The following is a 274082-nucleotide window of genomic DNA, read 5'->3' on the forward strand; positions in this document are numbered from 1 at the left end:
CTCTTTCTGGCTTTCATTTTCTTAAAGATATTTAATATTCTGAAAGAGATATTCAAACATTTAATATACTGAAGCCATAATGAAGTGTATATCCTAGGAGAAAAGGGAGAGGGAAGGCAAGAAAAAAGGACAGCCAGAAAAGGCAGGTTGGATGAGCTGGGCAGAGATGAGGAAAAGATGGAGATCCATGTGTCCTGTGATCAACAATGATCTGCAACCTAACACCTGTTTGCCACCCTCTAACACTGCCTGGGAAGATAGCGACGCATCCTAAAGAGATGGCTGGATCCTGGAGTACAGGGACTACCACCTTCCTAAGATTTCTGCCCCAAGTTGAACAGAAGCAGCAGAGGGGCAGTCCTCCAAACGTCCTCTGGGACAGCTCCTCAGCAGGAAGGCCTGTGGGAGCAACACCCACACCCGAGAGATCTGCCCCATGCTCCGGCACCATGTGAGACATGAATTATTTTTCTCACTCTAGGGAATACAAGCCACAATAAAGATTCCCCCATTTCAGTGGAATGGGGATCAGAGTCAGATTGAATTTGAATGAACGCAAATTTTTAAAAATACACTTTTATTGATTCTAGAGAGGAAGGGAGAGGGAGAGATAGAAACATCAATAATGAGAGAGAATCATGGACTGGCTGCCCAGCATGTGCCCTGACCAGGAATCAAACCATGACCTCCTAGTTCATAGGTTGATACTCAACCACTGAGCCATGCTGGCTGAGCTGAATGAAGGCATATTTTAAAGCAGCGGTGGGCAAACTTTTTGACTCGAGGGCCACAATGGGTTCTTAAAATGGACCAGAGGGCCGGAACAAAAGCATGGATGGAGTGTTTGTGTGAACTAATATAAATTCAAAGTAAACATCATTACATAAAAGGGTACGGTCTTTTTTTTTTTTTTTTTTTTTTTTTTTAGTTTTATTCATTTCAAATGGGCCGGATCCGGCCCGCGGGCCGTACTTTGCCCACGGCTGTTTTAAAGTATGCTTGAAGATGTTCAGTTCTAGCTCCAATACAAACAGATCTCCATAATTAATACTTCCAATTGTACAATAAAAAAAGGCTGGATAAACAAAAAGTCAACAACTTTACTTGAAACCATTAGAGAATTGTTTGCAGAGCAAACAGGACCCCGAAATTCTAAAGAGACTGGGGTATCCTGATCACCTGCAAATGAAGCAGTTGGGACAAGGAACTGGTGGAGAATTGAAATGGCAATTTTGACCACTTGCTAGAGGCTGAGTGTGAAGCAGCATGAGAATGAGAAATTAAAGCCACAGCATGGGTAGGCCCCAACACTTTCATGGGGACCTACCTTCAGGAACTTCACCAGGTTCTCACAGTGACAATGTAGGAAGACTGTTTTTTGGTTCTGGTGGAGGGGGGAAGAACGGGGTGCAACAGTATTTATTCTAAAATTGTACCCAGACAATCAATGGGACCATGCTGTCTGTCACTACTTGAGTCAATTAAGCAGAAATACGGCTGAATCATAAATGAGCATTTATTCCAATATTGCCAGCAGTATTATGGGAGAGCAGCAGGTCATCCACAAAACTCTGCTCTGACCCCTCTCCCCCAAAAGCCAGCTGCTTAAGTTGGGTAGAAGGACAAAGATTATATGGGGAAGTAGGCAAAAGGCATGTCATATGGGCAGTTTACAGGTCTGGAGATTTGCAAAGGCCTGCGGGTATGCAAAGGTCTGGGGGTCTTCAAAGGGCTAGTGATATGCGAAGATCTGGGGTCTTCAAAGGGCTGGCAATTTTGGTTTCTGCAACAAGGCTGTTAATCTTTTCATGATAATAGGCAGCTCCCTGATGGGGAGGATGGGCTGCATTTCCAGGTGAGCCCCCAGGTCTCATATGCAACTCCCATCCAGATTGGAATGTGCCTTCTTTAATCAGAAGAAAACAACCATGGTCAACAGAGCATGATTAATATGTCTTATAATTATAGTTGGTGCCTAAGATTCTGTTTCTGCCCCTAACATTTCCCCACTGCTATTTTTTTTCATCTCATATCCATGAGATTAGTGTTAAATGAAAAGTCTCAGGAGGATGGAATACAGCGAATGCAAAATCTAAAAAGAGGAAGACATGGAATACAGCAACAAGCAATTAGACTACAAAAAAACTAAACAGGAGAAAAATTCAAAAGGATTTCCACAACCCAGACAGGTTAGGTAACCAGGAAGTTAGGTGGGAGAAGTCAAATCCGAAAAACCCTTTTCGTGTTACCTTGGAGATGGTTTCCCTAATTTACTGAATGTTGTTTTCTATCAACTGAGAATTGTCAGAAAGATTAAAATAGGACATTCCTTTAAATTCCTCACAACCGTGGTTATGCTGCAACAGCAAGTAATCTATTGCTGTCCAGTTCTCTAGAACTACCTCCCTCTCCTGGCTCAGCTCTTGAGGTATCCCATGTATAGCCCTAGAAGTGGCATTCAGGGCTTTTACCATGCTACAAGCCAGCCCAGTCACTTCTACATTAAGGGAGCCTATCATTGCCAGCATAACAAAAATGGTTAAAGCAAAATACTCAGCAGGGCTCCACAGGTGGAGATTACCATTGCAGTCTGGTGCCACAGCCCTGAGAGGGTCTCTTTTGGTTCAGACCCTCTCATGTTTCTGAGGCATAAAGACAGTCCGTCGTCCTAAGGAACAAGGCCACCAGGTGCTGTCCCCAGGGTTATATGAATCAACACTCACCCCACATATCAGAAACCAACTGACTGGCAGCTTAGTGTGTCCATTACTGTTAGGGAAGGTGAAATTATCAGAACAATTCACATTGTATTTACTAGATACTTAAAGAAAATAACTAGAATACCCAATAAAAGTCAGACATTCGCCACAGGACGTTACTATAGCAACCTTTAGAGCAAACATTCCTGCATCCTTTTCCTGGACAGTGGGTCCCAACATATAAAGGTCCCCTTTGTGATTTTCTTCCCAAAATGAATAGAATAATCCTATCTAATAAAAGAGAAACATAGTAATTAGCGTACGACTGCTACCTTTCCCATTGGCTAATCAGGAGATATGCAAATTAACTGCCAGCCAAGATGGCGACCAGCAGCCAGGCAACTGGAAGAGAACATGAGGCTTGCTTGCTTCAGTGACAGAGGACTCCAACGTTCCCCGCCTGCCGCTGCCGGCCTCTGAGCTTGCAGTTTCAAACATTGTAACAAATATAGAAGCTAAACAAAACCCCAGAAACCCGCTTTCAGCAGCCAGGATCTCAGAGCTGGAGTTGATACAGTGTTTCGATTACAGAACCCAAACAAATCAGATACCTGTTTTCAGCAGCAGAGGCCTCAGAGCTGGAGCCAGAGCTAAAGCTGGCCCAGAATTAAAAAAAAAGAAAAAAAGGAGCAGTTGGGAGCTTCAGTCACCCGCCAGCCTGAAAACAGCCCTCAGTCAATCACCCAGACTGGCCAGGCACCCCAGTGGGGACCCCCACCCTGAAGGGTGTGTGACTAGCTGCAAACAGCCATCATCCTCTCATCCAGGCTGGCCAGGCACCCCAGTGGGGACCCCGACCCTGAAGGATGTGTGAACAGCTGCAAACAGCCATCATCCCCTCACCCAGGCTGGCCAGGCTCCCCAGTGGGGACCCCCACCCTGATTCAGGACACCCTTCAGGGCAAACCAGCTGGCCCCCACCCGGGCACCAGGCCTCTATCCTACATAGTAAAAGGGTAATATGCCTCCCAGCACCGGGATCAGCGTGACAGGGGGCAGCGCCCAAACCCCCTGATCACCCTGCGGCTCTGTGTGTGACAGGGGGCGGGGCCACAACCTCCCTATCCGCCCTGCTCTGTTCGTGACAGGGGAAGGCGCCCCAACCCCCTGATCGGCCCTGCTCTGTGTGTGACAGGGTGCAGCGCCCCAAACCCCCCACCCCCCAACGGGCCCTGCTCTGTGTGTGATGGGGTAGAGCTATAATCTCCTCATTGGCCCTGCCCTGAGTGTGAGAGTGGCGGCGCCCCAGCCCCCTGATCGGCCCTGCTCTGTGGGTGATAGAGGGTGGCGCCCCAATCCCCTGATCCACCCTGCTCTGTGTGTGACAGAGGGTGGTGCCCCAACTCCCCTATCGGCCCTACTCTGTGAGTGACGGGGCAGAGTTCCTCAACCCCCTGATGGGCCCTGCTCTGTGCGTGACAGAGGATGGCGCCGCAACCTCCCCATCGACCCTGCCTTGAGTGTGACAGGGGGCGGTGCCACAACTCCCCAATCATCCCTGCTCTGAGCCTGACCAGGGGCTGCACCTAGGGATTGGGCCTGCCCTCTGCCACCTGGGAGCAGGCCTAAGCCAGCAGGTCGTTATCTCCCGAGGGGTCCCAGACTGCAAGAGGGCACAGGCCGGGCTGAGGGACTCCCCCTCCCTCCCCCCCTGAGTGCACAAATTTTTGTGCACCGGGCCTCTAGTTCTATATATTAGCAATAGGTATCCCAACTCCTATTAGGCAAAATGTAAAGGTCTGTTCTACATTGGTTCCTCTATTACCAACTTCAGAGCAGTTGGAGTGGTGAGAAGAACATCTCAGGGTCCTGTCCGTTTTTCCTCTGGTTGGCCCATCCTCCTTGCTCTGCTTCTAACTGCCTACCACATCCTCTCAAGGAACTTAGCTCTGAATTCTTCCATGGAAAAAGGGGTGCAGGGTCTCTTCTGAATCTAGTTCATGCTGAGGAGGGTGAAGTTTTCTTTTAAAGCCAAGAGATCCTTGCTCTCTGTCAGAGGGACAATGAGGCCTGGGCACAGAAGGAGATGGCAATGGTGTCTAGAGATTATATTCCCTATGTGTGAGTAGGGCTTATAACCGGTGGAGACAAACTGTGTTATAAAATTTAGTATTATTGGGTGAATGTTAGAACAGCAAGAATTACAACAAATGCTCTGGTGGAAGGAAAAAACACTTCAGTTCTAATAATTCCCTATTGAAACACAAGTTTTCCCCTAAAATCATCCTCATTTTTATTAAAAAGCTAAGTAATACCAATTAACTTTCTGTACGAAGACTATTTACAATTTGGCCTGATTGTTTTGCATGAACACAATAAGAATAACAATTGATCATATAGGTTTGTTGTTGTTGTTTTAAGATATGCTTTGCTGGAATCTCATGATCCAGATTTAATAAGCACCACAAGGCAAAGAAGCTAAGCCACCTACCTGCTCTCCTGTAGATATGCAACATCTGTAGACTTGGGTGAATTCCTCAATTTGAGGTCCCCAAGGATGTCTTAAGGTTCCTTCCTTGCCATCTCTCAGGACAGCAACCTTCATTTCTTACATGGAAAGGCTGCCACGAACCATGTGACAAGCAAGACACCAGACTTTCTCCAAAGGGCTTATTGGCTTCATTCCTTAAAGCTTTCTGGTGACATCCAGAGTCCAGGCATGTTAGACGTGACATTCCAAGGTCTTTGTTAATAAAACCACAGCTGGAAACTGGTCTTATTGAATTCATGCAAAGAAACATATTGCCATGACTCACGCATTAAGAACTGCTAAATTCTGGAGGGATCAGGTAGGGAAAAAAACATATAATTTACCAAAAGATAGAAAGCAAGCTAAGTACATCAGTAATCAAAGTTACACTGTAGACAGACAGACAGACAGGCAAGAGTTTCTGGTGGCTGATGCCTTGAGAGGGAGAGCAGGGAAGGTCCCCAAGATTAAGAATCCTCAGCAGCTTCTGGGAAGTTCCTGCAATCCCTACCAGGGGTTCAGCCCACCACAAGCAGCTGCCCCCCCCCCCCCCCCAGCAAAGTGGGATATGCCCCATCCTTAAAGAAATTAAACCAAACAACAAAGAGACACAAAGCAACAATCAATAGAAATACTCCTATGTACAATATTTACAGGTGCACACAACCTACAGACAAGAGCTTCACACCCTGCTCTTTGTCTGTCCAGCCACGGGAACTTCAGAATGCCCAGCACAAAAAACAAACAAAAAACACCGAAGCAGAGCAATGTCTCTCTCTCGTCCCAGAGTGGGTAAGACTAAGAGCTCAGAGACCTGGCCAAGGACCGCTGGAGGTCTCTTGGCATCCAGAGCTGATCACGCTTGCCCAGAGGAGAGGCAAATAAAATGCTCCCCATGCTATACATAGTACATGCTTCCTTACCAAGAAGCCCAGATGAAAAGCAGCAAAAGCTTCTCATACCACATCTCCTTACCCCCATCCCACTTCACCAACTTTTGTAACTAGAAAAAAAATAGAAAATACACACACATATATGCACATACTTTTTACCATGTTAACTTATTATTCAACCCTCAGCCCAGGGGTCCATATACTCCAAGAAGATTTCTTTGAATTTATGAGAATTTTAAGGGATTCCTTCTCATACTATATCCTTGAACAATAAATTATATTTTTGTTTATCTCTCCCACTGGTCTGAAAGTGCTATTCATTTTTGTGTCCCTATAATTAAAACTGAGGTCCTACACCTGATAGATGGTCAAGAAGTACTTAATAAACTGACCTGAACTGAACTGACCAGCAATTTTTCTCTGGAAGAAGCGTATTTAGATTAGAGGTGCTATTTTCCCCAAAAGGGAATGAATCCATTTGGAGGCTCCATGAGATTAATTCAGAGAAGTACAGCAAATGCCCTTGACAGCCTGACTTTATTAAAAGGAACTTACAATCTACAAGTAAATGTTCTTGCTATTGCTTTTTAAAAACCAAGTATTACTATTCTAAAACTAAAAATGAGAAAGAGGGAGAGCGTTTCAATAAGGAATAGTTTCAAGGAAACTCCCAGGAATAATTATGATATTGTCCTTCCTTCAAAACCATAATATTTCTAAAATTATAAAAATTATATTTATGTATGAAAATAATACAAGTGCCAATTCCTAAGATATTCAGTCTATTTTGACTATGGAAATATATGGATAATTATTTTTAATTATTATTTTACCTTTGACTCCAAATATTGTAGCCTATTCTAAACTATCTATCCTTAGCATAATTCTTTCTCGTACTTTTTATTGTTTCCAGAAGAGAAAAACAAAAACAAAAATGTGCCCTGTTCTAACATGCTAAATGGAAGTTTAAGACCCTACTGACTTCAGGCTTATGTAATGTTAATGCATTTCTATTTTATTTTCTAATATACTTTGGATAAAATATTAATTTTGAGGTAAAGGTACCAATGTAACATAAAATATAGCTTTTTAAAAATAAAAGCATCAATAATGACTAAAGAAAGCTGGATATTGTACCAAAAAGGGATTTTAATAATAGTGTCATGGTCATAGAAGTCTACTGTTTAAAAATTAATTTTTCGTTTGAAAACATTACTGGCAGCACCAAGAGTGCACAAAACATATTCTCTTATTACCAGAGCCTCTCTCTGCAACTTAAATGCCAAGGCTTCAAGGTAAGGACAAAGAGTACTTTGAACTTAGAAGAAATGTGACAAATAACTGGAAGTATGCACAATTGTCTGCAAATAATGTTTTCCTAAGCAAAAATGTTCATGAAACTAGAAAGTGAACTGAATACTTGTCCTAGAAATACGCATAGTGTATTATGAGGTTCATTATTTTTTAGTTGGTATATTTGAATAATTAAATTTTTCTAGGAAGGGAGAAAGAAATTATCCTTTTGAGTTAACCAAGTGACTTTAGAATAATTGTCTCTCAGACCATTCATGCCTTCACTTGACATTAACTAAACACATAATGTGAATCAGGGATTAGGTCAGGTGATGCGTACAAAGTACAGTCATTGGTCTCCAAGAACCCTTACTCTAATGGGGGACTCACGGGAAGACCATCAGAACTCAGTTACACATACAAAGCAAGCTATAGGACCAGTTCAGAAGCTCCCTATAGAGGTAGTAACTTACCATAAAGCTTTGACTAATTGTGCAAATGTAGGATAGGAAGCCCTTAGCATTCCCACGGAATACATGAAGCGGTGCTTAAAAGGATCAAAGATACACTTTACTGAGGAAAACTTGTTAAAAGGTTTTGGAATTTAGTGTTTCTCCTGGTTAGCTCATTCATCAAAGATGAAGGTTATCTTTGTCTCTTTCTAGGCCATTTTACTACTCTGTACAGATAGAAGTTAACTTACTACAAACTGATACTAATGTAAATAATTCCCAAACACATATAATCAAATGATGTCTATTGGAGTGCAATTGATTATGGCCCTATAGGTTTCAAGAATTTTGCATCCATTTGTAAGTTTCTTTCAGAATTCCTTATCTGATTATAAATATGGGGCTCTTGGAGTTATCTTTTAAACCACTGGGTTCCTCATTAAATAATGAGTCAAATAAATTATTTGATATGTGTTCATTTTATATCTGTATAAGAATCATGATTTTATCTTTTTTCCTAATTATTATTTAACAAGTGAATAAAGAAACTTTAAATCAGGTAAAGCCTTTCTACCTACCAATGTTACTTATATTTCCGATCCCATATAGGGTTCATATGCTATTATAGATGGTGCTTTTTAGGATTTGCTCCTTCAAAAACCAAGAATGATGAGTTGAAACCATGGATTCCAGAAGTATATTCTGACAAGAAGAAAAATGTGAACAAACCCTTGCATGGTAAATATTTAGGAAATCAGACAACATTTATTCTGACCCAACTGATCAAGAAGTATGAACACTCTGAGGAATGAGATTCATCCTTTTCTAACCCCTCTACAATACTCTGCCATGTTTTCATAACTCATGGAACCGTGTAAGGCATCTCCATTTGTTTTCAGAGCAATAACACTTTCTCAAATAAATTAAAAGTCTGGCTGTTTAAATTAAATCGCTCTATATTTTTAAAATACAAGCAATTCTAAAATGGACAGAAATGCAGGCTTTGCATGTTTCTGGAGTTAAATAAAATGTACTAGTTTACCATCTTGTTCTGCAATATGGTTCAAAATACTTATAGATATGTGCAGATAGAGAAAGAGACATATGCAACAGGAAATTAAAATGGAAACTCTAGAATACACAATGACCAACAATTTCCAAAGTGGATTAGAGGACTTTTAAATCCCAGGCGACATCAGGAATGTAACAGTCACAAGATCAGAGAGCAGATGAAAGTAAAGTTGGGGATGATTCTTTCTTTTTTTATTGATTTCAGAGAGGAAGGGACAGGGAGAGAGAGACCGAAACATCAATGATGAGAGAAAATCATTGATCAGCTGACTCCTGCACACCCCACACTGGAGACTGAACCTGCAACCTGGGCATGTGCCCTAACTGAGAATCAAATTAGGACCTCCTGGTTCATAAGTCGATCCTCAACCACTGACCCACAACAGCCAGGTGGGGATGATTCTTTGGAGAGAACTGTGCTGAGAGATATATACCCCAAGGAGGATATATCAGTGGTACTACTTCCTAACTTCTAGTAAAAAGAGAAAGAGGCTTTAAAATACCACTTGTGATGCTTAATATGCATCCCTATTGGAAAATATAATGGACTTGTGTCTGCCACCTACCAGGAAGTATATAGGCAAGATAAAGAAATCCTGGACACTATGCTGGCAAAGCAAAAAACAGCTTTCCAAATGTATTTCTATTCATACTTGCAAAGTTTTGTGGAGAAAAGAAAGCCATCACCATTCCTGTGGATGAGATGTAGCAGGGAAGAGAATCAACATGAACTCTTCTTGAGTCCTATCCAAAAGGGTCACCTCAGAGGTGGAACAGGGCTCATAGGACGGAGGCCATGATGTGGGCATTTTTAAGTAATGATACACATGGTGCTGCACAATCTGCAGAATAACCTGAGATTATGGGATAATAATGGTAGGGGAAGACCATCCAAAACCTGGACAACTTTATAGTCTTATCATTAAACACACACACACACACACACACACACACACACACACACACACACAATTCCAAAAATACAAAATAATTCTAACATGCCAAAATACATTTTAAGTTTAGAATAAATAAATACCATAGTAAATGAAGAATTTATCTGAAAAATAAAGATTAATCAAAGGAAGGGCACCAACACACAAAAAAGAGTTGAACCTGTTAGTAACTAAAGGAAAAGTCAAAATGAACAAAGCATAGAGGTAATCTCTATATATAAAAGGCAAAGTGTCTGTCCTTCCCTCCGACCGGTAGCTACGATGCACACTGACCACCAGGGGGCAGACACACAATGCAGGAGCTGCCATGATGCGCATTGGCCATTTAAAAATAAACGGCACCAGGGACTTAGCCCAAACAAACCAACACTCGGCTTCCCCTAAGTGGGACACAGGCCCCGCCACCACCCCAGAGCTACATCCCACCAAATTGCAGCCAATGCTGCCAAGACCCCATGGCACAAAATGCAGTCCATAGCCCAGCCCAGCCTGAAAATGGTGGCTGTGGGTGCCAGTTAATGACATCACATAGCAATGCCTGGCTTCCTCTCCCTAGCAACTAGCCTCCTTGGAGTTTCTTCAGCCAGGAACACAAATTGCTTTATAGCCAGGTGCAAACATTTTACAGTTCAACCAAATGTTTGTGGAGCATTTTCCCATGCCTCATCTCATTTGATACTCACAGAAGTCCTGGAGTAGGTAGATAGGAGACTCAGGGGAATTCTATTTTCTTTTCATTAGCAAGACAACGGAGATTTAGAAAGTTTAGAAACTTGACCCGACTGAAAAGAAGTAAGAAATGGTGGACCATGAAAATGACTTCAGGTTTTCTCACTGCACAGAATATAGTCAAACACTGCTACAGTTAAATATTTTACCCTTTTTTCTCCCTGCATGATCTACAATAATAATGTGCTTCGTGTTGATATTTACTGCTGTGCTGCTGCCAATTACCTGAAAGAGAAGTTAAGGTGCTTCACTGGGCTGGAAAAAGTTTAGCTAAATCAGAAAGCAGGTCTAATTAAGCAAGTTTATCTCTATTCTATATAATAAAAGGCTAATATGCAAATAGACCAAATGGCAGAACAACCAAACAACTGGTCACTATGACGTGCACTGACCACCAGGGGGCACACGTGGAACACAATGGGCATTGGCCACAGCGGGATCATGGAGCAGGTGAGTGGGGGTGCCAGACCAAGGTGGGGCACCATTCGCTGTCATCGGGGCAAGCCTCTGGTGGTTACTGAAAATTCTTTGCTCCTGTGCGCCGCAGTCCCACCTGGTGCTCACACCTGCTGCTGGCACCAGCCCCACTCACACTCGCTGCCAGCACCCAAGCCACCGCTCGCACCTACTGCCGGCCCAATTGCTCGGTGCCATCAGCAGGTGTGAGTGGCAGCTGCCAGCCCCGATCACCCCTCAGGGCTTCTCCAACTCCCCCTGCTCCTGAGGGGAGATGGGGGCCGGCAGCCACCTTTCATACCCGCTGCTCGCGATGGCCCCGCTCACACCCGCTGCCAGTGCCAGAGCAACTGCTCGCACCTGCTGCCAGTGCCTGGTGTTGGTCCCAATTGTTTGGCACCATCAGTGGGTGCGAGCAGCGGCTGCCAGCCCTGATCATCACTGAGGGCTTCTCCACCTCCCTCTGCTCCTGAGGGGCAATCAGGGAAGCAGCTGTTGCTCGCACCCACTTTGGGTGCCGGCCCTGCTCACAACCACTGCTGGTGCTGCCCCAATCACTCCGCACCTTCAGCAGGTGTGAGCGGGGCCGACGCCATCAGTGTGTGGGAGTGGCGGTGGCAGGAGTGGGCTTCTGGCAGACACGGGACCAGGGCTGTGGCAGGAGGGGCTGGGCGGTGGTGCAGAGGATTAGCCGAGACCTGCCCTGTGCCTACCGTAGCCTTGCGGCCCACAGTTCCTTTCAAGGTGCACAAATTCATGCACTGGGACCCTAGAATATATATAAAAGGCTAAGTTGACTTGCGCACACATGATACATATAAAGCACTTGCTGGCGCCAATTGCATGCATGTGTTTCAATCTGTCATTGTCGATCGTGAATTTGGTTGACGCTTCTGTTATAGAGAAAAGGCAAACAGCAATTTTAAAATATTTCTTCTAATTAATCTCCTTTCAATGTGCACGAATCCGTGCACCAGGACACCAGTAATGCAATAAGAACTTTGTAGACAGAGTGTATGGCCAAGCTGGGCCAAAAGGGAAAATGTGAGCTAATTGGGTATCATGTTCAGAATTGCATATTTATGGAGCTTGCTGTGATTAGTTCTATTCATGTACTCTACATTCAACTGCAGGTAGAAGTGTTCCCAAATATTAGCATGCTAGAAAACAAAATCACATATGATCCCCTGGCACTTGTGCATTATAAATATCCTCTCACTGTTTTCCATTCATGTGTTACCTAGTATGTGTTGCAGAAACATTCTTTTTCGTAGAACAGACCATATCAACAGGTAACTAGGGGCTGTGGGAGAATAAGCAACCAGTAATAACAGTGCATTGGCCATTATCAATGCAACCACAGGGGAGAAATGTTCAGCAATGGTGGTGGGGCTGGTGCTGGCAAAGAACCCACAGCCACTCTCAAGAGAAAGTGTACAGTCATGAGCCATTTAAGGACCAGGATCTATTAGGAGATATGCGTTGTCAGACACATACTATGCTAGATGGCATAGCCCATGGCTGGAATTGTATTTGCTGTACTTGTACAGGACTAGCAGCACAATAGGTTTGTTTACACCAGCATCACCTCAAACTGGTCAGTAATTGCTGCATAAGCCCTGAAAGCTGTCTTTTATTTTGTAATACAAGTGCCTGACTTAAGCTTCGATTGCCAAGGCATCCACTTCAAAGAGGCTATTTTGAAAAAAACAAAAACAAAAACAAAACAAACAAACACATATGACACTTATCTAATCATTGTTTTCATTTGTATTTATTTAGTCACCACTTAGGTAAATTCTTTTCATGCTTATTGCTTTTTAAAATATATTTTTTATTGATTTCAGAGAGGAAGGGAGAGAGGGAGAGAGACAGAAACACCAGTGATGAGAGAATCATTGAGTGGCTGCCTCCTACACACCTGCTACCGGGGATGGAGCCCACAACCGGGGCAGGTGCCATGACCTGGAATCAAGCCATGACCTTCTGGTTCATAGATCAATACTCAACCACAAAGCCACACTGGCTGGGATGTTTATTGCTTCTTTAGTTATATTCTCTCTGTGGATTGTCTGCTCCTACCTTTTCCTATTTTTTTACTTGGTTCTTACTGATTTGGGTGAGCTTTATATGTTACAGATAAAAAACCCTTTGTCTATGTCTGTCATATTTGTAAAAAAAATGTTTCTGCAAAACCGGTGTTTGCTTTTTAATCATTTATGGTGCTTTTCTCTTATGATCTCAAATCGTTTTATATTGTGAAATATATATCAAGATTTCCTTTGTGGAAAAAAATAAAGGAAAAGGAAAAACACATTGCCAGCCGCAGGGGTAAATAATGAGCCACGCCCTCCCCCCTCCCCGCCCCCCCCCCCCCCCGGCCGCCCCCAGGACCCTTTGTTTTATATCTTGATTTCTATAACTGACCACTTGGGCTACCTGTTTTTTCTCTTCCAATGCTTTACATTCTTGCTCTTATGTTTGAATTCACCACTAAAAAGTGGACCTGTGGAAACCTATGCCCCCGCCCTGAACCCTGATGAAAGCAGGACCCCAGGGCCACGTGCATGCGCTTCCCCGCTTACTTGTGACATTCTTGCCATGTGCCCCCCGTCTTACTTTGTAAGCTCCAGGACCTATAAAAAGCAAATCCTTTTTTTTCTTCAAAGTTCCTTAATATTTGTTGCTGAAGGGTGTCTGTCTCACAATCATAGTAAGAACCACAAAGGTCAGTCCAGTTGTAACAATGGTTTAGAAAACAGAGATGTTACAGGTGACCAGGAGAGTGCGCCCAGACATTCCTAGCAGATAGCATTACACTCGATAGACTCAGACCTGCACAAAACAGGAATGCGTGTCTCTATGACCTTCCGACACTCTTTTACAACAACTACAATGCCACCAGGCGATAGGAGCTTTTCAGCTCCATGATAATCTACGGGCCACGATTGTACATGCCACCCATCATTGGTGGAAACATTGCATAACTGCATTTAAACCCCCAGGCCCAGAAGGCTCACCATCAGCTCAAAACAGGAGTAATAAGAGAACTTTCCCTCTTCTTTTTATTTCTTCTTCCAACCCCACTTCATCCTCAGAGAGGAGAGAGTGCTGCTTAGAATCTTTCTAAGATGGGAGGAAAAAGAACATTTAGAAGATGGGGAAAACGTGTAAAATATCCAGATGGAGAAAGAAGAAGCCATGCATGTGCCCTTTATTGAGTTCGATGCTTCCTTGTCTACACCAAGCAAGCTGGAGTGGGGAAGGTGGTCTGAGCTTGTTAAGTGCTGACTAAATAGCTTTGTATAATGACAGAATAAACATAAAACTCACAAGGCTTCCCAACCCAAGGACAAGAGAAGATGTAGTCCTCTAAATTAATCAAAGAGATAATAGATGACAAAAATCACAGTGCTTTATGTTACAGCCCACTAGCCCTGATCTATATATTGCAAAGATTATGGTTGATGCCAATCAAACTCTCATGTTTCCTGGACAGTATTCTGATAAAGGCAGAGAGGAATGAACCTGTTGGAAACGGTTTGCAAGCTTATACAACATGAAAGCATGTCAGACTCCACAAAGCAACCTCTGAATGAAAACGAACAGACTGTATTTCTCCAGACATGCAGTAATACAGATGTCCCTTAATGTGTGTGTAGAATATACTTTGTAAATATATCATCCGTTTCTAAGCCAAACCTCAATGAGAAATCTAAGAGTCAGTTTTCCAGGGAGGGTTTCTAGGACAGCAACCACACTTAGTTATGTGGTAGGATGTTACTTTTCTCTTTTGTAATTAAAAGATATATTTTAAGCCAACCTACTCTATCCCCAAAGAAACTAAACCCAGAAGGCTAAAACACTACAAGGGTGAATCTGGATTCCCTACAAAACCCAAATCAGTGCTACAAAAAGCAATGTAGACAGATAAACAGAAACATTCTTCCAAATACATATGTGGCTGCAAATTAATCTTGAGTTTCCATAAACATTTAATTATGTAATTTTACTTCCTGCTAGAATAAATTTCTTGTAAAATGCTACTGCATCTTAAAAAAAAACAACAAAACAAAAAATACCTCACCATTTCATTAACATAAGAGCAGTATTGGATGGAGGAACAGTGAAGAAATACTTTTTAATTATGCTTATATACTTCAATAGTCCAGATTGAAATCAAGAGTCTATGTTTCTAAAATTTTACAGTGGGTTACATTTTAAATGTGAAGTAGACCTATTTAAATCTATGAATAAATTGATGTTTTCATCACCTCTTTTTAAAATTATTTATCATATTTAAATAGCTACTATTTTCAACTAATAATTTTTCATTTAATGGTATACTCATCCAAGTTTTAAAACATTTGATTCTGGGAATACATATTCACCCCTTTAAGAGTGTCTTCCTCCCTCTCCTGCTTCCAACCCTACATTTTTTACACTTCATTGGCTAATATTCACATTTGACTTTCTGGCATTTATAAAAACATCGCTCCCACTGACTCTGAAAATGTAATATTTTAAATGTGCAGTGTTTGTCCACAGTTGGCTAGTTTACTATTTTGTGCTTATATGATTTCCTTGTAGCTAATGATGCATTTTCTTCCTACTTGGCAAAAATAGAAGAAAAGCCAATTCAGGCACATCATTCATTAAAACGTAATGTGTTCTAAGGTCCTTTTTGTAATTGGAATCACTGGTGATTAATAGCTATCTAATTCTTTCCTTGTTTTTGTAACTGTTAGATGTTAATTATCAAAATCCGAATGCTTTAAATTAAAGAAAAGAAAGAAAGAAAAAAAGAGGAAGAGGGAAGGAAGGAAGGAAGGAAGGAAGGAAGGAAGGAAGGAAGGAAGGCAGGCTGGCTAAGGCCCTTACAAAATCAAAGCAAAATAGAGAGAAGAAGGAGGAGGAAGAGTAGGAGAAGAAGAAAATGAGGGAAGTATGAGAAACAGGATAAAAATAAGAGGAAAAGAAGAAAACTGGTTACTATAGAACTGAAAAGACTATAGGAATTAAAGATATAGGGAGTCAAATATAATAGTCATGCTTTGATGTGCTTTTTCAGAAGCCAAAACTACAGGAACTAGTTCTTTTTTTTAAAAATGATTTTAGAGAGAGAGGAAGGGAAAGGAAGAGATAGAAACATCGACCTGCTGTCTCCTGCATGCCCTCTCACTGGGGATTGAGCCCATAACCCAGGCATGTGCCCTGAATGTTTGGTCATGATCAGGGCAAGAGTTTTCAAACATAGAAAAGATGACTGGCTTATTGAATTGCAATTTTAATGTTGATCATTAATAGCTGTGATTTTGAGCATGCTCCTTAATTTCTTTGTCTCAATATTCTCATTTGTAAAATGGCAATATGAAGTAGTATATAGCTGATAGGATTGCAAGATATAAAAGATTTAGGTTTTGCACATAGTAAATGCTCATTAATGCTCAAGTCTACTCAAACCATTAGACTTGATAAAAATTAAAAGATGACTCAGGCATGGCTTTTCCATTCAAAAAGCTACCAGACAAACTGCTTTAGCTCTCAGATTTCTTTCTTTCCTTCTTCCTCTCCATAATTCCCTTCCTCCAAAATTCAAAAGTATCAAAAATTAACCCAATACTTCAAAAAGTAGAGTGAGGTCTTTATCTTACCAGAGAAGTGGGCCATTTTCTAGCATTCATTTCTAGCATTCATTTCTAGTATTTATTTCTAGTATTCATTTCTAGTATTTATTTCTAGGATTCATTTCTAGTATTCTACTAGGGTATCCATGTAGCCTTGGGCCAGTTACTTCACTTTTCCAAGCATCATTTTCCTTTACCTATAAAATGGGGACAAGTCCATGTAAGTTACAGGGTGTCTGAGCATTAAGTATGCCTTCAATGTGCTTGATACTATGCTAGTATATACCTAGTACATTTCTTAGCAAGTTGAATTTTCAAACACCTGCACTCCATTACCATACAGCAGTAGGAGTGAGAAGAGGAGAGCAAGGGTTCGTGGAGCCCACGGTTTGTCTCTTACCTTCTCCACTCTTACAGTTGTGCCACTTACTTGTATTGTTTCAGCTTCTCTGGTGCCCACTTCCTCCATCTGTAAAACCTGGATGACAATACCTGTGTAACCAACCACTGGAAAAAAGGTGTGAGACTAACTTATGATAGAAATCAATGAGAACCATATGAAAGAATATAGCCTATACCAGTGGTTGGCAAACTGCGGCTCGGAAAACTGCGGCTCGCGAGCCACATGCGGCTCTTTGGCCCCTTGAGTGTGGCTCTTCCACAAAATACCGACTTCTGCGCATGGGCTACGAAGTTTCAATCGCACTGTACTTGTGCACCCACATGTGGTATTTTGTGGAAGAGCCACACTCAAGGGCCAAAAGAGCCGCATGTGGCTCACGAACCGCAGTTTGCCGACGACTGGCATACCAATAGGAAAGGAAAAACTGTTCTTACTAAACGATTCACAGAAGAAAACGGTGTTGTCTTACACTGGCTGGCACATTTTACTAGAGATAAATCTAGATAAAAGCAACCTATTTTTTCAGTATCTTGAGAATGGCATCAGACCAAGGATACATGTTGAGCTAGATAAACCAATAAACATACCAGTGAGTTTATATGACATTAAAAATATATATAACTTCAGTATTGAGTCTTTCCTCAGTTTCTCCAAAGCTCTCTCATCTTAGCCATGACCTTAGACTTTGAAATGAATTCTCAAATAATTTGATGAAGAGGAAGAAGTTTTTCAGGGCTCAGACAAGTAGATTTCTTCCCTGGGGGCCATCCCCTAATGTTAGCAATAAACATAGTAAACATCCCTACATGGAACTCCCAGCTGCTGTCACTTGCAGTTTCATTCATCTTATTTTATCAGGATTAAAACAGTTGCTACAAAAGGAGGGATATTCAAGGAGTCATATTTGATAGGCACTTTTTTATACTATCAAATAAATTGTTATTGATAGTCCCTGGGATCCATTGGTCTGAAGGTTAAACATGTAGTTGACTGTGTGCATATAAGTGCTGCTTCTCATTTGCAGTCCCCTGGGAGGCAGTCACAGAAAGAAGAAAACCCAGTAGTAGGATCCCAGAGGGGGGATTCGAAACTTGCTCACTTGTGATTATGTGTCCATTTTTTTTCACATGTAAAATAGCAATACATACACCTGCTTGGACTACCCTTCTGTGAAGTCAGCAGGACCAAAACAAACAAAATACTCTGTGTCCCAAAAGAGACACTATCTCTTAGCCGTACCCCTAGCACTTGGCTTGATAAAGAGTCAGCACTTTGCCCTAACCAGTTTGGCTCAGTGGATAGAACGTCAGCCTGAGGACTGAAAGGTCCCAGGTTCAATTCCGGTCAAGGGCATGTACCTTGGTTCTGGGCATATCCCCAGCAGGAGGTGTGCAGGAGGCAGCTGATCGATGTTTCTCTCTCATCGATGTTTCTAACTCTCTCTCCCTCTCCCTTCCTCTGTGTAAAAAAATCAATAAAATATATTTTTTAAAAAAGAGTCAGCACTTCATAAGTGTCTGTGGACCATGCTTTTCACACTGCACTACCACATACAAAGATGTAACTACGTCACCTACATCTGATCCCTTAATTGCCTTTGCATCGCCTCTTTCTTTACCTGTCTCTAGTCCCAATTATCCTATAAATGCCTCGCAACTGCTTTTTCATGAAAATATGTCAGATTGGCTGCTTAAAAATCACCTGGGAACTTTCGGAAAACACAAGTCACAATAAAACATCCACCTGTAGGGAGATGAATAAACAAATCATTGCATCTCCAAATACTGGACAGTGGGGGAGATATAAACACAGTTTATAGTTGTTCAATTGGAAAATAATACAATATTATTAAATAACAATACAAGAATAAACTCTGTTTCATGTATTCACAACTGCAAACCTATTTTTTTCACACCCCTGTATATAAGTGTGTGTGTGTGTGTGTGTGTGTGTGTGTGTTAGAATATCCTGGCCTACATTTTAACACAAACAATAGCTATACCTTTGTGTATTCATGTAAATATGCATATATTGCCTCTCGGTGTCCCTGCTATGCTTCATCCCTTTAGTATCATAAACCCAATATATGGGCACATTTCCCAGCCCTCTTTGCAGTGGATGCTGCCACATGACTAAATTTGGGCTAAAGGCTGCAAAGAAAGTAATGAATGTGACTCCCAGGTCATCTCCTTAAAAGGAAGGTTGTTACATTGGAACTTCCTTTTCCCTTTCCCACTAGCTGAGTAGTCTTGACAATGTGAATAGCCACCTTACACCCAGAGGTGGAAATAATTTCGCGAGAACTTCAGAACCCGGGCAGAGAGCATCCCAGAATGTCCTCCCTCTACTGAGCCACCTGTCTTCCCGAAAGTAAACATAGATCTTGTGTAAGCCACTGAATTTTTAGGTTTCAAGTAGAACATGCTAGCCTATTCCTTAACAATACAACATTGGATCTATCATCCTATATAATAAAAGGCTAATATGCAAATTGCCCCCTCGGGAGTTCGGCCGACCGGGAGTTCGACCACTCACTATGATGTGCACTGACCACCAGGGGGAGGCACAGAACAAAGGAAGGCCCTGGCCGGCAGCCGGGGGAAGGAAGGCCCAAGCCGGTCCTGATTGCAGGCCAAGCCTAGGGACCCTACCCATGCACAAATTTCATGCACCAGGCCTCTAGTTTCTTATAAAATAAAACATTAAACCATTAAATTAGCACCTGTAAGAAATAATAATAAAAACAGCAAGCAACACAGGATGAGCTTGACCTATGCCTGGACCCAGGCTAGACAGTAGAGCTGCTGTAGTTATGGAAAGATTAGAGGCCCAGTGCACAAAATTTGTGCATGGGGGTGGGGGTAGCCCCTCAGCCCGGCCTGCATCCTCTTGCAATCCAGGACCGCTGGCTCCTAACCGCTCACCTGCCTGACTGATCATCCTTAACTGCCTCTACCTTGGCCCCCACCACCACAGCTTCGTCAGGAAGGATGTCCAGAATGACATCTGGAAAGTCATTCAACTGTCAGGTCTAATTAGCATATTACACTCTTATTATTATAGATAAGCATGATTCTTATACTCATGGAGCTTCAACTCTGCACTAAAACAGACATTTTTTTAGGTTCAAATAATTAAATAACTGTAACTTCCTTGTTTAAAATGGAAGGCACAAATTATCATGGGAGTAAACAATTAAGGAATAAATCTTAATTCTCTTTCACTTTCTTCAAGTTTCTGCAAAACTGTCACTTTATCTGAGGTTTGTCCATTATCAGTTCCCAGGTCCATTTATTCATTGGGCTTCATGCTACTGCTTACTCATCACTTTTCTAAAATACCCCCTTTGTTTCCAATAAAATTATTTCTTTTATATATAGTCATTTGAGTAAATTTTGTTTTGGGAACCAAATGCTTGCTCCCTAAGTAAATGAGGAAAATAAGCTTTGCAAATGCATATAAATATTGTATTTGGTTCCAATAATAACCTTCATTTTTAGATAGCATGTATTTCTTTATAACACATCTGAATTAGTTTTATTTTAAAATGAGATTCTGAAATGCCATTTCAAGCTTGAACAATTCCAATGGGGAAAAAAAAATCCAAAATGGCATTTCAGCACGTTTCTCCACAAAAATACAATTGTTCAGCACATTCTAGTTTCTGAAGCTCTTTCGTGTACTCATGTGCAAAAGGAAAATTGCATCCTACTGTGGAATTTAAAACTACCTTTCCCGAGTACTTACCTTCAAGAATATAAACACCGTCACAACTCACACGTCCGCCCGGTCCTTGCCCAGATACTCACCTGGCCAATCACAGGAGTCCAAAACTTCCCAGCTCTGTCATAAAGCCTGCATTTTCAGTTGCTGCCCTGAAAGCTTTGAACCTCACAGGACCCCAAAGGTCTAACTGTGGATTCCGTGGCTCCGGCCTGATGTGTTGTCCAGCCAGAGGGACATGTCAGCTCCTTTATCAGCTGGATCAGCTGGACCCACTTGGCCCTCAACTTAATAGGTGTCACGTTCCGGCCAGATGTAGAAATTATTCAAACAAGCCAATTGCATCCTCCTGGAGGTACCGAAAGGCATTTCATTCTGTTACTGTGAAACCTGCCTCTCAACGCTGCTGTGTGTTCACTCTCTTCTGAGCGCATTCCCCACGCGGTCCCTGTGCGGCGTGCAGTACCTGCCCCTGGGTGGGAGTATATGTGATGAATAAATTGCTTTCTCTCGCATCTGTCCTAAGTCAGGTGTGTGTGTTCAGTCACTTTGTACTTCCAGGCTGTGGGATCCCTCCCTCACCAACAGGGTGAACAGGTGGTGTTCACTACACCAGCTGAGGCCTCCCCTTTCAAAAATAACAGAAGCCTCAGGAACTGAGTCCCAGAGTGGATCAGGGAGAGCACTCAAAGCTCATGGGTTCACTACTTGCCTGTGCTTCTTCCTGCCATTCATTCACACCGCCATCCAGGGACACGTGCGGGACAGACGCCTGGTATCTTGAGTGATGCCGGCTCCTCCACCCGCTGCTGATTCTGCAGTGGTCCTCACACTGGGGAGCAAACACACAGCTCTCTTTACTCTCAGTCTCCTCCTCCGCTGTCTCCCACTGCATTTTGGACTCGTCCCATTTGAAGTGCTCAGTGGGCACATGGGGTTATTATGTCACATTGCACAGTGCATTCATCTCTAGAGAGGAAATGCCAGAATTCTTATCTCAGCTCATCACTAACTGGCAGTGTAACTGTGAGCAAGTTCCCCAAAACCTGTGATTAGTTTCCTTATATGCAACGTAGGGATAACGACAATAGTTCCTACCTCTACTAGTTGTTACTGGGATTAAATGAGTTAGTATTTAAGGATACAGAACAGTGTCAGGCATATTCAAAGTTCGTAAGAATTATGAATGCTTTTAATAAGTGCAGAAACATCAGTATCATTTTTTTTCTTTCTCATTCAGATATTTTTTCCATTTGTGTGTGCATGTCAACCAATTTGATGTGCAGTTGGCATTGGGAAAGTTGTAGACCACTGGTGTAGGCACTTTCCTTTTGATGGATTTAACTATCCAAGCTGATCAGATTCTGGATAAAATCCTGAATTGGTAACTCTGACATGTTTCCTTCTACTTCCCCATCACCTCTTTGATGTTCTTGAGATGCCGCTCTTCTCAATCATCTTTTGTTCCCCTCCTCACTTCTTCTCTACCGTTTAATTATGTGACCCCGGTCAAGTTCTTTGACCTCTCTAAAATTCAGTTCCTTCATCTGTAAAATGGGGATCAGGAAAACAGGCTCTTGGGGTTTCTGTGATTTTCAGCAACGTGTGATACAGCACAGTACCTATATAGTGCTGGCCATCAGTGCAGAGAATTTAAGGCACATTTACCTCTGTCTCCAGAAGTATGGTCTTTCCCTTCCCTTCAAACCCCTTATCATAGGGTTTTAATAAATGCTCGCAGAGAAACAAGGACAAAAGGAGTAATTTTTAATGTAGGTGCTTTGGCAGTCACCTGTGATTTTACTGAATGCTTATGCAAATGTATAACACAAACACACATACTGGTACGCAGGCAGGCACAGAAAGAGACACACATGCGCACTCAAAACCGAGTAGTCTTCTGAGGCACCTTTTCTTTGGGAAGAGAAGATAAGGATTATCAAATCAAGAGCTCTCCTTTCTTTAGCAGATGATGTTAAGAGACTTCTGCAGGGAGTGCTGGTTTTCAAGGTCACGCTGCCATCACTGATACAGGTACAAGCAGGAAACTGACCTTCTGATAGCCAGCCCATTTTTTATTCCATTCGCCACCTATTATATGGCCTCAGGGAAGAGAGCTGTAAAAATCTTCCTCTTGATTTAATTAAGGAATTAACTGCTAATGAACACTTATTTTGGGATTTGAAAAATTTCAGATATTGTAGTAAGCTGAATAAAAGAGAAGTATATTAAGAATATGAAAAGGTGATTTTTTGTTCAGCTTAAAGGAAAGGTTTATTTGGTATATATTAAGGCTTTGAAAAAACTTAATTGTAAACATTTATATTTTCAGTATATGAAATTTTCAGTAAAACAATTAATATATGATGGTTGTGATTTCTACAATGTATTATAAATTATCCAATTAGCTATTAACATTATCCTATAATATTAGTTGAACATTTTATGTATTTCAGCAGAAATTATAAACAATTCAGAAGATAGTACCATTAGAAATTAGAATACAGACTGCAACTTTAAAGGAATGTAATTTCTCAGTTTTTAATAAATACTTTCACCCACTAGATACCTAGTCTATACATAACAATGTCTTCTCTTGAGAATTCTGCACAGATTTTGTAACCATAGGAAGCCATGAATCTCAAAATTCCTGTATGTTGCTATTAAGATTTATAAAAATAATATATGATTACACAGGAAGATTCTATTGTAGCAGATATGAATTATATGAGCTTGTATATGGAATTTTATTTGTTACCTGATCCCGATTCTATTTGTGGTGACATGAAGTTTTTCTTCAAAACTTTTGCTTCAGATTTTTAATTAAAATAGGAATATTTGCTCTTAATAAAAACAAATTAATATTGCAGAAGACTTGCAACTTTACTGAATAATATTAACAAATTAGGAAGAATTATATATGCCATGAAGCATTTACAGTAATGGAAAACATCTTTAAAGTTTATTATAGTTAAATCATTCTTAATGACTATCAAATTTAGGAACTGCTATAGCCAACTAATGTTAAAACAGCCATAATTTTGTTTTACACACACACACACACACACACACACACAGACAGTGGATTTAAATAATACAATAAATGCTGGGGTCCAACCCCAGCAGATCCAGGGGTCCCCAAAGGTGTGGACGGAGTCAGCGAAGAAGGAATGACACGGAGACAGTGTTCAGTTGATCAGCAGCCTAGCCAGGATCTCTAGCCAGGATCTCCAGCCAAGTTCTGGTCTGGATCTCCAGCGAAGTTCTGCTGTTTATTGTCTTGTTACATCCGTATTTGTACCAGTTGATTTTAATCCTGTCAATTTCTATTGCAAAGGTTAGGGCGTTTCTTATCTCCATTCCAGGGAGTAAAGATTATGTAGCTTAAGCATGATTGTTTGTAGTGATTAACTACCCACCTGGCACTTAGTTAAGGAGTTTCATCCCCTCCCTGACTTCAGGGAAAAATTCCTACCTGGGGAAACAACCTTTCTCAGAGAGGTGACCTTGGTTAAAACACACAGCGCTAAGGGGAGCAAACATATTAAGAACAGTATGCTATATACGCCAGGTCCCTTGAAACATGCTGTGCAGATGTTTCTTTCCTGCAGCGACTGTGTCAAGCAGCAAGGATGGACCGGCTTCCGGCAGGTGATGGTTCCATTCCATTTTGGGTCAGGGCACATGCCCGTGTCCGGGTTGCTGGCTTCATCCCTAGGAGGGGGCATGCAGGAGGCAGGCAATTGATGATTCTCTCTCATAATTGATGTTTCTATCTCTCTCTCTCTCCCTCTAACTTTCTCAGAAATCAATAAAAACATATATATTTTTTTAAAAAATCAGAGTATCAGAGTAAAGGTAATTATACACAATTATAAAAGATAATGTAATTACATATTTTTGCCTATTCTTTTCTTAACTGATTTTAAACACAATTGCATACAAGATAAATATAATTGTATTGTTGGACTTACAAAATATACAACAGCCGAAACCGATTTGGCTCAGTGCATAGAGCGTCGGCTTGCGGACTGAAAGGTCCCAGGTTCGATTCCGGTCAAGGGCATGTACTTGGGTTGCGGGCACATCCCCAGTGGGAGGTGTGCAGGAGGCAGCTGATCGATGTTTCTCTCTCATCGATGTTTCTAACTCTCTATCTCTCTCCCTTCCTCTCTGTAAAAAATCAATAAAAAATATATTTAAAAAAATATATATATACAACAATAATTGCAGGCATAAAACAAGCCTCAACACATTTAAGTGGATTTAAATAATACAATGCATGTTCTTCAACCACAATGGAATTAAATTATAAATCAATACCAAAAGGAAGCTTAGAAATTCACAAGTGTGTGGAAATTAACAACTCCTCCTAAATAATGGGCCAATGAAGAAATCACAAGTGAAATTCAAAAACACCTTGAGGAATGAAAATGAAAATAAACATATAAAAGCTTTGGGATATAGCTACACAAAGAGATATTTGTAACTGTAAATACCAATATTAAAATTAAAAAGAAAGATCAATTCAATAACCTAAGTTTTCACCTGAAGAATCTAGAAAAAGAAGGGCAAGTTAAACCCAAACCAAGTAGAAAAATGGAAATCAATGAGAAAACAAATAAATGGAATAGAAAAAAAGAAAAATAGGAAAAAAAAATTAAGTTGGTTAGATGAAAAGATCAACAAAATTGACAAACATTTAACTAGACTGGCCGGGGGGTAAAAGAAGAAGGATCAAATTATTAAAATCAAGAATAAAATAAGGAACATCACTGCCAGCCTTGTATAAATAAAAAGGGAATATGAAAAAACAACATGCATGCCAATAAATTAGATAACCTACAAAAAGTAGAAAATTTCCATTTCCTGGAAACACATAAATTACCAAAACTGACTAGAGAAGAATAGAAAAATATAAATAGACTATATTAAGTAAATATTGTTACTAATTTAAAACTTCCCACATATTGTTATGATGGCAATACTCTGTAAATTAATTTATAAATTCAGCACAACCCCTATCATATTACCAACTGCCAAAGTGATACTAAAATTCAGATGGAAGTGCAAAGTATCTAGAATACCAAACAAATAAACAGAAAACACCTTGAGAAAGAATGCATTTTAAGGACTCACACTTTATGATTTTAAAACTTACTACACAAATGTTGTAATAAATACAGCATGGTACTTGTATAATAATAAAAGTATATATAAACACAATAAAATTGAGAGTCTAGAAATAAACCCATAAGTTAATGGACAATAGATTTTTCATACAGTGTCAAGACAATTTAATAGGGAATAAAGTGTTTTGCACAAATGTTGCTGAAACAACTGAATATCCACATGCAATGAGGTTAAACTTCTATGTGACACCATAAAAAATACAAAAGTATTAAGCCAAAATGCATCATAAACCTAATTATAATAGCTGAAAACTATAAAACTCTTCAATAAAGACATATGAATGAACTTCCATGGTGCTAGATTACATAATGGCTTCTTAGATACCAAAGCATAAGAAAGAAAAGAAAAAAACAAATTTTTGACTGCTTCAGAACTAAGAAAAATATTGCTCTGCAAATGATATCATCAATAAAGTAAAAAGAAAATCCACAGAATGAGAGAAAAATTTAGTAAACCATATATGTGATAAAGGACTTATATGGAGACTGTTACAAATCAACACTAAAAAGACAGCCCAGAATCCGGCTAGAATTTTCTCCACAAAAGATACACAAATGGCCAATAAGCACATGAAGGAAATACTAATCAAAACCACAATTATATACCATTTCACAACCACTAAAATGGCCATAACCAAGAAGACGCACAGTAACAAGTGTCGGTGAGGATGTGGGTAAATCCGAACCTTCGTGTACCGTTTTGGGGGAAGGTAAAATGGTGCAACCACTTTGCAAAGCAGTTTGGTAGTTTCTCCAAAGCTTAAACATAGAGTTACTCTATGGTCTAACAATTCTACCTTAAGGTACATGTTCAAAAGAAAAAAAGACATTTACACAAAAACTTGAACAAAAATATTTATAGCAATCTTATTCATAAATGCCAAAAAGGAGAAACAATTCAATTGCCCATCAACTAAAGAACGGATAAACAACCTATCATCTGCGATAAAAAGGAATGAAATACTGATACATGCTACAACATTAATGAAACATGGAAATGCCATGCTAAATGAAACAAGCCAGTCACATACTGTATGCTTGCATTTATACTAAATGTCCATCATAGGTAAAGCTATAGTGACAGAGTGTAGATTAGTGGTTGTTTGTGGCTGCGGGATAGACTCGCAGGGGTGGGCAAACTTTTTGACTCGAGGGCCACAATGGGTTCTTAAACTGGACCGGAGGGCCGGAACAAAAGCATGGATGGAGTGTGTGTGTGAACTAATATAAATTCAAAGTAAACATCATTACATAAAAGGGCACGGTCTTTTTTTTTTTTTAAGTTTTATTCCTTTCAAATGGGCCGGATCCAGCCCGTGGGCCGTAGTTTGCCCACGGCTGGGATAGAGGGATGGTCATGATATGGAGTGACAGCTAAGGATTATGGGGTCTCTTTTTTTGGGTGATAAATGTCCTAAATTATGTTGATTGCTCAACTCTGAATATACTAAAATCCACTGAATTGTACACTTTGGAAATATTATAGCATATGAATTGCATTTTAATAAAGATGTTTTAAAAGTGGAATAAAATATAATATCATCAGGAGAAATAAGACCTTATAGTAAACAAGCTTTTTATTTTCATAAGTACTTTTACACAAATGACAAAATAATCCTATATAATAAGGAGGGAATATGCAAATTGACCATCACTCCACCACAAAGATAGAGGCAGCCACAGCAGAGGCGGGGGGGGGGGGGGGGGGGGATCTGTAATACAAGATGGCTGCACCCACAGTGGAGGCCAAGTTCCCGTAACGAGCCTTAATGAGCAATCAGCAGGGACCTGAGACTTCTCCCACCACCCTGTGGAGCTTGATGGGGGCCCTGAGGCTGTGCCCCCACCTGGTGGGGCTTGATGGGGGACCTCAAGGTGTGCCCCCTGCATAGCAGGGCTTTATGGGGGACCTCATGTCATGCTGCCCACCCTGGCACCAGACCGAGGGACCTCAGGCTGCACCTCCCTCACCAGCACCAGGCCGGGGGACCTGCGGGTGCACTGGGGGACCTGAGGCTGCGCCCCATGCCTGGCACTGGGCCAGGGGACCTGAGGCTGCGCCCCACGCCTGGCACTGGGCCAGGGGACCTGAGGCTGCGCCTCTCGCCCAGCAGGACTTGACAAGGTTGGGGCCGGTCGGGTCTGGATCTCACCCAATGGGGATGGGGCCAGCTGGGTCTGGGTCTTATGCAATTTTGAGATGCCACAGGTGGTTGGGGACTTGACTCTGCATCCCGTGGCGTGCCCCAGATTCTGACAAGAGGAAGATTTATATATACATTATATATATATATATATCCCACGTTCAAAGGCTGTTAAATCACATTGTTTACCCTTATCTTCAGAAAAAAAGCAATTCTACTGTCGAGGTAAACAACCTGCTACCCTATTTACAATGGTCTGGCCCTCTAGCAACTTCAGCGCAAAATTATACCTAATTTACCCACAGACATCAGGTGGTCATAATAATCTGGCCACTCAGGGTATATAAAAGCCTAAGCGACTGAATGACCAAATGACTGGTCGACCGGTCACTATGATGTGCACTGACCACCAGGGGGGAGACACTCAATGCAGGAGCTGCCCCTGGTGATCAGTGCGCTCCCACAGCCAACCTCCCGCGGTCCCTCCCCTCCAGCTGGCCAGGTGGCCAGTGCACTCCTGCAGCCAATCTCCAATGGCCAGTCAACCTCCAACAGTCCCTCCCCTGGCCAACCAACTGCCCACGGCCCCTCCCCGCAGCCAGACGGCCCCAACTGGCCCTGATCGGGACTGGGTGAGACAGCCCCAATTGGTCCTGATTGCTGGCCAGGCCGAGGGACCCCACCTGTTCATGGATTTGTGCACCGGGCCTCTAGTATATAAATAAACTTGGAAATATTCATTGCTGACTAAATAGATGTTTTTAAAATTTCTGCTTTGTATTTCTAAAGGTGTAGGCCCCATGTAGGAAATAATTTGATTTTAGTTATGACAGGTAAGGCGAGAATTCAGCTAGTGGAGAAGAGGATGCTGCTTAGGAGAGAACAAATGGAACTTTGGGGTTACCTCCAGCTATCCCTAAATGAGGGGCAGGTGTCACGGATACTAGTGAAATCTCTCCATGAGGAAGAAAAGAATGTGGACAGCAAGGCAGGGTATCTGGTTTTAAGGATAGAGCCACAGCCAGCTATAGCTTTCCTGTGGCGAAGACTGTCTGGCAGGCTTTTGAAACTGTAACACTTGACATTTGTAATACTTGAAAAATCATTTCCTGCTCAGTACTAAAATTAACTTCCATGAACTCACTATATTTAGTAAAGTCTGTTGTACACAACAGTCTTGGATGTGCACTGCATTGGAGAATAAAGGTTTAAAGGTGTCCCTGCCTTAAGAAATGCAGGATGGAGAGAGAAAAGGCACCAAAGGAACAGAAACCAAGAGTGAGGAATAAGAATAGAGTCAATACCAGCAATTTGGAGCTGGAAGTCACAGTAAAACCTTTCCTACATAATAGAGAATCCTCGAAAATACTTGGATATATTTTCTCAAGTTTCGTATGTGTATGAGACATGAAGCACAGGTTATTCTGTTTGGATATTTAGTGAATTACTCCCAAGGGCTGAATGTGGAGACATTTTGACCAATTTTACTTGAAATTATTAATATTGTTATATCTCTCAAGTGAGAATTATAAGGTGGATTAGAGGGGAATGAAGGACAAGAGCTAACGATTTTTCTAAATTAAGGATTTCTGTATGTTTTAACTTTTACAGCAGTCTTTCTTGGTTTCAAACTCATTTATTCTCTAAAGGGTTTCCATATTCTTCTACCACAGGCAGAATCAGTCCCATAGTTTTCTCCATGATTTTCTCAAAGGCAGGGAGCATAGAAATGGATACATAAAAGTCACTTCAGACCATTATGTCACAGATAAAATAGTTGAGAAACAAAAGACTGTAATGGTTCATGCAAGACAAGCTGCTCAAACTTGTCCCTGGACAAGCAGCATTAGCAGCTCCTGTGAACATATTAGAAATGTGAAGTCTTGGGCCCTAGACCGGACCCAGAGGCCCTGACACTCCGGGGGATGCGGGGGGGTGGGGGGGGAGAGTGTGGCCCCAGAGAGCCATGTTTTAACAAGCCCGCCTGGTGATTCCCATAAACATTCAAATTTGCAAACTACTGCTCAAAGGTAGCATGCTAGTATGAAATAGGCAAAATTAGATCTTTGAAGTGATCTAATAAGTTTATATTGAATTATAACATAGGTAAAAAAGGGATTCAATGCTAGAATAAATCTAACTTGATTGTTCATGTGGAGCAAACCTATTTTTATATTTTGCCATTTAATGTCACCTCTCCAGATACATAAACTGTGTCTTTATCAGAATACTTAAATATAAAGTGAAATGATCAACCCACAAATACTGAGTTTACTCCTTGACAGATGAGGCATCTCATTTCCATAACCAAATCACTTTACTGAATCCAGTTATATTTTTTTTAAGTCAGCATTTTTTTAAAATATGCTTTTATTGATTTCAGAGAGAAGTAGGGAGAGTGTGATAGAAACATCAATGAGATGTGTCCTACTATGGATTGAGCCCACAACCCAGGTACATGCCCTGACTGGGAACTTAACCTTGACCTCCTGGTGCATGGAACAATGCTCAACCAACTGAGCCACACAGGCTGGTCACAAATCCAGTTATATTTTAATTTTATTAGCATGAAATGTTCTAATAATTCTGTAGAAATGATTATCTCCTTTTCCATGCTTTAAGTATTCTTGGAGGCAATTGAACATTTTTAATATTGAGGAGAAAAACCTTTCCTGTAATGATGTTGCCCACTGCCAGGAGAATAATAAACTATAGTTTTTGTGGGGTCCTATCCAACATAGTTCTTTCAGTATTTACACACTGAATGCTTGTTTTTATGGTTTCAAATATTTTTTTTTATACTCAAGGAAGAAGTCACTCTATTAAGAAAAACTAACTACAACAGCATCAGTAAGAAAGAAGGCATGGGTGACTGTGATATATGAGGGAAGAGAAGGAAAAATATCACAGTGGTTGCTATGACCATAAACAGTTCCAAGAAAAGCATCTGGGTCCCTACCAGCAACTTCCTGAAACAAAAGAAAACTCATGCCCATAAGTTCAGCTTTAGCGCATAAATTATAGGTGACTAGGTCTCAGCCACGGTACCTCCCTCTTTAATCCTTAATTCACATTGTTTAAGCACATATTTACTTCTTTATGTTAAATTTAATTATTTCATATTAAATAAGTACATATGGAATGACAGGAAAAAAAGAAGTAATAGATTGGCATTAAAATAGTCCTAACTCTAAGGCTCTACACATCTAAAACAAAATTGAAATGTGATTTAAAATTCACTTGCAGTAGACACTCCAAACTTCTTCCTCAAACAAAGAGGCAAATCTCACAATTTCCAAAATGTGAACTCTGACTTCCACCAGTGGGGACCACAGACTTCTGAGTGCAATACATTCCTTTGCGTCTCTGTCATTGTCATTCTAATGGAGTCTCACTCTGCCTTATCAAAGCAAATTTCACATTGCTTCACACTTTGCCTTAAGCGGTACTAAAAGATTATGAGGAATTGGATGATCCTTATCTCAAAAATGAAGAAACCAAGCTACAAAGATATAATCATACATCTAGCATCACAACACTGATTTCAGACCCAAAAACAGAAGCCATAGGGTTTTATTTTTTCTATGTTGTTTGGTTAGATTTCATTTTTGTTTGTTCTTTAAATATGTTTTTTTTGTTTGTTTATTTTTAGAGAAAGAGGAAGGGAAAGGGAGAGATAGAAATATCGATGAGAGAGAAACATCACTGATTGGCTGCCTCCTGCAAACCAAACCCTCTACTGAGAACTGAGCATGTGCTCTAAGATTTGAACCAGTGACCTCTTTGTTCATGAGTTGACATCACTCAACCACTGAGCAACACTGGCCAGGCTTGCTTGGCTTTTCCCATCAATCCCATTCTATTTCCAGTGAACAAGTTTACCTTCTTATCTCCTGATAGAAAACCAAAATTTTCTATTTGGTTAAACTCTAACAGTATTTTATTTAATATTGTCCCATCACCTGGATTTTTAACTTTAGAAAGTATGTACATTAGCATGCATTTTAATTCATGTCAGTGATTTTAAAATTTTTACTATTTTTACATTCACTGTCATGAGGGCATACAGAAGAAGTATGTTTATTGTACCTTAATTTTAAGAAAGAGTGAGTGATATGGTGGAAACTGCCTTGACATTGAAATCAGAAGACATGCATTTGATTTTCTTGGACCAAGATTTTATTTATTTGTAAAATGGGGATATTAACTAATGTGCACAACTAAAATGTGTAGACGTCCATAGACCTCCGTAGACCAATAGCTGCCATGTAGGAGAAACTAAAAAAAAAAAAAAGTATCAGAACCTGAAATATATAGGACATACTAAATGTACTCCAAGTTTTAATCAGGAGACAACAAAATTGTGATTCTACTCCACGACCACTTATAGTGGCCATACAATGTAAGTTCAGCAATATACAGAGACTTGGATGCATTTTTATACTCAATAACTGATAAATTTCAATAATTTCACCCATTAACTAAATTTATTAAAAATAGAAAGTGAGGTTCAGGCATGCAAACCCTATAATATCAGGATGCTCTCATTCTCTCTCTCTCTGATAATTTGGGGATTGTATTTACTTATTAAACAGATACTTAGTGAGCAGAAACAATATGCTGGGCAACAAATAATACAGATAATTGTTAGAAGGCATCTATAATAATAAAAGGGTAATATGCTAATTAGACTGGATGTCCTTCTGGATGAAGCTGGGGCCAGAGGGAAGCCTGGGCCCCGGGTTGCAGAGGGAAGCTGGTGCCAGCATCCGGGGGGGGAAGGAAGGCCTGCTCTTGCATGAATTTCATGCATTGGGCCTCTAGTCCTATATAATAAAAGCCTAATATGCTAAGTATCTGGTTGTTCAGTTGGCCATTCAACCAATCAAAGCACAATATGCTAATGATATGCTAAGGCTGCTCAACCGCTTGCTATGACATGCACTGACCACCAGGGGAAGACAGTTGGCTGGTAGTTTAGCTTGCTGCTGGGGTCCGGCTGATTGGGACTGAGCAAGATGTGCTGGACATGCCCTGGAACCCTCCTGCAGTCCCTCCCCAGCTGGTCAAACTTCCGCGTCTCTCCCTGGCCCTGATCGTGCACCAGTAGAGTCCCTTGGCCTGGCCTGTGCCCTCTCGCAATTTGGGACCCCTCAGGGGATGTCAGAGAGCTGGTTTTGGCCCGATCCCGCAGGCCAGGCTGAGGGACCCCACTGGGGCAGGAATCTGTGCACCAGGGCTCTAGTATGTTATAATAGGAGATGAGCAATAAGCATGTACAGTCATGCATTGCTTATCAACAGGAATATATTCTGAGAAATGCATCATTAGGTAACTTCATCATTGTGGGAACATCACAGAAGGCACTTACATAAATCTAGATGGTATAGCCCACTACACACCTAAGTTATATGGTACTAGAGGCCTGGTGCATGAATTCGTGTGAGGGTGGGTTCCCGAGGTGGGGCAGGGCCAGATTGCAATTGGCCCTCCCCTTGCCGGCCTGGGATCTGGATCCATCCTACTGACATTCATGCCGGTTTTGGGGAGCCACCTGGCGGCCGCTTTTATATTATTTCTTCCTTGCAGAGCGTCTAGGGGGGGGGGAAGCAGCCGCAGTGCCTGAGGCTGACTTACAGGAGGCCAGCAGTGCTGGTCCATCAGTGCCTGGCCTGTTCTCTGGAGATTGGACCTGCAGGACTACTGAGGGAGGGAGTGGCTGCCACCAGGCTGGTGGGCCATTGGGATGGGTCAGTCAGCTGAGCAGTGTTCCCACTGTGGGAGCGCACTGACCACCAGGGAGTCGCTCCTATGTTGAGTGTCTGCCTCCTGGTGGTCAGTGCGTGTCATAGCGACCAGTCGACCGGTCATGTGGTCACTTAGGCTTTTATATATGTAGATGGCCGAAACCGGTTTGGCTCAGTGGATGGAGCATCAGCCTGCGGACTGAAGGGTCCCGGGTTTGATTCCGGTCAAGGGCATGTATATATGTAGATGGCATATTACTGTACTGAATACCATAGGCAATTATGTATCTAACATATCTAAACATAAGAAATGTACACTAAAAATAAAGTGTAAAACATGAATGGTACACCTATATAGGACACTTACTATTAATGAAGCAGAACTGGAAGCTGTGGCAGGTGAGTGTATGAGTGCACGTGAAGGTGAAGGCCTAGGATATTAATGTGCACTACTGTAGTCCTTTTCTCCATTATACATTTAGGCTACACTTTTTTTTTTTAAATTAGCATAGTGTTGCACTATGACTTTTGGATAACTACCAGGTTAGGACTGCTACGATGTTAGGATGGCTGTAACCTTCCCCCGACTGTGATTCTCTGAGGGCTATGATGCACTAAGGGTAGACCAATAGTTGCCATGGTACCACTGTGGTATATGCAGTCCATTTATTTCTTAGTTTTTTAATCCTCACCTGAGGATATGTTTTTTTAATTGATTTTTTAGAGAGAGAGGAAGGGGAAGAGAGAGAAACAGAGTGAAACATAGATGTGAGAGACAAACATCTATTGGTTGCCTCCCATACACACCTCAACCTGGGATCAAAACCGCAACATAGGTATGTACCCTGACTGGGAATCCAACCCGAAACCTTTTGGTGTGCAGGACTCTCCAACCAACTGAGCCAGCCGGTGGGGCTGTACAGTCCATTTTTCACAGAAACATTATTATGGAGCCCTCGACTGAATGAAGATATCAGGTAGTCCATATATGCAATGAAAAACCAAAACAGGGTAATGTCTCGGAAAGGAATTGAAGGTCAACTTTCAACTCAGTAATCAAGGAAGGATAGCTAAAGAGGTAAAATTTAAACTGAGAACTCAATATTGAAAGGGGCACCAGATCAGGAATCTCAAGGCAGAACATTCCGGGCAGGGAGAACAGCCAGTGTGATGCCTACAGACAGGGATTGGGCATATCAGAGAGATGGAGAGCCTTGGTGTGACCTGACAGGGTAAGGGAGAAGAATGAGTGGCAGTCTCATGCAGGGCGGTGGCAGGATAGAGAGCCTTGTCAAGAACAGGGATTCAATTTGAAGAGCAGTGGAATGGCATGACTTAAATTGTAAGCAGCTGTATCCGTTTTAACTGTAAAAGGCGCTTGAATCATGCATCTCCTCTTTTTCTCCCCCCTGAGGTACCTCTATTGGATCAGCTATTATTACCTGGAGCCAAAGGCCTTCCCAGGTTTCTCAGTGTTATTTCAGGACCCTGAAGTACTGGATTGAATAGCTCTTAGAAGGGTTGAAAAATAGCCCAGCTGATTGAAATGGGCACTTGCTTTCTTATGCTTCTTCATTCTAGAATACTAGGCTACTTGTTTTTATCTTGGAATGAGTTTTCACACTAAGTTAGTTTTTATTGCAAATGTTGTGCTTGGCAAAACACTAGTGTAATCCCAGTATAGCATTAGAATTATACACAACTACAGCTTTGTAACTTTGTGCGATTATGCATGCTGAGTTGAAGAAAAAGAAATTAGGATTCTGGTTAACAGGGGAGCATGTACTTAAAAGATTGCAAGCAGGAAAAATAACATCATATATATTCCTTGAATTTAGATTATATTTTTTTCACCAGTATAAAATTTTTAGAAAAATAGAGCAAAACAAGTAACTTCAGTACATTGAGTTTTATAGTTACCATAAAAGATTTCATAACTAATGTTAAATAGTGAAAACTAGATGAAGCTTAGTGGATATACAAGATCAGATAATATTTGTCTTATTTTTTAAATACATTTTTATTGATTTCAAGAGAGGGAGGGAGCGGGAGAGACAGAAACATCAATGATGAAAGAGAATCATGGATGGGCTGCCCCTTGCACGCCCCCTACTGGGGATGGAGCCTGCAACCCAGGCATGTATCCTGATGGGAATTGAGCCCATCATCACCTTCTGGTTCATAGGTAGATGCTCAACCACTGAGTCACAGCAGCTGGACTAACAATATTTTAGACCCATGACTAAGCTGGTAAATAAATTAAGTGAAGGTACAGAAACTTGTTAAATTGGCACTGTGCACAAGCCACCTGGCTTCTGGGAGAGGGAGAAAGCAATGTCATACATCTTGCATAATAGTCCCTCTCTGGTAAGATTAGTTGATAACACAAGAGAATTTTCCTTGGCTTTACCTGACAGAAACTTGATTCATCTTCCAGCAAGAGCAATTTTTCTACCATATTCAGCAATAGTAGCTTCTGAAGGGCTTTCTTATCTCATTTCTTATTCATCAATCTCCAAAAGACATGCTAAAAAGAGCAAAATGTAAATCTCTTTATCACTAAATTAATCCAATTCTTTTCATTTGTCTTTCATGAGAGACAGCCTCATTGTCAGCTGAGTGTAAGTAACAAATGCTTGTCACTTCCCAGTGCTCAAAGAGCAAGATCTAAGAGAGATCATTTCTCTTGACAAATGTATGTTCACACAAGAAGCTACCTTATTCTCTAATGATTTTCTTGTCATGTCTTTTTAAATTAAAATATACCCATACTATATGGAGAAAAAATATGATGGCTACTTTATATAATTATATTTCTCATGAGGCATATCTCCTTGTTTCTTAATTTAGCATTTTTGCCAGAATGGATATGAAAAAAAATAACACTATGTTCTCATATTTTTCATAAAGTATTCTTATTAACATGGAATTTTAATCTTTCACCTGGTATAAACCTAAATTCTACACTACAACATTTAATTGAAGAGATGTACCTTATAAAGCAAAAGCAATTTTCCTCATAGACTGTTTGTCTTACCCTATTTATTATAACAATTTGTCAAGTAAAATTTTTCCTAAGTGAACTTCTATAGAAAAAGTTTTAAATGTGTGGCAAAAATATATGTGTTCCAAATATATAAAATTTTACTTCAAAGCAGTTTAAAATGTTTTGTGAAAATAATTTTAACATCTAATAGATATTAAAACTAACATTTGATAAACGGAAAAGTTAGCATTTTTCACTGTTTTTATAAAAAGCTATACTAGTACATTAGAATTGCATTATCCCAACATACTTTAAATTTTCTCTGCTTGTTATTTAAATATTTCTGTTTTAAATATCAGTCACATATAATGGTTCTTAAAGGATCTATAAAGTTATGTGAAGAGGGCTTAAGAATTTCAGGTGGCTTTAAAACAATTACCCAATGCAGCTAAAAAGAATAAATTTAATAGAGTGAGAATATAGGTAAATACAAGACAAAGCAAAACATAAAAAATAAACCCACCAATGAGGCTAATCAGATATTTATACCATCAAGTTCCATACATTTGCCATAAGCTGACCACAAATATTCCACTAAGATATTTAACAGACAGGAGGAAAATCTAATATGTTACATATTTCAAGCTTTCTTAAGATAAACACCAATTATTCCTGATATTAATACCAGAAAAAATGTCTCCTAAGATTCTAAAAATGAAGACCTGTGTAATAGCGTGAACAGCTTTAGGGCCCCATTTTTCCTCTGAGAGTCTCCCTAGGTAAACGGGTGGCATGAAACATAAGTGCAATTCCTACAAAAATTCCAAAAAAAGTAACCATGTGATGCAACAGAATCCAGGCAATCCTTTCAGCTGTTATTTCTCTTCCATGCCTTTTAAGAAATAGAATACAGCAGGGAGTTTGATTCTGTATTCACTTGTGGGCTCTTAATGGTGTAGCTCTTCTCCTGTTAGTAGTTAAGTGAAAATGAGAAGAAAAAAAAAGTCAACTGTATAATGAGAATGAAGAATGGTTAGGGGACTGAGGAGCCCAACAAGGATGTATTCTGAATAAATGACTATCCCAACTCCTCTGAGAGGGAAGTCAGTTGAATGACTACTTTGCAGGGTTAGGGGTCCCTTACAAAATGATTCTGAATGCACTCTTACAGAAAACTGGAGTATTAAGAAGTTTGGACTCTGTTGATTTTAGGAAACAGCATCTTTAGTAATAATATTATTATTAAAATATAATCATATATATATATATATATATATATATGCCTAAGTGACCATTACGGGAGACCGACCAGAATGACTGGTCGCTAAAACGTGCACTGAGCAGGCAGGCAGGCAGGCAAGCAGTTAGGGGCAAGCAGTCCCTGACTGCAAGAGGGATGGCCAACTGCAGATGTCTGACTGCAGGGATTGGGCATAAACCAGCAGCAGGATATCCGCCGAGGGGTCCCAGATTGCGACAGGGTGTAGGCCGGGCTGAGGGCATCCCCCGCCCCCCTGCATGAATTTTGTGCACTGGGCCTCTACTTATCATTATAATGAGCATTTAGTAAATACCTACTGAATGTTACCAGGGTTCTAAGCACTTGAAGGGTACTGATTCATGGGTTGAAGAATTATCATTCAATTTTATAGGTAAGAAATGAAATTAAGAAATTAGCCTCAGATCATGTGGTTAGTGGAACCAACAACTGAAGTCAGGATTTTTGGCTCCAATGTCTAGAATTTTCACTGCTAGCATGAATCACAGGGGGTTAGAATGAAGTGTTCTTTGTAACAATTTGAATATTTTATAGCATTTGTTTTACTTAAAAAAAAGAGAGACTCCAAACGTTGTTTCCTTTGGAACAGAAAATAAAGTGTAACTTGGAATTATTTTTATGTGTCTGAGCAAAACTGCTATATACTGTAATGTAGACTATTTTGAAAAATGTATCAAATATTGTTGGCAATCATTTGCTAAGCAAACAGAACTCTTCTGCAAGCTCAGAAGAAAGTGACTTGTCTATACACTTATGAAATATACAAGAAAATATATTATTTATATATGTATGTTTAGAATTAAAATTCGAAGAAAAGACTAGCAGATAGAATTTTTCAGAGGAAGAATGATATAAATGACAGTTGGCATCATACCCATACAAATCTGAAGGGAATATCTAAACATGCTAGGACAATGCCAAAGTACAACGCATTTAGGTTGGTACCTGTAATGGGTTGACTAGTGGACCCCCAAAAGATATGTCCACCTGGAACCCGTGAATGTGACTTTATTTGAAAAGAGTCTTTGCAGATGCAATCAAGTTAAGTACCTTGGATTATCACTGTAGAACTTCAATAATAAGTGTCCACACCAGATGAGAAGACACAGCCAGGAAGAACAGGAGTCCACATTAGATAATATCAGAGATTTGGATTGTGTGGCACCAAGACAAGAAATGTCTGAAACCACCAGTAACTAGAAGAGGCAAGATAGAATGATCTCCTAGATTCCACAGGGGAAGTACAAAGCTTGCTGAACTTTGATTTAGAATTTATGCTTTCTAGAACTGTGAGAGAATAAATTTCTGCTGTTTTAAGAAACCAAGTTTATGGTAATTTGTTATAGAAACCCTAGGAAACTAATTCATTGTCTATAATAATCCTTAATTCTGTTCCCCAAATATTAGAGCCATTTGGCAAGTTCCGCCAGGCAACTTGTGAGCAAAAGTCTTGATCAGCAATGTCTAAGAGGGACTGGCTCAAAGGAAGACTGCTCAGGGCAGAGCCCCAGCAAACCAATGGTAGACATCTATTGTGAATGAGAAATAAATATTTGCTCTTTTATGCCACTAAGATTTTGAGCTGAGGTTCTGCCTTGCTTATCTACCTTACAGATTCAGTTTCCATTATACTACATTGAAATCTTATAAATAAACTAGAGGCCCGGTGCATGAAATTCATGCATTCTGGGGGTCACTCAGCCCAATCCGCACCCTCATGCAGTCTGGGAGCCCTCAGGGGATGTCCAACTGCTGGACATCCTTAGCACTGCTGTGGAGGTGGGAGAGGCTCCCGCCACCGCCGCTGCACTCAACAGCCATGAGCTGGCCCAGGGCTTTTGGGTGAGTGGCGCTCTCCCTGTGGGAGTTCACTGACCACCAGGGGATAGCTCCTGCATTGAGCATCTGCCCCCTGGTGGTCAGTGCGCATTATAGCAACCGGTAGTTCCGCTGATAGGTCAATTTGCATATTAGCCTTTTATTATATAGGACTAGAGGCCCAGTGCACAAAAATTTGTGAACTCGGGGGGGAGGGGTGGTCCCTCAGCCAGGTCTGTGCCCTCTCGCAGTCTGGGACCACTCAGGGGATGACCACCTACTGGCTTAGGCCCCCTCCCCCTGGGATTGGGCCTAAGATGGCAATCAGACATCCCTCTGGCAGCCCGGCAGCCCTCGGGGAATGTCCACTTGCCAGCAGGGAGCAGGCCTAAACTGCAGTCGGACATCCTTAGCGCTGCTGAGGAGGCAGGAGAGGTTCCCACCACCACCGCTGTACTGGCAGCCATCAGCCTAGCTTGTGGCTGAGCAGAGCTCCCCATGTGAGAGCGCCCTGACCACCAGAGGGCAGCTCCTTCATTGAGCGTCTGCCCCCTGGTGGTCAGTGTGTGTCATAGTGACCAGTCATTCCCAGTCTTTCTGCTGTTAGGGTCAGTTTGCATATTACTCTTTTACTATATAGGATAGAGGCCTGGTACACGTGTGGGGGCCAGCTGGTTTGCCCTGAAGGGTGTCAAGGATCAGGGTGGGGGTCCCCACTGGGGTGCCTGGCCAGTCTGGGTGAGGGGCTGAGGGCCGTTTTCAGGCTGGTGGGTGACTAAAGCTCCCAACCTCTCTTTTTTTTTTATTCTGGGATTTATTTACATTCTATAGCTGTCACTGGAGCTGAGAGCCGGCTCCAGCTCTGAGGCCCGGCTCCAGCTTGAGGCCTGAGCTGCTGAAAGCAGGTCTCTGGGGTTTGTTTAGCTTCTATAATTGAAACATAGTTGCTTTCAGAACTGTTGCTTCTGGAGCTCAGAGCCGGGCCGCAGCAGGCAGGGAACCTTGGCTTCCTCCATCACTAGAGCAAGCAAGCCTCCTGTTTGCTTTAGCTGTCAACTTGGTTGGCAGTTAATTTGCATATCGCCCTGATTAGCCAAAGGGAAGCGTATCAGAGGTATGGTTAATTACCCTATTTGTCTTTTATTAGATAGGACTAGAGGCCCGGTGCACAAAAATTTGTGCACTCGGGGGTGGGGGAGGGGGAGGTCCCTCAGCCCGGCCTGTGCCCTGTCGCAGTCTGGGACCCCTCGGGAGATAACGACCTGCTGGCTTAGGCCTGCTCCTGGGTGGCAGAGGGCAGGCCCAATCCCTAGGTGCAGCCCCTGGTTGGGCTCAGAGCAGGGCTGATTGGGGAGTTGAGGCGCCGCCCCCTGTCATGCACAGAGCAGGGCAGATCGGGAGGTTGCGATGCCACCCTCAGTCATGCTCCGGGTAGGGCCGATTGGGGGTTGGAGCACCTCCCCCTATCACACTCAAGGCAGGGTCGATGGGGAGGTTACAGCGCCACCCCTTGTCACGCACAGAGCAGGGCCAATCCGGGGGTTGGGGCGCTGCCTCCTGTCACGCACAGAGCAGGGCCGATCAGGGGGTTGGGGCACCACACCCTATCACACACAGAGCCGCAGGGCGATCAGGGAGTTGGGGAGTTCCCCCCTATCAGGCACAGAGCAGGGCTGATCAGGGGGTTGGGGTGCCTTCCCCTGTCACGAACAGAGCAGGGCGGATAGGGAGGTTGTGGCCCCGCCCCCTGTCACACACAGAGCCGCAGGGTGATCAGGGGGTTTGGGTCCTGCCCCCTGTCACGCTGATCCTGGTGCCGGGAGGCCACGCAGCTCCACTGATCCCGGTGCTGGGAGGCATATTACCCTTTTACTATATAGGATAGAGGCCTGGTGCACAGGTGGGGGCTGGCTGGTTTTCCCTGAAGGGTGTCCTGGATCAGGGTGGGGGTCCCCACTGGGGTGCCTGGCCAGCCTGGGTGAGGGGCTGATGGCTGTTTTCAGGCTGGCGGGTGACTGAAGCTCCCAACTGCTCCTTTTTTTCTTTTTTCTTTTTTTTTATTCTGGGCCAGCTTTAGCTCTGATGCTTGGCTCCAGCTCTGAGGCCTCACCTGCTGAAAGCAGGTATCTGGTTTGTTTGGGTTCTATAATTGAAACACTGTTTCAACTCTAGCTCTGAGATCCCGGCTGGCTGAAAGCAGGTTTCTGGGGTTTTGTTTAGCTTCTATATTTGTAACAATGTTTCAAACTGCAAGCTCAGAGATCGGCAGCGGCGGGCGGGGAACGTTGGAGTCCTCCGTCACTGAAGCAAGCAAGCCTCATGTTCACTTCAAGCTGCCTGGCTTCTGGCCGCCATCTTGGCTAGCAGTTAATTTGCATATCAGCCTGATTAGCCAATGGGAAGGGTAGTGGAGTGACACCAATTTGCATGTTTCTCTTTTATTAGTGTAGATGTCTGTATTTGTCTGATCTTTAGTTCATTATAAACCACATAAAAGTTTAGAAAAATTCCTAGACGTATAGTTTTTAAAATATGATCCATGGCAAGTTACAGAAAATAAAATTGCATATAGATTTCAAAGTTCATTAGCACAATCTGGCTTTCACATTAATTTTTCAAAGCCTATTTTACCACAGGACCATTTTGCCAAAGCCACTCAGAAACACCCACAGAGCACACTGATCAGCAGAATATCAATGTCTGTTATTAACAGTCACCTCTGGCAGGGAGATAAGGAATACAATTGGAGGAACACACAGGGAATCTTTAAATGCACCCGCATCCCGGAATATTAGCCACAGAAAGAATGAGCTCTTACCATTCGTGACGACAGGGATGGACTTAGAGGGTATTATGCTAAGTGAAATAAGTCAGACATAGAAAGGCAAGTACCATATGATTTCACTTATATATGGAATCCAAATAAATACATAAATGAACAAACAAAACAAACAGACTCATAGATACAGAGAACAAATTGATGGCTGCAAGATGGGAGAGGGGTTGGGGAGCTGGGTGAAAAAGGTGCAGGGATTAAGAAGTACAAATGGGCAGTTACAAAATACTCATAGGGATGTAAAGTACAGCATAGGGAATACAATCAATGATATTCTAATAACTATGTATGGTGTCACGGGGGTAATGGACTTATTGGGGGATCACTTTGCAGGTGATATAAAAGTGTACCCACTATGCTGTACACATGGAATTAATATAATATTGAATGCCAACTGTAATTGAAAATTTTATTTAAATGCACCACCATTTCTTACATTGGGAGTTGTACATACATATGTTCCCATTACTATTATTTAAACTGAATATATCAACTACATGTGGCATATGTCACAATTTTTAAAGTTTTAAGTAAACACATTAGTAGAATTAGGGAAATCTCAAACACAAAACAGACATTCACAGGGAAGAAGACATGATGGCATGTTGAGAATATTTCCTAAATAAACTAATGAGAGTGAAAATACTTTTAAACTTATCAGTGATACTAATCAGCAGTTATTTTATAACTTAAATCAATAATGTGTTAGATGTGTGAATGATTCCAAAATATCCGAAGTGTGGTGGAATGATTATAAGTGAAGTGGTCTCTGAGTACATTTTTTATTTTTAAATAACTTACAGAGGGTGCTTAATTTGTAACGTTTAGAGTGTGTGAATGAACTTCTATGATTATTCAGAAAATGTGACAAGCAGTCTTTTTAGAAAAGGCTGTGGTTTCAACTTGGAAGCTGCTACGTCTGTAGATATAAAATTTTGCTGAGGCAAGAAGTGTTAGCGCCATGACCTCAGGACATTTCATTTTTGTCAGGTACAACTTGAGCTTAGGTCACTAAAGTATATGTACTTTAATAAAATATGCCATTTCTTCATTATTAAAGTTATTATTTTAAATATTCCATCCAGGCTTTTGGAAGATGGCGGCGGTATAGGCAGACGCGTCCCAGGTCGTGTCCCTGAGCAAATGGAGTGAGCAGCTGAAACTAGTAACATCCACCCCGAATTGGCGAAATTCCTCAGCTGGCGAGACGGTTTGCAGCCGGGAAGAGCAGAACTCCCCTGGAAAGGTAAAAAAACCAGGGATTTGGACAGGAAAGTTTGCCACACCTCTGAGCCCAGAGAGTCGGAGGGAGACCGCGTGGCAGACAGCCGCGTCCTTGGGACAGGCACAGCCCCTGACGGGGGAAAGGAGAGCCGCGGGATTCCTGGCGCTGCCGGGGGAATTGAGAGCTGGGTCTGTGATCACAGAGGACTGAGCCTAAAGGGGGCAGCCTGAAGAGCTGACCAGACCATGCAGTCCCGGTAAGAGAAGAAGCTTACAGAAACCAAGCCTTCCCCGTTTCCGCGGCCAGCGTTTGTTTGTTTGTTCTCACTGAATCCTGTTCGTGGGACATTTCAGATACAGACACTCACCTGTGCTGAAGAGAGGGAGAGTGTGCGGAGGAGTGGAATCTGGGGAGAGACTGAGGAGAGAAGGGGGGCCGGGAGAGGCGGCAGCGAATTGAGTGCTGAGACACCCCTGAGCCCAGGACTGAGGCAGCCATTCTCTCCGGAGAGTGAGACTCCTCCCCCCTGCCCCCAGGCAAGGAGCACAGCCACACCCAGATTCCACCCTGTAGGAGATCAAGGATTAAAATAACCTGATCAGTCCCTGGGAGTTAACAGGGTCTGGCCTATAGAGGGATTTTCAATCCCAGCAACAGCACAGCACTGGTAACTCTTACGCAGCCAGCTCTGGGCAGTGAACTTCCACTGGACAGAGAGGCCCTGTAGCCTCAGAGGCCAACCCCAGAACACTGCCACCCAGAGGCTGACCCACAAACTGACTCTTTGCTAAACACAAAATAAGGCAGTCTGGGAAACAAATGCGGCTTGCTTTAAAATAAGGACTGTGGTTTACAACACAGAGGAACAGTGTATCGCAGGGAAACTCAACACTCTCCTGAATACCTGGCAGGTCTAAGGCGAGCCACACTGAAGAATAGAAGAACCGAAGGACCTTCACTACTGCAATATTTTTTTTTTCTTTTTTCACCTTTTAACTAAGAAACCAATTTTTTTTTTCTTTTTTTTTCTTTTTTTTCTTTTATTATTCTTTTTTTTCTTTTTTTTTTTCTTCTTTTTTCCATCACCTGATTTTACCCTTTTAATTACTACCTTCTTATTTTTAACCAGTATTATTACTGCTACCATTTTACCATTTTTTTTTAAAGTGCCATTTTATTTTCTCTTTATTTTATTTTGGGATTAGTGTTCTCCATTCTATTTTCATCGTTATATTATTGGTTGTTTCTAGTTTGCATTCATCTCCAGGGAGCTGTTGCTGGAATTTGTTGGGATTAATGGCTGTTCTATAGGAGTATTCTCCTCATATAAAAAAGTCTCTTCCCCTCTTCCACTTCATTCTCTCTTTTCGCTCTTTTTTTTTCTTTTCTTTTCTTTTCTCGCTTTTATTTTCCCCCCTCCTTTTTCCCAATTTCATTTTTGCACTCCTTTTTTTGGTCCCTAATTTTCTTTTCTTTTTTCTCTTTTCTCTTTTTCTCTTCCTTCTTCCTTATCCCCTAATTCTCTTAATTCAGGTGGTCACCTTTATTTGGGGTTATTCATATCGTGAATATATTTGTGTATAGTGCCTGGTACGTGGTGCCTTGTTGTGTTGTATTTTGTGCCTTTAAATCAACGCAGCAGATCCAAGCAACAGCAACCTCCTGAGCACCACACCCTCTGCTGAGGAACAGCAGCTGTACGTGAAACCTTGCCCCACCAGCCAGAAGAGCCACCACAGTTGTGAACAGCACCCACCAGAGGAGCTGCTGCCAACTGAAGAGCAGCTGCTACCGCAACCGCCCGAAGAGCAACCACAGACCAAGGAGTCACTGCCACCAAGGGAGCAGCCACTGAACGACTCAACGTCTAGATATGTCAGCGAGATCAAACATGGGTAGACAAAGAAACCCCCAAAGGAAAGAGAAGGAGGACTCTCCAGAAAAGCAGCTAAGTAATACAGAGGCATGCAACATGACAGAAAAAGAATTCAGAATAAGGGTCCTAGAGTGCATAAACCGGATGGAGGAAAAAATCGACAACCTCTCCAAGAAGCTAGAAGAAACAGATGAAAAAATCAACAACTTAAGTAAGACCCAAGAAGAAATGAAGAGTGATATAGCTGCAATGAAAAACTCCATTGAAAGTATCAACAGTAGACTAGGAGAAGCGGAGGACCGAATTAGTGATTTAGAAGACAAGGAAGCAAAACACACCCAAAACGTACTGCAATTGGAGAAAAAAATGAAAAGACAGGAGGAGAGCCTAAGGGAGCTTTGGGACAACATGAAATGAAACAACATACGAATAATAGGGGTACCAGAACAACAGAAGGATGAACAAGGATTAGAAAACCTATTAGAAGAAATAATATCAGAAAACTTCCCTGAGGTGAGGAAGAAAAAAGTCACACAAGCCCAGAGAGTCCCAAACAAGGTGAACCCAAAAAGACCCACACCAAGACACATCATAATTACCATGGCAAATGTTCAGGACAAAGAGAGAATCTTACAGGCTGCAAGAGAGAGACGGAAAGTTACATACAAGGGATCTCCCATTAGATTGTCAAATGATTTCTCAACAGAAACACATCAGGCCAGAAAAGAATGGACGGAAATTTACAAAGTGATGCAAAGCAAAGGACTGAATCCAAGAATACTCTATCCAGCAAGGCTATCATTCAAACTTGAAGGGGAAATAAGAAGCTTCACAGACAAAAAAAGGCTAAGGGAGTTTATCACCACCAAGCCAGCAATGCAAGGAATGCTAAAGGGACTGGTATAAAAAGAAGAAATAAAAAGCTCAGAAAGAAAACAGCCACACAAAAACAGAAATGCCTACAAACAAGTACCTTTCAATAATAACTTTAAACGTAAACGGACTAAATGCTCCAAACAAAAGACATCGAGTGGCTGAATGGATAAAAAAACATGACCCATACATCTGCTGTCTACAAGAAACCCACCTCATTAGAAGGGACTCACACAGACTGAAAGTGAAAGGATGGAAAAATATCTTTCAGGCAAATGGAAAGGAAAAGAAAGCTGGGGTAGCAATACTTATATCGGACAAAATAGACCTCAAAGTGAAGGCCATAACAAGAGATAAGGAAGGCCACTTCATAATACTAAAGGGATCAATACAACAAGAAGATATAACCCTGGTAAACATATATGCACCCAATGCAGGAGCACCCAAATTCATAAAAAAACTCCTGGAGGATATCAAAGGAGAGATCGACAACAATACAATCATTGTAGGGGACTTTAATACACCACTGACAGCACTGGATAAGTCTTCTAGACAAATAATCAGCAAAGATACAGCAATCCTAAATGACTCACTAGATCAGATGGACTTAATAGACATCTTCAGAACACTTCACCCGAAAGCCAGGGAATATACATTCTACTCAAATGCTCATAGGACATATTCAAAAATAGACCATATATTGGGTCACAAGCAAAGTATCCCCAAATTCAAGAAGATTGAAATCATAAAAAGCGTCTTCGCAGACCACGATGGCATAATATTAGAAATAAACTACAATAAAAACAACCCAAAATACTCAAACACCTGGAAGCTGAATAGCATGCTATTAAATATTGATTGGGTTACCAATGAAATCAAAGAAGAAATTCGAAACATCCTGGAAACTAATGACAATGAAAACACAACAATCCAAAACCTATGGGACACAATGAAAGCAGTCCTGAGAGGGAAGTTTATAGCTCTACAGGCCTATCTCAAAAAACAAGAAAAAATGGTAGTAAATCATCTAACTCTACAACTCAAAGAATTAGAAAGAGAGCAACAAGAAAACCCCAGAGTGAGCAGAAGGAAGGAGATAATAAAGATTAGAGCAGAAATAAATGACATAGAGACCAAAAAAACAATACAGAAAATCAATGAAACCAAGAGCTGGTTCTTTGAAAGGATAAACAAGATTGACAAACCTCTAGCCAGACTCACCAAGAAGCAAAGAGAGAGGACCCAAATAAACAAAATCAGAAACGATAGAGGCGAAATAACAACAGACCCCACAGAAATACAAATGATTGTTAAAAAATACTATGGACAGCTCTACTCCAACAAACTAGACAACCTGGAGGAAATGGACAAATTCCTAGAAAAATACAACATTCCAAAACTCAATCAGGAAGAATCTAAAAATCTCAACAGGCCAATAACTATGGAAGAAATTGAAGCAGTCATCAAAAAGCTTCCAGCAAACAAAAGCCCAGGACCAGACGGCTTCACAGGGGAGTTTTACCAAACATTCAAGGAAGAACTGAAACCTATCCTCCTCAGACTACTACAAAAAATTCAAGAGGAAGGAACACTTCCAAGCTCATTCTATGAAGCCAGCATCACCCTAATACCAAAACCAGGTAAAGACAACACAATGAAAGAGAATTACAGGCCAATATCCCTCATGAACATAGATGCCAAAATCCTCAACAAAATCTTAGCAAATCGGATCCAGCAGTACATCAGAAAGATCATACACCATGACCAAGTAGGATTTATCCCAGGGATGCAAGGATGGTACAATATCCGCAAATCAATAAACATGATACATCACATAAACAAATTGAAAGAAAAAAACCACATGGACATATCAATTGATGCAGAAAAAGCATTTGACAAAATTCAACACCCATTTTTGATAAAAGCTCTCAGCAAGGTGGGAGTAGAAGGATCATACCTCAACATAATAAAAGCCATATATGACAGGCCCACAGCCAACATCATACTCAATGGACAAAAACTAACACCATTCCCCCTAAGAACAGGAACAAGACAGGGATGCCCCCTCTCACCACTCCTCTTCAACATAGTACTGGAAGTGTTAGCCATTGCAATTCGGCAAGAAGAAGAAATAAAAGGCATCCAAATTGGAAAAGAGGAAGTAAAACTGTCCTTATTTGCAGACGACATGATATTATACATACAAAACCCTAGAGACTCCATCAAAAAGCTACTGGACTTAATACATGAATTTGGCAATGTAGCAGGATACAAAATTAACCCCAAGAAATCCGAGGCATTTCTATACACCAATAGTGAACTTTCAGAAAGAGAGATTATAAAAACAATCCCGTTTACCATCGCACCAAAAAAATTAAGCTACCTAGGAATAAACTTAACTAAAGAGGTAAAAGACCTCTACTCAGAAAACTACAGGACGTTGAAAAATGATATAGAGGAAGACATAAACAGATGGAAGAACATACCGTGTTCATGGATTGGTAGAATCAACATCATTAAAATGTCCATACTACCCAAAGCAATCTATAAATTCAATGCACTTCCCATTAAAATACCAATGGCATACTTCAGAGATCTAGAACGAACTCTCCAAAAATTCATCTGGAATAAAAAAAGACCCCGAATAGCTGCACCAATCCTGAAAAAGACCAAAGTAGGTGGGATCTCAATACCAGATATCAAGATGTATTACAAAGCCACTGTTCTCAAAACTGCCTGGTACTGGCACAAGAATAGGCATATAGATCAATGGAATAGAATAGAGAGCCCAGAAATCGGCCCGAACCAATATGCTCAATTAATATTTGACAAAGGAGGCAAGAACATACAATGGAGCCAAGATAGTCTCTTCAATAAATGGTGTTGGGAAAATTGGACAGATATATGCAAGAAAATGAAACTAGACCACCAACTTACACCATACACAAAAATAAACTCAAAATGGATAAAGGACTTAAATGTACGACAGGAAACCATAAAAATTCTAGAAGAATCCAAAGGCAACAAAATCTCAGACATATGCCGAAGCAATTTCTTCACTGATACAGCTCCTAGGGCACTTGAAACGAAAGAGAAAATGAACAAATGGGACTACATCAAAATAAAAAGCTTCTGCACAGCAAAAGAAACCATCAACAAAACAACGAGAAAACCCACTGTGTGGGAAAACATATTTGCCAATGTCATATCTGATAAGGGCCTAATCTCCAAAATTTATAGGGAACTCATACAACTTAACAAAAGGAAGATAAACAATCCAATCAAAAAATGGGCAAAGGACCTAAATAGACACCTTTCAAAAGAGGACATTCAGAAAGCCAAGAGACATATGAAAACATGCTCAAAGTCACTAATCATCCGAGAGATGCAAATCAAAACAACAATGAGGTACCATCTCACACCTGTCAGACTGGCTATCATCAACAAATCAACAAACGACAAGTGCTGGAGAGGATGTGGAGAAAAAGGAACACTTGTGCACTGCTGGTGGGAATGCAGACTGGTGCAGCCACTATGGAAGACAGTATGGAGTTTCCTTAAAAAACTGAAAATGGAACTCCCATTTGACCCTGTGATCCCACTTCTAGGAATATATCCCAAGAAACCAGAAACACCAATCAGAAAGGATATATGCACCCCTATGTTCATAGCAGCACAATTCACCATAGCTAAGATCTGGAAACAGCCTAAGTGCCCATCAGTAGATGAATGGATTAGAAAACTGTGGTACATCTACACGATGGAATACTATGCTGCTCTAAAAAGGAAGGAACTCTTACCATTTGCAACGTCATGGATGGAACTGGAGAGCATTATGCTAAGTGAAATAAGCCAGTCAATGAAGGAAAAATACCACATGATCTCACTCATTCATGGATAATAGAGACCATTATAAACTTTTGAACAATAATAGATACAGAGGCAGAGCTGCCTCAAACAGATTGTCAAACTGCAGCAGGAAGGCCGGGGAGGGTTGCGGGGCAGGAGGTAGGGGGGTAAGAGATCAACCAAAGGACTTGTATGCATGCATATAAGCATAACCAGTGGACATAAGACATTGGGGGATAGGGGAGGCTAGGGGACTGTCTAGGGCGGGGGGATAAAATGGACACATATGTAATACCCTTTGTAATACTTTAAGCAATAAAAATTAAAAATAAATAAATAAATAAATAAATATTCCATCCAGGCAGCTAGTTCACTGATATCTTTATAATACTGACTATTTCATCTTTATTTGGTTTTGAGTATGCCTTTGCTTTATCAATATGCATGTAAGTGGGTTTGTTTGTCCTATATAATAAAAGCCTAATATGCAAATTGTCCCCTTGACTGGGAGTTCAACTGGGAGTTCTACGGCTCACTATGATGTGCACTGACCACTAGGGGGTGGCGCGGAACATGGCAGGTGTCAGCGATGCGGCTCTGGCAGCAGGTGGCAGTGGAGGCACTGCCAGCCCCAACAAGAGCTGGACCACAGTAGGGTGGTGGAGCAGGTGAACTGGTGGTGCCAGGCCAAGGCAGGTGCGAGTGGGGCCCAATCGCTCCACTGATCTCCCTGCAGACAGCGGCCAGTGGCAGGGCTGTTGCTCGGCTCCCAGGCGCTGAGGGAACCAGGCAGGGGCCCGAAGACTCAGGTGGAGGGGGGTGGGCCGGGGGGCCCAGGTGCTTCCCAGGGCCCAGAGGTCAGCTGGGACCTGCCCTTCCATGCCAGATGCTCGTGCTTTGATGGCTGGCCAGGCCTAGGACCGCACCTGTGCGCGAATTTCTGCACCAGGCCTCTAGTTTGAATATAAAAATGACAGACATTTTCTGGCTTAGCCTGCCTGTATAATTTCATAAACTCTTTAGCAGCAGCCCATGTAATCCACTTTGAATTTCTCATCCACCCATATTTTTCAAAATGCCCAGCTCCAAAAAAATCAGAAAAAACATCTCAAAGGACTGTGTAGTCCTTAACTGTATGTATGCCTCTTCATGTTGTACATCTGGTTCTCCTCCAAGGAGAGAGGAATTCTAGGGCTGTGAAGCTATGCACGCTTGTGTGACCGATAGTCAGACTCCCTTGTGGTGGGGTGGGGGGGAGGTCTCATTTCGACCTCACCTTTCCCTGTGGAGGAAATGGAGCATTTTCTGAAAAACTCATGACTGTATAGCTTAGTAAAATCATTATGAAACTTTGGCATTGTCTTGCCTGCTTTACTAAACATCATGCAAGAAATATGCATCAAAATGAATAAAACAGAATTACAGTCCAAAGTTCTGTGAATGCAATAACTTTCAAATCAAGAAAATGTAGGTTGCACTTGCAAAGATTTTGGAAGAGTTAACACATACACAGTATGTTACAATTGGTGTATTTGTAGTTTTTAACAAAGCTTTATTTTCCACAAATGATATTTTTGTTCAATTATCAGCATTAGGTTTTCTGGGACAGAAAAGCATTTTTAGTGAAAAGTACTCTCTGCAGGGTGCTCTTTTTTCTAATATCGAACACTTTTATAATATAAAATCTGCTCATGATATTATCACCATAAAAGAAAATGTGAAATGCTGAAGACTGCTGTTCTCATTTACGGATCTTTCAATGATTGCTTCAGCAAGTTTGCTACACACTTTATCTTCCTCACAACTTAAAGGACAAAGAGAAGCATAACTCTCAAACAAATCAAATTTGCACAAATTACCTACTCAAAGTCAAATAGTGAGCACCTACTGTGTGCAAAGAACTTTAGTAACATAAAGTTTAAAGTCTCCCCACAATAATCAGGAGTAAGGCAAGAATGCCCCCCTTTTCCATTGTCACTTAACATTGTGTTGGAGATCTTAGTCAAGTGAAATTAGACAAGAATATCAAGGTGTAAGAATTGACAAAAAAAAAGTAAAACTAAAAATGTTTTTCCTAGCTGATGTGACTCAGTGGTTGAGCATCAATCTATGAACCAAGTCACAAGGTTCAATTCTTGGTCAGGGAACATGCCTGGGTTCCATCCCCAGTAGGGGGTGTGCAGGAGGCAGCCGATCAATGGTTCTCTCTCATCATTGATGTTTCTATCTCTCTCTTTCTCTCCCTTCCTCTCTAAAATCAATAAAAATACATTTTTTAAAAAAGTAATTTGTTTTTTATTAGCTAGCTTGTGATTGGATATTAATTCTTACAAGAATCAATGATAAGTCAAAAAATTAGAACTAGCAAAATACATAATTAATATTAAAAATAAATATCTTTTGTTTTTTTCAAACAACAATTTAGAAGCTACAATGGAAAAGAAAAAAGCTCTATAGTGGCCTAATAAAGATAAAATATCTAGAAATAAATTTAATAAGAACTATTTTAAACATATATGAGGCCATTATTGAAAACTCAAAAAAGACATTAAAGTGGACATGAACAAAGAGGAAATATCCCTGTTCCCTGGGGGATCTCTCCTGAGTTATAGTCACCTGATGGCCTCACTCAGATGTCTGACTATTGGCTGTGGCATCTTTTTTGCTCACATGTCCTATCTTTTTCTAGTAAATCAGACTGGGTTTCTTCACACAATTGTTTATATGCTCAAAAGAGGAGAAGGCAGAATCTCTTGATGCCTAAGCTTTGGAATTCACATATGTAATTTCTACCATATTCTATAGGTCAAAGCCCAAATTCAGTAGGTAGGGTAATGGACACTATCTCTTGAAGGGAGTAGCCACAAAATGCTGTGCTATGCTTTCAATCTCTATCCAAGCCATGACAAGAATATATGTAAGTCTCAGAGATTGATGCTGGTGTAAAAAGTTTGATAAATTTCAAAAAGAGTTTGAAAATACCTATTAATTAAATACACACTTATCTTCCAAACTAGTAATCACACTTATATGGATGTGTTCTAAGAAAATCTGGCATATGTATATAGGAAAACAAGTATAAGAATTCAGAAAAGAGAATTGTCTACAAATAAAAAACTTAGAAATCAATTTAATGTATACAATTTGGATACATAGAGTAGATTCATAAATGGGAAATGATATGATAGTTAAAATGAATGAACTAGAGTTGTGTGTGCCAATATGTATTAATTTTAAAATTATAATATCAAATAGAAAAGCAAGTTACAAAAAGCATATGACATATAAATTAAGAAATAATATAAAATTATGTATTGTTATAGACATATATGTAAGTAGAATATTGAAAAAAGGAATAATGCAAATCAGACTCAGGATTATGTTTATATCTGGGAATCCTATATAATAAAAGCCTAGGTGGCGTTGCATGACGCCCTCATGCGATGTCGTCACAAGATGGCCACCACAAGATGGCCTGCAGGGGAGGGCAGTTGGGGCGACCGGGCTGGCAGGGGAGCAGTTAGGCAACAATAAGACCAGCAGGGGAGTGGTTAAGGGGCGAATGGGCTGGCAGGCAGAAGCAGTTAGGGGCAATCAGGCAGGCAAACAGGAGAGCAGTTAGGAGCCAGCAGTCCCAGATTGTGAGAGGAATGTCCAACTGCCAGTTTAGTGGGATCGGGCCTAAACCAGCAGTTGGACATTCCATGAGGGATCTCAGATTGGAGAGGGTGCAGGCTGGGTTGAGGGACACCCCCCTGTGCATGAATTTTATGTACCGGGCCTCTAGTGAGTGAATAAGAATGCAGTACTGGTTTCAACTATACCTGTAACATTTGTACATACACACACACACACACACACACACACACACACACACACATACACACATACACACACACTCTAGAGGCCTGGTGCACGAATTCATGCACCAGTGGGGTCCCTTAGCCTGGCTGGTGATCATGGCCCATCGGGATTGTCTCACTCAGTTCCAATTGGGGCTGATGGGGTCTGCTGGCCAGGGAGGGACCGTGGGAGGGCTCCAGGGCATGTCCAGCCCATCTCGCCCAGTCCTGATCAGCCGGATTCCGGCAGCAAGCTAACCTACCCTACCGGTTGGAGTGTTTGCCCCCTGGTGGTCAGTGTGCATCATAACAGCTGGTGGAAAGGTCGAACAAACAGTCGAATGAATAGTCTGACACTTAGCATATTATGCTTTTATTATATAGGATAGCAATTTGGACATATTAATTGTCATAAAATCTGTTTAGTGTGTACACTGGTGCTATTCTAATATTCTCTATAATTGTTGCCTGAAATCTTTCAGAGTTAAGACAACTTTAAAAAAAATATAATCCAAAGAACATATATGCTTAGCCCATGGACACAGAAGGCCAGTGTGGGTGGGAGGGGGCTGGAGCTGGGTGGAGAGTAAAGGAGGAGGGAATAGGGGACATCTGTAATAGTTTAATAATATATATTTGCATGTATATATTCCAAATTGTATTAGCATAGAATACATTTGGAAACTTATAAAACTAATTAGTATCAATGGGTGACTCTGAGGAAGGGAATCAGAGAGCTAAGGGGTATATAGAATAAGGAGCACCTTTTTACATTTTTATACTCTGAATTTTTATAACATGATCATGTATCACATTTTGAAATACATTATTTCCCTGCAATGGCCATCCCTTGCTTGAAAATGTGAGATAAATCATATAACCTCTTGGCCGTTCTTTAGTTTGAATGACTTGGGTGATCCTCATTAGATATTCTTGGAGAGACCTCTGCCTGTCACCCTCACTCGATGAAAAACTTTCAGTTGATTCCCCATTCCATTTATGGAACATTTTTATTGACTTTCTCTGGGGCTGCTGGAAATTTTCTATTTTTATAAGCGTCTGACAAGGCCATATTCATTCTGCCCTTTCGCTCTCATTGTCACTTAAAGGTCAGGTTGTGTCAAACCCATGCTCATTTGTTTTACCATATGCTATTTACCGCACAATCCTGAAAAGCCTGAAGCCCAGGACATAACGTGACAGTTACAAACTTAAAGGGGGAAAAAATGAACATAATTTTCATGAAACTTATTTTTAAATATATATTCAATTTAGTGGTAAATTAAAATTGAAAAACTATTTCTCAAAGAGGAATGTGCCAGGAACACAATGTAGTTTTGTACTGAAGTCTCTTAATGCTGGGTTACTACCACATTGACTTTAGAGATTGGACAAACCATGTAGGTCCTGGCTCAGTGAATTGGGGAAAACCAAGGGCAGGGCAACGTAAAATGTCACTGGGGTATCTTCTGAGAGTGATGGGAATGGAGACGCTGAATCATTTAGTTGTGGAGCAGCAGTAATTACAGACATCTGTGACAGTGTAGAAGCATGAGGTTTTCCATCCTGTCATATCAACAGGTCTTGAAGAGCGAGAGCATTGCTGCATCCTCTCCATCTTGTTGATATGCAGCAGGAGGTTCATGCTCAGCCTCTCCTTTGTGTGTTGAGAACACCTGTAGAAAAGTCAGCTGGCGGTATGGCAGACCACAGAGAAGTACAATAGTGTCCAACCCAAGTGAAATTAGACATGTCAACCAAATGTTTACTATTAATCTCTACTGCCCAATTTGCATCTCACTGGAAGATATGTTAGTGTTTCTCCCAGTTGGCAATGCCTGATCATGATAACCTGATATTTACTGAACATCAGCAGTGAACTCGGAAACATGCAGAACCTAATGATGGAAAAATTTCATGGGTAGAGACTTTAGATAGTGTTGAAACGTAAGCAGAAAAGTAGGGACCAATGTTGATACAAAACATTTAATTGAAAATGATTCCTTTTATTATCCTGCAATGCATTTGAAATAGTAATATTAAAACAAGACACAAAAAAGGTGGTTTAAAGAAAAACTTAAAGTTGAAAAACAGAAAGGATGAGCTTCTAATTCTGTCAAGGGAGAAGGCATGGTGTCCTAGAGCAGCCACAAAGGACCACAGTGTTGGGCACAACTAGGATTCTGCTCAGTAAGTGCATGCACCGTAAGACATGCATTCAGTTAAAGAGCTGACTTGGATACCTAGCTAAGAAATGTGAGTTAGCAACTCCTGTGAGTTAGCAACTTTTGGAGGATGCAAGGTAAATATTATATCAAATTTCCATTCAGCCAAACCTGTGTGGTTCAGTGGCTGAGCATCAGCCTATGCACCAAAAGATCACCAGTTGGGTTCCTGGTCAGGGCACATCCTCAGCAGGAGGCAGTTGATCGATATTTCTCTCTCATTGATGTTTCTATCGCCTTCTGTTTTCCCTTCTCTGAAAACAATAATATATATATATATATTTTTAAAATTTCCATTCAAGTCAGTCTCATTATCTCTAGCAACTGTGGAGTACAGGGTATAAATATCACATGATATTCACATTCCAAAAGTGGTCAAACATTTGTTAATAAATGATATATTTACTCAAAAATAGATTGGATACGTATATAAATCATTGCTCATGGATACCATAAGAGCATGAGATGGACCCCATAAAAGAATTTTCCAGGTAACTGAAACATCCCATGTATATGAAAGTAAGTATAAGAAAAGAATGAAAGAATGTATGGGATAATGCATTCCAGAAATAGTCATGCTAGTTACTTTGTAGCATTCATTATAATCTAAAAGGTTGGATCTAATTGTTATTACATCATAGAAGAAAAAAATAGAGCCAAAGGTGATTTAAGGAACATTAGGGTAGTAAAAAAAAGGAAGATTAAATTTGGATCCAGTTCTACTAGAACCAAAAATTGTACACTCTTTTTAAAAACTGAATTACTGGGGTAACACTGGTTAATAACATTACATACATTTCAGGTGTACAAGACTATAATTTGACACCTGTGTACTCTATTAGTGTGCTTACCACCTGGAGTCTAGTTTCCTTGTGCCTGCTCCCCTATTCACTTCACTTTCCCCCTGTCCCTTCTGGCAACCACCATTCTGTTATCTATATCTATGACAAGACTCATTCACTTTCTATTATACCACCACCTCCAACTAAAAAATATAGAAAGATTTAAAAAAAAACCACACACATTATTTGGTCTAAGTGGTACAGTTTTGTCAATATGGGAGGTAAGAGCATTGTTATGCATGTATATTTAACTAGAGAGTTTTGTGCTGTATTCATGTAGACTGTGTGTAGACCAGTGGTTCTCAACCTTGGCTGCACATTAGAATCACCTGGAAATCTTTTTAAAATCCCGATTTCTGGGGCCCCACCCCATAACAAAGAAACAGAATTTCCGGAGGATGAGGCCCAGAAATCAGGATTTTAAAAAGATTCCCAGGCGATTCTAATGTGCAGCCAAGGTTGAGAACCACTGGTGTAGACTGTTTATCTCTAAGTCATGTATTACGTTGTATTTTTACAAAACTTTCTCCTAAAAAAGGATGCAAATATAATTAGAAAATCATGTCAAACTTGGGATTTCCTACTAATCATTAAATGGAGTCTGTGTGCAAAGGCAATTTTCCTGTTATCTGTAAGATACTGACATTTTCACCAGCGTCCTTATATTTATAACAAATCAAGTCAGGGAATTTACAAATCCCTTCAATAATGAGGCCAGTGGTGCTCAGTGGTTAGAGCATTGGCCAGCACACTGCGGGGTGGAGGGTTTGATCCCCCGGCTCTGGTTGGGTAGTGTGGGGGTGTGGGGGAGGCAACCACACAATGTGTCTCTCTCACATTGATGTGTGTGTGTGTCTCTCTCTCTCTCTCTCTCTCTCTCTTCCCTCCCTCCCTTCCACTCTCTAAAAATCAATGGAAAAAAACATCCTCAGGTGAGGATTAACAAAATAATAATTATAATAATGAGACCTGTTACAAGATTCACTTATCAACTATATATTCAACCCAGGGGGTAGGGAGTATTTGAGATAATTTTTTGTTCAAAAGGAATAATTAAATGGCAAGCAGCGGTTGTCTTACTATTCTATTCTGGGAATCTTTGGGGATTTTACATTTACATGAGTTACATTTTAAAAAGTAAGTGCCACAGGAATATTTTTAAACTTCTTAGTGATAATGAAAAAAACAGCTATTGACAAGTGAGGACAAGCACCCACCATATGGATTCTAACATTTTAATTATTTTGTTCTTTTTCTTTTTAAAGCAACTCTTAGTGGTAATAATTTTTCAACTAATTAAAGACCAGCTGCTACTTAGCCAGCTAGACACCCAATTAGGAATCTGAAACCTGCTAAACAACCTTTACTGCCAGCCAGCTAGCTGAATCACCTCCTGTCACTGGCACAGAATTGATTATTTTTTGTTTTGTTAAATGCATGTTGTTGTCACACAAACTGGATCTCCAGAATGTTTTTATTTCAGAAGATTTGAACAATCTGACACCCCCGTTCAATCTCATTTTTTTGGATGAGACTGAGATCTATAACAAGGTCCTTCATCTATCTTTGTAAATATAATTATGAAATAGCTGTGGAGAATTATGTTTTGCAGAAAAAAGAAAACATGAAATGCAGAAAGTCACCACACACAACAGCTCAATATTACTTAGTGGCTGACAATGAGATAATGGTGTTATGTAAAATGGTTTTTATATACCCCAGGAAAAGATAATTTTACTTCTACATATAATAAAGAAGCTTGCTTTTAAATGTTAATGATTATTTTTGCCCAAGAATATCTTAAATAATGGACTCTGGTACCGGGATACATTTTAGAGAAATGAACTTGCAAAATGCAGTTTGATTGTATGAACCCTCTCTGAGAGCTCAAAACAGTTTATCTCACAAAGCAAATTAAATCCCCCAAACAGCAAGAGGAAATAACACATTTAGCATCGATGCTACTGAAAATTTAAAAATGAAATATAATACTCAAAGAAATTGTTGCTCACCATTTTAAATAATTGTGGCTGTTCAAAACAGAGTACAAAATCAAATTGAAACCCAGAGCCAATTGATCATGCATGACAAATTGACATTTTCTGTGATTCACAAAGAGAAATTCAAAATACTCTCTAAGAATAGTTTGTCCAATGCCTGGTGAATCTCTAGCTGTCAGACGCCTTAGAAATTGGCGGAGGGGCGGTCTGAGTCACCTGTTGAGTTGTGTTGAGTAATTCTTAATGGCATGGAAAAGCTAATGCCATTGACTACACACAACACTGGAAATACTACCTGCTCCCACTGCTTTCTTTGCTGTGGCCGTTATCTGTAGGCCTATTTCTGACCTCTAAGCACTGTGGGTGCAGAATAAGCATTGTTTATGGGCTGCCACTGAGAATGACACTAACTGAGAATGACAATGAGTGCAACCCAGGGTCTTCTGGGGGCTCTAGCAAATGGTGAGGACATCCACTGGGTGTCAGGAGACAGGAAGTGCTAACGCACTCAGCAGGGGACTGGCTCTGCCTGCAAGCCTGGAGTGGGTTTGGAAAAGACAGCAGGAGCAGTGGCCACCCATCTTCCCACTCCTGCTTGGGTGCAGGGTGTGAGCAGTGTTTAGGATGTGAATTATGGCTGACTCTTCACCAGGATGCCTCCCGGACCGATGCTGTGGCCCGAAGGCACTTCCTTAAGCTAAGAATGTATCTGCTCAGTGCTGACTACGACTTATGGAAGACATGGAAATTGTCTCTGTCAGGTGTGCCAGCAGGGAAAGCAATGGTAACGGGAAGTCAGCTTTCATTCCACAGTTCTTCATGTCTCTTTAATGCTGTCAGAGCAATTTCTAGAAGGCAGGTCACCTCCCGTCACAATTATACTTCCACCCTTTAATGACTTTTCACTGCCTGCAAGATCGCATTCGGGGTCTTTAGCATGACAGGCTGATCTAGTCCTCCGTGAAGTGGCCCTTGCCAACTTATTTTCCATTTCTTGTCTGACTCAGATTTCCTCAGATTATAATATATCACCTTCTTGACATTTATAGTTTGTTAGGTGCCCTTCTATAGAAACTCAATTCTGGGCTCAGCCCTCTAAACTCAGCTAAAAAAATGATTTCCTTGGAATCTCTGATACTTGAAATCAGAGTTGCCTAGTCTCTCTTTTTTTAACCAACACTAGACTTAGAGAAAAACTAGTCACAACAATACCTACCACCACCACCACCACCACAGCAGCAACAATAATTACCATGTATCATCAGTTACTATGTACTTGGCAAGGTCATATACCAACTTCAGTCTCCACCATAGCACTGCACGGTAGCCTGGTACAGAGAAGTTGAGCGACTTGCCCAAGAACAGGTAGGCAATGAATGACAACCAGGATCCAAATCCAGGTCTGCCTATCTCAAATTTGAGACCACTTGTGAAAAAATTAAGAGCATTAAACCAAGTGCGTGTGCGTTCTTTTCAGCACAAGTACCTATGTGACCGCATTGAATGCATACCCATGAAGCCATCCCTGGCAGGACACAATGGGAAGACCACTAAGTATTTACTCATTTAATTACTGGGTATGTTACTGGCTTTAGAACTGAGATACGCAAATGGTATGCTAATATCGAACTATTCTAGCATATCCTGAATAAATTTCACTGATGTATATTTTTAAGGTGGTACTGGATTTTACTTGCCAATGTTTTACTTATGATTTTACATCTATATTTCTAAGTGCTATTGTTATCAAAGTAGACATATGCTTCATTAAAAACATTCAAGAATTTATGTAACAAGAGTAGGCCTTCCCGTCTCTCCTCCCCTCACCCCTCCTGGCTGCCAGCACCAGCTTCCCTCTGGCACTCGGGACCCGGGCTTCCCTCGGGCCCTGGCTGTGTCCAGAAGTTTGTCCAGTCTGATCAGCATATTACACTTTTATTATTATAGATTATGATTTTGATTATCTAGTTTCTACAATGTGGTAAAACTTCCTCCAGGAAAGCATCCAGACATGGTGCTATTTTAAGTAGCGTTTCTTTAAAAACATTATTTCTTTTATAAAAATATATTGCTTTAATCATTCTATTTCTACGCCAATAAAATTTCATAAATTTTATTTTCATTAACTTTATTTTCCTCTCATCTAGGTTTTCAAATATATTTGTTTGGATTTATACAGAGTAATCTATAGTGATTTTTCTGAAGTTGTTCTGTTTCAAAAGTTATTTCCCTTTACTACTTTTATTTATTTTAGAGAAAGAGGGAGAGGGAGAGATAGAAACATCGATGAGAGACTCATCAGCTGCATGACCCCTACTGGGGATCTATCCCACAATCCCAGCATGTGTCCCAAACTGGAACTGAACTCATAAACTCTTGGTTCATGAGTCAACGCTCAACCACTGAGCCATATCGGCTGGGTCCCTTTATTATTTTTGAACTTATAAGTTTGTACTTTCTGCTTTTTGTTTGTTTTAGATTACCTAGTATTAGTCTATTTTGGTCTTTTGTTCCAGAGAATCAGTCTTTAATTTATTAATCTAATTTTTTTCCTGTTTTCTCTCTTACTAATCCTGCAATTTTTCTTAAATCCTTACATTTATTTTTTTTCTTACTGGCTTTTAAGTTTGAATTTATTTCATGCTTTATCTCCTTGATTATTTTCATTTTTTCAATATTTTACAATATTAATTTTATTTTCCCCCATAGTTGTATAACAGATTTCCCACCAGATAGAAGGGTTCTTTTTTATTATTATTAATTCTAGTGTCATTGTATTGTGATCAAATAATATTTTTGCATCATTTTTACTTTAAGGAACCTAAAGAGGTATTCTTTGATACTTAATATATAATTAATATTTGTGAAAACTAAATGAGTGCTTGTTAATAAAGTCTATTCAGTGTTATAAGCACATAAAATTCCATATTAACACATGCTAACATATGAATAAAGCCTACTTTATTAATTACATTATTTTAAAATTTATTTATTGATTTTTAGAGAGGGAGGGTGGAGGGTGGGAGAAGGAGGGAGACCGAGAGGGTGTTCCCATTTCCCACCCTTTGCCCACCTCCACCTAGCCCCAGCCCCCAGTTCCACCTGGCTACCACCACAATGTTGCCTGTGTCTATGCGTTATAAATATACACATGGTTTTGGACTAATCCTTTCACCTTCTTCCGCACAGCCCTCCCTTCCCCCCGCCCCTCTGAGAGCTGTCAGTCTATTCCATGTATTCAGGCCTCTGTTTCTATTTTGTTCAGCAGTGTATTTTGCTCATTAGATTCCACATATAAGTGAGATCATATGGTATTTGTCTTTCAACAAAGGAGGCAAGGGCATACAAGAGAATAAAGACAGTCTCCTCAATAAATGGTGCTGGGAAAATTGGACAGATACACACACAAAAATGAAGCTGGACCACCAACTTATACCATACACAAGAATCAACTCAAAATGACTAAAAGTCTTACATGTAAGTCATGAAACCATAAAAATCCTAGGAGAAAACATAGGCAGTAAAATCTCAGACATCTCTTATAGCAATATTTTTGCCAATATACCCCCTAGGGCAGTGGTTCTCAACCTGTGGGTCGCGACAGGTTGGGGGTCGAACAACCCTTTCACAGGGGTCACCTAAGACCATCGGAAAACACATATATAATTACATATTGTTTTTGTGATTAATCACTATGCTTTAATTATGTTCAATTTGTAACAATGAAATTGGAGGTCACCACAACATGAGGAACTGTATTAAAGGGTCACGGCATTAGGAAGGTTTGAGAACCACTGCCCTAAGGCATTGGAAACAAAGAAAAAAAAATAAACAAATGGGACTACATCAAACTAAGAACCTTTATACTGCAAAAGTAACCATCAAGAAAAAGAAAAGGGAACCCATTGTATGGAAGAACATGTTCACCAGTACATCTGATAATAGGATAATTTCCAAAATCTGTAAAGAATGTATATAACTCACCACCAGAAAGACAAAACAATCCAATTGAAAAATAGGCAAACAACCTGAATAGACACTTCTCCAAAGAGGACAAACAAATGGCCAATAGACATATGAAAAAAAAATCAATGTCATTAATCATCAGACAGGTGTAAATTTAAACCATAATGTGATATCACCTCACACCTGTCATAATGACTATCACCAACAAGTCTACAAACAGAAGTGCTGCAAGGCTGTAGGGAACCCTCCTGCACTGCTGGTGGGAATGCAGACTGGTGCAGCCACTGCGAAAAACAGTATGGAATTTCCTCAAGAAATTAAACATGGAACTGCTTTTTGACCCAGCGATCCCACTTCTGGAAATATATCCTACAAATCCCGAAACATGAATTCAATAAAAGGCACCACTGTGTTCACTGCAGCATTATCTGCAATAGCCAAGATCTAGAAACAGCCCAAGTGCCCATCCATAGGTGAGTGGATAAACAAGCTGTGGTTCATCTACACAATGAACTACTACACAATGAAATACTCCAAGGCCATAAAAATAGAAAGAAATTTTACCTTTTGCAACAGCATGGATGGATGTGGAGATGATGCTAAGTGAAATAAGCCAGTCCGAGAAAGCTTTAAAACTCAATCCGCACAGTTTCTCCAACCTCGGAAAGACAACCAGCTCGAAACTTGTGTGAAATCTTTTTCTTCAAATCCACAGGCCTCTCTTGAATAAATACCAAATCTCGATAAGTCTTTCCTAGAGCAGACCCTCGTCTTCTGCCTCAGGCCCCTGAGACTCTGAAAACTACCATCCTGTGTCAGGAGACAAAACAAAGGCCCTCCCTACCAGACCCTTTTAAGAGGAGCTCCTCCCTCACGCTGGTACATTAGAATCACCTGAGGCCTGCAGAAGTCCTGACGCCTGGGCCCCACTGTTTATCATTAAGTGAGAATCTCTGGAAAGCAATCCTCACCAGGAGAGTTCAACCCTGGAAGCCTGGGAGTGCCTCCCAGTTACTAAAGGCCCCACCTCTTTGGAACACAAAGACCTGGGAATGGACCAAAGAGGCCTCTGCACTCAGGAGCACTCATAGCAGAGTGCACGGTGGCACATCTCAATGGGGCTGCTGGTTAGCATCGCCAAGGGAGCGCGTCACAAACACAAGTGCTGGGACCCAGCCCCAAATCATTAAGGCTGAATCACCTGGGTTGGCCTTTGAAATGTCTTCCAACTGAGTCCACTGTGGCATCAAGTGAGGAAGCTCTTTTATTGCTGAATTCACTTGTACAGTGGGGCCTTGACTTACGAGTTTAATTCGTTCCGAGACCGAGCTCGTTAAGGAGCTCATTAGCTCAAATTACTCTGTCAACTCAATGCAAAAAATTGGCGGAGAGACAGCTGGTATCTCAAAAAACTCGTTAGTCGGGACACTCGTAATTCAAGGCCCCACTGTAGATGGTGTACATGAGATTGCAGAGCTTCTAGGCTGGTGGGAGAGCTCCACTTAACCTGAAGTTACATAGAACTGTACAAAGTATTCATCAAGGTCAAGGGCAGAATAACAGGGAAACACCTCTGAGGGTGTTGCCCTGGGGGAAGGCCTCTATGCTCCGTGAGTACCTGAGAACTGGGTGAGGAGCCTACCCCAGCGTGATGAAGGGCATTAGCGGGGAATGGGAGAGGAGCAATCGCATCCTAGACCTCCCACGGGCCTCAGATTGCCAGAAGCAGAGAGGAGCACACAGGCTTCTCACACCCCAGGACCCCTGACCCTCCTGAGCTCCAGCCGGGCAGACAGTGCCAGCTCCTGCAGGCCCCGGATTAGGCCCTATGGCTAAGAACACTCAAGAAGAAAAGTGGAGGAAAATAGGGCAGGAGGCTGCTTCCTGTGTTTGTGGGACGATAGCTGGGTTATTTGTCTTTCATTTTCTTTCATAGCATTTTTACCACCATGAAACTGTGTGCCCGGTAAACTTCTCTGTTCTTTTTTAAAAAATATATTTTATTGATTTTTTACAGAGAGGAAGGGAGAGGGATAGTTAGAAACATCCATGAGAGAGAAACATCGATCAGCTGCCTCCTGCACACCTCCTACTGGGGATGTGCCCGCAACCAAGGTACATGCCCCTGACCGGAGTGGAGCCCGGGACCCTTCAGTCCGCAGGTTGACGCTCTATCCACTGAGCCAAACCAGTCAGGGCCTCCTCTGTTCTTTATAAACTAGTTTAATTCCTCACAGCAAGTCCCAAGGAAGAAGTTGTTACTTTTTATCCAAAGAGCCGGCCTTAGCATATTGTTTGTCGATTTCAAAGAACTAACCGGGAGGACTGGCCATGGAAGACATGGGTTGATTAGGACTTCGGTGCCCACCGGTGACAGTGACGGCTGACAGGTGAAGTTTTCCACCAAGTCCAAGTGGCCTGAGGACAGGCCACACCGGAGGCAGCCGACAGGTGAAATTTCACTGCCACCCAGACTTTCCCAGGGCCAGGTTACATAGAGTACAGAAAACAAAGCAAAGAGGGAGGGTGCGAGCTCAGGCACAAACTGTGTGAGAGCCAAAGGAAGTTGTTTACAGTCCAGGCTCACATTCGAGAACAGTTTGTGTTTGGCCATTTCTGGCCAGGCTCCTGAGGTGGGTCCCACAGCCCGCTTACCGACGCCATTCATCATGTTCCCACAGGGTGGGAGGAGGAGTTGGAGCTTGGGAAGGGGCCATGTCCCCATTTATCATCCATTATTCTATTCATGTTACAGAGAAGGAAACTGAGGATCAGCGGAGTAACTACCTTGAACAAGATCCACAGTTGTAGTTTCAGAGCCGGGAATGGGAACCCAGCACTGGAGTCCTTGTCCATGACCTTGACAGCCGCTCTGTGCTGCCTCTTCACTGCTTGATGGTATAGCTCTCCACAAATCCCTGACGTTAACGGGATTGTGTGTCTGCTTCCATATTTTAGTTTAGTTCTTGCGTTTCTCCTCTCTAGAAATTCCATTTAGGTGTTTGTGTGTCTTCCTGTTACCTCCTTGTGCTCTGCCTCCTCTACACGTTTGACCGCAGGAAGTCCATTTATCACGCTGTGTTGAAGTCTTCCTGTACCAATTCCGCCGTCTGTCATGTCTGGGTCTGTTGATCCATTTCCCTGCGAATGGTGGATGATAGTTCTCTGTTTCACTGCACACCTGGTCATTCTAGGTAGGAGAGTAACATCTTGCATTTTACATGGTTGGGTGCTGGGTATTTTGTGTTCCTTTAAATAATGTTGGGCTTGGTTCTGTGATGCCCATAAGTTACTTGGAATCATATTGATGCTTTAGACCAGTGATGGCGAACCTATGACACGCGTGTCAGAGGTGACACACGAACTCATTTTTTTGGTTGATTTTTCTTTGTTAAATGGCATTTAAAGATATAAAACAAATATCAAAACATAAGTCTTTGTTTTACTATGGTTGCAAATATCAAAAAATTTCTATATGTGACATGGCACCAGAGTTAAGTTAGGGTTTTTCAAAATGCTGACACGCGAGCTCAAAAGGTTCGCCATCACTGCTTTAGACTCTATATGGTTTGATTAGAATCTCTGACAGTTGGGACTGGAAGGAGATTCAGTCTGTGCATGACTCGGCCCCACTGCCGAGGCAGGGCCCTTCTGAGCACTCTGAGTCTCCTTCATAAGAGGTCTTTACAGTCTGGCCACTGGGGACACACTTCTTGCCTGCAGCGACCCCAGGGAGCTAGTATTTTTATTCTGAGTGTCTATCGGAGTCAAGGTGTTTTCATCTGCATGATAGTGATTTTTTAAAAAATTTACGTTTATTGTTGAGAGTATTACAACTGTCCCCTTTTGATCCCCATTGACTCCCTCCAAGGAGGCCTTCACCAACTCTTGTCTGTGTCCAAGGGTTATGCATATATGCATGAGTTCTTTGGCTGATCTCTCCCCACCCACCGCCCCACCCCCACCTTCCCTCTGAGACTCATTAGTTTGTTCCATGCTTCTGTGTCTCTGGATCTATTGTTTTCATCAGTTTATATTGTTCATTAGATTTCACATATGAATGAGATCATGTGATACTTGTCTTTCTCTGTAATTTTAAAGTCAAATTTTACCTAAAATAATTTCTTCTCATTTTATAAGTTCTTCTTATGTTTCCCTTGTATGGATGTTATCTGACACTTTTTGTTCTTTTGAAAATATTCAGTTTTTTAAAAGACTCAGAGGGCATTTTGTTTTGTTTTGATTACATACTGAGCATAAAATAAAGCAACATTGTCTTAAAGAGTAGACATTGTTTTGAAGGTATTGACCAAAACTTTCACCTTGACCAAACTTTATTTTTTCCAGTTTTGTTGAGATATAATTGACACATAACATTGTATAATTAAGGTATACATATGTTGATTTCATATACTTATGTATTGCAAAATTATTAAAATTATTACCATCATAGTGTTAGCTAACACCTCCATCACATCAAATAATTTATTTTTTTGTGTTCAGAACATTAAGGTCTATTCTCTTAGCAACTTTCAAATATATAATACTAGAGGCCTGGTGCATGAAATTCGTGCACGGGTAGGGTCCCTAGGCCTGGCCGGTGATCAGGGCTGATCAGGTTCCCTGCCTCCCCGCGTCCCCACCTCCTCCTTCCCTTGCTCCCTCGGTGCCGCACTGCAGCTGCTGGTCGCCCACCATGTTCTGCGCCAACCCCTGATGGTCAGCACACATAGCGAGCGATCAAACTCCTGTCCCCTGGTCAAACTCCCAAGGGGACACTTTGCATATTAGCCTTTTATATATAGTATTATTAACTATAATCACCATGATGTACATTAGGTCCCCAGAATTTATTTGTCTTGTAACTAGAAGGTTGTACCATATATTTCTTTGAATATATACCCAGATGTAAGATGCTGAATCATATGATAGTTTGATTTTTTGAGGAATTTCCATACTGTTTTCCTTAGTGGTTGTATCAATTTACATTTCCACCTGGGGTTCCCTTTTCTTTATATCCATACCAGGACTTGTTATCTCATCTTTTCAATGACACAGTTCTATCAGATATGAGATGATATCTCACCATGGATTTGATTTGAATTTCCCTGATGTGTAGTGATGTTGCGACTTTTAACGTATCCTTTGGGCATTTGTATGTCTTCTTTGAAAAAAAATCTGAGTTACTCTGTCCATTTGTTAATTGGATTGTTTAATTTTTTCCTATTGAGTTGTATTGTGAGTTCTTTATATATTTTGGATATTAACCCCTTATCAGATATATGATTTGTAAATATTTTCTCCTATTCTGTAGATCACCTTTTCATTTTGTTGATGTTTTTCTTTGCTGTGCAGAAGTTTTTAGTTTGATGCAATTCCACATATTGATTTTTGCTTTTGGTGTCATATCCAAAAATCATTGCCAGGGCTAATGTCAAGGAGCATTTTCCCTATGTCTTCTAAGAGTTTTATGGTTTTGATTCTCATTTTAATGACTGTATTTCATTTTGAGTGAATTTTGAGGTCCGTTTCATTCTCCTGTATGTGGCTATCCACTCTTAGCAACAACATTTATTAAACAGACTTTCCTTTCTCATTAAGTTTTCCTGGCTCCCTGGTGAATAATTAGCTGACCATCATGCAAGGCTTTACTTCTGGGCTCTCGATTCTATTCCATTAGGTTATGTATTTATTTTTATACAAATACCATATTATTTTGTTGATTACTATAGCTTTGTAGTATAGTTTGAGATCAGAAAGTATGATGCCTCTAGCTTTGTTCTTCTTTATCAAGGTTAGTTTGGCTACTTGGGGTCTTATGTGGGTCCAAATAAATTTTAGAATTGTTTTTGTATTTCTGTGAAAAATACCATTGAAAATTGGTAGTAATTGCATTGAGTCTATAGATCCTTTGGTTAACAGTTTAAAATTTTCCAATCCATGAACATGGGATATCTCTCTCTCTGTCTCATAGACAAAATGTGGAGCCCTCTTCTCAACTAAGCCTTGTTCTTGGTCTGGCTTTAGTAAGAATCTTGCTGAGTCAGTTTTATGAGAATTGCCCACTCTTTCTTTTTTTCTTAATCCTCACCAATGAGGATTAAATTAATGTTTATTGATTTTAGAGAGAGAGGAAGGGACAGAAAGAGAAACATTACTCTTGCCTGAATTCACTCAAGGACTTTCAAGTTCTCTTTGCACTCTGCAGTGTGGCCCATTAATCTGGGTGTGGTCTGGAAAATGAATGTAGATTAGGAATATCTTCTCACTTTGAAATAGGTTCTCTACCTCTGTCAGTGTGCTGGAGTTATGATGTCATCAGAGAAGCCTTCCCAGTTGGCATTGACCTTATTCATTCCACTGTTGTCACTCCTTAGCTTTTCCTGCTCAGTGACTTTGACAGCAGTAGGAACTCACATATACATACTTCAGGGATATGATCACACTAAGTTTGAAAGAGAGGATTAGACAGGCATGCACTCTAGGTGGTGTTCTCTCCCTGAATGAAAAAAGCCTCTTGCAAAATAAATTATAATCATACAATTGACTGATGAACATAGAATCAGAGTAAGGAGAATTAGTTCAGCATTTCAATATTTAACTTTATCCGGGATAATCAAATACATCCTTCATCAGAATAGAGAGATGACCTGCTACCCTAACCAAGCATGGTGAATATTTTATTAATGTGCTGTCTGCCCAGAACAGGATTATGGGGAGAGATTACTATCATTGATTGCCTAATGGTCTTGCTTTTCTATGTTTTATGCTAATTAATCTATGTTTCTAATAAATAATTCTTTTCAGACTCATTAATGTCCTCTCTCATCTTTCTCTGCTCAAGGGGCCAACTTGTCTCTTCCAGGTGACTTTGAATCTCTCTTATAATTTAGTGTGGATTTTATAATTTAATTCTTAGAGAACAATCTCATTTCTCAGTTTTCCAAATTCTGAGAAACTATCACTCACATGAATTTATATGGCAAAGTAAATAGTCTTACAAAAATCTGACTGTGTGGCTACACACATATGTAAGGTCTTTTTTGCCTTCTCCTTTGTGCCATTTAATGGGTGCGCTAGTGACTTCTGGACAATTTGACCATGGGAGTTGTGATTAGCATTAGGCCTTGGGATATCAATCTTCCTGGCATATTTTATTTTATTTATTTTAAAAAAATATGTTTATTTAAATTGATTTCAGAATAGAAGGGATAGGAGGGAGGGAGAGTGGGAGGGAGGAAGGGAGGGAGGGAGAGAGAGAGAGAGAGAGAGAGAGAGAAACATCAATGATGAGAGAAAATCATTGATCAGCTGCCTCCTGCACACCCTCTACTGGAAATAGAGCCTGAAACTCTAGATTGTCCCCTGATGGGGAATTGAATCATGACTGCCTGGTTCGTGGGACAATGCTTAAACACTGAGCCACGCCAGCTGGGCCTTCCTGGCATCTTTAGAGGCCAGTGATATCTCTGATTGGACCCTCCCTGCCCATGCAGCTGTATAGTGAGGGCAGGAGGTTTCATCTGCCCAACCTCCCATTGGCTTCCCATTTTGCAAAGGCATAGCCAATTATAGTTAAGGCACTTGGCTCCTACAAAAGACTATGAAAGATCAGGGAATAATGGAGTTCAGAAAAGCAGTTTAAACACCTTATGTTTTCCATAAATATTCAAAAATAAATTATTTTGAATACTTTTTCTTGGTGTAAGATAACATTTATATTTCTGAGGTTCTTTCAGAATCTCAGAAGACCCTGACAATATGTCTAGACCATACATATTGGCTAACTTGCTTCAACTGACTCAGGCAACAGTTATCTCTGTGTAATTTCTCAACTGAGCTATATAAGTAGACACAGGAGGAATAATCTTTTTTTATACAGCCACTTTGAAGATATGAATACAAATCAGAGAGGAAGGTGAAGATGAGAAGCAATGCCATAAGGAAGATGCGTATCTTTCTAAAAGCTAATTGTAATGATAATTACTTTCTGCTTTAGAAGCACATGGATGATGTTGGCTCTTACAATGGAATTTGTTCAAAGAAATAAAATAGATTGGGCTATTCAACAGTGACTGAATTGCTCATTGTGTTCAGAATGGAAAGCAATCTTGTAAAATGTCATCTTTTGCATTTATTTTGATTTTCTGAGAACATTTATGCCAACTAAATGTAAAATTTCCCCAATATCACTCCTACCTCATTAAGGGGGGGGGGGGAACAATATGGCTAAATGCCTTTGACAACTAGTGTCATATTATTTAAATAATTATCACTGTCTTTTTCAGCATAGATACAGACAAAGGAAAATCAGATGAAGGAGTAAAAGGGATGGGCTCAAAATATTTGTTAAGGACAGAACGATAAAAGGAAGAAGTTCAGTGAGGAATTCTCCCTCTGCTACAAACAGCAAAGCTCTGCCCCTCTCTGGAAGCATCATGAGCCTTCCATCCCTTCTTCATCCACCCCCTCCAACACACACCCAGAAAAGGGACTAAAACAATGGCAAATAATAAACTACTTCCTGCCCTAGGAAGGGGTGTACAGGAGGCAGCTGATCAATAATACTCATTGATGTTTCTCTCCCTCTCCCTCTCCTTCCCTCTCTGAAATCAATAAAAATATATTTTAAAAAAGAATAAACTATTTTCCATTCTGGAGTTACCAACCCCTCACTGTTAGTATAAATCTGCACATCTCTTCCGGATTTTGAACAGCTGCTTCTAGTCACCTGGTTAAAAAGTCTGCTTCCTAGTTTCCTCAGACCTCTCCTGAATGCTGGGCTGCTGCCTGTGTGATTGGATTGTTTCTGCTTGCGCCTTCCTTGCCGACATGGGTCTCTGCAGGTTGACCTCCTTGGGTCTGTGCTACACTGGCCTGTACAACCTTGTCTACATCTGCTTATGCACCTTGATGGGCTTTAACTTTTAGAAGTAATCTCTGGCCTGAATGCTGAGCCTGAAAACCCTATTCCTATTTCCAGGCTGGCATCATACCCATACTATTTTTTCAATTGAGTTATAATTGACATAACATAGTATTAGTTTCAGGAAAACAACATAATGATTCAATACTGCAGAATGATCACAAGTCCAGTTTAAATTATCACCATACATAGTTACTGATATACCTCCTTTCCCTGTACATTGCTTTATTGTGCTTCACAGATGTTGCATTATTTTTTACAAATTGAAGGCAGGACCTCCCCCCACCCCACCCCCCCCAGCAGCAGCAGCAGCAGCAAAAATATTACAATTTGTTTTATTGAGATACTACTTTTACTGTGGCTGTCTGAAACAAAACATAATATCTCCAATGTATGCCTTTACAAATATTTTTCTTATGATGAGAATTTTCAAGATCACTCTCCTAGCTACTTCTAAATACGAAATACAATAGTATTAAGTATAGCCACCATGCTGTATATAACACACCCATGGCTTATCCCATGACTGGAAATTTGTACCTTTGGCCCCCTTCACCTATACAGCCCACTCCCTAGCCTCCTGCCTCAGGCAACCACCATATACCTATATGTCTATGAGCTTGGATATATCATACTAGGAAAGCATCCATTTCCAAAATAGGAGTTAGGTTCTTTGGCCAGGTCTTGCCTCTCCCCTTTTCTCTACTGCTATCACAGTCTAATCCCTGCTTTGACTCACACATTCCTTGTTAGATAAATGACACATTTTTATTCACATCATAATTCAGGCCAGACAAATCTACCTTTAAAATATATCTCTAATCACATATTTTCCACCTCAACTCCTATCAGGCTAATCTAAGTCTGCAACATTTTCCCTAAATTGTCATAATATTCTTTTATTTAACTCTTGTCCCTATCCAATTCATTCTCCACCTGGTAGCTTCAGTATGTTTGGAAATGGGTTGCTCTAGACCAGTGATGGTGAACCTTTTGAGCTCGCGTGTCAGCATTTTGAAAAACCCTAACTTAACTCTGGTGCCGTATCACATATAGAAATTTTTTGATATTTGCAACCATAGTAAAACAAAGACTTATATTTTTGATATTTATTTGATATATTTAAATGCCATTTAACAAAGAAAAATCAACCAAAAAAATGAGTTCGCGTGTCACCTCTGACACGAATGTCATAGGTTCACCATTACTGCTCTAAACCTTTCTTAAGTGAACTAGAGAAAAAACTGAAAAGATTTAATTGTGTGTCACGACCCTGCATGATCGAGCCACTGCCTACCTGTTCCTCAGCTTGATCCTCCCATCATTGCTTACTAAACTTCAGACACATTGATCTTTTGGATTATCTATTGCAATGATTTTCCTTTCAAGATGCATTGATCTTTGGGGTGTGCCAGCTAATATATTGCTATGTGAAAAGAAAACACTAGAGCCCTAGAATCACATTTTTATCTCATCTTTTATTAATGCCTATTTTTGTTGAAGCATAATACATGTTTTATAATGTAAATAATAAATGTATCTAGGAAATAAACTAGAGAGGGGAGAACAGTTAACTAGCTATTGGCACTGCATGTTCACAAGGTTTTTACTGCTAGAAGTGTAAAATAAAAAAATTGAAGAGTACTACTGTAATGATGAAACTGTTTATCACCTCTGAGATTTCAAATGTGTTACTGGAACAATGGCCACAGGCATCTAAGGAGAGGCTGCGCCTGTGTCCCTGATTAGGCCTTTTCCTTAGCAGTAAAATTGCTACGGACTTCCTGCAATTATTTCAAGTATGCATGTCCCATTTCAGGATTTATGCATTCAGCTATTTAGAAATACTTTAAGGATTAAATCTTACTATTTATTTTTTTTAAAAAAATATATTTTATTGATATTTTACAGAGAGGAAGGGAAAGGGATAGAGAGTTAGAAACATCGGTCAGCTGCCTCCTGCACATCCCCCACTGGGGATGTGCCCGCAGCCAAGGTACATGCCCTTGACCGGAATCAAACCTGGGACCCTTGAGTCTGCAGGCCGACGCTCTATCCACTGAGCCAAACCAGTTAGGGCTAAATCTTACTATTTCAAAGCTTTGGCTTGGCTTCACAGACTGGTATTCAGCTGTAATTGAAATGACGAGGTAGGATGTATGAAACTAATGTATAACCTAGGACCGTGGTCGGCAAACTGCGGCTCGCGAGCCACATGCGGCTTTTTGGCCCCTTGAGTGTGGCTTTTCCACAAAATACCACGTGTGGGCGCACGTACAGTGTGATTGAAACTTCGTGGCCCATGCGCAGAAGTCAGTTTTCGGCCTGGGTGATTCTATTTTGAAGAAGTAATGTTGATATTTGGCTCTGTTGACTAATGAGTTTGCCGACCCCAGAGTCCTAGGATATGCTAGGAGCTCAAGAAATGCCCATTAAAGAAAGTCTTAAAGAAAAGGAACACTTTTCAGTGTAGAGAGATTTACAAGAAGCCACTGGATGTGGAATATAATGCTTGCTATTTCATTTGAGTTGACACAGATATATACATAAATATCTTACCTTATTACAGTATAGGGTTTATCTTTGAAATTTTCTTCAGTTACATTGCTCTTCTTAGATATAACATCCATATTAAAAACAAAATTAGTGGAGAGGAGCTAGAAGCATTTTGGGATTGTATCTGAAACTGTAAGTTATTCAATTGTTAATTCAATTATTCATTTACTTATTAACCTGATTTATTTAGGGTGTACTTCATGGAAGCTGCAGAGCAGATGACCTGAGACTTGTTTCCATGCTGAGAAAGGAACCTCTTACACTTGGTTCTGGAGATGGACAAGACATTGGCATATTTCAGAAGTCCCTGCCTGGGTTCCCGTAGGCTTTATCACAGGATATCTGAAGCCAGACTCTAGGTAGTGTGCTTGCATCAGAAAGTCACAATCATATCACTTGAAACTCACATCTGGTAAAGTTTGTCAGAAATGTTGACTTTAAGGTTTAGCCAGTTAGTATAAAATTAGTGTAAAGGTAACTTTGCACTAGTTGTTTGGAATTCTCTCATAAAATGTGGGCATTCCCGGCAGAAACACATTAGCTTAGACCAACACGATCCGCTGCCCAAGCTTGTCTCTGAGTGGGATAGAATGGATATCTCATCCTGGAACTCTCTCTTCACTCTAACCAAGGATGATGCCCAGGGCAGTTACCCTTCAGCAGGTGTTTCAAATAAACTTTGATTTCATGAAAGACTTCATTGGAAATCTGTTTTCTCCCCTATACTTTTCTTCAGCGGATCACAACAAAGTAGTTCTTTATGAATTTCATTATTGATGTAACATCTAGAAAATACCATAAATTAGGACATAGTTGAAATATGGGGATTTTTATCTATTTAAATATTATGCCTCCCCCAATTCACTTGTTTGTTTAAATCTTCTGACATTTATTAATTAAATGCATTTACGTTCGTTTTTTCATGTGATACTCCACCTCTGTACTATAGAAAGAACAAATCTTTGCTCAATTCTTTTTTAAATGTCTTTCACTCAAAAAAGACTTCTAAGCATTTGTCATTTAGGCTGGTAAGATTTTGTAAAGTAGAATCAGTATCAAATTACTTTAAAGTTCCCTTTGAAACATTGCAGAGATTTGTCTTCATTTTCTCCATGTTTGGAAAATCTTGCTCTCAGGAAGGCTCCATGGTATCAGTTACCATCACAGTCCATGTAATTCCTTTAGTGGAACAAAAGTGAATAGAAGAACAACAGAATGATTGAGGAAGGAACTCACTTTCACTGTTCAGGAGTATGACTAGCAGAATGCCAAATGTTTTGAATAAATCATCTATCATTCTTTTCCTTGAAACAGTCCTTCGAGTTACATATGCTTTGGTCATGCCTTGTACATTGTAGATGCCCAATATGTCACTTTCACCAGTAAAATGCATCAGTATGATTATTGAAACGTTTAGGCTCTAACTTCCTAAAGGGTTTTAATCCTCCAGAACATCACAGCAGCAAATGGAATACTCATCTGCAATAGGTTTAATATTTACTGATTTATGTCTCCAAATTCTCTTTGTCTGGACCAGAGAGGAGGAGCCTGGGAAATATTTTATGACTACAAATCATCGGCATTTGATAATAACTTATTGCTCAATTATTCTAAAAATGGGACACATTAGCAACATTATTGGAGTGTCAGACTTTTTTTTTTTACTATTATTAGTAAGTAGAAACATTTTTGCTACACAGGATGTATGGATGTATGTTTCTAGTACTCCTTCCTAAAGGCAATTAAATTATAATCTAATTATTTGGGAAGTACAGTAGGGAATTTATAAAAATATACCTCTCACAAACCATGATTGAAAATGAATTTTAATCAGAGTTGAGGGAGACCAGAACTGGACTTCTGCTATAAAATTATGTTTATATAGAAAAAATGAAAGAGTCTGTCCCGATTTGACATTTAAGTACCAGTAACAAAGGGATAAAAAAAAAAAGCAAATAAAAAAGGTGAAAAGGCAAAATAAACTAATGAATATACAAAATAACACTAAACAGAAACTATTACATTACCACAAACTATCAGATAAACATCAAGATTTGGAAATAATTTGAACTAAGTGTAGGGGGTGACTGCTCATATCTATGCAGTCATCAAAGAAATATTTATTACCCACTTCTTTTTGAGGCATGAGAGAAAATTCCCTAAGGGCCTGAGGGCTACTTCTAGGGCATTTTATAATGATTGATTACATCTGAGACCAGGAATTTGTTTTGCAGTAACAATTTAAAATGTGTATTACCAGGAATTTATTACTCAAGTTTAATGACTTTGATGAGCAGATTATCTTTTAAAATATGCAGTAACGTCTGGTGTTGTCATTTGAACAGTCCACTGATAGAAATGATTTAAATTTTTCTAGTATTTGAATTATATTGGTTGTATAAGGGAGCACGTTTAAAATATTTAAAAAAGTGATTGAATACCTCTATAGATGTGTGTCCACTTGTCACTATGTTAGGTTCAGTTATTTCACTAAAGAAGCCTCAATCCTGGTAATTTTGTAATACAATTATAAAATTTTAGATGAGGTATGACTTATCCGGAATGAGTGTGTAGCATTGTTTGCCTATGTGCACACACCATTCTTCTTGAGATAGAGTAAAATAAAAGATCATTGTCTTAGAAAATCATATTAATAAAACCATCATATTTCTAGAAATTTAATCTAGCATGTCAAATGTATAATTTTTAATTTGTTCTTAAATATTAGATGTCTAGTAGTTTCCTTATTCAACTGGGTAACTATACAGTTGTAAGATTACTGACTAAATGATTCTACTGGTTGCTTGTGTAAAGTAATTTTATAATTTTATTTCATGGAGAGACAAGAATTGGTGGATAGCCCTGGCTAGTGTGGCTCAATTGGCATATTGTCCTGTGCACCAAAAGGTCACCTGTTCAATTCCTGGTCAGGACACATGCCCAGGTTATGGGTTCAATTGATCGAGGTTTTTCTCATATCTTTGTTTCTATTTCTTTCTCCCTCTCCCTTCTGCTATCTCTAAAACAACAACAACAAAAACAACAAACAATGAATACATATTTTAAAAAAGAATTGATGTATATTTAGAATAATCCTATATAATAAAGGCTAATATGCAAATTGACTGAACAGCGGAACGACAGGTCACTATGACATGCACTGACCACCAGGGGCAGACGCTCAATGCAGGAGCTGCACCCTGGTGGTCAGTGCGCTCCCACAGGAGAGCACCTCAGCCAGAAGCCCTGAGCCAGGCTCACAGCTGGCGAGTGCAGCAGCCATGGTGGGAGCCTCTCACGGCAGTGCTAAGGAGCCGACTGACAGCTCCTGGACTGCAAGAGGGCGCAGGCCAGGCTGAGGGACCCTGAGTGCACGAATCTCGTGCACCGGGCCTCTAGTATATACATGAAAACACAAGCCAGACCAATTCCTTGGAAGCAAAGATTAGTAAGTTCATTTGCCAAGGAAGAAATATATCTCACAAAAGGATTAAGGATTCCTGTTCCTATGAGGTAATTGAGCAGTTGGGCAGAACATGATGAAAAAATATTAGGATTAATTCAAATATACTCGATCCAGGCACACTTGCAGAGTTTTATCTATGTTGTAGTCAGCACTTTCAAAAACAACAGCCCTAGGTACACCCCAAAGGGAGCTATGGGGAACCTGTAAATGGACCCAACATTTAGCATCAAGTCCAGATGCGCTGTTCAAGCAAGTGTTGCCTTATGTTGCTGGGACTTGGTAAATAAAAGGAATTCAGCAGAAATGAGATGGAAGTTCCTGATTTTGGGGATGGCTGATAGCTCTGTATTGCACCTAGGCTTCTCCATCTCTGAAATGGAAATGTTTGCCTTTCTGGAGTGGGGCATCATCTGTATTTACTCTCTAAAGGCACTGACAGCACTTCAGTGTCCAGGAAGGAGAGAGCATCAACCACCAAGGTGATTGCTTAGTTCTATGTGCGAATGGTCTCAACAGTTGTTAGGTGGCAAAGCTTTTCCTCAAAAGAGTTAACCAGCTTCATTATTCTCTTTGTTCAGGTGGGTCCCAAGCGAGATCTTGCACAACCGTTAGAAAGTGTGTTTAAGGAATTTTCTTGTTAGTGGACAAGTTAACAGTGCAAGGGTTCTTTCTTTATCATTGTAATAATCTCTTATCCTTGCTCATGAGTTGGACCAAGTAGGTTCTATTTGTGAGAACCAGCACTGAAAGGAAAAATTTTAGCCGGCAGAGGACTTACAGACTGATGGCAATGTAGTCAACCATGTAACAGTTGCAGGAAATATGGTGTATTGAGCTCTTACCTGTTCAGATGGCATCTTCTTACCGGGTGAGTTGGATCCCGGTCTTTGAAATTTAAATTGCAATTTTCATGGGCGATATAAGGATCTTATTTAATAATATCTTCCTTTATAAGAAATGCCTCTGTATGATACAATGTTTCCTACCTTCAAGTCAACTATGTTTTGTATCAGTATTGGGACACCAGCTTTCTTGAGATAATTGTCTGCATGGTATATCTTTTCTTCAACTTTATGCTTTCAACATCTATCTTTATATTTAACTAGAGGCCCGATGCACAAAAATTCGTGCAAGAGTAGGCCTTCCTTCCCCCGGCTGCCAGCACCGGCTGCCCTCCAGCACCTGGGACCCAGGCTGCTTCCGTGGCCACTTGCAGGTACCCGGGACCTAGGACCCGGGCTGGCTTCCCTCAGGCCACCCACAGGCACCCGGGACCCAGGCTGCTTCTTTCTGGCCATCTGCAGGAACCCGGTACCCGGGCTGGCTTCCCTCAGGCCACCCACAAGCACCCGGGACCCAGGCTGCTTCTTTCTGGCCATCTGCAGGCACCCAGGACCCGGGCTGGCTTCCCTTGGGCCACCTGCAGGCACCCAGGACTGGGCTGGCTTCCCTCTGATGCTAGCTTTGTCAGGAAGGACATCTGGAAGACATCCAGTCTAATTAGCATATTACCCTTTTATTATTATAGATGAGTCCTTAGAAGCAGCAAACACATAAGGTTTTGTTTGCTTTTAACTTTAGTGTTTAGTTATTTTGCATTTGATATATTTGACCTTATATCTGCCAGCTTACTTTTTTCCATGGTGAGAGGCCACTATCATTATATTGTTGTTACTTTAAATTCAGTGTTCCTTTATTCTCCAATTTTAAAAGTTCCTTCTTCACTTTTCCATTGTTTTCCTCTGATGGTTACTATGCGCAGCTCTAGAATTTCCATTTCATTTTTTAGATTCTAATACTCTGGCAGAAATATCCAACTTTTCCTGTATTTTATTTTCCCTCTACTTTTCTTGATCATATTAATCATAGCTGTCATTGAGTCCTTGTTTGATAATTCCAATAGCATGTTCACTTGTAGATCTCTTTCATTTTATATTTTTCCCCTTCATTTTCGTTGTTGTTGTTATTCACAGGTTCCTGTCTCTTTAAATGGTTTTAAATGCCAGATAGTGAAAAAACTTGCTGAAATTCTAGAAAATATTATCTTTTTCTAGAGAGGATGCACTTTTTTTATCTTTTGGCAGAGAAGAGGCTGATGACATTGATCTAATTAGGGACTGAGCTGAATTGGGGAAGGTTACATTTATGTATGTATGTATGTATGTATGTATGTATGTATGTATGTTTTGTTTTCACTGAGAGATAAGTGACATATAACATTATATTAGCTTCAGGTATATAACATAATGATTCAATATTTGTATATGTTGCAAAATGCCACAGTAGTCGAGTTAACATCTCTATCCATTCACAATAATTTCTCTTGCAATGACTTTTAAGATTTACTCTTAGCAATTTTCAAATATGCAATACAATATTGTTAATGATAGTCATCATGCTTTATATTACATCTCCTTATTTTATTTATTTTACAATAATAAAGAAGTTCTTACCTATTAACCCTATTCACTTTTGCCCACTCCCAACCCTTGCCTTTAGGAATTAGCAATGTATTCTATGGTTTGTTTGTAGATACTCCATATAAGTGATATCCTAAGGTATTTGTCTTTCTCTGATTTATTTCACTTAGCCTGTCCTCAATGTCCATCCATGCTGTTGCAAATGGCAAGATTTTATTATTTTTTATGTCTGAATAGCATTCCATTATATGTATATATATCACCCATCAATGGACACTGAGGTAGTTTCCATATCTTGCTATTATAAAGAATGCTGCAATTAGCACAGGGGTCCATATATCTTTTTGTGTAGTTATTCTTCAGAAGAATAACCAAAAGTGGAATTGCTGGATCATACGGCTGTTCCAGTGTCTAGCAATTACTTTTAGGGCTACAGAAATGAAAGTTAAAGTAACATCACTCTGTTTGTGTCAGGTCTGCATATATTCATCATTTAAAAATAGAACAATATTTGTATTGATGTACATGAAAAAATGAATGAGCTAGTTTTACATATATATTAAACTCAACTTTTTTAAAAGGGAAAAAAGGAAAGACAATATTTTACTTAATTTGTGACAACTTTAAACTCTGAAAATAGAGACAGTCACACTCTAAAATTGTTTACACTTGTAAAACAATTTTAATTTTTACTCAAAATATATGAGATATCATTAGCCCTTATCTTACACTTGGAAAAACAGAGAGCATTGTACAGGAAACAGAAGCTATTAGATTTGAAGCTCAAGTTTCAAAAATATTCAGAAAGGACAGGTACACTCCAGATACTGTTCGCATTGTCCAATGTTGTCCAACATTAATTTTCATATGCCTCACTTTATAACATAAATACCACTTATTAGGATCACTGTTTAGTTTGGATTTTTTTTCTAAAATACCAAAAGGCTCCCCAGCAGTGCCCATCTATTTTATAAACTGACCCGCAGTTTTCTCTTCTTTAAAAAAATTCCAATCTATTTGGATTAAAAGAATAAATATCACATATCCAGGGCAAACAATTTTATCCCCGCCAAATACACGTGTTTTACAGTGAAGAAGCTCAGAGCCTTTGGCAGCATATCACTGTACTGTGATCAGACCGACCAAAGTACGGTCCTTTGTATACAAATTCTGATCAAGATACTCAAAAAGCAGAGGGGAGTAAAAAGAAACGCTAGGGATAAAGCATCCATTCATAAAAGAAGTTTTCATGGAAACTTGCCAGACCTGATAGAATTCTAAAGACACTGCTGAAAAGTGCTGCCCCTTCCATGAGCTATAATAAGTACTATAAGCCCTGGGGGAATCATGGACTCAGTAGCTGATCCGAAGTGGATGTCAAGATAGATAGGGCTTCGTTCCCCTACCTCCCGCTGCAAAATGGCCGCATGCTGCATACTTCCAGTTAATTCTGACAGTGCAGAGAACCATGTTACCACCTTACTTAAAAGTAACAAGAAGGGGGCGTACACAGTAAAACAATAACAAAAAAACACAATAACAAAACGCTGCAATGAAGAATTGTGTTCGTACCAAAACCAGGGCGAGGAACTCTTGAAGACCAAGACCACGCTCCTGGACACGGCCACAGTGCAATTGGCGTCCACGCGGGGCCCTGTGCACACGCCTCCCGGGCAGTGTAAGTTTCCTCTCAGCAGCCACCGCAGGGGCCTGCAGTGTAGTGAGTGTCGACTGTGGCTGGTCCACTCACACCCCAACGAAGAGTGGCCAGGGCCATCAGGCATGTTTGTTGGCTGAGTCGGACTCTTAGGAAACACTCAGTCACTAGACATTTTCTTCACAAGCCATTTCTCAAAAGTGAACTGGAATACACCCTAACCTCCTCGGTTTTTAGGATGTTTGTTAACTTCTGGCCCCTTTTTAAAACCCCGGTGTTGTGTGATAGGCAGCCACTAAAATAAACCCTCCCCATTTTCAACTTACTTCCCTTTCTTTTCCCTAAGGTAGACCCTCTGTAAACCTAAAAACATGTGCTCACTTAATATACAGGGTTCCTCAAAGTGCAAAATGTGTTACACATAGTTTCATAGGCTTCGTTTAAACAGCATTTTATACAATACAGTACACTTGGATCTTTGTGCTCATAAATTACACTGCTTAAAAGACACCTACTTCAAAAGGCTGGCCACTCAAAGTAACCCAAGGACTTTTTACACACGGTTAATACAGGTGAGCTGTACAAGCTTTGTTCAGACCAAAATAAAGTTAAATCTTACACTTATCACATATATACATATATATATTCCCAAATGCTCTTCAAATGAGTACATACAGCTAGACAAATGTTACAAACCATTAGAGTTTGCTTTCTGATTTGTACACAAACATTGTATGCAATGTTCTTTTAAAAAAAAATCTGAAAGTCATTTTATTTCTTTCTGCAAGATCTGCTCGCCCTGTAACTCTTTCGGAAGGGTTCTTGACCGCTGTAGAACCACGCTGAGTTCTCTGATGACCTGGGACGGCAGCTTATTGTCAGCGTCCAGAGTGGCTCTGCCGTTCCTGTCCTCAGTCTTGCCCAGGGTCTTGGATGAGCCTTTAGGGCCTTTCTGCTGCCCATGAAAGACCTCAGTCTCGGCCTCTGTGTCCTCCAGACAGTAGAGGCTGCGATGCTTCCGGGTTCGATGCCGCAGTTTGTCGTCCCTGTGCTCCAGGCAGTGGGCCACCATGGAGGCCCTGTCCCTCAGGGTGCTGTCCCCAGGCTCCTGGTCCCGCTTCTCGTGGACCCGCAGCTTCTCCAGCTCCCCCCTGGCGCTCTAGGGTAAAATGAAACACCGCGTGGGAAAGCTGGAGTTGGCAATTTACATTTGAAAAACGCATTCCACGTAAAAGCTGATGCTTCTTATATCCCAGCTTATTTCTAGGATTTAGGTTCTAATTTTGACACAAGTGGCTTCCCTAAATTTAAATACTGATCCGAGAGCTACAATGTGGACTAAAATGAAGACCATGGAAATTCATTTGAACGTGCATTTAATGCAGAACTCCAAAGATGCCTTTCAGGGTAGTTATTTACATCGAGTGTCTTTTCAAACTTGCCTCTTCCGATTCCCTTTTGCTTGGATGTGCCACATGTATGTGTATCTCTAGTTATACTCACAGAGAAAAGGAAGTCGCTGTGGCCCCTGAGTTTGGGGAAATGCTCTTTGTACCACAGCCTCTCTTCAAGATAACAGCATATTAAAGACGCTGAGGAGTATTATGACAGAGAAATCTGTTTAACTTCTTTCTGTGTTTTTTATTTTAATTTCCTCCCAAAATATTTAGTAAAATCTTTCCTCCCACATAATATTAGAATTCCACAGAAATATTTTTAAAAACACCAGTAGGTTAGAGTACACGTTCATTCAGTAAACTGTAAGGACCTACAGGCATGGAAATTCACTGTCACAATACCTGCGATGGTATAGAGGTACACTTTCCTTTTAATGTTTCCCCTCAATTACGGTTTCAGGTGCACAACATAGTGATTAGACATTTAATATACTGTATGAAGTGATCACCCCGGTAAGTCTAGTGCCCACCTGGCACCTTACAGTTATTATAATAGAGTATATTTCCTATGCTGTGTGTTACATCCCTGTGACTGCTTTTATCAACTGGCAACTTAATACTCCTAATCCCTTCTTCTTCACGCATCTTCCCAGCTCCCTTCCTGACTGGCAATCATCAATTTCTTCTCTGTATCTATGAGTTTGTTTCTGTTTTGTTTGTTCATTTATTTTGTGAGGCTTCTTTTAGAGTCCACATGTAAGTGACATCATATGGTATTTGTCTCTCTCTATCGGACTTACTTCCCTTTGCATACCCTCCAAGCCCATCCATGTTGTACCAAGTAAGATCTCATTTTTTATGGCTGAGTAATAGTGTTCAATACTAATGAGATAAGTGTTCCATTATCTATATGTACTGCATCTTCTTTATCCTTTTGTCTGTTGATGGACACATAGGTTGCTTCAATATCTTGGCTATTGTAAATAACGCTGCAATACAGGGATGTATATATCTTTCAAATTAGTGTTTTGGATTTCTTCAGATAAATGCCCAGATGTGAATCATTGGCTCATAGGTGGCTCTATTTTTAATTTTTTTGAGAAACCTCTGTACTGTTTTCCATAGTGGCTGCACCAATTTACAATCCCACCAACAGCACAAGGGTTCCCTTTTCTCCACAACCTTGCCAACACTTGCTGACTTATTGATGACAGCCATTCTGGCAGGTGTGAGATGATATCTCATGATTTTAATTTGCATTTCCCTGATGATTAGTGATGTTTAGCATCTTTTCATATGTCTGTTAGCCTTCTGTATGTTTTCTTTGCAGAAATGTCTATACAGGTTCTATGACCATTTTTTATTTTTTAAGTATTTATTTTTTTCAATGTTTTTGATTTTTTTTTTAGAGAGATAGAAAGGGAGAGGGATAGAGAGATAGAAACACAGATGAGAAACACCATTGATTGGCTACCTCTGCACGCCCCCTACTGGGAATGAGCCCCCACAACCCAGGCATGTGTCCGGACCAGGAATCAAACCATGACCTCTTGGTTCGTGGGTAGATGCTCAGCCACTGAGCAGCAGCAGCGGGCCCTATGCCCATTTTTTAATTGGATTCTTTCTGGTGTTAAATTGTATGAGTTTGGACAATAATCCCTTATTGGATGTAACACTGGAAAATATCTTCTATTCAGTAGGTTGTTTCATTCATTTTGTTTGTTTCCTTTGCTGTGAAAAACCTTTTTAGTTTGATGTAGTCCCATTTGTTTAGTTTTTTTCTTTCATTTCCCTTGCCCAAGGAGATATTTCAAAAAAATATTACTAAGAGCAATGTCAGAGTTAACTGCCTATCTTTTGTTTTTCTTTCTAGGAGGTTTATAGTTTATAGGAAAATTTTTAATTTTCACTAATTTTGTTTTAATGCTTTTTAAACTTTCAACTTTCCCCCAAAGTTGGAATATTTTTAAGCACTCTTTGCCTATACGTTGAGTCACCAAATCACTTCACTTAAATTTACAAAAAAATCTTGGGTTTAACTACTCATTAATTTTCTATTAATATTTCATGGAGTTGTTTTAAAAGCCTTTAACAATATCTTCAGTGTTTTAGTTCAGCTCCCTGGTCTTAAGTATGCTAAAAACATTGTCTCTGAAATTTTGAATTTTGTATTAGATAACAATTATATATTCAATTATCATCCCAATTCTTAACTGGTACTGATTAATGTATTTTAATACTAATACTATAGCTTTTGCTTTGGGCTGTAATTGATCCTAAGACAATGTCAGGACAAGCTGGGGTCACTATAGGGCATATTCACTCCCTAGGTTGGCTTCACTTGTTCAACCTGTCTCTCCCAACCTTGGTTTCTGGGAAATGCAGCCCTTGGAATGTTAAGCTTCTAGATTAGCTAAGGAATCCATAGTTTTGTAGGGCAGTTTATTACCCAGAATGGCAGGAGAAACAAGCTCATGATTTCTTGGAAGATTATTCTTCTCTTTGATTACATTAGTGCAGAAGGACCAAGTAGGCAACAGAGGTAATAAACCAATGTTTCCAAAGCTTTTATCTTTTTAGAGAAGAGGAATATTCTAATGAGATAAGTGTTCAAGGAGAGATAGGCATGGACAACTATTTCTTAAAATCTGATCAGTAAGTTAAAATGGCTTTAGCCTTTCAAAAGATATTTCTGTTTGGAAAGCAAGAAATTCAAACAGCTTAATTCCAAACCCAGCCTCTAAGAAGAAGGACATCTTTTACATGCGTTTCTTTCTGCTCTGAGGGACTCAATGGAGGCACTGAAATGTGCATTAGCCCCAGAGCAGGGCGTTTTGAGTGTACACAGCCTCCACTCTTTCCTGAAGAGCCTGCACTTCAAGCTCAGGTTGATGCCACTTCTGCTCTCCCTGCACCTCAAGGTGAGAAGGGGAACAGATCGCGGCTTTCAGGAAAAAGAATGCCAAATCTTTTTTGATGCTCAGAGGTCTTGCAGCTCCTTAAATTAACTGGGACACCCCATCGGTTCCCAAACCACTGCTTGAATATGTCACTAGAAAGTCTAGTGACCAGGGCTCCAGCAGACATCTGCTGCTATGGGCTCATTCTCAGGTTGTTAGAAGTCAACCTCTAAGACTAATTTGAGACTGTGATTTTACCACCAGAGCTTCTGTACACGTATTTAAAATGGCTCGGCTACTTTAGGGATAAGCAAACAGGTGGTATTGTGCATATTTAACAGTCAATGGCATCATTACACTAATCATTTCAAAGAAGTTAAAAAAAAAAACAAACACAAAACTTCTAAAACATGCCATAGAATTTCTCATGTTTTCTTGACGGATGTGATTTTTCTTATGCTTTACAAAGATATTATTCCTGATTTTTTGAAGCCAATGAATTAATGAGTGCACTCAATCACAGTCAGACCGAAGAAAACAAATGCTAGAATTAACATAAACGAAATAAAATCCTGACCTACCTCGATATTTCTCCAGGCTTGGGTGGCATTTTTCTCCTGCTGGATGGGAATGAGAGGCAAGCCTCCGATTTTGGGGTTTTTGGTTATAGAGCGTTTTCGTTGCTTTCCAGCGGGTGGCCGTATATCATTTTCATGCTGTGGAAACACAATTTCTTGCCGTTGGTGTGTGACGTTATCCTGTGGTGTACACCCTGTGACAGAGCCACTTGGCTCGCTTTTCACACACACACATACAGTGACCTGCTTCCTATGAGAATGTCATCGCTGCATCGCCAAAGGATGTAAAACTCTTAAGTGAACTGAGCTTTGAGTTCTCAGTTCAATTTCTAGGTCTCAAATACATGCGTTCAATACTACTTACCAAACCAAAAGGGGTGAAATATTCCTTTTTTTAAAATAAATTTTTAAATATATTTTATTGATTTTTTACAGAGAGGAAGGGAGAGGGATAGAGAGTTAGAAACATTGATAAGAGAGAAATATCAATCAGCTGCCTCCTGCACACCTCCTACTGGGGATGTGCCCGCAACCAAGGTACATGCCCTTGGCCGGAATCGAACCTGGGACCCTTCAGTCCACAGACCAACGCTCTATCCACTGAACCAAACTGGTCAGGGCAAGGGGTGAAATATTTTAGAAACTGGCACATCTCTTCGTGGGAGAAAAAGAATATACTTGTCTACACTTCTCGGCCCTGTAATCAACGTAACTATGCGTTCACGTTTCTTCTCTCCACCAGAGGACTTCAGTGTAAACATAATAAATTGACCTTATGTAGCCCAAGTCTACCTTAGGCACGTCACCAGAAAAATTAGCCTTAATGTACGACCTTTTTAAAATGTTACTTTTTCATCTAATTGAGTTCCAGAGAAATGTTACCTTGTACACAGACATTTATACTGAAAATCATTGTACAACAGAGAGTGTGGCACATTTGTTCTCAAATTATTGACTACATATTCTTGCCACCCAGCAGTTGTAGATATGACTGGGAAAAAGTTAATTTTGCAACTGGGAGAAATATCCACAGGTAAAAATAGAAGCTCTTTACTGATAAATCCTTGAGATACGCAGATAAAAGAAAAATCTTTAAAGATTTTTCCACTCCTCAGGGTAGATTCACTTGTCAGATGTTGGGAAAAGCAAATTGATTTTCAGACAACAATCTATGAAAGAAATACAGAACAGCAACTATAAAATGAGCAGCTTACAGATGTTACGGTGAAATGAAAAACATTTGGTAAGCTATATAGCTGAATGCCTACTCTTATTTTCCACTACTCTTAAGACTCAACAGAGTCTTGTTCTTATGTTGCAATTAGTATTTTAACGTATCGCCTTTCATCCTCAGTCATCCTACAGTGTAGGTCCTACTTATTACCAGACTTAGTGTATATGCATAAGGTCTGTCCTTGAATTTTAACACATTGCAGACCAGTAGTTTTATTGCTAGCTTTACCCAGTGGCCAGATAAGTTTCTATTAAACGAGTACAAAAACATTTTACATCAATGTTAAAGGCACGCTTTAAAATCAAATACCCATTGCATTTTGAAGTTATTTATTACATCTTCTTACAAACTAATACCTTTTTAAAGTATGATGCCATGTAAGACACTGTGTAATATGAAGCGAGAATTCTCGTGATCCGTCCGCCATGTGTTAAGGAAGTATTTGCCTTGGTTCAACAAACCAAACGCAGTAGATGTCTGCAATATTTTCATCAGAGGGAAAGTGACAAGCTTCATAACATTTCTATGTCACGGTCCCACACTTGATGAAATAATGTTGATGCTATACACGCGGGATGTTCCCAACGTGTAAAGCTGGGAGAAAACTGGCTGGGAAGGAAGTGGGCAATCCTATGAAGTATGCTTACGCTTTTACTCACTGGTGTATAGTGCATGCATTAAATGGCATTCTGAGGAACCTCAGAGCAAATGCAGTTTTCAAACACCATTTCTTTTCCTGACATGGCAAACAATGCTCTGGATGCTGCCTCATTAGGTCTCACTGAATGACCCAAGAGGTATTTTTCCCAACAGCAGGAATCATTAGATCTAAGCAATGTGTTCTGATACTTCCAGTTATGTATAAGTGACTTCCAATGTTCTCCCGCATAGACCATATAGCTGAGATCATACTTCCATTATTATAACCAATGATCACATCCCAAAACCTTCATTTGTCTCCCACTTTCTAGTTTCTTTCCCCACAGCTTTACGGAGGTATAACTGACAAATAAAATTGTAAAATATTTTAAGGTATACATGATGATCTGATATAAGCATGTGTTGTGAAAGAATTCCCCCCAATGAGTTAATACATCCATCACCTCACATATTTACCGTGTGTGTGTGTGTGTGTGTGTGTGTGTGTTTAAGAAAATCTAAGTTCTATTCTCTAAGCAAATGTTAATTATACAATTCTGTTTTATCAACTACTGTCACCATGTTATACATTAAATCATCAGGCCTTATTCATCTTATAACTGCAAGTTATGTATCCTTTGACCAACCTCTCTTCTACCCCCCCTTCCCTTCACTCCAGCAACCACTTTTCCGCTCTCTGTTTTTGAGTTTGAGTTGTGTGGTGTTTTTTAAGATTCCACAGGTAAGTGATACCATGCAGTATTTGTCTTTCTCAGTCTAGCTTATTTCACTTGGCATGAAACCCTCCAGGTTAACCCATGTTGTTGCACAGGATGGTATTTCTCTTTTTTAAAAAAGTTGAATAATATCCATTGTGCATGTTCACCACATTCTCTTGACCTACTCATCCATCTGCCAACAGACACTTTGGCTGTTTTCCACACCTTGGCTAGGGTGAATGATGCTGCAGGGAACACGGGGTTTGCCTCTCACTTCTGACCTTGACCTCGTATCTTTCCAGCTCACTTCATTTAGTTTCATTCACTAGAAGCATTCTTAGGCTCCTTAAGACCTTCAATCCATTCCACTTTGCTCATTTTCCCCACTTCCTTCACAGCCTGGCCTCAGTTTCATGGCCAAAGAGTATACTCACCTCCTTATCAACTCCTTCAAGTCCTGTGCTCTTTCTCCCCCCCTCACATGTGCGTGGCTAAGCCCTGAACCTAAACCCAATTCTGCTTACTCTAAGGGTACCTATGGACGGATGGAGGAAAATAAATTAGATCACTCTGGAGATGCATCTCATCTTAAATTAACTTTAAATTTCAAGTGAGCACGCAGCATTACCTGACTACCGTGCAACTGGTTTTCTCCCTCTCTGAAGAAATCTCATCTTTTACTCTTCCCCGCACTTCTAATATCCCCCAGTGGAGTGGCCATGCTGATTTAATTTTTAAGATTATTAATAATCATTCAAGATGTTCATTTTCCCCATCATGAAATGTACCAATCTCCTCTGTGTTCACAGCCATGTAAGCGAGGCTCCCTTCTCTTCAATCAGTACTGCTCTGCTTAAATAACTTTTCTCCAGTCATATCTATAATTGCTCAGTGGCCAGAATACATAGTCAGGAATTTGAGGACAAATGTGCCACACTGTGCTGCTGCTGATTTTTCCAGCAATGATGAACCAATGGGCACTTACATTGCTTCACATCTGCCCAGGGCCTCTGCTGGTTTAATCATCACCCTCTTCCTAAAGAAATTAACTTTTCTTGCAATTACTGGATTGTCTGCATCAGCACAGAGGCAAAGTATACACTCTCCCATTTTAAAGATAAATCAATAGCCCCAAACCTACCTCGACTCCTTGTTTCTATCTAGTCACAGCCTCATTTATCTACATGGCAAATTCCTTGATAGAATATTCTGTAGCAATCACCTACATTTTCCTCCTTCCTCAACCCTTCTCATTTCTTTTGCTGTTTTACATATATATATATATATATATATATATATATATATGGCATTTAAATTTAGAATGTTCCAGGGCTTGTCTGCCATCTCTTTCTCTCTCCAATGCAATCCCCTCTCTCATTCTCTCTCTCAGATCTCACCCAAACTCATGGTTTTCAATAAAATCTAAATACTGACTTCCCCAAAATTTACATTTCAGCCCCAACCTTCTGCCTGAGTTTTTCATCCTTATATCCAACCTGCTATCCAGCATACCCACGTATATGTCTAAAAGGTAACTCAAATTCCATGTGGCCAGAACAGAACTCTCCCTTTTTCCCCCCTCTGTCTCTGATAATGTCACTTACATCTGCCTGTTGCCCAAGGCCAAAAAACTAAGATTCTAATCCTCTCAAACTGGTATAGCCAATTAATGTGAAAAGCCTTATTGGCTCTGCCTTCCAGTATTCTTGAATCTGAACATCTGAGCAGATCCACCCTAGTCAGAGCTGCCATCCTCACCCACAGAGGCATTCCTCCTGCTTACATCTCTGACCCTTGAGAGTACGGTTTCAACAAAGTAACCAATGCTATTTTTTCAATGAATGTAAATTGGAGGGACACTTACTATTGTGTGTGTGTGTGTGTGTGTGTGTATTTTTAACATCTGCTAAGTTCTTGTCTGTTTCTCTATGGAGGTGACCCACTAAAACCTTAAATCCCAAAGGATCTTTGTGTTGAAACGTGGAATGGACAAAGAAAGGTAACCGGGCTGAGACCACACAGGATAGGCGAGGCAGGGGAAAATAACTTCACTCTGAGAGCAGCATCCTGGCTGTTCATACTTTGATTTTCAAACTACAGGATGGATTGACTTCAATTATAAAAACAAAAAATCAATTTAGTTGCACCACAAAGACACAGCGTAACAGTTTTTGACTCTATAGTTCCAATTTCAGTAAAATACTTCAAATCCAGTCTTTCAAAGTAGGACTTGAATATCTGAATTATTAAAAAGTCCCCCCAAAAGAAGAAAAGTCTCTAAAAAAAAGTTAGCAACGAGTCTTTTTCTGCAAATGTATTCCCAGGTAGTAATAGCGTCAGGCTGAGAACAGTGTTTAATTAACCACTGGAGAGGATAATAAATTAAAGGAACAGAGAAAATGACCAGATTTGGGGGGTGGATTAACTTCTCTAGTAAGAGAAATGGGGAAGTACATCCTCGGTAATAAAGAGTGGCAACTTAATCGTGACCGTGAATTTCAATGCTCTTGTGCGAAGCAATGCTGGAATTCAGCCAGACAGGGCTGGAGGGGTGGGGGGACGACCAAATATACTAATGGGACTACTGAAACCTTCCCCCCAAAAGTGAGCCCTCCTCCAGGAAGGAGACTGAATGGGGAATGGAGTGTACGTGTTTGGCTCTGGGTTTCAACCACTAACTAAATATATGGTCCTATGCAAAGGATGGAACCTTTGTTCATCTATTTCTTCATCATTAAGAATCGCCATGCATAGTTTGTTGCAAGGAACACACATATTAACTCTTTGAAGTTTCTAGCAAATAACAAGTATTAAAGAAATGTAGGCTCCTGTCCATATCTGTGGACAGGCAGGGTGGGGAGAGGAGGGTCCTGTGGGGCTCTGGTAGGGTGGCCGCTTCCACAAGGCCCTTTCTTATCCTGTCATCTTGTTTTTATTTTAATATATTTTACTGATTTTTTACAGAGAGGGTTAGAGAGTTAGAAACATCGATGAGAAACATCGATCAGTTGCCTCCTGAACACCCCCCACTGGGGATGTGCCCGCAACCAAGGTAGATGCCCTTGACCGGAATCGAACTCGGGACTCCTCAGTCCACAGGCCGACGCTCCATCCACTGAGCCAAACTGGTTAGGGCTATCCTGTCATCTTGAAGCAACACACCTCCCCTAGGCTGCAGAGTTGTTGGGCTGGCAAAAAGACTCTACGAAGAGAGTAAACTCTCTTTCAAAGAGTAAGGGATAAATCCGGATGCTTATATATTAAAAATACATACGAGAGTAAATAAAAGTATATGCGTAAAACTCAAACGTTAAACAAAACCACCGCCATTTCCCATACACCATCATTACGCTTTCCTGGACAACTGGAAACAGATATCTTACCTGGGCAAGGAAGACACTGGCCATCCACTCCATCTGGGTTTGTAAACTGTCACAACATAGGTGCCTGCAAAGCAAGATGTATGACTATATAGATAAAAAAGTCTATTCTCCAGTGTATCTGGTAAGTAAGTGATCAGAAATCTCTTTGGTTTCTCTGACTGATGGCTTAATGCACTCAAAATGGGAGTATTTCAGTACAGGTTGCTTAGTGTACGATGTCAGGATAATAGTGTACATATGCTATTTTAAACAAAATATAGCTAAGGTTTTGATAATTGCTGAACAATGATCAGCAATATTTTTGGAAAGGTCAACCTCACTTGCTTTTTCAAGTGCAAGACTTGGTAAGACACCTTTTCCCCTAGAAACTCCCAGCTTAAGAAGAAAAATGTGTGCTTATTTTCTTAACAGCAGATCTGAGACATCTCGTATAACCTTTTGGGAAAGTGGCTTGATCCGTTGACATCAGTGGAATCAAGTACATACATGTAAAGAACATGTTTGAAACCAAGATTTTCCTTTCTAGCTGAGTTTGAAGCTGGTTCTTCTCCCTTACTTAAAACTGAATGTTGCCTGCTTATCCCATAAGAGCCAGGATCCCACACTCAACAGTAGCTAGGAAGAAATCAGATAAAGCTGCTCTTAAGAGGCACTGGCAATTAGGATACACGGGACTGGAATGGACCTAAACTCTGAAAGCAAATATAGTTTCCTCTTCCTAGACTCTGTTTAGTAGAGATTTTACCTTCGCTTAGGCGAAAGACTTCCTGTCTATAGATCTATCTGCCAAGTCACAACATTATCCGTTTACTGAAGTTATATCGATACACCAGATCCCCAAACTGCCAGCCGGAACTTACCACTGATGTTTTTCAGAATACGCTGTCAATCCCCAACTGCACCACATGGGGGAAAAACACAAACATATTCAAAATGACCAACTTTACCAGGAAACAAGATGGGGTGCTAAGGAGGTGACACTTAATGGTGGAAATGCATAACAGAATTGGCACCCACAGTGAAGACGCCATGGGTGTGATTTATCTGGAGGTAAATGATAACTGTTGAGGGACTTGGCTACACATTTAAACATGCGGGGGGAGACGGAGGGAAGGAGCCTCCTGATGTCATGGAGCAGTGGGGGAAATCTCTCAGAAGATAGCCTTGGCTGAGGAAAAGCGGATGTCTAGAAAAATGGCCAAAATAAGATAATATTCATACTGACCCGCTGATAGTGTGAGAATTTGAAAAATATGCCAATTGCAACACAGGTAATTGTATTGGGCTTATAAATTAAGCATGGAGGCAAAAGTGAGAATGTTTTCAGACTCACAAACCATAGACAGTTCATTAAAATGAAGTTTCATGAGATTAGGTGTATAAGTAGAAACATTAATTAGTTAAATCAAAGTAATTTCTGATAAGAAAGTACAGTATGGCCCCAGCCAGGTGGCTCAGTTGGTTGGAGCGTCGTCCCTTACACCAAAAAAGGCTGCAGTACAATTCCCAATCATGTCACATACGTACATAGGTTGCTGTTTCGATCCCGGGTAGGGGCATGTGCAGGAGGCAACCGATTGATGTTTCTCTCTCGCATCAATGTTCCTTTCTCTCTGTCCCCTTTCCTAAAATCACTGAACATATCCTCAGGTGAGGATTAAAAGAAAGTAGGCACAGTGTACACTGAATGCTGGGTTGATTCAAGTGTTAAAGAGGAACAGAATGTGTAGGAGGGGTCCATCCACGTGCTGTGGATTTACTACCAAATTTGGCAAAGCAAAAAGGGCAAATTAGAGAGCCAGGCTGAGGGCAGCTGTCTTCCTGTGGGCAGACTTGCCTGGAACATTCCTTGTGTTCCCCGGCCTTGATTGAGCAAGGGGTAGGATGCGGACAAACCCAGGTGTTTCCCAGCAGACAGGGCTCCTGGGATTTCTTGTTCTACGAAGGGGACATGCACTCATCCAGGAGCTGCCTTTAGGGGAACGGCCTCCCTCCTCAGCTACCCACACACGTTCCCTGGATCTGGCATCTTCAGAAACTTGCCTAAAGCGCAGTTTATAAAGTTAGACCAATGCCTCCGATCCTCATTCCTTGAACAGACATACATTCCCAGAACGTTTTCAGCCACCCTTCCCTTTCAAGCTTTACCTGGTTGGAGGTTTCACTCTCTTTCTCACTCCAAGATAAAACTTCATTGAACTGAGAGGAAACATTTTGTCATGTTTGCTACTCTGTAAGGAAAACAAAATAGTATGTAATTGAACAGACTTTACAAATATCCTTGTTATTTGCCTTGAATGGAGATTTGGTTTAGAATTGCTTAGTTTCTCCAATGCTTTATGAATGTAATACCAGCTCTTAGTAAATGAAGATTGCTTTGATTAAAATGTTGTAAATTTAAATAGATAAGTTTGGATATATATGTCTGTTTATGTATGTATATTTAAACACACACATAATAATCTCTTATTCAAAACAGCTGGAACCAGATGTATATCAGAATTGATAATTTTTCATTTTTTCATATTTTAAAAATACAATACAATGCATATGCAATATGTTATATAACTCCACCACACTACTAGTGTTGCTTGGGGCAGCACCCTTTATTCAAATATATTCATATTTCCACATTACAATGCATGATATTTCATATAGTGTGCAATAAATAAAGGCTATAAATATTGTTATAGACAATGCTTGTATCCCCCTCTACCCCCAACTGCCTATGTTGAAATCTAATCCCCAGTGTGATAGTATTTGAAGGGGGGGCCCCTGGGAGGTAATTAAGTCATGAAGGTAGAGCCACATGAATGCATCAGTGCCCTTATAAAGAGGCCAGCGAGCTGGCTCGCACTCCTTCCACCAAGTGGGGATCCAAGTTGGCAGTCCATAGCCTGGACGAGGGCCTCACCAGACCTGACCCGGCTGGCCCCCTGATCTCACATCCAGCCTCCAGAACTGTGAGAAACCAATGCCTGTTGTCTATCAGCCACCTGGTCCATGTACAGGACTTTCTTACAGCAGCCTGAGCTGAGGCAAAATCGTGTTGGTTTTTGGGTTTCAGAATTATAGAAAACATATTGTGAAGCTATATGGGCACATACTTAACTATCTCAAATATCCATCTTAATGAACATTAAATTCATGAAAATAGACTATAAAAAAGAATTTATATACATTTGCTTTAGATCAATTACACATTCTCCATACACATTCTGGCATATTTATTTGTGATTAATATTTTTAAAATGTTAATCCTTGAACACAGAACATCAGGAAAGTTGCCTGACAGAAGCAAAACTTGAATCCTTATACTTTCATTTAAAACCTTCATATCAAATCACACAAATTTTATGAGTTATCCTTGCATAACCTGCAATAGATTTTATAAAGATAATAGCCATCGAAGTAATTAACACAAGCAGTCCCTATACCCTAAGTATTCCCCAGGAAATCTCGTTTCAAACTGTTAGGCAGACAGCATTTATAGCTGAGAGCACGGGTGTGAGGGTCACAGAGACCTAGGTGCAAATCTGTCTTGCTACTTATTAGTTTGTGGCCTCATGTACTTCTCTCAGCTCTTTTTCCTATAATCCTGACCTGAGGATATTTTTCCATTGATTTTTTAGAGAGAGTGGAAGTGGGGAAGGGGGAGACAGAGAGAAACATCGATGTGAAAGAGAGACAGACACATAGATCGGCTGCCTCCCCCAGGAGCCCCAGCCAGGGCCAGGAATCTAGACTGCAACTGTGATACACGCCCTTACCTGGAATCTAACCCAGGACCCTTCAGTCTCAGGGCCGATATTCTCTATCCACTGGGCCAAACTGGCTAGGGCCTTATTTCTTGCTTGTAAACAGGGATAATAACAATATTGACTATCTCATAGGGTCATTATGATGATTACATGAGAAAGTAGAGTTACTATGAAGGGTTATTACACAGATTAAATGAGAAAAATGCCTATAAGGTTTTAGTCTAGTAACTGGAATGTAGAAAGCATGCAGGGAATTATAGCTATTATTATAAATTTAGAACACCCTGCTTCACTGAAATAGCAATATAAATAAGTTATTAGGATCCTAAGACAATGCATAAAAGCCCACTTGACAAATATGTAGCTCAACTCAGTACAAGTTCTATAAAACTTAAACTCTTACTATGAAATCTGCTCTTTATCAAAGCAGCCACCTTTGAAAAGGGTGGAAAATCTATATAATAAAAGCCCAGCAACCATTAAGGCAGAACGACCGGGTGCTATGACACACTGGCCGCAGGGGCCACCACCAGCACCGCTGCGGAGCCCAAGGGCCCCGGGGCCAGCTGCGCGGCCGCGAAGGTGCTGGTAAAGAAGAATGCGAAGGTGGCCAGCATGAGTGTGCAGCTTGAGATGAAGGCTCTGTGGGACGAATTCAAGCAGCTGGGCACTGAGATGATCATCACCAGGCTGGCAGGTCAGAGCACCCCTCTCCCTGCTGCGACCTTCCCCACATGGCGCCAGTCTCAGGGAACAGGCTTTGGCCCGATCCACGTGAGCGAGACTGAGAAGCAGGGTGGGGGGCGCTGCCTGGCCACCTGTGGGTCCCTCTCTGCGTGGGCCGGCTCCTTCGCTCTTCGATTCCCGGCTCTAGTGACAGCCGCCTGGTGCGCTGGGCCAGAGGGTACTGCTCCGGAGGCCAGGAAGGCGGCGGAGAGAAACCCTGTGGACCTGCCGCCCGACAGCAGCCCAGGACCTGCCACCGCCAGAAACGGACTGGCTCAGAGCACACCGAGCTTGGGGGGAAGGCAGCCGCCTGAGGGGTCTTGCCACCAGCCGGCTCCTGGTGGATCCCACCTCAAAGGAAACTCAGTCTTTGGTTCCTTAGTTCAGTCTATCCCAGCTAAAGAGGAGTAGCTGGGCACATTTTAGGGGAGAATTAAGACTTTAAAACAGTGTGTTCTGGTTCCGTGGAGATTGCTACCCAGTTGTGTTAGGCCTAAATTCAGCATGATTGTGGGGCCTGGCTCTGCCACTGGGCCTGCGTCTTCCAATTGGCCTGTATGTGTTATAAGGGCCCAAAGAAAAGAAGGGGAACAAGTTTTTCAATGTAATGGATTTGACCAACAGACAAAGGCGAGTGCCAGGCTGTGTCTAATGCACACACAGAGATACCAGCTCTGAGTCTGCCTGGCCAAAGCTCAGTGGGTCTTCTTCAGGCCTCTCCCCGAAGCCAGCCACACCTATGATCGGCTCCCCCACCTTAATCAGGGGTGAGGCTGGCCAGCCAACCTCCGGCGGCCCCTCCCCACGGGCCTGCTGGCCGGCCGGACCCCATCTGTGCATGAATTCGTGCATCGGGCCTCTAGTATGTTTATAAAATAAAAACTTGGTTTCCACGGATAACACAGGTTAGGAGAATATAGCAGAAAAAGTAAGCAGGAAGATCAAAAATTATGCTTTGGTTACCAATGGCCTCTGTGGCAGAGATGCTAAGGCCTGGAATTTACAGGGTGGATTTTCTCTTAGTCACTATTATTAAATGTTTGCTCTTATAATCATAGTAGATAATTTAGTAACATATATATTTTGCATATATTTTCCTTTATGGCTAGTTTTCTAGAAATGGAGTATCAGTTCCTTATTGAGGCTAAAAACTTCAGGTTGATTTTTAAATTCGCTAATTTGCCATCCAACTACAAAATGACTCTTAATAAACATAAGTATACAGAAGGACAAGGATGAAGGAACTCCGTCTAAAAAAGACTAAGGTGGGTGAGGCCCTGAAGAAAACCAGATAAAATTCAACCTAGAAGACTTAAAAGTCAGCTGTGGTTTTTAACATTTGCTCTCACAAATATAAACCCAAGTTCATGAACCTTGAAATCTGGCGTTCGGCTCACTAACCCCAAATTCTTATGTGGCTTACTTCTGCAAACTCCACCCTTCTTCTACTGAAAAAAAAAAAAATCTGAAGAAGAATAACAAACGATATCTTGGTACCTGCACAGACTCCCTTGCTGGGTCTATCAGATGGAATGGCGAAGTGGGAGTTCAAGTAGGGAAGATAAGACAGACCTCTGAATGGAGGGATAAGGGCTGCAGACTTCAGTGCTGGCCTACTAGCCCCCATGCCTGGACATCCCACTGTCTTTAAAAGTGAGTATGAGATGTCTACACAAAATTGGAACGTATGATTTATTTAAGGCCACACATGGAGGCTTCTCTGGAGAAACAGAGGAAGAGGATTTAAAGGTGTGGAGAGCTCAACAGCTACTTCCCCAAAATAGGGCTAACTATCCTCTCTTCAGAACATATTAACAGATATGACTACCCTGTTCTTTCTTTGTTCATCACCAAAACAACATAGTGAAGTGCCACACCCTTACAGTAGTATGCAAGCAATGTTTACCTCAAGTGACTTGTACAATTCAAAATAAAAAAGTATCTCCAGGTCCTGCTGTCATTTAGCATTTAAAATAATTGCATGGGTATTACCAGAATCTCAAGGAATTAGAGATGATACTGCAAATACCCATGTGACCACCACTGAAAACTAGATAGAGAATATTTTTTTAAAAGATTTTTAATTGATATTTAGAGAAAGAAGAAGGGAGAAGGAGAGAGAGAGAGAAATGGGAGACATTGATTAAGAGTGAAACGATCGGCTGCCTTCTGCACTCCCCCTACTGGGAGTGGAGCCCACAATCCAGAAATGTGCCCTACCGGGAATCGAACCTACAATCTTTCTTGTCACCTCAGCAAACACTTTCTACTTTCTATCACCATTCACGGTTTTGCCCGATCTTAGAATTCTTACAGACAGACTCAGATGGTAGTGTTTTGTGTGAAGCTTCTTCTACTCCACAAGGATTTCAAGATGCATCCAGGTTGCTGCATGCATGAGTATTCACTATTTTACTGCTGAATAGGATCCCATTGTATGAACTTATCATTCTTATATTGACAGTCACTTGGAATCTTTCCAGGTTGCAGCTTTTATGAATAAAGCTGCTTATGAACATTCCTGAACAAACACCTTTATGGACATAATAACCAGGAACAGAACTGCTGGGTCCAGGGGTAGATGCTCTAATAACCTTATCTAACAACTGTCCAACATTTCTACACAGTGATGGTGACCATACCCCTCCGTCAGCAATTTATGAGAGTTTTCGTTGACCAACATCCTTGTCCACATTAGGTGTTGTCACTCTTACAATTTTAGTCATTTTAGTCAACTTAAAGAGTAAAATAGTATATCAGAGTTTTAATTTGCATTTATTAATTTCCATTAGCTAAACTCAAGCCACTTTTGCCTTAGGGCATGACACACTCTCCCGGTCGATTTTATTGACTGAGATGCTGACTAATATGCTCGTTGAAGTAACACATATAAGACTTTTCTTTAGGACTTAAGTCATCCCCCTGCCCTAAAAAATGTGAGGTGCTCATAAAGGCCACATGTGGAGTTTTCACTGCCTTCCTGAGTGCATTAATGGCAAGTCCAGTGGCTGAGAGGAATCCTCAAACTACTCTGCATTTTATTTTATTTTATTTACTACGGGCCTTGACTTCCAAGAGAGAGGGCTGAAAAAAGTATAAGATAAGAATGTAAATACCTACACAGAAACGTGTACATAGTCAGATACTACATATGCAAATACCTTCAGGTCCTTGTAAAGAATCAGATATCCATCTCGTAAAACACAGTGCCGATCTTGAAATTTATTTCCAGACAGTATTTTAGATGGTTCTTCTTTGATTTTCAGGGCTCCCTCTTTGATACTTTCCAGGGCATTTCTCTCTGTAAAGTACATTGTTTTTGTAAGTGAGATACATTTTCATTTATTTGGAACAGAATAAAAACTTTTCTATACTTTCAGTTTTGATATTATAAATAACTTATTTCCTATCATTAAGAAGCTGATGGTTAATTTCTGGGAATAGCACATTATCAGGGGTGTGTCGGATAAGTTGCAGATCCAACAACTGGATCTATTTATATCAGTAATACATAGGCCTGCCTATACTGTCCCATTAGCACTTAACACATGGCGAGTCTCAATCGAGATAAAATATACTTACAGATTTTGAAGACAGTTCAAAACAGTTAAAAAAAATCTCCCGATTTTGCAATATTAATTACATGTTGAAATGATAATATTTTGGATATGTGAGTTTAAATGAAATATACTAGTAAAATTAAGGTCACTATATACATAGGTATTAATGTGGATCCGAAGCAACTTAAAATTACATCATCAGCTTGCCTCATATTTCTTTTCAACAGCACTCATATAAGAATGCAAATACACAGGTAAAGAGGGCAACCTCTACCAGAATTCTGACAAAGGACTCAAAGAATTTTTAAGTTGATCGAGAAATTCCTGTCAACACGAAACAGGTAAAAGTAACAGGGCAAAATGGCTAAGGTAGCGTATTTAACATAAACTATATTTCATATGCAGTACTGTGATTATCCCATGCGTAGGAGTCTTTTCAACTAATTTTATTAGAAAACACTTTTTGGTAAGAACACCAAATTCGTATTTGCATAAATTTATCACTCTATCTCCATAAATTTATCATGTATAACTGTATCACTATATCTCCAATCTAAAACTTTTTCCTGGAAATCCAGACAGTGATCAGCTGCCTGCCTGGGACCTGAAGTGCAGTGGACAGAAAGAACAATGAAGCCAAGTAGCCATGACGCTGTCATTATGATGTCAACTCCTGCTTTTCCTATAAAACAGGAAAAATCACACTTGTCCTGCAGGTTGCTGTGGCCCACATATTAGATGGTGTCCACAAAAGATGCAGAGTGGGACACCATATCAGGACTTGAAACTTTAGCAATTTCTTAGTGTTAAGGTTATACAATTTTAAAATATTCATGCATAGTTTCCAGTTAAAAGACTTGAAGACATGTTTTAATACAACTGGAAGATCAAGAAAAAAATAAACATGATATAAAACTAGTATACATTTTAGACTTTTCAAATGTTCATGTATTTTATGTCATGTGATTTGCATGCAACTTTCTGAAGTAGGGAGTACAGGTAACACAATCTCATCTTATTTTTATTTAAATATTAGAGGCCCAGTGCACGAATTTGTGTATGGGGTGGGGAGGGGGAGGGACCACGGGAGGTTGGCTGCCAGCCCCAAGGAGGGAGCCGGCCCTTGGCCCCCCTGGGAAAGGGGCCACGTCTGCTGCCACCCACCCCTGGTTCCCTATCCCAGCCTGAAACCCAAAGGTCCTGGCTGGGTCGGGAGACGAGGCAACAGTTGCTGGGCTGGGTGCAGAAGGAATGGATGCTGGACACCGACGCTGCCATTGGTGCCTCGCCACCGTGCAGTTCTCCGCCTTCCCTCGCCACCACGCCACCACTGCGGTGGGCAGGCAGCCCCTGGGGAAGGGAGAGGATGGGAGTGAGGCAGACCCTTGTGTCAAGGGCTGACTTTCAATAGATAGCAGGGAGGGAGCTGCTCTGCTACGTATGAAACCCTGACCCAGAAGCAGGTCTCTATGAATAGTTTAACACCAGGGACAGATGGGGGCCAGCTGGCTGGATAGGGGGAGGGGCCGTGGGAGGTTGGCTGTGGGAGCACACTGAGCATCAGGGGGCAGCTCCTGTGTTGAGCGTCTGCCCCCTGGTAGTCAGTGCACGTCATAGCTACTGGTCGACCGGTTGTTCTGGTTGTTCAGTTGTAACGGTTGCTCAGGCTTTTATATATATATAGATATTTTTATTGATTTCAGAGAGGAAGGGAGAGGGAGAGAGGGATAGAAACATCAATGATGAGAATCATTGATCAGGTGCCTCCTACACACTTCCTAATGGGGATCGCACCAGCAATTGGGCATGTGCCCTTGACCAGAATTGAACCTGGCACCCTTCAGTCCACAGGCAGATGCTCTTTCCACTGAGCCAAACAATCTCATTTTATAAATGAGAAAATTGTGGCTCACAAAGGTTATGTAGTTTAGAAGGCAAGTGTACTAGAATCACAGTTCAGGTCTCTTAATATCTAACACAGAATCCTGTCTTTTATACTGAGACACTTCTAAGTAATCATCACAATTATGATCACCACGACTACCACAATAATAAATATCTGGGTGCCTTTCCTGAACTCATGTACCATTTTACACTGCACTCTTTATCTATAACTTACTCCTTTGATGATTTCTGTGACACTGCTCTGTCTTTGTTTTCTTGAAAGCTTTCTAATTGTTCCTTCACATACCATGGGCCTCTCTTGATACACCCATCCCTTACATGCAAATGATGGTAACTCTATATTCAGCTTTCTAATGTTCTGTAATAAGTAAGCAGCATGATCTAGTGTTCTCCCAAGGCAAAAACCATGTCCCATGCAATGAGCTCCATTGCTTCCTTAGGTCCCTTCCAGACATCTACCCCTGGACACACTTCACAGACAAGTAAAACCCAACACATCCAAAATAGAATTCAGTGACCCTACCCCTGTGTCAACCCAATTAGTAACCTCTTCTAGGCTCCCATTCTTAATGGCTCAGGAAGCATTCAAAGCAAGAGACTGAGAAGTACACACTGTGGTCTCTGTAATAATACACTGCTAATTTCCCTTAGAAAACATGCCCTTACTACCCAGATAAAAGTGAGAGAGCAGTCCAGTGAAATTTTGTCTGAAACTTCCTCAATTACAAAGTGTTTTATTCATTTATATTTTTAAAAAGTTTACTCAACGGGTACTTTTAGTGAGCAAAGGAATGAGATAGAGTCTTATAATGGAAGATCAAGACATACAAGAAAAATTACACAGGAGATACTTCCTTGACCAAGAGACATGCAGTGTTAGGAAGGATGTCAATGACCTTGGAGCTGAATCACCTTTCTGTGCCTGAAAGCTCTGCATAAAAATACGCATCCTGGCCTACAGTAGTCACCTATAGCATCTTGTGTTTGTATTTACATTTATTTTTAAACAGTCTTCATATATTTAGCTTTTCTGTTCCTTGTGGGAAAAGATAATCCTCTATATTTTCCACAGATTCCTGTATGAAACAGAGAGCTAACAGAAACTTATCAATTGGTTTTCTCAGTACCAAATAGTAACATGAGAAAAAGTCAGGACATTCCTACTCTATCTACAGTGAATAACCAAAGACTATCATCAAGTCCCAAGAAAATACTTCCACTTGAAGTGGACTAAGTCTTACCTTCGGATTTAAAAAGATTTGATGGAAGTGGAATGTAAATTATTTTAGCTAGACTATGATTTATAGACTCAAACTATTTCTGCTGACATTTTCTTTTTATTTTCTTGAGTCAGTTGATAGTGGATGGCTCAGCTTTCCAGGTCTGAACTTGCCGGAAGCAGATGCATTTTAAACTATTGGATTCTAATGCAAATTTAATTCCAATGCATCTGTCCTATGCAGCAATCTAAATTTAGAAACCCACAGGGATCTGCATTTGAGTTACATCTTATATCTTAAAACTATTTCTTCCCCATTGAGATCATTAAAACTAGACTCCCATGCATTACATTCTATGGAGGTAATTTTTAAAGAACTTTAGCACGTAAAATAAGGCTTCAGCAACATAAAATTATTTATTCTGGAACCTTACAGAAGCTATAAATATATGCCTTACTTGTGATACAGACGTTCAAACAACTCAATATGAGAGCTAATGATAAAAGATTGTCTAATAAGGTTAGCTATGACAAAGTCTATTTAGCCATTTTAATGAAGTTTTATACTCCCTATCTCAATGTTGCGGTCATAATCCATGGGGTAGAAAAGAAATTTGAGGACTATTATCTTTCTTTTCAAGTTAGTTAACTCCTCATTACAATAATGACAATGGCGCAAACTGTTTCTAAGAAATCAAATGTCGCTTTGGAAAAGCACCGAATTGATTTTTAAGTAGAGGCAACAGAAAATTCATTTACTCTAGTATACTTCTATAAAAGCAAGGTATGTTACCTCATTACCTTAAATGAATGAGCAGAAATTGAGTGTTGGCTGATTCTAAATCTATTCCTACGGCTATGTCTACATTTTAAACTGTTCAGAAAAAGTGAGGAAACTCAGAAAACTAACACCCCTAAACCTCCAAACGTATTATTTGATAAAAATTCTTCATTTAGCATGAAGGTGGTGAAAACATGTCAATCGAAAGGATACGCTTAGAATTTATTACATTAAAAAACAACTATCACATGGATGCTGTTGTAATAACCTGGTTATTACTTCACAGGAAAGGAGGAAAGGGAAGACTAGAGGCAGGCATGCCATTTACACAGCTTTGCCCAAAAGCTGCATCTGACACTCTCCAAGTCTGCTCCCCACTGAGTGATGGGGGAAGGGACCATGCCCAGTAAGGTAAGGTCTGAGTGATGTGGAAAGGTGCCTGCCTATCTGCCGGTCACACCCCGAAACAAATTAGTGGTCAGAATGGGCATGGCCACTGCAAGCACATGAAACCTGAATACACTTAAACAATCCAAGCTCTCGTTCTTCTCTCTCACATGCTGGGTCCTGTGACTCCTGTGGCAGGGGCTCACAGCCGTGTGGGGCTGCTCCCCACAGGGACCAATGGGCTTTCATGAGTGTGGGTGCTGAGCCACACCGGCTATAACGTGGAAGGGAAGCTCTGGACATGGCCTTGCTTCTGGCTCTGCTGGAGCCTCAGCTGCACCTTTTCCAGGACTGGCTTAAGGGGCAGGGGGCTTTGGAGCCTGAGAGACATAACTTCACCAAATAAAGCCTTCTTCCACCTCCCATCCGCCCGTCGGGGCTTCTGAAAATTCTTTCAGCCATTTCCTAAGAACCTATACCTCGCTCCTACGAGCGACAGGGAAGTTTAATTCTCCTGTAACAATGCAATTAATAAAATGCAAGTCACACAGATATTTTTGTGTGTAAATATATAGTTGGAATAATGTTAGGTGGACAGAGAGTAAAATTTGTGGCAACTAGGTGTCACGTTTGCGGGGACAGAGTGCAAAGGTTATTGCTACTCAATGCTTCAAAAAATGTTAACGCATTAGCTATTGTTTTACTGAGAGAGAAAGTGGTTGCAGCCAACCACCCTAGTTTCAAACTTAGCTGATTTCTACTTGGGCCACAGCTTAGAAAAAGAAAATCTTCAGTGAGAGAAATATTTAACCTTATTCCATCTTACTGTGAAGAGCAATGTATTTCTGAGATGACGCCAATATTTCTAACGAATTGACAGAGACATCACATTCCATTTACTTTCATTATTTTCCTTTCAGATGCCAAGTTTAAGAAGTGGATGTATGGAACGGAGCAACGATTCTGGAGTTGGTGGTCATTGTGATTGATTTAGGAGACATTTGCCAAGACAGAGACAAAGCAGATTGAACATCTAACTCCCCAAAAATCTATCACCAAGTATATCCCATAAAACGTGCTTCTAAATGCCAGGCTGCTGTAATACACAAGTATAGGGGACAAAAATCATTATTTAAGAAACCGATTTAAAAACACACGCACACACACAAACCACAGGCCAGAGCCGATTTAAAAGGGTCATCCTAAATCCACACAGATGCAGAACCACCACAGTGAAAGCGATTGTTTTGCTTTGGCAATCTAAATATAAATCAAGCTCTAATGAACAACATTTATATATAATTTGTTGGCTAGAAAACTATAAAGAGTATTTTAAAAATGTACTTCATAGGTACTCCTCTATTTGACCCAAAATACAATAACTACTAATGTGAAATGGTCCAATTAATGTATTTGCTGACAGTGTCACACTAAAACCTGATGTTGTTCATGCAATGAGACCGTTTCCTGGTAGGAAGAACTACAGATATGATAACAAGCTGCATGTTGGTTTGGCAAACTGAGGTAGGAATAGTGCAAGGACAGGGATGTGCTTCAGCTCCACCCTGTTCGAGGAAGGAATGAGACACGAGAATAACGCCAAAGTTACTCTAGAGAATGTTTCATCCAAATCCTAAAACTGTCACTTACCAGTAAGCCTGCTTCCACTCTGGGGTTCTCTAGCTCTTACACAAGGTGCTGGTCTAGACCTTACAGAGGCGTGATGCTTTCACAACAGAAGGACACACTCACAACCCCAGGAAGGCACAGGAGTATGGGAGGCATCATTATACTTCCCCATCTTCCTACCCAGCTTGTGGGCAGAGACCATGTTCCGTCACACTACCATTCTTCTTGTCTTTAATCAGCATAAAGAGTTTAATTCAAATGTCATTGCTCTCAACCTGCTCTATCTCCTCGCCCCCACCCCAAGACCAACAGAACGTAATGGTGTCCTTATTTGGATTATTTTTCACTCCACCTGCACTAAACCTCACTTTACACCACAGCCTTTTAAGATCCTATTTTTGTCTATTTGTATTCACATAGCCAGCCCATTAACATTCAAACAAGAGCTGAGGTATTAGGTCTAAGTGTATTATGTCTAAGTGTGGGTTTCAAGTATTTCGCAGCATGGAAGAATTGGACATTTAGAGGAATACTAGAAAATTCTCACTGGAAAACACTATACATTTACCTGACAAGTTGGCTTATTTTCTAAAAGAAAAGAAACCACAAGAACTTATTACATATGTTTCATAGTGTTGACAGGACTTGGTTTCTAAGCTCCATAATTTTTCTTTATCTTAGTGTTACAATGAAAAATACAGAATTTAAGAACTAGAACAGATTTCACAGATTATCTAAATCAGAAATTCTCAGCATGGGCACCACTGACATTTGGGGCAGATAATCCTTAGTTGTAAAGAGCTGTGCTGTGGATTGTAGGATGCTTAGTGGCATACCTTTTGTCTCCCACTAAAGACCTGAGGCACCACCCCACCCAGCTATGACAGTCAGAAACGTCTCCAAACATTGCCAAATGTCCCCTGGGAGACAATACTGCCCCACCCCTGAGAGCCACTGAATACCCAGAGAACTTTCCTAATTCAGGAAGAAGGTCCACCAGCTATCTGAACATCAGAAAAACAGTGAAGTATGGCAAGAAGCCCTTCCAACATAAACCGTTCCTTCCAAAAACGTTAACTTGGTACCATCAGATGAGCCAACTATTACCATAGTGCTAGGCTCCAGGAAACCTGACTCTGGCACATGGCACTCCTGTGCACATACCTGCTCTTCCTCCTCTTGGACAATACTATGTCAGCGGGATCTGCAGTTAGCTACTCATTTTTACTTTTGACATTTGCAAATGCCACTTGTGCCGTAGTCACTATCCTTCAACCACTTGAACTTTCCGTCGGAGTTGCAATGTGAGATAACAGCAGCACCTACCGTTATAGTGTCTGATGGTGTCGGTGGTTAAGAACCTCTTCACCACGAGATAAGCAGAGCCAGGCTCAGCTAATGAGCTCCACCGAAGCACCTGCTCCAACACATTTTCTGTGTAGTGAAGAGGGCGCTCTGCAAAGTAAAACCAAAGCAAGTTAAAATATCATTTTTTATAATTACACATTCTTTAAGTCCTTTAAAAAATCTGTATTCAACAATAAGCATACTCATATCTTGTTACATAAATATAGCATTGACTACATAAAAGAGAGAGACTGTTAACACCTAGAAAACCAGTAAGTATACAATAAAATTTACTGTATAAATGAATCTATGCAGGAACATTTGTGGTTTGCTCAACGATTTTTAAAAAACATCACAGATGCTATCCTTTAGATAAAAAAGATAAAATTTCAGAAATAATGCTAACCTTATATATAAAAAATCAGAATCTTACACTATCTTTTTTTATCTTTTTAAATATATGTTTATTGATTTCAGAGAGGAAAGGAGAGGAAGAAAGAAATAGGAATATCAAGGACGAGAGGGAATCATTGATCGGCTGCCTCCTGCATGCCCCCCATTGGGGATCGAGCCTGCAATCCAGGCAGGTGCCCTGACCGGGAATCAAACCATGACCTCCTGGTTCATAGGTTGATGCTCAACCACTGAGCAACACTGGCCAGGCTTACAGCACCTTCTTTTGAATTTAAAGCAACATTCTGGTTTGCTTATGAAAATCTGTCCATTTTCACATGCAATTAAATAACTGTGAAAGGACTAGCAAAATTACTTTTGTCCAGTAGCAAGTGATAATATAAATTAATCCTAAAGATGAGCATATTATAATTTCTGATCAATAGTGAACAACTTATAGCTGATATTCGTATAGTCAATTAATATAAAATCATAAAATGTAACTTCAACAGAGATCATATGAAAACAATCAATATTCTAATAGTTAATCTATGTTTAACTACTGGTGGAAACATCAATCAGAAACATTATGTGACAGTATTATACATTAACTGTTGATATAAAGAACCAAAAACCAGAAGTTAATGACCTCTTAAAGATTTCTCCTTGATAAATACTCATCCACATACATTTTGTTTTAGGCAATCATATTTTTTAATGCGTGAGAAGTTCTTAGCACTGAGTTAAAAAAATAGATTTTACAATTATAATGAAAGCCTCATGGAAAAGTTTTTTGCTGATCAAAATATGCCAATCATTTAATAAAAAGTTACAACAAAAGCATATATTGGGGGAAAAATTCAATCCTTTCACAGTACACTAAAAATAGTATAATTGAAACAGCAAGAACATAAGCTCTAACAGGAAGATGCTGATGTAGCTTCCCCAATAAAATCACCAAACGTAAGGCAATTCAACTCTCTCACACCCTTCTAACTGTAAAGCACACAGCATCTGAGAGTTCCATTTTGGTTAAAGTAGGAATGGCAATGACAAACAAGAAAGAATCTGTCCATAGTCTCATAATCACATATGAACCATGATATTTTAATTGGTGATAAAATCACAAGTATGACAACCAAATAGATAATATTCCTCTTAACATATTCCATAGCATACAAATTGCTGAAAATTCAGTGTAGTTACTAGTCTGCCCTGCTATGACCACAGGCATTCCAGAACTTATCAACAACCTCAGGTCCACAGAAGAAGAAAACAAATTTTCTGCCTCCAATGTAAATACCAGATTTTTGCTTACTATTCAGTACAATGTAATGCAGTTCTGCATTCTGTGTTTATTGGAGCAAGCCAATGATGATGGCAATTCAAATAAGGAAGAAAGAAATGATGGATGGATGATGGATGGAAGGAAGGAAGGAAGGAAGGAAGGAAGGAAGGAAGGAAGGAAGGAAGGAAGGAAGGAAGGGAAGAAAGAAGGAAGGAAAGGAGGGAGGGAGGGAGGGAGGGAGGGAGGGAGGAAGGGAGAGGAAAGAAAGAGCAACTAGGCCACACATCTTGAAGATTTATCTCCCTCTTGTTTACAAATATATCCCTGTACACAGTAGAGTGCTGAGTATGTATATAATAGATGTTCAATAAATATTTGAGTAATGAAGTGCCTTATGAATTTCTATGGAGGACTATAATTAATGAAAAATATCTGTAAGTAGATCAATGGGCAGAATATAATTCTTTGTAAAACTAAAGAAAATATTTTATGCTATAGCAATCTTGCTTTTCTTCAAATAATTTTGCAATAGGTTTGGCAAAGATCATAATTGCCCATAATTTGCCAAAGCTATAATTAATTGGTAGTCTTCTATTAATAGAGCTTATAATTCAATTGAACTGTATTTAAAAATAAAACTAATTATAATTTGAAGTCATAGCCACAGCAATCAGATAAGAAAAATAAATAAAAATGTATCCAAATTGGAAAGTAAGAAGTAAAACTGTCACTATTGCCAGATGACATAAAACTTTATATAGAAAAACCTAGACTCCACCAAAAAAGTATTTGAATAAATGAATGCCTACAAATAATTTTATGTATAGTTACATTCACAATCATCTGTCATGATAGAGTATATGGTGTGTAAATGATCTGGCATTAAGTTATTATTAGAAATAACTCATTTATGTATTACCCATAGCATAAAAATTGCTGAATATTCAGTGTAGTTACTTAAGAACAGGTTATGGAGGAAGTTAGCTAGGTAAATCACATTATTAATAGTTTCAAACCTTGTTTACAGAAAAATACCTGGCCTCCCTTGTTAAAATGAGAACTATCCACTTTTCACTTGAAATTATAGGTATTGTGGTTAAATTTCTGGTGATAATGACACAGGATTTCCCTGGACAACTATGACTTCCCCAATAATTAAAGTCTTAGTGCCAAACTTCGAGTGGTGCAAGTCTGTCCCTGTCCTGTCCATATAATTAGAGGGCGACTGCATGATGTGTCAATCAAGGGAAGGGCTGGACGGGACCCCAATGAACAATGAACAGATCTTCTGTATCAGAGCAGCTCTGAGGAAGAATTAGTAAAACATTTCACTGTGATACTGCTGCACAGACAGTGTCTCACAAGCTTGATCTGCTCGGTGAAAAAGCCCACTTCAATGAGGCCCTTCTCAATGTAAGTTACTGTTTTTCAGCAAGTCAAGGACCTACAGAATATGGGCTATACCAGCAGAGGACAGGCTCAGTTTTAGGGTGAAGCATTAAAATAAAAGCACCCTTTAGAAGAGGAGCTCTTGATGAAGGTAACGGCCTCTCCCAGGGCGGGTTTCAGCTTGTCTAACGATTGGCAGCAGTGGGTCAAGGATGCTTGGCATCTTTCAGAAGATGGGACGAAGGAAGACTTTTTCTCTATCCAATACAAAATCTTTTAACAGTTCTTTTAAAAAATTATTTTTTTGTTCTTTCGACCATTTGTTAACTGTCGCAAGACACAGAGAACATAAAATTTGCCCTTTTCACATGTACCACTTTACGTACACATTTTACATGTACAATTCAGTGGCATTAATGGTGTTGTAATTTCAAGTGTCCCACCAGGCAGTTAGAGTGAAAACCTACTTATAAATTAACTAAGCCTAGACTCTAACTCCGCTTTATGCATATAAATTCTCAAAATATGTTCTATGGTTTTAACCTGAAGTATTTTTTCCATGAATCTGACTACCATATGGGAAGAAAACGATCATGCTTTGTCAGCACTCTCTAGGAATTGTTCACCACTTGTGAGCATCTGAATGTCTGTCCGCCCCGCCACCTCCCCCCCGCCTCCCCCCCTCCCCCCGGCCCCCGCCAAAAAAATTGTTAGGTTGGCACCGAATCCCCAGTGTGATGGTATTAGGAGGCAGCACCTTTGGGAGGCAGAGTCCTCACGAATGGGACAGGTGCCCTTATGAAAGAGACTCACAAAGCTTCCTCCCACCACGTGAGAAATGAGAGAGAAGTCAGCCCTCTGGGTCCTGGGAAGCTGATCTCTCTCTCCAGACACCAAATCTGCCAGCACCTTGATCTTGGACTTCTCAGCCTCCAGAGCTGTGAGAAATAACTGTCTGTAGTTTATAAGCCACCCAGGCTGTGTAATTCTGTTATAACAGCCCAAATGGACTAAGACACCACTTCACCAACAATAGCAATGCTTCCAGTGATGGGTGAGCCACAAACTGACATGCTTACAGCTCTGCATTGGAGCTGGCACATCCCTGAGAAGTTCACACAGGTGTGGAATCCATTTTCATTACCTCTGACCATACACAAGTGTGCCGGCAGTTATATGTTCTACTACACATTCTCCTTTCTCATTTTATATTATAATTAGGGTGCTATATTCTCGGGGGGGGGGGAAGGGGGGGTGCAGGAAGAGACTGGACAAAAATCGTACACCTATGGATAAGGACGGGGGGGGGGGGTAAGGGCAGAAGGTGGGGTGGGAACCGGGTGGAGGGGAGCTATGGGGGGAAAAAGAGGAACAACTGTAATAATCTGAACAATAAAGATTTAATTAAAAAAAAGTAAGTATAATAGATTATCTCAAGAGAGTAAAGGGAATCTTACAGAATAATTATTATACAAAGCAGGCACTGGATATGACAGGGCAGAGACTGTTGCTTTAAAATTTGCAGACACCTAAAGTAAAATCCAGTACTTCTGGTTCACTTATTTATCCGTGTATTCATGTATCTTCAGTTACCTGCGTACTTGGAGGATTTATATTTACATTAGAAAAGGCACCGATTCCCTGCTGACACTCCTCCTATCAGCTGCAATCTTGTGACTGCCAATGCCTTCACCTTGATCTTCTTTTCATATTTCGATTTATCCTCCCTGCATGTTTCCAGCAATAAAGCTTTTAACATTTCGGAAGGTCAGGTGGAGCCACGGCTCCGTCTGCCTGCTTCAGGAAGCCAACATAATCACAGGCCCCTTTGTGGTGCTCCTCACTTTGTTCCTCTAAAAGCTGGGAAAACCATCTTCGTTTTCTCAGCTGGTGTTTCTACTTGAACAGCTGACCCAACATTAAAACCATGCCAAATCTGAATTCTTCACTCCATCAAATGTATTCTTCCTTGAGGTATATGGGGTGTTCCTTTGATTATATATTTGGACATGCACATATCAAAACAACTTGAGGACTCCTACTCTTTTTATATCTCCAACAAGATAACTTTATTTTTTTAAATTAGACAAGTAGCCAAAAGAGCAACAAAATAACAACAACAACCCCATCCCAACCCAACTGTACCATGTGACTCATTGTCACATGCAAGCCAATACTCAGTCATTTTCAGGGTAAGCAATCCCTTCATTTTCCACGATGAAATTTAAAGACAATATTTCTAAGTTTATTACAATCTCCTTCCTACCCTCATGCATTCTGCTTGCTCCTCTTAGTCGGGAGGACTGATGCCCAAAGACACATGGGCCCCCATGCTGCTTTGACTCAACCCTTGAGAGGACAGGGTGGTAGGGAGATGATGCCTACCCCCAAATCCGTGATTCCTTATCGTGCGGTGGATCTCCAAGAAACACAACAGATACAGAGGCAAGCAGGAGACAATCTGCTGTCTCAGGCCTCACCAGGGCCCTGAGATATCCTAGGAGTTGCTCATCTACAAGCAGAAATCATTTTTTACGTGCCTGCCGCATTTTGATACATTTGTCCAAGAAGCAACAATCCAAGTCACTCAGGTTCAGAATACATCTATTTTAGGTGCCACCTCAGTTAACAAGATATTTGCAGGATGTGTTCCACATGAATGCACTATGCTAGAGGCAGTGAGAGATATAAAGGTCCTAAAGAACATGAGGTCTAGGGCAAAGCCATATGTATACATACTACCATTCAATAATCAGACAGTACACAGTATTATAGATCTACTAGAGGATCTGGGAGCCCTCAAGGGATGCCCGCTCCCCACAGGCCTAAGCCGTCAGTTGGACATCCTTAGCACTGCCATAGAGGCGGGAGAGACTCCTGCCACCGCAGTTGCGCTTGCCAGCCATGAGCCCAGCTTCTGGCTGAGAGGCACTCCCCTCGTGGGATCGGGCCAACATTGGCTCTATGACATCCCCTGAGGGGGTCCTGGATTGCAAGAGTGTGCAGGCCAGGCTGAGGGACCCCACTGGTGCACGATCAGGGCCGGGGAGAGACGCAGGAGTTTGGCCAGCCAGGGAGGGACTTGGGGAGGGCTCCAGGGAGTGTCCAGTCCATCTCGCTCAGTCCTAATCAGCTGGACCACAGCAGCAAGCTAACCTACCAGTCGGAGTGTCTGCCCCCTGGTGGTCAGTGCATGTCATAGTGAGCAGTTGAGCGGCCTTAGCAAATAATTAGCATATTACACTTTGATTGGTTGAATGGCCAACTGGACACTTAGCATATTAGGCTTTTATTATATAGGACAAGCATATAATCAGAAAAAGACCAGTGAGAACTATGTTTATCCAAGTATCATCATGGAGAACAGGCATTTGAGCTGGATCTTGCAGAAAGGATAGGCAATGAGTAAATAATGAGAGGAACAATTTTAAATGATGGAGCAATATGATCCTATTTGTGATTTAGAAAGGTAATTCTGGCAGTAATGCCAACAGTTGCCTTTTATTCACAAATATGGTGAAGTTGATAACCTAGCCCCTCACCTTAAAATTAAACATCAAAAATCAAAGACTCTACCACCATTAAACCATATAGTGATGCAAAATTGTGCTTCGCTTGTGCAAGAGATTTTAATTGTATGGAAACTACGTTTTAGGCACTGTGCCCAATGCTAGAGATAGAAAAAGAGAGTTCCTCCTTCCTTCTGATGAGCTCCCATTGAGAGAGATGAGTCCGAGCTCCCATTGAAAAAGATGAGTCCGTGTGATGGGCTCTATAAAGAAAGATAGAACAAAGTGCACTAAAACCCTTAGTCTGCATATTAAAGGAGGTCAGATGGAGAAAGAGTAAAGAACATTCAGGGAACACCCACTCACAGTGTTAGTCAAACACAAAGAATGGAAGAACCTTATCTATAAAGAACATGTCAAATGAAAAAAGATGGCAAAGGAGATTGGAGCAGCAGAAACCCACCATTTAGGAGACAAAGGAAGAAGAACTGACAATAATCAGAGGGCCAGAAAAAGGGAATGGTCATTAACAATAAATGCCACAAAAAGGAAAAGTGCTGTGAAGCCTGAAGCAAAGCCATCAGACTTGGCATTGGGGGTGGGTGGTCACGGGAGTCATTTGCCAGAACACTTTCTGTGAGAGGGAAAGGCTGACCCTGCCTGGGGAGGAGACGCAGGTGGACCAACACCAAAGCATCAGAGTCACTGACTCTTGACAGTGAATATTGCAAATTAACATTTTAATACAAATGAGATGTTTTTGTTACTGTTAATCCTCATCCGAGGATATTTTTTCCAATGGTTTTTGGAGAGAGTAGAAGGGAGAAAGGGAGGGGGAGAGAGGGAGGGGGAGGGAGGGAGAGAGAGAGAGAGAGAGAAAGAGAGAGAGAGAGAGAGAGAGAGAGAATGAGAGAGAGGAACATAGATGTGAGACAGACACATCGATCTGTGGCCTCCTCCAACCAGGGCCAGGGAGAGAACCTGCAACCCAGGTACATGCCCTTAACCAGGAATCAAGTCCTCAACCAGGAATTGAACCCTCAATCTTTTGGTGCATGGGTTGACACTCTAACCACTGAGAAACACCAGCCAGAGCTACAAATAAGATTCTTAAAGAATTGTGCATGATTTAAAAAAATGACGGCATAAAAACATCAAGAATGGAGTAATGAAAGAAACTACGTGATAATCCCATTTTGTTCTAATTTGATTACAACATTCCTCATAATACCCGATGGGGTATTTCAACGTTGAATTTTCATTTTTATCTTGAGCTTGCAGTGGCAACATTTTACTGTTGGCAGTTTGACAGCTATGCTTGACAGGGTCCCAAGACCTTAGTAGGTATCAGCTAGACAGATGGTCAAAGCACAAAGACATTCTGCATCTTATTTTTTATTTTCCTAGAGGTCTTTGAAACCAAACTATGTCATTAGAATGTTAGGCTTATTCAGCACTTTACAACTAAAGTAGTTGAGGAGTTTTAAAAGCTCTCCTTGTATTTGCACATCTGAGATAAGAGATGACAAAACATCTCTCCACTCCATTAAAGAGATGTATGAAAAGAAAAATGTTGACAAAATAGGGTCCCGATAGTCTGAAAGCAAACCATTTTTTAAAATAATAAATAATCTTTTAAATCAACATTCTTTTTGTTCAGTTAGTAGCGTAGAGGAGTAATGTGGATGGTTGTGGTGATATTTAGAATATTGTTACAAATGAAATTGCTTTTCCTTATAAACAAAAGCCTTATTTCCTAAGGCAGCAACATAGATGCCCAATGCTTTGCACTATATTTTTAGAGTCAAGAAAATAATCCAATTATTTTGATGAATAAAAGCATAGGAGGGCAACCTCAAGTGACAATTACATATATCGGCACATGCACTGACGCATAAGGGGATTCATAATGTTAATCATCAGAATAACATAAAATTTAGCAATGATGTCACAAAAATAGCATTTCTCTACAGTGAAGGAATTTAAGAATAACTAGTATGAAAATCACTTACCTAGCTCTTCATTTTCAATGACTTCAAATGTGGCCCAGAGATCACCTGGGGTAGGAATAATATTTTTTAATGCTAACATATCATTAGTTAATTCTTCTGCTTCCATCACAGGAGATATCTGTAAAAGAGGCAAAACCCTTTTAAAATATATGTCAGACCCAGACACAGCCTGATGCTAGGATGATAATACTCGCCATGCACATGTTATGATACCCCCAGTTTCTTCTTTGCATGTTTAACCAGCTGCTCTAAGCACATAGAAAAGATAGCCTATTCAGATCTTCTCATAAAATACATTTTAATGTGAGTGCAAGAAGTTATTGCAACTTTGGCCCGGCTGATTTGTCTCAGTGGTTGAGCACCGACCCATGAGCCATGAGCATCGACCCATCAATTCTGGGTCAGGGCACAGGCCCGGGTTGCAGGCTTGATCCCCAGTAGGGGATGTGCAGAAGGCTGATCAATGATTCTCTCTCTCTGTCCTTCTCTCCAAAATCAATAAAAAGAAAACACATAATTTTAAAAGGTTATTACAACATAGACATAATCAGGAAGAATTATTTATTTATTTATTTATTTATTTAATATATAGATTTTATTACTTATGTGTCCTCATCCCCTCATTACCTCCCAACCCCCCACCTATGCCCTCACCCCCCTGTTGTCTGTGTCCATTGGTTAGGCTTATATGCATGCATACAAGTCCTTTGGTTGATCTCTCCCCCTTACCCCCACCCTCCCCTACCTTCCCTCTGACAGGAAGATTTTTTTTTTTTTCACTGAGTGAGCAGTTAGGTTACTCAGGAGGGAAGACTATACCTAGTCACACATGCAAAGACTGTCACAAGGCAGCAAATCCAATGGCCTCCCAGGAGTAAGACTTTTCACTCGTCAGCTCTATAATCAAGAGTTCACAGTGGCTTGGTTTATTATTCAGCCTGATGCCTAAATTATACACAGTTGACTGCTGTCTTCCATGCCAAAGAGCCCCAGGGTTGTAGTGGTCTGTGGTGTGCCCTGTCCTGCCAAGTGACAGATGGTGGGATACCAAAGAGTGGAGCCAGGATTTCCGGGCACAGGGCAGGGTCTGCAGTGGCAGCCTGGGGCCAGCTCTACAAGACCCAAAGCCTCAGCCCGCCGCACACACACACCGCCTTCTTCAGGAACTTTGGGGATTTCTGATTTGTTTCTTCCCGTTTTTGTTTATGCTAATCTGAAATTCATACTGGCCAAAAGCAAGCCGGCTTTCTTCCATGAGAATTTAGTTACAATGTTAAACAAATAAAAGATGTTTTAAGCGTTAGAATATTCTAACTGCTCATTTTCAGTAAACTAAGTATTTTAAATTTCTTAGAAATGTGCTAACTCCCATTTCTCCAGTTCATTATTGATTATAAGCATATTGCACACATATAAAAAATATACGTATTTTTCATGACAGGCGACTCCTATGGTCTATCTTTTGGGCTTTGTGGAATCCAGTACTTTCTTTAGAATACATTAATTATACATGAAGTCCACTGTTTTCCACTTAGAAAAGCCCAATACAGTATAAACTTAAAGGCAAAATAAACAAATAAAAAAACACAACAAAAGACAGTATCTGGGGAAAGTAGAGAACTTCAAGCAGTAAAAACATTAGGTTAATTTTTTTAATGATGTTTTTCATTTGAATAGCTTTAATTTTTCTTTCAGTATAGCCTTTTCTTAAAATAATAAATTACTGAGAAACCAAACTTGCAAAATAATCAATAGAACATGTGCCTCAACTCCATTCTTTGTCTCAGGGAAAACCCAGGGCCCCTCTTCAGAACACCTACATTTCCAGGAGGGACACATGGGAAATCGTTTTTCTAAAGAACATCCAAGTCAGTGGAATGAACATCAGGTTTGGAATATGATGATCCAGGTTTGTGTCCTGGAGTTAATGCTTATTAATTCCCAGTTTCTATTCTTATAAATTTGGGACATTACCTGCTTGGGTGGAGGTAATGATCAGCTGAGATAAATGCAACTTAAAAGATTTTTGGCAAAGGCTTAAGCATTAAGCAAATGTTAACATTTATTTTTGTATAGTTTTTTTTTTTTTTTTGCAATGTTTTTAAAGAAAATTTGCAAGGTGAAACTGGCCAGTCCTTTGTCTAAATACTGTACTTAAAATAACAAAATCTGTGCTCAGTTGTACTACCTTCTATTATGGCTTTCATTATTAAGATAAGATTAAACTGAGCTTACTAAAGAGTTCAGGTGTGGGTGGAATTAAGTCCTGGGCTGTGATACCAACTCTCACATTGGAATTGTGCTGATTAACCTGTATGGGTTCCTCCGGTTCCCTATTATCACCACCTGTGGCAGCATAAGGACTATTATGTGACCAAAGCCTATGATCACAGATCAGCTCCATGATCAAAGGAAGGCTACCAGTGCTACATAGTCAGAACACGTAATTATTGAACATACATAAACAAACAAAGATGATACACGTTTAACAAAACTGAAGTCCAGAAATATCTAATATTAAGTTAATCTTTAACTTTGAAAAAAGATAAGAAGATAAGAAGATAAAGCTGAATCTCTCCTGCTACACGGCGGAATGTCTATTCCTTAGACAGAGAATGTATTCCTACTGAGTAGGAATTTGAAATACCACGGTTATTCTTCCAAGGCAGACTAAGTACTAGTTATGATAGCTCAACAAGGATTTTCTTAATTCCTTAACAAAAATGAATAACAGTCTTAGGAAAGAACAGAGTTATCCAATACTCAAGGAAATTGGTAGACTAAAAGCCAAAGTACAGGGTACAAGGGTGGGAGAAGAATAATAATAACAGTAATAGTTATTAAACACTTGTGTGTCGAGCAATTTGCTAAGTGTTCTACATGTACTGGTTTATTGAGGCCTCATATCAATGCTACAATGTAAATACTGTACTTTTTCCTCACCTTACAGGTGAGAAGATAGAGGCGCAAATAGAATAAGTAACTTGCCTAAAGTTAAGAACCTAAGAAGGAAAGGAGCAAAATGTAAGCTAAGGTTGTTTTCTAGGACCTACAAAAAATCCTAACCTTAACTGAAAGCACATGAGATGTGCCCTTCCCAAATGACTGAAACATGGAATTCCCAGAAGAAACTGGTTTAAAAAGTCCATCCTGTATCAGTCGTGGTTTGAAATGGACAAGTAACATTAGCTATTGAGAAACAATAAAAAAATTCAGAACATGTAAATTCATTCTAACACCTGAAATTTCCAACAGTGGTCTTTGCCTCCATCTCTTGGACTCACCCGGATTATAATACTGCAGTCGGGCTCCTTCCTCTCCACATACACTTCTGTTAACAGATCTCCAGCCTGGGAAACCTGGAAAAGGGCAGATGTGAAGAGAGCAAGTGTAAGTCCGCTGCAGGAACACACATACAACACTTATGACAAAGTCCCAGTCCTATCTCTAAATATTTTATAATAATAAAAGAAGCCAATCTCTAGTAAGAGCATGATGGTACCCATTCACCAGATATGGTGGATTAAGGACAAGGAATGTACAGAAATGTTACAATCAGCAACAAGTCACAGTGAGGCTTTTTCTCTCTTACTGACGAGTTGAGAGTCCTCAAACACCCTTATATTCTTACAGAAATAATGAATCTGGCTAGAATGAAATTATGTTTGCTACAAAAACAGAAGCTGTTCAACAAAATAAGAACATAAAATGAGCCATATAGAATTCTGCTCTAAGCTATAGTATGGGTCTAATACTAACAATTAAGAAAATTGGTAGACTAAAATATGTCCTGCTAAATTTTCAGAGATAATATGTCCAAAAATTGAAATCTGAGAGTAAATTAGGTTAGATTTGTATTAAAACTACAAATAGAAAAAGTATATTTGGAAAGAAAAAAATGGAAGTGAAGTAATAAGGTAGATAATAAAGATACGTTTTTAATTCACTTTAGCCAAGCATTAGTGGCATTTTGGGTCACTATTATACCTGAGAAGACATTCTAAGTGAAGAAGATACAAGCCAGAATATAAAAAGAATAAGATATCGTCATGGATTGACAATATAATGTGAAAGTTAAAGAACCACATGAATCTCTGAAACATATTTTGAGTAGCTTTTTCCAGAAATTCCCTTAAGTGTATAACCACTTGGAAATAATACCCATCCTCTAATCTTTAATGGAGAAAGGATCATTCTAAAGTTAAATTTGCCTCAGAGTAAAACCTACTGAGTAAATTTGTGGGGAAAACATTAAAAATGTACTTTGGAAACGAGTTCTTAATTATTGTGACACTGTAGGTTTAGAAAAGCTGATTTCCCATTTTCCTTTCTCACTTTTGATGCTGTACAAAAATCCTAGGGAAGAGAAAATACAGGTGACATTTTTACTTTTCATTGTGTTTGCATAAACAGCTCTCCAGGAAGGACACATTTTTAAAAATTAAAAAAAGCAAACACCACAAACTCATAGAGTGAAGCCAAAAACAAGCCCAGCTAAGAAAGTTGAGCAGGGATAAGACATAGACACTGTCAGAAAAATACTCCAGAGGAGAGCTGGAGGAAACAGAGAAAAACACAAGCGAATAAGAGATTTTTCCAAACACTGCTACTTCCCTCCCCCAATTATTCTATTTTACAGATAATATTTTATTCTTCTGTCTTATACGAAAGTAGAAGCACATTCCAGACTCATTTCCTTATTGTACTATGAATATGGAAGAAGTACTTTGAATACAAAAATGCAGAGGGGTCCTCGTGCTTTATGTAAAACAGCACAGATAATGCTGTCAAAGAAGAGCTCTTGGGCTCACACAATCCCTTAGTTCATGAATGAAACTCTTCCCCAACAAGCAAGAACCCAAGAGAACGAGCTAATAATGAGCCAGTTTTTAGTGTTGCAGCTAACTCCCCTGCAGGCTGCGTTAATTACTTTGGGTCAAAAGGGAGGAAAGACTCCTTTAGGAAATCAGTTTCAGAGCCTTGGTACTCAGGGATCTAGGCACTAGCATGAAGGCTTTTCCTCATCTCCTTCATACAGAATGATAGCTCAGGTGGCCTCTCTAATTAGGAGAGGATCGTTCAGTACTGAGGTGGATTTAAGGTTTGACTAATAAGGCAGCATTTGCCTCATTCTCTGAGTGCATCTAATAAACAGAATATATTAGACCGATTTCTATTTACACTGGTACCCTGGATCCTCTACAACAGTGGTTCTCAACCTTGGCTGCACATTAGAATCACCTGGGAATCTTTTTAAGATCCTGATTTCTGGGCCTCATCCTCCGGAAATTCTGTTTCTTTGTTATGGGGTGGGGCCACAACATTAGTAACAAAGAAACAGAATTTCCGGAGGATGAGGCCCAGAAATCAGGATTTTCAAAAGATTCCCAGGTGATTCTAATGTGCAGCCAAGGTTGAGAATCACTGCTCTACAACATCCAGTAAAGAGGATTAAAGATCAATTTTAAGCAAGGCCAATGAACAGTCTTCAAAAAAGGAGAGAGGCGTCCTGGAAAAGTGCAGGGCAGCGTGAACACACAAAGCCAATATAACGGGAGTGAGGAAAACGAGAGAAGATCTAGAAACGTCAACTTTAGACATAAATTAGCATATGTTACAGAGATCACATGAAACATTCCCACTGATACAATCATCCAAGAGCAGGCAAAGCAAAAGCATATAAGAAATAATTTATATGTTCAAAATCGGAATGGATAGAATCACTAGGGAGTCTGAATTTTCAATTTACTCTAGTATTTTTGGCTTTAAATGCTTTCTGTGAAATCCACTGACATTTTCAATAGTGCTTTTATAAATAAAAACTGATTTTTTTAAAGGATAGTCTGATAAGATTAACACTGATTTTTTCCTTTTATATTTTGAAAAATTTACATGAATGAACTTTGGCATTTTGCATCTATGCATAGCATGCTGCTGAATTACGTAACTATTTTTATGTTGGGTCTCCTTGCCCATGAATTTTACTTTGCTTCAAATAGAAACTTGACAATAAACACAACAAATGTATCTACTTACAATGGAAGTTTTTTGGTTTTTTTTTTTTTTTGAAAAATTCTTTTTATTCTCTGGAGATCTAACTATTACTACTCACTTGAGTGTCTTTCCACTTGGTAATAAAGCTATTTTCTATGTCCATTTGTTTGACTTGGTCTTCTTTAACCTGTTTAAAATATAATTTGGGACATTCTAATAAAATACATGGAGTGATGGTACTCATCCTCACATAAGCTTCTTCAGGAATTTAAAGACCAACAAGTAAAAGTAAATGAGAATGGCCATCTCAATCCGTGCAGGCCCGCACAGCGAGGGCAGACTTAAAGCCAACCACACAGAGCTGCGTAAAGGTCAGAACAGTTTATGATGATGCTGCTTCAGGCTACAGAGCCCATCAATGGAAGCCCCTTTGCAGAGGCTGTTTAATAAGCAAAGGGGCAGATGACTGGTTTGTGGAGTCTATGTAGGTTGAGAGACAAGACTCATTTCTCAAACGAAAATATTTATTAAGTGCTTTTGAAATTTCCACCATTTAAAGTTGGATTTAACAAACCCATGAAGACAGCCATTTATTTTTTAATCAACAAAACAGTACACATATAAAAAATAAAGATAGCATGCAAAAGCCACACACTTTTTCCTAATTCTTTCATTTCTCAGCATCAGAATTATTGCACAGAGGTTGCTGTTGATCAAAAACAGTGAACACATATAGAAAGAAATAAAAAGAAGATCAAAGAGAATCCGACAGCTCTGGTGTCCTTTCCTATATAAATTAAGATACAAATGGTTATTTTCCTTTATTAAAATACAGTTTCCTTCCCTTTGATAAAGAATATTGTGATCAGTTATTATAAGAATGTAAGAACTTTACAAGTAGTAACCTATTACATTAACCCATTTCATTTCATCTGGTGTACCTATAGCCATGGAAAACAAGGCATCTTATAAAACGCCATTTAATGGAATACTCAAAAAGGATAAATGACAAAACTGAGACGCCAGAAATAATAATGGTGCTAGATCCTGGTATATCCTACAGTTCCAAAGCCTGGGTTTGCTTCCTCTATTTGTATGTCTTTGAACTAAGAAACCATCCCCATACTAACAGTTTTCTAATGAAACATGAAAATATTAACTTCATAAAATAGCAAACTGAAAAGTCAAATAATTAGAACAGAGATGACTTAGTAAAGCCCACAGAGCAATATTTCAGAATTTTCATTTTTTCCAATTCAGTGCACAGTGAAAAGAAAGCATGGAAACACTTTCAACTGCAGAATTTAACAGCCTGGCATTTATTACTGAATTTGTAAATTCATAATTTCACACCTCTAAGTACACATACTTAGTGCATACACACATACTGAGTAGGGGAAAAAAAACACACATAAAAACACTGTAAATAAAAATATTCTGTCCAACAGACACCAGATGGTAAAACAGCTTTAAAAATTTAAATCAATGTTTAAATCAATGACTATACTTTCAAAAGCTAGCTGTATCTAAAAAACTAAAGATCAAATATAACTAATACTTTGTCTTTATTTTTAAATATTCATAAAGATCTGAATAAAAACATCCTAAAATAAGTATTTTTGCTTGCAAACAGTAACAAGAAAATTATTTTTATGAGAACAAGATATAAAATATTTACCTCAAATATTTCAACATAATTATTAATTAAGTCCTCGATTACATTCACTTCTTCACTAGTTTGTCCCCTAGTTTGAAACAAACAGGATGAAAAGACCAAGGCCAAATTATGGGCGTTCATGTGATTGATTTCTGAGCATTTCTGAACCCTGTTGAAGAAAAGCAGAGCTCATTATGACACACTTCTATTTGAAAGTTTCAGAGAACTATAAGTCATAATACTCATTTATCATTTTAACAGATATTGAAGGTCTCAGATACAAAGGGCACAGTGGTGATGTAAAGAAAAAAACAACAACACAGTTCTTTCTTCCAAGTAGCTAACAGTGTGGTTAAGAACATAAGAAAAAAACTACTGTTCAAGAATATCGCTACAAGTGAAAAAGTAGTACTTGAGTGTTGATTTAGAGTATCCAACAACTCCAGATAACGGGACAACCTATGGCTAAGGCATTAAGGTATGCTTGCAGAATAGTGTGAAAAGACCCGTGGGCCTGAAGCATAAATGAAAGAGGGAAAAGGGGGTGGCAGGTAACTAGGAAACAAGGCAAGAAAGGTGAGGCAGGAGGTATAGAGTAGAGAGTTCCAAATTCAGTGTTCAGAGCTGGGCTGAATGTCCCAGAAAGTGTATTATTAAGTGAGAAATAGACCTGGCAGCTATGTCTGTATGGTTATTCAAAATAGGATATTAGCTCTCAAAAAACAAATACCTAATTTAAAAACACAACTACACTTTTCTTGAATATAATAACCTAGGATGTCTTCTTCTAATGAAGAGAAGTGAATAGGAGTCAAATCTCTCAATCAGTAGACCACACTTGAGTCCTGCAAAGATCATTTAAGTTAGTCACAAATATAAGTTCAAAAAGATGAAGGAAAAAATATATGGTCATCACCATAATAAAAGAACATTTACACTGATAAAAATGCCTGAGGTGAGAACACGAAGTCATGCACAGGGAAGTACCTATTAATGCTCCCTATTTGAGAATGGCTGTACATATAGCAGCTGCTTAATAGCCTAATGACATCTGCAAACTTTAAGGACACATACTATACAAGGGAGACCAACTCCATCAAAAGAATAAGCAAGACTAAGGAAGGTACACCTGCCTGTAAGAACAGAGATTCTAGTAGGTACAAGAAGTGAGTAAACATGACAGCAATACATATGATAATGTAAGAAACAAACAAAAAAATGCCAAGTGACATAGCAGAGATGGAGCAAGTGCCTTCATCCTATAGGATTTACAAGATGCACAAAGAATTACAAGTTGACAGAGAAGAAGGTAGTAACTGTGGACACCCCTCTCACAACCACTTCTGTACTCTTACCACACTATGGTGTGAATATCTGGAAAATTACCTGCAAGTCTGCCTCTGTTCCTAGAATTCAAGCATCTTATAGTCGGAGACTGCTGCTTTAACCACACTACAGTGCACAATGAATATCTTGTGAATGGAATTAAGGAGATGTTAGTCATGGGGAGGTGATCTTTTTTCTAGGGAAAAGATGGAATTAAGTGCTCGATCAACCTGACCCTATCCAAACTGACCTCAAACTTCTGATGACACTATCAGACATCACCACCTTTCTCGAGACTTCCCTCTGCAAAAGCATTCTCTTTTGGTACTCTTCATCTCCCTCTACTTTCTGAAGCGGCCTTCATTTCTGGCAAGAGTATGTATAACATAGTATTTTCCTTTATTTCTCAGCTCCCACAGGTTAGCATCCCCCAGGGCTCCCCACTCCACTGCTCAGTGTCTTCTCACTCAGGCCTTCTCAGCAGAAGCCCACGGAAACTGTTTCCTGATTAGTTTCTCTGCCTCCTCTCTAACCTCTTCCCAACCCATCCCATTGTGGGGGTTATTATCCTAAAGCAGATTTGATCAGTCACTCCGGATCACTTCAAGGAATAAAATCCAACATGTTTTCCCATGATAGATAGGGCCTTTCACAACCTCCTGCCAGACAACTACAAACCATCTTGTCTCCCAGAACACCTATTTCCTAGAAAACACACTTCGCTCATGTCTTAGTATTTCATGCCCAGTTCGTGTCTCTTTAAATCAGAAGTATCTCTGGACCTCAACACACAATGAATGCATCATCGCCTCCTCTATAAGCCCATGCCTCATGCTAAAATTCTCTGTAATAAAATCTGTCCTGATGTTGCTGTGCTTCCTTAGGAAACATACAATGCCCTATAGCACCCCACGAGTTCACTGTGAAGTCCCAGGACTCCTTGGTGCTCAGTTTGGGAATAGCAGACTTAGGATTTTATTTGCCATTTATATATTACTAGAGGCCCGATGCACAAAATTCATGCAAGGGGCTCGGCCCTTGCCACCACCATGGCTGCCTCTGCCTCAGCTCCCCGCTGCCACAGCTTCATCCGGAAAGTCAGATGGAAGGATGTCCGGTCTTATTAGCATATTACACTTTTGTTATTATAGATTATCAAATATTTCTATTCACATGGACTTTGAATAGGCATTGACTTGTACATAATAGCAGGTAAAATATATGTTAGTTGAAGAAAAGGAGAGCGAGAGGAAAGATGGGAAGGAATTCATTATCTCAAATTCAAATCTAAATTAAGAATGATAAGAATCATGATATGTAACTCATTAATAAACTATAGGAACCTGGTCACTATTAAAATGTTTGAAGAAAAAATAATCTGCCCCAATGTCTCACAGGCACAAAGATAGGACTATAAGGACTATATTTATATGGCCCAGTAAGAAAATTAGTTTTACAGTAACAGAGTTTACATGCATGAGAAGCGGTAGCTGGAAAAGGTGAAGAGACAAAGAATTGTGGAGGATTTCTGAATACAGACTCCAAACGAAGTACTGTGAGCAGAATTCAGCTTCACAGAAATTCATTCAAGGGAATGTTGAGTCCATGCCGGCATATATTCCTTAAGCAATATTTATACTTAGTGAGGTTTCTGTAATTAATTTTCACTGATAGCAAAACAAACCTTTGGTTTTAACCTGAAAGGTTATTTTCAAACATCCTCTTCCTTCAGGTGTCATTTCTCAAGCTACCATTATACTCCTCCTACCCTCCCAAATGCAGAGGACTACATGCCCTGACATGGAAAATGAGTTTGGCTCTTAAAGTGTCCTCATCTGATCCACAGTCTGACACCAACATATCAGAGGCAGGTTAGATGCAAACTGATGATGAAGAGATAAGAGTTTAGGAAGAGCCCTCCTGCTAAAGAAGCCTGGCCCTGGACTTCCTTCTCTTCTCCGGCTTCCCTCGTAAATGAGTTTTCAAATTCTTGCTTATGCACTTGAGGATGCTATATATGATAATGTTTAACTCATTTTAAGAAACTCTCTAGTGCTATTTATTTGAAATGCATCTTAATTACAGAAAGAGACACTAAAGTGATAGTTAGTGGGAATTGCACTTTGAAACCATTCTTAAGATTGAGTGAGCGATTTGCAGTCACATGTAGAAAGTGAACCACAGTATTTTAAATTCAGAAATAATGACTTATCAAGTGGCAGGTTTAAAATAAATTAGAAAATTCATGAATCCACCCACCTGTAAAGGTGTTCAATTATAGCTGCCAATGTTGCTCGGTTGACCCCTGAAAGAGTACTTATAAATGCTCCATATTTTTTAATTCTTTCCTTGTCATCTTGGGTATCTAGAGGTTAAAAAAAAATCTTTAGGCCTAAGATATTAATCTGTGTTACAAATTTGCCTTTTAACAATATTATAAAACAATATTACAATTGCATTTCACTAAGTGATATAAGCACGTTTCAATAAAAATATGCAAACTTCTATAATTCTGGTAAAGGACTTACATAAACATTCCATGGCTATATGCTATACTTCTTATACTTTGTTAATTAAAAATATAGTACTTTCAAAACCCAGGGTTGTATTTTATCTTCTATTTTTTGGACTATTGAACTCCATCTAATAGAAATATACTCAATAACTCAGTGTGGAGTGAAAATTAGAGATAAGCAAAAAGTATTTTAACTCTGTGACGGGCTGGTGTCGCTCAGTGGTTGAGCGTCAACCTATGAACCAGGAGGTCATGGTTTGATTCCCTGTTATGGCACCTGCCCGGGTTGCAGGCTCGATCCCTAGTAGGGGGTGTGTAGGAGGCAGCCAGTCAATGATTCTCTCTCCCTCTTCCTTCCTCCCTCTCTGATATCAATAAAATATGCATTTTTAAAAAATAGTTTAACTCTGGCTATGGAAAGATTTCACTATTTGTATGTTAAAATGACATGTCTGTCCTGTTTTTCTCTTGTGAAATCATAAAAATCTTCCCCAAACTAAAATCATCCGAGAGCTATGAACTGTGAATTACCCAACAGCCCCGGTACTTTCAACTTGTTAGAAAAGAAAAGCAGACAATAGAATAGGTAACTACGATATTGACTTAGAGCAGGATGAACCCTCTGCCTAAGGCCTTGGTGAATCATGGAAAAGAGGACAGGGACGAATTTCTCTCTGCTCTCCCAACCCCAGGAAGTCAAATACTTGGAAAATTAGACACAGGAATCCCCAAAGTTCTCATCTCAAGAAGATATGGAATGGTGGTTTGGTCTAACCTACTAGCTCACATGGGGGAAATAAAAGACCTTTGTTCAAATAAATAACTTATGCTGGCTTCGTAACTCAAGGGGATTGCACTTACATACTCCTGCTCAATTCCCAACTACCTTTAGAAACAAGACTTCTTCATTTTCCGTTTAGCCCTGCCTATTCTATTCACAGAGAGGCAGCAGCACATTGATGAATCTTTAAAAGTGCATGGTCATCACTAAAGGGCATTAGGATCCTTGGGGAGGTAAGAAACTCCGTGACGTTTTTGAAATGCACTCCTATTCAAAACTGAACCCGAGAGCTCCTTTGTACTGAGTTGGCCTGCAGAGATCTATGAAAGTAAACACCGTCTTACCTGCGCTGGTAGGTGAATGACTCTCCAAAAGCAAAAGGGGCAAATGCCCCAATTACATTCGGAGATTCTACTAGATTAAGAATTAACTATCATCCCTAGTATAATCAAACATTTACCCTCATGTCATGCAGTTTTTAACTGCAGGAGTAATTGTTTTATTCAATACAAAGTAATTCATATTACTACACTTATAACAAGAAGTCAGGCTAATATAGTAATTTTCACAAATCTTATAAAAAGAAAATAAACGACATTTCCAAATCAAAGCTTAAAAAGTAGAAAGCAAAGCTTAGGATAGATTCAGGTCACAGAGAAAGTATAATGAACTACCCAACTAGCCACAGACACCAGACAATTTAATAGCATTCTTAGAAGAATAACGCATAGATCATATAAACAGGTGCGACATCACTGTAAGGATTTCCTGGCCTTGGCTGCACGGGACCCAACAGAGCTCTCCTACGAGGTCACCCAGAGAGTCTGGTTGAGCCTGGTCAGATCCAGCACAGGGCCCTTCTGAAAGGTCAGGGCCAGAGCTGTGTTGGATTTAAATGAAAAGGACTTTAAGGCTAAGGACCATAGTCAAAGCCTTCTCCAAGGCAATTCTCAAAGACATCACATCCAAGTGAAAGGTGAATACCTTCTCCTCTGACACACACTATCATTTCCCACCTCCCTCCACCTGACAGACTGACATCAAAGACATCTTTGTCAGGGAATCTGAAACTTCAGCAAAAACATATTTGTCACAGATTTCTGATCACTAATTTTATAATAAAGACACATTGTATGTATTTATAAGACAGATACTATAAATAATTTCATGGTTATAAATTAGAATAAAATCTTTTTAAAAGAAAAATGAGGATGGCCGTGTTAACAGGGCTTACAGAGATGTATCATCTAATTCCATATTTTATATCCCAGAGAATTACACAATCAAATCTTCTTGTGATTTGAGTTAAAAACCTATTGATTTGAGAAATATTAGGGAGCAAATAAAAGATTTCTGAATTATGTAAAATTTGGAAAGCTTTATTTTAATAATACTACTCTTCTTGATGGCACTAGTAAGGGTCATTCTTAGGATAATTTTTCAAATTATGAATGTTTTGTAATATCATTTCAAAATTAATCCCTTCAAATATCATATTTATGTTTTAGAATAAACAAATATTTTCAAAGAAAAAATACCCATACCTTAATAAAGGAATATATTATCAAATTTTAAAACAGATTAAAGTGCAAGAAATAAATATATTAGTAAATTGTGGTATAATTCAATGTTAAATTTTAAAAATTGAAAATCATTTTTGAAAGCATTAAATATATGGAAAATGCTTGTGATTTGTTAATAAAATGAAGATTTATATATAACTTATAGGTGTGGGGCAAAGATGATAAAATAAAATGTAAAATTAGTTCTAGTAGAAAGATGGGATTAAAGACACTATATTTGAAAATATTGTTATAATTTTCCTATAAAAGGAGTTGTTTTGAATTACTTGATATAAATACAGATTTACTGAAATCATTTTGGCCAAATTAGTCATTTAATGAACTACTTTTCTAGAGTAATTTCTTAAACAGGTTCTCTTACACTGTAGCAAAGCTTTTTACCTTCATTAAACAGAATCTAGAGAAAATAATAGAGTAAAAAAATTGTCATTATGTACTCCAAAGAGGAAGAATAAATGACACAGAAAAGCCACACGAGCTATAAAGGAAAATCTTAGAAAACCAACCTTGTATTGAAACTTCCATTTTAACCTTAATGAAAAATTAATAGCATACATGGACTTGCTTATAACACTTCCCAACTTCAAGTAGAGTAAGAACTAAGAAACCCACAGAAGACTAAGTATATAAAACATTACTTAGCAATTATTAGTATAAATTCCTTTTTAGATGAATATAAACAACTGCTGATATTTACACAATTTTTCTTCTGAGTCATATGTACATTTTCGCCTCCAATTAAAACTTCAGATCATCAAAGAAGAGTTTAAAAACCTAGCTAGCCAGTTAAAAGACAAGCCTTTATGATTATATACATGACATGTATTACCTAAAGCAGAGATCCAATATGGATAGAGCTCCTTAGTGAGAAGCGCATCGTCGATGTCGGACAGAAACCTTTTCAGCACGCCAGTCACATCTTCAAGCTGATGCTTTCCAGCCCTCAATTTAAAGCTTCTGGCATCTTTTTTGAAACTCTCCAGGAGTTCACTTACGTGCAAAGGATCGCCACTGTTTTGATAGATATATTTGCACCCTAAACCTTTGTTTAAAAGGAAAAAAGATTATATGAAAAAAAGTCTAAAATCAAAATCCACTTTGATACCTTAAAAATTTGAACACATTTTTGTGCTGGGATGATGAGCAAGAAGAAATCGTTACCTCAGTTGATATAAACATGTCCGAGGGGGGAAGGCTTGTCCCCCTAATTTTAGTATTTACAGGGTAAACCTGATGAAATATTCCATCCTTGACTTTTAACAAGACTCTGGTCAGCCCTTTGCCCAGCTGTTCATAGTATCTTCTTAAACTGCACTTTTATAGCCAGTGCTCTATCTTCGCTTAGTTCCTGGGATAAAAACTTGCCTCCCATTTCCCTGACAAAAGTGAGGCTTCCCCTTATAAATTTCTTCAATCCTCTGCCCATTAATTTGCATATGAATGTCTGCCTGTTCCCACCTTCACCTTCTTCTAGATCAGTGGTTCTCAACCTTCCTAATGCCACGACCCTTTAATAGAGTTCCTCATGTTGTGGTGACCCCCAATTACATTGTTACAAATTGAACATAATTAAAGCATAGTGATTAATCACAAAAACAATATGTAATTATATATGTGTTTTCCGACGGTCTTAGGCGACTCCTGTGAAAGGGTCATTCGACCCCCAAAGGGGTCGCGACCCACAGGTTGAGAACCGCTGTTCTAGATAAAGAGTTTGGTCTTCTTTTTTACAAAGTTATTGATTCATCAAAGGCCCAATTCCCACTCTATTAGGACGATCTTCATCAAGAATATCAATGACAACCTATTTTCTAGATGCTATTTGGTTTTTATCTAATGAGAATCCCCTGCAGCGTTTGACACTCCAAATGAATTGCATTAGAATTATGTTAATCTCATGGCCTTCATGGCATAATGATACCATATTCCCCAGCTCTTCCTCTATGGATACTCTTCCACCCTTGCATTTGTTTCTGCTCTCGTATTTACTGGTGATTCCCGGAATCCAAACTCAATGCTCTTCACTCCCCACTCTCCACAGAATTATCTGGGTAAACCCACCTAACCTCATTACTTTAACCACTTACATATACTTTTTCACCCAGGTTTTAATTTCTAAGACCCCAAACACACACAAATACATTTTAAGAAATATATACCATATACATGCAACACACACTCACATACACACACATACCATACTTACACATATGGACCAATCAAAACAAAGAAATTAATTTCCCAGCTCCGTTCACTACTTCACCTCCCAACCTCTACCTGTTCTTTATTTGTTCCTCTATCTTGATATATGGCGTCGCCTTCTCCCCAATCCTTTCCAACTCAGAACCTTTCTTTCTCACATTCCAGATTGAGAAAACGAAAAACAAACGAACAACTATGTCACATAGATTTTTCATTATGACCTCCCTTCTTTCCATTCTCCAGGCTGGTATTCTGTCCACTCCGTTCCTTACTAGGTTTTTACAACTCCCTGTCCATATTCTTGTGCAGCCCGTCTGTCTCGCCAATGCCAGTATGATCTAAGATGCAGGTCCACCAGTGTCACCACATGACTAAAAATCTGCATAATGCCCTCTCAAGGCCTACAAGGCAAATATGGGGATTTAATCACAACATATAAGTCCCTACGTGAATTTTCCTTACCCTCCTGTCTCTTTTATCTTCCCCTTCTTCTCACACCAAGTTCTGGGCACAGTTAACTACACAGAGTTCCCTGAACAGACAATGCCCCTCGTGACTCTACACATGGGCACACCCTGTTTCCTCCTCTACCTTCTAATAAGCTCCTATTTTCTCTTCAGACTCAGGGTAGGCACCGCCTCACCTATGCAGCCTTCCACCCCCCCCCCCAACTCTGGGTGCGGTTGATTCCTGTACCAACCCCATAGCCTCTCTGCCACAAAAGTACGTACACTTGGAATGTAACTGCCCACTTGTTTGTCCTTGATCTACAAATCTGTAAAGTCCTAGATGGCAAGAGTCCTGGTTATTCTCTGTAGATAGTAGTTACCTAGTGCCTAGAAGAACTCAGCAGGTATTCAATGAGTGACCCCTTAATGCAAGAATAAGCAAATTCTACAAAAAACAATAATGACTATGTTTCTGAGATACTGTGTTCCTAGTTAAGTGAATTTCTAATAGCTGGTAATCAAATAAGCTAACTGAATGTGAATTACATAAATTAATTTCCCCCAAGAACTAACTATTGCAACTCATTTAAAAAAATTAAAAGTCTAAAAGTTATACTGTGAACTCTGTCAAGTTCAAATCTTGACACAATGAACACACACACACACACACACACACACACACAAAATGGTCTTTAAATTTTAACCCAAAAGTCAGAAAGTTCAAAATAAGTGTGACTTAAAAGGCTCTGGGCTGACCACCCACATTCTAAAATCACTGGACATTTTCTGATAAGATTGGGGTTTTCCCCATGTTCTGCTCATTAAAAACATTAAAAAAATAAAGAGTCTTTCGCTGGTTCTATTACTGTAATATGCAAGTTAATGTACCTTCTGTTAGAGTTGCAAAGTAGACATAATGTATGAAATTCAGTTGAAAACAATCTAATGCTTAATGATTTTAAACTCAAACAAACATCACAAAGTAGCTTCTGATTTCCCTAGAGAAACATGAAATTGTATACACTGGAGGTAGTCGAGTTATTTTAATCATTTGTCAGCTTACGAGAGACTCTGTGCCATTATGAAACTAACACGATGTAAAAATTCCCAGTGAGGTTACGCTCATGCCAAAACATAATGTGTGCAATTCATTCACACCTGCAGAATGCAAGTGCACTAATACTGAATAGCGAATAAAATGAAGATGATGACCACCTTTCTCCCCCATTTCCAACTAAACAGATGATTACAGCTGATAAGATACACAGACATATTACCATGGGAAGAAACTTCACAGTAGTGCCCACATAAAGTGATTAAATACATAGTCACATTAGACATATAATTTAAACACACAACAAATCTGAATATTAATGATAACTGTTCTTGGATTACATATGAAATAAGTAAAAACACGTAAGATAGTGCTCTTCTTAGAAGAAAGTAGATTAATATACACATGTTACAAATTTTCAGAAATACTTTTCTTCTTTTTGTTATTTCTGGTATTTTGGTACATGTCAATCAATTTATTGTCAGTTCTCATGCAGAAACACATGATTCATGGATCTGTCTTTAACTTCCTACTCCTATGGCTGCATTTCCAGGACCAAGGTCAGCGGCTGGCACACAACAGACACCCAAAGAAGAAGTAAGGAACCAGTAACACAGTGTTTCACTGCAGCTCTCTCACTGAGATAATCTCTTTCAAATTAAAAACTCCCAAACACATTTCTAATTTTAGGAGAACAAATAAAGTTACTACACCTTCAGAAATACCAGACCAATCATTTTACCCTTTTCTACCTTTACAATGTAACTCAATGGCATTTATCTGCAAAATAAAAGTAGAAATATTTTTATATTAAAAAAGTAGTTAAGACTTTTCTATCTTCTACAATATTAAGGAAATATATAACAGAAAGAAGGACTTTGAAGAATACATAGTAATTTGAAATTGAACATGAAGAATAAAGGTATACTTATATTCTTTGGGCACATCTAAAATACTACCTTAGCACATCAATAAAACTGGACCATGTAGGCATCGAGCTGTTTGGGTTTTTTTTTTTTTTTACTTGTACACTATTCAAAGAAAATGTTATAATTAAGTCAAAATGGTTACAATCAATATCCATGTGACCAATAGTATGGTAACTAAAATAAATACATACACACTTGTATGCCTGCTAAAAAATTCTTCCCCATACTGTCCCAGCATTCACCACTTCTAAAAACATGCCAAGGCAGCACACTGCATTCCCCTAGGTTTCATTGTGGGCTTATAACATCTGAAAAACAGTCTTTAACCTATTTTTAATATACATTTCACAACATATACTCTTTCAATATGTTATTTAAATGTTTATGCATGTAAAGGAATCAGAAAATAGTTAAAGTACGTTATATCATTTTACTGGGCAAAGGAATGGCATTTAACTGAACAGAGACTACATTTATATTTTCACTGATATACTTAACACATATAAAAGGCTCTCATTCAGTCCAATGGGTACCATTTAAAAACTGTAAGAGTGATACCATGAGTCTGGGGATTGAATGAAAACTCGGTGATACGTACCATACTGCGTAACAAATGCTATACAGCTGTTCACGATGATGGGAACATCGTTTTGGCTGAGCTGCTGATCCTGCAAAGCATTTCCATCTGTACCTGCTGCTTTCTCAATTGCAGCATGCCAGACTGTGAAATCCAACTTGGTGTGCCCGTGGATGTACAATGTTCTGTGAAGTTTAAAGAGCATTTCACATTATAGTTTTGCTTAAAAAAATTCTTATGTCTAGACAGATGATCCTTTAAATCCATACACAGGTGATCTTGTCTCACCCAAGAGAAGAAAAATCCTCCATCTTTCACCCCAAATGCCTCTTTTTCCTGCACAGAGGGGAGGCAGTTCTCTGGATTTGTGATCTCACCTCCTTTCATTCCCCAGTCCCTGTCATTCTCTTTCTGAATAAATGAACTGAAACTGTTCTGGTAAGCATCAACAGTGACTTCTATTGGATATATGTGGCTGTATTTTTCAAGATTTTAGAACTGTTTATGATTTCATTTCTTTATAAAAACAAGAGAGAGAGGGGGAAAAAACTCCACCCAATTTGGCTTTGTAGCACAATTCTTTCTGGCTGTTCCTCCTATCTTTTTGGTCAGTTTCTTTTCCAAGCCCACCTACTCCTTTTGAGAATGAAGCTGTAACCTCGGTGAACTCACATGAACTCCAAGGCCTCTCCTGGGACAGTGGTTTCAATCCCCGTATGTAAACTGGTTAACTCCCAAGTCCCTATCTCCAGGCTATAATTTTGTTTTACAAACCAGATCTCTATGTAATCAAAAAAGCAAAAGCTTAAAACATCCCGGCTGGTGTTTCTCAGTGGTTGAGCATTGACGTATGAACCAGGAGGTCAGGGTTTGATTCCCAGTCAGGGCACATGCTGGTGTTGTGGGCTTGATCCCCAGTAGAGGGTGTGCAGGAGGCAGCCAATCCATGATTCCATGATTCTTTCTCATCATTGATGTTTCTATCTCTCTCTCCCTCTCCTTCTTTGAAATATATATATATATATATATATATATATATATATATAAAAGCTTAAAACAGCTGAGTGGGGAATCCAATCACTTCTAGAACTCAAATTTCAAATTTTAGCTCTTGCACTTACTTCCTGTGTGACCTGGGAGAAGGTATCAAGCTTCTTTGGGCCTCAGGTTCATCACTGGCCCAATGAAGGGAATAGCTCCTGCCTCAGCACTAGGTAAATGTGTATTAAGAACTAATAAACCGTAATACCGATATCAATTTTTGGACACTTTCACCGGAATGTGCCACAAGCATCTCAATCCATTCTACCTCCTCACGACAAACTGGTGCTACAATTCTCCATTTATCCCACCAGAAACTTAGGATTAACTGTAGATTTAGTCCCCGCCCCCACCTGTCACTGCCACATGAATTCAGTCACAAAACGCTGTTGGTTCCAGTTCCCTGACACACTCGCTTTGCCCTCTTTGTTCCAATGTGGCCGTATTTCAGGTCTTTATTACTCCTGAGCCGATACAACCCTCTGCATGGAACTCCTTTCCCGGTGTTCCACCGCCCTGGCCCCTGCTCCTTGGGGCTGCCAGAATGACCTTTCTGAAGTGCCAAGCTAATGATGTCACTTCTTGGTCACTGTTTGTCTATAGCTCTGGAATTTTCAAGACTAAAAGGCCTTCATGGTCTGGCCCATAATTCCCTTTCAACTTTGCCATTGCCCTACACTCAAGGCACACTAAACAATCACACTGCCTTATCTTGATAATAAATATTTCCTTCTCTCTGACGGGCCACTCAAAATCTTCCCCAAGGTTTACTCCAGGTGATCCTCCTTGACACTCTCCCTGATAGCCCTCCAACGCTTAGTGGTAACAGGTGCCCCTCTTAATCCTGAGGAGGCCCCCTGCCTGGCATTATACCACCAGCTCCATGTCTGAGAATATTTTAGCTGCTAGATCCAAACATCATGCAGGCGACCAAGGAAAGCATTTCAGTATCTGTTGTCATTAGCAGAGCATCTGACATTTAGTAGGTACATAATAGTTTCAAAGTCCTAACTAGATATAAAAATGGATTTATTTAAGTATATTCACTGATGTATTTAAGTATATTTACACCAAAGTAAAACGATTTAATCTCCATTTCAAACTGTAAGAGGGCTACTTTGGATTCAAACAAAGAGAAAGGCATCAACTGCACAAACTCTGAGTTGCTGTGGTTTGTTGCTGTTGTTCATTTTCAGGGGGAGGGTAATCTTTTACTTCCCTGATAATAGATGGGCCCTAACTTAATTTAAACAGAAAATAAAAGGCCTTTTTTTTTTTCCCCCTTTGGTTTATTTTCTTGAAATGCTCCCCTAAGAAGACAAAAGTTACTGGCACCTCACCACGCTTACATCCACAACTTCTGGACTCGCTGTAACTACAGGTCCTTCAGTAATGTCCGCAGTCTTCATCTCTCGCTTTCTTTATATATTGTTTTTATTTTCCCACATCACTACAGCAGACCTGACCTCCAGGGTTTGTAATTTTGAAGAATTCTGCTACTCTAATATTCCTGACATGCTTTCGCCTTCTCGTTTACCTTGCACATTATCTTGAGCTTGAAAGCATTCTATTGCTCGGTATATTTATCTAAACGAAATCGTATCACTCAGCTAATGTTCCTGAGAAATAGCAAGCCCCTACACTGTTTGACCTAACTAACATCTTGCTAAATTCAGGAGTTTAGGTAAAGAGAAAATTTTACCTTTGTTTATTTTTTTGAGTTTTAATCTCATGATTAAGCTCTAAATTTAACATAAAATATTTAAAACTGTTTGCTTTTAAACACAGTATTTCAATGGGTGAGTATTTCAGCAAGCAGTGAAACATCCAAAATGCAACGGCCCTCCTACAGTACCACTGTAATTCTGACATCCACGGTGAATGTTCCAAACGTCAAACTCCTCTGTAGTAAGAAGAAATCCTATGATGACAGGTTGAGCTGTCTCCTTGGGAACTAGTGAGGGTTAGAACAAATGACAACTCCTGAGTCAACCTGTCAAGGACTGAATCCTTAAATATATCATCTAGTGCAGCGGATGCTTGACATTGAACTGCATCAGTCCAACAACTTTCCTCTCTGATGCTTCTCTAAACTCTGTGCGCACCGAACAAAACATCAAAGGTATTTTCAGCACAAATGCTGGTGGAGTTTGTGACTCCAAGTGTTACCAAACAACCACGCTACCTTTCTGGATAAGAATTCCAAAGAAACATTCATTTATATCTTCAGCATCTGAAAAGTAATTCTGAAGAATTCTAAGTACTGGTATAGAGAGAATTATTCTAATTGGCCACTGCCCAAGCATAAATGTTAAAGGGTACGTCAAAGTCATACAGACAAACATCCCTATATCCTATCACAAATCAAATCAGTTCAGTAAGACCCAGAAACCAAGTGCCAGGATGAATAAAAACAATCTTCTCAAAACTGCAATATAATAACCACAAAGTGTAGGCTATCGTATTCGAGCCTAGTCTACTGACAAGAATCAGAAGTGTCTTCACAAATAACAGAATCAATAAATTTGTATAAAAAATTCTAAAAAGCGAATAACAGACTCCACAAACATGACTGAACAGATAATATCCTAAGCATTAAAAAAAAATAAATAAAAGCACTGAATCTTCTAGTATAACAGCATTTATTTGGTCCACAAATGCTTTCTTTTCCTTTCATTTCTGAGAGAGATTTTTGCTGAGTGGAGTATTTTAGGTTAACAGCTGCTGGTTTTGAGGTGTTGTTTTTGTTTTCTTTTTCTTTCCCTTTTTTTGTGCCAGCAATTTAAAAGATTTCATTACACTACCTTCTGGTTTATACTGTTTCTAACAAGACAGTCTCATCTTTTGTCCTATGTCTAACGTGTATTTTCCTCTGGGACTTTTTTCCTCACACGGGTTTTCTGGAATTTGATTACGATGTGTCTTGATGTGGTCTGCTTTATCATGCCTGAGATATGATGCTTTTAGTACGTGTGGGTTTAGAGTTGTCATCAAATTCAGAAAATGTTTGGTCACATTTCTGCAAAGATTTCTTTTAGCCATCTTTCTCTTCTCTCATTTTCGGATTCCAATTATACTGAGACTGCTTGTTATTATCCCACAGGTCACTGAGGCTCTGGTGATTTTAATCTTATGTCTCTGTGCTTAAATTTGATCATTTCTATTGTCATGCCTTCGTATTTATTAATCTTACAGAGTCCACTCTTATGTCAAGGCAATCTAGTGAAATTTTTTCAGATACCCTATTCTTTGGCTTTATAAATTCCATTTGTTCATTTTTTAGTTACCCATATTGTTTCTTGCTACTGTTTATATTTTCCTTTACATCTTTGAAAATATTTGTAATATATAATATGTAAAAATCACTGCTTAGAGTATTGCTAATTCCATTACCTTTCTCATTTCTGGGTCAATTCCTACGAACTGATTTGCAGCTTTTTCACATTGCTAGTAATTTTAATGATATGCCAGACATTAGGAATGTTAACTGGAGTCAGGATTGTGTTGTCTTCCTTTAGAGATGTTGATGCCTGTGAGAACATCCTGTGCCTGTCTGACCCTGGGCACTGCATTACATGTAGAGCAGCTGATCCTTCAGAGGTCTAAAGCTTAGTTGGGTAGAAATAGAGCAACCTTTACTGCGAGGCTGGCTTGGCCTTTACACTATATAGAGTTACTTTTCTGGGGTCTTTACTAATGCCCTCTGTGTTTAATGAGGGCTGTCTAGCATAGATGGAAGGGATCTCTACACATACCCCAACACTGCCTATGCTCTGGGATTGTTCAACCCACAGCACACTGATGGGAGCTGCCTTCTGGAATTTCACCCTGAAAGTATGCAGATGAGCATGGAGCCGAGATGGCTCATCCTTTTGTTTTTCACGTATCTCATATTTGTATGCTTACATTTTAGTATATAGAAGGGGCTTTGAATTGATTGAAATAAATTTTCAAGCAAATATATACTTTAAAATCCACCTTTTGTTATTCCTGTATTCCCTTTAACAAAACAAAAAGAAAATCACTTTATAATGTAAATTGGAATACTCTTCCTTTTTGCAAAACCTGTGGGGGGTGGTAAGAAAAGAGAATCTCTTGTTTACCTTGGCAACATTCAAATTAAAGCATCTCTTTGAATTAAATCATCAGAAAGTTATAAAAGCAGTCAAGCTGATATTGTGGGCAATCGGCTACTGTTTAATTTGCAATTACATGCACAATTTAGAAACCACTTTAGGATAATTCACCCTCTGGAGTATTGCTAACATAGCTTCCAGAAAACACAACTCAAGGAGGGAAAAATATCACATGGAGTGAGTTGATATGAAATAAGAGCCTTAAACTTAGGTTGTTAATCTCCTGAATTGAGAAAAGTAGTCTGTTTCATAATTTGGAACATATAGATATAATGTGTTTTCCCCAGTAATACTTTCTTTATGTCTGGAATTTGCAAATAAAAGTGAATGCAGTCAGGCTTTAGAACCATTAAATGCTTTATGCTCTACTATAGGCAACCAAGGAATCTTAAAACAAACACACACACACACACACACACACACACACACACACACACACACGCCCTGGTCGGTGTGCTCAATGGCTAGCGTGTCTCACTTCACAGTCAAGGGTATGTACCTGGGTTGCAGTTTGCTACCAGCACCTGCCACCCTCCCACCCGCCATGTATGCAGGAGGCAACCAGTCCATGTGTCTCTCTCACAGGGATGTTTCTCTCTCTCCCTCTCTCCCACCTCCCTTTCATTCTCTTTGAAAAGCAATGAAAAAAATAACCTCAGGTGAGGATTAAAAAAACAGCAAGCCGAAGTGAAAACACACCAGTCTTTTCTCTTTCTGATAACACAGATGAGTTACTCATTCATGTTTACTCTATTTATTGCAGCCAACAACCTTTCAGTAAAAGCTTAATTATAGGTGTGTTTGACAAATGGTTATACAGTTATGAAATGTGAAGATGGTGAACATAGGAGCGTATTTATCAGAAAGGGATATGCAGAAGTGTGGGCTAAAGTGCAGAAATAATTTCTAAATTTTAAGAAAAGGATGTTGTAATCTACTAAACACTGAACTTAAAGTGAATATATAACCTACTGTCCAGGAAAATGCCTTCTGACCTTGTGATCTAGAACAGTCACTGAAAAACAATAGATATTCAGAAACATGATTTTTTTTTTTTTCATACAGCAATTCTGATTGAGGCGTAACAGACAAGCACAGGATCTAGTCCTGGTAACAGCACCAAAGAGCATGCCAGAAACCCCTAAGTGTAATCAAGAAAGCTTTATTTTTCCAAAATAATAATGTTTAAAGTATACAAAGAATGCCCATTAAAGCGACACCATCTGGAACACCTTCTGTTTAGAGCTTTTTAGAGCAAAAATGCTCTGTATGTGGAAAATATTATTGCAATATTTTTCTGTCTAAAGGCATTCATGCTCTGCATATAGAGAAAATGACCGTGAAGATTACAATATATATCTAAATAGTGACTCTATTCAGTGCATGATTATCAATTTATGAACTGTTCCAGTTCAGAGGGTTCTTTCTCCTCCTTGCCTTTAAGGAACATTAATATATTTTATCACTTTAATCAAAGGTAGACAAGGACAAGGGAAAATGTGAAATTAATTCATTAAATTTACTTATGATTTCCTATTCCGGTTCTAGCAGTTACTAGCAAAAAAAAAAAAAAAAAGTTTAAAACTTACAGCTGGTTGGTTTCTCGCTCTTTCAATTATTCACTATCTCTATATGTCATCAACGTGAGTAATTGGAAGTTGTTTTATTTCCTAAAGCCACAATTTTATCTGTCATTGACAAGTCTAACACAATCTACTTTAACACGCGTTATTTCCCAAGGGGCTAATAGATCACAAGAGAGATGAGAGAGAGGGCAGTGCAATGAAATTCTCTTATTTGGACATGACATTAAAACAGCTCTTAAACAATCATGCCTATAATTAATGGGCTTGTTTGAGTGGTGGGAGAGAAGTATATATTCCCTATCTGGCTAATGACACAACCATTCGTAAAGTCACCCAGGCCAAAAGCTCAGGAGTCATCTTACCTCCTAGTTTACAAGGAATTGAACACCATCAGACTGGTGTCTCTCTCAATATCCTACCACCAAATCTAGAAAGCTACCCACATCAAAACCACTCATCAATTCCTGTTCTCCTTCTGTTATAATTGTTCTCTTGTCCTCTCTTATACCTTCCATCTCTCTCTTTTATTTTTTTAAAGAATAGGATCATAAAACTTTAACCAACATAGAATAAGCTGTATTTCTTAAACTATAATTATTAAACATCAGTCTTATCTCTATGGTTTCAAAGACTGGTCGAGACAAAAAAAAAATTCTCTTATGGCCATGTGAGAAAGGATCCATTGGAAGTTGAGGCGAAGGTCACTATATTAGAAATCATTTATCTTCAGACAAATATTTGAATCACAAACTATTTTGAAATTTTGGGTTATGACCAAAGTCTGTACTATCTGGGCCCTTTTCTTTTAAAATTGAAACCATGCATATAAGCATAACCAATGGACATATCACACTCGGGGATAGGGGAGGCCAGGGGATTGTCAAGGGCGGGGGAAAAGAAAAGGAGACATATGTAATACTCTTTGTAATACTTTAAGCAATAAAAAAAAAAAATTGAAACCATCATCACTCAAAATTCAATATGCAAAGTCTGGTGGGCTTTTTTGGTGAAAAGTTGATTTAACTTGTTGGGACTACTATTTGGGGAAAAAAAAAACCCTCTCAGTTCGTAGGTGGCTAACAAATGTATATGTAATCCCATAACAAAACATGGAACACTACTGAATAAGCCTGAACCTTCCTGAATTAAAATTTTTATAAGCCTTCATGCTTGAATTCTAAATTGTTGACTCCTTTGTGTCTCTTTCCCATCCAAATTTAAAGCTGGACAAGCCCAAGCCATCTAAAAACAAATGGCACACACATTCCCTTTCTAAGTCAAATCCCTTCTACTTTGATAATCCTACTAAGCTCCAGTTTCCTTGGCAAACTAACCTCACTAACTGTTTCCGTGTACTCTGTTCCTAACTTGCACCTAACCCGGCTTCTGCTCTCTCACCTCTGCGCTTCTCAAAGTCAGCAGGTGCAGTCGGCACCACTTACTCAGGGAGTATCTGTCCTCATCAGGCAGCACCGGACGCTTCTGACTCTTCCTTCCTTCTTGAAATGCTCTTTTCTAGGTTTTGGACACTCTCTCTTGGTTTCTGGATTCACTCCCTGGGTAAACTAGCTTCATATTCCAGGATAGCTACTCCTCCTGACAACTGCCCCACCTCCAAAATGAGGTGCATTCACCAAGGCTCCACCACGTTACATATAATGACCTGTAAGGCCCTATAGAATCTGGCCCAGGAGTATCTCTGAAATCATTACTTCCCACTCTCCTGTTCATTCAAATCTCCCCAGAAGCTTCCTTGTGGACCCTGAAAATGCCAAGCACAATGCACTAGGGTCTTCAAAATAGCCTTGACCTGATGCCTGGAACATTATGAAGACTGCCGCATGGTTTGCTTCTTCACTTTATGCAGAAGATGCCTACCCTTACCCCTATCTAAAACAGAACACTCTCCATCAGCCACTCTCTCTTCAGTTTGCTTTAAGCCAGTTAAAATTTATGGACACAATAAAGTGTAATTTTCTTTTCTGCTTCTCTTCTGTTCCCCCCATTAGTGTGCATGCTTCATGAAGGCAAGGACCATGTCTATTTTATTCATCACCATATCCTCAACAGTTACCTGATGCACAGTAGATGCTTTGTATTTATTGAAAAAAGTGAATAAATTAGCTATGCATGAATCATATTCAAAAATGCTTCAGGATATTATTTATTCCTCACATATCTACACTGAAAATATATTTATAACTACCAAAGTGCTTCCAAATGCTTAAATGTGAATGTCCCAAAGGCATCTAGATCTACAGAAAATTATAATAACTAGTGTTACTGAGTTTCTCATAGCAAATACAAAAAAATATGTAAACTTCACTCATATACTCTTTCTACTGAAGAGTATATAAATATATATATATATATATATATATACACATACAGACACACACACAATTCATAAAATGTCTAGCAGGCTATAAAATCATGGATTCTCCCCAAGGAGATAAACAGAATATCCCACTCCCTAGTTATTAAAGAGTCAAAGACAAAAACGCACTTACCTCCCTTTCTCTACCAAGAGCAAAATATCCACTTTTTCCCCATTTTGAACCATTGTGCTGATAGCTAGAGGGAGAAGAGAAAAACATCAACACATTTCTTAAGAACATTTTACTAAATACCCACTAAATACACATAAAGACACAATTATTAATACTCCTTAGTCATATATTTTGGAGTGAGTCCTCTTATAATTTTATGTAAAAGATACTATTAACATATGCAATAAAAATTGTGTCCAAAATATAAGATGAGGGCAAAAAAATCTTACTTAGCTCTTGCAGTCTTCTTAAGTTCATTCTACCTTCCTGAACTTCCTGCGTTTGAAGGCAAAAACGCAAACTAGACTTGTCCATAGCAAACCAGCCTGTTTTCCACTGATCCAGGGCATGGCAGTCTTTGTAGTAGAGTTGACCAATCAAATCATAATTAGCTTGTGTTAAGTTTTCAGCAAAAAAGGGAACAAATTGCTGTTAAAACAAACACAGAAAAGTAAGAGAGTGAATATAGGAAATCCCTTCCTTACCTGCAGATATGAGGGAAGGCAGGAAAATTATCTTTGATTTTCTATCTTAAAGATTTAGAAGTAACCTAAATTTCAGAATAACTTTTTAAACTTGCTCTCAATCTTAAAGGTGAACAGCTATTAACGCAGTTTCAAGCGGCAACATCTTAAACCATTTTTCTCCATAAATATAGAATTGAAAGAGAAAGACATTCTCTCTGTTGATGTCTGGTACTTTCCAAAATGTCAGCCTTCACTGTCTTCATTTGCATCTTTTACTGAATCTGCCATTTCCCCTTTGTGTATACCATGAGTAAGATAACTACTCATAAAAAGACATTCACAGAAACGACCTTACAATGATGAAAAAAAATCTTAATCATCAAAACATGACCTTTATTTGAAGAATAATTTCCCCGGGGTCCGATATTAATTTCTCTGCTTAGGGCTCTAGGAGGGTAGCCCTTAACCTCTTTGATTATAACCTTTGAAAACCTAATGAAGTATGGACATTCTTCCCAGAATCTTGTATAAAATTTTCGTGGACCTCTAAAGCTCAACCATAGTCCCCAAGTTGAGAAACTTCTTTGGGTTGAGGGGAATAATGCAATCTTTAAATACCTTAGCTATTGCCTCTGTCCATCTTCTTTGGGCTTGAAATGTTTCAGCTCCGAATAAAAACGCACGTTCTGAGGGCAAATAGATCTCAAAGGTGAAGATGGGCCTATGGCATACACGAATAAAACGATACCGCCGGTTATGCTCGGCTCTTATGAAAACAAATCACATGACTGTCAAGTTGTTTTCATTAAATGCATTCTGAAAACTGGATAATGCTGTGAAATCAATCTCTCACAGTTTTCTGCTGATGGTACGTATTTTATTCAAATGAGTAAATGTGAATGTCAGCTCCTTCCTATAGATAAAATCAGAGTAACATCCCTTTGTCCTGAATTCTCCCCTTGCTTTCTCATCCACAACTTAAACTATTTCATGGAACATGCTAAGCGTGTATGCTATTACCTAAAGACCTCAAAATACCCTATATCATATAGCTATCTTCCTTTTTCCTCCTTTTTACCCAAAGCCTGTTACATATCCTTCATGTTCCAATTTACCTCATCAATAAGCTCAAAACCATCTCGTTTAATTAATTCTTCCCTTTACCGTCAGTCTTTCATCTGGTTAATCAGACGTTTAATCTTATCAGATCAATCATAATATTTTCTCAACCCACTTTTTTAATCATCTCTTCCTCTAGTTAAACTCTCGGTACTTAGGATCCCTCTTCCTCTAAACTCTTCCTTACCACTGTGGCCAGCTTTCTCCTAAAACTGCTTAACCCTCAGTGCCTACATCACTGAGTTCAAACTCTGTAATATGCTACTTAAAGCAATTCAGAATCTGGCTGCTTTCTCCTGAACATCTATTTATATCAATATCACTCTACCAAGAATGTTTTATTTTTAAATAACTATATGCTGACATAAACTCATGTTATTTTAAATTATATTTTATTTACCAATTAAGTATCTTAATGCATTGAATGCACTTATTTTAACATTCCACAATAAGACACAGTAAACTCATAATTCACTTAGGATAAAAGCTCTGCTAAATTAAAATAAAAACAAATCAACTAATAATCAATTTTGTTTGCATAAAAAAATCAAACTAGATTTATTAGAAAACAACAGTCACCTCAACTAGAATATATTGATCATTACTTAATCATGTTTCATGTAATATCATGTAATGGAAAAAGCTTTGCAAATCTCTTTTTCATACAGAATTTTCATTAAAAACTATGCTCCTTTATAGTTAACTTTTGCAGATTTGGTTTTTGTATTTTCTCATTAATTTCATCACAAAATGTGATGAGTAACTTCCACAACAAAGATCTTTGATGCTGTTTCTAAAAGTCCTCATAGAAATTTGTTTAACTAATCTGTGAGACGATATATTAAATAATGCTTACTCTTAGAATTGCAACCTTTCTGAGACAATTAAAATGTCAAAGTAGATCTTTAAGAAATTTAGCACTTCCATATGTTACTATATATACTTAGTATTTTGCTGATATTAATATGAATAAATCATCAACAGATATTTTCCTTTGTCATCTATTCGAACCATAGTGCCCTAAACGGATGCATAAATTTTGCCCTTAGTCCACTACTTTAAATAATGAATGTCATAAAAATTATAGGACTATATGTCATGAAGGAATTACTATAAATTTACTTAAGATTAGATGCAAACATGTCAGCCTTTCATATTAACTAATGCAATATTTTAATTTTCTCTTTTGTGTGAATTCCCTAAGTTACTTTCAGAAGCTGCAAAATGAGTCGGCTTCAAAAATCCACTTAACCCTTCCATAATAAGCAATGGAAGAACCGAAATAACAAATGTCCTTAGAACACAATGTCCTTAGAACACTTATTACCTGTATGACAGATACCAGACATGCTTCTACCTCCTGTCCGTGGAGTGACAGACCTACCCGGTGTTTATATAGAAGTCCTCTTTGTGCACAGCCAGGCAGATGACATCACTGATGTTAATGGTGCCATTGGGAGTGGTAGACTTGTCATTTTCATAGTAACTCAGGAAGCCTCCTTCCAAAACACACCACTTTTTATTTGTCTCTAAGAATTTAAAACAAAACAAACAATTGAACTGCATCACAACTCTAATTAAAAAAAAATACACAATTTAAATAATGAGTGGATTCAAATAAATCTGCTAATTTTCTATTCTGTGTAAAGAGCATGCTCTTGGTTCATGACATATAAAGTTGTCATACTCTGCTCTCAAAATATTAACAATCTAGGAGCAAGGGCTATACACGACAAAAATAGCTATGACACTGATGACCAGTGAATCAGGCAGAACCAAAAAGGACAGCTGCAAAAAACACTGAAACAGAGGTCCATATAGACTTGAAAAGTAAGACTATGGCTGACCTCAGGTGTGCAAAGGAAGAAGGGGTCTGAGCATGGAGTTCCCTTAATGCCTTAATTAGAGACTTAAATTCATCACTATGACCCGGAGGCCAAAAGGCCAAATCCAAGCCATCACTTGTTTCTGTAAGTAAGTGTCACTGAAATGCAGCCAGACCCACTCATTTACAGACTATCCGTGGCTGCTCTCTCGCTACAGGGGCAGATTTGAGTCCTGGCACAGACTATCTGGCCCACAAAGCTCAAAATACTACTTTTCAGAAGTCTGCTGAGTTTTGATTTGTAGTTGATGGTGAGCCATTAAAATGTTTCAGCAGAGGATTATCATCAGATTTGAGTCTTACACACTCTGCTCACTGTGAAAATGAATTTGAGAAGGTGAGGCCAGAGGCAGGAAACTAGTTAGGATAGTGTTGACAGAAGTCTATCTGCGAGATGAAAACAGCCCAAAGCAGGCCAGTGGGAGTGTAGTAGGGAGAAGAAAAGAGAAAGAGAGAAGGGAAGGAGGGACAGAGAAATGAGTACATGCATTGTGTTCTAAGGACATAAGCATATATTGATTGGATGCATGAGGGGGAACTAATTCATGGTGACATTATTTTTAGCTTTGATTACAAAACAGACAGTGATATCTACCTTTATTTAAAAGAAAATAAAGTATAGAGTTTTAGTGCATGTAATATAAATTTCCTTTTAGAGCACTGAATTAGAGATATCTTGGAAACCCAAGTAGAGATATATATTAGGTGATTACCTTATGGATTTGCATCTTGGAGCAAACAAAGATCTTGATAACTAGAAAGTCTATAGAATGTAGGTAGTATTTAAAAATATAAGTAACCATGGAAACAATCTTAGGGAAATTAAAATTGTAAAGAGTTGTCAACTATACTTTAATTAAAAATAATAACTATATATATAGTAACAGATGTAGAGGGGTTCTTGAAAGCAATGAAGCAAATGAGAAGAGACAGTGTATAAGAGAGAAAAGGGGTAGAGTATTTAGAAAAGGAATGATTGCTGCTAATAAATAAGCAAAGAGATCTAATAAAATAAGGGCTGAAAAAATGTCAGTTGGTCTTCATAGTAATGAGGTAATAAAGAGGATCTGTCTGTAGATCCAAACATTTCCTAATTTTGATCATCATACTGTGGATATTTCAGAGGAATGCCCTTATTTTGAAGAAATACGGACTGAGGTACCTAGGACTAAAGGGGCATCAAGCAATTCTGAGGATATGTACGCCCATGAGTAACAGGTAAAATGCTAATATTTGGGATGTCTGCTGGAAGCTATATGGGAATTCTTTGTACCATACTTGCAACTTTTCTGTAGGTCTGAAATTATGTTACAATAATTAAAAATTAAAAGTTAAAGAAATATTTATTGTCACTCATTAAATTTCCCTATATCATAGGGTGGGGTAGTTTTGAGAAGTAGGACAAAAAAGAAAAATAACAGTGTTTAGCCTCAAACACCGGCACAAGGAGAAACACTCCCAAGGTAGACCCCTGAGAGCTGTAGGGTCACTGAATTCTGAGAAACTGACAGCCAAATGAAAAGCTGAATCATAGCCAGCAGAAGAAAACCGGCAGGAGAAGACAGCACCAAGAGTTTCTTTATGGGTCCTGTGAAAGAAGCTAACCAAGACCCAATCAATTCCTGATATACTGTTCCGGGGCCTCAAATTCTGAGTCACAGAGTATATATAAAACTCTGCACACTTACATGGAAGTCACAAAAGGCCATTATGTTTAAATGAGTATTTATTGTAGATTTCTAAAATATAAGAAAAACAAAAGTTAAAGAATTTATCAATTGGAGTTAGGAAATGATTTTGAAACAATGTACTCAGATGCCTAGAATAAATTCATGGAGAATAAAGCACAAAATGTACATTTATTCAGTACTCAGCTGATCACTGGCACATTTTAGGAATTCCACCCAGTCCTTAGGCCAGTGGTTCTCAACCTTGGCTGCACATTAGAATCACCTGGGAATCTTTTTAAAATCCTGATTTCTGGGCCTCATCCTCCGGAAATTCTGTTTCTTTGTTATGGGGTGGGGCCACAACATTAGTAACAAAGAAACAGAATTTCTAGAGGATGAGGCCCAGAAATCAGGATTTTAAAAAGATTCCCAGGTGATTCTAATGTGCAGCCAAGGTTGAGAACCACTGCCTTAGGCAGTGTGTAAACCAATCTAAGGGGAACTGTTTGGAATAACAACCATCAGGTGGGCCCTTTCAGGTGAGAATCAATCATGGAGGGAAGCCACCCTCAGTCTGAAGCGAAAAGAAAAATTTCATAGGAAAACACAGCTTTTGAAATAGTCATTTATGACTGAAAAGGCATGTTTCTAAAGCAGCAAAAAAAATGCATTCTGAACTGCAGTCATTCCATAATTCTGGGAAGTCACAGGAAGGGGACAGTGCTGAAAGCTGATTTGGCCAGAGACTCAGGTTACACATGAAGTTGGGAAAGGGAAGCAAGGTTGCAGGCTCAAGGCAGAGGCCAGGCCCTCGGAGCCTCACATGACAGGTGTTCAGGAGTTCGTGCCTTTCTCAGCAGACAAGTGGGAGCCCTTGGACAGTCTTAAATAAAAAGTGCCAAATACATGATGCATACAATAAATGTAAATGAGGAATCTAATTATGCAAATTTCAATGGGAAACAAATGACAGGGCTCTTTTAAAAGGTGAGTACAAACTCATTTCCAGTTAGAAATATGGGCTTAAGGAGATCTAGTTCTATTGCATTATCATCACTACTACCCTTGATTAGTTTCATTTTACTGGTATAAGGAAAATGGGCCAGAGGTCAGACAAGGGAGGCAGAGATATTACCTTTGAGGATTTATAATGACAAATCTGGGATAGCAAATCTTGACATTCCTATTCATTTGGGAAGCAAGGAAAAGCTTTAACAAAATTATGTCGGATTGCATTGGTCTGCGTAGGCCAATTTGGACACGGTCTGCAGACTAGGACCTTGAGAAATGTCGCTACCATCCATGACACCTTGTTGGCTACAGAAGTAGTCTTACTGTTATTCAGTTACTCAAAGATATCCACCAGAAACAAAGCAGGGGCCACTCTCAACGAATAACCCTAAGAATGTAAGCTGTTTAACGGATAAGGGGCCATGGGTACAGTGGTTGGACTGACTGGAGGGGCTGTTGACTCCTATTCTATCCTAATGTTTAGACCAGGGAAGACAAACATTACTAGAATGTCCTCAAGCACAGGTAAAGGACTCCGGAGGTGATCTATTGAAATGCGGCTGTGGAGTGATATGGATACCACAGTTTGACACCTGGGCTGTCACTTACAGCCGGGAGAACATATCTAAACTCAAGGGCCAACTGGAAACCGGAAGCAGCCCCTCTGCTGCTCTGCCTCCTCCTCATGGTTTCCTCATCACCACATTTCCGTGCCATGCATTCTTCTACACACTTTATGTTCATTAACTCACTGAGTCCTAGAACAGCCCTCCTAGGTCATTCCTGTTAGGACAAACCCCTTTCTTATCTCCTGTAGACAGGTACAAAGCAGCCCACTGACTTTCCCCAGGTCATACAAGGGCTTAGCATCACGGCTGGAGGTGAACCAGGCGGTCAGCTAGTGAAGCTATGGTCATGAATACTTCACATGCTACCTCTCGGAGCTTGTTACAACACCTCTGAAGCACATACGCCCATTTTTAATGTGTTAGGGTAGAGTGGAGGTCATACCTTCTAACACCTATGTGCACAATAAGGCTGAGATAATTCAGGTAAAACTATTATTTGTAGAAAGCATAAATAAGTCATTTCCTCATGAAGAATTTCCTAACCTGATTGTATTCAGCTTCCACTGAAACTAAGAATACACACTAGGTATCCTTTTCATTTTAAATAAATGTGTTTTAGCCTTGAAAAAGCTTTTAAAAACTACACAAGCTAGGCACTTAACAGATCATCAAAAATCCTCAATGCTAATCTATGAAATTAAATATAAATAAATGATACAGTTTCTAATAGTAAACCCTGTCAATGACTTTCTTTTTAGAAATCAAACACTGGCGCTGGCCAGTCTGGCTCAGTGGATAGAGCATTGGCCTGCAGTCTGAAGGGCCCCAGGTTCGCTTCCATTCAAGGGCATGTACCTCAGTTGCAGGCTAGACTCCGGCCCTGGTACGGGCATATGTGGGAGACAGCCAATCGATATGTCTCTCTCACATCAATGTTTCTCTCTCTGTGTCTCTCCCTCTAAAGAGAGAATGTTCCTTCCACTTTCTCTCTCTAGAAATCAATGGAAAAATATCCTCAGGTGAGGATTTAAAAAAAAAGAAATCAAACATTGTGTCAACAAATCAAAGTAAGATGCTAAAAGGAAAAAATTCGGTTGAGTGGAGAAAACAGAAAACAAAGGCAGGATGCTATTCTTCAGCTCTGTACTTAGGTTTAACAGAAGCTATCAATCTTTCTTTCCATGAACACTAAATTGAGAAGGAAAAGAAAAATACAGATCAGTCTTCATAACCAGAGGCTAGAAGAACTTCAAACCCTGAACACCTGAGCTGACAGTTTGAAGCCTCCGTAACTCTCTGAAGGGCCACATGCACTTTGTTCCCTGGCTTTTTCTTGGTTTTCAATCATTTTGCCCCATGGCGTCCGGACAAGCACTGATGGAGTGGTGTGGCCCAGGTGCTTGCCATTCAGAGGCCAAGGTGGCAACCACACTTTAATCTCTAAATCTTTCCGAATAATTCATCTTTCCATAAAGCTGGCGCTCAATAGGAGTAACACCACTACAGGATCTTCAGGGCAAAGCGAGAAAAGAAAAAACAAAAACACCAGAACTTTATGCTTCTTGGTAGTTTGACTTTTCCTTCTTCATTCTTTTTTATTTTTATTTTTATTGATTAAGGTATTACATATGTGTCCTTATCCCCCCATTTCTTCTTCATTCTTCAGTAGGCTCTTTCTGAACAAAATATGCTTTTTTGCCAGCAATGATATATGTTTGTACACAGGGGAAAAACAAAACATTAACAAGTCACGTACACTTTTACACTGGCAGTACTGTGACTAGAGAAATGGTCATGTATTGGACAAGTAGCTACCACATGATTACTATGTGTTGACACAGTTTTAGGCACCAAAGATTTGATAATCCCAAATAAACCAGAAAATGCTGATGGTTCATTGGGCTTTCACTCCAGAGGGAAAGAGAAACAAATCAATGAAGGAGAATCACCTTCATGTGCTAAGTGCCACGATAGAAATAAGTGGCAGACTATAAAAGGAAGAGCTGGCAGTGGGCACAAACTTTAGCAAAATGCCAAAGTGGCCTCTCTGAGTAGGTGGCACTGAATTGATCCCTGAAAGAGGACAAGGAGCCAAAATGGGGAGGGGCCTCCTTGCAGAGTGAACAGCAATTGCAAAGGGAGGCAGAAAAGAAGAGGCATGTTGTAGAAACAGACAGGAAACCAGTATGGCTTTTGGAGAATGGTTTGGAAGGAACTAGAATAGGTATTGGCAGACAAATAGGGAGGCTGTAACAGCCCAGGGAGGGCATGATGGTGCCGGGGCTAGGCTATGAGGGGAGATGGAGAGTAGCCAACTGATTCATAACCCATTTTGAGTTTGAAATGAGAGACCTTCCCGAAATATTGGATGGAAGAAAAGAAGATGATCAAAGAATACCCTGCCAGGAGATTATATCCAATACAATAATTTCTGTGTGTTACATAGCCAAAGTATAAAAGTTCAATTTCATATTATTTAAAAAAGATTGTTCCAAAATGAGAAAACATCCCTAATTAAATTGCACAGAGAATGCACTAGTTTCTATTTTTTAAATTTTAACCAAAAAAATCTATAGTTAATTTTAAAAGATAAAAGGAAACAGTGATTTAGTTAAAGTTTAAAACATCAGTCCTCAAGTGATTAAGAAAAAAATCAAACCATATTTCAAGGAAGTCTATAAATAGTATAACCACAATTGTCAAAAAATAACTAATCTTATTTTTAGCCTGCAGGGTGCTCATGCTTTATTGAAAAGCTTCAGGAACAAAGTCTTCTATTTCAAGTTCCTATTTCATCCTCCTACAATGGTTTGAAGAGTTAAGTCTAGGATCTCCTACTATTTAGATGAAACATTCTAGAAAACTTGTAAACTTATTTGGAAGTACATTAATTGTCTTATTACTCAATTATTACTTATTACTTAACTAGAGGCCTGGTACACGAAAATTCGTGCACTGGGGGGGGGGGGGGGTGTGTCTCTCAGCCAGGCCTGCCCCTTCTCACAGTCCAGGAGACCTCAGGGGATGTCCTGGCAGATCAGGGGAAGGTACCGCCCCCATCACCCTGCTCTGCTGCCAGCTCTCAGCCCTCACTTCTTAGCACTGGCCCCACCCCCCCACCCACTGGTGGGTGGGGCGTGATCTGGGACCAGGCCAGCTGTGGGAGAGGCTGTGGGAGGTTGAGGCACAGCAGGTCATACTCTGTCCAGCCTCTGTGCAGGCATGGCACCAGGCCCAGGCCTGAAGCCGCTGCCTTTGTGACTGCCTCTGTGGAAGGGGCAGCACTGGGACCTGGACCACACAGCCCCTCTCCCGCTGCCTCTGTGGAAGGGGCCTTGGCGCTAGACCAGCCCACGCTGAGGCCTCTCCCACGCCGCCTCTGCAAAAGGGGCTGTGGAACCACCTTCCTCCGCTCCCACAGCCTCGGCTGCGAGAGCTGCCTTCCTCTGATCCCACGGCTGCCACCTCTCCTGCACCACTGGCCCTCGGCCCTTGCAGCTGCTGTGGCTTTGTCAGGAAGGACATCCAGAGGGTCGTCCGGAAGGCATCCGGTCTAATTGGCATATTACCCATTTATTAATATAGATTAGTATAGATAACTGCTGTAGTCAATTCACAGATTATTCAGGTACTTTCTCCTTTCTGTTCAGTCAGCCTTGGACTATTTAGGGGTTAAACACTGGTAAGGAGGAACAGAAGATGAGAAAATGTCTGTGAAATTCATCGTTCAATATTGAGTTAGGGTGAGTTAAGGAAGACATAAAAACCAATTGTTGAAAGAAGCAAAAACATCTAAATTCAAAGAATAAAAGTGCTGTGCCACTGGCCAAAGTGCTACAATAACAATTATAACACAGCTCAGATGGAAAACACTGCTTCGTGCTGAATTCCTCCATTTTTTTCATGTGCAAATCAGCATAATATCAGCTGTCTTACTGAGTTTTTATGAGGATTACAATTAATGTATGTAAATACCTAAAGCCTTACTAAAGGGCTGCTACTGTTTTCAGAAAAACCTAATGAAGTCCGGTTAATCCCAGTAGAATTCTGCTTGGGGAAATACTTTTTTGGAAATAAAGCATTTACACTGAAATAATCACTTCAAGTGCACAAGAACCCAGATGAACACTTTAAAGTGAGTTCTTCATCCTACTGTTCCTTTGCTGGAGTAACAGAGCTGGGTCACAGCACACAGGGAACTAATGCCAGGCTCGGGGCCTCGGGGCGCCCACCGTCACTGGGCCTGTGGAGCTTAATCTCTTACATTCTCTTTGTTCCAGGAAGACAGAGCTCATAGTTTCCTGCTATATTTCTAAAATTAGTTCAAATATTTGTCACATGAGCATGAGGCCTGTGTCTTTTTCATTTTGGTATTTCTAACGCCTGCTTAACAGATGCCTGACACAAGGAGCTGATGGATCACTGCCTACAGGGCCTCGGCTCAGGTAATTCCCAAACCTAGAATATAGGTTGCTGAATCAAATCAATTCCCATCAGTATTTGGAAATCATGCTTAAGCTTTATTTTATACACACACACACACACACACACACACACACAGTCCACCAGAACAAACTGAACTCCCTAATATTACTTAGTATGCTGATAAAATAAGCACTGAGAACTTGTCACTTCTTCCTCTGTGTTCACATTTACCTATATTATCTCCCCAGTTAGGGTGTCTGTCCCTAAGGGAAGGGGCTGAGTTTCACATTTCTTTGGAATAACCTTTAAAACCTGAAACAGAATTGGTCGGCCCTGCGGTAAACATCAGTGAATTCTGTTGAGAATTCCCTCAGCATCCCCAACCCGGTGGTAAATCCCTGTTGCAGCTCACGAAATATTATCTGTGCCTGGAAGCATTTATAAATCCTAAAAAAACATATTTTTCTACCACAAGATCAAATCTAATATCTTAAGGGGAAAAAAATATCAAAATGTAAACCTAATTGTTTTGATAATGAAAGACAGTTTTATCGGTAACCAAATCTAAAAATAGCAGGAAAGATACCTTCCAGCAGCTTTTTCTCTGCAGGGAGTTTGGAGGCAGCAGAAGGAGCCTGGTACAAAAAGTCACAGAGGAACGTGCACTGGGCGGACTCTTGACTTACTCCACCTTCGAAATGAGCGTCGTGTTGAGGGAAATCTGGAGAAATTGCAGAAATAATGCATTCGACATCTAAAATGTAAACAACTTTCCCTTTGCTTATGAATATGTAGGGGAGGTTTGAGCTAGAAGAAAAACTACTTCAAATATACCACAGAATAAATACACAGAAATATTTATTTTACTTTGCATAAAACTTGCAAAAATAGGCACTTACGTTGTGTTTATTATTCATATATGAAAATCGGATCTGATTTTGGTGGAAATGATAATGTAGGATTAACTGTTTTAATCTTCCATTTGTAAGATTAGAGAAACGTAAAAGATTTTCTAGACTTTTTCTTAAAATAAAATATACTCTGACGCATCTTCCATCTTGTTGGTAGTGATATTTTTCTTCATTCTGATGGCTTTTCTTATTTGCGAAATAAACACATATGGGCTTCTGTCCATTTAGGGACACATCAGAAGAAACCAGGCTAATGAAGGGATGGGGGCTCACCTGAGAACTTGTTGTGGTAGAGAAATTCCATCTGCAGACTCTGCCCAGCCTTCTTGGCCAGCTGGTAGGGGGTGCTGTGCACGGGGTCTCCAGTTGCACACATGACGTCTGCTCCACTGAAGAGCAAAGCCATTGTTTCCAGAACATCCGATTTCACCACAGCAGCACACAGAGCCTGGCCATTGAAAGAAAATACAACTCTTAAAGGAAGAAAATGCAATACTAGCTATTAAAATGAGTGCAAGTCTGTCCATTTACGATATGAAGTTTGTATTCCTTCTTAACTAAGAAATATAATTATACGTGTGCCCTGAATTAAACAATAGGCACAAAAGGCCTGCTTTGCATGAATTTAAATTATAACCCAAGACCTCCAACCCTTAATTCATTGTTTTGTAGCTGTGATGTCCCAAACCTTCTAATCCAGAATATTTGCTCTGGAAGACACTTTTTCTACTTACATACAATGATAATGACTGATGCTCAGAAAATTCTAAATGTTTCAAATGTAATAATGTATCCACTGAATGTTTTGTCATATTAATGTTTATACGCATTTGTATGTGTATGTATGTAATTTCCAGCCTAATTGGGATCTGTATATTCATTCAATTATTGTTGTGTTGTGGTAATTTGAAAGATGAGCTCTAATTCAGAATCTTTCCCTTTGGGGGAAGGGTAATGTGGTAAGCAGGAACAGTAAACAGACACAATAAAACATTACGGACCTATATTAATAAGCTACCTTTACATCTCTTCTCATCCTCTCTTCCTGCTTCCTCACTTTGTTGGCTTCCCATTTTCTTCCAGACCCTCTGATTTGGCACCCTGATTCCATCTCACTTCAGCCTCAGGTTCACTATTTACCTTCTCTCTGACGTGGTGCATCTGGACGGGTCACTAATTTGCCCTCCACACTGCAACCTCAGGGTAATCGCTCATTAGCTACCCCAATGGGCAGCTCAGAGTGTGCAGCTAAGGAGTCTCAGAATGTATTCACAGTTCCTGTCTACTAGTTAAAAAGTACTTCTCTTTTCCACCATGGTCTAGCTGACGTCCAGAATTTCCTTCACTTCAGAATCAAGAAGCCTGAATTCTTGACCTGGCACTAGATGATCTTGGGCAATCCTTTCTCCAAACTCTCTGGGTCTTAGTTTTTTGACACATGAAAAATGAGGGTGCTAGAAAACATAACAGCTAATGTGCCTTCCACTTTGACCACCTTCTCACTGTAATTATATGTATTTCTTCTTCTTGTCTCTTTCATCATCTTAGTCTTACCCTTCACAACACTCTATTTGTTATGGCCTATTTATTGAAGTTCATCTGCTTATGGTCAGTCTTTCCTACTGAAGATCACTCTCATGAATGAAATAAGCACATCTACTTTTTACTACAAACTGTATCCCCAACACTAAAAGATAATCCAGCAAGCTGTAAGTATGCAATAAATATCTATTTATCAAGAACACTCAATGGGGAAAGGATATTCTCTTCAACAAATGAGGTTGGGAAGCTGGATAACCACATACAGAAAAATGAAATTGGACCCTATCTTATACCACTCACATAAGCTAACTCGAGCCCTGGCCCAGTGGCTCAGTTGGTTGGAGTGCCATCTTATGCATCAAAAGGGTGGCAGGTTCGATTCCAAGTCACAGCACATACCTAGGTTGCGGGTTCAATTCCCTGTTAGGGCGCAGACAGGAGGCAACCAATCGATGTTTTACTCTCAGATGGATCTCTCTCTCTCTCTCTCTCTCTCTCTAAAAATTAATAAAAACATATATCAGTGGTTCTCAACCTTCTGGCCCTTTAAAACAGTTCCTCATGTTGTGACCCCCAACCATAAAATTATTTTCGTTGCTACTTCATAACTGTAATGTTGCTACTATTATGAATCGTAATGTAAATATCTGATATGCAGGATGATCTTAGGTGACCCTGTGAAAGGGTTGTTCGACCGCCAAAGGGGTCGCGATCCACAGGTTGAGAACCACTGACATATATCCTTGGGTGAGGATTAAAAAAAATTAACTCAAATGTACTAAAGAATTAAAAATAAAATCTGATACTATAATACAGTAATCTTCTTGACATAGGTCTTGGCAATGATTTTTGAATATGACACCAAAAGTACAAGCAACAAAAGCAAAAATCAGTAAGTGGGACTACATCAAACTTAAAAGCTTCTGCACAGCAAAACAAAATGAAAAGGCAACCTAACGAATAGGAGAAAGTATTTGCAAACCATATACTATCCAAAGGGTGACTATCCAAAATCCAAAATATATAAAGGACACATACAACTCAACTTTTAAAAATCTGATTTAGTAATGGGCACAGAAACAAATTAGACAGCTTTCCAAAGAAGACATCCAAATGGCCAACGGGTACATGAAAGGATGTTCAACATCACTAATCATCAGGGAAATGTAAATGAAAACCACAATGAGATATCGCCTCACACCTGTCAGAATGGCTATGCTGGAGAAGACAAGAAATAACAAGTGTTGATGGGGATGTGGAGAAAAGGAAACCCTTGTGCACTGCTGGTGGGAATACAATTTAGTTCAGCCACGTTGGAAAACAGCATCAATATTCCTCAAAAGACTTAAAAATACAGTTATCACAGGATACAGCAACCCCACTTCTGAATATATATATATATATGAAATAAAAACAGAATATTGAAAAGATATCAGCATTCTGATGTTCACTGCAGCACTATTTTTCACAATAGCCAAGATATGGAAACACCCCAAGTGTCCCTCATTAAATGAGTGAAGATCAAGTGGGTAGCATAAAATGGTCACAAAAGACCTGGAATCACTCAGCCAAAAGCAAGTGACAGTTCAAATCAACGGCACTAAGCAAAGCATTGCTTGTAACAATAAATGAAGTAAATAATGCTAATTCTAGTGACAGCAAGTCAGCAATGTATGAGCTGAAGCGTGTCCTGTCCCTAAAATAGGGAAAGTTGTCAGGGGTTTAAGAATAATGGGATCTGCCTACATTAGCTGAAATCTTGTGGACAGAGAGTTTATCTGCCACTGATGACAACTCTTAAGAGAAACAATGAGAAACCATGGATAAAGTCTCACAAAAGGAAATAAAATGAGATTATACAATAATTTCATCAAATAGCAAAATATTTTTTCTTTCCAAAATCCTTGGCACATATTTAATAAGATACTAAAATGCATGTCTATTGTTATGTTTTATTGGATACCTTATTTAATTCCTCCTTGGTGAGAGATGCCAAAAGGGTTTTTCTGAACCTCCCTTCTTTGTACTTCTGGGTAATGAAGGTTTTTCTCTTTTCTACAGGCGCATCCATGTGTAATTCTTCATCTTTTTGAAGGTTACCAGCCCAAAAGTCATTTGCTCTTTTGTTTCCAATGACAATAAAAAGCTGAATTATCAAAAAATTATAAGATATATCAGTCCCTAAAATATGACTTAAATCTGCAGAAAACTGACTCACATGGTAAATGAAAGCATAACTTAGTATAAAATATGCAAAAACACAGGAAAGATCCAACTTTTTCAGGAAGATGGAGTGTGAAAGCAGACACGATTTCTATTTTAAATAGTCTAGCTGCTCTTAATAACAGTAGAAGATTAGCAAGGAAGGAAATTGCAAGCCACACAAATTGCAGCCAAAGCATGATTATTTTTTGAAGCTCACATTGAGACAGATTCATTTAAAATGGCTGAGTAGGTGGACTAGTGTGGCTGAGAGTGGTGCTGAAACGGAGCAGAAAATGGAACTGGGAGACAGCAAGTTAGACATAATCACAGTTAATGACACAGCATGGCCAAGATGAAGAATGGCAAATTTTTCCCAATGTTTTCATCACTTTTCTAATATTATATCCATGCTGGGTTAAAAAGAAAGTAAATTCTGGCTTAACGACAGAGCTGCCAAGCCCTTAAAAGTAGTTATTACAATTAAAGCTCCGTGTACTCCTTTATCTTTAAAATAAGTATTCATTTAGGAAGCATTATGAAAGTTAAAGTAGAAAGTTGCTACTATCAAAGAAGCTATAAGCCATTTCTATACTGTGGTGATAAGTTGCTCAAGGAGTTCCTAACGTAAGCTCCTAACGGGCATCTCTCCTCCCAGACCTCTGCTCACCACTACCACCACCACAGTAAGACTGGACTTACCTCGATGAGTTCATTACTCCAAATGCTTGCATCCATTTTTAGACTTCTAACCTTGGAATCTTTTGGTCCTAAAGATCTATGTTGTCCTAAAGTCAAAAAACAGTTGCATTCTATTTTAATTCATATGCAAATGTATTTACCTTTTTAAAACAGTGTTTATGTGTGCATGGATGTTTGTGTTTATATATTTTTTTTCAACTGAAAATACACTGATGTCTATTTCCACCCAGGAGTAGTGATGGTGTTTATACAGAAATCATAACCAACCACAGTGAAGTTAACAGTAAACACCTTCATCACAATCTTGTACTGGCATAAAACTATACTCTTAAACATGTGTATAGATGTGCAAGTGTGTACATATGTGTGCATGCACGCATGTATGTATACCCATACATATATAATTTTTGCATCGTTTGGTAATTAATTAGAAATAGTAGGTCACTGAAAATATTTTATAATGGGTCTGTGTAAATTACATGTATATGAAAACAGTTATTATCCCTTTATTCTTAAAAAAAACTAGCTACAACTCTAAATGGGTACTTAATCTTCAATGGAGTCTTTTAAAAAAAAATATATATATATATATGTGTATATATATATATATTTCTATTAATTTCAGAGAGGAAGCGTGAGGGAGAGAAAGATAGAAACATCAATGATGAGAGAGAATCATCTATCGGCTGCCTCCCACACACCCCACGCTAGCGATCAAGCCCACAACCAGACATGTACCCTGACCAGGAACTGAACTGTGACCTCCTGGTTCAAAGGCCTACACTCAACCACTTAGCCACTCCGGGCTTAAGTGGATTCTTTATTCTACTACTGTATGCATGGTAGAGAGTAACAGCCCAGCATTCTATTATTATCAGTTCAATTCTGCCGTATAAATCAACATTCAGTCGTTACCAACAAAGTCATGTTCAGATGCTTTATTGTCTAAATTCCTGAGAAGGAATAAGGTACATAAGACATTACCTTTGGTCTTAAGAACTTTCTTCCTTAAAGCATGAACGAGTTCCTTTCTCTACCTTAAAAAGGTTCCTCTCCTCTGGTCTTTGAGATGGAAACTACTCAGAACACAAAGCCCTAGAACTCCCAGGGCGGGAATTTGCACAGGTTTGCATTTATAAAGAACACCTAAAAGCAATTGGGGTCAAACTGAGAACCAAGTGGGAAGAATTGGACAGAGTAGCCTAGACAAGAAATGACAGAATCTGAGTTAAGGCAACAGAAAGAGAAACAAGGTGGAGGGCAGATTTAGAAACACCGCAAAGATGAAACTGATGGGACCTGGTGTCCTGCGAGGACAGGGGGAGGGTCAGGAGGCTCTCTGGGACTTTAAGCTTTACTGTAGGCGGGCAGGACTGTTCCGACCAGGATCTGGAATATAGGAGAAAGTGCAGTTTCATGTAATGAGCTGGCCATCAATGAGAGCTCCATTTTTAACATGTTATTTTTTGAGGGATCGTGGGCAAATCTAAGAAGAGGTTCTAGTGGGTAGATATAAGAGGGTTGGTTTCTAACAGTCATCTGCATAAAAATGAGTGCTGAAGTCCAATGATAAAAATCACCCCTCAGGAACATCCAGGGGAAGACAGCAGAGCATGCAACCCCAGGGAAACACCTATTTCAGGAGCAGGCAGAGGAAAAGCAGCCCGAGAAAGGGTGAGCAGAGTAGAAAGAGCACACGCGGAAATGGTCTCCTGGAAGCTGAGGGAGGATGGGAAGTCTTAAAGCGTCAGATTGTTAAATATGGCAGAAGACAATAAAGACCGGAGCTGACCACACAGACATGGAGAGGTACAATACATTGGTAAATGTGGGGAGAATAATTTTACTAGAGTAGAAAGAAAAGAAGACTGATTAGAGATGCTAAAGAAAAACTAGGAAGTTAAGGATATGAAGAAAACCCGTGCAGATGACTACACTTGAAAGCATTTGTCTATTAAAGAAAAAAGGGACACAGATTGGCACACAGAGGGGAATGGTTACATTTTCAGGAAGCTGGTGTAAACAGGTCAGACTAAGGCTGGTTTATATACTGGAACAAAAGGAACCACAGTTGAACAGCTACATAGAGAGTGAGAAGAAAGGAAAGAAAGGGAGCATAGGTAGAAAGAACAGCCTTGGACAACACAAAGGCTATGTCTTCCTGAGGCTGGAAAGGAACATCTGCAAAGCAGAGGGGGATTAATGGATGCTCTTTGTTGCTGCTATTGATGTTGTTAATTAGCTGTTTGGGAAATCTATCCCCTGGTGATGAGAAATGCGGTAGCACTGAGGGTATTAAGAGTTTAAAGCAGCCCTGACTGGTTTGGCTCAGTGGATAGAGCAGGGGTGGGCAAACTTTTTGACTCGAGGGCCACAATGGGTTCTTAAACTGGACCGGAGGGCCGGAACAAAAGCATGGATGGAGTGTTTGTGTGAACTAATATAAATTCAAAGTAAACATTATTACATAAAAGGGTACAGTCTTTTTTTTTTTAGTTTTATTCATTTCAAACTGGCCGGATCTGGCCCGCGGGCCGTAGTTTGCCCACGGCTGGGATAGAGCATTGGCCTAAGGACTGAACGGTCCCGGGTTCGATTCCAGTCAAGGGCATGTACCTTGGCTGCAGGCACATCCCCAGTAGGGAGTGTGCAGGAGGCAGTTGATCGATGTTTCTCTCTCATCAATGTTTCTAACTCTCTATCCCTCTCCCTTCCTCTCTGTAAAAAATCAATAAAATATATTAAAGAAAATATTTTAATAATAAAAAAAAAAAGAGTTTAAAGCAACTGTTCTTGTCTTGGCTCCAGCTGACTTAGGTGCTTCTCCTCCATGTCACTCAATGAAACCTGTACTCTACTCTTGCCCTCATCCTCCTCTATTATAATCACTATTGATCTGCTGCTGCAGGAAATCCCATGCCTTCTACATCTTTTTAATTCCTAGGCCAGCGCAGTACCTGGCAGAGCAAAAAGATGCATTAAAGTTTGGGTTGGGGCTAACTTTCTCCAAGATCTCCAAGCTGGGGTCCACTGCCTGCACTCACTTGGACAACTGTCTGAGCTCCCAATACAGAGAACTAGCAGACAGTCTATAGGGTGGAAGGCCACAACAGGAATACCAGTCATGGCACTGGTTACTTTCATAACTCTCACTACACTTGGAAAATGCTTCTGTATAAAAATTCTCCCTAGAAGAGGTACCAGACCTGGTATACCCAGTTTAGAGCTCTGAACAACGTTGATGTGAAAAACAGGATTGATAAAAGATGATCGAAGGAAAAAGGACAAATCATACAAAGAGCAAGTGTGTTCAGCGTGTGTTCTGGAACACATTCACCTGAAATCTAAAAATGCCGACGCTCTCTTTTTACAATCCATACATGGACCAGTGGGCACAAAAAAATGATTACATGCTTAAAAATCAATTTTGATACCTAAGCCATGCATAAGAGAAACCTAGAATTGCATTTCGAAAATTGATTTAAATGTAATAAGCTTTCTCTGTTTTTATTTTCCACAACCATTAGCCGAGACACATTATATATGACAATAAAGAGCCTTCAGTGCCAACCTGCCACCAGACAGTGATGAGCATAACTTATCACTAATTACCTGCACACTTCTTGCAGATGACGACGCAGAGATTGATGGATGCCCAGTCCGGATCCGGGGCTTTGCAATCTGCACAGCTCCTGTTGGACTCATTGAACCAAATCTTCTCAGCTACTTCATAATCAGAGAGAGTTTCTGCTATCGATTGCTGCACAGCTTCAATCCACTCTTGTTTCTCCTTTTCAGACTCGGCTACAAAGCTGAAACAATTAACGTTTCTGCATTATTGATCTCCCTGGTAAAGGCCAATTAAGCGGTATGTTCGGTTTGCATATTCATTTCACTCACACATTACACAGCAGCTGAAAAATATGCCTTCCAGGCAGTTGGATAGTCTCTTCTGTCAATCATCTAATTTAGGAATCTATTTATTTTCTTTAATTTTTCACATTGCTTATGACTTCGTTTATGTATCTTGAAGCAAAATTAACATGTATGTTTTTCTGACCAGGATATACAAATTGCCCTTTTAGGTCAAGAGATTAAATGAGAGGCCCTGTTTCCTAAGTGGTGGTTGTATAATAATCAATGTAAGACTGTCAGAGTTTCAGATCTATAGGGTTACTTCCCCAGGAAAGAATGCCAGGGTAGTCTGAAACTAAACTACAAAAATACCCACCAGAAAGTTTAAATTTTTTAGTACTAAAGATTATTTTGTCGTTCAAAGAATGTACAGATGGCTTTAAGAAACTGAGAAATCAAAAGTTTTTAGTGATCACTATTCAACAGAATTCCAACTCATTTTTAGCCATGTTTTGATTTATTCTAAATCTTAGTGTTTGTTGGGTGCCTCAGTGAAAGAATAAAAACATTAAAGATCAGTTTCTTAAACTCCTTTAAGAAATATTTACTGAGTACCTATCGTGTGCCCAGAAATGTGCCATACTCAATCACCCACAGAACAATGCTTCACATTACAATTCTGTTCTGAAGAAAAAAATGTTTTGAAATACAATGAAAATATAGACGACTAGCATAAGTTACACAATCAGGAAGAAAACTGAGTGTGGATTTGTGTTGACGTTCTTTATGATACCATCATCACTATAATAGTTATACATTTCTTAGTGGTTTCTCTTTCTATATAGAGATTGGTCAAAGCCAGTATGGTTCTATGGAAAACAGATATTTGGTCTTTACTGGTATATAGCTCTAAAACCATTGGAATGATAAAAGTGTCTTTTATATGCTAATATGATAACTTGTGGCTGGGAGTCTAGACGAGCTGGACACCAGAAATACCAATATTTGATTGGCTCTGGAACTTTCAACCAGCCCCACCCCCTGACCTCTGGGAAGGAGGAAGGACTTGCAATTGAGTTAATCACCAATGGCCAAAGATTTGATCACTCATACCTTTGGAATGAAACCTCCATAAAAACCCCTAAACAACAAGGTTCTGAGGAGGGTGGTACATCCAGAGAGGGCACAGAAGCTCTACACCACTAATCCCTTGTGCCTGCCCTATGCAGCTCACCCATCTGGCCTTTCCAGGGTTGTATTCCTTATAATAAACTGGTAATAGTAATTAAACAGTTTCCCTGAGTTCTGTGAACAATGCTAGCAGTTTATCAAACCTGGGGGAAAGGGAGTCAGGGGAACCCCGTTTTATAGTCAATGTGCACAGAAGTGTGGGTACCCAGGGACCCAATACTTTGCAACTGGTATCTGGAGGACAGTCTTGTGGGACTGAGCCATAAGCCTGTGGGGCCTGATGCTCACGCTGGTATGGCGGAATAGAACTGAATTGTAGAACACCCGATTGCAGTCCAGAGAGTTGGAGAACTGATTGGTAAGAGGAAAACCCCACAGATTTGGTGCCAGAGTGTTGTGAGTAAAAACAGCTCAGTCAATGCCTACATTTTCAGCTGAAGCATGAATCTGCATATGTGAAAATAAAGCTTATTATTCCTTACGTCTTTTGATTGTTGCTAAAATTTGAGCCAGCAGACATATTTTGACAGATAAATTGAGTACTAGACTTGGTTGTATTTTTGAAATTGATAAGTAATTGTTAGTCCTTAAAGAACTCTGACAATTGCCTATGACATTTATACTACCCTGTGGTATGTTGATTATTTGTGACAGACTAATTAATGTGGTTGCACTCAGCAGATACTGACTTAGGTCTCTTCTGTGTACTAAAGCTAGGGAGTCATTATGGAGTATTCTGACACATATGAAGAACATATATTGAGTTTTGTGTTTCACTGTGATAATGAATAATTACTAGAATACCATAATACAAGATATATAACAAAGCACTAAAATATTTGATCAGTAAATGCTAGGAGACCCAATAAATGCAGCATCATTTTAAACTGGAGCTCCTTTTAGGAAATCATTACAGAACATTTATAATTAGGGGCTGATCTTAAAGGAGGGACTATACTTGATTAGGCTAAAAGAAGGTAAACAACAACACAGCCTAAAGACAACGTAATATTCCCCTTTTACTTTATTCCTTCAAAATGTGAAGTACGTTTTCATATATTCGTTGATAACAAAAATGTAACATACTAAGTCCACTAAGACAAAGATATTTTAAGAAAAGAAACAACTCAAATTTCATGTAATTAGTATCTGCAGGTCTTATGATTATTCAAATCACTTTCACAGGTGCTTACAGAGACTGGCTAAGAAATTAAACAGAATGCAAAGTAAAAACATTGTTTTACTAAATGTCCTGCAAGAAATAAAATTGCCACTAGCAATGTAAAAGTGGATCCCCAAAGCTGTCTCGCATTAGTACAGGCACAAAATATTTAAGTACAGCTTACCTAAAACTCTTATAGGGTGTGATTATCTCAAAAGACTGTTTCATAGTCCGGTCCACTTGCTTTACATTGGCTACATTCATCGGGATTATGGTAATACCAAGTCCACCCTTAAAATCCTAGTTTGAAGAAAAATATAAAAAATGATTAAAACAAAAACATGAATTTCAAAAGTACAATTACATTCTCAAATGAAAATACAACACATCTTACTAAATTTGACTACACACATATGAATGGAATTAAACAATTCATTAAAAAATGCATTGAATAGTTTTATTTTAGGTAGTCACTTCCAGTACATGATAACAAGGTCCCTTCTAAGCTTGACAATTGGCTATTAGTCAAGTATGGGTTTCTTTCACATGAAACATCAGGTGAGTAGGACATAGATTTTTGAGCTACACACACCTGGCTTTATTATCAAGTACCCAGCTGTTTTCTAGGTGGGGGAGCCAAATGACACTGTGAGGTTGCTATAATTGCTATTTATATAAAAAGAAGGGGAGGTCAAGGCACAGAAAGATAGTTACATGGAAAGTGCAGTTGTCTGTGGTAGAAAGAGGCTGAAACCCAAGCCATCTCTTTGCTCTTCCTTTGTGCTACTGTATGTCATCTCTGCCCTGTCATATTGTTTCTCATTTACTCTCAAACATATACGTTACTTATTTTACAATTTTATCTAATTTCCAACATTTTATTACATTCCTCTTTCTTCAGTCAGATTCTGAAGAAGCTCTTCCATTGCTATTCTGGTTTGAAAACTGCCTTCTGTTCAACACCTATGGCCACTATGTTTGGTATGTCTCACCAGGATTAGAAATTGTTCAAAAAGCTACACAAGTTTGCATTTTAAAAACATTAAAGGTTGCAATATATTGTCTAGTCAGAAGGGCTTGGGAATTTATCAAATAAATAAGCTCAACAGGTTAAAAATATAATTAATCTGTACCTCAAGAAAATAAAGTATCTATGTGAACAGATGCAGAATAGCTGTGAATTGAATTCCTAAATTAAATTATGGCTGGGAAAAGGAGCCATGATAAAGGCAAGCTGCAAAAAAATACCGGCTCACTTCCGATAAGGGCACTTCCGGCAGAGACTGTGAGAGTAATAATGCGTGGGCCTTCTTCCCTTTGTCCCTCCTGCTGCATGGGTCAAAAGGAAAAGCACTCTTTTCCCATTTTCCTTGCAGGTGGGAGGGGCCATATCTCACAGTTCTAGTCAATAAAATATACATAATTCCTGGCTTGGGGCAGGAAGGTGGAGGGAAAGCTTGCCTTTCCATCTTCCTGGGAAATAACATCCAGATGCACAGAAGCCACTTTAGCCTGAGCCCGAGGACAGATTCCTGGAGCTAAGGAGTCAGAGTGAGTTAACAAACAGAAAGAACCCTGTTCCCTGGTAGCCTCCGCTCTCCACCACCTCCACCAAGAGATTTGTTAAGACAAATAAATCCCTGCGACTGAGTTGTCCTTCAGGAATTTGATACGAATGCATTCCTGACATAAAATAAGTGAAATAAAATAACAGATCTTCCCTCCGCTTGCAAAGGTATCCAGATTTTCCATCACAAATTGCAGAAAGTCTCATTTTTTAATTTTTTAAAAAGATGTCTTTATTGTTGAATGTATTACAGATTTTCCCATTTCTTCCCCATTGACCCCCTCCATCCTTCTCATGCCCCCTCCCCTGGTCTTCACCCCACTATTGTCTGTCCATGGGTTATGGCTATATGCATGTAAGTTCTTTGGCTTATGTTTTTTAACTTAAAAAGTTTTTAGTCAGGATAAGAAAATGACTCATAAAATAAATCATCAATTAAAACTTTTTTTTTCTGATGAAAGAACAAATGGCTCCTTTTGCTAGGAGAAACAAGCTAAAAATTGAGTTGATAATATAAAAGATGTAGAGATATGCCAAGCGTTGTAAAAACAATTAGAAGAATGTGGTATACTTCTACTTTTTATAATAAGCCTACTTAACAAAAATTAGTGTTTAACGTGACCTATATAGACAGAGAAAGGGGATCGAACTTTTGCAACTTGCTCCATATCTATGTTTCAACGTATTGGTTGAGTGCTATACTTACTAATTAAATGAAAAGCAAATTCTCAATTATCCACAGCAAGGGACCGGCTGGGATAATGCAACTGTTTGAGAAACCCCATCGCATGAGATTGGAAACTCAGCTCTCTTTTAAAAATGAGGAAATAAAGTAGGGGCAGTAAGAAGAGAAGATATTTCTGTAACGGGTTTATGATGGCTCAGCTTGATACAGGGATAACTCTAGAATACAATCGTTAAACTGCATGTCCTTCCAACAGCTGCGAGTAATGAAGCATTTGCCAAGAGCTGGCTATCAGATCGCTGTGTGCTGTGTTTTCTGAGGGAGGGGGGGGTCTGGCCTGCAGGCGCCGTGGGTTACTAAGGGCAGAGTGCACACTCAGCCATCAGACCAGCAGATGGGAAGACTGACAACCTTTATGGAAACGGATGGGCCTCCTCAAGGCTCCAGCCTGAATAGATGCCCTTCCTTCCTACAAGCAAGTCATGAAATGTCTACTCACAGGGCTGAAGGTTCTGCTAAACACAAAATACGTAAGGATCGGCTCAAGGCCCCAAACTTCTGAGGAGGGCAAAGGTGATTTTTTTAGCCTGAAAAAAAATTTACAACCCATTTATCAGCCGCTTGCTACGGCCACGTGGTTTGGAGTAATTAGAGGACCCACTGAACTCGCCAGCACAAATGGACTGTGAAATGTACCGCAGAGGAACAAGATAAATGTCAGCGCTCTCGAGAGCTGTTAAATAAGAAACAACTGCGTTTCTCATTAAAAATATCTGTGGTGACATTAAGCCATCTTTGCAGACAGTATTTAGAACATATTTAGAACAGATCTCATTCCTTGATGCTCATCATAGTTAACCGTGTAGAAGTCTCCCTCCCACCTGAGATTCTGATTACATGAGTCGGAAAGCAGAGCCTAACAATCTTCCATTAAAAAAACAAAGAAAATTCCAGACTGGTGTGGCTCAGTGGTTAAGCATTAGCCAATGAACCAGGAGGTCATGGTTCGATTCCTGGTCAGGGCAAATGCCTGGGTTGCAGGCTCAATCCCCAGTGTGGGGCGGCAGCAGATGAATGATTCTCCCTTATCATTGGTGTTTCTATCTCTCTCCCTCTCCCTTCCTCTCTGAAATCAATTAAAAAATATATTTAAAAAATAATAATTTTAAAAAAGCAAAGCAAAACTACAAGCCTGTGATTTTCACATTGCCAATACTGAGAAACACTGAAAGAGAGCAGAACCAGTGGTGGAATCAAGACAGTATGAGTCTGCAATGTTTACATATCAGGATATAAACACTTTTCTTTCTGTAAAGCAAAAAAAGCACAAGATCAAATCATACAAAAATCATTAGAAATCATTAGGACGAATGGGTAAAAAGAGGCTGGTCAGAACTCAGTGACACATTGGGTTTTATCAAGCACCTATTTGTCCTGGGTGCCAATCCCTGTGTTAGTATCTAGAGGCTTGAAAGCATCAGTCTTCATTGAGCACAGGCAGAGCACTCCATCATCCGTTTCGTAGCTATGTGTGTGTAGTGCTCTAAAGCTGACAGACAGCTGTGAACTCTCATTTGCTTTCTTGAAGATTCTGTGAAGAAGGCAGAGCAAATATACCCTTTTGTAAAATGGGAAAATTTGTCCTGGCAAAACAGCATGTATGAAGGACTTAGCAAGTGCCCGGAAGTGTGGTAAGTCCTGGGTCAGCCCCAAAGCCTAAGACAGGGTGCCCGCCTTGGAGAAGATTCGGCCTAAGGCGAGAATGAGGGGGAATGCAATAAGGCACTGAAAGAAAAGTGCATAGAAGCCTGCAGGGCAGCGGTTCTCAACCTGTGGGTCGCGACCCCTTTGGGAGCCGAACGACCCTTTCACAGGGGTCACCTAAGACCATCGGAAAACACATATATAATTACATATTGTTTTTGTGATTAATCACTATGCTTTAATTATGTTCAATTTGTAACAATGAAAATACATCCTGCATACCAGATATTTACATTACGATTCATAACAGTAGCAAAATTACAGTTATGAAGTAGCAACGAAAATAATTTTATGGTTGGGGGTCACGTCAGCATGAGGAACTGTATTAAAGGGTCGCGGCATTAGGAAGGTTGAGAACCACTGCTGCAGGGGAAGCACCGAATTCAGCCCAGAGAGGAGAGAGCTGTGTCCATAGGAGGCTTCCCAGAGGCAGTGACACTTGACTGGACAAATGACAAAACCCAGACCAGCTTGATACGCGATACCTCTCTTGCTTCATGAAGTTCACTCATTTGTAAAATGGAGATAACAGTAGTAGCTATTGTATCGCTGTGGGGAGCATTAAATTCATACAATTAAAAATGCTTAGCAGAATAAGCACCTGGTACGCAGTAGGTGCTACCCAGTTCTACTGAGCAAGTGTTATTTTCTACCTGCTTAAATTTAAAGCCAATTGGAGATATTACCTATTAAAAAGCTAATTACCAGAGAATACATGCATAGAAACAACAAGCATATATACATTTTTCAAATGGGATGGAATGTGAATGTTAGACGTTCAAGAAAATTTAAAATAAATTACCCACTAACTGCAATCTGATTGTCAGCACTATTCTCATTTTGAAAAATAGACACAAGTCAGGAATAAGCCAAACTTCCAACACTTAAAATGCCATAAACTGGACTGAAACAAAAAAAACACCAAAAAAACCATAGTACCATAAAAATGAAATGCCTAGAATATTATTTTAGAAAACATAAAGCTAAACACAGATTGTGGAATAAAGAATATTTTACATTTAATTTGCTGTCAGAGAATGCGGACTCTCAAAAAGCACGAGTCCCCCACCGGGACAGCTGTAACGACGGCTGTGGTTGGCAGTGCAGGCCTGGACGACTGCAAAAGTGGTGATGACCAGGAGGCACTGGGGGTCAGGCCTCGGGGACAACCTTGGCTGAGCCACTCACTAGCTGTATGACTAGCTGCTGGCGAGTCATTTAGTTTATCTAGACCTCAACGTTCTCATGTATGAAAATACAGCAATATCTACCTTATATGCATTATTATAAAAACTGATGAATATAAAACCGAGTACATCCAGACAATCCTTGCATTTGAGGGTTCCAAAGCCAGAATTTGTCTTCAATAAAAACATTTCCATTTTATTTAGAATGACTGAAAGTAGTCATACCAATGACTCCATATTAAACATCCAGATTAGAATTGATGGTTAAGTATTTACCGAGATACTGGGTTATTTGTACAAATTTGAAACAACGAAATCTGGTTGAAACTACATTTTAAAACTATACAGTGAAAACTGCAAAATAAAAGTTTGATTTCTAAACAGAAAAAAAAAAAGAAGAGTCTATTAACCCCAAATATGCTGAAATCTCAAAGCCTATTTTGGGAAATACTGGATGCCAGGTCTCCATGCCAGGCATTTAAGAACTGAATGCTTAGACATTTGTCGAAAACAGATGTGGCATTGTATGACATTGGCACCAGGCTTCCTGGGAAACACCAGATGCACAGTTTGGCCAGATACAGAACCCAGAGAATCAGAGGCCATCACCTACTTCCTGCTGCTTCTTTCTGCACCACACAACCCGTAGCCCTATGAGGTCTATTTAAATTCTATCAGAGTTCCAGGCCCACGCCAGACACCAGGGAACATTATGCTAGGGGGCGGGGGGAGTGAGCCTCTTTTTATACCCTGATTTGAGAATGTTTAATCAAGTAAATTTATGTAGTTAAAACCTCAATGCCACAATTATCACTAAATGGATACGCAAACCCACCAAGCAAGACATCTGGCTGTTATGATTCCGCTAATATTAACATGATATTCAAAAATATTCATTAGAAAAAGATGGCAGATTGGCTTTCAGGACAACATAGCAAATGGAAACCAAAGCCCAATTTGTCTTACATTCATGGGCAGAAATTCCGTTCAATATCCATATTATTTCAAGATAAATACATTTACAAAAAACAATTATTTTTCCAGAATACAGAAAATCTATAGGCTTTAAACTAATACAAAAATAATTTAATTACATAAAATTTCTATACAACAAATAACTGAAAAATGAAAGTGAACAATAGCTCAGAAAAGTAGTTGTAGAAAATATGAGGACTGATATATGAACAGGTTAAAGACATTCTAAGAAGAGACAAAATCCCAATAAATAAGTAAAGAAAATACAAAGACAATTCATAGAGAAAAATTTTAAAAGAAAAATATTTTAAAAGATAAACTCTCTCATCAAGAAAACAGCTGTAAATGACCATTAATTCAACAGGTTCATTCTACGACATGTTTGCTAACTGTTGGCTACCTGCGTGGAACTCCTGAGGACACAGCAGTGAATAAAGTAAATACTTATTCCATTAATTGGGGAATACGAAAATAACATAACGCTTTTAAGGTTAAAATGAAACTGATACCTATTCACATGGCTAAGAGCATTTTAAATATAAACAATTATTTAGAAAAAGGTCATAAATATTCTTGCCAAAAAGTAATCAAACAGGAAAAGATTATATACAAAAGGCTCCAGAAATCTTATTGACTTATCACAATGTAATAAACAGGAGGGATATTTTGGGTTCCCACTGGACCCCTAGTGCCTAGAGCAGTCCCCCCAAATGAGAATGTGCCCAATAAAAATTTGTAGAATAGATGAACAAATACAGAAGTAGAGTGAACTGTAGTATAACCTACACAAACTCAATTACAAAACTCATTTTATACAAAGTTGAAGAAACAATGGAGAAAAACTATCATAATTATACTACATTACAGGCACATAAAACATAAGCCAAGACAAGAAACAGAACGAAATTTGCAAAAATTAAACACTTTGGAGGGTAGTGCTGTGAGATGGTGCTAAATATTTAACGGGTTGATATTTAAGTTCTGTGATGATAGCACCATAGTGTTTTGCAAATGAGTAAATAGGTAAATCATTTTATACTACGGAAAACATTATAGAGATTCCAAAATAAATTAAAAATAGAACTACTGTGAGACCCAGCAATTCTACTGCTGGGTCTGTATCTGAAGAAAATGAAAACAATAATTCAAAAAGATATGTGCATCCCTATGCTCACTGTAGCATTGTTTACAAAAGTCAAGATATGGAAGCAACCTAGGTATCCATCGATAGATGAATGGATAAAGAACTGGTGCATGTGTACAGTGGAATATTACTCAGTCATAAAAAATGAAATCTTGCCATTCGTGACAACATGAATTGACCTAGAGAGTATAATTTGAACAGAAAAAGACAAATATGATTTCACTTATATGTGGAATCTAAAAGAAAATAAAACAAAACAAAAAACAGAAACAGAAGAGAAACAAATTAATAGATACAAAGAACAAACTGATGCTTGACAGAGAGGAGGAAACGGGTAGAAAAGGGGATGGGGATTAAGAAACACAAAACTTCCAGTTAAAAAATAAATCACAAGGATGTAATGTACAGCATAGGGAATATAGAAAATAATACTGTAATAACTAAAGGTGGCAGATGGTTACTAGACTTATAGTGATCACATAGTAAGGTATATAAATGAGGAATTTCTATGCTGTACACCTGAAACTAATATAGTGTATCAATTTTAATGAAAAATGAATTTTAAAAAATAATCTTAGTGTCAGTTTCTACTTTGCTATCTTACTCTCTAACAAATGTTTTGATATCTCCTATTGGTTCTTTTCTACTTTTTACAGTGTATCTAGAAAAAACAAACAACTAACATTCCCTAAGGCATTTCTCCTACTTAGCCAAGATCAACTTCAAGTTTCAGTTCCTACAATCTGCTAATTATTGAAAGTGAAAGAAAAAGATGAAAAAAGTAAATGTTGGAACTGTCCATCTGAGAAAAAGAAAAATCCATGCTGATTCCACAGAGTTTAGACTTGTCAGTGAAACATCGAAGAGAATGTGAAGCCGGGCATCCCCTTGCTATTATAGTGCACTTCTCTTAAAAGAGTAGAAATTTTTCCCTGTGGCTTGGCTCGTTTGGAGCAACTTCCAGTGCACTGAAGGGTCTCTTGATTCCCAGTCAGGGCACATACCCAGGTTGCATGTTTGATCCCCAGTTGAGGCGCATACAGGAGGCAACTGTCCAATGTTTTGCCCTCACAAAGATGTTTCTCTCTCTCCCTATTCCTTCCTCTAGGTCTGAAGTCAATGGGAGGGGGGAGAAATTTCCATTTAAACTTAGAAAATCTAAGTTCTTGATTCAGTATAAGGGACAGATCCAGAAAAAGTAAAAGAATTACTAAAAATATATTTGTAGGGGTGCTTCACATGGAATCTTAGGGACACCTATTGGAAGTAGAGAAACAACTTTAGAAAAGATTAGCAATAATCAACAAAATTAGAGTAAATTTCCAGACATACACAGAATTACAGGAACATATGGGATATAACAGTTTTAAATTGTTTTTCAAACACCTTCTTTTATGCTGACTTTGCAAATGGAGTTTTAATTTTTCCTATAGAGCATTCTCCTGTTAATAAAAGTCTATGTGAAGAAACTAATAATAGGATTTTAACCTGAAAAAATGAAAATTTATATAACATTATTGGCATTTAAAAAGAAAACAAAAACAAAAAAAAACCCAGTAGCTATAGTTTAGAACCATATATAATTTATTAGCAACAGTTCTTCAAACTTTTAAAAAAATATTATTACCACTAAGAATGACTTTGGTAAATTTCCACTTAAATGTTGCACATTTCAAAATGTTCAATCAAGAATATGATATGCTTACAAATGCAACAATCACAAAAAGAGGTTTAGCAACCCCAAGTTAATGAGTGATGAACTAAAGAACCACTCAAAGTTCTGGAAGGCTGTTTTTACATTATACTCATTATATCATTATATTCAAATGATATAGTTCACAATATCATTTTCCCACTCCAGCAATATCTTGTTCACTTAACCTGGATGCTTCTAGTTCTGTAGAAGAGAGAGCTTAGAGCAGTGTTTTCCTGGGTGTGGTCTTGGATCATCAGTCACTGACTCACCTAGGATACTTTCTACAAACACAGATTCCAACACACCATCTCCAGAAACCCTAAGTCAATGGCCCTAATGAGTCCAGATAGTTGAATTTTAATAATGGCCTTGGAGACAGTAACATATCTCTCTTCTTCACATGATGCCATTTAAATCTAAGGAGATTAACTGAATTACCTGAGCCAATTAACAGCAGATGATGAATGCAAACCCAGAACTGGCACCGCCCAGTCCAGTCTTCTTTGTTCTAACTGCGCTCCCAAGCTTCTTTTGTAATAGCCCATCCACAGATGCTGCAACAGCTCCCCTCCCACCTCTATCCTCCATGTACTCTCTCTAGTCATCTCCAAAGTACATTAGTAAGACTGTACAAATAGAGAAAAGGAAAGTGAAAACTGTTCATGTTAGGGTGGTGTAAGTCAATGTTCTTTATTTTTTTATTCTAGTCAAACTGTAAGATATGTGGGCAATAAATTCACTGTCTTAAATTTTTTTTAAATGAAAATAATTAAGCTTGGATACATGGATCTAAATGAGAGCCGACACAAATGAAAATACAGAATCAACACCCCTTACATTTTTATGATGAGTTTTTTCCATCATCTTTTAAAAAAAACCACAAGATTCCTTTGTATAGTGCATATATAAAACTTTTAGAAGTTATATCAAACGATTTTATTATCTTTTAGTACTTTTCCTAAAACACTAGCTTAAAGCCCTGCTCATTCAGAAGAAAGATGCCTTATTTAGCATGTCATCCAAATTCTTCACACAATTTGCTAAACCATGTGAGCAAACCAATGGGCAACTCTCCCCTGGGGGAATGGCATGCCCTACGGTGTAAAAATAAATACAATTGGAAGAGTATGTCAGGGCCTAAACATAGAGGGCCATCCTTAATTTATCCAGCCAGTCTTTAGCCAACTAGTTCTTTAGACAAAGTCCCTTAAGACCTGGCTCTATGCAACATGATGAATCTGATATAATTTTTTTAGAAGAGCACACATACGAACAGTAATATGCACTTTGCAAGGTGTGTCTATGTGTGTGTGTAACATTCACATATGTTAATGCATTAGAAAGGACTTGAAATATACACCCATCAAAAATAGGTTTATTGTCCTGCCAGTGTAGCTCAGTTGGTTGAGCATCGCCCCATGCACCAAGAACTCACCAGTTCGATTCCGGGTCAGGGCACATGTCCAGGTTGTGGACTCAATCTCTGCAGGAGGCAGCCAATCAATGTTTCTCTCTCATTGATGTTTCTCTCTCTCTCTCTCTCTCTGTCTTTCTCTCTCCCCTTCTTCTCTCTCTAAAAATCAATAACATATTTTTTTAAAAAAGAGGTTTATTTCTCAAAAGATGAGGAGGGGTCCAGTATTACTGATTTAATTTTACGGAGAATATACTCATTATTTGTGTACATGCAAGTGTTCTAATTCTCGGACTTCATTAGATGCCCATTTCTGCACCTCCCTGTAACTTCTACACAAGCCTGACAGAGCACTGAGCTCACCATCTATCATGGACACTGGTCTTCTCTGACTTTTCCTCCTGGAAGACTTGTGTCCTCCAGTCAGCGCATCATTTTTCGAGTGCCTGGCATGGTATAATGCTTACTGAATGCACACTGTGAACCTTCCAGGCAACTAAATTATTCAAGGAAAGAATCTCCGTCTATTTCTAAAAGGTCACAGGCCACAAATTTTCTTTTCAACATACAGTTTAAAAAGATAGTTTGCTATAGCAGCTAAGAAGCTAGACTTAGAGTTACAAAGTTCTGGTTTTAAATTAAACTCTGCATAATGAATTGAAATCCTAACCAAGTTACTTAATCCTCATTTTCCTCAGCTATAAAACATGAATAATAATATCTTCCTCCCATATTTGTGGGTAAGATTAAAGGGAATATTCATAAATTAATTAGCACAGTAGCTGGTACTCAACAAATGGTAGTCATTATTATCCCTTTTTTATACTCAAATGCTAATGTTAAAGCAAAAATTTCAGATATTTCTTGTTAATCAGAAAATATCAGTAAAACCTTAAAAGCATTGTACTTTACTTCTAGAGAATAACAAACTCAGGCATTCTAACGAATGTAAGCAATTAAACTAATAATTTGAAGCCCATCAGGTCTGTGCAACTAACAGATGAATACCTCAATTATTTTGTGGTACTCATTTAACAAAGAAACTTCCATACTGATATATGCAAATTATGCATTTTTAACCACCATTCCAATAAGAAAAGTTTTAATCATCTTACTTCACAAACGGAAAATGTTCATATTGAGTTCATACAAATTATTAAGCTGCACATCACTATTCTTGAGAAATAGGCTAACTATCCAAGTTATTAATATGCCAACAGTGTTCAACCGATGCTGTCCATAGTTAATTGGCTAAGAAATCTTATCCCAAAAAATGTAATGAGTAAGTTTGCACTGAAGTTCCAGAGAATGCCTTGGATAAAGATCTAGAGTTCATGTGTTTTGAAACTATTTGTTTTGAGTTGATTTCACTCTTTTTGTTATGAAAACAGTCAGCATTCATAGTTCACAATATCATAATCCATTATACTGTATCATACAATGAGTTCATTTTAGATCAGCTATCCAAAACATACCGTTTAATTCCACAAATAATTACTAAGCATTTAATATATTCTAAGCTGAAAGATTAAGTAAGAATTCCCAAAAAGGGATAAGGAATTTTCTTATACATATTAAAAACAAGATATGTTAGAGAAAGGGAAGTCTACAAAATCAAATGAAGTTCATGAAATTTATTAAAACTTTATTTTAACATCAGTCTCTCATAACACTGAAAGTTTCTATTGAGTCCTTCCATATTAACCAAATTTAATAAGTTAAGCCCATTATATATACATATATATATGATATGTGTGTATTTATGTGTATATGTGTGAATGCGTGTATATCAATCATTTGTCTCTAGTAAATTATTTACTCTGCTAGCAACTTATCTGCTCAAAACAAAAGCCAAATGCTGTAAAGTCAAGAAAATACGTGCTTACTCTATAATTTTGTCACAAAAACAAAAGAAACACAACAGGTGCCTATTTCATCAACAGCTGTAATGTGTAATTTGTTCTTAATTACTTTCTCATGTAGTTTTATAATGTTACTTCAGCTAAGGAATACTTTTAAAAAATTATTTTCAATGATTCTATTCCTCAGTCCCTTAGAAAGGTGATGTCTAGTCTCAAATCTAATATAGATGACATTTTGTGCTGCTAAATGAACTGAGAAAATTCAACAAAACAACTCTCTTTTGTTATATTTAGTGGAATACTCAAGGCATAAGCAAGGCTGTAAGTAAAAACACTAATAAGCCCAACAGAGCACGGCTGCTAATGTAATCAGGGACTGCAATTTGCAATTGCTGTAACATAGCTTACCTGTTCGTTTTTGCAGAGCCACACGCTGTTTCCACTTAACACAGTAAAAATTTTGGCTTTATACCCTCTCAATTCAAGATATCCACATTTCTCAGGTGCAGCAACTGCTTGAGACTGTGAGGAGGGGGACTGCGATTTCAGTGCATTTAGTAGTATGCCGACCCAGTCATTTCTCTCCTCTGGAAATAAAGATGGGAACAAAATGCATGTATCCATACTTACATACATTATACACACATAGGAACAGGGACCGGGAATCTACTCTCTCTACAACAGATAATGCAAAGATTCTTTCCCACAAGTACACTGTGCATGCTGCTGCAGGAAGGGCCAATACTCAATTCTGTAAGGAAAAGCAAATAACAAACACTTCTCAGTTGTCCTACACCCAGGACACTGGCTCCGCCTTGGAGCTTGTCAGAAATGCACAATCCCAGACCCACCCCCAGACATGATGAATAAGAATCTTCCTTTTAGCCAGGCCGGCGTGGCTCATCGACCTATGAAACAGAAGGTCACGGTTCAATTCCCAGTCAGGGCACATGCCCAGGTTGTGGGCTCGATCCCCAGTGTGGGAGCTTTCAGGAGGCAGCCGATCAATGATTCTCTCTCATCATTGATGTTTCTATCTCTCTCCCCTCTCCCTTCCTCTCTGAAATCAATAAAAATATATTTATTAAAAAAGTAATAATCTTCCTTCTAACAAGGTCCCCAGGTGACCTGTATCCATGTTCATGCTTAAGAAGCACTCTTTTAGATTATTTGTGAGATTGATTTTTTCTTTTAATAGATTTTAGAGCATCTTTTCTTCTTCTTGAATAATTTCACCTGCATCCGCTGCTACAGGTCTTTCCAATAACAAATATTTATTGAGTGTCTATGCACCATTCCTTCTGAGAACATGCTCTGACCTAGATATGGCCCTGCTCAAAGTAGAATATTTCAGATGGGAGAAAGACAAAAAGGGGGATGAGAGAGGAGAGGAGAGGAAACAAATTGCCACTTGTAATTGTGCTAGAATGTCAGTAAAAGTTAACAGGAATCCCCTCAAACCTCAAATTAGTTCTTGAGGTGTTCAGGAATGTCAGCTATGGTACACTACTCACAAAAGGAAATTATTCAAAAACTCAACAGGTAGAGACTCGATATTCTCCAGACGACCGGGCTGAGTAGTAGGCATAAATATTAACAACAAAGAATGTATTACACGAGGTCAGTGGTCGGCAAACTAGTCAACAGAGCCAAGTATCAACAGTACAACGATTGAAATTTCTTTTGAGAGCCAAATTTTTTAAACTTAAACTATATAGGTAGGTACATTGTTATTAACTTAATTAGGGTACTCCTAACGCTTAGGAAGAGCCACACTCAAGGGGCCAAAGAGCTGCATGTGGCTCACGAGCCGCCGTTTGCCGACCACGGCTCTAGGTTATTACTATGCAAGGGCTGTGTGACAGATTAAAAATGGAATCTAATCAAGTTTAATTGACGCTTACTTTTGATATAATCTGATATGATAATACAACATTTTTTAAAAAATCCCTCAAAGTAACCCATGATCAATTTTAGGGAAGGAAGTATTGCACACAGGGCTTGTTCTTGAAGTCAATAATCTACCATTCATACAAATATTTATTGAGTGCCCACCACAGTCCAAGACCTATTCTGCACACCAGGAATGGAAGACAGAACAAGACAGATCATGGCCTTACTCTGCTGGAGTTCACACTCTGTGCAAAAAGGAAGGCGATAAAATATAGACAAGTCTGTTACACAGTGAGGAGTGCAACAGGATAAAATAAAGAATGAGATGAGGGATACAGGGAAGTGCTATTTTGTATAGACTAATAGAAAAAGCCTAGGAAGGTGATGGTGGAGCAAAAGCCTAAAGGAAGTGGGAACAACAGACCACATCAGGAGGATGGCTGCAGGAGGAGCATTCTGGAATTTTTAAAAAAAGCAGCAAGTGTTAAGACCCCAAGGCAACAGCAGGTTTGGCAAGTTAAGGAGAGCACAGGAGATAAGGACAGAGGGACCAGGGCCACCTACGTGGGCTTTTGGGCATCCTAATGGCTTTACTCTCAGTGAGATGGAAAGACACAGACCACCGGGAGTGGACTGCCATGACCTGACTTTCTTGTTGAGTGTTTGCTCCGACAGCTGTAGTGAACATATGACTGTCCTCGATCCAGGGCAGTTAATACAATGATCCAGACACACGTGGTGGCTTGTACTAGAGTGGAAGTGGGGGAGGTGTTGAGAACTGGTCTGCATACAGACATATTTCCAAACTCAAACTGATAAGATCTGCTGATGGCCTGGATGTGATATATGAGAGAGAAAAAGATAGGACAATGACTCACAGTGTGTGGCCAGCTATATCATGAGAAGCCTATCAAAGGATGCAACGGAGAACTGTTAATCGCCCGGCTCTCCCTCCAGGGAGTAAATGTTCCATGCCTTGCTTCTGAAACACTGGCGATTTCAAAACAGGTAGGTCTGCTTGCCCAAAACAACTAAGGGGAATTTATGTTTTTTAGTCCAAGTGTTCTTTAAAAAGAAAAGAACAGTGTGTGTGTGTGTGGGGGGGGGGGGGGCCTTGCGGTATTGCAGTGGCCACTGGAGGGCTGTGTGGCAGAGTCTAGATTTCTAGACTCTGGAAACATGGCTGGGAGAATGACACTTCCTGTCTCCCAGGAGTCCAGAACAGACGAAGATGGATAGGAACACGGGACCTGCATCTGAGAGCCGGTGCTGCAAGTGGCCTGGGAAGGGGAAGGACCCTGCAGAATTCTTAAGCCCCCCTTTAACGCTGAGAACTGTGCACTCAAACATCACCTGCTGTTTGAATGTGTGCAGTAACACATCTGCATGTGCCCACAGGGCCAAGGGGATACAGACTAAATGAAGAGATCATTAGCTTCTATGACCAGTGCCCATGGCTCTGTTTGAGGACAAAAACAATCAGACTACCTTTTCTATATGGGAAAGAGCATTTTTAAGATGTTATTATTTCAACTAAGAGAATGACAGTATGGCACTAGGCAACCGGGGAGAATTGAGCCTTTGAAAATGTGTGGGGAAAAGATGCCAAATTGTAACCCTGTCTCAGCAGGGGGCTGTGCCACAGTTTGGAAGGAGTGACACTGGTTTCAGGGGAGACGGGGAGCTGCTGTATGTAGGTCACTCAGAACCTTCCTGCCCAAAATAAAGAATTCAGCTCTGTTAGAATAGGAAACCAATTCCTCTTTCTGTTCCAAATGTTGGTCTTGTATGATGAATAGATTGAAGCAAAGTTTAATTTGGCTTAAAATTCATTACGTCAAATATTTCATAAACCATATTTCAATGGATTGATTTCTCAGTTCCCACAAAATAAAAAGTAATCATTTGTATACATGGAAGGAAAAAAGCACTTAATAAAACACATTTAGTATCCTGTTGAAAGTTCCATACTAAAGATATGGACACATATATAGCATTTATGTATATGTACGTACACACACACACACACACACACACACACACACACACACATATGTCTACATCCACTTATCTTTATTTTAATTTTATTTTTTAAATATATTTTTATTGATTTCAGAGAGGAATGAAGAGGGAGAGAGAGAAACATCAATGATGAGAGAAAATCTCTGATCAGCTGCCTCCTGCACACCCTCCTACTGGGGCCCGCAACCCAGGCATATGCCCTGATCAGGAATTGAACCATGACCTCCTGCTTCATAGGCTGATGCTCAACCACTGAGCCACTGTGACAGGCTACATCCACTTATCTTTAAAAATGTGACTTGTTACTCTGTAAAAATGACTTCCAATGAAAATAACTTAAAAATTACCTTCAGTAATTCTATGTGAATAGAATTTTCACTAAAGCAGTATTTTCACGCTTTCAAAAATTAAAGACCTAAAACTTATTTAACAAATAATTTATATCAAAGTTAATGAAATTCTTATACTAAGTTCGTATCACAAAGATGCACTATGTATCACAGATGGATTCAAGGGTCAACTATAAACACGTAACTTTTAAATGTGTGGGTTGACAAATTCCACTTTAAGAAAATGTGTCTGTTTAACTTTTAACTGCAGCAAGTAAACGTGGCTGAACAGTTTGGAAACTTTACTTGGTATGTCTCTCTTAAAATGCAGGCCGCGTGGCATATGTGGAATTCACTCTGACAGGCCAAGGGGAAGGTGACAAGCACCTCAAAGACACAGGCAGTCACCTTCGGGGCCGTGGAAACCGAAGCAGAAGGAAAGAGCACCATGAGAGCCAGTCAAGAGTAGCAACGCCATGTGTTTGAAGAAATAGCCTAAGAGAAAACTATGATTTCAGAGACAGCTTCCATATCGAGTATCACAACTGTGGATAACTTTCTGAATTTTAGGCAATGAACCACAAAAAGTAGCTTCTCACATAAGCAGCAGGTCTATAAAAAGTGCTCCAGGACAGGACAGGGGTCGGCAAGCTTTCTTTCTGTAAAGGGGCCGACAGTAAATATCTCAGGCTCTCCTAACCATACAGGCTGGGCTGCAACAGCTCAACACTGCCACTGAGGCACAAACAGCTGCAAGATGAGATGTCAGGGAATGATGGAGGTTGGGATCTAACAAGATTGTGTGCAGGAAAACAAGCCTTGAGCCACACTTAGGCACCTGGGCATGTTGGGTTAACCCCTGCTCTAGGCTAAAGCGCTCAACATTTGTCTAATAGCAAGTAAGAAACACTTTTACATGACATGGGTGCAATATATGCATCGGTATGTTTCACAATAAATTACTTAGACGTACCAGAAGCGATGTACTTTGGTATTTCTTTTTTTTTTTTTATGTTTGTTTGGTATTTTTTTTTAATATCATTAGAAACCACTAAGTTACTCTCTCAAGTGGTGAGTCACCATTTGACAAAAGCAGCTCCAGTATAAACAGCAGCTGGGACTTACTCGTTTACTGATTATCCCAAGCAATATAGGAAGCTTTCAGGAAATAAATAATATTTATGGAATGTTTTCTATGCGCCATGCCCAAGCGTATGTTCTAGGAATGTAGCAGTTTAAAAATAAATAAATATTGCTCCATAACAGTTAATATTGTTGTAGTTTATAAAAAGTAAATGCTCATATGTGTAAAATGGAATAATAATTGTAATACCTACATATATATATCATGAAACTATTGTGAAAATGAGTAAGTTTTCCATATCACCCATTATTCAAATAATTAAGTACCAACAAGTAAAAGTACTTTTAAAAATCTAGTTGAGTTGTATGTAATCTATCCTAAAAGTGGGCTTTAAAATAAGTTAAAATCCTATTTAATTAATGAATAGAACCTTACCTATATTATTTAAAAGTAGTGGTGTTTATAGTAATGATGCTATTGGCAGTCAATCAAAATACACAACAGAAAATTTTAACTCCCCTGGCTCTAGCTCCCTTACTCCCACCCAAAAAATCAGAGAAGGTTTAAAAGTTTATATTATATCCCCAAACCACCTTTACACCAATTTTCACCATCAAGTGACCTGTAGCAGCTGATGCAGGTGAAAATATTCAAGAAAAAGAAAAGATGCTGCAAAGTCTATGTTAGAATGACTACTGTGCCTGTGCATTCAGTTTAAGCCTGCTGTAAAACCAACCTTGGAATGGTTAGAAAAACGGATTTTTGCATATTAAATAATTATTTTGCATTATTACCCATAAGAGCAGAGATGTTTGTCTACTTTTTTTCATTGCTGTATACCCAGAATTTAGAAGAGACCTTGTTGACCCTTAGTAGATCCCCACTAAGTATTAGCTGCATGTGCGAATAGTGAATAAATACTTGTCAGCTTGCTTATGGCATTTAAAAAATTAACATAAAATGTAAATTATTTAAAAGTAACATATTTAAAGATTTCTTGAATATCTGCGAGTGTTTTCATAGGAACAAAGAAGTAATCTTACCTTCTTTTTCTACTCTGAAAACAAAAGTTCTTTGTGTTGTAACAACCTCAAATTTGTTGTCTCCTTGAACTCGTACTGTAGATATAGCAGAAAGGGGAATTATTCCTTTTGAATACTTCTCCTATATTGGTTAGAGAAAAAGATACACAAAAGAAGACATTAAAATTCTTTTGATCTTATTGGGGGGAAGAAAAGAATGGCACAACATTTACAAGTGCTTCTCTTTCACGGTTTCATCTCAATTTTTTAAATGACATACAAATAGTAGATATCCTAATATACACTTAATACTCCCAGAAAAGAAAATATTAAATGTTCCTTTTAAGTAAAATGTCTTTAGTCTCTACATCTGGAATTAAAAGGCAAAGAATGAAATATAAGCAATCATACTAGATCAGCTATATATATACATATCTCCAAAAAACAGCAGTTTGGTCTTTAAAACAATCTGCTCAAAATGATTTTATGGTGTTTGCAGGCATCTGCTGGCCATAACAGGTACTGTAACTGAACCATTTCAAAATGACTGCTCTTACATATTATGAACAACAATATATCTAAGAAACAAGACTGTTGGATTATATCAGTTATTCATATTACTCAATGCTCTGATGATGATGATGATCTTAATCTCATAACTGCATCACTTCACTTTTATTCCCCCAATGACAAAAGAAGGAAAAAATATGGATGTGGCTGTTTGCAATCGATATATACAGATCATAATTTTGCTTAAGAGAGTCATTCTTAAGACTCTTGGTAACTCTGTCTTCTTTTACCTAGGCCTTCCTAAACCATTTGGCATAATGACCGCCACACAAACTCAGCTGTTTACTGAGGGTACAATGTTTAATGGGCCCTGTGCTGGAAAGAAAATTCTAGGCTAATAATGTACTCAACCATTCCGCACAGTGAACCAAAAACAAGTTCATATTCCCCGAGGCGTAAACTGCGCTACTAGCAGACAGTAAGGGGCATTCAGGTAAGGGACAGTCACTGCCAGCAACACGGCAGTCCGCTGGGGGGTTTATCCTCTGCTAGCTGAGAGGATATATTGTACTACCGTGGTATTTCCTTAGTTCTTTGAGAGTTTCTTCTCTTCCAGAGCCTCTGTTCCAATCTCCCATCCCTTTATGGGTCCATCAAAATCCTACCAAAACTGAATGTGAGCCCAGCCGGTGTGGCTCAGTGGCTGAGCACCAACCCATGAACCAAGAGAGTGATTCTAGGTCAGAGCATATGCCCAGGTTGCAGGCACAATCTCCAGTAGGGGCCATGCAGGAGGCAGCCAATCGATGAAGTTCCTCTGTCATCAATGTTTCTATCTCTTTATCCCTCTCCCTTCCTCTCTCTCTAAAAATCAATAAAAACATTTTTTAAAAAAATGAATGTGAGTCCTAACCAGTTTGGCTCAGTGGATAGAGCATCGGCCTGTGGACTGAAGGGTCCCAAGTTCGATTCTGGTCAAGGGCATGTAACTTGGTTGCGGGCACATCCCCAGTAGGGGGTTTGCAGGAGACAGCTGATCGATGTTTCTAACTCTCTAACTCTCTATCCCTCTCCCTTCCTCTCTGTAAAAAATCAATAAAATATATATTTTTTAAAAAAACTGAATAAGATATTTGAACTGTGATTTAGAAAGATGAGTGGGCAACTTCTCAAAAAAAGAAGAGGGTATCAAGAAATGCGTAATTACGAAGTATCTTCTCCTTGTTATTTTCCTTTTACTATCTTCTGTTCTTGCTATTTCAACTACCAATTTCATGCAGAGAATTCCAAAATCTGCTCCTTCCTTCCTTATCCATTTCAGTCAACTTCACTCCCATATTTCGAGTCATCAACAATGCATGTAACTGTACCATCAGCACCTCAAACTTTAAAACTCAATTATCTCCTCAGATATACCGTGCCTCTATATCTGTCCATTAAAATATTACTCTTCTAGTCAATCAGTCTTCAACAGAAGAGTCTTTGACCTGTGCTGACCTTTCAACCCCCATAACTTGGGACTCTCCCTTCAGCTACAGTGTCAACTTGTTCCCTACTTCTCCATGTCTCTTTCAACTCTTTCCAGTCACAGTGACCTTCCTGCTGTCCCTTAAACATACCTTTTGCATACTCTGTTTACTCTTCAAGGAATTGTTTTTAAATATTTTAAAAATTAAATTTATTGGGTTAATGAAATTATATAGGTTTCAAGTACACAGTTCTATGATACATCATTTGTATATTGCATTGTGTGCCCACCAGCCAAAGTCGAACCTTCTTCCATCTCCATATATTTGACACCCTTTACACTCCTTACTACCCCGCCCACACGCCCACTCTCTCTGATAACCACCATGCTGCTGTCTCTGTGAGTTTTTGTCTGATTTGTTCATCTGTTGCTTTTAGTTTTATATGCCACATCAGTGAAATTATATGGTTCTTAACTTTTTCTGTCTGACTTATTTCTTGAGGAATGTTTTTCATAACCAACTTCACTAAAGATGCCCCTATGACTTTTTGCATTTCAGCATATTACATGCTCCTGCAGAAAGCCTTTCTGACCAGCCTCCTCTCTCAGTCCTTCGTCCTCACCCAGGCAGGTAACCCTAATTTAAGCTAATAGCAACCTGTACCTTTCCTTTATAACAACTACTAAATATAGTTTTAATGATGATTTTTATATTTACGGTGTGATCATTTGGTTAATACAGTCTCCCCAAACAGACTGTGGGTCACACGTCTCTTTTCCTCACCACCTTTCACAATATCAGTTTTGTATAAATATTTTCTGAATGAATAAATTCTACGTCCAATCAATCACAGTTATACCAAACTCTGACAGCTCATGTTTAATATGTTTCTAAAGTCCTTCTCTGAACCCCTCCACTGGCCTATACAGCCCACACCTGGTAAATGAGCGCTCGAGTTACTGCACACCCTCCTGATCTGCCTCCTCCCTCCCAGCTTGTCTTCCCTCTAACCTTTCTTGCATCTTGTTCATTTATCGCAGTTGGAAAAAGAACAGATTCACAAAGGAGGGTAAAAAGGTGGGTCTAGGTTTGTACAGGGTTTTCAGGGATGGCAATGGACAGGAAAATTGAGAGGAAAGAGCAAAAACATGGAGATGAAAACAGGAAAAATATGCTCCAGGTTCCCCCAGTGTGTCCAGACACTACTGAAAAGGTCACTGCCAAGAAATGAATGAAATGACTGGCTTTAACAAAGGAAATCCAGTAACTGTGGGTTACAATGGCAATACTAGGCAATACTAGATCACTAAGTGCTCTAGGAACGACGAGGTCGGGGGATGTCTCCCTATTGTGAGGGGAAAGGGCACAGCACCCCTGGGGACAGTGTGAGGGCCCCTCTTGGCTGTAAGTGGTTGAGACTAAACAGTCAAAAATCTAGAAGGTCCAAAACATTTATACTTTACCCTTTAGGTGATCCATTCTGGAATTTCAGTTTGCCTAAGAATTAGGTAGGAGAGCTTATAAAGGTATATTTCCAGTGAGATACTGAATAAAATATTACCACTGACTCATTTTTCAGTAGAAAAAAATCAAGTAGCATTATAGAAAAAGAAACAGGAATTTTAAAAAGGAGATTCTTTTTTCCTTCCTCTAGATCTCTTTAAAGAGATTAAAAAAACAAGTCGTTAAAAAAGTAACAACTGACCTACATGCCTGTAATAATGAAATTATATCTAACAGGTATTTATAGAAGAGTAATAGAAAAACAATTATCCAGAAATGATCAAAATGTACTTAACATGATAAATACAGTGTCACTTTAACCTCAGGAAGTTGTAGTTCCTCTAATGGCTCATTTATAATCTGTCATGGGATGATTACAAGATAAATCTCATAATTTTTAACACTGTGGAGTTGCATTTATGTTTCTCTTCAAACAACACACGCTAAAGACCAAAGACAATTTAGAAATAACAACTCAGTGACAACAGGCTCAAAATGACTATGTTTTTCAGAGTGTGAAATTTTCTTTAGAAGAAGAAATTTTAAAGCATCCCTGGAGCCTGTAACACACAGATATCTATGTCAAGTTTGTCATTTATCTACCACTTTCAGACAATGAAACAACCACAGGGCAATTCTGCCCACAGCTGAGTGAGAATGGGGGTGAGCTCCATTTCTTGGCAGGTGATAAGATATCAAGGCCATGGGGATGTTGCCACTTTCAGTAACACAATGAAAAGTCCTTGCGGAGACATGATTGAGCAGTGCTGAGAAAAGTGGAAGGAAACCAGGGAAACAGGCAACTCTGTGCACTGCCTCCTAAAAGCCCAATACATGCTCCCCAAGTGCACATGTAAACATTGAAAGATGCACCTACCCAGTGCACATGACCACTAAAACTGCACACCTACTGACACGGTAGCTAAGACTGCATCTATGCCTTCTGCTCCCTGGTCCTGAAATACCATCTTCCCAGTTCATCTCTTCTGCCTGAAAGGTCACAACAAAAACTGTGTCTCCTGCCTGGCTGGTGTTGCTCAGTGGCTGAGCATTGACCTATCAACAAGGTCATGGTTCAATTCCTGGTCAGGGCACATGCCCAGGTTGTGGGCTCCATCCCCGGTAGGGGGCAGGCAGGAGGAAGTCGATCAATAATTCTTTCAACATTGATGTTTTCTCTCTCTCCCCCTCCCTTCCTCTCTGAAATCAATAAAAATATATTTTACCCTCACCCCCCTGGTGTCTGTGTCCATTGGTTAGGCTTATATGCATGCATACAAGTCCTTTGGTTGATCTCTCTCTCTTACCCCCACCCTCCCCTTCCTTCCCTCTGAGGTTTGACAGTCTGATTGATGTTTCTCTGTCTCTGGATCTGTTTTTGTTCAGGCAAGAGTGGGGGGGGGGGGATTAGAGGAGGCAATGGGTGGAAAAGGACACATATGTAATACCTTAATAAAGAAAAAAATCAAACATATATGTTTTTAATATATATATTAAAAACAATAAAAAAAAAAAGAGGGAAAGAAACTGTCTTTTAGAAACACCCATCCCAGTGTTTTGTTTTTCGCCAAGATAAACCAAATCATCTGAATAGTAAAGGCGGAAAATATCACAGAAAACAACAATTTGAATTTTTAAAAATTTGATGTTAAGCTAAAGGATTTATAATAATTCATTTTAAAGTGAACTTTTTAAGAATATATTTTTAGTGATTTAAGAGAGGAAGGGAGAGAGAGGGAGAGAGAGAGAAAGAAACATCAATGATGAGAGAGAATCATCGATGGCTGCCTCCAGCACGCCCCCCACCGGGGATTGAGCCTGCAACCCATGCATGTGCCCTTGACTGGAATCGAACCTGGGACCCTTTCAGTCCATAGGCCAACGCTTTATCCACTGAGCCAAACCAGCTAGGGCTTAAGGTGAACTTTTGACCTCAATTTTAAACTGAAGTTGCATCAATTTTATTGCATCAATATTTAAAAATGTGATAGGTATTCATCCCCTCACTGCACTGAAAATGAGCTTTCAAAAGGACAGAGGGAGTCCAGTTGGACACAGATACTAGAAAGTCTCTCCCAGAAATGGCCACAATGATACCACCACCAACAGAGCTTCACTGCATGGAAGCCTGTTTCATTCCTGAATAGTTTTCCTCCTCATTCCAATGAGACCAGAGAAGGGCACAGGTACTGAAGAAAACTAGGGGTCATATTCCATCAGATACAGAGACCACATTGTACCTCCCCAGGCAAAGAAACTGTCTCAACATTCAAATACACAAATTGCCCTGCAGGTGTGGCTCAGGGGTTGAGCATCGACCCAGGAACCAAGAGGTCACAGGTTCAATTTCTGATCAGGGCACATGCCCAGGTTGCAGGCTCCATTCCCAGTAGGGGGTATGCAGGAGGCAGCCAATCAGTGATGTTCCTCTCTCATCTATGTTTCTATCTCTCTATCCCTCTTCCTTCCTCTCTCTCTAAAAATAAATAAAAACATATTTTAAAAAATAATAAAAAATCAAATACAAAAATAAACTAAAAACCGTAGTTAAAGCAGAAAACCAGCTATTAAAAAATATTCACCTCACTATCTTGCAAATTTCCAAAAGGTGTATTGAAACCTATTTGATGCTTTATCTGGACCACTGTAAAGTGAAATCCAGCAATTAGCACTTCTCTAGACTATTCTTTTTTTTTTTTTTAAGCAAAAACTAAGTTTTATTACAGAAAAGCTCCCTGCTGCAGGGAGAAGACCCAAGCAGGTTGTCCTCTATCATTCTTAGTGTTATACTATGCCCTGAGTTATCTTATGTCTAAAACCATATTCTCTTCTGCCCTGCAGCACTGAAGAACCAATATATGAAAGGGAATATAAATCTCTATTCAAGCCACAAATATCACCAATATTAGACAGTGGAAATCTCTAAATAATGGAAAAATAATGTTAGATTATAAATAAGAGAATGTGGATAAGTGTTAAATGAGTATGTTAAAATAATGTATACAGTTAAGGCTATAAAATTGTCTGATTTCATTAACTGAAATATGGTATACTTATTAGGTTCCAACCTTTGATTAAGGAAATTAATTTTTAAACACAAAGAAGTTGAAGGATTAGTACAATGAATACCCATGTATCCTCCATTTAGATCTGACAACTGTTAGCATCTTTAATTTTTGTTTTATCTAACTATGCATTTGTGCAAATATCTACATATATAAAAGCCCAGCGACCAGCACGGCAGAACGACCAGTGGCTATGACAAGCACTGCAGCATCCAACCAGCCTGATCTGGGCCCTGATCGATCCCTGCTCCGGCCCCCAATCGGCCCCCAATACCCTGATCAGGGATGGGGACAGCCAGCCAACCGCCTTTGGCCCATCCCTCCCATCGGCCTGGCCTGATGGGCCCCCATGGGGCAGGCCAGCCAGACCCCACCTGTGCACAAATTTGTGCACCAGGCCTCTAGTTGTAACATAATTATCAAGATTTTTCAGTGAGTTCTAACTCCAAACATCCTTCTCAGTTCCATCTCCCACAAGTTTCCTTAACAAACACTATCCCCCATTTGGAGAAAACTACATCCATAGTAGAATGGATTTCCCATCTGAGCATCTCACTGTTCTCTCTGCTATCAGTCCTATTCCCACTAGTTTCTTTTTACACGAACATTTCTCTAGTTTCTCCAAGTACAAACATTCTTTTTTGGAGACAAATAGCAAATGAAATCCCATGCAAGAAACCTTCTTTGTTTCTTCCACAAGCCCTTTCGGAGTAACTCTCCTTGCTTTGCCATCCCCTACCGTGATGTAATTTTGCAAACACTGCTGAGTGCTCTCTAGGATAAAGGCATTTCCTTGTTCATCTGTATCTCGCTTATAGCAATTTCTATAGGCTATACAAGATACTCCATAAATAACTGTTAGATAGCTAAAGTGTGTGTTTTTTATTCCAATTTGATGTTTCAAGAAAAAGTTAAATTATGAAGAGTGTTTCACCCTATTATAATTCTTTTCATGCGATAATCCAACTCATGTTCTCAAAAAACCCAAAAAGTTGATTGCTTAGTTTACTGAAGTACACTTAGGATGCATAAAGCAATCTTTGAAAACTGTAAAAATGTACTTACCTTCTCGTTATTGTAATAAGAAATGCTAAAGCCATCAAATTTCACCCATCTCTTCTGAAACATGCGTTTTCTGTAAAACATATGAAATTGTTATTTTACATTTAAGTACCATGAACTGGAATTTTAAATATGTTTGTAATGTGACTGCATTGAGTACCTTCCCACTTGCTGTTGAACAGTGCAGAAAACAACAGGCTACAACAATGCACGGTTTGGCAATTGTACACAAAGAGAAAAATACGTGTGATGGCACTTCCTAATCACCTATCCAGGAGTCTAAAACATTGACTGTTAACAGTGTTGTCACCCACATTTGTAAGGTTGAGTGCAAAACAACAAAGTACTGTCAGACACCCTATCAGCATACCCGTCCCCCTTCACGAAGATAACAGAACTTTTCATCCCTCATTAAGCTTAAAACATTTATTTTACCTCCATTTCTGCTTTAGAGAATGAATAATATTTTGCTAAAATAATAAAGCTTTGTCAATTGGGTTTTATCTAGATAAAGTAATTATGATCTACTAAGCTGAAAAAGCGCTGTCCACATAGAGAATCATTTACAATCATCCAAAATTCATGAACATGTTTTGGAAAAGAATCATATGAAAGGCAAATGCCATTTAAAACGGATACTAAGATGAGAAACAAAGCAAAATAACGGAATCACGGGTTTCCAAGTTAAGCTTCAAAGAGAAAAAAACTTTTTCTGGCTACAAGGGAAAAGTGAAAAACGATTTCTGCGTGGTCTTTTTTCTGTTCTGTCTCGTTTTAGTCTCCTTTCCTGAAGACAGACAATCCTAAAGGTTTTGAAGATCCTACTTTCTACGTGACCTCTCAGTGTGGACTGACACAATCCAGATACTTTTAGCCTTTAACACAGATATGAAAACTAACTTTTTGAAAAAAAGTCACCTATACAAAGAGAGAAAAACCACTGTCTATCTTTTCCTTTTGCACTGTTCTGGCATGTTTAAGATAAGGAATTGGCATGGCTTTCTGTGGTTTTCAGAAGATTTAAAGATAGAAAAAAAAAACCTCAGAATGTGTAGAGAATTTTCCTTCCAGGCTTTTCCCTGAGTACCTCACATCTATTATGCAGCAAGCCTCCCACACTCATCCTTAGCCAACTTATTCCGCTTAAAATAAAATTAGAGAAAATCGGATCAAATGGAGAAAAGTTTCAAAGTTCATCAGTGCAGACAACATTTTCACATATAAGCACTGAATTATGACATAATAAGAGCATGTAAAGACCTTACGATCATAGAACTACAACTAACTACCCAGCCCTCTTTCTATCTTATTCCCTCTTCTTTCGGTTTCTTAACTTCTAATGATTTGCAATTGGTTTTCTTAACATTGCAACATACAACAGGTTTTCACTTCTTTCAACAACCCAAGAGTTCTCCAAATTCCCAGCATTAAAATTAAAAAGGAAAGAACATTAAGCAAACACACAATGATAATACATTGAACAAAATCACTGCGCATTCCTGTCATGCTGATCTCTGTCATACTTAAAGGCAGGTTTACATATAGGACTCCACAGTAATTCTGTAAAACAAAATTTGTTTGAGCCCAGCCTGCCTTACATTGAGAATGGTGGTAAAATAAAGCTCAGTAACGTAAAATAATCTGTTTTATTATAAAAGTAATCAACATTTATGGCGATAAAGGCCTTAGAACCTTCCACTATCGCTCCATTCCCTTTGCTAACGACTCCTTATCTTTCCGAATTTCACCTATACCGCCTACACAGACATTCCTCCCCTGATAAGCCAATTCAGAGCAGATCACAAAATTATTCCCTCTCTTTTTCCTCATAGCTCTGAATACAATCTCCCATTGTATATATTTGTCTACGTGCTTAACGTCTTTTCTCCTTGTAACACCAGCCCTTATGTGTTACAAGGACAAAGTTCAAGAACGTTTCATTCTCTACTGTATGACCAGCAACTAACCCAGAGAGAAATAGGGCACTAAAAAAAAAAAAAAGAATCTGTGGAATGAATGAGTGACATGATTATGTGGCTGGCTCCTTATCAGTGAGATCTCAGCTTGAAAGTCACTCCCTGAGTAGCCATCCCTGCCAGCAGATGGATCCTTCAGGTCCCCTAGGTCTCCTGCTCCATTTCTTGAATCAGACTTCACAGATTTATAATTATATATCTATTTTGCTTTATCCATCTCCCATGCTAGATCTTTAGATACTTGAATATAGAATAAATTTGTTTTGTTTATCAATGTAAAACTAACAATTGCCACAGTTCCTAGCATATAAAATGTGCTTAATAAATATTTAACAAATATATTTTTCAGTGAAAAATTCCAATTTGCATTTCATATAGAGAAAATAAACATTGCTAAAACACTTTACCTTTAATTTCCGTGTTTTTTTCTTTTTCCAAATACTAAAGATTAGGTCATGAAATGACAGTATAAAAGCTCTGTAAAACTACCTCGTTATTAAAAAAAAAATTAGACACTACAGAAAACATGAAAAAAAGTGATCATTTTAATTTCCATGCAATGTTAAAATATATTTTAAACATTTTTAAAATACATTCTTAAAAATGAATTTTTCGTACTTTCCTATTTAAAATGCAAGTTAGTCAATTTAAGATGTTTCTAAAACTAAATTTATATACACAACCTATTTTGCTCATTAAATGTGTCAACATTCAATTAGCTATTTTCTGCATGTGAACTTTAATAGCGAATTCTAATGAGTGGTTAAAGAAGTTACACTTAGATCCTTTTTGACATTATTCCCCCTCTTTTTAAAATATATTTTATTGATTTTTACAGAGAGGAAGGGAGAGGGATAGAGAGCTAGAAACATTGATGAGAGAGAAACATCGATCAGCTGCCTTCTGCACAACCCCTCCTGGGATGTGTCTGCAACCAAGGCACATGCTCTTGACCAGAATCGAACCTGGGACCCTTCAGTCTGCAGGCCGATGCTCTATCCACTGAGCCAAACCGGTTAGGGCCATTATTCCCCTTTTTATCTAATGAAACTTTGATTTGCTAAAACCTATAAATTAATCAAAATTTCAACTAAATATTAAAAGAAATAGCTTAAGAAGGATGTGTTTCTAAATGTCAATGTACAATTTTAAATCAATAAATATATTGGTGAATACTAAAGTTTTAAGAATTATCATTTCTGAGCAACGGTTAAATATTTCTCTCATGTATTTATGAAAGTCTTTTAGACATCAGGTAACTAATTCCACTGGAATTATGTAAAATTAATCTACTATACACAATTAGAGGCTGCTCAAATACTTTAAATATTTTCTCTGATATAAGTTAAGCCTTTCCCTTAAATATCTTTTAACAGCTAATAAGTGTTAAAAAAAAAAAAAGACAAGGTATGAAATGCAACATCACCAATCATCACACAACACAAATTAGATCTGAAATAATGATGAATTATTACACAGAGATATTAAAGCCTTAGTCAATTAGCAATTTATTTGGCATAATAATCTTGGTAATAAAAAGCAACAAACACATAGTGCTTTGTTCTAGGCACTGTTGCAAGCCATACACAGCTATTCATTCATTTAATCCTCCAAATAACCAGATTATTATTATTATTATTATTATTATTATTATTATTATTTCCATTTTACAGATACAGGCACAGAGGCACTGCTAGGTTTAATAATTTGCCTACATCACACAAGTAAAGAGTAACTGGGAGTCAAACCCAGGCAATCTGTGCTCTTAATCACTGCTCAAACCTGACTCTAGCACGGTTTATAGCAAGAAATCCTGAACATCCCTTTAGGCAGCAATAACATTTGACCTCTACCCTTTTATATGTGAGTTTAATGTTACGAAGTCCTTCAGAATTCCTTTAGGAAAAAAGGTAAAGCAGACAAAAAACATATTAGCCTCGGTTTTATCCTACTTTGTTTTTAGGGTTCTAAAGGGAAACATTTCTTTAAGCAGCTTTTTTAGAATCGTTTCTAAGGCTTGTGCAGTGTTATTGAACGGATTTCTACAAACTCTTCCCTGGAGCTCTGGTAGGGCAGGGGGTGTAAAGTTTCAGCGGCTTTCATAAACAAACACACCTTACCACCTGGTGTCAGTTTTTGTTGTCTCAAAATCATGTATCTTAAAATTCTTTAACAACAGTGCATATACAATTAAAACTACATTTATTAAGTGCTCACACAGAGGCACTTCTATTTAATATCACTCCTAAGTGCCAGCAGAATTTTTTTAAGATTACATCTGATAGCTTAAAAAGAAAAAAATCCCAAAATCAAACAAGCTTGCTAACCAATGATATCCATTCAAGGTGGCGGAGGCTACCAAACTGTCACCTTCAACTATCACCCAGCTGGAATGAACCTCCAAGGCACTAAGTCAGATGTATGGATTTTATTACTCATGATTCTTAAGTCATCACAAAAGTACCTCTCACTCATTCTACAAAATACCTAAGAACAAAGAGACTAACACGCTTTACCAGATTCAGGGGCCTTGCTTACACAATCCTATAGCATTATGTGCACACTGTATCGTAGTCTCTGCTCTAACCCTAACTAGACTCAATATGTTTTGAAACTACTATAATTCCCCAAAATATAGACTTTTATTGATCTATTCACTCATTTTTACTTAGCTAATTATTATTTTACCTAATTATCCTTTTAAGGATGAGGCTTTTAATAGCACAGTATTAGTTATAAAGTATTTTATAGATAGAAACCCAAGGAGTTATTATATTTCTCTAAAACACCAGTACTTTTCTATTTTAAAATGCATTTCCTCACTTTTAAGCAAATCCAAATGAGAGTTTCTAAGATTATATAAGCCAAAACGAGTTGGGGCTAATAAAACATGAATATGTGCTAAAAGGACCCTGGAAAGTCAATGAAAAAGCATGAACATGTGTGTGTGAATACCAATTTTTACAATATTTACAAAGAACTTAGTGTTTACATGACATGGCATACGAAAAGCTATGTTAAAAGATTCACACTTCTTTATTTTATGGCGTCATACTCTATTTTTTTTAAAAAACCCAACATTTGCCGAAACCGGTTTGGCTCAGTGGATAGAGCTTCGGCCTGTGGACTGAAAGGTCCCAGGTTCGATTCCGGTCAAGGGCATGTACCTTGGTTGCGGGCACATCCCCAGTGGGAGATGTGCAGGAGGCAGCTGATCGATGTTTCTCTCTCATCGATGTTTCTGACTCTCTATCTCTCTCCCTTCCTCTCTGTAAAAAATCAATAAAATATATTAAAAAAAATAAAATAAAATAAATAAATAAAAACCCAACATTTAACCAGTTTCTAGTTAAGACGATCACATAAAAGCTTGTTTACCTCTACTTCTCCCGAAACTTCAAACAATTAAAAAAGCAAATAAAAATAAATACCTACAAACCAACACTGACCAGAGTAGATGATAGCAGGGATATTTAGCAAGTGGGAAAGCAGAGGAAAGGACAGGGACTGCCTTAGGAGGCTTCAGAGAGCTGACGGCTAAGCCTGCGACTGATCACAGCAAGAGGAAAACCAATTACCCACAAAATCTCAGAAAAATCTCAGGCGGTGGAGACACTTGGGGAAGTGACTATGAAGGGCAATGGGGTGCTGAGGATAGAAACCTTTTTTGGAAGGCAATCAAAGAGGTGTGTGCCCTCCTCACTGCATCCCAGGCTCCCTCCCTCACTGTGCAGGGCTGGAAAACTGCCCTTCCCCTTCCTCAATGGAAAGGCAGTTTCTTCCATGTGGGCTTCTTCACACAGGGCTCCGCACAGGGAGACGAAGGCGGGGGTGAAGGCAGGGGACAGTCTTAAGAACAGCAGAACCACAGCATTCTTCATGGTGGCCAAGGCATGGAAACCACCGAAGTGTCCTTAGATGAAGAAGATGTGGTACATATATACAGGGGAATACTACTCGGCCATAAGAAGATATGAAATCCTACCATTTGTGACAGCATGGATGGACCTCGAGAATATCACACTAAGCAAAATAAGCCAGGCAGAAAAAGTCAAGAACCATATGATCTCACTCATATGTAGGATACAAAACTGAAAGCAAAAAATGAACAAAGACAAACCCACGAAAGCTCAGACACAGATAATAGTATGGTGGTTACCAGAGGGAAGGGAGATGGGGAGGAGTAAAGGGTAAAAGGGGTCAAATATATGGTGGAAGAAGGAGGTTTGACTTTGGGTGGTAAACACATAATGTAATATACAGACGATGTATCATAGAACTGTCCACTTGGAATCCATATAATTTTATTAACCAATGTCACCCTGATAAATTTAATAAAAATAAAAAAGAAACAATCCAGTGACAGTTTGTGTCATAAATAATTATGCTCAAAGTCCACTTTCCCTATTAAGTTCCCAAAAAGTTTTTTATCCTTTTATCACCATCAAGAAGGGAATTCATTTAAAAGATCTGGCATGAGGGGACTCCAAGGAACATCATCTCATGAAAAGCAGACAGCCATACCCATCAGAGGCTATTCCAATCAGCTGTGTAATATCTCATTTTAAAAAGCAACAGCCCAAGATTAACAAAACATTTGAGGAAAATATCTCTAAAGTAAAAGATGGGAATGACCCCCTCCCTCCCAAAAAAAGGAAACAGACTCAACTGGAGAAGAAAACTTGAAAAAACATATTAATATCCTCACAGATATTAAGAGAATATATTGCATTCATGGAACAATACTAGCATACTATAAAAAGAACAGTCAAAAGTAAGAAACTGCTTTCCATATTAAATGTAGGATAACAAAACACAAAAGTAGGTTCAAAAGTGCAACTGAAGACACTTCCCAGAAATGAAAAGGCTACATTTTATCAGCATTTTGGTGCAGGAAGTCCAATATCAAAGTACCAGGAATTCTAGAATCCCTATATTTAACATGGGCCACTGGCTTCTGTGTGAGCTGACGCCTAACCACAGTCTGGGCTTTGACCTTGTCTTGGTATTTGGCCGTTGGCTTTTCCCTCTGCCCTAGTCCTCTGTCCAACCAGAACATGCAAGTCACTGGCAGTCTCTCCCTCTTCAGCCTCGTGCCCAACCCTGCATCTCCCATAAAATAACCCCAGCTTGCCCCTGCTAGCCATCTCACACACTGCAGATCCTCCAGATAGCGCCCCAAGTCGTGTCCTTCCTCCCCTCCTTCTAGCCAGAAAGTATTTCATCTGAAAATGCCAGTTCAAAATGTATCCATTTTCCAAAGACCAACTGAACTGCTACGTCTCTGGACCAGGTCTTTGAAGAAATGTTTTCTCAACAATCCCTTTGTAACCCCACAATTCTGTACTCTATGGACCTGACCTGTCTGTGCCATTATTATTAGACTCTGTCTTTATGTTTTACTTTTAATTTCCTAAATGGAAGACACACAAAAGGAGTGCACACATCTCACTTATCGTTGCATGCCTCCATAAATTCTTCCGCTGGTGTACATTCAAATTGCTGAATCAGCCTCATGCAGTCAGCTTCTGCTACCCCAGATTTACATAACCACACGATGCTTCTCCATGATTCAAAAATCAATAATTTTTTTTTAAAGAGAATTTAGCTAAGTAAGAAAGTCCTAAAACAACTTATCAAGTAAACTATGAGTTCCTGGAGATATACGGTAGTTTTTATAAATATGCTCAGTGTATTATGCTGAGCACACAAACATTAGTAGAAAATAGCAAACTAAAAATAAAAGAGTCTCCTTATTGCAGACATTCTTGGCTATTTCGATATGTGCATCTCCCATAAAGGGTACAGACATGACACCACGTTCTCCTCTTTACAGAACTCACAGGATTCTTCCTCTGAATTACATATTTGGAAAATGCTAGAATAAATCATATCCAATCGTTCAGTTTTGCATCTTTTCAGATTTGCTGAAATGCTTGAGCTTATTAATTACAGCTAGAAAAGGCGAGGGGGTCATATTGGTTTTTTATCCTCTAAACTCAGTGAGTATTTTAAAACAGGTACCATTTATTAAGTTTTTCATTTGCTTGCCCTAGTTGTAATAACAGACCCAAGTTCAACATTCTATCAAGTTTCTTCCATACAATTTTATAAAGCAATAGTATCAAGCTACATTATAATTAAACTAGAGGCCAGGTGCATGAAATTCATGCTCTGGGGGGCGGGGGGGGGCGGATCCCCTCAGCCCAGCCTGCACCCTCTCGCAGTCTAGGAGCCCTCGGGGGGATGTCTGACTGATGGCTTAGCGCTGCCGCCAAGGCAGGAGAGACTCCTGCCACTGCCGCTGCGCTCGCCAGTTGTGAGCCTGGCTTCTGGCTGAGCCGCGCTCCCCCTATGGGAGCACACTGACCGTCTAGGGGCAGCTCCTGCGTTGAGCGTCTGCCCCCTGGTGGTCAGTGCACGTCATAGCGACTGGTCATTCCACCGTTTGATCGATCTGCACATTGGCCTTTTATTATATAGGATCATTCAAATTTTTAAATAAACTTTATACATTAAGCTCAACTGGAAATGTTTCAGTATTTCTTTAAAAAAAGTATTTTTTTTATTGATTTCAGAGAGGAAGGGAGAGGAAGAGAGAGATAGAAACATCAATGATGAGAGAGAATCATCGATCAATCCCATCCCCTGCACACCTCACACTGGGGATAGAGCCTCAACCTGGGCATGTGACCTGACTGGGAATCGAACCGTGACTTCTTGGTTCATAGGTTGATGCTCAACCACTGAGCCAGGCCAGCCGGGATCAGTGTTTCTTTAGTTGCATAATGCTACAGAATTATTTTCTTACTAAATATTTGGTGGTTTTTTACATACTGTTCATTAATTCAGAACTGGCATTTTCATTTCAAAAGCAAATAGATACTCAACCATGTGAAATAAATCCAGATTATGAATTAATTTTGTTTAATGTCACTCATGACTGAGAACAGTTTCAAACAATATTTGGAGAAGGATAACTGAGTGAGGCTATTTATTTTTAAACTGTGTTTTGACAGCACATGTAAGTGTCTCCAGGGAGGAAACAGAATTATAAGGAGAACACTAAGACCACTGCTCTGGAAATGTACATTAGTGCCATCAATGGCACCTGCAGATTTTCAACAGTGTTCAGAGTTCAGTTTTACAAAATCCCTAGAAAAATGTAAAAAAAAAAAATGACGTTTTATGCTAGTTTTTTACTGATTCTGTCGACAATAAATATTAAAGAATCTATCGCGTGGCACATTGTGGTTACTGAGGATACTGCAGTAAACAAAAGCCAATCTAGATGCTGTCCCCAGGGAACGTATATGAAATAAATTAGAGGCCTGATGCACGAAATTTGTGCAAGAGTAGGCCTTCCTTCCCCCGGCTGCTGGCACCGGCTTCCTTCTGGCACCCGGGACCTGGGCTTCCCTCCGGCCACCAGCAGGCACCTGGGACACGGGCTTCCCTCACAGCCCCAGCTTTGTCCGGTCTAATTAGCATACTGTGCTTTTATTATTATAGATAAGTCATCTAGTATAGAGCTGGGCAGAGAAAACTAAAGTAACTAAGGGAGTAACGGGGTGGTGGGGGAGGGGCAGTGGTAACTTCAAATTTGGTGCTCAGGCCTCAAAGCAAAGGAGGCAGACATTAGAGCAAGCACTTAAGGGGATAGGGTACAAGCCCTATTACTCCCCGGGTAAGAGCATTCCAGGCAGAAAGAACAAGTGCAAAGGTCCAGGAGGGGGCTCCTGCTTCTTATTTCTTCTAGTTTTATAGAGAAATAGAGAAAGGTTTCTCTATTTTGTGATCTATCAGGTTATAATTTTCTATTTGGGGCCCAGGGGAGGTGGAAGAAGATGGTATAAGATTTTAGCCAACCATCTCATCTGCTTTGTGCTTCTATGGCTCACAGGCCAAATCTGGCCCATTATCTGTGTTTATAAATAAAGTTTCATTGAAAAAGCCTCATTCATTGGCTCCCATAGTCTCAATGGCTGCTTTAACGCTACAACTTCTGAGTTGCTGATACCCCATACAGATCACATGGCTGTAAAGATCAAAATATGTATTATCTGACCATTTACAGAAAAAGTTTGCTAATACCTTCTCTTGGAATTCAGAATGTCATCTAAACCAGTGCGACCTGCACCAAAGCAACATGCGACCATGAGCTAAGCACAGCTCAGTAACCTCTGCATAAGGAATGGGCAGGTATCCATTGTTTAGCTAATGAGCACCCTTCCAATGGCCAGAGTCTAATTAGGAAAAGGAAAAATTCAGAGTCTACTTCTGGTCTAATACATGCTTCTTGGTCAGTGACACACTGTTTCTCTCCAGTCATGGCAATATAATCCTGGAGAAATTTTTTTTAAAATTTCCTGGTGATATAACAAACTCCTTTGTTTTCTTTCCTATATCCATTCCTCCTGGTATTCGGGGGAAAACAACTTAAGCCAGAAAACTCAATTATTTCTCCTAACATGGAGAGATAAAAATCTAGAAAACGTACAGCATCTAACCTTAGGCAGATTCAGAAGAGAAAGAAGGAAAAGCCAGAGTTCTGACAAAGAGAAGGGAGAAAATGTTCTACCTGTCCCAGGAGTGGCCAATAATGGTGACGCTTTCTCAGTGTGCCTGAAGCATAAACATGCCAACCCCGTGAAGAGCAAGGTGCCGCCAGAGATTACGCAGGAAACCACAGCTGCTGAGGGCTCTGTACCCAGAGTCTGCAAAACCTTCGGTGATATTTTGGAAGCCCACTCGGATCTCCCTCAACGCTTAATTTTACAGAAATGAAAGAGCTGAGAATATGCGGGCTCACTGTTTCATTCCACCAGTGTGTATGGTCTGAGTATTGACTCATATGTTTGCTATTTACCAATAATACTGATGACTGATGAAAAGTAGACACAGCTGACTACTTTATCATCCTAATGTAACCAGGAAGAAGAGAGACAAAGTAATTGGTACAAGAAGTACTTTGGTTTATTCAACATCTAATTTGCTAAAAGGATGCAATCATATGAAATGTTAACCATATAATTAAAAGCCATAAAAGTGTTGGGGGTCTTTTGGCTTTCTTAAGACATGCAACACCTGCTCCCACTAGGCAACTGATACTTCTTCTGGTAATTATTTGCTAATAAAATTTATTTCAGGTCAAACCAAGGCCTTCTGGAAATGATGAACACTTGCGGGGGGGGGGGGGGGGTGGCGGGGGGAGGGAATAGCAGAGAAAACCAGCACATTGTAGAGATCCATCACACTAATTACTTAAACAGGAGAGGTTTAATCCAAACATAACTTAATGATTCATGAGAACATTTCAAATAAATATTGCAAAAAGACATCCAAAATCAAGATGCTAGAAAATAATTCTAATTAAACATAATCCCTCCCCAAAGATTTCTCAGTACTCTAAAATGCTTAAGGGACAGAAGTTCCTTCGTAAACAGGAACGATAAGTCTTTTTTAAAAGTATAATATTCAGGGAACTCTGACCTTCTGTGCAACATACAAAATTCAAAACAATATATTAATAACAGTGAAGGCCGAAATCTAACAATGACGTGTTTTCCCTTAACTACAATAAGCCTTGTATTCCCAAACAGAACACTGTTATGAGATGAGCAAAAGCCAAACAGGGTGGCCTGAGTGATTCTAACTCAATCTGTGTTGTTGTTTTCTTTGCTACAAATTGGGACACAATAGTGAATTTTGGTGCAAAGTTAGAAACTCACTCTAAGGTTCTAGAGGTGAAATCGTAACTTCCAGTTTTAATCTGCTTTTCAGCACCCCTTAGCCCCTCATTCCATTTAGCATATTCCACAGGCTTCTCTTATGTCTCAACAACAGCATTTGTAGAAGCATGTTGAAAGTCCAGAAAAACAATCTGTATGCATGGTGAGGAGGGGTGAAGGAAGGGGGGTTAGTAACAACCTTGCAGGTTTAGAAATGGATAAACTTGAATCTTTGAAAATATGTTACTTATTAAAATAAGGGAACAAATACATACCCTTGAGGAGAGAGTTTGTCTAGCCAGCCCGATTTAACCTTCTTCACAGCCGATCCATAAAAGCAGGCATAAGGAGATATTGGACTTGAGGAAATGACTGATGAGTCAGCATTTCCACTTGTGGAGCTTAAGGGATAACTGTGCCTATTAACAGGGTCCAAGTTCAATACTTTTTGAGTCCTGGATTTAGATGCCTTTGAATTTTTTCTTTTTAAACTCTGAAAGCATTCTTCTACTGTTGAATATTCTGAATCTGCAGCTCCGCCCGTCGGAAAATTGTTTTTGTCCTCTCGAGGTATCCAAATATCTTCCACTTTGTCTTCACTTACATTCTCCTTCCTGTTATCATATATGCTAAAGGGGAAAAAATAGTGTAAACATTTCAAAGTGCTTATGCCATTTAAGCCATCGGTTATTTTTTACATTTATAAACAACCCACCGCAGAAATTTCAGACCAGGAAAATCTTAGCATTCAAGTAATCCACCTGATAATTTTTAAAATTCTTCCAAGAAAATTAAATACAAATCTCTCATTATCCTAAGACCCATTTGAACACTACTAGAAGTAATATATTTTTTCTTGCGTATCATTTAATCCTATCTGCTTATTTTGGGGGTTGGGTACAGGTGGTAAGGATGCGAGACTGGCTGTACTCTTTGCAATACAATTTAAACATCTTCACCAGCACCATTAAGCGGCCAGCCCAACCCTGGTCCCTGGGCAACATCATCAACGACTAACTTATGTTTTTGGAGATCTTTCTTCTAAACTCCTTGCCTCTTCTTTGACTCTCCACTCCCAGGACCTTATGTTCCATTACAATGTAATAGGACAGGGAGTCCTGACTGATGAGAGCTTTAGTATTATTTTGCAACACTAATGAGGAAGAACCAGACCACACTGCTCGCTAGAAAATGAGAAAGGGTCAGGGTTACACTAAGAGGAGCGGTGTAGCATATACTATTTACTGGAACACATTCATAATAGCTAAGCATCATATCGCTATACATTTCAGGAATGACAAAACAGAGTCACTGAGTAATTTATGTATAATAAAACCTATAACCCACAAAGGAGGTTTTTTTCTAATCAATAAAACATATGCTTAGGGGTCCAATTACATTCTTCTGGATACAGTGTTCTAAAAACCAGAACTTCCTTAAAGAATGATTTAGCCTGGCCCCTTCCACGTTATACATTATAATGGAGTCATATCAAGTGCTTGCTGAACTAGGATTTTAGCATCTTCCTTAAGTTTTTCTATTTTCCTTAAGTTTAGTTTCAACTGTTGAAGGGAAACCCACAACATTGTTAGCCTTCAGAAAGAGAAGGGTAAAATGGAAGATAAAACGAATGTTCAGTAATGAACCAGTAAACCAAGTCCTCATAAAGCTGAGAGAAAAACAAAATTTATGTTGGAGCCTTAGAAATTCTGATTAATTTCATGTGTGATCCAAATAAGTGGGTAATTTTCAAGCCACTTGTCAGTGCCGAACGTTCAATAAGAAAGTACTAAGTTACAGTTGTGAAAACTCAGAGTTTTTCGCACGGCTCCTCTCTCCTCCACATTAACTAACTTCTTCTAATCCTTAAAATGCAATCACAGTCACCACGTATTTGCCACACTGGGAAGGGGAGAGTGGTTTCAAATTAGAGGAAGACCAAAGTAATCTGTCACAGAACACACTTGGTCTACAGACTCTAAATTCAATTATTAAAATGAGTTCTGCTATTGACGCATTTAAAAAGAAAAGATTTGCTGTGCTAGCTGGTGTGGCTCAGTGGCTAGAGCACCAGGCCATGTACCAAAGGGTCAAAGGATCAGTTCCTGGTCAGGGGCACGTACCTGAGTTGCAGGTTTGATCCTTGGCCCCAGTCAGAGCACGAGCAGAAGGCAACCAATCGATGTTTCTCTCTCCTCCCTCCCTTCCACTCTTCAAAAATCAATGGAAAAAATATCAAAAAAGATTTGAACTTACCAATGTAAACTATTTTCTTAGAAACATAATATGAGCAAGAAGTCAACATTGTGTAACATTTTATTCCAAAGAATTAATCATCATTAGTCATGACTTCATACCTTGATTGGACAAAAAAAGAGTTTCTTTCAGTTGTTGCTTTCCCTTTGAGAGTTTCTTCATGGGCCCAAAATTCATTCCTTATAGACTTTTTCTATTAAAAAAATACATACAGTTTTTTTAGGGTTTCAATATGCTACAAAGTTCCACAATATCTGGGTTTAGTTTTATTATCCAAATGTCTAATTTCTTAGGTCAATTATCAGTAAAAACAATGTAATTAGGAAGACTCCATTAAACAGTAGCCTTTGGATGCTTTTTTCAATAACTAATTTCAATCATTAATAACTCATAATTTCAAGAAAAAAAAACATAATACGCTAACCAAGAATAAAATTTATTTACTTTTACTTTCCCAATATTTTTTGTCTTCTCATTTCTTTTTTATCATGACCAAGAAATAAAACAGCAAAGAGCATAGATACTGAAGAGAAAAGACTAAAACTGAATAATTAAGATATGTAACTAGTTAGAAGTCTGTATTTGGGTATAATGCAAAGCAAATGGGGAGGGAGAGAAGGGGTTGCTTGGTTTTGCTTTTTATGATTTTTTTTAACTTCTCTTGCACAAAACTTTGAAGACACACTAACCTTTATTTCTGAAATCAAACTGAAAATTTGTTTTTGTAATATATATTTAAAGATAAAATTTTATCATGATTTTATGGAATAGAATTTTACTGACTGAAAATTTCATTCTTCAACATTACACAGTCTTCAAACAGCATGCAGGAAAATGAAGCAGCAAGTATAAATAGAAGAGTAAATAATATGAAAAAAATTAAAATGAATGGAACAAACCTTGGAAGTTTCTAGTCTCTGGAAGAGAAAGGTCTCTCCATAAGGAAAGATGGAAGATGAATTCTCCTCATTTGAATCTTTTGGGGAAATTATAGGATGAGAATGAAAAGATGTAAATAATGGGAAACATTGTTTTTTTAAAAGGCATGTGTTTATTTTAAAGCAATATCACAACTTAAGTTTTATTCTCTGAGGGTCCAAAATTATGCTCATAATTCTTACCCCCAAATAAACTCTTCAGATGTAGCACTCGCTATATATACCCTCACTTGTACAATAGTAAAAATTTACTATTTCTTAAAGTGTGATGTGTCAGATATATATGTCCTTGCTAACCTCTAAGATCTACATTAATATAACCAAGCACATTTTCCACTGTATACAACGGAAATTGTCATGATGCCATTTTTTTTCTTTATTTTATTTTTCCCATTATCGTTTTCCCCCCAATACCTCTTCCACCTCCACCCATACCCCACACAGTCATGATGCCATTTTTAATTTAAACCTATATAATGAAAGGGTACTATGCAAATTGATCCTAACTGTGGAACACCCAGGAACGACTGGTCACTATGATGCGCACTGACCACTAGGGGGCCGACATTCAATGCAGAAGCTGCTCCATGGTGGTCAGTGAGCTCCCACAGGGGGAGTGCCACTCAGTCACAAGCCAGGCTGACGGCTGCAAGTGCAGCAGCGGTGGCAGGAGCCTCTCCTGCCTCCTCAGCAGCACTAAGGATGTCCAATTGTGGCTTAGGCCCGCTCCCCATAGGGGAGCCGTCAGTCGGACATCCCCCAAGGGCTCCCAGGCTGCCAGAGGGATGTCTGACTGCCAGCTTAGGCCTGATCCCCCTAGGAAGCAGGCCTAAGCCAGCAAGTGGATATCACCCGAGGGGTCCCAGACTGCGAGAGGGTACAGGCCAGGCTGAGGGACCCCCCCGTTCCCCCTGTGTGCATGAATTTTCATGCACCGGGCCTCTAGTTCCTAAATAAGAGAACAGTATAACAGCAAAAAATTAATCTTAATTCTATTATAACTTTCAATAAGTAACTATTAAAAATTCACTAGCAGAACAACTAGATGTTATATGACTCAAAATACCAGAATCCACTTAACACATTGCGTACCACATAGAAATCTCCAAGACATACGCCAGGGACCGCACGTTTTTGGGCAAACTGCACGTTATTTAAATCATCATAATTCACTTTAGGTGTTGTTTTTCAATAATTATAACATTTTTATTTACAAAAACAATTAAACAATTAAAGTTCCTAGTACTTTTTTAACATATGGTACTGTGTAAAACATTTTCCTCTATGAAGAGAGACCAAACAAAATTTACATAAGTATCTAGATTCGCTCCTTTTTCCATAGGCGTGAAAAACGAGAACACTCGTGAGCAGTCCTTAACAGATGGCGCGCACAACACAAGAAAACTCCTGAGTGGTACGAAATGTGTGAATATAATCCTTCTGATTCCATAGCTACTAATACATCTGTAAATAAATTATTTCAAAAGAATTGCCACCATCTTTGAATTACACCAATCTACAAGAAAGAATTCTCAACACTTTCATTTTCTGATAGGGCAAAACAATTTTTAAAGGCTCAGTAGCAAGTATTTGTTTGCCATCTTATTGTTGAGAAGAATGTTCCTGAATTTGTGGAAACAGAATTTTCAGAAAAAAAGAAAAGCCCCTGTCAATGATCAATTCACCAGAGCGATGTCAGCCCTTTCCTGTTACCATGGCAAAAATTACTTTCCATAATCTATGTTCTGTAGCTCAAACTGTCAGAAACCACTTAATTCAGTTAAATGCCTTCAACTGCGGCTAATGATAAATGAAGCCTGTACAAAAAAAAAAAAAAAAAAAAAAATCTTTTTACATCACCATGTGCAAATTTCCAGGTGTCTGTGTGTCTATTAGTGCCTTTCATTCACTCACTTTTAAAGGTGTCTGAAGTAGTATGAACCCTAGCAGACACTATTCCCATTAGTTCCTATTCCTCAGGTGGGTTACCTTCTCCATCATGATTTAAACACATTTAAAACCATCCAATGAGTGCTAATGATTTACAGAGACTTGAAATGCTAAGACTCACTGTGCTGTGTCACCGATTTTCCAGTTGAGGTAGCACCATTTCTTCTCTCACGGAAATAGCTTAAAGGAAAGGGAAAAATAGGTTAAAATAGAAGTGTAAAGGATTAATTATAGAGACATACATTCTTTTAGGTAGCAAAACATATATTCAAAAGTAAATTTGATTTTAAATAAACAGAATGGGCAAATTCCACAAATATGTTTTTCTGAACAGTGTAAATGAAGAGATTTCAAAGAATTTTACAAGTGTTTCTCATATCCATAACTCGCAAAAGCAAACATATTTGCCCAATGCTAGTATGAACATAAAGCAATTTCAAAACCCCATCCATATCCATCTGAGAAACAAATTTTCTAACTAGATTTCAGCATATATGTAGTGTTTTTGTCATTAGTTTTATCATACTGAATAAAAAGCCTGCCTGGCTCTATGAGCACAATATCAAAATACACAAGACTTTTTTTTCTCAAAGATCTGGTAGTCCTGGGGGAGAGACTTTACAAGCAATTAGTTAGTATACAACCTAACAGCAAGCCAGAGGAAAACACTGTCGAAGCAGAGGATAATGAATACCTACCACAATATGAAAGACTTCTATCTAGTTTTCCCTCTAAATGTAAAGATCTGGACACCTGTCCTCATATACTTATCTGTCCAAGTAACTAAAAGCAAGTAAATAAATAAAAGAAAAGAACAGGAATCAGTAAAATAAAATATGAACAAAATTTAAGTGACTGCAACCAAAATCTAGTTCTTTGAAATGATCAATAAAATTGATCAACCTCAGAGAAGGTAAATAAAAGAGAGACAGAAGACATAAATTACCAATATCTGGAATGAAAGAGGGAACATCACTACAAATCCTATGAGCATGAAAGCTATAACTACAGATTACTAAGAAAATTTTATGGCAACAAATAACTGATAAAATTGAAAAATTCCTTGAGATACAAATTAGCAAATATGACACAAGAATACATAGAAAATCTTGATATCCCTATATCTATTAGAGAAATTGAGTTAGTAATTAATCACCTACCCACAAAAACTCCATGTCCAGATATTTCACTGATGAATTCCACCAAACATTTAAGGAAAAATGTGCCATCAATTCTACACGAAATGTTTCAAAAAATATAGAAGGAGGGATAGTTCCCAACTCATTCTTAAGTCCAGTATTACTGATACCAAAATGAGTAAAAAACAAAACTACATATAAATGTTAAATAGACCCCATGAACATGAATGCAAAAATAATTAAGAAAAAGCAAATAAAATCCAATCCTATCTAATAATAGAGAAACATGGTAATTAATCATACCTCTGACATGCTTGCCATTGGCTAATCAGGGCAATATGCAAATTAACTGCCAACCAAGATGGTGGCCGGCAGCCAGGCAGCTGAAGTGAACAGGAGGCTTGCTTGCTCCAGTGATGGAGGAAGCCAAGGTTCCCCGCCTGCCGCTGCCGGCCTCTGAGCTGCACTCTAAGAAACAATGTTACAATTATAGAAGCTAAACAAACCCCAGAAACCTGCTTTCAGCCAGCCGGGCCTCAGAGCTGGAGCTGCAACAGTGTTTCAATTATAGAAGCCAAACAAACCCAAATACCTGCTTTCAGCAGCCGAGGTCTCAGAGCTGGAGCCGAGCCTCAAAGCTAAAGCCAGCTCTCAGTTTCAGTGACAGCCATAGAAGGTAAATAAATCCCAAAATAAAAAAAAAGAAAAGAAAAAAAGGAGAGGTTGGGAGCTTCAGTCACCCACCAGCCTGAAAACGGCTCTCAGTCCCTCACCCAGACTGGCCAGGCACCCCAGTGGGGACCCCCACCCTGAAGGGGGTGTGACCAGCTGCAAACAGCCATCATCCCCTCATCCAGGCTGGCCAGGCGCCCTAGCGGGACTCCCACCCTGATCTGGGACACCCTTCAGGGCAAACCAGCCGGCCCCTACCCATGCACCAGGCCTCTATCCTATATAGTAAAAGGGTAATATGCAAACTAGCCCTAACAGCAGAAAGACTAGGAATGACTGGTCACTATGACACACACTGACCACCAGGGGGCAGATGCTCAATGCAGGAGCTGCCCTCTGGTGGTCAGGGTGCTCTCACATGGGAGGAGCTCTGATGAGCCATAAGCCAGGCTAATGGCTGCCAGTACAGCGGTGGTGGTGGGAGCCTCTCCTGCCTCCTCAGCAGCGCTAAGGATGTCCGACTGCAGTTTAAGCCTGCTCCCCGATGGCAAGTGGACATCCCCTGAGGGCTGCCGGGCTGCCAGAGGGATGTCTGATTGCCATCTTAGGCATAATCCCCCAGGGAGCGGGCCTAAGCCAGCAGGTGGTCCTCCCCTGAGCGGTCCCAGACTGCGAGAGGGCACAGGCCGGGCTGAGAGACCCCCTCCCCCCCCACCCCGAGTGCACAAATTTTTGTGCACTGGGCCTCTAGTGAGATATATAAAAAGAATAGCCCCAACTGGGTGGCTTAGTTGGTTAAACTGCCATCCCTTCTACCAAATAAGGTTGCAGTTCGATTTTCTCTCTCTTTCTTTCTCTCTCTCTCTCTCTCTCTCTCTCTCTTTCTCTCTCTCTCTCAAATCAATAAATATATCATATGTTTGGGTGAGGATTAAATAAAAATAATATAAGCACATGGTAGGAAAGCACAAAAGAATAATATAAGCATATGACAGGAAATAAAATATGTTTAACATGGAAAAATCTATGTAAGTCACCAAATTTAGAAAATATGGGAGATAAATCGCATGCTCATGACCATATATCCAGAAAAAAACACTTGACAAAATTCAACACCCACTCATGAAAAAACTCTCAGCAAACTAGGAATAGAAGGAAACTTCTGCAACCTAATAAAGGGCATTTATGAAAAACCTACATCATAATTAATGGTTAAAGTCTGAATGGCTTCACCTAAGATTGGGAGTAAGGCAAGAAGGTCTGCTCTCCCATCAATATTCACCTTATTTCAGAGGTCCAGACCAGTACAATAAGACAAGAGGAAGAAATGAACGGTATGCAGATTGGAAGGTATCTTACAGTTAAAAGGTATCCAGGTAAGCCAAAAATCCTAAAGAATATACTAAAAAGCTTCTCAAAAAAGTAAGTCTAGCAAGGCACAAGGATAAAAGGTAAATACATTCAGAGTTCAATAATATTTCTAAATATTAGCAATGAATAACTGAAAAATATAGTTTGAAAAGACAACTTTCATTGTGAAATGCTAAGGGATAAATTTGTTAAAATAAGAGCAAGATCTGCACATTGAAAACTATAAACATTGCAGGGAAAAATTAAAGAAAATTTAATTAAATGGAAGAATATATGGAAAACTGAATATTACAACGACGCCAATACTTTCTATGTTAATCTATAGAGTCAATGCAAAAAAGTTACGGAAGTGAGTGAATGTGTGCGTGTGTGTGTGTGTGTGTGTGTGTGTGTGTGTGTGTATGCGCGCGCCCACATATGTATGTAATTTGACAAGTCAATTCTAAAATTTGTATGAAAAGGCAACATAACAAGAATAACTAAGAAACTTTTAAAGAACAGGCGAGAAGACTTGCTCCACCAGGTATCAGGATTTGTTAAAAAGTTGTAGTAGTTATACACTATGTTACTGATAAAAGGAGAAATATGTACTAGATATAAAGACAGATATAAAGTAGAATAGAGTCCATGAACAGACCCAATTTTCATTTAAGACAAATATGTCAATCTTGAGCAATGAGGAAAGCATGGTCTTCTTAATAAGTAGATCACTCAGATATCCACACAGTATAAACGACACTTCATGCCTACCTCAGACTATATATGGAAACCAATTCAAGGCAGATTATAAATCCCAGAGTGACAGGCCAGACAAAGCTAGAGGATAAAATAGAATATCTTCATGTGACTTAAGACACAAAAAGTTCAACCCTAAGGGAAAACATTGGTAATTTGAATAAATTAAAATTACAAACTTTTATTCATAAGTCACCATCAAGGAATAAAAAAGCAACAGGTAGAAGGGGAGAAGATATATTCAACAAAAGGCTCATACCCAGAGTCCATAAATAACTTTCAAAAATCATTATGAAAGGCAGAAAATGTAATTCAAAACAGAAAAAAAAATGGGTAAAATACTTGAAAAGGCACCACACAAAAGAAGATATAAGCATGGTCAATAACCAATAAAAACATTTAAAGGTGCTCGATTTTGTTAGTCATCAGAAAGTACAAATTAAAATCACAATAAAATATCACTATACACCCACCTATATACACAATCCAATGTGGTAGAGGGTCTGAAACAAAAGGAATGCACAATCACTTTATAGGAACAGTTTTGCATTGCCTACCAAAGTGGAAGACAATCATATCCAATAACACCTCAGAGCAATTTTACTCCTATGTATATACTCTGCAGACGTGCACCTATAGATATGCTTCAAAATAAATAAGTAAAAAAACCCCACCCAATGTATGTCCTCATGTAAATGAATAAACAAGTTATGGGACATCCACACAAATTCAACAACAAAAGTAACAAACTGACATGCAGCAATATGGATGCGTCTCAAAAACACCATGCTGATTAAAAGACACCAGATACAAAATATTACTTGCTATATGATTCCATGTATATGAATTCTAGAACAGGTACAACTGACATAAGGAGATCAATAGTTGCAGGATACAGGGAATAATTTACTGCAAGTGGACAAAAGAGATTTTTTAGGGGGGAGTGGATGAGTGACTGAATGTTCTAAATCTTGATGTGGTAGTGGTCACACAGGTATATGTATTTACGAAAACTCATCAACCAGTATACTTAAAATGAGTCTGTTTTATATGGAAATTAGATATAAATCTGACTTACATTTGTCTAGAAATAATTTATATATGCACGAAAACATATACTATCTATGCAAAATACCAGACCAGGTTGAGAATATCAAGTATCTGTCAATGGAATGATTATCATGGTATAGACCAGTGATGGCGAACCTATGACACGTGTATCAGAGGTGAAACGCGAACTCATTTTTTTTGGTTGATTTTTCTTTGTTAAATGGCGTTTAAATATATAAAATAAATATCAAAAATATAAATCTTTGTTTTACTATGGTTGCAAAGATCAAAAAATTTCTGTATGTGACACGGCACCAGAGTTAAGTTAGGGTTTTTCAAAATGCTGACACGCCGAGCTCAAAAGGTTCGCCATCACTGATATAGACAACGAAATATTATACAGTAGTAAAAGTAGCTACAACCACAAGCACCAACACAGATGAGTCTCAAAGTTAAGTAAAATCAACCAGACTAAAAGAAAACTCACTGTATTATTGTATTCTTAAAAAATTATAGAACAAAACTACAGTGGGGCCTTGACTTAAGAGTTTAATTCATTCCGTGACGGAGCTCATAACTCAAATTACTCGTATGTCAAATCATAAAGTGAACGAGTGAGACACGTGATGCTGGGCTGATGTTGTGGTGTTCACTGTGACGTTCGCTGCGCCAACTAGCAGTGGGGTATCTGAAGCTGGCTCGTATCCCGAATTTTAGCTCGCAACTCAAAGCAAAAAATCGGCCAAGAGACGGCTAGTGTCTCGAAAAACTCGTTAGTCGAGACACTCGTAAGTCAAGGCCCCACTGTATATTGTTTGAGGCATACTTAAGAGGTAAACTTTTTTTTTCAATAAAGAAAGTAATTGTTATTTAAAGTCAAGATAAAAGTTGGCCCTCGCTGGTTTGGCTCAGTGGATAGAGTGTCAGCCTGTGGACTAAAAGGTCCCAGGTTCGATTCCGGCCAAGAGCATTGCCTGTGATGCAGGATTGATCCCCCCAGCAGGGGGCGTGCAGAGGCAGACAATCAATAATTCTCTCTCATCATTGATGTTTCTATCTCTCTCCCTTCCTTTCTGAAATCAATAATTTATATATATATATATATATATTTTAAAGATAAAAGTTGTCTTTGGCAGGGGAGGAGCATACAAGTTTAACAAAAGATTACAAAATACTTCACCCTTTATTTGTTCATTATCTCCAGAGTCTTCATACTGTTATTCTATATAAAAGGGTAATATGCAAATTGACCCTAATGGCGGATCGACCAGAACAACCACTCAACCAGCTACTATGAGGCACACTGACCACTTCTCAGTCCTATTCCCTGGCTGGAGACTGCCATGGCTCCCATCACCCGATGGCGAATGGGGAACCAGGGGTGGATGGCGGCGGGGGGACGGGGCGGGGCCGGCTTCCGGCAGCCAGGGAACATGGCCCTGATCGCAGGCCAGGCCTAGGGACCATACCTGCACATGAATTTCATGCACTGGGCCTCTTGTACAGCTATAATTGTTTCCTCAAATTTGTATGTTTCTGACACATGCACATATTAATGATTTGAACCCTTTAGTAGAGCAGCACTCAAATTTTCTACATATTTGTTAAGTTTCTCTGATAATAAATATTGCTAATTCTTATGACCACTTACTACTATATGCCAGAAATAGGTATCAGAATTTTACATACATATGTAAAATTTTACATAGATATATTTGTACATATATATAGTCACAAATACCCAAAGAAGTAAAAACTATTATCTACATTTTAAATAAGAAAACTGGCATATAAAGCAGTTAAGTAACTTTCGCATGATCACACAGCTGATAAGCAACCAGCAGGATTCAAACCCAGGCAGCTCAGCTCCATAACCTCTATTCTAAACTACCGTGCTTGATAAGTGCCACCTTACCGAAAAAATATACAAATTAAAGAAAAAGATTTTGAACTATTTTAAGTACATCCATTAGTGGTATTTTAAAGCATATTTTGTTGGTTTAACTATTAGTCATAAAACGTAAAAATAGTTGTGATCATTTTTTATTTTGATATTTAATATCCACCTGCAAGTGATCTCCAACTGTGCCAATCAAGATCATGTATCTGCTGCAGCTGAAAGATTCACTCATTATAGGAAACAAGTTGTTTTTAGAACCAGTGATTAGCAATTTATATTATTGTGAATAAATTATCACAAGCTATTCTATATTCAAATACCTATTATGCCCAAAGCATTATGTTAGGGGTTTATTTATCTGCATCTCCTATTTTATTCTCACAACAGCCCTGTAAGGTAGGACCTGGTGTCCTAATCCTACCAATACTGAAAAAGGCAGCTCTCCTGGCCTAGTCTCACCGCTAGCATGAGGCAAAGCCAGAAGTCAAGGTCAAGTCTGTGGTGAGAACAAAACTCATGTTCTTTATTCCTTTCTGCCTTATTATTTTCCCACCAGTTAGCCTGAAAACTGCAAATAGCTTTTAAATTTTAAATATAAAGCATGGTTAATCTACAAAATTTAAAAACACATACAGAAAAGCAGGAGTCATCATCCTTCCTATTATTATGCTTTTGTCATCTTGGTCAAGTTACCTAACAGCTCGGAGCCTGGCTTCCTCATTTAATTAAGGAGAATAAAAACAGGACTTGCTGCCTAGGAATGTTAAGAGAATTGATGAGCTAATGCATTTAAAGGGCATAAGTTGTGTCCTATACAATGCAAACACGCAGCAGTTATTATTATTATTATTATTATTATTATTATTATTATTTTTATTAGAGAAAATAATGGTTGGTCCTCTTGGTAAACTTTTAAAGCCATTAAGAGTATAAACTCTTTTCATTTGTAATAGTGAAAAAGTGTCAACAACCTAGTAGGAAAATAGTTGTGTGTTTTTTTTCTTATAATAAAATACTACACAGGAGTTATTGCACAAAATAATGTGCATCAATGCAGACAAATCTTAAAAGTAATACTAAATGAAATACCAATATAGAATAACTGCAAAAGAATAACTGATCATCAAGGAGAATCACCATCATACCTACAGATGCTATTTTTTCACATATTTTTAATCACTAAAATTGCCAAGAAAAGCAGTGGAATACAGGTTAATTAATGTCAAAAATCTCCCTTTATATTTACACTTACCTATTACTTAAGTGATGCAGACACACCAAAAAATAATTTACAGGCCATAAAGGGTCCATCATTTCACAGAATGTTTGTCTAAAAAGAAATTTCAGTTCTTACAATTCCTAACAGACTAACTATAAAAGACTGAGTATAGGTCATTACAGAACTGAATTAAAAAGGAGTTCCTAGTTTTATCTTTGGACCAATGGACAAAGACCTACCAAGACCAATCAGAACTACTCCATAATAACCAATCAAAATGCATAGTGACAACCAAAAGGATTTTGAGATTTGGACAAATTAGAAGTTTAATTTGACTATCTCATTTACTTAAAATGGACCTAATTGGATGAAAACTTTGGATGTAAAAGAACGCCTCCCCTTTCTCTGGGTGGAATACAATTGAAGTTACTACCTAAATCAGTGTCCCCAGAGCTGCAACTTCTTTTGCTCAAATTAATGCTTTTTATTCTTTATTATAAAGTTATTTTTAGTTTACAAAAATATTTTTTTTCAAACAAAGTGGGCCTTTTTTTGTTATGAAAAATAAGGAAGTATAAGCATCATGTTTTCTTGTAAAAATTAAGCAGAAAGATATCTTTATCCTCTAACAATAAATCAAACTATTAATTCTCTAAATTTTGATTTATTTAGATGTTCAAGTCAAAATTTCACAGTCTATTTTTTCATAGAATTTATAAAAAGTCATTGTAAAGCCCAGCCTGTGTGGCTCAGTGGTTGAGAGTCGACCTATGAACCAGGGGGTCACAGTTAGATTCTTGGTCGGGCACACACCTGGATTGCTGCCTTGCATACTATCCTTCTCCCCAAATACCTCTCTCTGCTTCCTTCCTCCCCTGTCCCCCGCCAAAAAATTCAGAGGCAAAACACCTAAAAGGGAGGGGCTCTTTGACTTGTGTCAAGAAAAAAATAATTGCATGAAAGACGTATGAAATCATTTAACTGGGGAGGATAAGAAATTGACCTGTTCCTTCTTGCCTAGAGCACTATGGAGGATCTTCCCATAAGGATCACAGGACACACCTATGGCTCCAGAGGAAATGACAGCTGGTTGGACTGGCTTTCTGCTTGGAGGTTTCCACAGCACTAGGAAGAGCTCCAAGTGAAGGCAGTAAGGAAGAAACTGGCTCTTCCAGCCTCGTGCTAACCCCTCCCTCAAGAGGTAGACATTTACAAGAGATCTTGGGATTCCTTGCTCAGCACAGCACCACCCAGCCCAACTGTCCAGAGGAAAGGAACAGGAACTCATGTAAAATGCTCAAGGCAGGGGGAAAGCCATCCCTGTGACTGGAGATTCAAGTGTGTAGATAAAGGGGTGGGGCACAAAGGGCTTCACCTCAGAAAAGCACTTCTAGCATCATATTCCTTATAACAGTTATATGAAAAGTTTAATTAGTAAAGAAATTAGGTGAAAGCATTGGCCACAAAAAATGTTCTTATTTGATACATCAAGGAATGTACTAAATATCATTTATATGTTATTTGATTGGAGAGAATCTCAGTTTACAGAATCCACATTTTTATTTTAAATGTCAAATTGTAATATATTTTTTTTTAATGTGCAATTACTATTTGCAACTCTGGTGAGGACCACAAGTAAAAATAAACAGTAAAGTCTGAAAATAACTTAATTACTTTCTCTTTTATGATTTAAGCATCACGAATGAGTAACTCCCTTACTGCCGTAATCAAAGAAGAAAAGAAAGGTTACAACAGGTAATCTGGCTGTGATGCAGCTACCAAGTTATTTTCTACCAATTTTAATGCTATTTCAATTCTCATTTTCAAGAACTCGTGGTCATAATGGGAATAACAAGCCTTTCAAGTTATGAAAACTAGCACATCTTATTTAAAACTTAAGCCAAATGTTTCTTATCTGAAGATACCCTGATGGCTCCCAAAAGGATTTTGTTCTGGCAAAGATGCAATTTTAATGTGCAGACTCACAGCAGCCCTTCTCAGGTTACTTTGTTTAAAATTAGCAAAATATTTTTAAAGCTAACGGGTCATACCAAAATTAGTCTTCTTCTATGTTCCTGAGATATATCCCAATTCTTATACAGGCATACCTCATTTTATCGCACTTAGCTTTTTCTGCTCCACAGATGTTGCCTTTCTTTTACTTTTTCTTTTTACAAATTGAAGGCAAGACCCTTCAGCAACAAAAAGAATTTGACTCACTCTATTGGGGTGGTCTGGAAATGAACCTGTAATATCCGTAAGGTATACCTCTATATACAAGTCAGATTTACTGGAATGAAATCCAGTTCACTATCCTTGGGATCCTAGGAAAATTAACCTCAGAAGACTCAGTTACCTTGTAAAAAAAAAATGGATGAATATTACCTACTTCACAGGGCCATTGTGAGAATTACCCATGGAAAATTACAAGCCAATGTAGCTCCTAATAAATGACACTATTGTTATTGATTTCCTAATAAATACCACACACTGCTATTGGCACTAGGGATACCAAGGTAGACAAACAAATGAGGGCCTCTGTCCTCAAAGAGTGGCAGCTCTAATGGGAGTTATTGAAATTAACAGTCTTATGAATTGCCATGTTTTCTCTTGCAAATATTAAATCTCCATGTTTTCTCTTGAAAATACAACCACCATTTCAGGCTGTCATTACCAAAGGTCCCAGAGAGCAAGGGCACAGAGTAGATGGGGGTGGGGGGCACGTGGGAGGGGGAATCTTGCAGAAATGCCAGCCTCCAACCAGTGCAAGAAATCGGTAACAGCTTTCAGTATCACATCAGTAACAGCCAAACTTGAACAACCTCATGGCTCCCAGCAGAGAGACAAGTGTTAGCTTTAAGTGAAAAAAATATTCCACCGCAACACTAGAGGAAAACCACGACTATTTTAGGTGTTAGCTTTGAGAAACAGATAAAAGCTCTCTCTGCTGTAAGTCAGCTCATCTCAGACTCCGCAATTACCTCATGCTACCCATGACCAGATGCTCTGGTCAGGCCCCTCTTTTGAGTTCCCATCTCTAGTGTGGACCTGGTTTCATACTGTACTGTTACCATCATTTTTACATCTGTCTCCCACACCACACTTCAAACTCCATTATTCCTCTATATTGTTAAAAAAAGAAAAGAAACAACAGACTCAAAATGGAGTCACCCGTGCTAAGCTCCACAAAACCTAACCCAACAGCACTTTCAGTCTCTCCCTGGAATGAAACCTTCAGCTGGATAATATAGAATTATCTGTGCAACGCTAGTAAGGCAATCTGTAAGGCAGCCCTGACTTCACTCCCCAAGGAACGTGACCTTGCCTGAAACAATCCATTCTTTGCTAGAATATCGTCCTCGCCCTGCCTCCATCTGCCTAGAGAAGTCTTCCATTGTGTACAGCTCCTCAGAGCTCCTTTCTATTTGCTAGATGGGATGCTGCCCGATTCATTAATCACTGAGCAAAGCCAATTAGATCTTCAAATTTACTTGGCTGGATTTTGTTTTTAAATACCACCTCCTTCACACCTAGCACAGTGACCAAGAGTACCAAGTAGGTATTCATTAGATGTCTGTTGAATTATTAATTCATGCCAAGCATTGTACCAGGAAGCAGAAGTACAAACATTAGAAACATGGCTCCTGCCAAAGAACAAATAATTCAGTGGGGAGACAGAGTCAGCAATTCAAATATGAAAATAGCACTCATGCCCTGACTGGTTTGGCTCAGTGGCTAGAGCGTCAGCCTGCGGACTCAAGGGTCCTGGGTTCAATTCCAGTCAAGGGCATGTACCTTGGATGCAGGCACATCCCCAGTGGGGGGTATGCAGGAGGCAGCTGATTGATGTTTCTCTCTCATCGATGTTTCTCTCTATCCCTCTCCCTTCCTCTCTGTAAAAAATCAATAAAATATATTTTAAAAGAAAAAAAAGAAAAGAGCACACATGGAAGAATGCAAAACCAGGTGCAGAGGAAAGGTCTGGGAAGGACTAGCCAGATAAAATAAAGAGATGGAGTGGGCGAAAGCTAAAGAGTTCCAGGCAACTAGTTATGAGTTGGAAACAGACTCTGGGGAATAGTGTTCAAGAGAGATGGCATAATGAAAAAAGTTGTAAAAGAGAAGAAAAGGTTAGTTAAATAGGCAAATTAACAGAAGTCAAATTTAGGAAAAATTAAACACTGAAAATATAATTGTTTAAAATAATTAAATTCTTCCAACTTGAATACACTTACAACTTATCATGGAAGTTCTTACCTCCCTGAAATTCCTTTTGTTGACCCTGGAATCTCTGGTACGGGCCGATGTCTTAGCAGAAAAGATCGAGATGGCCTTGAAACCAACTTGCTACGGCTTCTCATAGGTGTTAGGAATGGTGATGATGGAACATACAAATCATTTATAACCATTTGTCCTTGAAAGTTAAAGAGAGGGGATGGTGGTGATCCTTCTAATAAACCATTCGTTCCATGTCCAGAATTGGCTTCTGATACTGAACAGCCAAGGGAAGGAAGGCGGTCAGGGTCTACATTCGGAAGCTTGCTCACATCTTCTGAGTTCAAATCGATGTTTTCTGTTTGTTGTTCTTTAGTTGTACAATCCACAGTCTCCTTTGCAATCAAAGATTCTATTGGAATATTTTCACTACCCAACAAAGAATCTTGAAAAGAACCTAATTTCAGATGGTGTCCTTCTTCATGAATGGGAAAGCTGTGCTTAGGAAGAGAGAGCTCATCTTCTGATTTAAGACACTGGCTATTTTCCACACCAATGTCACTTTGATCGAGATTTTTTGTAACAGTCTCCAACTGCGCTGGGCTGGGTGTCTGAACGCCAGATGAATCTGACAGTTCTGTGCAGGTATCCTGGCCAGAAGATGGAGCAGGGTGACCCTTTGAAGTCTCATCATTCTTTATTTTATGAATATTTGCATATATTGGGATATCTTGCATTTTTGACAAGATTATCTGTAACTGTTTAATGATCCTCCTCCGGTGTCCTGTAGGTGATATTCCAATTTTGTGTAGCACGCTGTCATCTATGGCTGCACAGTCCTTCACGGTATTAAAACCAAACTCACGGAAATGTGAGACATACTGCTCCAAATTAATGCTCATTAGGAAATCTTTGATGTCGACATTTACTTCACTGACTGAGGACATAATGGTGGCTTCATCACTAAGCTGCTGTATAAAAAGCAGTACAATGAGACACACACACACAGGAGGGTGCGCTTCTGTATTGGCTCTTCCTCCCTCACCGGCAACAGAAAAATGTCTCAAAATGGTATTTTCTCCATAGTGAGTGCTTTATGTGCTCCAGCCTAGAAAAACAAATAAATTTATTAGGAAATTTTAGTAATTAGAGCCTAGTTTTTCATGATAAACTATTACATTATTTTTAGAATTACTTTTACCCACTGAGAGTTTGGAATCTTTGTGCATTACTGTGATGCCCTGGAAAGTCGACTCCCAGGTAGAGCATGAAGGGACAGGACAGAAATGCTGTGCTGGCATCAAATAATGATTTTCAACAAGGCAAAATGACTCTCACAGGACTATAAAATGAACTTGTGTCAAAAATGTTATTCAACTTGTTTATAAAGGAACCAATAAGATGGTAAAGTTAGTTCCAAGATCATTTGTGGAACAGGCTCACAGTTCCATCAGCAAAAGCGCTCTCTTCTCTCTCTCTCTCTCTTTTAGTGTTAGAGTAAGACTGGCAGGTTACTTAAAAAAACAAACTGGTTAATGTCCTCCAGGGTAATAAAATCACAGGCTTTAGAGCTGTCTATCTACTGGAGAAAACTCTGTAAGTGAATAGATAGCTCGCCAGTTCTGGGCTTTAACCCAATAATTAATAGAAAGTGGAACACAAGAATTAGAATTCATATCCTGAGGGTGGGCTGATTAAACAGTTCCCCCAACAAGGCATTGAAAGAACATGCTGTATATTTCTTTGATTACCAAGTTTTAGATAATTTCTCTTAACAACAACCAGGTATGAACAACTTCCTCCTTTACTACACTTTCTTCAAAGACTTTCTTAACAAGCACAGTTAGAACGTATTTCTCAATAATTTTCATTTCGAAAAAGCATCAGCATTATATGTACAACACTGACATGTGAGATAAGACTAGTTGAATGATTAATTACTTCTTAAATCAGTATATAACAGGAAGTAAGTTGATATGAAAGTAAAAGGAAAACGTTTAAAGGTCACATTTTCCTTTATACATAGCAGATTCGCATGGCTTCATTTTTCTCCCAAATGACATCAATAAACTTTTCAAAAAGTCTAGTGGCCTAGGTTCTGTTTTTATAGCTATGTTCACTTTGTGAAAAAGCATATGTGCAAATTTCTGAATATTATTACGCTTTAATAAAAAGAAAAAAGTACCGAATATGCATAACACCCATATAACGAAGGAGTAAAATGAGACACACCCAAACAAGGGAAATTTATCTGAACAAGTGTTAATGCAATGTTTCTGGAGCTCATACCTCAAAATAGCTCTCCAAAAGGCACCTCTCAGACACTGCATGTCTTACATGCCAACAACCCAGAAACTATTGCCCCAACTATTTAAAATATCAGCAAATATTGACAAGCAGGTATCAGATAAGAGGCCAAGTACATATATTTAGGCAGTACTGCAGGAGCAGAAAAATAAAAACACAATGAGATGAAAGGCAGGAAATGCCTTTATCAGTAAGATATCCCTCTATCACACTCAAAATGACAAAATGTCAGTAAAAAAAAAAAGTAGAAAGTTTAACCTCAACACCACACACAAACCTAGATCTCTGATATACCACTCTTGTTATACACGATTATTTTGTAAATGAACCTATTTTCCAATTTTCTGGCATGTCACAAAATGGGAATCATTATTGCCAAATCTGCTGGCACCTTGATGTTGGGCTTCCCATCCTCCTGAACCATGAGAAAATAAATGTCTGTTTTTTTAAGCCAGGCAGTCTATGGTTATTTTGTTGTAGCAGCCAGAACTGACTAATACACTCTTCCATCCTCACTGCCTTTGCCCGGGTTCAGACCTTCATTATAATATTTCTTGCCTGGATTACTGCAATCCTCTGAACAAATCCCTCAGCCCAGTCTCCATGTAGCAGTGAAATCCAAATTTGGTATATAAAGCCACATCCTCAACAGGATAAAGTCTAAGTTTCTTATGGTGCCATAAACACAGCCCGGTCTTGGTCTAACAACAATAATAACAGTACTAGTGATGTAAACAGCAATTATGTGCCAAACAACATACCTCATATATATTTCCTGCAACGTAGGCGTTCCTATGTACTCACTCCAGGCTCAAGTTCAACCTGTGCCAAATATTCTACCCACATCCTTCACGCACTTTAGTTCACTGTTAATTATTGTTCCCAAGGCAAACAACTGTTTGATAGCCCCATACCTCTTTCATATGCTATATCTATACCTGCAAACCTACACATTTTGCAAAGTTCTATGCACTATTTAAAATTCTGAATAGGCAGGTATTACCTCCTCTGTGAAGGCTTCCTATTGACCTTAAATAGAATAGCTCCTTTTTCAATATATAAGTAGGATCCTTCAAGTGCTTGGAACATGTTTAAGAGACGAGAGGCTGGCGGGGATGGCAGAATTGCTTGAGTCCATTTCGTTAGTTTTTTGGTGTGTAAGTGTTTTAATACACTTTCCTTCTCGCAGTATGTACATATACTTCCTCCATGGCAGACTCAGGGATGGATACAGCAAATATTCTACCCAAAACACCTTTCTCTGCTCTCGGTCAACATGCTGAATATGGCTAGTGAACCCGATTCCCTCTCCTGGCCCAGAAGAGGCTCCCTCCCAAAGGTCACACAATCCTGTGAACTTTAATATCAGCTCATCCTCCAATCACCTGACTCCTTAGCTGTCTTACCACCCAAGGATGTTCACAGAACCACTTCTTTTTTTGGAGGCTTCTGAAAGCCCATATGCACTCATCAGAGGCAAAGAGATGGACATGCCTAACTATAAACGTCGCCTTAATATGAAATCGAAGCCTTCCATGTTCTGACCTCCACTTGGGCACAATGGCAAGTGTGCCATGCTCTCGGATGGGGGCTCTGCAGGTGCTGGTCTGTGGATCTGCTGTACAGCAACAAGTGCTAATAACAGGCCCGGGAATCTGAATTTGATGACCGGGATGTGCAACAAAATCTGGTAATTACAGTTTTAAATTCCTCATGCTCCCCAAAGTGCCTTATGCCATCTCACCTGAGACGCAGCTCATCACTCTCCTCCCCTAGGATGGAACCACCCTCCTAACACTCTGCCCAGAAGTCTGGAGTCCAACTCAAATCCCACCTCCCCCACTTTCTACCAGTGATAACACAGGCACATACCTGTCTGTCAGTTTCTTTAACCATAAGATGGAAACACTCAAAAGTACCTCAGCACTGGTAAAGATTAAATGAGATAATCTATCTGTAAGTGTTAAAATAGTGCTTAGTATATGACAGCGATTTTCAACCCATGTGCCATAAGAATTCTTAAAGCATGCAATAACTGACTATTTAGTCATGGGCACTGACCTCTTTTCTCTTAGACCCGTGGTCGGCAAACTGCGGCTCGCGAGCCACATGTGGCTCTTTGGCCCCTTGAGTGTGGCTCTTCCACAAAATACCACGTGTGGGCATGGATGTACAGTGCGATTGAAACTCCATGGCCCATGCACCGAAGTCGGTATTTTGTGGAAGAGCCACACTCAAGGGGCCAAAGAGCTGCATGTGGCTTGCGAGCCGTAGTTTGCCGACCACTACCTTACACTATCAAATAAAAAAGTGACAACGGTGAACACAATAGCCATCTATTGTGAATGCCCTGTCTTGAACCATAAGTATGTAGGTCATTTAATAGAGTTCCATTTTACTGGTCACATCACATAACAAGGTTGCATGTGATTGGTTAATTCTTGGTACCAGAAATCCTTATATTCAAGTATAGGCAACTGACTATATATATATGTGTGTGTGTGTGTGTGTGTGTATGTATACTATAGGCCCTATGCATGAAATTCGTGCAAGGGGCTTGGCCATCGCAGCCCCTCGCAGCTTCAGCCAGCCCTCGAAGCCCTGGCTTCGCCCAGAAGGTCATCCAGAAGGACGTCTGGAAGGTTGTTCAGCTGTCTGGTCTAATTAGCATATTACGCCATATATATATTTCAAAGGAGAGAGATAGAAACATCAATGATGAGAGAGAATCATTGATTGGCTGCCTCCTGCACACCGCCTACTGGGGACTAAGCCGCAACCCTGGGATGTGCCCTTGACCAGAATAGAACCCGGGACCCTTTAGTCCACAGGCCCACGCTCTATTCACTGAACCAAACCAGCTAGGGAGGCAACTGACTTTTTAAAAGGTCACTATGGAGAAAAAAGGGTAGGTAATTACTATTATTATTATTTTTATAAATCAATCAAAAGAATACCTATACTTTGTCAGATCAGAAAAAAAAAAAAAGGTTTTTTTTGGTATGCCGCAGAATTTTAGTAATTAGTATACCTGTAACATGAGATGAAAAAGGTTGAAAATTGCTGGCATATGGTAAGTGCTTAGCAAACATTCATTTCCATCATTATAATTATTTCTTTTCATCACTACAGTCATTATCTTCCCACAACTGAAATCTTTCCCATTCTTTGAAGTCTAACTCAAATGCTATTTCTTTCACAAGGTTTCTACCGAACAAGAAATAAACCCTCTTCTTTATATTCCCACAGCATTTACTTCAGAGGATTAAATTACATTTTAGTCTTTTAATAGTAACCTACAGAAGTGGGATAATACAAAAGCCAAGATGTTGGAACTGAAAAACCTGGGTCAAATCCCAATTTCTCCAGTTTTAAGTTTTGTGAACTGGAACAAGTATTTGACTTCTCTGTGCCTTGGTTTCCTCATCAGGAAAGTGAGAATAATAATAGTTCTATTTCACAGGGCTGTCGTAAAGGATTTCCAACACCAACTGCACACAACAAATGCTAAGTAACTGTTTGCAGTTGTAATTACTTTTTCTTAGCCTATTATAAACTAATAACTCCTCCAAGATGATGACCAGCCCTTATAAACTGCCCAATAAATTCCAGTCAAATTACTTGTTTATAAACTTAGTGCGTGATGTACATGTAGAACATGTTTAAAGAGCATACAAAGAGTTGGCATGGCAGACGTGGTTGTGCATCTGCCCATCCTATCCTGAGTAGAAGGGAAGTAGCATTCAGGAGCACCTGCTACATGCCTGGCTTGCAACATCACTAATAAACATGATCTTATTACCTTACTGAGCTCTACCTCGGAACTATATCCTGAACCAGCTACTTCTCACCACCTGCCCTGCTCACATCCTAGTCCACACCATTATCTTCTCTATCTCATACCATTGCAATAGCCTCCTGGCTGATAGCCCTGATTCTATCCTGGTCTCCTACCCCGACTCCTTCCCCACAGTATATCTCAGTATAGCAGCCAGATGATATATTTGATAATGAAAGTCACTCCCTGAGACTTCCTAACTTTCTCTGGCTTTCCCCCTCCATCATTCAATCGCCACCAGGTTGGTCTCAGTCCTATTCCCACCTCATGACCTTACCTCTCGTCCTTGCATCTCTTTCAAATCTGTCTCCTCAACATATACTCACAACTCATGGCTCACTACATCACCTTAGTAGGTCTCTGCTCAAATGGGCCCCTTTAGAGCGGCCTTCCCTAATCCTCCTATGTATATAAGCATGCCTGTGCCTCCCTGCTCCTTACCCTTGCTACCTACATCCATGGTATTTGTTACTACCTGACATCTTTGGACTGCTGCAAGAGAGCAAGGATCTTGTCTACTGTTCTCTGCTCTAGCCCTAAAGTTTGAACATTGTCAGGCATATAGCAGGTGCTCAATAAATGTTTGCTGAATAACTTCTTCCCAGCTTTGAGGAAATTTAAGATGAAACGTGGCAAGCATACATAGTTTTAAAGTTTTGTCTATGTAGGTAACCAAAATTCTCAGGAGCAGGAACAGGATTCAAATACAGATTTCTCCAATCCATCTAACCACAAAGAGATATCAAATCAGGAGCTGGGGGTTGGCAGGAGGGCAGCTGGAACATACAAACCATTCATGGGATTTTTAAAAATCTCATGGGTTGGGAGAGCCTTCCCTGTCCCAATGCCCCAAAGTAAGGAAAACCACCACAATGATCTACTCCCCTCCCCCACATCCCCAGCCCCCAACCCCCAGCCATTACCAGTGGAATTTTGTCATTTCCCTTAGTTGAGCTAGGAAAGAAAAGTGTAAAACCACGGGGTCTCTTACCAGAAGGTCATTAATTATTCAGTGCTGATAACTTCTGGAATCACCTGTGCTTGACTCCAATCTCTTATGGGAAGGAAAAATTAACACAGTACAATTGAATTAGCTGATAAGTTTAATCCATTTTTTAAAAAGCACACCATTTTAAAATCAGAAGTATAACCTTGGAGACTTTCAAAACTGCAGCTGTGTCAAAATAATAGGTTTAATAATCACAGAACCACAGGACTGAAAGGAACCTCAGGAAAAAAACATATAAAAATATATTAAATTGCCACATGAATAGTGCAACTTTATAATGTTATCAATACAAGTCTTACAGACTGCAAGAACAATGAGAGTTTACTGTCTGCCAGAATACAATGAGATGGTTCTCAATAGAGTTGGAACCACCTCCCGGGGGAAATCCAAAAATGTGAAAGAAAATGCTTTGCTGGTCATAAAGGCTGCGTGGCACCAGCAGACAGGAAAGGTGATTTATGACATCCTTCAGATACCATTTTTACTCCTCCAATTCTCTACAACTAATCACCCCCGTACGGTGCCTGGCACTATAGGTAAGAGATGTGCCCCTGCCTTTAAATTGCTAATAAACTTGTTGTGGAGAATAAAAATTAGGGGGCTCACTCCATATGGATAACTTGCTGAACTAGTTCAGGCTACAGATCTTAACAGAATTCCACCTTTGCATCCGCACAGAATATAATCACGAGAAATAGGTATCATGGTATTTGCACATCAAGCAAAACCACTGTTTAATACCAACATATTCAACTCTAAGTATTCATAAAAACAACACGTTCTCCTTTGTTCCCCACAGCCATGCAGAATAGGAAGTGGTTTGGAGAAAATATACTTGTTGTCATATTACTCCATCCCATAGTATATAGTGAATTGCAAAAGGTCACAGGTCAAGGATCCTAACTTATTGTTCTACTCAGAGTGCTCAGTCCCCAGAACATGGTAAAACTGGTCATTTAATGTCCCTCCTCTCTGCCTTCCACTCACCTACATTAGCTTGGGGCAACATACGCTCATCAAACCCCTGACAGGAAGTCCAGTTTTCTCAATCTGGCCATCACTCTCCACTGTGGCCACCTCCACTTCCTGTGCTCTGACCTCCTCCGCCTCCAATTTCTCTACCTTGATTACTAGTACTTTCCATCCATGAAAACACGTCCATCCTCTTTCATTCTCCCTCAGAATTTTATTGCTAATAATAATAGCCATGTTTGTGGAGTGTTAACAAACCATCTGTGGAGGATCTCCCATAATCCTCAGAGCTGCCTTAGGCGGAGTCTCATGCCAAAAGCCACACAGTGGAGCCAGAACTCTAAGAGTCAGACTTCACCGCCTATGCTGCCTAAGACTATACAACTTATTTAACAGTAGAGGGATACGAAAGACTTCATATTTTTTATCTCCTCTGTCTAGCTAAGTACTTATAGTCACTAAAGAAATGCTACTTAAATATACTAGGTCGTGCAAGCCCCAGTTTTTTGTTTGTTTGTTTTTATTGTTGCTGTTAATTATCCTCACTTAAAGATATTTTTCCATTGATTTTTAGAGAGAGTGGAAAGGAAGGGAAGGGACAGGAAGAAATATCGTTGTGTGAGAGAGAAATCGATTGGTTGCCTCACACATGGGAGGCTGAGGATCAGGTAGGTGCCCTTGACCAGAACTGAACCCACAATCTTTTAGTCCATGGGCTGACGCTCTATCCACTGAGCCAAACCAGCTAAGGTACAAGCTCAAGTTTTATATACTTTTTCAATTTGTTTGTGAGTATATAAGTACATGTAAGTGGTTAAATATGGGAGCCTACATTCATTTGCATTTAATTGTTTGAGATTTAAGAGCCAATGAATAAATTAAGGGAGAACATCTTTGAAATTACTGTATAAAGAAATATTAACACATAATTTAGTTTATTAAAATTTATTTTGCGTCTACGATTGCAGAAAGAACTATGTAGGACAACTGATACAGTAAGTACAATAGTATGAAACCAAAATAAAATCATCAAATACAGCCAAAGATTTCACTGCTCACCAGAGCAGTCAATGGTGATGGGGTGAAAAAACAAAACAAAACAACTGCTTGACTAGAACAGAAAGTATTAAAGCATTGTTTCAAAAGGTACTTAACCGTGGTTGCAAAGGTTTAACTGGAAATGTGATGCAAAGGAAGACAGGGAATGGAAGTGTTGATGGATGAATGGATAAACAAAATGTGCTATACATACACAATTGAATACCATGCATACTTAAGCAGGACGGAAATTCTGCAATATGCTACTAACATGGATGAACCTTGAGGACATTAGGCTAAATAAACAAAGCCAATCTAAAAAGGACAAATACTGTTTGATTCTACTTACATGAGATATATAAACTGGTCAAATTCATAGAAGTAGAAAGTAGATGGTGTTTACCAGGGGCGTTTAAAGGATAGAGAGGGTCAGTTCTGCAAGATGAAAAAGTTCTGGAGATCTGTTTCACAACTGTGTAAACATACGTAACACTACTGAACTATACACCTAAAAACAGTTCACTACTATATGTATTTTTACCACAATAAGGAGATAGGGAGATTGACTAGACCGTGGTCGGCAAACTGTGGCTTGCGAGTCACATGCTTTGGCCCCTTGAGTGTGGCTCTTCCACAAAATACCACGTGTGGGCGCGCACATACAGTGCGATTGAAACTTCGTGGCCCATACGCAGAAATCGGTATTTTGTGGAAGAGCCACACTCAAGGGGCCAAAGAGCCGCATGTGGCTCGAGAGCCACAGTTTGCAGAGCCGCAGTTTGCCTACCACTGGGAAGATTCTGGCCAACATTTCAGCTTTCATACAAAAGGAACTCTCTGTACATACCTTGGCTTTTTTCTTTCCTTTGGGGGCAATTCAAGTGTCATAAGTGTGTTCCGCCACATCCATGAATCTTCCCTACCTATTCCATTCCCCTTAATTCCTCATTAATTCTACCTAGTCCACACTACAGGGAGGGAGCAAAATGCTCTGGAGTCAGGCTGCCTGAATTCCAATCTGGCCTTCCCACTTGTTAACTGTGCACCTTGGTTAGACAGTTTAACTTCCTGGGAGCTCGGTTTCCTTATCTGTCAAATGAGGACAATATTCCTCAGATCTAATAGGATTTCTATTAGGATTAAACAAGTGAAATATGTAGGGTATATACATAACAATAACTGACATGAATTATAAAGTTGGCTATTCTTATTATTACTTCATCTGTTGTATACAATACTGCAGTTGGTCATATTCATAATAAATTATTGGACTTGGTTTGACTAGTCCTCTTCTGCCTGCCTAGTAAAATTACAGTCCTTTTAAATAACACTGTAAATTCTTCTTCTCATAAACCTACAAAGCACCTAACGCAGTAGTAAACACAGTTCTATTAATTTAGCAAAATACAGATGTGGTTAGAGTGAAAACGATGATCTTACTGAAGACTTTAGACTTGGGACACAGAGCACAGTAATTATCAGTGATCCCAGCTCTGCCCGTGTACCAGCTGCAGGGCCTTGGGGAAGTTCCTGTATTTTTCTGAGCCTCACTGTTGTCATGTGTAAGCAGGGATGACAACAGTGCCTACAACACAGACTGTTTTGAGAATGAAATGAGTAAATATACATAAAGGTCTTAGAACAGACCCTGGCAACTAACAAGCATTGCTGAGGTTGGAAATAGCCAGTCTCTGGGCAAAAGCATTCATGGCTTGGATCAAAGGGAAACGATTGTTCTACGTTCTGTTTTGATTATTTTATTTACTGTTACCTAAAAAATACAACTCTTTCGAAATCTAAAACTCCATGCCCACTTCCACATCCGGTGAAGGCCAGAAAAGGCAATTCCTTTACTTGTTATGAGAAGCTATTAGTGGCGGAAGTAGTACGTAGGTTAGAGTTTTTAGGTATCTCAATAGCTACATGGTTGATAATCTCCTTAGCTTCCCGAAGCTTCTCTTTCAAGCTGTCCACCTAGGTTTTAAGTTAATTGGCTAACGTTTGAGACTTGTTTTCCATTAAAGATCTTTAAAGTAGAGCCATAAATCTTGGGCAACCAGAGAAAGATTTCATCTTCCCAAGTTCCTACAAGAGCAGAAGTGGGGATAATTAAAAGTAATAATAAGTGGAAGCCTGCATCACTATGGAGGCCTTCCAGCTGCGTGCCCCGGACACCTGGACAGCTCCCTCTGCCCAGTGCCAGCCCCCTCCCACCCCCTCTGCAATCTGGCCACATCCAGCAGGAAGAAGAGAAATCAGACCCCCTGAGAACCCTTGATATGAACATAGGCACATATTTGTCGGGACTCTATTTCAGTGCATGCTACAATGAAAATAGCTGTAATGTTTAATTTACTCAGATCAAAGCTAGCATGATCATTATACTTCAATAAAAAGATTTCAAAATATACACTTAAAATATGTGTCCTTTTCATACATACATATTTTTAAATCTGAAAATTTAATACAAATGTGTACCCCACCATTCCTCTGAATTTGAGCTGCATTTTTAGACTAACAACCAGATGTTTCAAAATAGCCTACTGTGAACCGTTTCCTCTCTCTGCATTTATAAATAGCACCCTGACCTCTTTTCCAACTGAATTTGAGGGCTTATTCCTAGTGGTTCTGTAATTGTCAAAGTCTCTTTTTTTTTCTTAGGAAAAGAGGATATCTCAGCAAGTGTCTCCCAACTTATTGATTCATTTATTTATAATTATTCATTCCATAAATATTTAAGGTACACAATATACTCTCTCCAAGATAATAGTGGGAAATATTTGCAGTTCAAGATAACAGCACCTATTTATCTCATTTGAGAACAGTGTGTTAAAGTTCTACAAAAAAAAAGTAAAGATGCAATGTCTTCTCTCAAAGAGTTTAAAACAAAAAGGGTAGATTGGACATGACCAAAGGAAAACAGCATGCATATGAACAGTCAGTTCCTTACTACAGCGAAAAGTACCAATGCAGAAGGAGTACCAAAAATTGGAAGACTCTGATGTACCCAAAATAGCACTTAAATAATAAGAAGAAAAATCAAATTATGTGACCTTGACTTTCACATGGTTTACATTTTAAGTATTTTTTTTTATTTTTTTAGTACAGGGAAGTAGCACTAACATCTTTCATGAGTGCCAGAGGAACTCTCAAATCTCCAATCAGCTTCCTGAATATAAGTGAAATATGCAGTAATTTGATCCTCGAGGATGGAGTGCTCAATGAAGGAGCAGCGATAGAGGAGAGCTGCAAGATGTGCAGAAAAAAATGTAGCAAAAAGGAGACAGAAGCATCTGGGTAGAAGGAATGCTATAAAGAGGGCAAAGAGGAAGAAGATGCCTGCAGGCAATAGCAAGCAGATGGGAGTACCTGGGGGGGACCAAGAGTTCAATAAAAGGTGATGCCAGAAAAGGAAGCTGGACGTGGCGATGAAGGGCCTTCAAGGGCGGACTAAAAATTCTGAACTTCATCAAGATACTGTGAACGCATCTTGGCAACCACTTTCAACCATCACCAGCCCAGCAAGTCCAAGTCTCCTGGTCATCAGCATGGAGACAATACTTCCCTTTTGCTCTTTCTTGACTATCTCTCCAACTCCAAAGGCTTAAACCATTCTCTTCCTAAAGCTATGTGACGTAACAGTCCCTCTGCAACCCTTTTTTGTGAGAGCTACGAAGGCAGATGCACTATTTGCGTATTCCTTCCCTGAGTATTCCCTCACCTACCCATGCACCCCTGTACGCAAATGGTATAATATAGAAACATCATTCTTCCCACTTCTCCTCTAGTAGTTTTATCCCTGAAGCTGCTCAAGATGATTTCTTCAACCCAGATCAGGACTCCTTTGTTTCCTCCATGGCATAAGTAAGGAAGTACGTTTATGCTGAGTCAAAACTGTAACAAAATTCACAGACCAAATTTCTAACTAGAAAAGATCATGTGAAGAGAGTATCATTAACTGTTAGTGAATTAAGGAAATAAGCAAAATGGTTTACCCATCATTAAATATTTAATCTGGCTAATTGCCGGGAGCCGGTCCATGCTTGCTGTTTCAAGGGACCTGGCATATATGGCATACTGTTCTTAACATGTTTGCTCACCTTCTTGGCACTATGTGTTTTAACCAAGGTCTCTGAGAAAGGTTGTTTCCCCAGGTAGGGATTTTCCCCTGAAGTTAGGGAGGGAATAAAACCTCTTAACTAAGTGCCAGGCGGGTAATTAATCACTTTAACTACGAACAATCATGCTTAAGCTACATAATCTTTACTCCCTGGAATGGAGATAAGAAACGCCCTAACCTTTGTAATAGAGATTGATAGGATTGAATCAACTGGTATAAATACAGTTGTAACAAGACAGCAAGTCTCAGAACTTAGAACACAGAACTTAGAAGACAGAACTTAGAAGACAGAACCAGGAGGCACAGAACCTACACAGAACGTTCTCTAGAGACAGAAGAACTTCGCTGGAGAGAACATGGCAAAAGATCCTGGACAGAAACTGGCCTCAGAACCTAGAGACAGAACCTAGCGAGAGAACATGGCAAAAGATCCTGGACTGAACCTGACTACAGAAATTGGCAAGAGAACCTGACTAGAACCTGGTGACTGAACCTGGCTGGAGAACCTGGACAGAACCTGACTGGAAAACCTAGTGAGGGAACATGGCTACAGAACCTGGCTGGAGAACCTGGAGAACCTAACAAGAGAACATGGACACAGAACCTCTCTGGAGATCCAGACCAGAACTTGGCTGGAGATCCTGGCTGGAGATCCTGGCTAGGCTGCTGATCAACTGAACGCTGTCTCCGTGTCATTCCTTCTTCGCCGACTCCGTCCACACCTTTGGGGACCCCTGGACCTGCTGGGGCCGGACCCCGGCAGCTAATGCTTAAAAGAAACCTGAAATAATCAACTACAGGGGTCTAGGACTTCACAAAAAAAAAGATGAGAAGACATCTCCTAGCCTTTAATCTCTCATCAATCACTCCTTGTCAAAGCTACGAAATATTTCCAACATTAATAATAACAAGTTCTCTCTACCTAATGAATATTTCACGGAGAATTTTTTAAATCCCTCTGTTTAGAGTAATGAAAAGATTGGATCCAATGAGTCAATAAATAACTGGGGGGGGTGGGGGGGGTGGGGAGGAGGGGGCGGCGAGCCTTGTTAAAATAAGGCTTTAAAAGCAATGTCTATCTTAGCATTTTCATAGCATCTTTCACCAAACTTTCTCCAAGTTGCAGGGACATGGGGTAGAAAGTAGCAAAAGAAGAAATACCTTCTTTGATATCATGAGGTCTATAACCCAGAATCCTAGGCAGGCTTTTATTTTTTTTAATCCTTATTGTTAAAAGTATTATGTATGTCCCCTTCTTTCCCCCATTGACCCCTTCTAGTCTATTCCCATGCCCCGCCCCAGGCCTTCACCACCCTATTGTCTGTGTCCATGGGTTATGCATAAATGCATACAAGTTCTTTGGTTGACCTCTTCCCACCCACCCACCCACCCCCACCTTCCCTCTGAGATTGAACAGTCTGCTCCATGTTTCTGCCTCTGGATCTATTTTGTTCATCAGTTTATTTTGTTCATTAGATTCTACATATGAATGAGATCATGTGATACTTGTCTTTCTATGACTGGTTTCTTTCGCTTGTCATTAATACTCTCCAGGCCCCTCCATGCTGCCTCAAAGGAGAAGAGAGCCTTTTTTACTGCTGCATCGTATTTCATGGTGTAAATGTACCACAGCTTTTTTATCCTCTCATCTGCTGATGGGCACTTGGGCTGTTTCCAGATCTTAGCTATTGTAAATCGGGCTGCTATGAACATAGGGGCGCATACATTCTTTCTGATTGGTATTTTGGGTTTCTTAGGATATATTTTTACAAGTGGGATCACTGGGTCAAATGGCAGTTCCATATTTAATTTTTTAAGGAAACTCCATACTGTTTTCCATCTAAGCAGGTTTTTAAACCTTCATAGTCTCAGAGTTTATAAGAAAATAGCAATTCATTATAAAATGAATCCTATATTTAACCACAATAACTAAGAGTAGTTAAATTGGAAATTATTAATTGAATATCTGTGAGCCTCACACTATTATAAGAAGTTTTAGTAATAGATGATTACAAATTTATTTTCAAATGTACCATCAGCCCAGCTGGTGTGGTTCGGTGCTTGAGCACTGACCTATGTAAACCAGGAGGCCATGGTTTGATTCCAGGTTAGGGCACATGCCCAGGTAGTGGACTCAATCCCCAGTAGGGGGCTTTCAGGAGGCAGCTGATCAATGATTCTCTCTGATCATGGATGTTTCTCCCTCTCTCTCTCTCTCTCCCCCTTCCTCTCTGAAATCAACAGAAATATATATATTTTTAAATGTACCACCAGCTTCTCCTTTCATGGACAACACATAAAATTCAACAGGCTTACAGAAGGAAAAAACACAAACACATATAGGCCCTCATACATAAGTTTAAATCCTTTGATTGACCCTCCAGGTATTTTAAATAAATCTTTGAGTACTAATGACAACTCCACATAAAACACTCCCGGTGTTAAGATATATTATGTGTGTTTAATATACATGGGTGGGCAAAAGTAGGTTTACAGTTGTGAGTACGGCAACACAGAATTCATTTTTGTATTATTATTTATTAAGTCTTGTCTTAATTTCCATATGAACCACTGTAAACCTACTTCAGCCCCACCCTGTATGTTTAAAAAGGAGCCAAGGAGATATTTCCACTTTAAAACTCTAGCCTAGTTCCATGACCCATTTTACTTTTTCTTTCTTTTTAAAACATGGTTAAACAGTGTAATGTCCTGAGAATTTTCCCTCAATATTTCTCTTGTAAGTGCATGAAAGTCATCACTAAAAGTTTAAGGGTATTTATCTCTCTTTTCCTAAAAGAGTTAGCTTCCTTTTTTTTAAAAAAAAAAAAAAAAAAAAAAAAAAAAAAAGCCATAACTTCATCTTCCAATTACTTGTGGGCAACGTTCCACAAATCCTCTGGGGTGTAGAGTGCTTAAGTGCGGGAAAATCAATACTGAGCTTGTAAGTACAATACTATTATTGGTCATCACAATGACATCCGATTAAAAGTAATTTTAAAAATAGTTCCTGTTTCAGGACACTTTTTTTAAAGAAACCAAAAGAAGCCTACTTCAAGGACAAACATGCAGAAAATAAAATGTCAACGTGCTGCTATCACCGTACAAACTTGCAAGAGCCTAACACAGGATTCCACACACACACACCAGCTTCCATTTTCCACTAATTTACCCAAGGTTATAGTTCACAATCTAACTTCACGACGCTTTCCCCCACAGCCAAACAGCAAAGCAACTCCAGATCGCTGCCAGGAGGAGAGCGCAAGCGTTTAAGAAACAAACCAGGATGAACTTACTTTTCGAAATGAGATGGACACCCATCCCCCCCAAGAGACCTGCCTCCCACAGTAGAGGCGCGAGATCAATCTGGTCCACTCACTGCCCACAGGTCGCCGCGCAAGGTGTGCGGCGGCGGCAGGTGAAGTCAGATGACAGTCATGAGCGTGTATTTACAGGCCTGCCGTCCCCCGCGCACCAGGAGCAGGATGCGGGGGAGCTGGAAGATCAGCGCAAACTCATCATCTCCACCGAGGAAATCACTTGGTGCCTGAAACTCGCTCCGGGGCGCCTCCTCTCCGTGTATGTCCCTTCGGAGGCGGGGGAATGAAGGGAGAGTCTAACTGTCCGGATGGTCACCCGCCCGGGCCAACGCGCCCGAGTAAGTGGGTTTCTGTATCCCGTTCCCGCTTCTGGTTTCCTTTTAGACGCCCACACGCGGGAACGCCATCCACGGGGCTGAAACCAGAGTCCAGCCCTAGGCGTCCTGGAAATTTACCCGAAAAAAAGTACCCAAAAGCCCAGACCCACCCCGAGACGGTCCTCCCACCCCGGCCCGGTCCACGCCGCCCAGCCCACCCCGGGGCCCCCGGCACTCGCCTGGCGCGAGGGCCGCCAGGCTCGGGAGGCGAGGCGGGCGGGGAGGGGGGAGCCCGAGGGCCGCGCCTCTCCCCGCGGCTCGCAGGGTCCTCACCCGTCGGTCCCCGGCGCAGGGCCTCCTCCCGTCCCGCCGGCTGCCCGCGCGGCGTCTGCAGCCCGGACGGCGGCCACGCGGGCGGCGCTGTCACCCGCCGGCGCCGCGGCCGCCGCACCTGGAGGCGGGAGCGCGGGGAGCGCGCAGCTCCGGAAGCGCCGCGCCCGCCTCGGCGCCCGGCCCAGGTGCCCCGCTCGGCGCCGCGCCGCGGCCGCTTCCTCCCGGCCGGCGGGGGCGGGGGCGGGGGCGGCACGGGCTCAGCGGCGGGGGCGGCCGAGCCGGCCGTCCTGGTTGGGCGGCATAGCTGGGCGGCTGACTCAGTGCGCAGCGACCTGGCCGCGCCTGGCCCCCCGCGCACCTGGCGCACCTCGGCTCCGGGCTCCCGACCCGCGGGGCCGGGGCGGCTGCGAGGGCGCGTCCCGGGGTGGAGATCGCCCGGGAGGAGGATGCCCGGGACCGCTCCCCCGCTCCGGCCAGCCGGTGGGTGTCTGCAGACGGCCTGCTGGGCGAGGGGGCTTGGCAGCCGGGCGGCACCTCCCCACCCCTGATCATTCGGGTTCCGGCACTGGCCAGGTGGCCTCAGCGTTTCCCGAACTTGACACTCACCTAAGGCTCTCACTTTCCCAGGCTGCTCCCAGTCAAGGTGCATTCCGTGGGCCCGGGATCTGTTCACCACGCCCCGTGCCAACACGTAAGCCGGCCCATTACATAGGATTGTCCTGCAAGTCAGCCCTGCAGGGAAGGGGTGATGATCCCCATTTTCTGGTGAGTGAGTCTGAGAACGCAGAGCAACTTGCCAGAGCAGACAGAGCATTACAGACTTAACGTGGTGTTCAATTTAGATTGTAACGCTCCCCCCTGAGAAACAGAGGATTTTAGAAACTCCGCTGAATTCTAAATTCCCCTTTCCTCACTTCTGCTCGAGAGAGGAGAGACCACCATGCCCCAGTCCTGCCCGCACCTGAGATTGTTAGAGCTCTTGAAGTGATCATAAGGAGGCAGCAAAAACAAATAAAGGGTCAAAAACAAACACAACAAAAAAATCTGTGCTGCTCCCCCTCCACCCCCCACCCCCAGTACCAGAGTTTCTAAAATCCACTTGTTTGCCATGAGTTCAAAGGTCAAGTCCTCATTTTTATTTATTTATTTGTTATATTTTTATTGATTTCAGAGAGGAAGGGAGAGAAAGAAAAAAACATCACTGATGAGAGAGAACCATTGATTGGCTGCCTCCTGCACACTGCCCACTGGGGAAGGAGCCCATAACCAGGCAGGTGCCCTGACCAGGAATCCAACAGTGACCTCCTGGTTCATAGGTTGAGACTCAACCACTGCCACTGGCTGATCTTTATTTTTAAAATAATCATCTCTTCACAGACTGACCTGAATTTATCTCCTTTAAAAGATGCAGTGTCCTGATCTTTCCCCGGTACCTATTGATGGAAGTGGAGCCATTAGGGGAAGCTGTGAACTTATTATGAAAATGAGATAATTGGTGAGATCCAGCGTGTGGAAGGCTTCCCAGGAGCCCAGGCCCTGGGGAGGCTCATCTTCATCAAAATTCCTGCTCCCCAGGCTCTGAAAGGGCTGACACCAAGCAAGGGGGGGGGGGGGGGGGGCTGTGTTTAACTAGTACTTCAGAGCAAATCCTAGTTCCACCAGGGAAGTTTTCCTGACATTTTCTAAACCTCAGGAATTCTCTTTTCTTTGGATTCCTGTAGAATTTTATTTATTTGCTCTTTCCTGGCTTCATTTTAAGCCCATATTCATTTTAAGTCCATACCCTTGTTTTTGGTTTTGGTTTTTTGTTTTTGTTTTTTTTGTTTGTTTTGGGTCTTTTCTTCTCTCCCTCTCAAAGTTCTCACATACTTTTTCATTTATTCTTATCTGTGTGAGCCATCTTACATCCCTTTTTGAATACAGTGGGTTATAAATAAACAAAAACTCTTACATCAGTTATATATCTCAGAATATCAAGCATTGTGCAATCAAGTTACTTCTCTTAGTAAATTTTGTAGACTAAGTTGGACTTTGTGCCTCTTCGTAACAATATCTTAGTTCCTTGGTTATCATTCAGTCATTTGTTGTTTAAAAAATTTATTGAGCACTTACTTTTTAATAGTTTGAGAATACAGTGCTTAGTACATACAGTACACCTCTGGATTTAGTCTTCTCTGAGGGGAAATAAAGTTCAGAGCTGTGTGAGGCACACTGATGATTTAATAATAGCTCTGGGAAGTGAAAAAAGAAAAAAGCTCCCCCAATGAATGTATACATTGGTTATAAGATGTATTCTGGTTTTAAGTATGCCCAGCCCGTGTGGCTCAGTGTTTTGAGAGTGGACCCATGAACCAACAGGTCAACTCAATTCCTGGTCAGGGTACATTGATAGGTCGCGGGCTCAATCCCCAGTAGTGGGCGTGCAGGAGGCAACCGATTGATGTTTCTACCTCTGTCCTTCTCCCTTACTCGCTCTAAAATCAATGAAAACATTTTTTAAAGAGTCCAATTGTCCACAGACATTTTTTTAAAAAGAACCTTAGTGTATGGAGGAAAATAAAAGGCAAAGGAAATGTGGCAACACAACCTTTTATTAATCGTACCAGATTCTAGGGCAATATCTAACATATATGTTATGTTGTATGTATACAACTCTATGAGTTGGAAATTTTTTCCCAATTTTATAAATATAGGCTTAATTGAGACTTAAAGAGGTTAAATAATAAATAGTAGATAAATTGAACACAACTAGGCTGTAAATTATTTATGTAGCAGCCTTCATAGTGGGGCATTCAGGGAACAAAATAGGAAAATTAACTTAAGAATTGAGGTATGAAAATCTGTTTACTGCCAAGGCCATTGGAGTATGTATACCCAGCAGTCTTCATCTAAGCTGGATTTATCCCAAAATGCCCATTCCCACCGGCTCCTCCATTTTGACTAAGAAGCAGGCAGAGAGCTCTGTCCTGGCCAGACTTGGCATCTATGCTCCTCCCACCCCTCCGACCCAGAATGCCCTGTGCTTCTGAAAGAGGCGCTCTGAGAGGTTGAAAGTCCTCCTGCTTCTCTCCTCCTCTCCCTCCTTTTCCTTGCATCATGGAAGCTAACACCCACAGAGCATTTAAGAGCCAGTTGCTATTCCCAGCACTTTACTTGTAAAAGCTCATTTAATTATCTCAACAGCTCCTTGAAGAGAAGATGTTATTATCCCTGTGATAAGAAACTTAAGAGAGGTTGAGCAATTTACACCAATTAGGACCCTGAGGGAGAGAGAAGTCCGACATAGTCTTCTAGATACACCCTCTGCTGGGGATTGCCTCTCAGGGAAAGCCCAGTGCTGGAATTGAAAGTTAATTGTGTGGGTTGTGGCATTTGGAGCCAACTCATTAATTTCTCTGAGCCTCAATTTCCCCATCTGTAAAGTAGGAATAATAATATCTATGAGAATTCAATACGATTACATGTCTAAGGCCCTAGAAAATAGAAGTCCCTTAATATATTTATTTCTCTTTTCTCCAATGATTCTTCAAGACAGGTTCAAATCCCACCTCCTTCTCAAGCCTTTCTGAATCACTGATACCCAGAATTATTTACACAACAGAATTTAAAGTAATTTCTCCATTGTTCTCAAAAAGAAAACCTACTATTATTTTTGCCAAATATAAAATTTTAGGGAGATAGAGAAAATAGTCATGTCTACTTATTTAATTATTTACTTAATACTTAATTTGTCATTTTAGATAAACAAATATAAAAGTAAAACTACTCATTAATGTATAAATACTGCCTTTTCCATTTATATTTTTTTAAAGTTTTATTCAAATTATAACATGCAACTTGACATCAATGACTTCATCATGAAAGCCACATTTTGAATCATCAGTGGGTTTTTTTCAGAGAATATTTTCTTCACATCTGTCTATATTTTTGACACTATAACTTCCTGAATCCTTTTATGATTCTGTCACTGGGAATTTTATTACAAACCATGTTTCCACTTGCTTCATATAAGAAGTTGTTTTTTTCTCATTCACCCTAAATATGTAAATGAGTTATCTCCACCAGTTTTTGGTTTGTTGAATGATTTTTAAAATATATTTTTATTGATTTCAGAGAGGAAGAGAAAGGGATAGAGAGATAGAAACATCAATGATGAGAGAGAATCATTGATCAGCAGCCTTCTGCATGCCCCCTGCTGGGGAATGAGCCTGAAACCTGGGCATATGCCCTGACCAGGAATCAAACTGTGACCTCCTGGTTCATAGGTCGAACTACACTGGTCAGCGTTTGAATGATTTTTAGATGGATGCTTGCACTGTCCTGGCCAGCGTGGCTTAGTGGATATGTTATAGGCAGCAGGAACGGCACCAGGTGTCAGACCAGTGGGATCAGACCAAACCTGGGTTCAGCAACTTCGGTACTTGAGTTCTGGCTAAGGAAATAATTCAATCAAGACTCAAACTCACTAGAGAAAATCTTTTGAACAAGTAAAGAGAAAGTACCCTCGAAGAGAAATTTCAAGCTGACAGCTCAAAGAGTTGCCCTGGGGAGTGGGCTAGGATTCCTATTAAACCCTTGGAGGGGAGTTAACTGCTTTCTTCTTCAGACTGACCTATCAGGGCCTGTGCTGCTGCCTTCTGTTTTTGCATGGAAGTTAGATGGGGCTTTCCTCCAGCCCCTCTGTTCTCCTCTAAGGAGGATGGTCTACCACGTGACTAACCACATGCCAGAGGAGAGAAGGTCAGGAGAATCCCACCTGCATGACCAGAGGCATTCTAGGGTGGAGAGAAGTTCTAGGGTCAAGGTCTTGAATTGAGTATCTCCATTATTTACTCTACTGTGTTTATTTCATTGCTAAGTGTCTGGGATGTTCTGCCCTAGTGGCCTTTTATACCTGGCCCATTCTCCTTGCTTTGCTCATGTCTATCTAACTGCCTACTACAGATACAGCATGGACCCGCACACTGAAGGCTCTCGGATTTGATTCACAGTCAAGAGCACTTACCTGAGTTACAGGTTTGATTCCTGCCAGGTAGGAAAGCATGTGGGAGGCAACCAATCAATAATGTGTACATTCATGTTTCTCTCTCTCTCTCCTCTGTCTCTGTTCCCCTCCCTCTCACCTTTCCACACTCTCTGAAAAACAATGGGAAAAGTATCCTCCAGTTAGGATTAACGAGAGGGAGGGAGGGAGAGAGAGAGAGAGAAAGATTGCACTGTCAGTGGGCTTTGCATTGTGGATATTGAGAATATTTCCTTGTTACTATTTGTATACCATTACCTCTATTGGAGTACTCTGATCAGTCTGCCTTGCATTATGGGTACTTGGAATCTTTATTACTATTTTAATTTTCTGAAGTACCTATCATAAGGCCTTAGATAAATGTTTGTTTTATTGAATTGAAATACTTATATTCTAAGTTCTAAGAGTTGATTTGAAAGATTTTCCTCTTTAACTCTTTTTCACCACAAGGAAACAGCTTAGTAGAAGTCTTCTGTGAAGCAGACAAAGGAGCAGTATAAAATATTCCATCAATTGAATTATTGACTAAAATTTGGTGGTATTCTGGAATTAATTTATTTTAAAATACAAGTTTTTCAGAAAGTATTAAGTGATATTCAGAAAAAAAAGTGAACTTAAGTTTTCCTATAAAACTAATATTTCAGAAACTCAGGCACTAGAGATTAGAATATTTCATTGATGTTGAAACACATATTTTTAGACTTTACTTCTTCTGAAATGGGGATTTATCTTAAAGAGAATTGCTGTTGTCCAGGCAGCAGTCCTGACATAGTTGTGATTGTCTTACGTGCTCATGAACTTGGTCACAGATGTTGACCAAGTCACTTCACTTGATCACTTCACTTTACTTGCATTGACAGTGATGCATGTTGAATTTAATTATCATTTGAAATGTCCTCAAAATTGTTATACTAGGTTTTTGAAGAAAGGCAAGGAAACAGAACAATATGATATTTGGTAAAAAAAAAAAAAAAAAAAAATCTATGTCTAAATAATTCTCAAAGCATTTTCATTAATATATAATAAAAATTCTAAGTGAATAGTGTTATGACACAGTTTAGGCCACAGTGGTATTTTTTTCTCATAGTTTGGAATATGTTCATGTATCTGAAATTTGATTGCATTTTAGCATTGTTGATATCCAGTAGTTTCTACCACTGCTAATATAAAAAACTAATCTTGTTTTTCTATGATTTAAGGCAAAATAATTTTAAGAGAAAGCTTAACTATTGCCCAATGGTTTTATAGATGAAATATATCAACTGAGTGTAAAATCATTGCCTCCACTTTTTGTGTCCACTTTTCTCAGATATTTCCAAAATTGAGTTTACCAAACACATCACAAAATTCTATTTATTTGTGTTGTACTTGAAAATACTGTTCAGCTCTTTCTTTTTCTCCTTTTTGCTAAAAATTCTGCCCTTATAATGTAATATACCTAAAAACTCTTCTGACATTAAGAAAATAAAGAGGTAGAGATTTAGAGAAGCAGAAGATAGAGAAGTTGGAATGCAAAAACAACAGCTAGAAATAGATCTCCTGCAAAGCAATTAAATTCGACTTTTAAAAAACTAATTTGAAAAGCACAGACTAATATCTATGTTAAAGGTAAATAAAGAATAACAAAGGATTGATGAAACCCCATACCACAAAACAACTGCCATAAAAGCAGAGGTCACCAACTAGCTGCCCCTGGGCAGTATGAAGTACAAGTATCTTTCAAACCACATAGAGTTTAGCAATTTTTTAATTACTTTTCTCAATTTAGAAGATTTTATACTAAAACTAGAGGCCTGGTGCACAAATTTGTGAATGGGTGGGGTCCTGATGGCGGTGGGGGGAGCTGGGACACAATTAGCCCTCCAGGCAGGCTGTCAAATGCCCTTACCAGCCAGGGATCCAGATCTATCCTGCTGACATTCACACTGGTTGTCATAGCTAACTGGCGGCCACTTTTATATTGTTTCTTCCTTGCGGAGAATCTAGGGAAGGGAAGCGACCATGGTGCCTGAGGCCAACTTTTAGGAGGCCGGTGGTGCTAGTCTTTTGGTGCCTGGCCCATTCTCTGGAGATTGGACCTGCAGGACTACTGAGGAAGTGAGTGGCTGTCACTAGGCTGGAGGGCCACCGGGACAGGTTGGTCAGCTGAGCGGTGCTCCCACTGTGGGAGCACACTGACCACCAGGGGCAGCTCCTGCATTGAGCATCTGCTCCCTGCTGGTCAGCATGTATCATAGCGACAGGTCGTTCTGGTCATTCTGGTCATTTGGTTAGTAGATGGCTTAGGCTTTTATATATATAGATATGGATTTTCAGCTTCTCTTGAAAAAATCAATATCTGACAGCACTAACATCACATTCTCACAAAGCAAGTTTGAAGGGATTGGAAAACTGGCTGCCCTTTTTAGACAAGATGTACACTTTCATGTACACTTTCAAGTTTGCCATAGTTGCTACTCACCCTATTCTCCTTGAGGTTATGCCTTAGGAGCTGTGGAGGTTGCAACTATGGGACGTTACCTGAAAACATGCTCCATGAAAGATAAACTATATGAGGGAATCTTGAAGCAAGGATATGGACTTGTGAAATGGAACTTACACAGCCCAGATCAAAAATTAATATACAAATATTAAGGATTTTTTCTCAGCAGAAGTAGTGGCAGTGTGATCATCACAATAGCTAGTATCTATTGAGTTCTTAAAATAAGGCAAGCCCAGCTGGTACACTCAGTGGTTGAGCCTTGACCTATGAACAAGGAAGTCATGGTTCAATTCCTGGTCGGGGCACATGTCTGGGTTGTGGGCTCCTCAGTAGGAGCCATGTAGGAGGCAATCAATGATTCTCTCTCATCATTGATGTTTCTATCTCTCTCCCCACAGACAGCAAACAGTGGTGGCAGCGGTGGGGGCTGGAGCCACCACCCAGCTCCCAGGTGCTGAAGGAGAAAGGGCAAATAGCAATATTAAAATATTTATTTTAATTATTTTCCTTTCAATGTGCACAAATCCATGCACCAAGCCACTAGTATAATAATCACGCAGATATATGTATGACATGTACATATAATGTATAGTAGAGTACAGGCATACCTCAGAGATACTGCAAATTCTGCTTCAGACCACCGTAATAAAGTAAGTGTCAAAATAAAGAGAGTTGTACTCTTTTTGTTGGTGGAGGATCTTGCCTTTTATTGGTAAAAAGCAAAATGCCTATAATGTGCATAAAATGAAGCACACAAAAATGAGGTATGCCTGAATACTATATGTATAAAGTTCATATACATTGACACATATATTACATACAGAATATAATATTTATATATATGCAAATGTATCTATATATTTCATGTGCATAGAACATATGCATGCATGGTTATGTTTAAACTATTTGAATTTGCTGATATTAACTTCAAAAATGGTTATTGTGTAGGGTTCAAATTTATACAATTTAATTTGGAATAGAGAAAATGTTTTCCCCCTACTCCCAATCTTTACTTCATGTAGAAGGATTTTCTAACACCCCCCCTCCCTCTCTCTTTGCCCGTCTCCACTCCCACCCACCACCACCACACACACACACTCACTGTCCTGTGTGATATTGTGGTAACTTGTTTATTTAGTGCATTTGGAAGGAGAAACTGGCCCATGAGCCCTGCTCTTTCATTCCCTCATTCTTGCAACACACATGTTCTGTGTTGCTCTTCCGAGCTGTAAACCTATGGGAAGCTTAAATCTATCCATGGCTTACATAGCCTGACATAGGTAATAAAAGTAATAATTCCTTCTTCATCTGCTTGATTCCTATCTTTCCATTCATTTCAAACAAGGTACCTAACATTTGTTTTATTAGGAATGAACATGATTTTATGCCTGAGAATAATAGGGGAAGGAATGGTTTTTAATGGATAAATCAAAGGCGTCCTCTTTAAATAAGTGACAAGTGACGTTTAAACTGGGAAGGAAAGGCTGTTGGGAGTCAGCTGCATGTGCTGTGTGTGTATGGGGCGGGGGAGAAGGGGGTAGATAGAGATATATTCCAGGCAAAGAAGAGCATTTGTAAAGATCATTTGTTTTGGAGGAACTGAAAGAAAGTCTATCAGCTGGGTAGTGAATAGAATAGAACAAGATTAAGCTGGAGGGACAGACAGGTACATTATGTAAGGCCTTATAGGTCATGCTGAGGTTTGGGGATTTTATCAGAAGGGAATGGGAAGTCATCAAAGGGACTAAAGCAGAGAAGAACATAACTATTTTCTTACCTTATATGGTCTTCAAAAAAACTCTTGATGGAAGGCATTATTAGTAGTATGCCTATATATCAACTGAATAACTTAAGATGCAGAGAGGTTAAATTGCAAATGTTACTACTTGATGGAACATATATATGATGCCAGGGACCATCCTTTTAATCACTCTCTGTTGTACCTATCCGAAAGATTCTACAGTCTAATCAGTAAAAATTTCAGGGCATATGCATTTGTAGATTATGACTTACAAATAATAGATATAACTAACTCACCATTTTTCGAGTGATTTATAAAAATTATTTGGTATATGTCATTTGATACCTCTATGTTTAGGAAATAAAATGGACAACAGAGTCAATTCATTCCAGTTTCTACTGTAGAATTCCAATATCAGGGGAAATTTAACTTTTTAACTGTGAAGTACCTCTTTTTTGTTATGTAAACAAATTCAATAATTTTTCCCTGAAGCAGGTAATTAAGAAGGGGAATAGAAGATAAGAATATCCCAGCACTTGATGAAAAAGTTTTAGTAGATTTTGAGAATGAAGATACTAACCAAGTTAATCTCTCTGTATCTAAGAATGCCAGAAATGGACACATGATTTAAAAGTTCAGTCTTCATTGACTTCAGGTCGTTTGTACATTGTACTAGTAACTTCTATACCATCAATGTCTGTTCTTACTTTAGAGAAAAACAAAGTTCCATATAGCCTGTTTCTGTCTGGAAAGATAGTATTCTCCATTTTTTAAAAACACGTTTTTAGAAAAGATATCCATCTGCCATTTGATCATTTCCTATGTGTAAAATATGACATACCACCTCAGTAACGCTGCACAGCAGGTGCACAGCCCTTCAAAGACCCAACTCTCAAGTTTGCATTTCCTTCGCTCCACATGGCTTCTGAAGCATCCTGTGTAATGGTTTGATATTTTTTCCTGTGGAAACTCTTACCCACAATACTTCACCTTCAATCTGGGTTAGCAATCTGAATACATGGTGTCTGCTTGTACATTTTGCCAGCGTATTAAGGAGACCGTGGCAGTCATGCTTGACTGAACTTTCCTTTCTCTCACTTGTAAAGGAACTGCTGCTCGTGCATTCATTCAGCCATGCATGCTTGGCGTTTTCATTACAGTTACTAGGCCACTAAAATAGGAGGGTGTTTTTTTTTCTCTTCTTCATTTATTTCCAAAAAGGAAAGAAAACAGCACTGAAATCTCTCACTTTTCTTTATGCTCTGGGTGTGGGCAATTTTTACTAAAGCGGTAATAATAATAAAAAAACATGCACCAATTTAACTCATGAGACTATCTTTATAAAGTGCAGAGTGCACTTTCAAATAAGAAGCAAGACATTCATACGATCATTAGATTGGTAAATGCCTTATTCAGCCAGCTGGGACATATGTAATACTGTCAACATAAAGAAAAATAAAGCCATAATGGTCACAGAGATATAAATTACAGCACAGGGAATATAGTTAATAATATTGTAATAACTATATATGGGCCAGGTGGGTATTTGCAAGAGCAGGGGACCTCTCTGTAAACCACTATGCTGTACATCTGCAACTAATACAGAATCATATTGAATGCAAACTATAATTGAAAAAAAAATTTAATAGCAAAAACAAAACCCACTAACTCAAAAAGATATCTGCACCCGGTTTCATTGGCCAAGACGTGGAAAGAACCTAAGTATCTGCCAATAAATAAATGGATAAAGAAAATAAATAAAAAAGAACTTTAGTCTTTCTTCCATTGTTCCTTCCAAACTATGCTTTTGAACTTAACTCTTCCCCTGCCCCTGAATGAAATATAGGGTGGGTCCCTTAGATTTTCTGTTCTGTGTCAATGACAAGAAACATCTAAATTATATGGCAAAAATGTCCAGAATGATTTAGCAAGACAGTCTAAATCCAGTACAGTCCATTCAATAGATAATGTGCTGTCCTCAGTCACCAACCCCTTTCCTACAAGCCTGCTTCAGGTCAGGAAGCCTTCCTGGGGGTAGTGAGTGGAATCTGAGAGCTAAACTTTCTTCTCTCACCTACTCACCTCGTCCCTCATTCACTACATCAGATCCCTCCCTCAAGGGTGTGTTCAGTGGGAAATGGAGATTGAGAGGAAGGGTAGTCTCTTAAGTAGTGCATGCAGCTGTAAGTTTCTAGCTTTTTCTCTCCTAGTTCTCCCCAACTCTGTCTCCACTATCCCCCAAAAAACCACTGTTGGAGTCTACCTGTTGACTGAGATGCTCCTGAGATGCTTCGAATACTTCCTTTCAGCCAGTTTTTGGCGCCCCTCCTCAGCCCCCTTTTGGGTGTATTAAGTTGCTTTCTTTCAACAAATTGCGTGCCTACCCCAACTTCTCAAGTACACTCCACAGCCTTCACCAAGGTTCAAGATACACTGCCGTCATTAGTGCAGACGTACTAACTGTTGTCTACCTTCTTCACAGCTGCCCCTCACGCTGCTTTACATACTACATCTAACATGACTAATATATTGAATAACAGCCTAGGACAGCGGTTATCAACCTGTGGGTCGCGACCCCTTTGGCGGTCGAACGACCCTTTCACAGGGGTCGCCTAAGACCATCCTGCATATCAGATATTTACATTACGATTCATAACAGTAGCAAAATTACAGTTATGAAGTAGCAACGAAAATAATTTTATGGTTGGGTCACAACATGAGGAACTGCATTTAAAGGGCCAGAAGGTTGAGAACCACTGGCCTAGGGCTAAGTATATTATTTGGTAGACACAGATTATAAAAAGAATGTGTCACTACATCCACCAAGCTGGAGCCTTTCATATTTGTAGGAGTGCTGCATGTGTGGGTGGTCGTATTTATTAAATGCTTGTTACTAATATACAAGCTCAGCACATAAACTATCTCCCTCCATCCCCAAGCAACTCTATTAATTAGATTCTGTTATTAGTCTCACTTAATAGATGAGGATACTTAGAGGTTTAAGAGTTTAAGTAACTTGCCCAAGGCCACACACCTTGTAAATGGTATACAGTATCTGGAATTCAAGCTTAGTACCACTGTCAGAGGTATAGGCCGACTTCACCATAATTACAACATCAGGCCACCTCTCCTTTAACCGAAGTATTATTAGTATAAGTAGTGACTGCAGTTAGGCTACTTAAATGGATTCTTGCATCCTTAGCCAAAGGTTTATCCAGATAACAAACTGTAATGCAGCTTTCATCTCTGTGTTATTGATAAAAATCTTTCATTGAGCAAGGCGTGTCCCAGGCATAGGCCTGTACAAGACTGTAATCTTCCTATTAAACAATACAAAACAATAACAGGACCCAAGTCTGCAGAGTCATCCATCCACTCCCTCAAATATCATCTAGTATATTGTATCAAGAGTACAATCAACAATGTTCTGATTCAACTTTCTTCTTATAGTTAATGAAATTTATAGTTTATTTAGTTATGATTTCTAGGAGGCTAGCTATTCATTTTGAATTTTAGCTTACAGGTTCCTTGTGGCATCTTTGAGTACTGAAAATAATCTTATTACTTATAATCGTTTGTGAGGAAAAAAAATGGGTTCCATCAATAACATTAGCAGGTGGGTCATCCACAAGCCATATTGGTATCATTGTGAGTTCAGAGCAGATGGATTTGCTTAATAGACAAGACAGCACTTCAAAGTCTTGAAGAAAAAAAAAAGTTCTTGGCTAGTAGGCCAACAGGGCACTCAGTGGCAAGAATCAAGGAAGAAGAGAAAGCCGAGATTCAGGCCTGAGGATAGGCCTGGGGATGGTCATTATTTTAATACATAGTGTGTAAAGGGGTTTAAGGAAGAAGGGACAGATCCAATAAAGCATTTGACTAACAGTTGAACCTGATGGGACGGTTATGCCAACAAAGAATCCATATGACCATTCAGCTCTCCAATGGCCATGCTTAAGCCAACCATAAAATTAGCATTTCAAAAATAGGCTTTCATATTAGGTCCACATAATGCTTTATAAAAAGCAAACACTACTTGATCAAGTAAGTTCTGAAAAATTCTTCAATTAATACTCTCTCCTAGAGATTTATGGAATATTTATCATATTAAAGTTTTCACAGGAGTCCTGCAGAAAAACACACACACACATACCAATAATATGTTGAAGCTTGTTTAATTTAGCATCCCCTAGATTTATTTGATAAGGAAATAATCTTTTTGTGCAACACATTTAGTTTATTGAACCACACTTTCAGAAGAGCTGATCCAGCATAATTGGGGAACCCCAGATCCTAAAAATCAGTCCTTCAAAGAAGATGAATAACTATAGCTTCTTACAACAAGGCTATTGAGAATGTTTTGATGGGCATGGTTTAAGGACATAATCTTTAAAATGTTGCCAGCATGCAGTATTCTGATCAAATTTCATAGACATCAAGCTGGATATAGGACTGGCAAACTCCAATGAGAATTATAGAACCTCAGCGATATGAGCAGCAATAGATCAGTCCACCTCTTCATGGAAAAGTGAAAGAAGATGCCTCTCTGGGTAAAGGTAAGATTTTACTTAAAAATAAGTCCTAAATATAATCCAACCCATAGCATAAAAATAATAAATATCATAAAGTTCCATATCATAGAAAAATTTAACCTAGAAAATTTGTGAATTTATGATTTAAAAAAAATTGTGATCTAAACCCTAAAAGATCTTACTAAAGTATCCTTACAATAAATAACTAGTTTAACTAGCTTGGTTACATGATTTCCAAAGAAACTATTGAATTGTTATTTGCCAAAAATCCTTTTTAATAAAGAGGGAATATGCTAATTGACCATCATGCCCTCACAGGATGGCAGTGCCCACCGCCAATAAAGAGGGAATATGTTAATTGACTGCCATGCCCTCAAAGATGAAGGTACCCACAGCCACAAGATGGCGGCGCCCAGTCCCCTCAGCCCCGCTGGGGTGGCAGGTGTGCAGCACAGCCAGGCCCGCCCTCAGGCGGGTCCAGCTGCTCCGCATGCCTGCCTCCGGAGTCCCCTAGTCCCCTCAGTTCCCCAGCCACCCAGGGCTTGCCCGAGGTGCAGGAAAGCCTTGGATGGCAGCTGCCCAGCCACCTAGGGCCACCCGAGGCTCAGGTAACGAGGGCTGGCCGAGGCTTGCGCTGCCCGCAGTGGCAGCAGTAGAGGTGTGATGGGGGCGTCACCTTCCCCTGATCGCTGGGTCGCCTCCCACCCCTGAGGGCTCCTGGACTGTGAGAGGGAGAAGGCCAGGCTGAGGGATCCCCGCCTCCAGTGCATGAATTTTCATGCAATGGGCCTCTAGTACATCCATATAACTAAATGGGTTGGCAAACTGCTTTAATAATAATGATAGCTAATATTTTTGAAGGCTTATTTTGTGGCAAGTACCAATGTGAACAATTCCATTACCTAACTATGTTAATCCTCATAGCAACCCACAATTTTTAGAAAGAAAGGGCATTTGAGGATGAGGCTTTAACTACTTTGCTCAAATTCATACTGGTAATAAATGGTTGAGCCAGAATTACCCACTCTATTCAAGAACTTATTATAGGATTTTAATGTATTGCAGTTTTTATGAGTCAGGATACCTGTTTAGATGTTGGAACAAAGGCAAAAATAAAAGTCAACCTAAATAAGATAGAAGTTTATTCCTCTCTTAACTCATGTAAAAGTAGTTCAGAAATGGGTTAAGCTCTTTACGTCTTTATCAACATGTGGTGCATATCTCATGGACAAAGATGGCTACTGTAGCTCTCACCATCACACCCACATCCAAGCTAGTGGGAAAAGGGAAAGGAAGAAGAAGAAAGGGCACAATATATTCTTTTATAGTCCATATCTGAAGTTGCCATTTCATTTACCCATATCTTATGGGCTAGAACTTAAACAAATGGCTACACCTAGCTTTATGGGTGGCTGAGAAATGAAATCGTTATCCTGTGCAATCATATGCTCAGTTAAAATCCCAGGGTTCTAGTATGAAAAGAATGAGGGACGAATGTCCTTTAAGGAAAACTAGCAGTTTTGTATCTGAGTCATGGCTACAGGCTAGTTAGAGATTCCTACCAAAAATAGTGTTTTAGCTTTAGAATGTTTATATTAGCTAATTTTTTTTTCTGCTAGAAATTGAATACTGGGGCTATTTGGCTGGAATGGTATGTGAAGTCTGAGTCAACAAAAGTTTCTTTTTTCATAAGGATGGGAATATATTGATCTTTCTAATGGAAGATACAACTAACTCTCCAAAATTATTATAAAGTCATTGGAAATCATTGATAAACCTAAAGATAAAAAACACATGCTGTGCCTGGCCAGCGTGGCTCAGTAGTTGAGCATCGGCCTCTGAACCAGGAGGTCAGTTTGATTCCCAGTCAGGGCACATGCCCAGGTTGTGAGCTGAATCCCCATTGGGGGGTGTGCAGTTGGCAGCCAATTGGTGACTCTCACCATTGATGTTTCTTTTCTCTCTCCTACCTTCCTCTCTGAAATCAATAAAAATACATTTAAAAAAAATACTTGCTGTGTCTCTGTGATGCTGTTAAGATGTAGATTGAATAAAAGCATAAAGGACCAACATCGAGCTAATGCAGTTGAGTCCATGAATGATACATGTCCACAAAGGTCAAGGATTCATCACTAAAGCTATTAACAGTCTCATTTATTTCTACTGGATTAAATGGATCATAAATAAGAAAACTAAACATGAATAGGTATTACTCACCAATTAAAAGTCACATCATAGGCAGTAAAGAATATTTATCCTAATTAAATACACTGTGAAAACCATTGAGCTATCTATGAGATTAACTTGGAGAACACAAGAGAGAAAAATCTACAAGAGAGCAATCTATTCCAAAATCCATCAGGACAGAACACATCAAACAATTCTATAGAAATGTCTTTTGGGACCCATTTTCCTCTGGAAAACAATATGAAAAATCTATGGAATCACACAGAAATTATTGAAAATATCACAAGTAAATGACCCAATGTTTGAGAATTATTTTTCACATTTTGCTAGTTTTAACTAATAAACACTAATATATAGTGTTATCACAATGACAGAAATAAGTCTGGTTTTAATGGCTTCCACTATATAGACTTCTGACTTCTTTTAAATTTCTGTATTTTCATTTCCCTTTCTTTTCTTTTTTATGTTTTCAAATATTTGCCTAAGTATTGACTTTTATTGAGAAGAGTACTACAAATATCTACACCTCACTTTTGTTAGTATTTTATAGCTTTCATATGAAAATTTCATTTACTTCTTGAAACTAATGCATATTAATTCAAGGTATTATGTGTTACTAGAGATCTCTAAAGTTCAATACATTCTTTAATTTTCTCTTGTTTAACTAGTGAAATTCCAGGTTCTGATTTATGATCTTTTTAATTTATTGGAGTTTTTCTTGTACTCTGGAGCCTCCAAAGCACTAAGTGTAACTACCACATCTTTTCCAATAACTTCTTTGAACCCTCAAATACAATTTCAAGGAAAGTAAGCTTTGAGTCTCCTAGAAGATCATGTACACACATTAATATTCTTCAACAAATGAAGGAATTTATTCTTTATTCAATGTTATAAAACTTGGGAGAAATTTATATATTGAATCCTAAGAATCATGGGCCATGTAAATATTTTTTTACATTTATAGTGATGGTCTCAGCTTGAAACTTGGGCATTTTTATGTTCAGATTTAGATCAATCTGGGCACACCTGGAGGTCCTATGCTAGCAGCCTTGAAAATATATTTATAGCAGAAGACTCCTTTGTTCAAATGAAATCTTCAAAGGCAATGAAAATAAAACAGATGAAATTGATGATAACCTGGTTGAATCAGGGCAGGCATGGGGGTGGGATCTCTTCACCTCTGTGGGATCGTGGGTAACTCTAAGTACTTCATTCTATCAGTGACACAGGTTGCCCTGCAGCTCCGCCCTGTGACTTAGACCTCTGCCCTGGAGTAGGACTGGCAATAAAATAAGTCTAAAAGCGAAAGCTGTTGCCTCCTTGTCTGAAAGATACTGAGCACCTAGCACAAAATTCATATGCAAAGTACCTCAAAGAAAGCAGCTCTGGAAAGTAGAGGTTATATCATGATGGATTTTTTTTGGAGCAAGAAGAGGGCACAGTAGGTTGAGCAGCAGAATGAAGAGCAGGTCTGTATCTGGACTTGCAGGCAAGATCTCACCTTTGATGCCTATTAGCAGAACCTGGGTTTTATAGCTTTCAAGGCCTTGGCAACAGATGTCACGAGGAATCAGGAAGAAAAAAACTGCAGATGCCCCCTGGTAGCTGATAGGATGTTTCTTGAAGCCATGTAAGACATACCTTAGAATCAGTCATCAATAATTGAAGGAAGAAGGAGGCAGGGAAGATCTCAATACCCCCTTTTTTATTATAAGTCATATAACAGTGAGAATATCAAACCAGGTTTTTCAGGAAAACAGATTTCATATTGAGTGTTTCCACAAAGAGGATTTTAATATATGAAATGGTGACCCAGTTATGGAAGGCCCTGAGAGAATAAAGGGAACACTGGAATAAACCCAGAGCTAAAAAGAATAAACAATGACTTCCCCAAGGGCTGTGCGAACAAAATAGAAAAATGGAATTTACTGGAGTAGCAACTTAGAGGAGGGGCCTACAGAGCTGAGGCTCAGACTTTTGATCGGGGTCCCACCTGGCTGGTGCTGGTTTCTCTAAGGCATCTGGTGAGAGTTGTTCTGGAAATGCCAAAAGGAGTGGGAACAATCACTCTGGGGTTAATTGCATTGCTAGGCAGAACTGAGAGGAAAAAGAAACAAGACCGAGAAGGAAGGTCATTTCTGCTCTTCCTCCCCCTTATAAACGCCTCCAGTGACTCCCACAGGCAGAACCAGATAAGATGTCTGCTGGCAGAGCTGTATCATGCAGAAGCTTATAGAAAAAGAGACTGGGGGCTGAGGCACAGTAGATACACAGAGCAAACACAGGAAAGACCTGTATGGTGTGACTGCTATTTTGGCCCTACTAGATGCCTGGTGCACAAAATTTGTGCAAGGGGGCTCGGCTCTTGCAGCCCTGGCTTTGTCTGGAAGGTCGTCCAGAAGGACGTCGAGAAGGTTGTTCAGCTGTTCAGTCTAATTAGCATATTAGCTCTTTATTATATAGGATTTTTTTCCTCCCAGGTTGGTGTGATACTGTATTGCTCAATATTTAAAGTTGAAAACCAGAAGAGCCTGGCCAGCATGGCTCAGTGGTTGAGTGTTGACCTATGAACCAGGAGGTCACAGTTCAATTTCCAGTCTGGGCACATGCCTGGGTTTCCGTCTTGATCCTCAGTATGGGGTGTGCAGGAAGCAGCCGAACGACGATTCTCTCTCATCATTGATGTTTTCCATCTCTCTCTCCCTCTCCCTTCCTCTCTGAAATCAATAAAAATATAGTGGTAAGGGGAAAAAAAGCAGATGAAATATAAATGTCTTGAAATATTACTCTCATAAAAATGTTTGCTATAACATGAGAAAGCCATTGTTTTGAAAAGATATTTTTAACACTTATTTTTATATATTGACATAATAATATTAAATGACTCCATTCAGCATCCTGAAAGTATATTTTGCAGCCAATTTTAGGCACATTAGAAATTATTTAATATTAGAGGCTTGGCTGATAATGCCTGCTCTGAAAAGTTTCTTCACTAAAATGCTTTGCCCTGCTTTCTAGGACACAAAATTCTGGGTTCTCGGCCAGGTACATTTGAACTTATTTAATTTTTATTTGATGAAATTTTGGACGCATATCACACATTTTATAACAGTAGGATGAACTTTTGTACAGGAAAACTATAGTGAGGTACTTTAATGTTAATAATGTCCAGTCAAATTTTCTTCTTGCATATTTAGTATTTGAACAAAAATATTAAATACTAAATTGGATTGTGCTTACTTTAACCCAAAGTGCATATTATTGGACTTTAAAGCCTAACTGCACAGATCTCAATCCCTAAGCTAGGTCTAAATTGCCCATTCATTCAATAAATGTTTATTGCACTGTTATTCTAATCAGTCAGCTTCAGGCAGGGGAGGAGAGTCACCATCTGTTCTGGCAAAAGGGATTTATTATAGAAAGTAGACTTTGCAACTGTGGGAGGAGCCAGCAAAGTGAAAGTCTAAAAGGAAGAGTTTAGAGTAAGCATGTCAAACTCACAGGCTAACACGGGCCAAATAAGCAGGGCATGCGGCCAGCAGGCCATGAGTTTGACATGCTTGGTTTAGAGCAGTGGTTCTCAACCTTCCTAATGCCGAGACCCTTTAATACAGTTCCTCATGTTGTGGTGACCCCCGATTTCATTGTTACAAATTGAACATAATTAAAGCATAGTGATTAATCACAAAAACAATATGTAATTATGTATGTGTTTTCCGATGGTCTTAGGCGACCCCTGTGAAAGGGTCGTTCGACCCCCAAAGGGGTTGCGACCCGCAGGTTGAGAATCACTGCCCAAAGGGGTCGCTACCCACAGGTTGAGAACTCCTGGTTTAGAGGATCAGATATGTTAGCAAGCAGCTACTCTGAGATGCCCACTAAAGATGCCCATCCATTTACTAAATTAAGTATCATAAAAGGGGATCCCAAGTATAACTACAAAGAGCTGTTCTTTCTGTGAAGACCCACTCTCTGGGACCACGGCGAAGCACCCAAGGGTGTACATGATGCCTCTGTTGATCATCAGGGCCAGTAGGCTGGGAGAAGACCTACCAGCTGAGCAAAGGAGAACTAAGACATGCAGAACCCAGTGATCACCACTTCATCTGTCCATCATCTATTCTGGCTGCAAAACAACTTTCAGAGAGGAATGTCTGCCACGTTACTTCCAGTTGTCAAACTTTTTGCAAGTTCTTCTGACGAGCTCAATAGTAAAGAGACCATATAGGTGAGGGGATGCTGGGAAACAGTTCTCAGTTTAACCAAGATGACGTAATAGTCCATCACAGCCTGTCTGTGCAAAAACTAAGTAATCTTGTGTAAATGGGCATAATAATAATAATGGGGTAATTGTGAAGATGAAATGACATAATGCGTGTAAAGATTTCAAGTGTCTACAACATGGTTAACACTCAAAAATGGTTTTTATCATTATATATTAAATAGATTAACAAAAATGGAAAATACTCTGCTCAAGGTAAATTAAGAACATAATATGTACAAGGTAAATTAAAGTGGTTATAAGAATGTGTCTTGCCCTGGCCAGGTGGCTCAATTGCTAGGAGCATTATTCTGTACAACAAAAAGTTTTGGGTTCAATTCCCAGACAGGGCACATATCTAGGTTTCAGGTTCAATCCTTGGTCAGAGTGGAGCACGTACAGGAAGCAACCAATCGATGTTTCTCTCTCACACTGATGTTTATCTCTCTCTCCCTGCCTCTCTAAAAATAAATCTTTCCTTTTCACCCAAGTCAGGTGCTGGAACTGGAATATGAAACTGATTGCTCACAGATGTAGCTCTGCAGTGAAACCTCCTCACTGCAGCTAGTTCATCCTCAGTGTCCTAGATCAATAAAAACATGTGCTCAGGTGAGGATTAAAAAAAAAAAAAGAATGTGTCTCTGAGGTCTCTGACTGTCTGACTGCTGAGAGTGTAACTAACTAATGTCCCAGTTGCTAAGCTCTGGAACCCACCACCTCAATGTGCTAGGGCCACACCTTCCCATTGGCTGCTAGCAAGTCACTGGGCATGGCAGTGATACTAAGGCAGGTCAGCTTCTGGGAGACCTGGGATTCCTGTAGCAGTGGAGACTTTGGATTAAGACCTTCCAGATGACAATGCTGAATTTTTCTTAGAACAGCAAAGTCCATCTAAAATCTCTCCTTCTCTTTTCCCTTTTTCCTTCTTTCCCTCCTTCCTTCCTTCCTTCCTTCCTTCCTTCCTTCCTTCCTTCCTTCCTTCCTTCCTTTTTCTTTCTCTCTTCTTCACCCAAAGTCTCAAGCCTCTTCCAATTCCCTCCTCTATATAAAGAAGAGAGGGGAAGAAAGAAACCATTTTCTCTCTCATCGATATTTCTAACTCTCCAACCCATCTCCCGTTGTCTCTGTAAAAAATCAATAAAATATATTTTTAAAAAATAAATCTTTCCTTTTCACCCAAGTCAGGTGCTGGAACTGGAATATGGAACTGATTGCTCACAGATGTAGCTCTGCAGTGAAACCTCCTCTCTGCAGCTAGTTCATCCTCAGTGTCCTCAATCATAAAACAAGGAGGCAGGATGGGGGACCTAGGAATTATTTCCAGCTCTGGCATTGCATGTACCTTATAAACTTAAGCTTAATCAATTCCAACATTTAAATATCTAATTATCACAAAAGGACACAAACAGGAATGACAAAAAAGAGGTGGCATTGGCTAGAGGAAGTTTCCAAACACATCTGTTTACAAAGACACAGTCAGGAAATGGATTCTAGTGAAGCATTTCCTCTCAAATTAAAGTTGAATGTTATATCACATAATGAGCCTTTTGAAGTTTCCAGAATTCAAAATTCCACCCAGTGATCTGACCTCATGAAAATGGATCCTCAACCAGTCAAAAGAGCTAATTCATTATAGGGGGAAAAAACGATCCTAAAAATATCTACAATTTCTTAGTCATTATAGTAGTTTTGTGCAACTGTAACCAACTTAAACCATTTTTTTAATATATTTTATTGATTTTTTACAGAGAGGAAGGGAGAGAGATAGAGAGTTAGAAACATCGATGAGAGAAAAACATCGATCAGCTGCCTCCTGCACATCTCCTACTGGGGATGTGCCCGCAACCAAGGTACATGCCCTTGACCGGAATCGAACCTGGGACCTTTCAGTCCACAGGCCGATGCTCTATCCACTGAGCCAAACCGGTTTCGGCTCATTTTTTTTTTTTTTTTTTTTTAGTAAATAGTGAATAAAACGGACACAATATTTGATAACAATGGGGAATAGTCTTGGTAACTCTGTGAAATAGAGCAGTTTGCTTTGCTTCAAGCCTAACTGTTAATAATTACTCTACTCTAACAGTCAAGATAAACAAAACAATCAGATCTGAAAGCATTTGGTTTTAACTTTGTTGTGAAATATCAGATAATCTTTACACGCTGCAACATGTTGAGAACAGCTCTTTTACCTGTAGCATTAAAATAAATACCAAACAAAAATATATAATACATTCAGATTACATAGCATTTAGAGATTGTTTACTTAAGTCTGTCTGCACTAGGTGGCTAGCTAGCCTCTCCTGGTAGGCAAAACTACACTAACAGGGTCAGTCGCCCACTTTAATACCCAGCTCGATGAGGAATGGGACTTGTGTCCTGTGCTTAAAGGGCACCTGACACACAGTAGATGCCTAGCAAACAGTCGTAATGAATGAACATATTTGTAAGTTATCTCGATCAGTTTAGGTCTTAAAATTGAAATGATTACTGCTCACCAAAATGGACGGATTTCATTTCTTCACAACACATGGAACAAATTTTAGAATGTATGTGTAAATATGTATGTACATTCAGATGCCCCTTACACTTCTGGTATAGGACACAACTGTTTGAGGTGGTTGCTATTGTTTTCTTCTAAACATTGAACATGAACTCTCTACTTGTGGAAAATCCCTTGAGTCTGAGCTGACAAAGTGTTATAAGCTCAATTTTATCATGGTATTGAGGCTTTCCAAAGGATATATCTTTCAAAACCTCAAAGGAAACTATATTTTATGTAGCAGATGCAATCAGCTACAGCACAAAAACAGCACTTTCCTCAAGGCTCATAAGAGATCCAAAGGCTTTAACTCTCAATTTTCAGCTTACAGGGGCAGAAATAATTACCAGCTATTGCATATTGCATGCTTCCATTGGTTTGCTATTTTTGTGTCCCTGAACATCATTTGAGAGTAAACATGGGGGGGGGGGGATCATATTGGCAATTAACATAGAATAGTAGTAAAAATCCCAGGATATCCTAGAGAGGAAGCAGGTGTGAGTAAATTATTTCTTTTAGTGTTTCATATATTGTAGGTTAGGAAACACACACACACACACACACACACACAACAATGCTTAAATTTTCATTCAAACTCACATCCATGAAGTTTTCTCTGAGCCAACCAAATTTAAGTATCTATCAGCTTGAGAGAGTCAAGGATTGAGCACAAAAATGTCATTGGTAAAAAGTAAATTGGTATATAACCTAGAGGTCTTTTTTTTTGTTTTTTTTAAGTTCAAGATGCTGGCTGCTTTACAATTCTTGTCCCCACGGCAACAGGATGTGCTTGGTATAACTAGATGATGCAGCATCCCTGGGGATGGTTTCACCATTTAGCTCTCCTGGCTGCCACACTCATGGTTCACCTGCTGTTTTCTGCAAATCGGGGACTTTCCAACAGGTTTGAAGTTGCACTTGAGGATGTCTAAAGTTATTTATATTTAACATCTACCACTCCATTTGCCTGCCTGTGCTACTTGCTCTCTCTTCCCTTTACCTTTCTTGTCTAATCTACAGCACTCTCTCTTTAAAAACCCTGTTTAACACGTGGCTAATTGGCTCTTTTCATATAAACTTTTGGTTTCCTATGATCATTACTAAATTTAATGTTTAGTCACTCCAACTACATTTTTTAGCTCCACAAGGACCCAATACTACTTCTTTTATTCTATTTACATATTAGGACAGTGTTTAGCACACAATAAACCCAAACATACATTGCCTGGTCAGCAAATGTCTCACATCAGGGCCCCTGTCTCTGGAATTTGTATGTGCACGGGTCAGTTGTCCTCACTTTATCTGGCAGAGATTTGGTGATAAAAATTGGCCTTCAGTTGAGTAGGTTATTGCAGATGATGTGATCTTGTTGTTTGGCCTAGTCATGGTTCACAGGTGACATTGATTAAAGTTGTCCCCAAATGGCCCAACCAGCATGCCTCAGTGGTTGAGTGCCAACCTATGAACCAGGAGATCACGGTTCAATTCCTGGTCAGGGTACATGCCTGGGTTGTGGGATCAACCCCCAGTGGAAGGTGTGCAAGAGACAGCCAATCAATGATTCTCTCCCATCATTGATGCTTCTATCTCTCTCTCCCTCTCCTTTCCTCTCTGAAATCAATTAAAATATATTTTAAAGTTGTCTCCAAATGAGTTGCAATATCTATTATTGGCCCAATTCTCACAGCTATGCTGTAGGAAGGATATCACAGTTATCATGTTGAAAAAGCAGTGCATAGAGTCTGAAGCTGTATCCACATAGCAAAATTTCTCAAGAATTCACGGCCTTCTTATATTCTGATTCTTTGTTTATTTTGTATGATACAAAAGGGCATTGCCAGAGCTGCTGAATTAAGTAATGGCTGAAAATATCAAGCTTCAAGGTCATGCAAACACACTGCTATTTCCTTTTTTGTAAAAAAAGAAAAAGGACTTCAACTGTAAGAATCCTCAAAACACTTCTATATACTCACAAATAGCCATTCTGTGGATCACCTCTTCTTCTCAAAAGCATACAGAAAATGTTTTCTTGTTTTTTTAATTCCTAGCATGTCCTCTGCTGTCCATCCGTGAAGTACTCCACTTTCTGTGTTCTTAAGAATGTTGGCATTGTTTTCCACGCATTAAGTTTAGAGCTTGTGGAAATGAGAACAAACAAAGTACAAGAAAATATTTGAGAGCCGGGCACTTTAAAAAAATCTAGAATTCTTTAATGAGACTATTTTGAATACGTGAAAAATTCTTACTTAAAATCTTATAGCTTATCACACAAGGTAAACTCCTTACACTTCTGCTTATTAAATTAGTAATTATCAACTCTTTTACTACTGTAAGCTATCATTAAAATTTTGAAGCTTTAATGAATGAAATCATGGTTTTTAAGAGTTCCCAAACAGGAGTCAGTTCTTCCCATGGATGAATATATTATTTCTCTTGTACATTTGAAACAAGTGAAGTCCTCTGGTATTGAACATTCTGGCCTGTTTCTCCTTCTTAGGATATAAGGCATTGAGGGAATTAACTCCTTCAAAACACAAGTTAGCCACTTCCCATGCAGAGATGCAGACTAACTGTACCGTCCTGTGTACTCAAATGAATCCATAGGGCATCTTTACTGAAATGCAATTAAGTCATTCATCCCTAAGCACCTAGTTTTATTTTTCGGGAGTGATCTTAGACTTTTAGAAAAATACAAACCAGTTTAAGATTAAGGAGGGATTACAACCATGTATTTATAGCAAAAGGCGGTATGAGGGGTGGGGTGGGGAGGATAAATTGGACTCTACTATATAATCTAGTATTTTCTAACTTTCACCCTCACATGGACAAAATGGCTTAGAGCATTCACGATCTATTTGGATTTTTGCTTTTAAAACAAAACTAATGTTCTTAAGCAATAACAATAAACATATATAAAAGAAGTGTAGGCCTGATTTTCACATAGCTTTCGCAGTTCCTTTGTAGGTAGCAGTCAAGAGTTAAAAAGGATCCTCGTCTTAATACCACAGAGTATTTCTAACTTCAGCTTTAGCTTCCGTCTACTCACTAGACCTATTTAAATTTTCTAACCCGTTTAATGAGCTCCCAAAATAAACGTATATTATAGAGAAAAACCGAAGCACACTCACTCATTACAGAGAAATGACACAGAGAAGGGCATCTATGCAGTATGTGACCTAAATAACCCAAAGCTGGTTTAATTCAGTATGGGAACCAGGGATTACATTGGCACTGTTATCTGGGTCCACCAGCACTGTAACAGAATCTTTAAAAGGTGGCACATTCTTGGGTCACCTGTGCCCTAACAATAATTGAGTCCTTCATGAGAATAGAAATGAACTCATTCACATTCTCACTCTTATCACAAAGAGTTAAAAAAAAATCAAGTGAGGTTCCCTTACCATTTTATAGGTAATTCTGAATTAAGAAATGGACCAGTAAAAAAAATCATGCGTTTCTGATAGTGCTCAATATAACAGAAAGAGAAAAATGTTCCCAGTGATATCACTTCACTTGCAGGGTTAACACATAGGCTTAGCAGCACCTGGAAAGACATCACACAGAAGCTACGATTTTACCATTACAGATTCATAAAGAAATTCAAGTCATGTTGGTGAGGAAACTCACAGACCTGCCAAGACTCTGGTGCAAATGGGTTTATCCAAATGATTTTTGGCAAGTGACTCAAGATAGCAGGAGAGAAAGAACAACTTGGAAGATATGCTGAAAGGGAGAGATGGGTGGAAAACAAGGCCAGAAAGATGGCAGTGATCATTTCACAATGAAAATGCTTGCCTCGGGCCACCTTTGGCTGGTCCTCCCACCCATTCCCATTCACCGAGATCCTAGGATGGCCCTGAATGGGGTGATGAGAGCACTGAAGAGGGAAAGTAAAGCAAAAAACGAAGATGGCTAGTATTTTTTTTCTGATATTAAATATGGTTAATATCTGGTTAATAAGTAATTTGAGACAGCAGTTGGTAAGTGTAAGATCAAATGTGGCAAGATAACGATCTAAGGGGGGAAGAAAGTGGTGATTCTGAAGAACTTAATACTTTATTTATAATGAATTTTATTTCTGAGAAACAAAGACATTTGAGGATTCAATGTGCACAATATTGTTCTTCTAGTAATGATGGACAAGGGGGGCGGTTTAAGAGGGGAACCTCAGCCCATCCAAATTTAGTGGGAAACCTTCAATTATTTCTGAAAAGCCTCCAGTTGGACATCCCTCAGCATGCTTTTTTACTTCGAAAAAGTTTCCATGATGTTAAGGGTATAGTTTATGCAGAAGAATTTGTGTCTTTCAGATTTATTTTTGCAGTGTGAGGAATAAGACTTCTGATGACAACTCCACTTTGAGAGAGAGGCATCTTTGTATGATAAGTCTAGCCATAAGGTTGCTAAGAGATGTGATAGTGTGTAGGTAGAACAGACATTCTATGGAGGGAGATCTAGAATATAGTTTTGTATTTCACTGGATTTCCTGCCCCGAGGGAAGGAAGGAACCTAGCCGTGAACTTGGAGGAATACCTAGTGTCAGAACATATTACACCCTTTCTTTTTTCTTCTTTTAAAAAACTATTTATTCTTTATTTTTGACGGAACTATTTCTCAAATCTCTGACTATGCCCTGGTAGAAGTCAAGCATGAGGAAGGTATAGAAACATCTTCTAAATACTGGGATGTCATGTAGGAATGCACCTGGCACACCCTCATTTAAAAGAGCTGTCTCAGAAAGTCTGGCAGAGCAGAAAACTGTCTAGTTTTCATTTCACACTAAAATTTACTTCATTGCTTTTAAATCATAGGCCCATGACTGTATAATGAGTCATAATCTCTACAAACACAATGACTCAATAGAGAAGTGTTGCAAAACCTTTATCCAAAACACTGATATTCATTGCAGAGTCCATTAATGCTGTTTAACAAAGGAGCATTTGCTATCCAAGTAATGAAATACTCTTAATTACTTTTCTTTAAATTTTTTAAAATTTTATTTAATGATTTGAGAGAGGAAGACAGAGAGAGACACATCAATTTGTCGTTCCACTTATTTAAGCATTCATTGGTTGATTTTTGTTTTTTGTTTTGTTTTTTCAATTTTTAAAAAATATTTTTATTGATTTAAGAGAGGAAGGGAGAGGAAGAGAGAGATAGAAACATCAATGATGAGAGGGAATCATTGATTGGCTGCCTCCTACACGTTGGACCAAGCCCGCAACCCAGGCATGTGCCCTTGACCAGAATCGAACCTGGGACCCTTGAGTCCACAGGCCGATGCTCTATCCACTGAGCAAAACCAGCTAGGGCAATTGGTTGATTTTTGTATGTGTCTTAAATGGAGATTGAACTGGCAACCTTGGTGTATTGGAACAATACTCTAGCCAACTGAGATACCTGGCCAGGGCCTACTTTTCAATTCTAACACAGTTCCGGACACCCTGAACAACCATGCTCTTTCCATAGTAACTGCAAACTTGCCAATAAGAACTTTCACTACTAAAGTCCAAAGTATGACAAAACATCTCAAAAATCAATCCTCACTGCCATTGACTGGTAAAGATTCAAGAATGTACTTAAACTCAATGGAATGAAACTATCCCTGCAAATTTGTCTGCTTTCGTTTTCAAATTTGAGGACTTAGTCTGAATCAACTTTACAACCACTTCTCATCGACACATGAAAATGACAAAAATAAAAGACATTTCAAATCTATAATTAAACTGCTCTATCACCATTTTTGTTGGCATAAATTGCTGTTTTTAAAATGAGTTTTCGGTTGTTTTAATTTATATGAAAATCAATAACATAGAGTTAGTTGCTTGTGTGGACCTTATTTAGAGCTCACTTTTTAAAATGTGTGTTTTTTAAAAAAGGCATTTGTGACTTTTATGAGATAATTGGAAATTTGAACCTTCCCCAAGTATTTGACATGAAGACATTTTTTAAATTATGTTTTTAGGAGAACAGTATGTTGATTTTTTAAAAAGAACATGTGGATTGTTTATTACATGTCATTATTGTCTTAATCATCAAACATCTGTTGACCTTCCAACTATTGTATACTGAGCCATGGCCAGGTGGTAATTATTCCACCTCTGTCTGAAGATCATGCCCAGCCCATGGACTACTTATAATTTAAGTTCATTCTTGTACACTTGCCACTGAATTCCAAGCATTTCAAATGCTAAATTACTCTTTATAAATTTAACAGAGTATGTGTTAGCTGTTCTTAAGTAACCCACATGAGGTGAATATGCTATGTCAATTCTAATCTCATCGTCAAGGGATCTGTAGTGAATGTAACCTTTGGCCATAGTTCTTTTTTAATATGTGCATTTAGCTTGTTTCAAAGTAATCCATGTTTAGTTTGGTTTTTAAAGAACCAAAATTTGACAACTCTGAGAAAAGCAACAGATACTTGGTCCTTATGCTCCTCCCAACCCAAGTACCCAAGTATCTGTCAGTGACCTCCAGCCAATGACCATAGGAACACACCTGTAATTGAACACGATGGGCTTATCACTCATTTCAGTGAGGAAATGATAAACTTAAACCATGGGAAGCTGTGGGGCATCTCAGTTAAAGAGCGTTAAATGTATTATAGCATTGGGCTTTGGTTGTGTAATTTTGGGAAAGTTTCCTGCTCTGGATTGGATGCTATTTAAAAATGAGGACAATTCCATGACTGAGTATCTCAATAAATTGTAAATGGGCAGGGCAGACTAGGAAGATGCTAAAGCTACATGCAGTAGGAAGCAGCCCTCACCCATGTAACTGGAAGAAGAAGAAGATATGTTTGGTATTTTGTAGCCTGGACAGTGTTCATATCTTGTCTGTGTTTGGATATGATTATGGAATGGTTTTCATTTTGCCTTGATCAATCATGGCCACTGAGTGGCCTTGTCTGATGTTGATGTTCTGTGAAATTCTTCATGTTTGACAGGTGGACACCAAGGCCTAGCAGATAGATCTGGACTAGTTCCTAGAGGTCTGGAGTGGCTTTCCTTTCTCCCACATCTTTCTACAGAAGCAACAGCATTTAATTTTTTAGCAGTTTCGTCTGGCACTTACTTCCAGTTTCCTAAATACTAGTTTCTCCTTATTTTTAATTATTTGACTTCCTACTGTAGAAATAAGCCTTTTTGATCTCATACCCATACTATTATACTCATTCTCCACATACACACCTCTGCACCCAGCCGAAGGCCATAGGTACTGGTAATGGACTTATGTCACCAGTTTTAGTTAAAGTAACTATAAATATTTTTGTTATTGTGGCTATGTAAATATTATGCATAGCAAGGGTAGTATACTATGATTATAGATCCCCTCTCAAAGCATCCCCTTGCCTTTGAATTTAGTCGATCATTTGTCTCATTTTATTGCATTTGCTCGGTTATCAATAATTCTTCCCAGAAATCTCCAATGGAATTGCAAATGTTCTATTAAAATGGTTAAACATCAGATAGTTCTCCAGCCCTCCTGGGATACTCAGGTGGCTGCTATAACCTGGACTAGAGCTCTTGAGGCCCATGACATTATTGTCACCTATGGCTTCATTTTAGGCATCTGCGTTATGTCTCTCCTTTGCTGGATTTTCTATTCCCTGACTTTTTTTTCTTCTGTTACTCTGTTGCTTTTATTTGAGTATATCCCTTAACGGCTTTTCAAGAAAAGACACACAGGAGGCCAATTTTTTGATATGCATACCTGAAAACGCGCCCCCTCTCTCACATCAGTTGAATGAGACTTTGGGGGAGTCAGGATTCTAAATTCAAGAGAGGTTTCCCTCAGAATATTGAAGTCACAACTCTATTTATTTCTAGGTCTAAGTGGTTGTTGTTGAGACAGCAAATGCCTACTCATTAAATGTGACCTTTTTTCCCTTTAGGGGGCTATTAGGACCTTTGTTCTTGGTACTTTGAATACTCATGATACTATGACCAGTTGTACTGTTGTTTTTTTCTTTCTTTGCATGTATTGTTCTGGGCCTTACAGTCTGAGATTTCAGGTGCTTCTATTCTGGGAAACTTTGTAATACTATTTCTTTTATTCTGTTCTCTCTCTCTAGGACTCATGTAAGTTGACCACCTGCATCGAACCATTAATATTTTTAACCTCCTTTTTTCCCTATCATCTCTTTGTCTTTTTGTTTGACCTTCCAGGAGAACTCCTCAACTACTTCTTCCTACCCTTACACCAGTTTAAAAAAAATGTATGTTATCATATTTTAATTTCAGTGTGGTCTTTCTTATTGTCTGAAAGCTTCCTTTTTTAGAAAATTGTTTCTTATTTTGTGGGCACATTAACCTCTCTTGTCCCAGACTCTAAGAATGTCAATTATAGATTTATATGATATTTTCTACTCTTCTTTGTGTTGCCTCTATTTTTTTTCAAGTCCTTTATTTATGTTTCTTTAATCTCTAGCATTATGTTAAAGTCTTTCTCAAATGCCTGCCCTCCTTGACTGTTATCTTATACTTGAAAGTGAGGTATTGGAAGTTCATAGATTTAGATTGGGCTTATGACTAGGTGCTTTGTTGTTGATATCTGGCAGGAGCAGGGCGAGCTCTTTGGGGTGGGGGATGGGGGAGGGACACTAAAAGTTTCACTGCTGATAGGTTTTTCTCTTCCTGTGTTGAGTTATTCCACTCATCTTCTGCCTGAGAGAATAAACAAACAACTATCCAACTTACTTGAATTTGGTCTCTATTCATTTTGCTTTTAATATCAAGAAGAACAGTTGTCTTTTCAACTACATAACATATTGTATATTCAAGACTGCATACTAATTCCTTTAATGTTAGTGGAAGAATAGAATTCTTAGTTTAAAAAAAGTATAAGAAAGGATTAAAGGTCATACTAACTAATAACCAGGGTGAAGGTGTTAATCAAATGTTGAATCTATCAGGATAAATTTTTACAAACAACTTCTGTGGGTGTCACAAATGTTGCCTGCAAATGTCGGTTCTTTCTGTGGTTAGTGGCATCAGTTGATTGAAAAACAAGATGCAGGAGCATACAGATGCCTGTTTTAACAAGTAGAGGCAGCGTGGCTTGTGGAAGGTCTCACTTTGCAAATGTTACATGTTCTTGGGAAGCCAGACAGAGAACAAGTTTAGACTTGAGAAGAATGAATGTCAATGAGGCTAAGGAGAAATATTTTGGGATTTTTTTTCCCCTTGCCCTGAGAAAGAATATTTTCTACATAACAAAAGGGAAAAAATGTACATTGGTCCAGTGATTTAGCATTTTATTATAAGTTTTATTCAATGCTTAAAATGATCTCCAATGGTCTCTTCCACTTCCAGGGAATCATTCGCCACCCACTCACTGATGATAGTCAAATAGGCCAATATTCTGCCTTTTCTTCTAATTTTCTAACACATTCCAAAAAATTTTCCTGAGTTATCTCAAATTCAACAAATCCAAAATTAATCAAATTGTCTAGCTACTAAGCCTCTTTTTTTTCTAAATTCCTTACTTTAATTATTTGTTTTACCATCTGTTCAGTCACCTAAACTAAAAATTGTAGTCATAGTCCACTACCAGCACCGTTCTTGCACCAGCAACCAATAACTGTTTCTCAAATAAATGAAAAGGATGGATTGTCAATGCTTCCTATTCATCTCCCTCTCACCAGTGGGTCAGTAAGTTCTATTCACTCTGCTTCAAATCCCCTCTCAAAGCATCCCCTACCCTGGCCTGCACTGTTGCTGGTCTAATATAGCCCTTCACGCTCTTAACTCTTAACCACCTAAACCATTTGCATCCCTCCAGCAAAGGTTTGATCATATTTTAACTTGGGTCAAGAATATTTAGTTTCTCTTTTTTTATCTGCAAAACAAAATTCCAACTTCTCCTGACTCCCCACAATTAGTACACTCCGCTCTTGCCACATCCCTGACTCCTTGACTGAACCCTCCTCTAACGCCACACTTTCCCCGATTTGATCACACTGTCATTTCATGCCCCGATGTCTTCAATCATATTTCCTATGCTGGAGTGTTTCTTCCCTTCCTTGTCTGGCATGCTCGCATCCTGATCATCCTTTAGCTCCTAATTCAAACACCTCCCAGGCTTCTAATCGGAACTCAAGCTTTCCTCCTCAAAGCTTTTATGGTTCTGTTATTCATACTTCTGCTCTAGCTTTCAACATAGTCTAAGCTGTATTTTAATAATTTGTTCATGTGCCTGCCTCTCTCCAAAGTTCTAACAAGCCCTATTCCCAGCGACTATATACAGGAAATGATAT

General features: G+C 39.5%; 1 protein-coding gene across 15 annotated transcripts; it reads right to left on the bottom strand.

Annotated features, from left to right (window-relative positions):
- Positions 1–36391: 36391 nt before the first annotated feature.
- Positions 36392–241682, bottom strand: ARAP2 (ArfGAP with RhoGAP domain, ankyrin repeat and PH domain 2). Of its 15 annotated transcripts, none has more exons than XM_036330938.1 (35): positions 241057–241203; positions 230942–231004; positions 223848–224913; positions 215895–215924; positions 211626–211684; positions 209516–209592; positions 208718–208809; positions 206636–206989; positions 194657–194726; positions 187066–187186; positions 181103–181281; positions 168585–168700; positions 165805–166004; positions 162193–162278; positions 161252–161434; positions 158020–158194; positions 157422–157556; positions 148660–148804; positions 146775–146877; positions 145920–146118; positions 145651–145714; positions 136399–136562; positions 131996–132208; positions 128547–128652; positions 124983–125130; positions 123423–123491; positions 120595–120669; positions 117311–117428; positions 108699–108827; positions 101053–101192; positions 95553–95635; positions 94265–94300; positions 93405–93468; positions 87433–87567; positions 81557–83713 (listed from the first exon to the last, which is right to left on the bottom strand). In XM_036330938.1, the coding sequence occupies exons 3-35, from the start codon at positions 224750–224752 to the stop codon at positions 83321–83323; spliced, it is 5166 nt and encodes a 1721-aa protein (XP_036186831.1). In that variant the 5' UTR covers positions 224753–224913; positions 230942–231004; positions 241057–241203; the 3' UTR covers positions 81557–83320. The 15 variants fall into 15 exon arrangements, 11 of the variants coding, with proteins under 11 accessions (XP_036186878.1, XP_036186889.1, XP_036186831.1 ...); XM_036330928.1 differs by lacking the exon at positions 241057–241203 and adding an exon at positions 240383–240885; XM_036330985.1 differs by lacking the exons at positions 81557–83713; positions 230942–231004 and adding an exon at positions 36392–36439 and having other exon boundaries at positions 241057–241211.
- Positions 241683–274082: the final 32400 nt, after the last annotated feature.

This window comes from Myotis myotis, unplaced genomic scaffold, assembly GCF_014108235.1.
Source record: "Myotis myotis isolate mMyoMyo1 unplaced genomic scaffold, mMyoMyo1.p scaffold_m19_p_1, whole genome shotgun sequence".
In the NCBI taxonomy this organism is placed as follows: domain Eukaryota; kingdom Metazoa; phylum Chordata; class Mammalia; order Chiroptera; family Vespertilionidae; genus Myotis; species Myotis myotis.

Coding starts and splice junctions, on each gene's coding strand:
- ARAP2 (XM_036330947.1), bottom strand. CDS start 224,752: ATGTCCTCAGTCAGTGAAGTAAATGTCGACATCAAAGATTTCCTAATG. Junction 187,187..194,656: donor CTTATTACAATAACGAGAAG/GTAAGTACATTT, acceptor TAACCAATATAG/GAGAAGTATTCAAAAGGAAT. Junction 146,878..148,659: donor GACTTCTATATAAACACCGG/GTAGGTCTGTCA, acceptor TGTATGCCATAG/GCCCATCTTCACCTTTGAGA.